A 253,111-nucleotide genomic window follows, 5' to 3' on the forward strand; every position below is an offset into this window, starting at 1 on the left:
AGGAGCCATGTAATAAGTAGGGTGAGGGACACACCAAATGGGGGTGAGCTTGTCTGTGCGCCCTGAAAGCTGCTACCCGCCCAACCTGAGAAGCTGCAGGAGTAAAGAAGGGAGGGCTGGAGCTGGACTGAGCCTAGAGGAGATGGTACCTGGGAGGGCCTCGTAAGGAAGAAGAGGACCAGATCAATGAGGTGACTTGTGCCAGAGCTGAGGACTATATAGCAGCAATGTCATCAATCCCCTCCTCATAATGCTTAGAGTCAGTTACACACCTGAGCAAAAGCACAGTCTGAAAAGCTGAAGGTTCAGTGAAAAAAATTTGAGTTTTAATAAGGAATCATTTATTCACACTCCAGTAATGATTTGCTCAATTTCTGCTACTTGTAAATACAGTCATGTTGTCTTGTGGTGGCACAGAGTTGCTGTGGGGGGCAAGCACGGTACGGAGCAAACAAGCTTGTACCACGTTCTCACGGCAGAGGCTGTGCTAACATTGGTATGTTCAGGGCATGCCTGGCGTTTTTGGAAGCCTGAGTAGATTCAAAATAGCTGAGCACTGATGTGTCTGGGATCAGGAGTCCAGGTCAGAGAGGATTAGGAGACAGGATTTGTGGTAGCGTAGCTGCTTTCAACTCTCCTGTATCAGGCAGCATCCAGGACCCTTTGTCACCAGCTATATCCTTTCCTTCTCACAGCCAGGCCAGCTCTTTCTCATGTTCAGCACTGTGAGACACGGGTTTTCATAGATTTAACAAAAGCTGTAAATGTTTCACACTGCCTTTGGGGTCACTGTGCAATTGTTACATATATAACTGTGTTATAATAGCTAAAGCTGATGGACCTAGAAGAAGGATGTAGGCACTGGTCGCACTGGAAAGACATTACCTTAGAGACTGTACTGTGTATATTTTTTCTTCCAATCTTCGCCACAGCTGAAAATGGAAAAAAACCAAACCCCCACCACTTTCTGTTTAAGTTGTTGTAAAAACCCAGTCCATGCGTGCTTTGATAGAAGATAGCCTAAGCCTCTTCTTGCTTGAGTGGTCTCTCCAATTTCTGCTGTAGAGCTGACAAGGCCCTTTGGGTTTATGGTGAGGGATTTTTTTTAGACTTTTTTTTTTGCTTTGCTTTACTGATTTTACCTCAGGGGAAATCACTGAGATTTTTTTTCCCACAGGCAATAGCTTCTTATTTATTTAGCTAAGCTATCTAATTCCATTAAAGATAGCTGTTTCAGGGGCCTTTTTAAACGTTCCTTCTTTTGCTCTGGATTCTTGAGATCTTACAGTGTCTTTTTATTGCACTAGTTGGCTTGGATAGTTTGGGTTACATTAGGCTTGTCTAACAAGTGGGAAAATATACTTAAACCCCTCAGAGGACAGTTGCAGGGTCTGTTCCACTCCAGTGGGACTCACGTCCAGCGTGCTGGGGCCAGAGCTGAAGGGAGGGCAGAAGAGACCCCGTTACATTGTTTCTGCACTCCCCAAAATTAGTACCTACAAACAAGTACGTTACAAATGCAGAAGATAAATAATTGGAGGAGTTTAATAACTTTTCATGTGATGGATGTACTGAAATTTTCCTCTAAATCTTCCTATAGCCCTGCTCGGTGTCACTTCCCGGCGTGGTGGACATCACAGCACAGGAACAGCTGGATAAAGAGTTATAGGCTGAATCATGCCAAAGGGCAGGAACGTGTTGTTCCTCCAAATAACATTTAAGCTGTTCAGTTTTGTTTTCTCTTGACAAACATGGGATAAACTAATTACGTTATTTTGTAGATAGCTCTGGATGGAAGTGAAATAAAACCCCTTATCTCTGGGAAAGCCCTGGGATATGGCTGTGGTTGTACAAATACTTGCCCTGCAAATACAATTAGGCAGATGTGACGAGAGCCACCGGCAGAAGGGTGGAGCGGGACACTTAGCAGAACTCACCCATGTCCATTCTGTGTGTCTAGATTTCAGGGAGAGGAAGAAATATGTTGTCTTGGTATTGGTAGTAAGGGGGAGTACTCTGTAGGGTTGAATTTCATTTTTATAAGCTACAAGACTGTTTAATCTGTATTGTTCCACATTGTTTCTCTGTGTGCTTGCCTTGCGAAAGAGCATGATTGAGTTCCTGGTCTGAAGAATTAATGAGCTAAACGGATTGAATGAAGTGCAAGAGAAAAGGATTAAATTACCTTATTTTATACACAGGGAACAGAGAGGTGGGCTGATTGGTAACCATTTTAAGATTGACTCAAGAAGGCAGGAGCAGACTCAAGAACTGCATGCACATCCTCTAAGTCCCAGGCTACTCTCTTAACCATGAAAGCCACCTTCTCAAATACAGAGTTATATTTGCAGTGTGGTCATGCATCATACATCAAATTGGTTTCTGCCTCCAGGCCACCCTCACTCCAGCAAATTTCCAACTTTGAACTTATATCTGTAAGGGCTGATTCCTCCAGCAAAAATTGTGCTTCCAGATTAATATGCTTTGCAGCCCCAAAGGCTCAGGAATCGCAGAAAACCAGAAGAAATTGTAACAGATTTAACAGATATATTAGGCTAATGTGCTAGGAAATGCAGCTGTTTCAAAAATTAGGATGAGATAGCTTACAAAGTAGGAAGCGCTTGGCTGATGCCAAAAAGCTGTTTGAGTAACAGCTTCAATTTTATGAGAGTCAGGAACACAACAACCTCTTCCTAGGGGAAAAGCGGAGCACGCTTTATTTATGAAGTCAGGAACCTGACGGAGTACATTAAGCTCTGTGGAGGAAAGCTCCTTCTAGGCTCATAAAGCGTAGCAGGATTTGGGGGTTTACTATGTGAGTATTGGAGTTAACTCATCACAGTAAAGTGCTCCACGTTCGGAGCAATACAAATCAGTTGGCAAAGGCTTCTTTGAGGTAATGTGGGTTGATGGGATTTCTTCACCACTGCACTTGGAAGGATGCATCATGATTTCATTCCCCAAATATCAGTATATATTAGTGCAAATAGCCGAGCAGCTCCCAGGGCTAAATTAAGGAATGGTTAGTTCCATTCAGAAAAGAATTGTGCACTCCACAAGGTTTAATTTAAATAGGAAGACCTTTTCAGGATCCTTTATAGAGGACACATCCTGAGAATATCAAACTACAACCAGATTCTGAGGTAGCAACATGGTACTTCTGCTGCTTGGCTAGTCCGTTTCCCAATCAAAATAAAATATCCTTTAAGAGTGAGATTCAGTGTAATGATACACATAGCAGTAGCTTATTTATGTTATATATGTGAAGCCTTAAATAAGTCCAGAGTTTTACCTCAGGCTATCTGTGTTGGTATCATTAACGTGTAACAGCTCTTCAAGTTTATATGTCGTTATCCCAGAAAAGGTAGTTGTCACTAGAAACACAGTGCTAAAACACCCAGTGCTGAATCCTGCACCAATAGCCAGATAAACACACACAAATACGTCCTCTCCAAAGTGAGACAGCAGGAAAAGCTGCACCTGCAATAAGTACGTCCACATGTGACAAAAATCCTAGACAGAAGAAAAGGGCCTGATATAAAAACTATGGTTTTATTTTAAATTAATCTTCAAAGTACAAGAATACGGCTGTGTCCTGGAGCTCTAATTTCAGATAAGGAAATAAAACTGTGGGGTCCCTTTGACAGCTCTCTATCTCCATCCAACTCTTGCAAGTCGAAGAAATAAACTACACCAAAGTCCCTTTAACAACAGTGTAATTATATTTATCAAAGTCAGTATAATTATAGTTACCCTCGCAGCTGTATTTATTCTGTTTTACCCACTGAAACCCATTCATTGTAGCTAACTCAGCACAAACCTATATTTAGTTCTGGCCAGAGATGGTCCTACCTGTGTAAAGGCACTGCAGCCAGGCAGGCAGTTGCTTGGAAGAAGCTGCTGTTTGAGGAACTGGATAAACTGAAGTCCCTTCTGTAGGAGATGATGCCTAAAAGAGACAATTATTCCAGTTGTGGCTGGGTGTTCCTCTATGAGATACACTCTGGGTTTGCCATGAGATCATAACTTCAGTGCAAACATCATTAAGGGAAATACTATGACCCCATGTAATGTAGCAGGTCAGATTTTCATAATAAACCCCTCTTGACCATAAAACAAAGATGTCCTACTGAGGACACCCAAATTAGGGTCAGATCTCCCCAGTGTTTGGGATTGCCTGTACATAAACTCAGAGGCTCTGCACAAAGATATTCCAAAAACTGCTGATTCCACTGTTCTAAGACTGATAAAGGCAATTCCAGTTTGCTTCATCCTCCTATCTACTAGTACAATATCCATCCTCCTGGCCTAAGAAAAGCAGTTGAAAAATGCCAGAAGGGTGCTTAAGGTATGTATACATGTGTATATGTATGCATGCATATGTATTTCTACAGCAAAAGAAACAACATTCAGGTGTTCACTTCAGCTTGATCAGAAATCAGCCCCAAAGCAGAGCAAGGAGGCTAGCAGGAAGGGGTAGAAAAACATCTCCAAAATTAAACTTCACCTGACAGAAAATTGACTTTTTAAAATTAATGATCAACCTCTTCCCGTCTGATATACCTGCTTCCTAAGGGAACATTCATCTTTGTCAAACAAAAATGCCTTGGTTAACTATTTTTCTGAGCAGTTCAGTTCTATACAGAGAAATAATTTGGGCCCTGTGTCTTTGGCCCTTCATCCAGCAGTAATAGGTGTATATTCAGCATTCATCCTTTCCTGTGCAAACATGCAGACACACCTTTTTGGACGCAAGGCTTCTTTTGCCAGTAATTTTGTAAAAAGCATGGCCCCTTAGGCTGTGTGTGGTAGGACAGAATTGTTTGCTGAGGTTAAATATGATCCCTAGGAGGTGAAAATTTCTACCCCAGGACTGGAATCACTTGGGTGGTTCTCCGGCATCTGGGGGTTTGGGGCATCACAGCTCTCCCAAGGCATCCATCCTTGGCGGAGTGGGGTGATCCTCAGCTCTGCTGCCCTGGGGGCTGTGTCCGCTCTTTGGCACAGGAGACACAATTACTGGGAAAGGCTCAGGGTTTAGCTTCAACTGCGATTGCTTGCAGCAATGCTGATATATGCACTCAGTCAGACAACCTCCTCTCTGTGTAAATACACCAGAACTGCAGTTTAAATCACTGTTCAGACTGGAATAAGCCAAAGAGTTAAGGGGACTTGGAGACTATGTCTATTTTTAATTAAAAAAAAAAAAATTTCAAAGCGATGAGGAGCTCCCTTAGTCCTTTGCCCTAAGAAAGACACAAAAAGTGTCCCCAAATAGGTAAGCTCTTTATTTACTAGTTCTTCAAGAAGCAGAAGACGTTTTCAGCATGGCCATTAGCAGAAGAGGACCCACACCTGCGCTGCCTGCGAGCAGAGTTTGCCCACAATAGATAAGGCTCACTAGTAGGCAGCAGGGAGGTTGCTGCAAAAGAGCAACAATGAACAGGAAAACCAGGAACAGCCTCATAGGCCTCCCCAGACATCTCCGGGTAATGTCTTGCACATCTGGCAGGTGAGTGGTTCTGCTTCCCTGCAGCTAAATTGGTCCTTTTTTTGTTATCAGTGTTGTGGGATTTTAGTAACAAATCCTCGGTGTTGACCATCATGTCTCCAGTAAGTAAAGGGAAGGAAGTAAGTGATGGTCAGCTTTCCCCTTCCTCCTCCTCCCTCCATCATCTCCAGCATCCACATCATGTCCTTCCCCGCCAGCATGCTTAACTTCACACTTCCGCAACTGCTTTCCACATAGGCATCGAACCCTTAAAAAGACAACATATGTTTTCTTTGTCACTGTCTTCAAAAAAATTCTTAATAAAAGCTGAGATTAAAAAATACATATTATAAATTGCTCCACAGAACTAGACAAACAGCGTTCACACTCCAAAGGTAAAAGCCTTATTTCAAGAAAGCAAGCACTCTGACGGCAAGACACAGACCACTATCGATTGCTGCTCCCATAAATCACATTTATTTTCCAAATAATAGGAAGATTCATTGTTTTCTGCCAAGCAGTGTCACCTGGAATAGGAGCCAGTCAAAGCAACAGTAATTTTCACACCATAAAAACAGTATCAAGCCTGTTCACTGAGTAGGATGAATGCTATTGATCGGGGAAAAGAAAAAGTATAAAAACAGAAGACAAAAGCAAAGAAATTAAGTATGATGTATCGGGTGTGTAACGAAAGGTCTGTTAACATTTCCATTATTCAGCTTGCCTCCCCAGATGCCTCCTCTGGAGCATTTACAACCCCACTAGGAAACCTTCTCAAACCAGGGCTGCAAGGGGTTAATGGGGCAAGACTGACATTCTGGAGAAGGGGAGTTCAAACCATAGTATAAAAGTGAAGGGACAGGTCCTACCCTGGCCTCTGTTCATTGACAGAACAAAAGCCCCAGAGCATTTCACCAAATTTACTTTTTCTGCTGCTGCAAGATGGAGGGCTAAAGGGATGGGGATTGCCAAGGAGTCGCCATCAGGAGAAGCCACAGAGCTGTGGGAGCTTCTACTCCAAATCTGTCCCTTGTGTGAGGGGCTAGAAACTACAGCCCTCCCCGCTGAGCCCACTCATAGTCAAAATAAAGAGCACGACAAGAAAAGTTGAGCATAGAAGTCCTTATTCTCAAAATTTTCCTAAGCTTTTACAAAGAAACCTCTTCATCCACCATCACCACAGCAGATCACGTACACCAGGTACTTCGAGACCGCCCAGCTGAGCGCCTGTTTGCTTGTGCACCCTTGGCAAGTCCATAGGCATTTCAGCAGGAGGCAAAGCAGCTGGCTGAAGGTCTCACCAGTCCAGTGGTGGAGAGGGACTGAGATCCATTAGTCTACACCAATTCTATCACCCACATCCCATAGACATAATTTCATTTCAGGGCTGTTGCAACATCCTGAAGGGTCCTGTGTGCTTAATGACTGCCAGCAAGGCAGACAGCAGTCATGGAAATTAAGAGCCTACCTTGAAAACCCTTCAAGCTGTCCTGCCTGTGTCTGGGTGTCTGTCATTCTCTGGATTAAATTGAGAAGTATAGGGCCAGTCTCTAACATCCTGACTTTCCGAGTCATGCCTTCATATTCTCGGTTCTACTGCAGCAACAGGTGATGGCATCATCACCCTCTTCTACTCAACGCCGGCAGAAAGTAGCCCTAAAATACAGAAAATCTCACAAACTCTCCCATCTGCCAAGAGAGACAGTCTCATACTCATGACTGGAGTTTTTGAGCAAGGTTAGCCCTTCCCAAGGGACCAATGACTTTTGTGGGTGGAAAATAGATTCTGAGGCAGCTCATTGTTCACCACTTAAACAAAAATTGCTAAACCACAGACCTAACCTATCTGCTAACTAGCCTAGGAAAAACTTCGTAATCTCTGCATGAACCAGCAGTTGTTTCATAATTGGGCTGGTAGAAACACCTATAGCTCTCTGGCTTTCTCAGCTGACACATCACAATATAAAATGATATGAGGTGACTCATTACCATCGTGTTCTATCACATCCCATCTCCTAATGCAACCTCAGACTTGCATTACACACAAGCTGAATAATATTTTCCTAAGTCTTCATGATAGAAAAATCTGTGGTTCCAAGGGAAGGCATTTTGTTGATTAAAAAACCGCCACCACCAAACCTGAGTCCTGCTGAGAAAGAAGAGGCCATGGGCTCAGGTGCACCCAAAAGAAAAAAAACCTTCCAGCAAACCACAGCAGGGCTATCTGCTGGAGCAGAGTCACAGCAAGGAGAGGTTACCTGTCACTTGAGCCTATGCCTGCACTCAGATGGGAAACCTATTGGGCAAAATCGTATTTGAAGTGGAGCTGGATCTGAACCAGAAGGGCAAAGCCAGACACGCTCTGAGCTTTGACACATCCTGACGCAACCTTTTGGGAGGTCAGATCAATGAGCCAGTTTTGGCTTTGTACTTTAAGAATCAGTGTTTGATGTCCTGCATCCTCCCATCTCTCTGGATCCTTCCTACCATCACTGATGTTTCCTCATAACTAACTTCCCAAATTACATCAGTGACCCTAAAACTCAGTAAGTGAACACTTGTGCAGAGCTGTCCCTGGACAAAAGATGCTGAGGGGAATAGGAAAAGTCACAGCCCAGATTGCTACAGATGAGAAATATCAGCTGCATATTGGACAAAAAGGGGTTGGAAATGGAGAAGCTGTTGTGCTGCCGTGGGCAGTGCTGCAGAAGACAGGGATGCATGGAGTCGCACTGCCCATCCTTCCAGGCGCTGCCTGCAGGGGTGTGTCACACCAGGAGCAAGGTGTCTTCCCAAGGTTACCTGACCCGTCTCCCTGGTTGGCAGGGATCATACAGCCAACGCCAGTTTTCCGTGGGAGCAGGCAAACTGGCATTGGCAACACCCAGCGCTTCTTACAATAAAGCACTTACTCCGCAGTCCGTGTGCCGCCAGCCAAGCACGGTTACACACAGCAGCCCCAGGAACAATGAGCGGCGGCAGGAGCTGTGCCTGAGTCAGGAGGAGCACCGCGTCAGCCGCCAAGGAATGCCCCGTGATGCGATTTCGGCTAAGGGGGTGGGAAGGAGGGTGAAGGTGTGTGGGACCATCATCTGGAGATACCATCACTCCCATGAGCTCATGTGTTCTCATTCCAGAGCCCGTGAGAGCCTGGTGAGACTGAAGGCATCAGAGACCTGCTCTTCCTGCAGCCCAGGCCTTGCATGGCCTTTTTCTGGCAGACTGATAACGGGATATTAGCAAGTTGCTAAAATGCTAGTCATGCTTGTCTGGAAGGTCATCACAATTTATGGAGCTGAGCAATAGCCACTATTTAATGAGCTTTCCTAACCTAACTGAGAGGGTGATCAGAGGTAGGGAAAGGCTTCTCTGTAAGGAATATTTCAATATGCTGATCCTCTTGAGCTGTAAAAGTGTTAACCAAAGCCTGGCATGAGTGAAATGTGTAAAATCATGAGTGGCATGGAAAAGGTGAGTGAGGATGTGGTGTTCAGTGTCTCTTCCAATGCCATGAGGGAGGAGGGGAGGAAACCAAAGGAAGCTGTAGGAGAGAGGCCTAAAACACAGGGGCTATCTCATTACCCAACACAGTCAGATGAAGAATCCCTTGTCATAGGACACCAGGTATTGAGCAGTTTTCTAGGTTAAGAGGCAATTGAACAAGTCAATGGAAAAATACACTGGGAAACAGAAAGACCATTTCTGGATCCAGGAGCCTCTGACCCACAGAGTGCTGCAGCTGGGAAAACATTCTAGTGCGGTATAATTACATGCTTAGGCTGTTCCTGTGCTCTCCCCTAGGCATCCACCATTAGTCACTATCAAAGACAGGACAGTGGGCCAGGTAGCTGACAAACCATTTTTATGGGTACAAAGCGTGACTCATGGCACTGGGAAGGCTCTAGAGCTGGTTACCTCCTCTCCTGGAATCCCAAAGTGGCAAAACCCATGTTGTCACAAGACTACCAGTATGACAGGTCGTGGCTTGCATCTGCTGCCAGGATCACGTCATGCACCTTTGGTGAGTGTCCCTTCTAGGTGCCGTGGGAAGTGTCTGCTTAGTGCTCCTTAACGTCTCCTTGGAGCTCCTTCCCTTCCTCAGCTTCAAACTATCTCTCGGTCTCATGTAGCAATATACAACCAGCACTGCTCAGCTTAACATATTAAGCCATCCAAAGATATCACACACTGGGACTCCAAAAATCAGGCAGAAACATATATTTCATAAGTTTTATCCTAATACATTTATTTGCATATTGGCTTTGGCATGATCTACCATTTTGCACTGTTAGCTTTCATCTTAAAAACCTGGAAGTAAATTTTGCTTTTTAAGTTAAGGAAATCTTCCCAACTGCAACTCTCTAATATGGAGAGAATGTAAAAATAACACCTCCCATATCATGAGACTTCATTAAATTACAACCACCGGCAGCCTAAAGAACAAGGAAGCCACTCTGCATTGACCAAAGGATGAGCACTTCCCAAACAAGGGATGGAAAAAGTTATGTATGCTATTTAAGTAGAAAGGTGCATGTGCATGCCAATGGAAACAGAAGAGATGCAATTAACCATCCAGTCAGTGCAGTGAGGTTTTGTTTCCTCCTTGGAGACATCCTAGAAACTCTGTGATCACTTCCAGGCAGACATGGAGGCATTTCTCTGAAATCAAAGCATTCAGACTTGTTACGTGAGTGTGTGTTTTGGCTTTCCTCTCACTCTCACTTCTTGCTTTTTGGGCTGGCTTTGCAGTGATAACATGAGGCCTTCTGGAAGAGGCAGAAGGAAAGTCTGGGATACTGACATGAGCAGTTTCTGCTTGTTGTGATGGGAGCAGCAAGGTAACATACCCCACACTTGGAAATGTCATCTCGGGTCAGCTCAGCCACTTTGGAAATGCTTCTGCTGTCAGTTAACAGCTGGGGGCTAAGAGGGCACCAACAAGGTACTTAAACCTGATACTTCCCAACACCCCACCTAATCCTTTTTGGCTAGAAAAACTTGTGAGAAGTCAAAATGTACTGACACAGGGCAGCTGAATTGACCATAGTTCCAAACATGAACACTTACGAAAACTGAGATCTTTATGTTGCTTTAAGTGCCCTGTTTTAATTCTTATCACTGGAAAGGAAAATTGCCTTGCCTAGAGTTTTCTGTGCTACAGGTAGCCATGAGCAAAGTTTTGCAAATAGTGATAAAAAGTCTCTTAAGACCAGATTCCAACTTGTTCACTGGGAAGAAAAGAATTAAACATACCGAATGAGCAATTGCACCATCCCCATCCTGCCCCCTGCCCCCCATCAGTATGTGAGTTGGGGGGGTGTAAGGTGCTCCCAGGGCAAGGTAACGCGAGAGCGCGCTAAAATGTGAGCTAAGTCTGGACATAAAGGAGCAGGACTGCACATGATGGAAGATACTGAAATGCAGGAAGGACTAACCTGTGCATCCCAGGATTAAACTGTCCTGTGCAACTGGCACGCAAAATGAAGGGGAAAAAAAAAAAGGAAATTAATACATTTCTATATAGGTAGAATAAAACAGTGGAATTCAATAGAGTAACAAGCTAATCCAACCGCTTGTTGGCCACCAGTTTGGTGGCACATGTCTAGAAACATTCCTAAAGAGTAAGTGGGTACGAGTCACACATTTCATATGTGATTGGGAAAACAGGCAGTTTAGTGCTTGCCTAATGATTATTATACATGTTCTGGGTATCTGGCTCTCTTCTTTTCAAAAGAAGCATATTTTCACTGTGTTATTTCAACAAATAAAAAGTATCATGAGATGGTTCTGAAATTTGGGGGGAAAAAAAAGCAAGTCTCTGTAAAGGCAGCTGGGATGACAGAAAAACTGAGTTTTGTGTTACCTCTAGAGGCAGAATTTACAGGCCTGACAGTTGCCCACAGAGGTGGGCAGCAGCACTGAGCAGAGACTGGGCAAAAACCTGAAAAATATGGGGTTTATTTTTTTAACACCTACACACGCTGAGATCATTTATTTAGGATCAAAGTCTTGCCAAACCTTAGTTCAAAGAGCAGACTCTGCACATCTCTAAAAGGTGTGAAAAACAACTGAATTTAAACCATTTTCATAGTGGCAGCTTCCAAGTGAGGAACAGGAACTCTTATCTGTCTGTATTTTGCTTGTTTGTGATCGTGTCCCACTATCTTAAGATAAAATTGTTTTGTTGTCAGTATATCATTTTAATTATGCTGTTACTCAGCTCACTGTGTGTTCTCTACCCTAATAATTTAATTTTCTTATGGGATACTAAAGGGGACTTAAAACACTTTAGGTCTTTGAGCCAAGCTATCTGCTCTGTAAACAATCATTTTGCAATACATTTTATAATTCACATAGGGTCTGTATTTAAACTAGCTCCGTTTCCATCCGCAGCTCTGCCACAGAAGTGTTGCGGGATGGTCAGGAATCTTTTTCTGACTTTCACAATACATTTATTCACAGCCACTCTTGGGCCAGCATCATCTCTTATCAGTTGTGGTATCTCACACCCACCTGCAATTTTCCTGCCCCAACACATCCTTTAAGTAACCATGTCATCATGCAGCCTTCACCTTTGGCAGGTGGATGCACGGGAATACAAGACCTCACATACACGCCTGCTCATACGTTCGTGGCAGACACCATGTCCAGGCTGTCCTGCGAGCAGCACAGCCACGTGAGCATGGTGCTACACCTGGCTGGACAACCCTGCAACTGGACAAAGGTGCTCAGTTATGCCATTACCCTTCCATTAAAATCCAGAAATAATCAGGATGAGAAGGAAGGCACTAGGCTCAAAGGCCATGGGCCCTCATTTCTTAATTTCTGGGCAAGCTTGGGCAGATTTTAGGTAGTTATAGGGAAGATTATGCCCGTGGTTCCCTCCTCTGGGGCCTCTGTTTCCCAGGAGCTTCTCCCCAGGGAGGTGCAGGGTGTAGGAGCACAGCTGCAAGCACACCAGCACCTTTTCAGTGGGATAAGGATGCTCTTGGTGAGACAGGCTTCCTAATTAATTTAGAGCCTACCTTCAGGTCTCTTAACTAATTAATGCTCTATCCTCCTCCTCCAAGCCTAACATAGGGATCAGAGTCAAGAAGATATTTAGGTACCAAATACCCATCTGCTCTAACCCTTCAAGGCACGTTCTTGATCTGGAGCCACCCTCTCCTGTGACATGAGGCTGCTCACAGCACAGGGACAGCCCGGGGACACCAGCCTCACACTGGTGCCACCTCTCCCTTCCTCTACCTCTCTTGCTTTTGCAAAGCATGCACCATTCTCCCAACAAATAAGGAGCACTAATAGCTTAAAACTGGCATATGTATTGCGGCAACTTCTCCCAGAGTATGGAAAGTGTACTAAATGGGATGTAATTCAAAGTGTTCTGTATTATCCAGTGTCAATGTTCCTTGCGTGGCTAATGCGCAAGCTCTGTTTGATGTGTACACTCACTCCTATGGTGATGTTTCCAGCCAGAACGAACCCTTGTTTACCACTATCAGCCATTCTACACAGGGACTGTATCAACTTGCTCATGGATTTAGCAAAATGAATAACTTGGTATGCTTGTGGGCATTTTGTGAACGCAGACTCTCCCCCCTGTGCTTACAACCTAAACTTTAATTGAAGGTAACCATGAACAACTGATACCAGTTCTAGTCTACTGTACAGTGCAAGAAGACAAAGTATAAAGGAGAATTTTCTTTATTTTTAAATATTAGTAACACAGCACAAAACAAAAGTGGTACTTCAGTGACAGAAAACCAGTACTCAGTCTTATTTCATATTACCCATAAATTAAATACCCTAACAGAGTTCATGTATGGTTATATGTTTGTGTAGGGTTACACTGGGTAATGTAAGCATTTGAAGCTAAACCGTTCAGATATCGGAGGCACCAGAATTTGTTATATCAAACCATGCTAGAATGCAGACTTGATTTTTCTGTTTAGCTTCTTCCTTACGCCATTATGTGCATTACTACATCTTTTAAACGTTAGGATGAGTGAGTTTCTCCAGGAACTGTGGACTTTCAATATTGCCAGGTTTAAGTCTGTTACATCAACAACATATTGGCAAGAGGAAGAACAAAAGAAACAAAACCATAAGCTCCTAACTCCTACCTCAAGGTTAAAAAGAGGAGGCAACATACTGACAAGAAACATGCAGGTATATGCTTAAGGCAACAGAAGGGCTCTGTACGAACTAAATGGTTAAGAGAAGCAATGTGTCATGCACATGAGACAAGTATGGGAAGCAAGCAAGTAATCTTGCCAGAAAACACATATTTCTTTTAAATTGAAGACATCTTTTCAAGCTAGAAAAATTAGTCCTGCAGTAAAACTGATGCAAAATGCTTTCATACATAAAGGTGCAAGTTCTGTGCAGAAACAACTTGATAAAATCTTATACGGATGCTGAAAAATGTTTGTTATCTAAAACCTACTCAGCAGAAACAAAGAGCAGTTTTAAAGTAGCACTTAGATCATTTGTCTCTAGGTTCTTAAAATAAAATTTTTAAATAAGGAATGATTTCACTAAATGATTCATCAGGAGTCAACTATGCTTAAGGAAATCAGTAGGAGTGCTTACAGGAGACCATCATTACACTAAGTTTCTTAAAAGCAGAGGATATAACTTCATGATACAATTTAAAATGAAAGAACATTTTAATAGCAAACCTTTGCTGCCCAGCTTGGGGAGAAAACAAACAACCATAAAAGTCACTTATTCAGCTTGCATAAATTACCCTATAAGAGCTCATGTCTCAATCCCGTTCCCAATGACATGAGTGAATAGGACTCTTCTTTCAACAGGCCTGATGTTGATGCCAGACTGACCCAACAAACAGGCATTTGCACAACCCTTTATATCCTAAAAAACAAATAAACAAAACACTAGACTAGAGTTGTTTTAGTCCCAGGGAAGGAAGAGGTAAGAAATTCTGTAACGCTTTCCAATCTTCAAACATAACACACTTCTAACCAAGATCAGCCTCGTTCAAATTCCCTAACCTGACTGGCAAGAAAGCCACTCCAAGAAACTAAAAAGAATAACATAGTGCAATTTTAGTACAGTTTTTAACATGAGTCACTACCTTGCTAGCAGTGTGAACAATCAAAAAATATACACAAAAGAGGTGTGCTCAAATGTAACATTAAGTTGTAATTATTATAAAGGTATTGGCATAGCAGAGAAGTCCAGTTTAGTAACTCCCTTTGGTTGACTTCTTCTTCTTCTGTTCCTCTCTCTGCTTCTGCTTCCTCCTCTTGCTGCCTTCTTTGTGTCCTGAGGAAACATGGCTTGTAAAACACTATTCACAGCATTCATGGACTTTTCCCTCTAGCAAAAGCACACGTTCTCTGAATGGTTTAAGGAATCTTAAAGAAAAGGTCTGGCTTTCTAATGTGTTTCTTTAACTTATCAGTTCTACTATATCCCCAGTTCCACTATATCCCTTACATAGGATAGAAAAAAAACAGTCAATCTTTGAAGTTTGAAAAGATCTGGAGAACTTTCAATAGACTTCAAAGCCATTCAGGAAAAGCCTCAAAATTAGAGCACATGCAAAAACAGAATAATTTTCAAAACAGAAGCAATAAATAAGACTTAGACAGCAGGACCTATTTAAGTACTGGTGTTTCCTGCTCACAGTAGCCAGAGTTACCACGATATTTGCATTTCCATTTTAAGACTAGGGAATGCCGAGAATCCTGAGTAAATAAGAAGGTGCTCAGCGTTTCCCAATATGCATTTCATATACAGGTCATCAGCCTGCTCATGCTTAACTATGCACCATAGGTTATATTCTACCGCAGCTCCGATAGTACATGGAAGTATTAAGTTCAAGCAACAATTATTTGCTACAGATTCAGTCGGCACAAGCTTCCAGCCATGTGATCATCATCCCAATGATTTTCTCCCCCCCCAAAGATGCATGAAAAACAGTTCTTGCTCTGCATCTCGTTCTTTCCTCCAAACCTGCAGTAAAACACAACTTGCTAGCAGACTTGCATGGACAGTGAACTGTGCAGAACCAATACCACATCTACCCAAGTGCACTTATAAATCTAAACTCAAAGCTAGCAAACATTTTCATCAGATAATCATTCTGTGATGTTCTGAGGTAGCTGGAGGGATATTTTAGCTCAGGGGTGCTCTGCCGCTGGGAATCAGCACACTCCAGTGAAAGGGGGCCAGCATGGAGCGGCGGAGCCCCTGCGAGCCAGGGCTGGGAGTCAGAGGAACAGCCCAGGAAGGGCACAATTCTGCCTGTCTGGAAATTGGTTGTTTCCCCCGTTCTGTCTGCAAGCAGGCAGATGTGTGACCCTGAGGAAGCCACATCACCATTGCACCTGGTTCTCCATCAATTTAGCACCAACAGCAAAATTAAGATGGGAAAAGGAAGCAGTGGGAGGTCAGAGGAGCACAAAGCCATGAAGTTTGCTCCTAATCAGAGCTCCTCCCAAGTGCCATTAGGGTTGTGCCCACAGCAGAACTGCAGTTCTTCAGTTTAAGTTTAAGACTTTGGGGAGAACCACAAGATAGTCTTTGGGCTAAAAAAATCACTTGAGACTATCAAAAGCTTGTGCGTTAGAGGAAATACACTCCCTTGTAGCAAAGGGAAACTGTTCCTAGGTTATCATTCTAGCTCCTACGCTGTATCAACAGCATGACTTCATCTTTTGCAATCATCTGAGTCAAGAAGCAGGATATTTATTTAGAAATTCTGCCATGAGCGATTAGCCTGCGCAAAGTTAGAGTGGAAACCAGTTTTATTGTTTAAGGAAGAGAAAAACTGGCAGTGCTTTACAGAATTGCAGGTGACGCTGCGTTTTCCCTGCACCCTGCCACCCTCCTGAGCTACAATCCAGTCCCTGGGGACACTGCGTGATACCTAATTAAGAACTCCACCCATGAAGTTTACTTCAGTGTCAGCCCCTCGGTCACCTATATGTTGTCAAAAATAGGATCCCTTGGCATTTAATTTACTGCCGTAAGGGACACATCCCAGAAGGGCTCAAGCAACTCTTTGCTTTCCCACAGAGGCCAATGGAGGCGGAAGAGACGTGCTGACTCTTGAGAATCAGTCACCTGAAGGGTGTTATTCAAAGGATTCTTCCCTTTACTGGAGGGAAAAACAGCATCATATCAGCTGATCAGAACTAGTTAATGTAATAACTATGAAACATTGAACACATATTTGGGAAAGGGTCATTAAAGCCTAAGAGGTTATTAGCTTCCTAATTTTCTCATTTTTCATTCTCAAAACACTGTCAGTATTTTTAAAAGGCTTCCATGTACAGGCATGATTGCATTTGCTACTGCTATTTTATATCATAATACTTTTTTTTTTTTTTTGCAACAGTCTATTTTCTTCAAATCTTTGAGATTTTGAAAGCAATTCTAGCAACTCTTCCTTAAAAATACTGTCAATTTAAATTGTGACTTGAAATGAATGCTACATAATTCATTGTCTTCTAAATGAAACAACTCAAATGTTAAAATAATGTGGTATGAAGATATTTAGGCATTTGACAACATGGTCTCCTACCAGCCTCCAGAATGATAAGGGTGAAAAGTGGAAATCTTTCAAGTGTTATCACTGACACACAGAAACAGATTGGCCAAAGTAGGAGATAACACACAAATACAAAGTATTCCTCAAGAGAAAACTGCCAGGTCTTTTCTGTTTCAAGCCTACTGTGATAAATAATTTCACTCCCAACCATTTCCTTTTCTACCCCCACCTAAGAAGAAAGGATAGGTCAAACTTTGCCAGTCTGGTAGCGCCGGTGATGCTATGCTGGGTGATAACGGCCAAAAACCTGATCCAAACAAGTGAAGCAGCTTCTAGTAAAAATAATAATTGCACATTAAAGATGTAACCCTTTAGTGCTTATTTCACTTGAATACTTCAACCAGCACTAATTAAAAGCATATTTAGCTGCCTTGGTTACAAGACTAGCCCCAAAGTCATGAGAGAATAAAATCTCACAAGAGAATAAAAAAATTAGAAAGGGCCCCATTACTGTTTGATTAATTTGCAGTGAACCTGTGTCCTGGTGAGTTGCCAGCATCACGAAGCAGTCATGGAGACTTCCCATAGCTAGTGCCTGGCTGAACTGGTTTCAGCCAAACAGTTCTGGCCTTGGAGATGGGCTTTTCAAATTTCCACCCTTAGAAGCAAGTGTTAGCTATCTAAACTCTAGAAATGCCGTACATTAAGATAGTCTTAGGGAAGGGTGGGGGGAGAAGAGGTTGCTGAGAACTTCCCCAAGCTTTGACATTTGGAAAACAGATTCACTCAAATGCAGATAGATGCCAGCCTAACTTGGTACATATTCTTACTTTTGTCAGCTGCCAGGAGCAAGAATCCACATAATTTGGAATTACACCTGTTTTACAACCTGTATAATTCTTGTTTAAAACAAACAGCATCTGCTGATCCACTCTTCCCATTACATCCCCCTCTCTTCTACTTCCAGAAGAACCATAAAGAGCACAAAAGTTATTCCATCTTTCAAAAAGCTGCTGAAGTCCAAAACCAACTTCCAACAACACTTAGTAGCAACTCCCTCAACCACTCTGCAAGGACCAAAACAACCTGGGAAGCCTCTCTGCTGGGTCTCAGATTGACTTTCCTTCTGTCTTTCTACTCTGCCATCTGCACCTCCCAAAGTCACAGGTTTGTTCAGACTATGAAACTCGTCACATTCTTGGGGGGCAACTGCAAGGGAGGTGTGCACATCAAGCCATCAATCCAACGGGACAAGTGTCCTGAGGAAAATGCTCCTACCCAACCCATTTGTGGTATCCTGCTTCCTCCTGCCCTGCCTGACAGCTGTCTGCTCTACAGGATGCAGAGAGCAGCCACAGGTCTGCTCCACCTTCCTTCTGTCAGCACAGGAGAGCATAGGAGTCACCAGAAGGAAACAAGGTGTTCAGTCATGACCAACACACAGCATTTCTGCTTCTTGACTCACATCAGTCAGTAATAAAGGCCATGGCCTGATTTTTATAGATCTCTTGCAAACATGAAGACTATGGAGGAGCCTCCTTCCTTCCACTTTCAGGCTCTGAAGCACTGAGGTTGGGGTGGGAAGGATTAATGCTTTCTGCTCAAGTCCCAGAGAAAATGGTTTTCAAGATCTACTATTTGCTAAGATTGCAGCCATTCGTTTGCCCTCCTTCAAACCAGCAAAGCAGTCATGGCTCCAACATGCGCACAGAGCTTTAACAGGGCAGCGGCACGCATGCACGTTAGGTTCTGTAGTGCGCTTTCTAATTTTCTGCTCTTAGAAATATCTCTCTAGTCAAAACAATAAATAGCTATTTCAAAGGTAGCCAGCTTACTTCTGAGTTGCAGCCACCAGCTGTTATTTTAGGCTGACCACACTTGCATATGCCATTATAAAAATGCACCCCAGTTCACAGCTTCCGTATAATTTCATGCGTGTGACTCAATTTACGATTACAGCTTTACAGGACACTTTCACGTTCCCTACTTTCAGCCCGAGCCACCACCCAACACGTTACAGTTTGACCTACTAATTCTCTCACTGCATCCACAGCTCCTGCCCATGCCACAGAGCATCACGGAGAGAGAACCTGCCTTTACGTAAAGACCTGAGGTGACAAAACATCCCACCCCGTGTAGGTATGCTGCTCCACTATTTAATTATCACACTGCTAAATCCAAGGGGCAAGTTCTCCAGTTTCACTGGCCAACCCACTGATGTAATTCCAACTTTGATGTTTTAGGGGACTGAAAAGCTTTAGTAACTCACTGCGGCCCTCCTTCATGCTTGCTCACCATACTATTTTCATTACCAATTCTGCCTAGAATTGCTACAAGAACATACCAAGCCAGATACAACCTGCTTGCCTGCTATTAATTAAGGTAATACTATTACTGAATAGACTCCAAGGTTTTGCTCCTGTATGGCAAGCAAAAGCTTGCAAGGCTACACAGCCTTGGAAGGCCTTCCATGTGCAACCCAGCCACCTTCTATGGGAAGCAAATGGATAACGGGATGCTCTCCTACTAGCAGCCAAAAAAACGTGTGAAGGAAGCTCTGGCTAAGCCAGGGAACAACGAGTCAGCCTCCAAATCCACCAGCCAATCTTCCCGCCCTGGGCGCACGGAAGACTATAGCTGTTACCCCATGCCGCTCGGGCACAGGTACAGCCAGGGGATGTGGAGCAAAGGGAGAGTGAACTCCCTCCCATCTCCGTACCTCCAGCATTCCTCACGGATTTCACAGAAAACAGTGGCTTTGCTTTCCTTTCTCTTTCCATTACATGCCCAAATAAAAGTATGTGAGAGAACGGTAAGGCAATTAGTTGGATAACAAGCACATCTATTTTACTAGTTAGTAATGTGTAAATCAGGAAACTGTATGTCGGTAAAAACAACGGAGACTGCATTAAAGATGTAATAAAGTACAAAAAGCTCAACTTTCCAGCAGAGGAATCCATGCCAGGAAAGGATCAAGATTAGTTAAGCTAGTTCTTTTAAAGAGGTTTCCTTTTCAGGGATGCCAGCAGGTGAAAATGGAGTAAAAATGAATTATTAATGTTGTAAGTTTTAGGTTAATGCAAGCTATTTCATTCAAAAGGAAGAGCAAACCTTGCAATATTATCTTGCAAATAATGATCTTTCATATCATGTATTTTTCAGTATTTTAACAATTAAACATTTCAAACATTCTTGCTAGATAAAGATCAAAACTCTCAAATCCAAAGCAGCAGGTTTTTTAGGGATAGTTACCATTACCCCTACCATTAGTGGCTGTAACCCCCAGGCCTCTGCTGGCATTAATACCACTTTCATACATCTCGGGTATCACCAGGCAGCCATACATCATACAATCAGGCAGTGCGTTACTTGTAGTATCTGAATCCTAATTAAAGAATTACTTGGGTGGAGCTAGAGCACTGTTTGAGATACACAGCAACTCCAGAGTACAAGTTTTATTCTAAAGGCTGTCATGAAACCAGGAACAGCAGGAAACCCAGGGCAATTTCTACTAAAATGCAAAGTGTCAATGTTAGATGGAGAATCAAATTTAACACTTTTTTTTTCTTTATTAAAAACCCACTGTAATGGCTGGAAATCCTGACTAAGGACAGGATTCATCTCACCTCTGGATATCGGTTGCCAGTCTAAACGAGTTGATCAGCCTTTCTCCCTGGGCACTAGAGATAGGCAGCCACTTCCAGAGGGATTCCCACCACGTAGTCAAGATGAAACCTGTCCCCTTTTCCTTCATTTAAATTTGCAGTGGACTTACAAGTTAAAACTCAAGCATTCACATTATTAGAGCTGGGAAAAGAAAGCCATTTCACTGCAGGTGAATCATTAATGACTGAGGATTTGCTTGAGGTGCATAACTGAGACATTGCCTAAAACTGTCGTGCAGTCTCGCTACCAAGGGCCACACGCCAGCGGTGGCAAAACGGTCTGATTCAAGGTAGAAAAGCACCTGGGTTGAGGCCATTGAACTTTATTTTCCACTGAAGTGAGTGTGTTTTGGACCAAGGCAGAAGGAGATGCTATTTTTTTCCCAATGCTGGCCCGTGTAAGCACGGCAGCTGTTGCAGTGATCAATGAGAAGCCAAGCGGGAGCAAGGAAGTGGTCTATATAATTACAGAGATGTGCTGGTAAAGCCTGCTTGCTGGGCAAGGCAGTTGACAGAGGTGAACACCCATGAAAGAGAACAGCATTATTGGCCAGGGCTCGTGCACAAACTTCCCAGGGAGGGATTAAGGCACTCACATAGGTTTCTTTATGACTGACTCACCAGTCCTTCAGCAGCCCTGTTCATCAGAGGAACAGCAGGCAAAATATTTAATGCAACCGTAAAACCTTAGTCTTACTGCAGTCACGTTTTCACCCTGAATCTTACAATCTACTAGTAAAAAAGAAGATGTTGTGATTGCACAAATACTTCTGAAAATTCATTTAAATTGCAAACTTGTGTGTCTTGGAGCATAAATAGATTCACAGCAAAAAGTCCTAAGCAATCTTAAAAATTGCTCCAAAAATTGCAAGGTGCGTGTCAAACTCAGATGCTCTTTGGAAGCCATTACAAAGTATTGTTACGATTGCAGAGAGCCTCAAGTCTCCAAACGCAGAGCCAAGGTTTTGTTTTGCCAGCTACAGAAACAGGAGACAAAACCTGTAACCCTGGTGTGGGAGATTTCAGGACATCAGCCCAGAGGTTACATTCAGGCTTCTATAGAGAAACTTTAAACTTTTTTTTGTTGGTTGTTTTTTTTTGTTGTTGTTTTTTTTTTTTTTAAAGAAAAGATTCAGCTTAGCCATCCCTAAAGAGACAAAACTTCCAGCAACTGAACAGGAAGATATTTATCTGCTGCTATTTTTCCAAGCTGTCATCCCACATGGTATCTTTAGGTCTTCCGTACAGAAGACAGCATTAGAATTAAAGGCTCATAAACGCAGCAGAAATTGGTACATGTACTGGGAGTACATGAGCGCGTGTTTTCGGGTACAGTGCATGTTTTTCATGTGCTGTGTTTACCCTGAGGAGCCTCATACGCTCACGCTTCCCAGCACTTCACCTAATTCAGCACTACTGAGAAGGGCCCTTGGTTTGGGCATCCAAGTAGAAAAGAATCTTCATGTTTCAGAAAAACCTGTCCTGACAGTCCTGGATGATCTTTGACCACAGGTTCAAATTAAATCAAGTGGTTATGAGGACTTTGTTGTCCAAGACAGCCTCTGGACTATATTGCCAAAACATTACAGGCAGGAAATATATCAAAGGACTAATTACTTCCAAAAAATAACTGGGACAATCACTGCACTTCTGCATTTGCCTGAATGGTCTCAGCCTTCTCTATTAGGATTTAGAGGTGCCTAAAATTGCAGTTTCCAGAAATAACATCAAGTTGCTGAACTTCTTCGGCAAGGAAGCCAAGCACAATTTAAGTAAATGAATGTGCAAAGTATTGTGATTAATTAATCTCTAAAAGGCCTTCACTTTTAAGAACAAAGAGCATAGGCACTTCAGCAGCACAATAATATTTGCCTTGGATCCCTGAATACCCCAGGGCATTTGTGAATCTAGACTAAATTGAAGAGCAGAGCTAATGCAGGATGAAGGCACACAAGCTACTGTTTATTATCTACCAGGGAACTAACATTAAGTCAACACACAGCAACAACCTCTTGCTTGGCTTTTTGGTTTTGGCTTTTGACTAGCTGATGGATCCTTTTCTGTGCATTTCTCATCAACATGCTTGTGCACACCTGATAAATAAAAAGGGGTCTCCAAGCTGCTTGTAACCCGGCTTCTATCTTGTTCTTCCACCTCATCGCTATTATAATGATAGGCATATTTGGGGGAACTGGCAGGCTTGTGAGACTTCAGCAGGCGAGGGTTGGTCGGCTGGAAAGGCAGAGCATGTTGTCCTCTCCGTCTGCACTCCTCAGCAAAGGCTTCTTCATCTGCCTCACCTGAAAAAGCAAAGTGCAAGAAAAGTCAGCTGCATCCAAAAATGCTTAAATTTAGCCTGAAAAAAAACACTCAAAACTGGGCTGGAAATTGAGTGTCACTAACCTACTGCCTCGGCTGTGGTTAGCTCACAGATACTCCTGTCTACCTGCACATCAGGGAGTGTCCGGAGCAGAAAGCTCAATCAATGGCCTCTCACCACACTGGAGCCACCCAAAAAAGTCGGCTAGATATGACATCTCTGGGGCCACTGTGTCTTTTTTCCCAAAAGCTAGGGTGAGCAAGCTGAGCACATCACCCTGGACGATATTTCCCTCCTGTGCAGAATATGTCACCTTGTCCCACCTCACCTAGACTGTCTGCCTAGGAAGGGTTGACCATGCTCAAGGAAAAGCTGTAGGGGAAGGAGGGAGAAATACCCAAGCTGACTACGGGGGTGGTAGGAGAAAAACAAAGCCAATGTGGGTTCAGAGGGGCTAGATACTCGACATCCATAAGCAGAAGGAATTGTGAAAGATCACATGAAGATGGGAAATGGGGTTGAATATGTAAGAGATAAGCACGGTCCAGGGGCAAGGCAGGCACGCACAGCAAAGATGAATGAATGCAATGGAAATAAAAACCCAACGTTTTCAAAAATTAATATGAAAGACGAGGTATTCCAGTCATACTCATGCTATTTTGCAGATGATGCTTTCCTTTGCTGCAGAAACTGTAACAGTACCAATGCTGAAAAGCAGAGAAATCAGCTACCGTAACACAAAAAAACCCCAGCAAAACCACACACTGAAAAGCAAACAGTAAGATAACAAATAAAAAAAGCCAACCCAAGACATTCAACAGGGAAAATAAGAAAAGGGGAAAGAAAAAAAAAGTGAGAAGGTGTGTACCACATTTGTCTCTTAAAGGCTTTTTAAAAGTTTTATTAATTCAATTACTTAAGTACTTTTAATAGAGCTGATGAAATACAGCGTCATTTTATTTGCATCAAAAGTGGTGTGTCACATTCTGGAAGTTCTTCCCGGGATGTGCCCAGCATCAGCTGCTTAGGGAGGGGTGTGTGCTCTCACCTAATGTGTGTGCTCTTAGTTCATGGCTGGAAAATGCTTTGAAGATGGAAAAAGCACCACGTATGCAGTAAGGAACAAGAGCAGTAATACCCACTTCACTGTGTGCACCAAACCACCAACACTTTGAAACAAAACAGGTCACATTGTCTTTACCTTGTAATCGTACATGGGGAGATGCTTCTGAGGGCATGAGGAAAAGGAGGCAAGGTATGTTTAAAAAGTCATTTCACAGTGCAATGCAGCACCTGAGGCATTGCAGAAGAGGGCTCCAAGGGATGCCTCACATGGCCCCACCATGCATTTGAGCACCTGATGTGTACGGATATTATGCAGAGGATCCTTTTTCACAGGTGATTTAATGCCCATTCCCCACCCCCACACTCACACTTCTTCACCTGGACTCTCCTGCACTTCCAAAGGCACAGGCAAACAAGCAAAAACACAAGTGATAACACCAAGGATTTCTGCATTTACACACCGCCGCCTGCATCATACGGATGTAGAACTATGGGTGTGCAGTTCTTGCAGTAGGAGAGGGCTGGCAGGACGGCTTTTTTCCCCTCGCATGGGGTACAGCACTTCAGCTATGAGAGGCAGTGGGCAAGGAAAAGCTCAGAAAACACCAGATGCAGAATTGCCGACATTTCCCATAAAAGGCTACAGGATTTTACGGCTATACAAACAGCATCTATCAGTCTGATGATACCAGGTCTATGAAGATGAACCTATAAAATGCCAGGAGAAGGAGAAAAAAAAAAAAAAAGAAAAAGTAAGCATAGGAAACCCATGTACACCAATTGCACATACAAAAACCAGTCAAGAGAATTAACTTCCTAACAAATTATAGTGCATAGTGAACCAGAAATAGGCGATCCCTCCCCTCCCATGGAAACACAAACTGCATGGCTTTCTTTCTGATGTGCAAAGTCTTGCTTGATGCATGTTTAAAATTTATATTGGCAAGCAGATGCAGGAATAAGAAACGTGCTGAGGCTGTTCTCGGAAGCTCTGTGCATGTGTGCACTGCAGAGACACCTTGATCAGATACACTAACACTTCATGCACTTGAGTATTAAACCAGATGCTCTAACACACCCCAATAAATTACTCCCAACTACGCTAGAGATCAATCTCGGCACCTTTAGTCTAATTCAGCTGGTGTGAAGGCACAGTTTAACACTAGAAGAATTAAAAATAATCTTGCTCCTCCCTGGTGACGTACGCACAGAATCACTGCATGCTGGCCCTCTTGCACCCTGACGCGTCCTTGATCTGCTGCTTGCAGTGAAGGCTCCAGCAGAGCTCCCTTGCTCTGGGAGCTGAGCTGTGTCACCAGCCCCACAACACTGAGCACCTAATGAAGCCGCAGAAAGATCTTCCAGCAAGCACTCACTGCTTGAGTGTAACTTAAAATAAAATATAAAAAATGCAAAAGATACTCTGTACTCCAAACTTTCCAATTAAATCAGCTGCAACCTAGAGAAGAGGCAGGAGAGCTTGTCCTGATTTACCGAATCCCATGAGAGCTGCTCTCCAGAGCAGGTTTCAGCCTTCAGCTCCTGACAGTACAGGCTTGGCTCTGACTCTGAAAAACGATGGCACCTGCCTGTTACACACCTCCTGTGAGTTTTGGGACAAGTCCTCACAACTATGCCACATTTTGTCTATGAAAAGTCACAATACGCCTTCTCCAAGGCTTTGCCTAAGGGTGTCCTCCACCTGCAGCTCTTCGGCAAATGGCCCAGAGCAAGGACTGTCCCTCCTCCAGCAGGCTTCATAGTTCGATTGCTCCTTAAAGATGATACACCAAGAATAAAAAAACCCGCAGACAATTCCTTCAGTGCATATTTCTCTTTCCTTCAAAAATGATCCAGACCTAACCCCCAGTGCTGAACCTTGCACGGCACTGTGGTATCGGCCGAAGGTGCTGCACAAGCCCAACGAACCCAGGAGAGCCCCGGCTGTACTCGGCGCTGCCAGCACGCTGCCCGCACGCTGCCTGCACCAGTCCGAGGCACGGGACCCGGCTGCTCCTCCTTGGGGGTTTATCTGTGCAACACAGCTGTGGCTGAAGTGCAAGGAAAGGGGACGCAGCTGTGGGTGGGAATCAGTATGAAACACTTAGATACCATCCGCTAAGAACAAGTGGTGAAGGGGCTGTTTGCAAACTTGTTCAAACCCACCGTTTGCCCCAGAAGAGGTGGCAGTCTGTGCTAAAACCTAGAGCACAGCTCGTCAGCATTGGACTCGGGGAACCAGCATCGCTTTGGAAGTTTGTGTTAAACCTTTCCTCTCAAGCTCCCTAACTTTCTTTCACCAAGGATTTGTAATTTGCGTTTTTGCTAAGCTGAGCTCACCTGTGTTATACTGCAAGAAACTTCCATCTTAAGATGCCCGCAGCATTACTCTGCTGTTTGGGGTAGACTGTGAAAGCATTGGCACACCAGAAGGGCTGCACCTGCACGCCACAACTCAGAATACAGTGGCAATGAAGTCAAACAACTTATTAACTTTGATTAGACTACAAAGTTACCCAGTTTCCATCCTGAAGAATAATTTGTGCTTCCTATTTCTGGGCTGCGTGCACCTGCCTGCACCCGTCCTTCACCCCACAGCAGAGCCCTGGGGGGATGCAGAGCTGCTTCCCACCACTACACAGACAGGACGTAGTGCAGCTAAATCATAGAGTGGTTTGGGCTGGAAGGGACCTTTAGAGCTCATCTAGTCCAACCCCCCTGCAGTGAGCAGGGACACCTTCAACTAGATGAGGTAGCTCAGAGCCCCGTCCCACCTGGCCTTGAATGTTTCCAGGGATGGGGCATCTACCACGTGTCTTGGCAACCTGTGCCAGTGCTTCACCACCCTCATTGTAAAAAATCTCTTCCTTACATCTAGTGTAAATCTACCTCTTCTAGTTTAAAACCATTACCCCTTGTCCTATTGCTACAGGCCCTATTAAAAAGTTTGTCCCCATCTTTCTTGTAAGCCCCCTTTAAGTATTGAAAGGATTAAATCCATCTCAATCACCCAAGCGAGTCAGTTTTCCATCTTCCCCTAAAATAAAGACAAGTTTTAATTCAATAAATAGACCCCAAAAATTGTCCAAGTTGCAGGAGAGCAGGACGGCACCACAAATTAGTTAAATGCCATAACAATGTCAGCTGTGATTCAAATATTGAATTATTTAGGGTGCTGTGCACAGTATGAGCCTCAAAATCTTTGATCATCTACCACTAATACATCTTTCAAAGCAAAACTAAAGTGTCATTTGCAACAACTGTTTTCTCTTGTTCTACATATTTAAACATATTTGAAACATTCAGGCCAGACTCTGAATAAAGCTAGCTGTACCAATTGCAAACATGAGACCTGAAAAGAATTTACTCTGGGAAAGGTCAGCCACACGGGGCATCACCACCAAGAAGTGTTTAAATGTTTGCTGGGGCTTTATCAGCAGTGATGTTTGTCCTGGAAGTGGCTTTTAGGAAGACAGCTGGTATGGAGGGGGAGTCCGCAGCTGAGTTTAGAGCTGGAATATCCACTTGAGAAGCAACTTTCAGGGGCGCTCTGGCTTCAAACAGCCCTCGGTTCCCCCCACGGCTCCTTCTTGCCGTCTCCCGCGCATCTAAGCCAGCACACCCACATGAGAGCCTGGGCAGCTGCGCTGTGAACCCAAGCGGAGGACTGACCCAGGTTAAAAATAACACTCTTTTTGCAAGCTTATTTTTAACCCAGCTCAGTGCCTGGATCCAGCTCACCATGCAGCCGCCCCAGCTGGGGCAGGGAAGGGGCAATTACTGGGGGGTGCTGGAGTCAGCATCCAGACTGCAGCATTAAGCAAAAGGTCTTATTCTACTAATACAAATAATAATTAAGAACCTCGCAGTTATTTCACTTGCAAAACCAGTCTGGAGAAGTTACATTTCTAAGGGTTAATTCTGAAAATGATGGATTCAGCATTACTACTAACATTGAAAAACACTAATTAAAGTTTGGTGTTCGAGTGCACCAGGTCCTCCCAAATGAAAAGCAGCTTGTGGGGAAAAAGAAATCAAACACGAGCTGTAGCATCCTCAAAAGGTGCATTAGGACCAAAGACTGCCTTCTGCTCCAAGCAAGAAGGGCTGAAAAATAACTTCTCATAGCAAAGTGCTGCTACGTGAAAGCGGAAAATATGGATCCTTTAACCTGTAATTAACCAGTAGAGGGCAATATTGCCTATCGTGAGGGGCAACGCTATCAGAAAAGTCACTACCAACCCGCATTTTTTCAGCAACGCAACGTTTTTGTATGTCTAAGGCAAACTGCGAGTACAATTCTTGGACTAGGCGGGTGCTTTGGGGGAGCCACCAGCTACACCAGGGCGTCCGCATGCGCTCCTGGGAAACTGAGATAATGCACGGGAAATCTCCCACGGCAGAGGATATTCCAGGTGAGGTGGGACCGGTAAGTCACGGAGCACTTCAGAAAAGAGCAGCCCTGCACGGGCTAGCATTATTATTTTGTGTTACATTTAAGTAACATTCACGTACGTCCTGGAACTGCACTGAAATTCTACCAGGAATCAGCAGTAATTAGCAGCAAGACAGTAATTAACAGAAACATGCGGGGTAAACATCCTGAGGATATCGAACTGCTTATTTAAATTTACTATGTCACTTCCCACACAAGGGGAAGCAGAGCCTTCGGGGTTCCCGCACAGCAGCCCAACTGCATGCATGCTATTTTCTTACACACCTAACCAAGAAAAAAAAAAATATATATATAATCGGGGTTTTCCCTCGTATTAAGAAACAAAACGTAGGCACACCGGTTTGCTCAGTCCAGAGGAAGACTTCCCCGAGGCCGTGAACAGCGCACAGCCCTTCCTGCAACCAGCATCAGGAAAAGATGCAACTGGTGAGGGACACCTGGCTTTATCTAATGACACAAGACAGCTCTGAGCTAAAGCTCCAGTGAGCTGGTTGCGCAAGGACAGCTTGCGGGAAACTTACTCCATTCAAATCTTTCTTGAATGATGACCAGCAGAGTTTCTTTCTAATATGTTAAGACTTTCAAGTTAAGAGGTGGTCTATTTTCTGTAGCTTAGAGCAGGACACTATATTGCTGCTTCTAGAGAGGACTCAACTGGATGTCTGACGTTAGTCTGAGCTGCTACCCATACTGACTGACAACAAGAGTTCAAAAGAAAAAGCTTTGCTTGCATTTTTATTCCCCGTATTACAAGGATGTGGAATTTACCCTGCACCTACGGAGGGCACTGGAGTTTCTGATGACTCAACTACATCCGCTGCTGCCAGGGAGAGCTGAGCTGTGACTGAAAGAGCAACGAAAAGGGAAAGAGAAAAAAAATCCCCATTTAAATACATTTATCCGAAGTCAATAGCACTACTACAACTTTGTAATCTGTTGATAAGATCTTTGTACTGATAAACTTTTCTGCTGTTAAAGCAGCTCTGGTATAAACATTTACCTCAGCAGAAGATACCACGGTTCTTCTGAGACTCGAGTCCAACATTTGCTGGGAAATCTCAAGCTTTAGGTGAGCCCATCGGAGCTGAGAACTTATTTAGTGGAAAGGACCTGTCTACAGGCCTGCATTACCCTGGGCTGAAGAATTCTTGGAGATTAACTGCTTCTTTTGTTTCTTCTCTTAGAAGCTTCATGTCTAATATATTATAGCACAAAGAAAACATCAGGAGATCAAGTAACTCTACTAAAACATAGAGGAAATGGTCTAATTTGGGGGACCAAACTTGAAAGCTGTTTTCAGAAAGTTGCAAAATCAGAGTGTCTTTTAATTTGTGATGGGAGTGAGGGATGCCCATAAGACACCAAGCCCAGGCTATTTTACGAAACTGCATGTACACACCCACCCACCCCTCCTGAAATTGTAGGCAAGACGCTCAGCAAGAAAATACTCCCTCACCATTACTGGAGGCTATGTTGAGCAAGTTCTGATTAATTGTTCTTAAACTTGTTTCTAAATGCCAGGAAACACTAATACTGCGACAATTAACTGCGGGAGTTATAAAATCCACTTGCAGCCCATGCGCTGTCAGGTTTGTCAGACTCAACAGAATTGAGATTTGCATCAAGTCCTCCTTGGAAGATCTAACTGTCTGAGTTTGACAGTGACACCTTTAAAAATCTCTCTTGCTATTTGATGTGACACTTATGAGAAAAAGCAGCCATTTTAAAATCTACTGATAAAAAAAATGCAAGTAGTCTCGAAAGCCAAAAGCGCCTGAAATCACTCAGAAACTATTCAGAGAATGCTGGAGCAGCTGCCCCATCTGCACCACTGCTGCTAGCGGCAGAGCTTTTGTAAACTGAAACGGGAGTTTATCAGCTAAAGCACAGGATGAAGGACAACATTTTGAGTCATTTCACACAAATCAGTGGCTTTCACCAATTACTGGCAATCATTTTTCTTCTGGAGCAATTGCAGATTTCTCAGTATCACTGCTATATGCAAAGAGAGAGCATGAGGAGATTCAGGGTTTGCTGTGGTGGCAGACATCTTTCCTGCATGATGCTAGGAAACATTTAGCTGAAGTGGTGCCCGGAGTGCTCAGCTGGCTGAAAACTGAAGACCCTTGATGCGTGCCCTCCGCAGAAACCTGCTGCCATGTCACACCTCATCCTCTCCCCGTCTCACCCCCTGCGCTGGCTCCAAGCCACACAGCTCTGCTGTCACCAGCGTCACCACGCTCAAATATGCTTTATGTCTCCCTGCTCCAACTCAAAACCTCGTATTAAGGTTATAACTTGGGGGATTTGGGCCGGGCTTTCCCAGGCCAGGACCAGCACTACTATTTCCTCTGCTGCAGGATCTGGGCATTTCCTGTGAGGGGGGAAAACCAGTCCATAAGTGGCCAGAGACAGCACAGGAAGTGCTGGTGAAGTTCCTGGGAAGTGATGGGGAAAAAAAAAATGGGATAGGATTTGGGAGAAAGGACAGAGACTGATGGAACGACGCTTGCAGTGCTATTTGTGTCCTGGGAGAGCCATGGCTGCAGCACGTCCAGTATCTGGGAAAGGGCAGGGCTCAGTACTTTTTGCTCAACGCACATAGCAATCCTCTGCTCTTCTGGCTTTAAAAGCTGGCAATGGACTTGCTCTTTTCTCTTTAGCCCTCGTATCCAGCTGCTCCGGTGGCTGCTCACGCTGTTCCTGCCCAGCCCGTACCCCTGCAGCGCAGGGCAGCGCAAGCCCCACGCCAGCTCTGCTCACCCTCCTCACCCCACAGCAGCTCCCTTAGAAAGCTCAACCTTTTGGTTTTCTTCTTTTTAGCCACCCCGATTTTACCCACCACCCCCGTACACACCCAAGAACCCCATTAAGTCCTGTATTCAGCCCAGTGCGTACCAATACGAATCCCGCATTCTCAGCACATCAAGCTACTCAAGATGATGTTTTGCCATAAAGATACCCCAATAAGCAACAAACTGGGGAAAATTAAATGCGCATACACCCTAGGTTATCCACAGCAGTGTTGCAAACGGCTGCTTTGAAAGGAGATGTCATCGTGCTGTTCCCCTGAGCCTGAGCGGCTAAATGGGGATTGCTGGCTAAAGCCACTCCTGTGTGACCGTATCAGGTGGCACCAAGCTCTGCAGCCTGACGTATAGATAGGGGAGTCACTGAGAGCCTGTATTTACCTCCTCCCTGCCAAAACTTACTCATCAGAACATCGTTTACAGCCCAGTGAAAGGTCCTATGTTAAATTTGATGCCAGAGAGAAGTGCAGGCTGAGCACATCCAGGCTTTTGCAGTTACTTTGCTTCTGTCGAAGCGCACCAGGGCATCCATATAGATTATGCCAATTGCTCTCATCTTAAAGATATTGGATGTGGGAAATACAAATGGCAGGAGGTAACATGAATCCCCACGTTTTCAGCAAGCAGAGAGATGACCCCATTTGCATGGTGCTGCTCAAAGTGAATTTTATTAATTTTAAAAGATTTTATCACACTGGGGTCTTTTATTCACTTCTGCATGAATTTTGAAAGGAAGAAAAAAAAATGAGGAATGAGATTCACAGCTTGACATATATAAATACAAATTAGCAAGATTTCAAGCTCAGACTTTGAACAAATGAACCTGATTTTTAAACAGCAATTGAGAAGACTTTTACTTGCGATGCTTTCTACACTTTTCAGGGTCACAGCAGATCTCTGGCATAGCTTCCTGCAAGTCTCGTCGTATGCCACTACATTGCTGTGCTGCCCCAGACACGCTTAAAATGTTGCACCAGGGGCTCCTACGCTTGGGGCTTCTCTCCCCAACACACTCCCTGCACAACATGTAGGTGAGATGGGGCTCAGATCACTGCAATTGTCTCTCTCTCTTACACAGCCCCTCTTCCTCCAGAATTGGGATCACTAACATCAAATTACTTGATTGGGTTCAGTGTTCAGAGGTTTCTTTCACCTCACCTATATTTCAGCCTCAGACAAAAATCCCTGCAGGTTTCATCTCTACCACGAGGAAGCCTTGCAGCTTGCGCTTCACTTTGAAACTGGATTTGAAGTGCAAACCAAAATCCTACTGAGGAAAAAAAGAAAGAACCAGCCCTTAAAATGCAACTTAATACTTGCTTTTAGAGGAAGAGAAACAAACAAAAAAACAGTGCAACTACACACAGCCTGGCCAGGTCCTCCACTGCGTACCCAGACACAAGGTGCCTTCCACCAGCGTCACCTCTCTCCTCGGCCCGAGCAGAGCCCCGTGGACCTTCGCACCTCTCTTGATCGTGCTCCAGAACCTCCTAGTGTGAGACCCGATGGCCCCTTCGCTACCCCAAAAGACTAAAGTTTGCTTCTTGCCTTCAGTCCTCCTACGAATTACCACCATCAGGTCAAGCAAAACTGGTTTTAATTAGAAAACTCTTCAGACAGCAAGCAGAGGAAAAGAGCTCTTCTACTTCTGCAACGAACAGATCCTTGTAACTCTTAAACACCAGCGAGTTAAAATATCAAGACATCATCTTCCATTAGTGGCCCTCACTAAAAGGAGCATCTCCAGAGCAGTTCTGAGCACTCCCTAATTTGCAAATTATACAGTTGTTACACATTTTTCCATTGATTATCAGCTTTAAACCAGTCTTCAAAACCTTTATGTACAGCAAACCCAGATTACAGTAAGAGAAAAAAATCATATATAAAGCAAAAAGCCATGCAGTTAAATTTAAAAAGAAAAGAATCTCATGAGTGCCTTCAGAAATATGTGATGAATTACTTCCCCAGCTGTTTTGTCAACACTTCCATAGTAATTTGGCAAAAGCACAAAATCACCAAGTTTATATTCTCATCAAATGGCTATTAACGCTGTTGAAACCTCACAGACACAAGACAGTAAGAGCAAGCTCCACATTTTATTTTGCGTTGCCAATGCTCAGTTTGAAAGCTCTCATCTTGTTAGATTAATCATTTGAAAAATATTCTCCCTTCTACCCTGAGCCTTAAACATGACACTAAGGGTTTCACATACTAATTACAAAAAAAGAAGACATATCCACCCTCTCCAATTATACCCCCCAAAGTGTAGTTCATTCCTCATCCGTCCCTGCATTACTAGGACTAGGGCAAGCAAATCCCAGCTCCCAGGACCTGCACACATCACTGATTACAGAGCTCCAAAGACCATCATCTTTTAATTAACTCTGAAAATGACACGTGCTCATAGTAACAGGACATCTCTTCTGACGGCTCAATAGGTTTCAAAGTGTTTTATGAACCTTCACCACAAAACCCAATCCTATTTTTGACATCCTCCTGACAAAAAGAGCACTAAGCCATTAGTTGGTGTTCAGTTCAATAATACTGACATACTAATGAGAAGCCTGACTTTGAAAAAAACCCGGTGTTCCAAATTGATGTTCAATACTAATTTTGACCAAATACTGTATTTAATTAGGAACCCTAGTTAGGGTGCTTCAGGGGCCGTAACTCCCCAGCTGTACCACTTTTTGTTGTTTGGCATCTCCAATGCATCAGGGAACTCTCAAATTTTCCCATCTTTCTTCCCCACCTGTAGTCAACCTCTTCAGCCAGTGCCTTAAAACCCGCCATAGTTTAGGAATACAACAAGTAATTTTTCAAATCCAAGGCCTATCGATAACAAAGTGTTCGTACACACAAACGTGTACACACGTACATATATTTATACACATAAATTGCTCTGTGTACACTGCTCAAACTAAAGTTCTGACCAAGATAACCAAAAAAAGGGAGAGCACAGAAATTAAAATTTTCTTAATTAAAAAAAAACAAACACCAAATCAGAAACACAACTACAATCCAACAATAACAATACTTACAATTATCTTTTGTGCCTGGAAACGGTATTGTCAGTTTATACGCTCCATCTGCAGAGACCCAGTGGGAACAGGCAACGTTTTAGCAAGAGAGCTTTGTGAGTTTTGGAGAGTTCGAACAGCGACATTGGACGCTGCTTGGTGTACTCAACACAGCCACGCGTCTCCTGGGAAGGCCATGCCAGAGCTGCCCGTGCCTGGAGCGATGGCTGTTCCCATCCTACAGTGCTGCAGCAGCACCATCCCACCTTCTAACACACCTCTCAGATCCAGGGGATGAAGCGCCAAGGACAATAACAGCCGTTTCCAACCATGGTGTCTGGGGCCAAAGCAAAACAGGGGGGAACCAGTATTTAAGAGCTACCACAAAGGCAGAGAAATTGGAGAACGCCACTCTCCGGAAGGGAGCAAAGAGCACCCGAATGCCCACGGGCTCTCAGTGGAGACGCGGATGCGGCAGTGGAAGGGATGCACCCACCGAAACTCTGCGACGGGACAACTGCTCCACACCCGAAGCTGCCCTAACAACCTCCTGCTCAAAATCACCCGGCCTACAGGCATACCCGCATCTCCTCTAACACTGTAATGGCAGTGAAAGCTCCAAATGTTTAAGTGACTATTTGTCAGCAGATTCATTACACCATGGCATAAATATTTGAAAAACTTTAAAAACAAATCATCGAAACTGCAGAGGCTTTAACTGTTTAACTACCAAGACAATTTTCTGCTACTAGCAGCCCGAGGTGCAGGATCCAGCAAAGCTAATCCACGTCCCCCTTGAACACCAGCAAACTCAGAATCTTCTCAGAAACATTTGCCAAGAGTTTTACTACGTTTGAAGATGTCGAACTTCATTTACACTACAGCGTTTCTCCTCGGCCTTGTAAGATCATTATTGCTCCCTTTGCAGGGTTGAAAATGTCCTGCAGTCAGCACTGCGATATGGAAAGGAAACCTAGAACAGATGCACAACAGGTAAGACTGAGGTCCACCTACATCTGTTATCATGCAAGTCAGCGACTGACATAAAAAGCTGCAGACTTTGCACTTTTGAGAACATTTCATCACTTTCCAATTAAAATTCTGACCTTGCCTGAACTTCTGGTATTGGATACGGCCTGGCATCCCTGCAGAAACAATCTCCTTTTACAGTAATTTTTAGAAATACTAAATAAAAAAATTAACAGCTGTTTGTCTAAAGAAAAAGTTGCTTAGTCAAAACTAAATGGTGGACTGGAAAAAAAAATTACAGCAGGCAAAGCAGTAGTTTCACCTTCCAGGAGGTGGAATCTGTTTGCAAAATCCTTCAAAGCACTGAATTTCTATTAAGAAGATAAACCAATAACAAACCCCACACTGTTGTAACACTAATATACTGGATGTTGATGAGAGCTCAGCTAGCACCTCAGAGTGTCCGTCTCTATCACAGTTTCAAGTGCAAATTTGAAGGGCCAATATTTTAAGGGAAGAATAGCCAGAACTGTTACAAAAATAGAAAACCGGAGAGGCGACGTTAGCAATGTATCATCTCGCCTACAGTAAAGCTGCACTTCAGGTTGCTAGCTTGGCTCTGCGCCACTTACAGGTCCATACTCAACACCGGAGACACCGATAATTTGGGGAATTTTGGCGCCACACCCAGAAAAAACAACAGTGAGCTGAATCTGGAGCCTGGCACGAACAAAGGGTTGGCTTTTTGTTTCAGGAGAAGCTGGGAGGCGTTAAGACAAAATTCCCCCCTCAGACAGCTCGTGTGAAAAAAGGCTTTCCACTATTGGAAACTATTCTGTCCAGAGCAACGAGCACCTCCCCTGCAACAGAGCACACCGCACGGGCATGCACTTGGCTTCGTGATTAAGTCTACAAAAAGGGTTACCAGGGCTGCAGTCATCTCCTCCCGTAAACGTTTCAGGAGCACAGCGCACATGTGATCCCAGAGCAAGTGCTAGAGGAGAGGCAAGAGTGGAAACCATGTAAGAGTAATCAATCTTTTGTTCATCAAGCAGAGCAGGGAGGCTTAGACACCTGTGCCTTTGCACAAAAAGGTTTTATTTCCCTACATTGAGCTTCTTGTTTTAAGGACTTACTACAAGAAGCATCTTGTGCATTAGAAAGCACCTAAAATTCACCTCCTGTTCTATGATATTTTTTAAGACAGAGTTGTATTTTTTAATAAAAAAAATATTAATGGCTATAAAACTGCTATGGTAGGATTCAGGACAAATTACTCAACTTTCTTTTAACCCTTCAAACAGGACTATCTTCCAATTCATTCGGGCTAATACTTTAATGATGAATCAAAAGTAAGTTGATTTGAAATTATTTAGCCCCCCCGCAGTAGATACTGCAAGTTATATACTGTATAGTAGTAGCTGGCATTGATAGAACATCTCAAAAATATGAATATGCATAGTAAAGTACACATAAGTTTCTTTTTACTTAGCAACAGTAAAAACTATCATCTACTTTGTCATTTTCTACCGGATAGTCTAGAGAAATTACTGTGTTTTGCCTAAGAACACATGGTGACGTCTCTTCCAGCCACGGAACCGGAGACTTGAGCTGTACAAGCAACCAGAACTGCATTTCCTAACTCTGAAATAGGTTCCATGTGGGATGCCGCTCAAAAACGTTGAAGCTCCCTGGAAAATATGGATTTAAAAACGGATACAATTCTTTTTCTTTGCCAAGTTACAGCTCTGAGACATTTAAAAATAAGTAGTTTGTAAGTGGTTTTCTGCTAACAGTCAACACATACAAGGTGTACACAGACTGTTTATTTTGCCGACTACAGAAGGATTTCTGTCCAAGGCTTCTTTTAAGCCAGAAAAGGGCAGAGCAGTACAGCATGTACACTTGTTTGCCTTCCCGTTAACAAGCTCCCTTGTCACTACAGCTGTGTCTATACCAGTGGAGCTGCACTCCTCTGACTCTGCTGTAAGGCAAAAGCCTTATAGTTTTATCATTTGTACAGAAAGGGGACTGCACAACAGCTATTTTAAGAGCTGAGTATTTAGATCTCAAAATATGGTTAATTTGACTGTAGAAGAACTAAGACTTGGTTCTGGAATTCCAGCACACTCTGAGCAGGACACCTTCCCCAGAAAATTAGGAATGGCCTAGAGATACCAGGACTTTGCCAGAAGAGTTTGTTTTGGTTTTGTTCCAAGCTGTTTTATGGTTATGTGACCCAAATGCTGCTGAGTTATAATTCCAGGAATTTGCCTGCCCACAAGTTTCTCTTAGAAATAAACTTGATTAACAGATGCAGCTCTGGGTGTATACAAACCCAAACAGGCACCCATAGACAGTATTTTTACGCACACAAGCCCTCTCAGAGATGCTTCTCTGGCTGTTCACTGTAGAAATATTTTTTGACATAATGCAGTCTTAGGCACTTAGCACACTACCAAAGATGAACCAATGAACAAAAAGCCAGCTTTTTTCATTGTAGTCACTCAAAACTCAAAACACGCGTACTGCTATCCACGTGAGGTTTAACACACTAAAAATAAAAACTTTACATTGTTAAAACGTTGCCCACTGCCAAATAAATCTTTGGCATAAGATTCATTAGCAAGAGAATTCCTAATCTTCATCTCAGGTGCTCAAATTAGGTGCTCTCAACCTCTGCAGTCTGTTGTTGGTGAAAAGAGAGAAGAGACATGCAAGGGCTCACTGTAATGCAAATTCCAAATCAAATTCCCTGGGACAGTCACCGCACCTTTGCCCTGGTTCATCCTCGTCACTAAACACCCAATTTGCCCACTACAGTAAAGCAACAACTTACCTTAATAGATCCAGAACATGTTCTCCCACACGAAGTCCACTCTTGGCACCTACATATCCCAAACTGGATGCTTTAGGGCAATAGTCATCAGGCAGTGCTATCTGTGCCCTACTTGCATGCGTTGTCTCCTCGCTTCCCAGCTACCCTCTTTCCCCAGTCTCTCCCAACAGGCGAGGCGGCCCCTGCACGCAGCCCAGCCATCGTCAAATTCCTTCACCACAGAAGCATCCCCCAGTCTCAAAACCACAGTAAGGGAATCTGTCACGTGCACTGATGTTAACGCATCAGGGGAGGGAGAGAAGAAGCTAAGACACAGACTATGGAGAAAGGCCTGAGGAACTCTGTGCCCTACCTCGCGTCTTTATCTGTGTCGCAGGCTCCTGGGTTTCCGCTACTTCTCTGTAGAGTCTAAACACTCACTTCTCACTAAAACATTTTTCAGGAAGTGCTAAGTCTTTTAAAATGCTGAAAGTTGGAGAAACTCTTGGAGAACTCTTGGCAGGTTCTTCCAACAGTTAATCACCCATGTGTTAAAAAATGTATGTTTATCTTCCCCTCTGAATTTGTCTAGCCTTATAAAAATGTTTATACCCTTCTTCCAAACAAGGCGACCTTTAATATGCACAGTTTTATCTTACTGGTGTACACATTTTTATTTTTTTTCTAGAATCAAACTGGAATTTGGCACACCATCCTCAGGCTGTGGAAGCACCTCCTTGCCTGCACCACCAGCGAAACAGCCTCCAAAGCAGCACAGGGCTTGGGCCGGCAGAGAACAGGCAAAGGCCCACTGCATCTGCATTCACTGCAGTAACTCGTGGTCAGGTTTTCGGGATAAGGCAGGCAAAGGCCAAATGAGGAAAAAGGCTTTGAAATTTACGTCAACAACACAAAAACAGGCTGTGCTGCCTTCCTGTTTCTCCCTTACCGGTTTCATGCCCTGCAAGTTACACTGAGAAGCAGCATTGTGCCTATCCAGGATATTAAGATTTGCCTTTCTTCTTGGGGCTAAAACATACAAGCCTAGAGAAGACGGAAGTAGCACTATAGGTGTTTAATGAAAGAAACACTCTGGTGGTTGTCCTAACTCAGAAGGTGAATCTCCCCAAGAGAAAAATCTTCTACCTCTTCGCACTCATTCAGCTCAGTCAAAGGCTGAGGGCAGGAGGTTCATGAATGTTACTCATGCTTGCAGACAATACCAGATGCATCTAGAAGAGCTTTTGTAGGGGAATAGACAGGGATCGGCGACCGGAAGATCACGGGATGTGACGGAAAGACAGACTCCTCCCCATAGGAGTGGCAGGAACGTGAAGCGCAAGAGCTATATAAGCGTGTGACGCAGTTAAATAAATGGACATTTTGTATCCATCATATTGATGTCTGTGCATCACTGTCCCCAGGGTGGGTAGAGCCCTGTGTCCTGGAGATATGCGGCCCAAGATAAGTTCTCCCGTAGAAGCGTACAGCTACAAGCTTTAAGTGAATTTCTAGCTCTCTACCACTCTCCTGAGCTCACAGTTTGTATAGAAGAGCCGAATAACACCCTTTTGTTACTGAAGTACGCTTGGAGATAAGGGCCTGACCATATTTCCCGTAAGCACCCAGTAGTAAGAAATGTATACGTCCAGATTAGCAGACTAATTCTGGAAGGTGTCTGAGTCACTACTTAACAGCGCATGTCCAAATAAATTAAAGCACCAAAGTGCCTTCTGATAAGAGGCAGTATTAGTATGGAAAGCCTGGCCAAAGTCCTCTGAATCAATAAGGCTTAGTCTTCCAACTCTGGCTAAGAGAGGCTGGAGGAAAGGGTCAGCCTTGGCCGTGTCAGTCTTCTCCATTTCCCTCCAGAAATACATCCACAGAGAAGTCCAAAGCAATTTAAAAATATCAATAGCCTAGCTCCCTTTAGAAGAATGACGGAGACTGGCACTACAGAATATGCCCTTTCACAAAAGCAAGACAGTACCCTGCTGCTGAGCAACACAAATATCGCAACAGGATAACAAATTCAGTTTTAGTTTCTGTACTGGGTTTTGTGCTGCGCAGAGCAAAAGGCAGCCTCCAACTACATGCCTAGGAAAAAAGGTTGCCAGAGGTGGCTATTGTGACAGTTACGCGAATGTGCGACATGTAAGCAAGTTAATCTTACGCCATATATCAGTTACAAAGACTAACACAGACATGGCATGTATTTCTGGAGAGAAATCGAAAGATCTGCCCAGCTTTTCCACCAGATCTGTCAAAGCCTCTGCAAACTTACAATTCCCCCCCACCAGGTAAACTCCCCTCCTGGACCACATTTCAATCAAGCTGAGACAGAAGAATCCTATTCCAGAGCTGCTGCTTTGCATCTTTAGCTGTTTTGGTAGCAGCTTCAAGCAACTCCCTTACAGACACAGCCTAAATAATTCTCTCTTCTGGCCATCAGGAATGTGTGTTCCGCAATCTGAATTCTATGACCAGTCACCCAGGCCGGATTCCTCTCCCATACTAATAACTCATTCAAATAAATTTACTAATAAGAAACAATGCAGGAGATTTCATATTTTATTTTTAACAGTCAGTAAAAGGAGAAACCGAAGCCTTCTCAATGTACTGTGTTGTCTGTTATACCACGTCAGAGACTAGCATCTTTACAAACTAGATGTTAATATTTAATCTCTCTCAGGATTAATATTCAATTGTATGAAAGGATTCAGCTTTATTTTGACCACTGGTAAACTAGCAGCTATAGGGGTTTTTTTTCTATTTTTAGCGAGTTCATTCCAAGTTGGCTGCATTGAAAAGAATAGCTGAAAGAGCTTCCATTTACGATTCAGCATAAAGGGTAAGTTATAGAGCAAAACAATGTTTTACGAGTTATTACCATAAGCCTCTAAAAAAATCTATTTTCTTGATTGTCAATTTTAAGTCAAGCTCAAAAGCGATCTATTTTTAGTGATTTTAAAATGAACCCACTGTGCTGCGAAAGCTAGCATTATTGGAAACCAGAGCACTAAAGAGACAATTCCACTTAACAGCATCCTTTTAATAAAACTTTTTACTTCTCTTCTGAATTAAATATACTTTAATTCCCACCATCACATTTCGAACCTGACATCTTCCCAAGCAGAAGTCTTTAGCTTCCTTTATTTGGAAGATAATTAACACTTAGGCCACCAGTGCAATCTACCTCACACCAAGACCTCATGGCTTTCAGATTTGGGTACTATCACATCCAAACTGCCGCATGTATTTCAGACATAGTAAGCATGACAGGGGATGTAGCACTCGCGTGGGTTTTCAATTAACTTTCTACCAGCTGCTCTAAGTCAGATAACACCTAACCCAGTGCTAAGTCTGCCAGAACATAGTTTTCAGAGAAGTTTCAATGCGTCTGAAACAGCAGTCGGCTTGTGTAAGCTGAGGGCTACTGCTCAGATGGTCACAGTGTTTTTTTAATTATTTTTTTTTTAAAAAAATCTGGCAGCAGCACCTCAAAAGCAGGGCTTACTGTTTTGTGAATGTATGACCTGTGTAGCAGAGTACAAACCAACCACCTTCTACTCTAACTTTTCAGGAGTGCACTTCACTCAACAACCAACTCTAGTCGAGGTATTTTTTCCCACACCAAAGCAGATCAAGCAGTAAACCCGCTCTAATGATGAATTCAAAAGCTACAGTTTGTAGCCCTGAAAGTAAATTTGTTTCATTCCAACCCTACTGCAACACAAGGATCATTTCAGCATTTCAGGTGGAAGATAAAAAGCTTTTCACTTAAGACAACAACTTCAACACAAGCAATAACAACAAGGAAACCCAAACTGAGTACTACATAAAGCAAGACCACAGTCACAGTTCAGTCCCAAAGTAAACAAGACCAGAGGGAGCAGACAGTGCAAACAAGCTTCCATTTCTTACCTTAAAAAAAGGTAAAGTTTCAAAGTCTGGGTTGCTGCTGACTGGCAGATTACTGATGTCAGTATTGCAACTACCTTGTGAGAACAACATGACTTAAAAACAAGCCTGAATACTAAGACATTCAAAAAGCAGGACCAAAGAGGCAGGTTTTCCAAAAGTGCTATGCAATGCTTCCACAGAAAGGTTCCTAACACTAAATTAATGCATTGCACTGCGTGCTTTTGAAAAATTCTCTGACCACAAGCATCGTACAGCTGACACATCCATTTTGCAATGCAATGATCTTTAGAGGTAAACACTATCCGGTTACAATCGCAGGTTAAACTAAGGTAAAGTTGGAAACAAGCTCAGTTTTCAAACAGAACAGAAGCAAATTCAGGAACGGATCTCAGGTTTCCAAAAATAAAAAATGAAATCGAACTGTCTTTATCACCGGACCATCCCAGGGATGGTCTGAAACACGTAAGCACAGCTAAATAGAGAAGATGAACTTCCACTTACACCTAAAGCTAATACACTGAAAGAGGCAGGCACACAGGACAGCCAAACACAGACAGAGAGATATAAAACCCTTGGGCTTGTTTACAGATTTTTTTGGTGTTCAGTCTTTTACGAGCCTTGTTTTCAGCATTCAAAGGCTCAGCCCATCAATTAATCAGAAGCTGATACAGTACATATCTCACAAACACCACGTGCGCTTACTCGGCCGACCACCTTTGTCACTTATACGACAAAACAATGCCTGTGATTCCCAGAGAAGGTATTGTAAGAACTGAGAACCGCAAGAGCTGCAGCGGTTTCAAAATGTGAAGCATTCTAAAGGCAAAATCCCAAACTACTTGAGTAAAGCCAAGTGAAAGGGGTAGGTGCCATGCAATCTAAAGAGAAACTTGTGTTACAGTGGATTGCGTTGAAGTTACTGCCATGCGCGAGAGACCAAAAAGACGTTGCACCAAGAAAAAGCATTACAAAGTTATTGTATTCTACCAATGAACTTTGAAGCAGAGCATGAAAGAGCAAGTGACTTAGCAGGTTCAAAAACTCCATCTTAGCTTTTCCAAACCACTGCAGGAAGCTTAATTTAAACGGGATGGTATCCCTAACCATTCAAAAATTAATCCCTCCTGTATGAAGAAATGGTACTTTTAATCAAACAGCACCTGGTTTTGAAAGCTACCTCATGCCACTGCACACTGGATGTCTAGCATGTGCCAGAATTGAGAACCTTTTCTGTTATTAAGCATTTCATGCTATTGTGGCCAAAACTGGAGTTTAAGGAAATTTGCTGCCCTTTATCCATTACTTCTAGAAAGTTTTGTACATACATGCAAATTACATATTAGTAAGGAGCCATGTAAAATTTTTCAGAGGAACCTAATAAGTGGATTTTCAAGAAAAAGAAATTCATTTCAGCAGCACAAATAAAAAATTCTGAATATTCAGTACATAATAGGAAGAATTTAAATTGGATCCACAGTAAACATAGAATGAGAATTTGTTTTGTATATTAAAAATGAAGTTGGATGCAACAAGTGGCATCAAAAAAATAAGTTGGATGTGGTGTTATTTTAAAAAAAAAAACAACACTAAACCAAAAAAACCAAACAACTGTGGTCTATACATTTAGGAGACTATTAGGCTTAGGTCAAGTGTAGGAAGGTGACAATTTTTAACATCTGGAACTGACAGTCCAATTCTATACTTGGACCAAGACCATGCATCCATCCCGTTCAACCACCAGCCCGTTCAAATGCTGGTGCACGGCTATCTGCTTAGTACTGTAGAAACCTTTACTGATTAATTCTGCCTTCTGCTGCCTTATTTCTTTGCATCTGTTTTTGTGTTTTGCCAGCTTCTCTTTCTACCAAGAGCGAGCAGCACTGCCATTTAATGCTGCATTTTGTCCAGCTCTGACAATAACCAGCTTCAGGGATTTAAAGGCAGGAGAGAGACTATCCCCAACACTGGATCTTCAGCAAGTTTAGTGTTAAAAGATTTCATTATAGAACTCTGGAGTCAAACGGTTGTATATAATGCTGTGAGAAGGACTACGCTTTTCTGGGCACAGATTTGCCACTAGCAGGTATGTTATCATAATAGTGTTCTAACTTGAGCTAGGTATTTTAGATGTTAAAAGAAGATTACCACGGATTAAAATAGCAGGTGAAGTTTGGCAGCTCAATGCAAAACCTATGGGTATCCACAGGAAGGAACTCAAACCCAACTTCAGATTGTCCTAATTTTATTTGACTTTGTTAACCAATTTTGAAGCACTTTTTACAGTTTACATAACTTAAAAGGAGCACACTATGTCCTCTAAATATAAATTAACATTTTAATAACTCAAGACATCACAACAAAGCCAGATTTTGAAATAAATTTTCTGTTTAGTTATCTGGATCAAGAAAGAACATACATGGGGAAGGAAAAAACAGCATTAACAAGAAAACACCGTTTAGTTCTAAACTGAGTTTGTGCTTCTACAACAAAAACACAACACTGAAGTAACAAGAACTCTGCAAAGAACTTGAAAAGGTACATAACTTTTGTAGTCCCAAAACCAAAGTACATAGTTATTTCTTATTCTACCTGTTATTTTGTTTGGTTCTATGAAATTAGCATTAATGGTAGTGGGACAAATGTAAGACATACTAACTTTGCTGCAAACACGAATTCTGTTGTAGCAGTCTGTTAGATTGTTGGTTTGGGCTAAGCTGAATTGGTTTTCCTGCATGATGAACATGAACAAATCTTTTCGATGTATTTAATAATCAACACATTTGTTAGTACAAAGCAGATGGTGTTCAGCAAGAAGGCATTAAGTGATCATTTGAAAACACCATGCTTTTTTTTTTTTAACCCCTAGCCACCCTAAAGAATTTCATAAAGGCCAGATGTTCAAAGCTGGTGCACAGATAAAAACTGTACATCCATGATTTATGCATGAAATTACCCAGCACCTGACAGGTGTTAACATATGCCAATAGTTATTTGCATGCTTTCGCTATGACATACAGAAATCAAGTCATCTTTCACTAAACTTTGAAAATCTGGTCTTAGCCACAAATTAACGCTTTGCTTCACTCCATTAATTTAACAAAACACATTAATCCATCTTCCGATTTTTGGGTGATGACTAAAAATAAGGGTGAGATATTTCAATGCTAATGATTTGTACAAATCTCCTTCAAAGCAATTATGTTTGTTCTCAAAATAAGCAAAGAAATCTTATTGTTGAGAAAGTCTTCTCTTTTTTTAATTGTTAAATGCTTTCCTGTATTTTTATGTTCGCTACAGGTTATTTTTTGAAGCAACCTCAGAACTTAAAACTTTAGAAAACTTTACATTTACTTTTAAACCGAAAGAGTTACTTTAGGCCTAGACCAAAACAAAATTATGTACTAGGGCAAAAGATGGAGTTAGAGAGTCAGCCTCTGAAGCTTCTTAAAAATAGGTGCTTCAAATACAGGTTTGGAAAAGAAATTAAATATCATGTTTCCAGTCACACTGAAGAAAACGTCTCTAAAGAAAAAAGGCCCTCATCCTTAAGACTGAAGAAAAAGGTGGTAGGAAAAAAGAAAGGAAAAAAAAAAAAGCACTGTTTTCCCAAGTTGCCCAAATCACACACAGACACAGGAAGGTTACAAATGCCATTCATGAAAGAATGCACCACAAACATCAGCATTTATTCATTTTGAAATTTTTTTTTTTTTTTTTAGCAAATGACAAAAGACTCAGCTCACTGGCTTCACTTTTGTTTATCTTTTGCTTACATTACACATTTAAACATTTGTCAAAACTTACTAAGTTGTCTGCATTCATGCATAACTAGAAAACATCCTTAATTTATTTAAACCAGAAATGCATTAGCAGAAATGTATTAACATTGTTCACTACTAAACATTTAAAAAAAAAAATGTTGAAAGTATTTAAAAAGGTTATCCTGGAAATGTTAACTTCACAGCAGACTTAAACTACTAATTGGCTCACATTTCAAATTGGAAAAAGCAAGATTCATGCTAGTGTTAGTGTACATCTCGCCCTAGCACTACTGAAGGATCATGGTTCACCTTGATCATATATAATAAAAAGAAAGTGCATACAGAAATTTACAACAATTTTAAGGACAAAAAATGGTCCAATTGATGTGGTCCCAACAATTAACTCAAAAGTCTATAACAAATGAGAGCTTCGGTGAGCTATTTATACTACTTAAGATTAAGTACGGATATACAGAAAGTTGAGTTCGTTTGAAATCTTCAAAAAATGTTCCTGTCAATCCTCAAATGGTGGCTGTTATAGCTTAAAATTTCTGTTAAATGCGTGCGTTGAATTACTTGTTATCCAAGCGTAGCAGCTGCTCCTTACCATTTATTGTTAGCGACCTTAACTGGCCATCTTCTTCAACTTCTACTCTCTCTTGTCCATTCTCAACAATTCTGCAGGACAAAAACAGGAGTTAGCCATTTTAAAAGCACTGTAAGCAGTTTGAAAATACTCACCAGACCTAGGTTTTTAGATAATGAACTATAACGGAGCACTGCCTGCTTAATGCAACTGTAGCTGGCAAGCTTCTGTATTTAACAGTGCAGAAGCTGTAACTAGCAACCATCTGCATTTCCCCACTAATATTCCTTATTTATAGCAGGAAAATTGCTTTCTGGAAGTATTCAAACCTCCAGTTTGTAGAGTTCACAGTTACAGCTGTCACCTCACACATTGTCACAGTTGTACTGACACTACACGCTATTATCTAGAAGTAAATGTCTTTTCACAGATCAACTGTACAATCTTGACATTGCATTCAGTACCTACCCGTCTGCTAAATGCATAATGTTCTAGATTCAGTAACAGTTTTGCATGATATATGGCAAGCAAGACAGTCTTTGATCCACTTTTTATTTGATCAGAGCAATTAATTTGGAGACCTACTGTATGCCAAGTTTATGACCAGCATGTACATTGCAAAATTTAAGTATCCCTGACTGGAAGGAGACATTAACAAGCTCTGTGGGTTTGGGCTTTTTTTGTTTGTCTTAGAAACAGGAAGATAAGGAATATTTTTAGAACATTTAATTTATGCCTAAATTTTAACTGTCTGGGAATTGTCCCCTCATGATTCAAATGAGGAAACCACATGGAAAAACACAAATTTTTCTGGAGAACAGACTTACTGAAGAGAATGCACCCGTATTAAAATCAGAGGGAACACCTTCTTGCCTGAAGCAAAACATTACTCAGAGAAGATTTTTCTTTGGGTATGCTGGGATATGAATCTTCTTCAGGCTTAGCTACCTTGTAAGCAGATATTCTACGAAGTAACAGGACTTCTCAGAGATAGTAAATGTGTCTTCCTAGATGTGGCTAACCACATTCCTTGCTTCTCCTCCTACTTTCTAAATATAACAAAAGATATGACAGCAGCACACCTGATCTAGCTTAATTTTTAATATTAAACATGGGGCCTTATCTCCTTTTGCATAAAACTCTTTGGTCTCTCTCGCCTGGTACAACTCCCTCAGAAGTGGGCACTTTTCAGATTTTTCTGGAATACACTCACATAAAGATATCGTGACCACACCAACGTGTGATGACAAAGGCTGCATTTAAGTGGTCAAGATGACAGGATCTCTCCAGTACAATACAACAGAGAAGAACCTTGCACTTTGAAGTACAGGACACAAATTATCAAAAAGAAAAAAGAAGTGGGTTTTCCCTTGCTTTTCTGTAAATTTTTATTAAGTACTGAAATTACAGTTAACTACTTGCTCAGTACTCCTATAGCTTATTGATCATAATGTTCCATGTAGGTTACTCTATAGCTAACTTATATTTGGGTTTCCCAAATGCAGTCGTTTCCCCAACACAAGCACGGAACAGCAAGAAGCTATGCTGTGTATAGTACTTTAAAATTCACTTTCCCACGAACAGAAAAAGTTTTCTCCAAAGCAGGTTTCAGTTGCTTATTTCATTTAACAGATAAAATTAGATTTTACACAAAAACTTCATTCAAACACTGCCTAGGAAAGCAAACTAGAACAGATGTTAGGGCAAACTGTTTCATATTTCATGTCTGCAAAATTAAAAGTCCTCTCAATCCCTAGTTAAAAGCTTCCCAATCAACAGAGGCCAAGTGCACTCTCCCCTTCCAGGAACTCAAGCTGACTTGGCACGCAGTAGTAAAGGACCGTAATAAAAGATGCCTCACTACACAGGAGGTTCTGAAGGCCTGGAAGAGCTCCATTGCCAGGTCCCTTTCAAACAGCAAATGAGTTGCAACCTTCATTCTTCATCAGGGCAGTTCTGAAAGCATGTCTTACACATCTGAACCCTCATCCTCAACACACCAACGCCATCTTCCCCATTTTCACATGCTACAGCTTTAAGTAACCCAACAATGACAAGAGTCAGAGAACCCAATTAAACTTTTCAAATTTAAGCATTCAGAGAAAACCAAGTAATGTGATTACCACAGCAAAAGTACACATACATGCATGTCTTACTATATTTGTGTGTGTGTATATATATAGTATATGTATTGCATGTATTTATAGCTATGTATGCCTCTACATGTAGTTTCATACAAATACATCACTTACCTCTTTGTAGTAATTTTTCTGCCATTAACTATTTTAGTTGAGGTTGATACTGATTTGAAGTTACCCATCCCACTGCCACCAAATGACGTAGAGGAGAATGAAGTGAGGCCTCCATGTCCCAATGAACCAAACGAAGTAAAACCTATTGGGAAAGAAGGTTTTTGACTAAAAATGTATTTTTGCATGACTGTGGGATCCATTAGTCCCTCACACTACATCCTAGCTCCAGGATGCCCTTAGTTGGTTGCATCAATACAACATCAGTGACTAGATGGCATTAAACACCAGTGTGAGAATAAAACCATGGCTCCGGCCCCATCAATTTCTCCCATGTGGACCCATAGTTCAAATTCCAAACGCATAGCATTTGTCCAAAAAATTCATCACGTCCTGCCCCGAAAAGGTGTTCAATCCTGTCTTCTGAACCATTATATCATTCTTTCCACTCGAGGTAAAGCTAGTAACTTTAACAAATCTGGTTTTTTGCTTTAATGCAGATGTTGGGATATCCTGAGTTAGCAAACAGAACAAGTTTGATTTATCCCAACTAAAACCCAGAATCTTAACACCTGAAAGGATGCTGACTACCAGCCACTCTCAGCACCTCTGAGCAGGTTTTCAGCATTCAAAATGACTACCCCAGAACTGATACTAAGTAGTATAATGGGTTTTAGGCACACATTTTTCCAGTCTATTTTCAGGACCTTAAATAACAGCCATCACACCACCAACACCTAAAAGCAAACAGAACAAAAACAATTCTAAAGCTATAGAGAAACTGTAGCACCAAAATTAATAACACAAGAAGGTCTACCTCTTAGAGGTCTGTTTACTTTTCATGAACTTTTAGGTAGACCAAATATTGCAATTATAGCTTTATTTACATTCAGATTTTACAGAGGGCAGCTTAATTTAAAAAAAAGCAGCCTCAGAATTCCTGAATGAAGGAGGCAATTTTTTAAAAAAGTATTTACCAGCTTACTGTACTGAGATCCTCTGTGAATCAAAACTGCATTCTTTGTTAAATGTTGTGATATTTACCTGTGTCAAATGAAGAAAAACCACTTCCAAAAGCAGGGAATCCACTAAACGCAGAGAAAAATGATCCACCACCCCTGTTTCTGCTTCCTCTTGGAACTCGCCTGCCCCCGAAGAAGTCCTCAAAAGGGTCTTCTACAAAACAGAACACAACATTTAAGAGGTCAGTATTACTGCATAATTCTTAATCATTAGGGATTCTTTGTTAAAAGATAAAATTTCCTGTTACAGGTAAGATTCTTCCTTTGAAATATTTGATATTACCAAACTGACCGGTCCACCAAAAAAGCAATTCCTATGCTCCTTCTGGACTAAATCCTGTCTTACTTTTGGACCTAAGTAGTTGATTTCCTTATTTTAGCTGTTTAGTATTAAAAACCAGTAAGCTTGATGTCAATGCTCTTACATTTTTCAGTATAATAGAATTGGCAAGAGCTACAGAAATAGTACTATTCCCACCACATGCTCATATACTATATTATATGGGTGGTACAATAAAAGTGAAATCAGTATTTATCTGAAGCTAACTATGTCCAGTCAGTTAGCATTTGACAGATTTAACACCCTTCAGATGCATAATCATGACCTCTACACACCAAGTCACCATACAGCAAATCCTTCAGCTGTTCTACAGAACTCCCTGTTGCCTGACTAAGGTTTTCCAAGGCGCAGAATAAAGAGTAGCACTACACACAAATTAAAAGAATTTGAATTTTAACAAATCTTAAAATATTGCGCACAGGTACCTGAACTTTCTAGCTTATTTCTAGTCAAGATTTATTGTGGATCACCATGATGAGGTCTCTGAAAACTGACTTCCAGATAGGTTATATCAATTACTGAAATATAAAAACAACAGCCAGGGATTGATGACTCATAATCTTAAAGTGTTCAAAGTGTTTATTTTAGCACTTGCCACATTAGGTACTTCAAACACGTATTCTGATGAACCTTTAGGCAGGAAAGTGTGGAGGTTTACATACAGTGTCCCGAAGAGGCATTTGGTGCCTACCAAGCAGGAGGAAGAGGGGAGAAAACGAGTCATGGATAAAATGCTATTTCAAATTCAAGTACAACTGTTTTGTCATTGAAACAGCTGCTGTACCACCCCCATTAGGAAGACAATAGTCTCTTTCAAATAAAAAAAGGGGGCCGGGGGGGGGGAACCAGACACCTATACAAGCAATCCTTACTTAATCACATTTTCCTAAAAAATATAGTTACTACTAGAATTATCTGAAAACTGCTTTTTAGCAGTGCTCTTAAAACAAAGAGGAACATATAAAATTGCAATCATGTAACAGATACTCAATAAATATACTACTTCCATTAAAATCAGAAAAGTTTAAGAACTTCAACTACTCTCCATCAATCACAACGCTCCCAAGAATGAGTGTTGTACAGTACCAACAATTTTACCAAGTTTTACAAGTGGGGACTCAATATTGAAAGGTAACAGTCTGAAACACTGTACAGAATAAGCTCTAACTGAAAAATGCAAAAAAACAGTGATAGCAGCAATAGAAGCATGAAAACAAGGAAGACTCTTGTAACTGCGTGACTGTTCAGAACTACAAACTGACAAAGCAAAGGTCAGAAATGCAATATTTATTCCACCTCTGGTACCACCCACAAAAATCCAAGCTGATTTACAATAAATCACCAAGTTAATGCAATAGTGACTATACTAAAGCAATCAATGTGATAATGAAAAGATATTATTTGCCATCTGGTTTATGTCCAATTACTTAACGAAAGTGAAACATCACAATGCACTTATGCTGAACAAAGGCAGCCACTGAAGTTCAGACATACACTCCCATCAGCAAAGCACAAAATGCCAAGAACAACAACAAAAAAATAACCCTATCCTTCCCCTAGCTTTCACCGCTATTGAATAAAACAAGGCAGGACCAAACTTTTATCTTACATATACTAGACAAGCAAGTGTTAAGATTTGTTTCTACCTCGGGTGGGTTTTTTTGTTTTGCTTCCCCCCCCATGTAGAACAAGTTTTCTTCAATATACAGATGACCTGTTATTACCTTAAAACAACAGTTATTAAGCCCAACGCTTGGGCATGGAAATGTAGGAACCTACCACCAAAATTACTATGTTCGAAACAAGCACTACATCCATTTTTAAAAAAAGTGTGGCTCTTCTTTGTCACACTAGCATATCAGCTAGCAAGTAAAACCACTGCAGTTAATTGTTTTGTAGTCCAATTTATTCTCGCTAGAGTGACTCATAAGTTAGTTATGAAGGTCATTCACTCACGTGTAGAAACGATCTATATTATATTACTCCCACTGTGAAGCTTTCTATTTATAGTCCAATTTTTCTTGTTACCTGGAGTTCGAACAAAAACAAAACAAACTACATGTAAGCTTTGAGTTTTTAATCCCCCACAGTATATCAGACTATTCTGCAAGTGAATCTCTCCTCCTCGGCACAGCAGCAGCAGAAACACAAAGGTTTAAGGAAGGATCACAGAATCTCCCAGAGATCCCTGCTATGAACCCAGCTTCTAAAATGATTATTGCCTACTCCCTAGGCACACTAAAATCCAACCGAGACTTGGACATGCCTTATTATTAGCCTTTGGCAACCCTACGCGCCAAAGAAAGAGGTCAGCACAACGTATTGGCACGTGTTCTAGCCTCAGGTGATTTCTGTTAGCAGTCCCGCTAATAATCCTCCAGTGCTCTTCCGGTAATTCTCTCCAGTAAATAAGATACTCAAACCACTCTTCCGCAGAGGACTGCAGAATGGTCAGCAAGATGGATCATGCAGAGACAGGAAAACGGGTAGGACTTTCCTGAGGGAATATTTGTTACTGTCCTGACAGCCATCCAGGTACACAATGCAGGAAAAAAAAAAAAGCCAAAAACATTAAGGAGCAAAGGCACAAGAGGCTTCTGCATTATCATTTGTTGTATCCACCACCAAATACACATTAATACAGCAACCTCACAACTACTCAGAACCTGTTTATGCTTTTAGTCCCTAAATCAGGATGATTAATAGTACCACTCAGCAAAATAATAACAATTCAGCCTGGCAGGTCTATTTTTGTGATTTAGCAGAACCTTTCCAGGCATGGTAACTTTTGTACATAGATGGTTTTTTCCAAATGGTTCAAATGCAGCAAGTGTCACAATATCAGGTGTTAGGGTTTTTTAATGACTCCTCTTATGAAAGTCATTTTGGTGCTTACAATCCATGCATTTTGCTTATTGAATGTTAGAAGCATATCAGATCAACAAAACTAAGCTGTTAAAATAAAAAACCCTCATAAGTGAAGGACTTTCTAAAAAGGTAAAATACTATATATAAAATAATATACAACCTCAAAGCTTCAAAAAACTGAAATGCTAGACTTGTGCCACCTCAGAGTACTACTAACTACTGATTGCAGATAAATTCACAGTTTACTCTAATCCACGTATTACCAGAAGTTTATGGGAAGACAAAGTATTGGATTCACTTTCAAGAAAAATGTTGGGAGTACACTTCTGACACAGAACTTGGGGTGCTGCCAAGACAGCAAAGATCAAGAGAAAACAGAAGATGAGGAACTTCAAGGAAGCCAGTGAGACAGACTTCTAATCTATCAACAACAGCAGATGAGGTGAAGCTTTCGGGGAAAAAAAAGCAAATGTTTAAGCAAAGAACTCATGGTAGCCTGTTACCAAGAAAAGAGACAAAATTAAGGACTTGGGACTCTTGCTGTTACTAGGTAGGAAGACTGGAGTTACAGAGGCCAGAAAGTTAATGTGAAGGTTGGAACAACAAAACTCCCAGCAATGCAAAAGTTTGTACACTAACAAACCCACCTGAAAATAATGACATTACAGGTAATGTTTCAAAAAGAATTTACTTTATTTCTCATAGAATGGGCTGGGTTGAAATGGACCTTAAAGATCATCTAGTCCAACCCCCCTGCCATGGGAAGGGGCACCTCCCATTAATTTAGAAAAATCTTCATTAATTCAAACGCAGCAACTCTCTTGTTCCTCTGGGGAAAAAGTTAAACTGTTCACTATGAACCATGGACCTACCTTGCTTTTCTGTAGTTACAGGAAAAGAATTTCACCTCTAAACAAGTCAAAGAACAACAACTATAATAAATATCTCACTGCAGTTTAAAATAAGGTAGGTCATGATCTCCCCTACTCTCAGGAGTCCTCAGCTGTAACACAGAAACAGGATTTTCTCCCTTTCAGCAGTATAAGCCAAGTGCAGAATACTACTTAAAAGATATCATTGCTCTCCTTTCCGGCCTTGTGATCATGGAACCAAATGGCAAGCTGCCTTAATTCATTGATCCAAAAGAAAACAGAGCGTCTGTACTGTTAGCTTTCTGTTGCATCCATGAGCTGATCTGACTCAGTATTGGTGAGACTGGCATCTCTAAAAGAAAATGGGCAGGAAAGCACCATATGATAAAGGGAGGGAGGAAAACAGGCAAAACCCAGAATATCTACATTTGAGGCAGTCATAATTCAGTCAAACTTCATGAAATTCATTAAAATGGTCTAACGCATTAGTTGAAATCACAATACGCTATAAACTGAGTGCCACATTTCCTATGGCAGTCACTTCTATCATGACACTTGTAACCTGGCAGCTGCTTGGGGAACCAGATCAGGAACTGACCCACTGAAAAGAGCATCTCCAGATGAAAGGAAGTTCAGCCACATCAATTATTTGCTAGAATTTATAGTGTGACGGTAAAAGCAACTGTGCTGGATACAAGGAAGACAGCAGGAAGAAGTGCCCAAGGGTCAAAAGCAGTTCAGGAAGATGCTTTCAGCCATAGAACAATGCTATCCCTGGTGAAAACACTGAGCGCATTCCAGTGCAATGCCATCATTTACCTCCAGAAAAATCAAAAATATTGAGATAAATTGTGCACTGTCAGCAAAAGTTCTCACATGCACAGACTGCTGCAGCCAGAGGTGTCAATAATCTTATAGGAACAGTACGCAAAGGAACATTACCCTGTAAAATAGGATCACTGCCTAGTCACCACTCACTGGACCAGTTCCCCAGCCAGTGACCTTTCTTTCCTTTATTCTTTGCGAACACAGCCACACTATTGCCTCAGCCAAAACACGACACACGAGCTGAAGGCCCTTACTGCACATGCAGGAGGATGACACTGTAGCTGCAACGCACTGAGCGGAATAATGTGGAAAGGCTGCTCAGCCCCTACATAAGGAGGCAAACTCAACAGCATTGAGTGTTACAGTCTGCAGCATTTCAGTAAGCAAAGGCAGTACAGGCTGCCTGCCATAATTTCTTTATATCAAAAGCATGCTGTAAGTGCCTTTACAGATCATGCCAGAAGGAAGTCCAGAATGTGGGTCCGAATAATGTGTTTATGCAAAAGGCTATAGATACAATACATACAATAAACCAGAATTCTTGTAGGTGTTCCTATCTTGTCTCTTATTTGAAAAAAAGGTTCAAAGGTGCAGATTTGCAGTAAGCACACAAAACCTCATGCTACAGCTCTGTGGTGTAGCCAGGCACAAAACCCCATATCATCAGAACAGGACAGGCCACAGAAACCTGTAAGCACTTTTGCATGAAAATACTTTCTTCCTTAACTACAAAATAAGCATACTGTTGATGCTACTTACTCAGAAAAGCCACTAAAATCCTGTTGCAAGCACTGTTGATTCACCCGCCTACAGTGTTTCAGCATGCTCTTTTGTAATTGCTCACTTGCACAAATTAGATGTCAAACAGATATTTGCCCTGTTTATTTAAGAAAGTTTACCAGCCAAAGCATTTGAAAGTCTTTCTAATGATATGCAGCAGAGATCCTGGGATTAGTAATTTTTTAGAAGGAGACTTAAAACATTACCTTTGAATGCCATCTATACCATAATTACAAAGATGCTGGAGTACAGCAAGTCCAACTCTAATCTGCATTTCATATTTATCAAATTAATGCCCAAACATTCAGGCACACCTTAAAAATTGAGGAATCTTCCACTACCACTGTATGACCTGCTCTCCTTGTGCTATGTTCAGCACTTGTCCTCTCACCAATATAACCAGTTAGCCATGCAAGAAAACAAAACAAAATACCAAACCATTTTCTTGGGGACTAACAACCTGAACTGGCTTGGGATGCCCAAGACAAACTTCGTCTTTGTCCAGTGTCCTGTCAAACAGCTTCTCAATGTATCTAATGGGAGATTAGTCAAAGATTAAAGTTTTAAGACAGGCATGAGACTTTGGAGCAAGGCCTCCCCCCTTTCAGCAGCAGAAGCTATGGATGAGTTGAGCTACCAGTGGAGTCACAGCATTACCTATTCCAGTTTGATAACGCTGTCTGGGTGAGACAATTGCTCTGTTCCAAAAACCTTCTTTGAACCTATCAAGTTATTTCTGAAAAATTCACAGTAGTGAGATTTGGGCCTGTCAGTGTATAATTATGATCTAAGACTGGTGATTACAAAATACAACTATGCACATTCATACCAAAGCAATCAATGCACATGCAAATCTCTGAGCAGTTCATAAATGGCACCAAAAGCTGCAAGTTTATGTCAACAAAAAGATTAATTACAGAGGATAATGTTGTGCAACATAGCTTTAATTGAAAGCCACCTCCATTTCCAGTTCTAAGAACCCATTTGACTATCAAATACATTTTGCATTAGAGCACCTAAACATCATAATTATCAGAAATGGGATTACACGTTAATTAAAACCACGATCTCTTATGCAAACCTTTTGCCCCAGCAAGACAACTTTCTGTCCTTGAGACAAGAAGGTTGATGAAGCTATCCCATTTCTAAATGACATCCTAAAACACAGATCACATAAAATGGAGTCCGCAATGATTACTGCACATAGCTTTTCCTCTTTCTTGTCAGGTGCAGACTCTTTAGCCTGGATGCTTGAAGCGACTCACTGTACTTTTCCAGAATGCTCATGCTTCATTTTATGTTATTGATACTACAGTAATCGATCTGCAGTAATTCCATTGTTTGTTGGTACCAAAATACATGCCATATAACTAGCTAGCCGACGTTCTCTGTGACAAATTTTTTTATCTAGCTAGCCACATAAAGGTGTTAAGTTTTATTTTACCTTTGGTTTCCAAGAGTAGAGATTTTTAAATACCACATAAACCAGGTAACCAGAATTCTCAAGGGAAAACTCCACAGAATGTAGATGGGTTTGTATGTATCACCTGGTATTAAATTTAATTTAAATACATCATGAATTCTACTTCACAAACTAAGAAAAACACTTAAGACATTTATAAAATACCATCTCAGAAGGTACACTTAGAATACAAAAGTCTTTAGGAACTATAGCAAAACTGTCAAGATTATAATCTATGTTGAAAGAGACTCCACAAACAGACTTCTCTCAGACATCAAGGTCTAGAGAGGGTATCCGTCTGGAGCAAGTTATCATGTCCCATTATTAACACATTCTACCACAGAAAAAAGCATGGTTCCTTATGGGATTCATTTTACTAGACATACAGGCATCTAAAGCTATTTGAAATGCCCTGAAACATCCTGTTGAGCTTCTAGATACTGCTGCGGAGGATGCTGGTCTGCTGCAGGTCCTGAGTTGTATTTTCTAGCCCATACAGAAATTACTCAGGCATCACAGTTACCCTAAACCACCCCAAATGTCACCAGCTGTGTATGTGAAGCTCAGTGTATAAAAAAGATGACTTAACTACTTAAGGAGTTCTTTGAAATACTAAATTGCCTGTTGGGTAATGTTATGCTCTTGTGATACCAACTCCATCTTTCAATATAATTCCTCGCCGATAATCCCTTCCAACATGTAACCCATTCTTCAACTAAGAATCTGAAAAACCTCTAAACCAAAACCAAGTCTATTCTTTAACAGCCCAGAATCACAGTCAAACATTTTTGCCTACACCAAAACATATAGATTTCTGTTCCTCAGAATGCCTGAAGCACCAGTCTTTGAATTAATCAATACACCTCCGTTACCAGTGGTAACATTGGGATCCTTCCGTCACTGTTAAAATATAGCAGAAGAATGTCATTGAAAAGTTTATAGTAAAATACAAACAAAACACTAAATGGAACACAAATAAACCAGATCAAGGCAAGCACCACACATAAACTGAGTAGGATATAGTTTAAGTATAAAAAACTTACTGAAATGAGAAATCAATCCCTATATTAAGCATAAACAGTCAGATCTAATTGCAAAGGACAGACAAGAAATAAAAGTAGCATATGGTACAGAGTGCTGAATACCAGTTAATGAGGTGTTGATATTCCAAGACAATATATTGCAATAAATAGTACTGCATAGGAAGCATCACCCTTTTTTCCTTTTACTCCTCGTGTAAGGATTACCACCCATCTGTATGTCAGAGTGAAAACTATCACCAGAAGAGCTCACTAGGAAAAAGCAGGTTCTGCTGTAACCAGGTGTCACAGAAAGCAAGCCCATGCCTCAAAAGTTAAGAGAGTTAACCGTCTGTCACATTATCAGATCAAGTTTTAAAAAGTACTAGCCTTCATGCATGCTTATTTCTACAAAGAATTTGCCTGAAAAACTCAGTGAAGAGGCACTGTGATTGGCTAATTCCAGTGCAATACACAGCACTTAACATTAACTTTGCATCCATTTGGAAGTGTTCAGAGCTATCTTTAACAGTGTTGTAAATCTTCATTTGAAAAGTCTGAAGAGACTCATCTGTTAAAAATCACCACAGAAGTGTTCATACATTCTCCTCTTTTCTACAGATGAATAAAGATGCCTCTGTTTATAAAGAAAACTTTCTGTAACTGCAATAGCAGTGCAACGTAGTTCAGTGGAGTTTAACAGATTCAATTCATAGCACAATTTTAAAAATACTTCACATCATAAATTTACAGGGATTATATATCTGAATGCTGCTCTTTACATATTCAATGGCAATCAGGATATAGAGAGTCCCACCTGCATTCTGTGGGCTTCACTGCATGCCACTTCAAACTGTATAAAGGGTGCAAACATTTCAAAGTATTTATTCAATTTCATCTTTGATTCCACCAGTGTACATTTTTAGAAAGCATGACCTCAGCCCTTATTCAGTTCCTTATAAAACCGATTATAACTTGAGTAGCTCCTCAGAAAGTCACTGGTACCACAGAAAATTCATCAACAAGTTGAAAACTCCTCATTTTTAGAAGATAAAATTCCCTTATTCTTCAGGACAGAAGCTGTCCCACCAGTGGTTCAACACAGCAGAATCTACAAGGGCTCTAGTTCAATACAAACATTCATGTTATTCACAGAATTCCACTGCTTGCTTTTGGCATTAAATGCACTACATTCAGCTGAAAGCACCCGTATTTTCATGTTGTACTACCTTAAATATTCGCGTAAATGCAGATATTGTTGCAAACACTATTTATGGAAAGCTGTGGAAAAAAATTGTTTTGAGTTACTCTTTCCCATATTAGAGAATGTCTTAAGCATCTTAAAGCCAAAAATGGATGAGGTTGTCAGGGTCCTCTGGAGGTCATCCAGTCCTATCCCCAGCTCAAGCAGGGCCACCTAGAGCAGGCTGCCCAGGACCACGTCCAGATGGCTTCCGAGTACCTTCAAACATGGCAATTCCACTGCCTCTCCCGGAAACCTCCTCCAAGGCTCAGTCGCCCTCACAGTAGAAACCTTAAGTTCAGGCAGAGCCTCCTGTGCTTCCATTTGGGCCCACTGCTTCTTGTCCTGCCACCGGGCACCACTGACAACAGCCTGGCTCCACCTTCTTTACACCCTCCCTTCACATATACATTGATGAGATCTTCACCCTCAGCTTCCTCTATACTGAACAATTCCAGCAATTCTCTCAGCCTCTCCCTCATGTGAGAGAAGCTCCAGTCCCTTAATTGTCCTAGTGGCCCTTCACTGGACTCTATCCAGTAGCTCTGTTTCTTGTGCTGAGGAGCCCAGAACTGAACACAGTACTCCAGATGTGGCCTAACCAGTGCTGAGATCCCTCATCTCATCTAAACTGAAATCCTCATCTAGTATTCCTTAAGATTCTTCTACTGCTGGCAGGGAAGAAGTTACATCTTCCCGGTTCAGCCCATTTCGTTCATCAGTATTTTGCTAGATGCTTTCTCCAATCTGCCCTTGACTACTCCTGCTGATTTCCTACTGGATCTAATTGCTCAAGTTCTGCTGCTTATCCTCTACCAGATTCCTCCTCTAGTCATACACCTAATTCATCAAGTAACATTCTACTGAATTCAATCTCCAGCCCTTCAAACCCTTTTCTAATCCTTCATTAGTCATCCAACAACTGATGATCCCTGAATAGAAAACTAGAGAATATATAATTAAGATCTCAGCTGAATTAGCCCCTTGATGCTGCCAAAGATGAAAAATTACCTTTAAAACTATTAAAACATCTACATACCGTATTACAGAGATTAATCAAGGCACTGAATAGGAAGACAGTTTTGTTTTTCAAGTACACTTCTTGCAGTTTTCAGTACAGGGCTTTTTACTTTCTCTAAGTAAATACTGAACACAGTTCACAGGATCTATTCCACTTTATTGGTCGGCTTTTTATGTAGTGGAACATATACAGAGATCGAGTAAGAACTCCAGCACCTCCGACGAGACCTTCAAAACACCTAAGCGAGCAACTTCACAAGCCAAAAGACCATCAGCACAATGTTAAAAAGGTTACTTTGACAACTTTAGCGCATATTGCTTCCTTTAAGTAAATGAAGCATGCAGGCTTCAAGAACTATTTCAGTTATCTGAGCCTTTAGGGGCTCTATCTCCCAAGCAAGCATGTGACATCAGTTTGCGAGACTGTTTAGATTATGTATGCAGCTGTTCCTATTTTGATAAAAGAAAATAATTCCTGCTATGACACAAGTTCACACTGAGAGCTATGTTGTAACAGTTACAGTTAACCTGTCCAGTTCAGAAGCTCTCAAAGATACATTAAATATTTACAGATCAAAAGAGATCAAATTCAACAGACTAAGTTTGCCTGGTCAAATTCTCAAGAGTGAATTCCAGTGTATACTTTTGCTGTTGAATGTTAGCTCCTTCCAACCTAGAGAGACATAGCTGCCATTATTTTATGTTTTTAAATCAGGCCTTCCAACAACACATGAATTGGTAAGCCATATCTGCTCTGTACTATCCAGTACCAAGAAGAAACAGGTAGAAAACAAACATTTTAAATATAATACAAAATATCAATTGTCTACCTCCAGTTTTCAGAGCTATTTCTAATAAAGCTGCAATAATACATATATTTATTATAGCTAATAAATACAGCTAACTGCAATAGCTATGGTTTTTAAGAGTAAAGCTTTAGCCGCACTTCAGATGCATATAACTAAAACCAGCAGATTACTTACCGAAGAAGTCAAACGAAAAGGGGTCCCTTCCACCAAAAAACTCCCTGAAGACATCTTCTGGGTTACGGAATGTAAATCCAAATTCAAACTGACTATCGTGATGATTTCCACCTGCAAAAAGAATTTAAATTTCAATTACCCTCACACATTCTTACTAACAAGGAAGTTCAGGCCTATATGGTATTTGAACATCCCCTTCAGGTATCACTTAAGTTCAGTACACACATAATACTTATTATAATTAACTGGAAACAGAGAAATGAGAATTATCTGTAATACCTTTTAAAACAACCAGAAAAATTGTAAGAACAATTGCATTAAGTTTTTGGAAGATTACATTTTAGGCTTTAGTACAGGCATTTCCAGATTCCTGTCTTAAAGCTGCAGAAAACAGCTTCCTGACAGAATAGACAAAGAAAAGTTGTCAACATACCTCCGCCTCCATTTATTAAGCCTTCTTTTCCGTATCTGTCATAGATTTCACGTTTTCTAGCTACAAGGAAAAGATGTACATCATGTAAGTAAACAGGCATATTGAATTTAGAAAAACACAAAAGACGTAACTGGTATTCTGAGCTAAACATCATCTCAAACCTAGTTTATTTAATAAAGTTCTGGCACGTAGCTGGTGAACATTTTTGCTGAGAATTGCCAAAATAACATAGGTTCAGAAAGAACAGGTACTAAACTTTAGGCTTATTACCATTTAGTTGTAGAAGCTCAGGTCCTGTTGTACCAGAAAAAAATATTTGGTATAAGGACAAACTTCACAAGGAAGTTTGCCTTTAAAAAGAATACTGCAGTCTTCATCTTTATATAGGTACCATGAAAAAGTTTTAAGTTTTAAAGGATCTCTCGAATTCAACCTTCTCCTCCAAGCAAGTCTAATCTCAAAGTTGGTCAAAACTTTCCTGCATAAAGCCCTGATCTCATCAACCTCCAAGAAAAGAAGATTCCAGAGTCTCTCTGGAAAATAATCCCAGAGCTCCAGCATTCTCATTGTAAACATTCTCCTCCTTCTATCCAAGTGGAATTTCCCGTGTTGCAAACCTTGACCATATCCTTTTGGAAGCGAATTTTGACCTCTTTTCCTTTTGTTGCACAAGATCAAGCCCATTGTGACAGAGTTATGAGAACAGAAGGACAGTGTTTCTATGACTGACTGCAAAACCTCTCAATTATAACCACTTCTAGTTTAATAAAGGGGAATTAAGTGATGTTAAAAAGTACCATAGGAGGATTTGACTCAAATTGCTTGCTATTATTTTAGAAGGCATGGAAAGGCTCTTAATTTTGCTGCAGACCAGCCTTCCAGTATCCATGAGAAAGGGGAGAAAAACTAACTCTACATTACTACTTAAGATCAGACTGCAGTGTTGGTACTGGGAGGGAACCTCAAGAGCAGAGAGGCAGACAGTCAGCTTATTTTGCTTGCATTGGTGTGGACGCATCAGCCAAAAACCAGTCAGGACATCTGATTTTAGACTATTAATGCTATTCCCACTGGAATCTCTTCAGTGAAAGATGTTTTTGAAATTTAATTAGCATCACTGAAAGAACACGCAGCTACCTCAAACAGCTGCTGAAAAGTAAAATACTTCTGACAAGCATTAAAATTTTATGTACTGATCATCATCTCCAAATAATGGAAGCTTGCAGTAGGCTCACACACACACATCCCCAGCAAACCGAACTACATTACCCATATTGCCTTTCTAGAAAGCATTTTTTAAAGGAAGTTAGGTTAACCTACCCACCAATTTAAAAAGACCAAAGCAGTAAGGTAGACAAACTGTCAGAAGGAGCAGGAAACAGCAAGGAAAACCTGAGGGCTCAGAAAGCCCGAAGTTCATCTTGACAAATACAATGTTCTTGGAACCTCAAGGGAAGTATGTTCTATGATCACCCAATTTCAGTATTCTTTGCTTATGTAATGCCTTACAAAACTATTCTTCTGCCAAAAATCTGTCTTCATTCAAGCCTGTGATGGTGTCAGAAAATTTCATTACACCTGCAGAACAGCTGATTGCCTCTCAAGCCTAGGGCTCAGGATTCAGATACCCCTGCTGCACAGATGATTGTTAAGACACCAGTAACTTAGGATTTGCTCTAGATCCAAAAAGAGGCAGCATTTTTTAGATGATGTCCTAAAATTCTAGCAGTGTACTGTTTCCGAAGAACTTAAAGATCTGTATAACAACCAGACCAGTATCCTATTTTTATCTTGCTCAAAAAATGTGCTTAAGATTTAATTACTCTAGAAGACAAGTATACAATGAACTACCATAAATTAAGTTCTGTTTCTTCCATGACAATTAAGTAAGAAAACCAACCAAAGAAACTGGGTGTACAAGACTGCAGCTTGATAAACCAGGCCAAATTCTGAAAGGTAATCTAGATGCTGCTAGTGCTTTAAATATAGCTTTCCCATGCTCACTGGTCTCAGGTGAAATCAAGGACAGTTCAGAAATAGCACAGAGACAGCTGCAGTCAATTACAGGGGAAAATAACAAAGTGATTTAAGCTACTTTGATAATGAATCAGACTGCTTTTGCCAGGACACTAGCAAAAGTTAGATACTTTCCAAGCAAAAAGATACAGGTGAACTACAAGCTGAAGTCCTGCACCACATGGGTCAGGGCTAAGCAACTGTTCCAGAACAATTCAAAATAAACACCCTCCTCAGTACCACAGTTGACTGAATTCACCCAAACGTAATCCAAATTTTCTGCAAGGTTTACAGTATGCTTGGGCTTTGTCAAGACCAGTTTACTGTTACAAGAACTAGAAGCAGTAGGCCCACCAGTAGATACTTCAGAGTTTGTCTAGCCCTATTTTTATTGGATAAACACAATAATTCCCCTATACTGACAGTAAAAATGGCTTTATCTCCTAAGATAAAATGGATATTGGTATTCACAGACTACCTCTTCAGAAATTTCTGAAGAGGCCCTGGCAAACATAGGATTTCAATTTCTAGAAGGAAACTGGTTTGGTTACTCAACTAAAGAGATCCTGAACATTTTTGTTTCAAAATTTCTGCTCATTCCATCTTATCTGCAAGCTTCTTTTCTCTTTTCTTTTGAAAAGGAAGTAGTTGAGTTGGATGGTAAACCAAAGTTACAATATCCCTTTCCAGCACCATACCTCAGCATTTTCAGTCTGATACCCAGACTCGAGACCTGCAGTTCAAGAGCTCTTTCAAAATACCTACCATCTGACAAAACTTCATAGGCCTCAGCCACTTGTTTAAATTGCCGTTCTGCCTCTTCTTTATTGTCTGGATTTTTATCGGGGTGCCATTTTAATGCCAATTTACGGTACCTAAATGGGAGGAAAACAGGGGATATTTTACTCTGAAATGAAGGAATATGCTATACAGATAATAAAATGTTTCTAACAAGTTGTCAGGGATTGAAGCGTTTAGAAATTCCCCAGTGCTTTCTATCTTGCGTCTTGACCAGTACCAACAGATATTGCAAGTACATAAAGAACCATCTACTCAGATTTGGTTGATAAAAGAAGAAAGTGGGTTTGGGGTTCTTCAGTTATTTTGAGATTATTCCTGGGCGTTTCTGATGATCAACATCTGGCAGGTCTAAGCAAAACATTCCATAATACTTCTGCTACGGGCTTCTCCTTAGAGCTCCGTAATTATTCAATACTACAGTCAACCATGGGAAGTATCAAGAGTACTATTCTGGTACAAAGACAATAAAGCTCCAAGAGCACCCTGATACCAAACTGTGGCAGCACCCTAACATCAGTGGTTTCTTTGCTACACCTGCACACAATTCCTACGCTCAAATGAAATATTTTAGTGATTTGGAGTGTTTTACAGAGAGTCGTACAAGATCACAGTTCAAACATTTGAGTTGACAAAGTAGCATGTGCAGGAATTTACAAAAAAACAAGGGAGGCAAAAACATAAGTCAAACTTCCACACACTACTGCAATTTCATTAATTAAGCTCAGGCACCTACAAGAAGGCAAAAGAGAAACACAGTATTTCTACGTCACTTCAAACTGCAATTTACCATCAAACAGTTTTGGTATACTAGAAACGTGTACTACAGAAATGTTTCCTTCCAACTGCTGAAAAGTAAATGGTATCTTTTGAAAAGTGTTACAAATACCCATCTTAAAACAATGCATAAACAGTAAATCTAAACACAGAACTGTATTTAATTCCTAATTTAAACAGGGGGGTGGGGGTTGGGGGTGGGGGTGTGTGTGGTAATAGTAACAGATGTTCAGCCCATCAAAATCTAAGCATAGAAACCAGACCCCATGTTAAGAAAGAGCTAGTATCCAAAAAAGCAGCATGCCAAATACTTGTTAATAACTTTGAAAAAGCACCTCTGCAAATGGAGGGGAAGACTTGTTACTGCAATTCAGCCGCAGAAGAAGGGGCTGTCACTGCCTGTACTGTATCAAGTTTGGAGGCACACTCAGAGATGTATTTAACAGTGATCAAAAACCAGTGACTGATGGCATTTTCACTTCAGCAATACTCAGCATTCTTTTCCCAATTTCATAAAAATGAGCAAATGCTTTTTCTTCAGAACTCTGAACATTTCTCTGTTAGCAAAGCATAAGTATCACTACTACTCATCCTAGTACTGACAACAAAGTGAGAATCCAGAAACATGTGATCATATTTGCTCCTTAAAATACATATCTTATACCAGTGATACTTACGCTTTTTTAATATCTTCTGCTGAGGCATGCTTTTGCACTCCCAGAACTTCATAGTAATCCACCATGTTTCAGTAGTTGTCTTGTTAACAACTGAGTCTTTCAAGTCCTGTAACAAGAAGAGCTGTTGTTAGAACTGAATTGTGTCTTCATAAGAGTCAGGTAGGAGCCTAGCATCTTCCAGTTCTAAACCGTATGTGTGAGACCTGCTTGTTTTTAGAAATTCCAATGTTCCAAACAAAAACAACAACAAAAAAGCTTTATTTTAGGTTGACAGAGCAAACAATACTTGGATTGATTTTTATGTTCTTTAATCCCACTGAAACACAGTGCAGATACAGGTGAACAGCAGGGTCCCAAAACAAAATAGACTCAAAAGCTAGATTTAATCAGTATATTAAGAAGAGTATGTACAATCTGTCACCATTTTCATATATACATTAATAACTCTGAATGCAAAGAAACCACATATGTTCCCTTTATGTCATCTCTGACACCTGTATCACGTCCTAAACATACAGGACCATACACAAAGAGCCACATCTTTCACATCTACTCTTCTGAACATTGCTTCCACTGAGATGCTCCCTTCAGAAAAGGAATATACATGCAGGTCTTAGAAATCTAAAATTCCACCTACAGTTTCCAATAAGCCCTTCTTAAACTCAGACCTTGACAGAAAATTCACATATTGCCAAAGCTACTGAGTACCATTCACTTCCTTTATGTTTACCAACATGAAGTACTTAGCCAGGGAAGACTGCTCAAACTGCAGCCAACTCAAGTACAGGGCACCTTGTGTTTCTTAGTATAAAAGAATAAAATTTTCACAGCAGTCCTCAGAAACCTACAAGTTAAAAGACAAAGCATTTGCCTGACTCAATTTAAATACTGACAGTTTCTTGTCAATTCTAGAGAATAGTTACAAGAACAGTTATCCTAAGCATTACTTCAACTAAATGACCACTAAGATTAAAGAATCTTTCTAAAACTTGCAAGAACATTTCATATCCTCATGCAAAGGCTTATTCTCCCCACCACTATAATAAGTCTCCATTCTGGCAAAGCTTCCAAGTACCTTTCCATGCTGCTGGCTCGCTTCAAGTTTCATGAACAAGGCAACACTGACCTTTTCAATGGGTTATCAACTTGTTGCAGGCAAAGTCACCCAAATACACTTGGAACCTAATAATACTGCAATATATTAGTCACATTTTCTTATCCCATGAATCAAGAACAAAAATTCAGTGACATCACTTCCCGCCCTCCCTTCCCCCTCCCTCAAGTCATTCAGCATTTTTCATTTCAGCCCAGGCAAAGTCTCATTTTCATGTTTTCACATAGATGCTGAAAGCATCAAGCATGATATAGCCCAGTGAACTACTCTGAAATAATTTCATTGTACTAGTACTACATGTATCTTTCAGCACACTGGGATATAAACATTAAAAAGAGACTTCCTTTCCAAATAAAGTGGTACATCTTCAAAATACGTTGCTGTTGTAGGTTAAAACTTCATTAAATTTCATTAGGGATGTGGTTACACACACATTTCCTCAAAGAGCAAAACCAGTTTAAGAGATACCCTGCCACACTACCTCCCCCCTCCAAACTACTTACAGAAGCAAATGTACTGGAGGAGCTAGGTGTTTTTAAATCTTAAGCAGTTTTAGAAACCTAGTTAACCATTCTGTCCCAGAAACACAAAATTAAAGTGTAGCATGTGAACAGACTCCTAATTCCGTTTACTCCTAATTCAAAGGACTTTGCCCTTTAAAGAAACCTCCACACTAAAAAATAAGGGTAGAGTTGATTTTGTGACCAAAACCAAGGGAAGCTGGGAGATGTACACTAAAATGAACATTGGGAATGCCAATACTAATATAGTAATTGCAGGGTTTAACGTGTAAACATACAGATTACCAAAAATATCCCAAAATATTTGCTATCAACTAGCCTAACTAGTTCTGCTGTTTCCCAAACAACAATTAGAAGAACGCCTCTGTGAATACACAGGTGAGGAGCAAGGTTAGCATGGGTTAAGTACGTTATCAAATCCTGTAGCCAACCTTTATGACTAATAGCATATATGGAACATATAGTTTACAGAAAGAAATCAGAGGGGAGGAAAAAGTCTAGCATGAGTCAAGCTTAAGGCTAGAGGTCAGAGCCCCTCCTAACAAGAGATAGTAGCTTAAAACCAGTGAGCTAACAGCAGGAAGACACAACACATAAGAGCACATGCCATACTGCTAAGTGTTTTTTCCATATTCTCCTTTTTTTCTTAAATACAAGACCTGCACTAATACTCCTCTCGATTTAGGCAGGCATCTTAAAGGGAAAATTCAAAACTCAGGTTTCTAGCTGGAATAAGCTGGTAGGAAAAGCAACTTAGATGTGAAGATAAATCACATCTTTTCCTACAGAACTGGTAGTCATACTGATTTCAATATATATTTCTTTAAACACTTTAACTATTCATTTAAAAATGGTGCTGCAGTGTTGCAAGTTCAGACGCAATACATACACCAACATACCCTAAATAACAGAAGCCTGAAGTTGGGACCAAAAATGAGCGCTGAGGCAACATGACCCGTTCTTAAGATTACTCTGACCCTTAAAAACAACTCCTCCAGGAACAGAGGAATTATTTGTTTCAAAGAAATGTCTGAGGCTTGCATATTCTATGTTTTGTAGGTGGATTATTGTTCAGTTTTTAATTCCAGACTTTATTGTAGTGGCAAGACAGACAAGCCAGCAGCTCCATAAAGAAAACAATTTGTTTATATTCTCCTTCTCTTAATCAAACATTCGCATCACACTAAAAGGTCATCTCGATTAATCATTACTTCTATCTGCTTGTTACCATACAGCATGAGCTGCACTGCTACAATTTTAGGTATCATAGGAACTTTTTTCTTGTGTTCAAAAAGGTTTTAGCACTATTTACATGACCAAAATTCATCTGTCACTTTTTGTCCAGCTTAAGCACAGCATGCAAAAACATGAGACAGCATCAGCTAATATTTAGCCCCTTAAAAATACCTGGATTTTCACTCAACACCCCATAAGAACAAAAAAACCCAAACAAAAACACCCCACCAAACCAAACACTCACAAACTGGAAAAGACCTTTGCCTCCCATCTTTCCAGGGAAAAAAAAAATTTAAAATGTTCACTCAGGAAAACAACTATAATCAACTTATAACAGAAAACAGATGACAAAAAAAAAAGTAGTTTTAGAGCTAGTAGTAATCTGCATGGTGAAAATGCCTAGATGTTTCAATGAAGCAAACCATATACCTTCAACTGTCCTAAGCAAAATGACAAGAATCTTCTTCCAACCCCAAATCTGTCAAAAATCCCTCCAAATACACAAGCAAGGCTCATTAACTAGGCATTCAAGTGGGTTTTTTTTCCCAAAGCCACAAGGAAGCCAGCCCACATTAGCTAATTTCCCGTCTCCAACCACAGAAAATCTTCAAAGTCTCAGAAGAAAAGACAAGCAAAACAAAAAAACCTCCAGATGAAAGAAGTTGTTTCATGGCCTCCATGTTTGCTTGCAAAAATCTACAGTTACTTGTGTTCATAACTGCACTACATTTATAGGATGCTATCAGCTACTCCAACAAATCAAACATCCAAATATTTATGGGAACCAAAAGTTTCCATAGCTTATAGATTACTCAGTCATCACAGAAGTTAGCTTTGTTCTGGCTTACCGAGTAGAAGGCCTGAATGCTTGCACCGACTCAAGGCAACTGACAGGAGTACATGACCAGGCTTAAGACCTCCCCCTTAACAGCACAACCCAAAGCTAGACCAGTTTAGAGTTATCTTGAAACCTGGCTCGCAAACTCTTTTTTACAGCAAAGTCCTCAGCTACATAAAAGGCATGAGAAGAATTACAGAAGCTAGATATGTAAAGAGCTATAAACTTTTATAAGACCAGATGAGAAAGAAAAAAAGGTAATCAGATGCACAACCTGCAGGGATGACAAAGCATCACCCCTAAATAAATAGGGGAGGAAGGTATCCAAACTAGAAATTCTTTAATCAGTCAGGAGGGAATTCAGACAGCAAGGAGCATGCGACCTTTGCAGTCAGCCTAGTCAGAAAAAGTTATCTATTTCTGGCCATGAAGCAACAGGGCAGCACGGAGAGTCCTGAAAGATGCCAGAATAGCTCAAGCTTGGCGACAACTGCAGTCACCTAGGTAGAGGGAGATCGAGACCCAAATTCCTGATTCATGCAATTCACAGAAGCAGCCAGTCATCAACATGCTGTGCAAGTTGCACAGCCACCCAGTTTCTAGTACCTGCCTGCTTTCTATGAATGTATCTAAAGGACTGCACCCTCCTGGCAACACAGGAAGAATAAAGACCCTGTTCTGAATCCCAGTTCAGCTTGAGCTTGCACCTGACCTACTCAACAGTAACTGAGCAATTTAGAGATGTCTCTGGTATGTTAATAGATGACACATACTTCACGGATCTTTGGGAATTGCAACCTATGATTAAAAAAAAATATTGTTTTTCACATTCCAAGAGTTTTATTAGAAAGCAGTAAGTCAGCTGGACCTGATGAAATTTTACACTCCTTCAAAGTATGAACAAGACTACAGCAGCATTAATACTGTTGTGGGTCCAGAGCTATACAAAGAATATCAAGCAACACACACAGTATCAAGGTTTTCTAATACCTCTTCATGTGATTTTTATATAGCTAAGACACCTTTGCTAAGCAGCTTATTATTTACAGTAAATTCCGAGGCATACACAAATATTGTCAGTCTTAAAGTAACAAACTTCAGATGGAGTTCAGTGACCATTTGCTCACAAGCTACAGACTTCAAATACAATCCATGAGTTGCAATTACCTGCCTGTATCTCCTCAAGTTACCCGTCTAAAAGACGGCTTTGCCAAGGCTTCCAAGACATTTCTACCCATGGCTTAAGGAGTTCTCACTGCCTTGAAGAGGTCACTGCCTTTAACACACAGATGGTGGTTACAGAAACTGCCTTCTGGTGCTGTCCTACGCCCTAACCAAAAAAAGACAAATCTCACGCCACAACTCTTCAGAGCAGAACACCACTCAGGCAACAATCAAGTGCATTTTACCTAGTACAACTCGGCAACACAGGAAGCTACATAGATCCCAAAATCCCAAATAAAATGAAAATATCTTCATCAGTGCTAACAATATCTGGGATGTGCCATATGTAACTGAGCAGAGACTACGAGCAGTCTCTTGGCTGTACTAGCAGAGGTCCACTGCGCCAGCGCTGTACAACTGCTAACATAAAAAAGCCCACACTGTATACCAGAAAATCTCTGTAAGAGGAAGTTTAGGAATGCTAAGGAACCAAAAGAAAGTTACTTTAATTCTGGTAAGTGCAATAACACAGAGCAAGAAAACCTGTATAAAGTTTGCAATTAATTAATCTGACAAATATATTTAAACAATAAACCAACATTAAATTTTTCTTTCCACTGATACATGTACAGTGTGGTACCGGCAAGAAAGAGAGATAGACAAAGTGTGGTATAGGTATATTAAAAACCTCAGCACTTTTAACTTCTACTTACCCAAGCTTAGAAAAGCTGTCACAGTTCAACTTCAAAGATTCCTGAAATTTATTGTTTCATGGAAAAATGTAAATTTACCATGTAATTAAAGTTAATAAAATGTAGTTAAATAGTAATGTTTATACTCATTACATTAATACTACCACAGCATCCCTATGAGATTAATCTAATAAAATGAACATTCCAAAAAGCTTAGTTTAACCTCATGTTTACACCAAACATCCTGTTTCTATGTTAGAAAACAGAGTGGATTTGCATACAGTCATTATTATATGACAGGATGCAGTTCATACAGCGGAAAAAGGTAGCTAGGCTGACTGCTTTGCCTTGCAGTTCAAGTTCTATTAAAAAAAAACAACAACAACAATAAAAACCCACCACAATCAGAAAAGAGTCACCTGTACAAGGATCCCTCACCCCTCAAGGCAAGAATTTACAAAAAAACCTGTCCACTCCTCTCCCCCTGAAGAGGAACAAGACACAACTGTGGCAAGAACTACAGGGCTTTCTCATCTGTATTACTGCCTGACACATGGAAAGCCTGTAGAGGGCAACAAGTTGGCAGCTGGACTTTATGATCCCACAGGTCTTTTCCAACCTTAACGATTCTATAATTCTAAGAAACCATTAAAAAACAAGTAACCTACCAAAAGTGGAAACAGAAGAAATTGAAAATCTTCATCTGTGAAACAAATGCAAACAAGCTAACAAAAACTGGAAAAGGAAGTAGGTCAGTGAATAGGTTACCCTCACACCATTGGCTGATACTCTGCTGCTTACCTATCTGATCTATGAGCATGCCTTAAATCAAGTAGGTCCTTATTCACAATCTCTCCTTAAACCAAAGGGGCATTTTTCCAAAACACAACAACTCAGGTGTCCAAATTTGGAATTGTGTCGTACAAATAACTGGAACACTGGCACCCTCCTAAAACTAACCATAAAAGGCTATTTTATACAAAGTAAAAATATTCCTAACTCATTTAAAAAAATGTATGATCTGTGTTTGATTAAGTGATTAAAAACAGTGAAAGCCTCCACTGGCAAAGATCAGGTCCAGAAAGTTTCAGCCAAATAATCGCATGCAACCAGATGAGCCTTCAGGGGAAAGAAAATAGTTTAAAGTTTCTACACACTTCCCCTGCAGTCGTTTTTGGAGTCATGATAATTTTACTTAAGCTAACCAGCAAAAACAAACGTTATATTAAAGCAAACGCCAATTTCTTTTACAGAACAATGATGACAGGCTGTCAGAGATTCAGGCTACATTTTAAGACAGAAAAGAATTTCCTCTAATGAAAATAATTAACAAAGTTTTAACAAAAAACTGGCTGCAATGTAGCTACGAACGGCTTCAGACTTATTTTGAGCTGTAAGATACTTCTTGAGTGCTGAGTCCTCACTATTATCAGCAGGACTTCAGTATTTATTCAGAACAAATAGAAAACATAAATGAAACGTACAACTAACAACTGTAGGAGTGAAACTCATATGCATAAAGTATTTCTTCCCTAGCAGTTAAATAAACAGAATAATGCTTTCAATAAGTCTAAACTTAAGAAAAATCTAACATACGTTCAAATGTAGTATTTAATTCAAAACCTACTAATATCATCGACTACCATTTTAATATAAATCTATCTAGAAATAAACAATCATCATACGTAAGATCCAACAAATTTTGACAAAGCTAAGTAACTTCTCACTAATCCTTCCACCCCTCAAATAAACCAAGACAAGGAAAAGCTGTTGACAGAAAATGTTTTCAGGACACTGCTGACGAGGTTCTTTACAAATGCTCTTAGAGAAATGGGGCACTTCCTACTTAAGGAGCAAAATACTAGAATGTTAAACCTCACACAGCTAAGTTGAAAAATAAGGCAATACATTCCCTTCAAAACATCATTATTCATAGGGTAAGAAAGAGATGGTCCGCTCAAGTCTGGACGTGCAGCGTGTTGACATGATCGAGATGCACCATCCTCTACAGAGCAGAACCCAGCTCACACGGGTGGCTGCACTCAGTCTGTTCAACCTGGTGTGACATTTCAGTCAATTCCAGGCTCAAACTTCAATGCCTCTGGACTCACAGTAAAACAGTCATCACCCTCATCCGCACGACCTCAGCTCAAAGACCTAACCATGCCAACGCGTTAATCACAAATGTACAGGAGTCCTGAAAGTTTTACTGTTTAAAAAAACCAAAACACAGGTATTTCTTTCCCCAGTACAGTCCAAATGCTACCAGGAACGCATATAACCTTGTTATTGAGATGATGATTTAATGTAAGTTGTTTCTTTTCTCCATGTACATTCCAAAACTTCTAATGGATGAAAAAAAGAGTACAGCAGATTATGTATAGATCTATTAAAAAAATAACTAGGAAAACACATTATCCCTCCATCTAAAAATTCTGTGTTACACGGAAGTGAAGCCTTGCATGCTTTCTCCCGAAGTCCAGCCAAGATAAACTAGCAAACTGCATCAATCTAGAAAGACAGAAGAAAATACCAGAGGAAAAGCTGTTTTGGTAAGAATGTGCTGTAGTCAGAAAGCTCAAGTGCTAAAAAGACAAATCTGATGGAGAACAAGTGGAACTCTGCAGTTTACAGACAGAGAAATTATTAACACTGCCGTTTAAACAGTACTGCCAGTAGAAGTAGCAATTTAAATTTCCCCTCGAACGTCTGCGATTATTTAAGAAAATTTAATCCTAAATTAACTTCCATTTCAAACATTCTCATGCTTTCCACTGAAAAGGCAGTATGAGAGCCAAGAGGCAGAAACAAAGCTAGACCACTATCATGCACTACTTAGCATTTTGGTTGTTTAAAATTAAAAAAAAATTTAAAAACCAACACAAAAAAACCCAATCACAGAGACAAGACCTGCAAATACATTTATTCACTGGTCCAAACAAATCTTCTTTGACAACATAATCCAGCAAACTAAATGGTACTTTAACCACCAGGCTCTTGATCATCAGCTGAACACAAAATCCCTCCTAGGGTACAACGATCTCCAATGAGTACACAAAAATTAAGGTCAGCAGGCAGCAGTAACTGCAGCCTCAGAGGACCAGAGGGGGAGAGCCTAGTTTCATTCCAGCTGTTCCTTCTGTGTCAACACCTTGTTCTTATAACTTTTTAACACTTTATATCGTAAAAACTCAGGGCTCGATCACTAATTGACCAGTGTCACAAGCCTATTTGCACGTTAGCATCATTACAAATTTATCTCCCATGATGTTACTGCATCCAAAACGAGAACCAAACGAGCATCTTATTATTATCAGAATTCAAAACAAATTTGCTCGCTATTTTGAATAACCTTTTCTAATGCCTTCATTAGGATGGCTCAAGCCTGCAGCACAGCACAGGTGTTCAGCAGCCAGCGAGAGCTCTGACAGCAGAGCTGGAACACAGCACAAAGTGTCGCTACAAACAGGAACGCTGGTCATAAATAAGCTCGCGTCCCGACTCGCTGCCCTCTCAGAAGTCCAGCAAATACTGACGACAAACTATGTGCCTCACCTGCCAGGGACGATTTTCAACTCGGTTTGGAACCTCTCCACAGCGAGGTCACAGCCACTGCCCGCGCCGCCTTCACCCACCGCGCAACTGACGGCCCCTCCTCTGAGCGAGCACACGCAGGGCGGGACTCTATCGGGGAAGGAGAAAAGACGTTTAGTTTACAAGCACGCCAAAGTAGTACGCTGCGGAGAAAAGCACTTTAAGTAAAAAACTTTATCATCTGTTCACCGCGCTCAAGACCGAGGGAAGATCTGAGGCTCTCCCTCACCTTTTCGCAACTGAAACCACCGCGAGCAGAAATGGAAACGCGGGTTTTTTGTCCCTCAGCCTCCTCCGCGGGCGGCGAGCAGGAGGCAAGTCGGCCCCCGCACGGCACTGCCCGGCCCGGGGATGCCGAAACCCGTCTCCCGCGCCCCGAGTTACGGGATAAGCCCGAAGCAGCCGCTGGCCCCGGGCGCGGCCGCTCACCCCCCCTGCGGCTGTGGAGCGGCTTCCCAGGCCGGCGGCACCCCGGGGGGCCCGCTCGGCCGCCGCCACCGCTCCCCCAGCGCGCAGCATGGCGACGGCGCCGGCCCAGGCCTCTGCTCCGCTCCGTTCCGCCGCGCCGGCGGGCCCCGGCACCAGCAGCACCGGCGCCAAGGGCCCAGACACCGGCGACCCCCCGCCCCCTCAGGCGACCGGTCGCGTCTCGCCCCCCGCAGTCACCCACTCACTCACCCCCTCGCTCGCTCGCCCGCCGGTGCCTCGGCAGCACGGCCGCCTCCCCCCGCCAGCAGCCCGGGACAACGGCGGCGCCTCCGCTCGGCTCGGCCGCAAACAGGAAACACCGTCAGCACGCGCCGTCACTTCCGCGCGGCTGTTTCCGGAAGTTTCTCGAACGGCGCGCTTGCCCCCGCGGCTTGCCGCATGCCGCGCGCGAGCGGAGCCCGCCCCCTGCCGGCGGTTCTGCAGCGGGGGCGGGGCGCGGCACCCCCTTGGCGGGAAAGGGGAACAACCCCGCGGGGCTTCTCTGAGAGGGAACGAATAAAAGTGACGTCCGGATCTGAAAAGGAGAAGGAAAAAGATTAATAGTTTAAAAAAAAACCACCCTTTGAATCGGTGCGTTTGGCTGCTGAGGCGAGTAGCCAACATTTCCTCCCCTGTTGCAGCTTTATTTTAGCCTCAAATGTTGTGACCCTCACACACCACCCTTTTGAGGCCAGGTTCATCGTTTTCCAGCTGGCACTCCTGCGGATTCCTTCTGCTGTTTGCCTACATTTAAGCACGCTTTGGGTTATATTTGAGTATGTGGTTTTCCAAGTGTCATGGCTGAGAGCAAAGCGTCAGCAGCCAAGTTATTATTCTATTTTTAAAAAAATTGGACCTTATCCATGATTTAAATGGCTGTAAAATTACACTTCTTGCCCTTTATTTAAAAAGCTGGAGGAGGCATTGATTTATAGATCACCAAGGTGGAATTCAAGAGTTTCCACAACTAAAATGTGTGTTCCCCAAACAAAGTCAATTAAAAGGCTACCCATTATTTTGGAGGTGTTTATGTGGGAGTGGGATCCGTTAAAAAATTAAAAAGCAAGCTTGGAATAAGACAGAGGAGAAAATAGCACAAATCAGTAGGGCAGCAGGACAACCCTAAGAAAAGTATAGGCTCGGTGGTTTGGGGGAAATACAAACTTCAAAAGAAATCTTTTTCTATGAGATCTGACGCTAAACTGTGGTCATGGAAACAAGTCTTTACAATTAGATCAAAGAGACACCAAGCACCGGTACTAGTTTCTCATCAGCACATAGCTGTGAAGTCCAACAAGTTGTTGATCTGTCTGAGAAACAAACAAAACAAACAAACAAAAAAAAGACTAGTAGGTTAGTCGGGCTCTTTCTAAAACGTAGGGCTGCAGTCCGCAGAAGGTTCCCAGCCTAGCAAGTGCAAAGGCAAGCAGCGGGTCAGTATGGTGTAGTTTGGGAGCAGATTCTTGCAAATTTTGCTTTAATGCTTTGAACATTTCTTGGTGTGGAAGGAAAGATGTTTCTCCTCAACCTTTCATAACTGATGAGAGCTGAGAACGAAGTATGAAAAGTCCTCAGTCTTAAAAATCTCACCTGCAGTAAACAAGCTAGAAGTAGCGTTACTTTGCTTTAATTGTTTACAGAGTAGATTTTATATTAAAGTTACGGTACAACGGATGCCAACCATAAAATTTTCTATTTATCTGCACGAGCAGCACAGTGGCAAAGAAGCGTAATTCCATATGGAACCACAGGGTTGAAATCGCAGCACTGTCTACGTGGACAGTGACAACCAGGACCACTGCTGCTTTAACACAACTGACATACGGGTCATAGCATTACATTTATTTACCCATAGATTTTCTAACACTGTTCTGACTCTAGACTGCGTAGCTCTCCTTTAGCACTCTTCAGATATAGCAGTAATGTTTGGGAAAGCTTAGAGACCAGTTTTGCAGTTGGAGAAGGTCAGGTATGAGGAGTCAAAGTGCCTTGCTCACAGCTGAGGGCAGAGTTAGCAGTACGAGATCCAGTTTGGCATTTTCTTCAGCAAGACACAGGGAATGTAAATAAATGTTTCCAAACAAAGTTGTAGAAAGAAACAAAATATTATGTAATTATTTAAAAAATCCAAAATATATTTTAATTGGTTTATGCTTGTCTTTGTCTTAGAAGTGGGATATTAACACATTTCCTGAGACTTTGCGGAATGGCTGGATTGCACAGCCACCAATTAAAAATATCATTTACTGGGGCACCTTTTTTGTTTGCTTGTTTTTTACTTATTATCTTTGATAGCTCAGATTATCTAACACTGAATGATAACAAGAAGTATTTAATTTTTTTAAAGTTTGTTTATATTGTGCACTTGATATTTAATTTTCTGTTGTCCGGGTTACAGGGAAAGGCAGGGGACTGCAATAACTGCAGCACAAGGCAAAGCCAGCCAGAAGGGGTGCAGTGAAGAGCACGCTGCAGGGATCCAGGCGGGTGTGCAAAGTCAGTATCCCCAGAACTCCTGTAGTAAAACAGTGTAACCCCAGCTTGTCCCCATCAGACCTGAGCCGGCTTCTGCTGAGCCACTTGCATGACCGTCCCCAGTGCCCCAGTTCTGAGGGATGTCACTGCCTTATGCTTGTGAGCACAAGGTTTGGTCAGCTCTGGAACTGCACCCAGGCATGAGCCAACCTTACCGCAGGAGGCAGCTCAGTCTGGTGGGCTGGCACAGAATGCTGCTGGACCTCCATAGACTTGGTGAGATTCAGAAACAACGGGACAGAGGTAGCAGCTGAGAGATTTCTATTTATATCTCAAGGTCTTAGGAGTGGGGAGAAGTAACTCCAGAGACTCCAGGCTGAAGTTGCCTCTAGCATGGCATTCACCAGACGAAGAAATCTCTACCTCACACGCCTGGTCCAAGCTCCGCCTTTGGTAAATGACCAAGCATTCCACCCCAAGTCACCTTGACAAGGTTTAACCCTATATGTTTTTTTTCATGCACAGAAGTTAACAGTTACCAGTTAACAGCTACCAGTTAACAGTAGTTTGGGGAGTACAAGACTAACAGGATTAATATACAAAAATGTTAACGGTTACAGATTTTTATCCCTTTTGATCAGCTTCCTGTAGAATTCTACAGAGAAACATAAAGAGTAGTTTCAAAAACATAGAATCATAGCATGATTTACGTTGGAAGGGACCTTTAGAGGCTATCTAGGCCAACCCCCCTGCAGTGAGCAGGGACACCTTCAACTAGATCAGGTTGCTCAGAGTCCCGTCCCACCTGGTCTTGAAGGTTTCCAGAGATGGGGCATCTACCACGTGTCTTGGCAACCTGTGCCAGTGCTTCACCACTCACATCATAAAAATTTTTTTCCTTATATCCAGTCTAAATCTACCTTCTTTTAGTTTAAAACTATTACCGCTTGTCCTGTCAACATAGACATTTGTGGTCTTGTTTTCCTGGCTTCTGCTTGTTTTCTAATCAGAAGACCATTGCTTGCTGGTAAGCAGCGAAGGAAATGCTGCTTTTATGCTGCTCTGCCCAGTGCACTTGTTGCCTCAGCCCAGTATGGCAGCACACCCCTCTTACCCCTTCAGATCTTCAGCAGGTCTGCTCAGCCTCTAAGATTTTTCACGCTAATGTGATCTAATCTCTGTGTCCAGACAAGGTCCCTGCTTCTCCCAGATCACCTAAAGCTCAAAATAGATACTGTGGCTCTGGATAAACGATGTTTGTAACTTTTGTTGTTGTACGTTTGTAGTCACGTACTGCTGAACCACCTTTTTACCCCGCTTTCTCTCATTCAAGTTACATAGTTCAAGTACCACAAGACAGGACTATGTCCCCAAGAATTAACTAAAATTCTTCTGACCCATAGTTCGATATTTGATCTGTATATTCAGTGACACTCATTTCAGTTAAGATTTCTCAGAATTATTTTTAAATTTTAGTGTTAATCACATTTAGATGTCTTAAAATAGTTTGAAAGTCCTTAAATGAGAACTGCCAATGTCAGTGTTTTCCATGCAACAGAAGGACCTTGCAGTCTATGTGTAAAAAATTAACACAGATAAACAAGAGGGGGAACTGCATAAGGTAAAGAGCCAAAACCACCTTCCTCCTCATCGGAGGTAATGTCATGGGAAAAATTTTAAAGGCAGGACTTGTAGAAAGAGGTAACATGTTTAATTAGATCTACTTATAGGACTAATAAAACAGAAAAGCTTTTAAATTCAGAAAACCTTCCTCAAAGGTATTTGCAAAAGTATAAAGTAAAAGCGTGCTGTGTTTTTACGGCTAGCTGCTTGCAGCAAAAGCCTGGAATATTGTGTTAAAGAGCATGAAATCTGATGTGGCTGGCAGAGGATCAACATTCCAATAACACAAGCTGATAAAGTCTGGTGGGTCTGTCGAAGCTGGTATCCAAGATCCAGGCAGCCCTGGGCTGGTCTCCAAGTGCCGAGTTGTAACTCAGAATAAACTAACCCTGTTGTCAAAGGATCTTCATTGTTCAAGAATTTGCAGCTCTCACCTGGGAACATGAGGAAAGGTCTGGTTTCACTTCAACTAACTTCAGCTGTCTAGAAGTTAAGCACCCATGGTAAGGCCTCTGACCTCAAAGAGAGAGAAAGAGGGGGCACCTCCAGGGCACAATTTTTCTACCCACTTTGGAGATGTATTTTAGTAAAGAAAGAACCGCCCTCTGGAGCTTTGACTTGGGGTTGCCTCTCTCTCATCGGAAGTGCCTCGACAGCCACCTTACAGATGGCTGAAGTTAAGTGAGATGAATTCAGGCCTAACTGGTAGCTATAACCTAATGATGGAAATAGTGTGGCAGCATTCCAGGAGGTATTAGCAATTCACATAGTTCCCAGATTCTTTTTTTAGTCATTTTTTATGAGTTATGGAGGTCAATTATGAAAAGCCCATCAGAACACAAGAAATGCTTGAAAATGCTGCATTAGATAGATATTAATATTAGTCCCTTTCATGTGGTAATGGCTGTAGCCTTCCCGGCCTGCTGCTCTGGCCTGCTGCTTAATGCATCCAGTTTTTCTATTTACAGATTTACAGATTCTATTTTTGGTATTAGCAAAGAATATGAGCATATCTATCAAAGACTGTTCTCACATCATTTAATTATAGTACTACTGGTAAAGTAATTCTGGAAAGTGCCACTTAATTAAATATAAGCATTAACTTTTTGCTGATAGCTTATCAGAAACAATTAGACTTGAAATATGGGCAATACACCTAATGTTTAAAACTCTAAGTAGAAGCATTAAGAGCACAAAATAACCCATTTTCATTAGCATTCTCTGGAGTTTTTCTGCCGAGCACAACCTCAATTTTCACTGGTACAGTGCTTCGCAGGTAATCTAGAGGCTGGAAGTTTATCTGGACGACTCTTTGTAATCAAAAGCTTGAGCTGAGTGTTTTTTTTTTTAAATGGTTAAAACATTTCAGGATAGCTGGTGGTTTTGCCAATTCCTCCTGAAGCATCAGGGTAGTCTACTGAGTATTTAGGGTGTGCAAGGCAACAAGAACTGTGGGCAGCCAGAAGATCTCACAGTTTACAGCGAGCGCTTATTCCTTGCGAAGACAGCTTGATCGGCATTTATGTTCATTACCTTGATCAGGGATATGCTTTCTTATCCACATGCCAATGCCAAATATTAATTAATTCTATGTGATTTTTCATCAATAGCCAGATAGATCTAACAGATAATTAGACGTAAAATATCTCTGCAGAACTTTGAGCTCTGCTGCTGTTTGCCTGAAAGCGCAGAGGGGAAAATCAATAAGCAGAGCTGCAATGAAAAGAATTATTCTTAATTAAAGATACAGGGGCTAGAAGGAACTAATTTCTTCAGAAGGTGTGTTTGACAACATACAGCAAAACTACATAGCAACTGATGAGGGATGCTTTTCCTAGATCTAACATATGGGTACGCAGAAGTAGCAAGATGATCTGAAATAACACCATCTGGTGAATGCCCGTTTCCTTCTTCAGCAATCAAGAGGTATGTGTAACTATAAACAGAGAATAAAATAGAAATAACGCAAAACTACTTTTCAGTCGAATGTTGCACAGAATGAACTAACAGCTACTCCAGGAATGCAGAAAAGAATGATCTTAAATATAGCAGGCCATTTGAGCAATCTGTTCCTATGCATACTTTCACAAACACTGCAAACAGAATATATGTTTTCTGCAGAGCTGTGGACGGGAAAACTTCGTCCCAGGCCGGAGAGCAACTATTCTGACAATAAGATGCAGCAATGATTTAACTATCACACATTAGAAGTTCATCCCTTGACAGTGTGAAATCAAGCCTGCAGGATGCCTGTGCACCTCTTTATGTACAAGCAGTCCCACTGGTGCCGGTCAGAATTCCCATGTTTCTCCTGTTTGTCTGCCTGACATGCTTTGCCAGATTGCACCTAGCACTGGGCTACCCAACTGTTGCAGAAGACAGCCAAATTACAGGAGTTTGTCCAAGAAGTTGCACTTCTAGATGTTTAATACTGCTAGTGGTGGAGGAAGTGACTACATATTGAAGTAATTTAGCATTTAGCATCAGTCCTATGGTTTTTGCATCAATATTTAGCATCCTAACTATAAAAAGTTGCGAAAATAATTGAGACCTCAATTTTTACCGATTCTGTTATTTTGCAGTTGATAAAAGGTTTGCAAAATCCTCGCAAAGACAAAGCAGCACTGGAAGTTGAAAAAGCCAAACCACAAAATCTTAAATCCAGCCATACCTGGTAAGTGCCATTTATTAACAACTACAGGCATCTACAGGCATCTGACAGGGAAGAGAATTAGTGCAGCCTACTGAGTCCCCAGCCACACCGAAGTTCACAAAAGGTATTTTGAAGATGCCACTGTGTTCACTAACAAGCAAGTTGGAGAGAAAGGTGACTGAGGTTTTGTAACACATGTCATATGAGGAGAGGCTGAGAGAACTGGTGTTGTTCAGCCTGGAGAAGGCTCGGATTCCTCTCAGTACTTGCCCAGTGACAGGACAAGAGGCAACGAGCAGAAACTGGAATACAAGAAATTGTGTTTAAGCCTGATTAAAAACGTTTTATTGTAAAGGTAATTGAACACAGGAAGAGGTTGCCCAGGGGAGCTGTGGAGTCTCCATTCACAGAGACATTCAGAACTCCACAGGGCAAGGCCTGAGCAACCAGCTCCAGGTGACCCTGCCTTGCGCAGAGGGGCTGGACTAGGTGATCTCAGACATCCCTGCTGACCTCGACCATTCTGGGCTCTTTGAGATGGATTCAACTGGTAAAACTCCATAACCACTTTTTGCCTTGTGTTGTCTCTCTGCATGCGGCAGCAATTTTGAGCTCTCCAGACTACCAGATACGTGGTGAAAAACAGGCACGGTATCTGGGCGTTTGTGTTCTATACATGCTATGAGTTATGAAGTGCCCTACCAGAGGGATCTTCTGTAATCTTGTGTTTACCACATTTCTAGTGGCAGATAAGCTGAAGAATATGTTTCTATTTAAGTGGTCCAAAGTAAGCATGCACAATACTAACTTTATAAGTGCTATCATGGAACTAAAAGTGTATTTACCAATGATGGAAAAGCAAAGGGATGCAGATAACTGTAATTATCAAAAGAGATAAAAATTTAATTACCCTTTCAGAGGGGCCCATGTGCTAAAATTCCAGAAGAAGCCGAAAGAGATGCTTTTGTATGTGTCTGCTGACAGAGCAGCATTCTTCACTATGAATTATAGCTTCTCACATTTTTACCCAAGGAGGGAATTTTGTTTTCTCAAAGCACATTGGTGATCTTCACTGCCTTGTTTGAAAGACACACTGAAACAAAGCTAAACCTTATAGCCACAGTTTGACTGAGTGGGAACTTCAGAGCCCAGAAAGTTACAAATCATCCCCAAACAGCGGTAACTTCACAACCAATGAACAGTTAATATTAGGTTCCCTTGTAAGAACCTATTAAGCACTACCAATCCTTACCAAGAGAATGCCCAATTTACCGCAAAAAAAAAAATGTTTCTGCAAAGTTTCAAGAAAACTCAAATTATTTTATTCACAAAAGCAGAAGTCAATAAAAATATAGATATCCTGATCAGTTTTACAGACCATGTCCATTTCTTCTCTCCTTCACTGACAGGCAAAGCATCATGAAAAAAATAGTAACAAGCATTTACATCACAAACCATTATTAACACAGATTCATGTAGAAGATCAAGTGTTTTAAAGTTTTTGCATATAATTATAAATACAAAAAAAAGAATTACAGCTCCAACAAAACATTCCAAGAAAAACAGCTCTCGTTTTTCCCTTTTTGTTTCTGTGCTGTACTATTTTTCAGCGGTGAAGAGTATGTGCTGTCTCACTGGCATTTAACAAATAGTTTTTGGTTTAAACTGAAACTTAGCATGAGCTCACTGCACTCCTTAAAAGTTTTTTCTTTGAATTCCAAACCCCTTTATAGATCAAATTAGGATGTTTGTGCTAGATTACTCAAGTGATGCCAAACTGTCCACATTGCTGCTAATAGCATCAGGATGCTCTTTTTTTTTTTTTTTAATTATGAAGCATCCCACACAACAATAACCGAAGATATCCTTGTTGTTCAAATCAAACTTCTGTCAGCTCAGTGTTTACGCATGAAACTACAGGCAAATCTTTCCTCTTTCGTAGACGTATATTCTCCCTAGAAATCACGAGTGAGTTTTGTGAAATTTATACCAGTCTGGCTTTCAGGATCATGATGGAAGACAACTGAGATGAAGGAACAAGGCCAACTGCATCTCTTTTGGTTTGTTTTATTGGTTTTTCTTTTAACCCAACTAGTAGGACTAAACCCACATCTGGAAAAATTCTCAGTGAGATAAAGAGACCAAGTCCTAATTTTATCTTTTTTATTCCATTGTTATATGCCATTTAACTTTGGAGAGATGAAGAATTTGCGACCTCTTCCATCATAAAGCTAAATCTTGACAAAAATGTTTTCGAAACAGGTTACAAAATTATAAAACAAAAAATATCTGAAAACAAAAACCGAGCAGAAATTGCTGTCATTTTTCAAAAAGCAAGTACTGAAGTAGGAGGACAAAACAGTGAAGTACAGAAATTGACTTTAAGGAAGGGCTGTCTTCCACAGAAAACAACTCCAGACCCATAATTATTACTGCTCTTATTCTGATAATCAAAATCTACAATAATACTTCAGGTTACTTGCATGCAAAGTGCTTCCTGCCTCTGCCTACCTAAACTCTGGCAGCATCGCAACTGGGAGAGAGTTTACTCTTCTTTAAAAAAAAAACAAAAACAAACCCTCACAGAAAATCCATTTTCCTATATAAACGATTCTTGCTATGTAAGAGCTATGAGGGACCATTTCGACCACCCCACTTCTCAGGACATGACTAACTATACCTATATTATTTCTCACACCTTTATCTCCTGTTCCTTAAAACACCCAGCAGTAGATCACTGAACATCAGGGACTTGTGCTTCATCCCGACTAGACGAAAACAGCTGACAGTCAGAACTGAAAGCACTCGTAGCCAAAGGAAAGCCCTACCCTCTTCTTATTGCAGTCTGGATAACCGAAGGTGGGGCAAGCTGCTGCAGCACAGATTTTCAACTGACTACCTGCAGAATGAAATCTAGGCTACAATCCCAGAATCTTGAGTATGTCAGAATTTCATACTTAATGTACAGAATACACAAAACAAGATCACCGAGTACTACCTAGTGAAGAAATAAAAAGACAGACTATTTTCGGCAAACTCAAATTCTCCACTGAAGTCTTCTGCAACTGTGTGATTCTTGCAATTACACAACTACACCTATCTGCAACTCACACCAGGCTACCCTCTCTGTTGAGCTTGCATTCATGGTACCAGGCAGGAATAGTGTGCACTGTCTCCTTTTACAAAAGCAGAGAGCATACATTACCAGTCACGATTACTTGGCATGACTCCAACACAACCTTCAAACTACAAATACTTAATAGAAAATTTAAATTTAATTTTACAAAATACAGATACAACACTATCCAATGTAGCAAAATAATGGAATTGAAAAATAATTTCAAAATATTTAAAGCATTAGGTCCTAAAATAAATAATGCTATCTAAAAGAAGTGTTCAGGTTTTGCAATTAGGGGGAGGCAGTTCCAATATTACTGATCTCTTTTTCAACTTCCATAAGTTCCATAATTTATGTAGAAAAATATACAAGAAAAGAATTTGGGGATAAAGAAGAGGTTGGTTATGTAACATTTAGCATAAATAAAAAGCCTAGAGCAAAACTAAAAAGAAAACCAAACGTTTTATTTCTGTACATCAAGACTACAAATAGTATTTTAACACTTCATTTATTACCCAAATTAAGAAATTACACATTTTTATACGGTTACTAGTAAACATCTTAAAATCACTCCGTTTCCCCACATTTAAAAGGATATTGCTGGTTACTGCTTATTAAATATGAAATCCAACAGAGCTTCCAGTAACAGCAAAATTTTTTTTGCATAAGAGATGAATACAAATTTGATTGCAAATTCTGATGATTTAAAATAGAAAACTAAAGTTCAGAGGGATGCACTTATGAATCTTACAGTCTGATCTACAATTCCTTTTTTAAACTGACTGCAGTTTGCATATGAATACCCAACGATGTGCCTACTACTAGAGGATCGGTTCCTTCCTTATGAAAGCAAATTTTTCCCAGATATCAAATTATATTAAGCAGCATATTCCCACCTTCTTTCCTTAGCAGAAATACTGCAGACAGATGGATATAAAAGCTGTTTAATCACAAAAAAATAATTAATTTTACTATCCTCTACAGCACAGATATGGTACTTAAGATGGAAAGAAACAACAGGGAAAAGGAATGTGAACACCACAGGCTTCAAATATAAAAGATAAAGCCTGGTAACTTTGGTTCAAATAATTTTAATAGTTGTTACATGTATGTTTTTCCAAAGTGATGACTTTTATATGTACTGTGTATGCAATAGGAGTCTAATACATTTAAAAAAAAAATCTGTACAGGCACAGACGACAGAAACAGATAAAACATGGACAGTCACATCCATTCACGACAGTGTTCAAGTGATAACGATGCAGCCAAAGGTTGAACTTAAGATAACGCGAATCCGATTTCTCCAAGGTATTTCAGAAAGCACAAATGGAATATTATAAACCTTTTCTCTCAGTGCCTACCATCTTGAGGGAGGGTAGTATAAAACAAAATCTGCAACTATTATGCAACAACTATGATTTGTAAACAATTCTACAACATAAGTAAAGGTGTTAGGCTATCGGTAATGAGCATTTTCATCCTCTCAGTTCTGGGATATTTGCAAACATCTGCTTCACTTCCATCTAAAAGATTAATTACAGGATGTTAGCCCTGTCTCATCCCAATGCGCTGCATGGTACACAACTTTTATTGCCAGTTTGTGAAATTATTTATGTTTGAACAGCACAAAGCCAAAGCTTCATCTTTGGTTAATTTCACTGAGATGTCACTGTTCTTTAAATGTGCTTTCTTCGCATAAACACAGAAAACAGCCACACCGCACACGGCATTCATTGTTTTGAATCATAAAGCAGTGTCAATGTAATATTAATTAATGAAAACTAACTAAGAAATTATGTTTAAAAATGAAACCTATTTGAGGGCATTTGATAAGACACAAGAGCTGCAGAAATCTAGAGAGAATTCCCTTAAAACTGCTTGGGTATGGGTGCTGCTTATAGAGTAGGCACTGGTTAGTTCCTCTGCAGATCATCCAAATAAGCATCAGTTTGTCTCAGCTTAATTCAAATCCAGCAGCACATTCAATGGCATAAAGCAGCTTGCTTCGCATAAGATTTTCATCGTAAAACTCAGGAAGCTTCAGCAAGTTCATGCAGGTACTGGCAGTAGGCAGCCTGTCTAAGTCAGATCCTCCATTGTGAATGCAAAATGCAGGATATAATTCCTGAAAAATGCAACAGAAAAAACATATCAAAAAATACATACAAGCCAAAACCCACCCCGTAGCAGCTGGCACAGATTTCTAGGAAATAAGTCACAGAAACACAGCATGGTAGGGGTTGGAAGGGACCTCTGGAGATCATCGCGTCCAACCCCCCTGCTTGAGCAGGGGGCACAGGAATGTGTCCAGGAGGGGTTTGAATGTCTCCAGCGAAGGGACTCCACAACCTCTCTGGGCAGCCTGTGCCACTGCTCTGGCACCCGCACAGGAAAGTCGTTAGATTAAAACCTGTCCCAATGACATACTCAAATAGCATTTTCTTTCATTCCTGGTGGCCCAAAAAACACTCCTGGATTGCGTAGTGCCTAGTGCCTCCCTCTCCCTTGTCCCCACCAAGATCCATTAATTTGCAAAACACAAAGCGATTTATTTAGTTCTAAGGAAAAAAAAAATTATTTGTTACTGTTCATACACTCTCTTTGCAAATTTATGATGCTACAGAAACAGTGAAACACTAAAAGAAAAAGGTTATACAGCAGCATACAATAAATTTTTTGTTGTATTTGCGTGAAACAGCTGGGATTCATAACCTCAGACTCTCCTTACAAAGCCTCCCAAATCCCCACGGATGCTCTTTATTCTGTAGGAACAGGAAAATGGTGGGTTCCTGCTGCACTGAAGTTTTCTGACAGTGAAACACAGGCTGAACTCAGGGAACAATAGACCACTAGCAGTAACAGATAAATGGAGAAGGACGTTCTGTCGTGTTTGAATGGCATATAATATTTGGCATTGTATAATGGCACGGCTTCTTCTGAGAATTATACTTTCTGGTTTTTTGTTTCCAGGCAGGAAAGACATTGTTTCTGTATACACAAAAGTCCCAACAAAGGCAATTTTGCTCTAGCTAATGATGTGCTACACCAGTTACAACATTCTTCTGTTAGGGTTTAAAAGTGTTCAATTCTATGCACAATTTCTACACAAGCATTTACTTGTCACGTTAAAGTGATGCTCTGAGGAGAAAGAGGATAAATGAGCAACCAGATCTAAGAACAAATTTGATATAGTACTACATCAATTTCTTTCTGTAACATTAAAAGAAAATCCCAAACAATGATCAAACATACCCTTTTCAGTGTTTTCCTTCTAGAGCTTCAGTTTGCTAGGATACCCCAAATATATAAAATAAATTTTTCAAGTCGACAAGTATCAAGCCATCATCTTCCTTCTGCTCACCAAGTATACAATGTCATTTTCTGTGTTAAAAATCAGTTGTCTGATACAATGCTAAAGGCATTTCTTACCCTAAAGGGATTTCTGTCTAAACCGATCTTTCAGCAAGGCTACAATTTATGAATTTCAAGATGAACAGTACTGATGACTTCAGTGGGTCTGTCTGTGTGTAAGATTAAGCAAGTACTTACACTTCCATGGTCTAGAACTCTGAATCAAGAGGTACTTTATATTCTCCAAATAAAGATCTAGCTTTATTTAAAGCAACTATAATCACAGAGTGATTATAAAGTCACTCTGCTGTTATTGGGATGATATTGATGTGCACGGTGAGTCTGTAATGATATAAACTTGTCAAACCCTGATTAGTGTTCTGATGTGGTAACTACTGATCCAAGGAACTGACTTTCAAGACATTTTGTATGTAATACTCCATTGTTTTAATATCAGACTTTTTTTCTTCTGAGAAAGTGTATAGTGAAAATATATTTGTTACCTCTAAAGCACTGCTTTTGCTGGCAAGAAAGTATTAATTTCACCAAATGCTTGCTTGAGGTAAAACAGTTCTGATTTTAGTAACTGGAAAAAAATCCCAGCTCTAAAGGCAAAAGGTCAATGAGATGCTAAGCTAAATTATTGTTCAAATGGAGGCCTTAAAAGTATTTCATGGCTAAAATGCTGCATTTTTAGTGTTCCTTTCAAAATGCTAATTGAATTCCCCTACTTTAGCTTTAAAAATGGAAAAATGAAGTTCTAAATTGAAATGTCATGCCAAGGGCACCATTTGTTGCATAATTAAATACTGTACAGCGGGAAACTGCAATAGCTTCGAAGTTAAAAGTATCATCAATTTATTATGTGACCTGATTGGAACTTAACAATTTTCAACCACACTTTAATGATTTTTTTTTTTTTGTCCGTAACAATCACATTTATTAAACTTATTAAACTTTAATTAGCTTTAGTAAATGTTATTCTGAGTCTGGCAGTGAGAGTTTAAAATTTTTAAACAACGCAAAGCTAGCCTGTGCTATCTATAAGCTATGAATGTCAAGACATTTCCTTTTCTTAAATGAACATGCATTAACTTAAAGAAAATGTGAAGGTTGCACAATATAGAGCATACATAAGATTTCAGAGTGAGAACCAGAAACTGTGTTCCTCTCAGAAAAATGTAGTACCCATATTAAAACTGTACACAAATTTTGAAGATAGTTTGTGTTAATGTCTGCCATCAGCATAAATATATTCAGACAGTTTTTTGGCTGGTAATACTCGGCACTCCTGCAGCTTCACACTCTTCACCTTCAAAGCTCTAAACAACACACTTATCATAGGCTACCGAGACATTATTGCTGATGACAATACCAATTACCCAGTTCTTTTTCTGGCAAACATTTCCTGGCAAACCCCTGGTTTGTTGGTAAATCCATATTAACAAACTACTACTGCAAGCACCACGCAAGTATTGATCTAACTCCCGCTCAGTGCTGCCCAGCAAAGCAGCAGTAATGCCTTTCCACTCTGCTTTCTGTTGCCAAGACTGTTGCATGTGGCTGAGCTTGCAAGTCCGTTGTACAGTGAATTAATCTTTTAACTTATTGCTGTCATGCTGAAAATCTGATGACTATTTTACTTCCATTTTTTCCTAGCCAAGTATGTTAAAGACAGGTTGTGGCCAATCTCCCAAGTACGCACACAAACTTCAGCTTTCCACATTTGGCTTTGCTACGTCCTGTTTCTAACGTGTCACTGTCAGCCTTAATATTTTTAGACTTTGGATTCACTTCCTCCATCTCTTCAGATGTCACGCTGGCTACCTCAAAGCCGGGTAGCTGCATCTGCATTTCCTCTTCTCCCCTTGTAATTAAAAAGGATGACAACAAACGGAGACTTCTCTTGACTTGGTTTCCACACAACTGTTTCCCAGTTCTCCCTTTATAACATGACTGATGTGCACTGTTCTATCTTGGTCTCATCCCACTGTCTTCTAACTGTTCTTCCCACTGTCCTACAAAATCTTGTTTGTTGCTAGAGTACTGTACAGTGATATTCATACAGACTTGGAGAATTCAAGAGAAATGCCTGCAGGCTTTTAAGTAATCAATCACACAAATCAATCAATGAATACCCTAGATAGGAGTCAGGTGATTAAATGGCCATCTCCACTGTCTCCATATCCAAATCTAGTCACTCCCGGCTCTCTTCACTGTTAAAGGGGATCTAGCTAGTATGTTCTGTGGAATCTAAGACATGATTCATTTAATCCTGAAGTAGACACGTAGAACAGTCAGACAAATTACAACAGAAAGTGCTCACACCTCCCCTAGGTGCCTATAAAAGGACTGTAGCTGAGCTATAGGTTATAGATACTTCAGTTGGAGGATACGTTGCCTATCTACATGCGAACAGCACCACACAGCCCTTGCTACAGCAGCTGAAGGGATTACGCAGAGAGTGAGACTGCACGGAGGTTTACGGAACGACTGTACCAAAGGGAGATTTAAATGATCACATGCTGCAATTGCAGTGCAGCATACCTGCAGCAGCTGATAAAGAAACAGTAAAATAAACAAAAGGATTGAAGAGGGAAGAGAATGTGAAGTTGCAGCATAAGGGGATGAATGGATGGAAGTCAAGGGCAAAGGGCCACACTTCCCTGCAGAATGTGGCGCTAGAAACAACTCTTCCACTTCAAAATCACTCTGCAGCCTGAAAAAAAAAAAAGCTGTTTAGGCTACTGGGAGTATTCTTTCACCACCTCTAGCAACTGATCCACATACTACTGTATGACAACCTACATATGCTTTTCTATATTCTAAATCATTCATGTGTCAGAGGTGTGTGACTGAGACCACTGTGATTTCTATACTGGATGTATCGTTTGTTTTCCAGAGGAAAACTGTATTTAAGAAAAAAAGTAAATAATCAAAAGTTTCAAAATTCTAGAATTAATTTTGTTTAATTCAATGAGAGAAAAACAGTGGTAAGTACTACAGACATCTAAGTTGTGCGCGTGGAAGAGGAAGGTGGGGGGTTTTGTTTCATTTTTTACCTCTGATATCTTTACCATGTGTCACCCCTAGTACACGTCACAGGAAAGGGCCCAATTCCTAGAGCTGAAAAGAAATTCATCTAGTATTTGCCTTTCAAGTGGTTTTTTTTTAAATGCTGATAAAGTAACGTAAAAAAAACAACAGCAACAAAAAACAACCCAAAAAACCCCACCAGAATGAACTTTCACAGTACGATTCAAAAAAATGTGCAAAATTCCAAGTAAGTTTCCACCTCCAGGCTATCATGTATATCTGAATTCCTGTTCCTATATAAAATGCCAGTATCTATCCCTGAAGTGTTTCTGTAATAAGCAAATCTTCATTCAACACCACTTATTTTACAAAACAGCCAATAAACCTTCAGGATTTATACAATACCTTTCTTATGGGTTCATCTGCCTATTTTACCTAATAAATGTAAGAAATTAGTTACTATCCTCTGCTAATTAAATATGGTATCAGAGTACCTTATAATGGTAAAATTTACTAACTACATGTACTCAAATTTTGTTTATCAAGAAATCTTATTCTTACTTGTTAGAGACTGGATGATGCAATGCCTACATTCGTTCTGCATAAGCCCGCCTTCGTATTAATTTTATTAAACAGCACAACAGTAAACATGCTGTTGACCACTGTACTAAAGGTGATGATGTTTGCTATGAAACAATTTATTCTTCTAGTTTCTTACAGAAAAGCATTGACTGTTCCCACATTTTAGAAGAAATGAAGTCCATGGCCGGTTCTGAGCCAGAATTTTGCAGCCCAGCTGAAACTCATGGGTAGAATATCCCCAGAAATTAGTTTCAAAATGTCTTCAACTCATCTCAGCCTCTCTTTAGTTCTAAGCTGTATACAAGAAGTTTCTTCATACTTAAGCTTCACTGTAAATAGCAGCAAAATATAGCAGCAAAATATTTAGATACAAAGGGTTATGAGCTGTGACCCTATAAGCAGATAAATGGTAATTAGAAGGAAACACTAACCATTTGAAGTGGGAGGTATACAATTTAAGAGGTTCAAATTTAATAGCTGCTTTTATACCCTAAATCCTCTTTTGCCCTATTTAGAAGACATTATTCTTTACTCAGTCTGTTCCTTGAAACCAGTAGCAATACTGCTTCTGTACAACAATATGAAATGGCTGCAAGGGTCTTCCATGACAAAGAGTAAGCGCTCTAACCAACGCAGTTTTAGGCTTATCAAATTTTGCAGTTAAAACAGAAAACAACAGAATATTTCATTAAATATTTTAAAACTATACTCATTAGACACCCAAGTGCAAACATTGAAGCTCTTTCTGTAGTCACAGAGGAACGTTCTTGAATTCTAAATGCCTACTGACAAGAAAAGCTTATATCAATCTGTAGTGTTTATAGACACTTGCCAGGAAGTTGGGAAGACATATACCTTAAACCCCAGAAGTGGCGGTCGAGAGCAGCTTGTTACAAACTTGAGTAGTTTGCGTTTCTCTTCATCAGTGAAGCTTTCTACAACTCTCCAGAATATTTTAATTACAGGATGATCTGCTGTGTAGCCACCTATAATGAGATTTAAATGATATATAGGTAGAACAGTATTGCATAAGAAATAAATTCTTCAGAAAACCTAGCATCAATCTTGAAAAGCTTGTGGAAAATATGAAAACCATCAGGCTTACACTGCTGACTTCCAGTATCTCTAGATCTCTTTGATGACTGCATTTTGAGTTTCTCAATCATTGCTTACCTATGGCTACTATCTGCCCCAGCTTCTTAACTGCAGGTTTTCTTCATAGAATCCTACTTATTGAATTCAAATTCTTTTTATTTAGTTTAGCATTTACCTAGTAATTACTGCCTTCTACTCCAAGAGTTTGCAAAATCTGCGAGACTCAGGATGTTATTTAATGAATCAATGTACCCTGAGGTCAGCTCAGATGTAAACTGGTGATATAGTAGCTACTTTTTGATTACATGCAGGATAAATGCTGGGGAAAATTAAGTCTCACAAGGCAAAAATATGAGCTCTCTCTTCAGGCTGTCTGAGAAATGGTAAGTATCTGAATGCAGTGGTAGAAACAACCATCCCAAAGTCATCTGCAGACTTATTTTCAGGGCAACCAGACACAACATCGACAAACATCCATTTAGAAAAAGGAATTTCGTGTCCTCTAATTATCTGGCTATAAACTTGTATTTAAGTGTATGAATAAAATAACCTGCATACCTGTTACCTCCCAGCATTTATAAAATTAGGTTGCAATTTTACCTCATCTTCTTGAAATTCAGGCTTGTCTAGAGAGTTTGGCCAAAGTTAACAAGAATGACCCTACAACTTTTTTTTTAAAAGCTAGGATAAAAAGCAGTTTATTTATTCCTGAGTCAGTCATAATAAATTTTTTAATGTAAGTAAAATATACTTACCTGAATAGTTTGTGAAAGATTTAAGGTCATCCAAACTAATAGGAACCTGGGCACCAGAAATCAGGACCTAATAGTGAAGGAAATTAGACAATTACATTAGAGGCAAAAATGAATATTTATTTCTGTTTTCTGCAGTTTTAAGCAGAAGTACCTGTATTTCCTGTTGATCAAACATTCGAAGCCATTCAAGATTCACAACGTTGGCCAGTCCCTGCCGGAAAGCAAGGCAGTGCTGTCGAATTTGTTTGTTTAACCTGTAGTCTGCCACCAGATGGATGTATGCAATTCGGTTCGCGCTGGTAACAGGGATATCTTTTCCACCTGGCTTCAGCTCAACCACCTATAAACATAATTTTCATAATCTTGGTAAACTTTAATTCTGTGTGCTATAAAATTGAACTGCAAAACTTTCTAGTAAGTGATGTATATATTTGAAGTTGACTAGAATCTACTCAAGAATATTCACCTCAAAATAAAATAAAAGATTATGACACGTTATAAAGGTAGGGTTTTTCTGTTTACTCATAAGAGCACATTTTATAGCATCCAGTTTTTAGACCTAGGCCTACAGCTGCTAACGCAGCCAACCACATGGCCCCATGGTTTACTACCAGAAAGCAGATTCAGCAGAGTCGGAGCTCTTTTACAGAGGACAGTGTGTAATACTAAATTGACCTCTACAACACAGACAGAAACTGAGGTGAAAATCTTCCCCTTGGCAAGCTCGCCCCTAGCTTCGCTGATGCTAATAAGCGCCCTGGAAGAGCGAGTAGCCTGTATAAGCACAGATCTCACACACAGCACTTTCCTTCGGTTAGATTAGGAAAGCTGTGCTTGACTGGGTAGGCTCTTCTCGAACTGTTTGGTGATGATGAATTCTGCAGGATCACATTATGGTAGAAGCAACATCCACCAAGTCAAAATTAAGATTCTGATACAAGCCTAATTTACAGAATGATAAGCATTCACAATTCCTGTTGTTGATAATCCCAGTTACACGTGTTCAGTACTTTCAACAAAAAACAAAAATAACAACAACAATTTAAAAAATGAAGCCCAAACCTTGTTTTTCTACTGAGAAGCTTTGGTCCTTCAAGCACACCAAAATACCTCAGCATGGAATAATTCTGAATGGAAATAAAAACCAAACCAAAACCAACCCCAGAACAAAGGTACTGTAATAGCATTAGGATATCAACCAGCATCCACAGTAGTTGTCACTAAAACACTATTGACCTTTACATATTCTACTCTTTACTACAAGATGATAACTTTGCTGAGTAGTAGCCAAATCTGAAGAAATTATTTGAGTACTAAGAAGATTATTTTAAAAACCTGAAAAGCTGAGATACGGTCACCTTCTGAAGCCTTCAAAAAAAGTTTGGTTTTTCTACACTCTGAAGTCAGCAATTTTTAAATTATTGGTGTATTATTTTAAAAAAACCTCTGTATTTCAGTCTGTGGTAACGATCGCATCTTCAGAGCACAGAGAATTAAACATGTGAGTAGTTTCTTTTGTAACATGCTACCTAATAACATGAGCCGTTCCAGAACTACACAAAAACGCAAAGTGGTAAGATTAAAAATTCACAGGGCTTTTGAGTATTTGGATTTTTACTTGATTCACGGTTTTTAAGGCCAAGAGAGAACATTAAGATCTGTGAATCTGACCTCCCAGATAACACGGGCCAAAGGATTCCGTCTAGAGATTCCTGTATTTAACTCAATAAATTCATAGATTAGTTAGAGCACATTTTTTAGAGAAACAGGCAATCCTGGTGTATGTGATAGAGTATTTACCACTTCCCTTGATAAGCTAGAACAACCTGAATTACAATAGGTGTTAAAAATGTGTCTTCCTTCCCACTTTAATCCTTCAGCTGCAAGCTTCTTGATTTTGTTACGCTTACAGTAAAAAACCTCATCAATATCCCACCATCTCTGGGTGTAGGTAGCACTATGTTTAAGTCCTACTCCCCGAAGAATTAAGTAAAATGATGGTGTCAGTTTAGCTGACTCTGTTTCACACGCCGCCCACATTAGTTTGCTCTCTTCTAAGCAAGTCCCCTTCAACGAGAACCACAGGCACAAGAGGCAGGATAGCCTTCTCCAGGATTTCCCCTGTGAGGAGCCTGGCATGCCATGCAGTCAGCCAGACTAGGGGGTACAGGCCAGTACCTGCTGCCACTGACTGGCCTGAGGGTGAAGATAGTTTTACTGCTAAAGTCCACATGGAGTATTAATGGAAGTATGGGGCATGTTCCACACTGCAGCAGTAACATCTGATGAGAAGGGGCCCCTGTGCTGCTAAGCTTTCTCCTCTGCTACTGCAAGCAATAACATGGTCTAGAAATGTACTGTGTTTCATCCCACTACAGTAGGTTTACTATTCTAACTGGAAAGTCAGTCAATAAATGGATTCATCTAATGATTAGAAACATTCTAATTTCTCTTTTATTCCAACGGGTGAAGTTTGTTCATACCAACTGTTCTTATTTCAATATTGCTGTATAGCTTAACCAGCTCTTTACCTTCCTCCTCAATCATATCCATGGTGTATTACTTATGGGCAGCAACTTCATTAATCTTCCCAGAGACTTTTTCACTGAACTAAAATAAGTTCCTTTAATCTCCTCGTATAAAATACCCTTTTAACAAAGCCTAACAAGATCAGAAAGCTTTCTCTTACTTATTAAGTTCCTGCCCTCTTTAGTGTTACAGGATCAGAGCCACCCGTGTGTTCCACATGAACAGATCATTGCTGAGATCTCAACCCTACATACATATCACTTTCTGTCCACTTACAAATCTTCTCTGTTCTTCTGCAGAACTGCATAATTACCTGTTCTTTTGTCAGTACATCACTAAATACAATTCCTGTCTTTGAAGAATGGACAAATTGAATTTGGCCATATTAAAGCATATTTGTATCACCCAAGCTTCTCTTAAGAATATACCACCAATACAATACAATACACCAATAACAAACTAATGAATAATTATTATGCCATTTGCATGCAGGAATTTCTGTTGTTAGGTCACTGTTTACACAAAAAATGCCTGAACTGACTTCCTTCCTAAAATAGCAAAAGGGAACTACTGGCAGGGTGTTGTAGAAAACTGCTCTAAGATTCATCCCAGCACTAGGTGAAGTAAAACGTCTAACTTTCCCTGCAGGTCACCAAAGAGAGGTCAGGACACAGATTAATTTATGCTTATGTTTGCATTATAATAGTATTGTCTCCACAGCAGTCTAAAGGATGCTGGGAAAGCTGTATCCATTGCATAATAAAAGCTACTCTCAATCCTTACGAGGTTCCTGCAAATCAGAGGGGAAAAAAACCACTTGTATTCTTTCTGACCACTATTTTCAGAAAATAAGAAAAAAATTTCTTTAAAATCCTATTTTTGCTTTTATTTTTAAAGTAGCAAACCACGATTTCTGATCCAGCAACACTTCCGCAGCTCCCCTTCCTCCTCCCAGCTCTGCATCACCACACAACTACAAGCAGTTAACTGAATTTCCTGGGATTTTCCAGTGATCTAACTATCCACTTTCAGAGTTTGTCAATGTGAGATTAATTCTACCACCATTTTGTCAAAGCATCACGGCAGCCTGAAACAAAGGGGCTAATGGAGCAGGAATAATAAATATGCCATACAGGCTAAGAAGGATGTAAAACAGAAGACAGAAAATGATAACACTTGGGCTGGCAGTAAAACTATAACAAAAGTAGACGCAGTTCACTTTTTACTCCTTCGTTGTTTTCATGGCATTTTAAAGGAACTATTGTAGAATTCCTACTTAATTCTAAATGTCAGGAATGATTGTTGAAGGGTTCCTTTTCAAAAAGGCCACAACACAATTTGTAAAACCTAAGATTTATTAGCCTGCATTTTTATTTTTCTCCATCCAACTTTCACCACTAGATGGTGCAAGATAGTTACACAGGATGGGCGAGAACAGAAAACTTCCCAACACGTGCAGACTTTAGTCATCACCTTATTTTCTAGTTTGTAGATCTAAGTTTAAAAAAAAAACTTGGTTCATTATCAAAATCACATTTTTAAAAAGCACTCGAATCATACATATTACTTAGATAAGTATTCATATCATTCAGACAATGCCATAGATAACTAAATTTGATTCCATACTCAAAGTGTGCTTTCAAAATGAATGGGAAATATCAAAAAGGGGTATAAAAGACCCATTTTTCTTTTTAATCTGAAAGAAAAGGTGCTTTGCATTTTTCAGTGATGACAGAGGCTATTGCATTAGGCCTCTGTCTGAAGGTTACGTATACTTGGAACAAAAGTTGCATACAGTTACAGTTTCTGTGGCTATAAATTCAACTATATGTTTCTGCAAGTACATACTAAAAAAAATGCACTCAACTTATATTTATAGTCTTATTTAAGAAAACCACCACCATTTGTAAAAAAGGTAAATATCTCTTATATACGGTTGCAGTTCAAGCGAAGGGTTCAGATGATCATTTTCAGTTATTGTATCTACTATTTTGAATATTAGCATAATAATGAAATACACACCAAAAATCAGGAAAACCGTGTATAACGTAATATTTGTCAAGCAGAATTCAGGGGATTTATCTTCTGGCTTACTGATAATAATCAGTCACACCAAGTCACTTTGTAATGTGATCATGGGCAGACAACAGCAAGCCTCTGGTGGTAGACAAACTTAATGCTAGCTGCTGCTCACACAGATCTGGCAGTGGCAGCTGCTTCCCAGGATAATGGAGAAAAAGGGAATATGTAGAGGGTAAAGTGGAAAATATTTTAGGAAATAATAAGGGACCTGTCATCTAGGTATTCTTTTTTTGTGTATGAAGACGTAAGGCTTATCTCCAGAGCAATTTCAAAAACCATTCTTACGGATAGTCAAGAACTCTTATAAATTTGTTTTTAGGACAGATGAAAATATCCTCTCTCTTCTCTTGGACTCTGATCACTTTTGTTCACATCACCCCTAAAAAGTTTTTGCCCTGTCTGGAAACAAACAGATAAAGGCTTTCTTTCGTTTCCTGTCATCTGCCTTCCAGATGTTCAGGCAGGAGTTCCAGATAGGAGACTGCATCTGAATACCTAAGAATGTATTTGCCATAAGTGTTATAAATCTGCCTGAGAAGGATCAGCCTCAACTTCAATATTTTGCTTGGGAAAAACCTCCAAAATCATTCATCTAAGCCACTGCATCCTAGTAAAGAAGTTCCCATGACAGAAACTTTCAGAATTATTTTGAAGGCCTCAAAATTTTATCTCAGGGAAATTCAAAGGAAAAATTGTCCTTTAGTGAGTCAGCATATTTTCACTAACAGCAACAGCATTCACGTCTGTTTTAAAAAGCCAAAGAAGGTGTCCTGACACCAACTTCTATACTATATGTATTTCAGAGAAACTGCTGCCACATATATTATAGTGCTCTTCTGTGGATTTGTGCTCCTACACTTTATTTATGGAGTCTTCCAGTTATGGAATCTTCTCTCATTCCACCATTCTGATCCATGGAATCTGAAGAATCAATGTTTGAGAAGACTCGCTGGAGCAGAATCCTCTTCATAATGAGAGGTTATGGAATCTAACATTTTTAAGACAAGAGGATACATATTTGAATCTTACTCTCTTCCCCTGGGCAGCCATAAAACTCACCTTCCTCACTGAGAGCGAGCAGGGAAGGAAGTCTGAAAAAGGAGGCATTTTCTTGGTTTTGTTAACCTTACACTCATTATAAGCAATTTATAACCATTTTATCACCATCTAATCTACAAGATAGAAGGAAAAATAAAATCAATATACACAGCTACGTGAAGGCACCTATAACTATTATAAGGCTGACATTCTTTTGAGATTTTTTTACTGGCCACCATTTTATGCAGCAGATCCAACAGCTGAAGTCTAGGCTGGTATCACTGCATTAGATAGTTCTTTATCAAAAGCTAAAGCTATTTGGGGTTGGAAGATAAGGTTGATGGCATAGCTCCCCTAATTAGCAGGTCTAATGTGCAAATTATTAAGTACCTTTTTCAACTTCTGGTGAATGCACTTTGACAATAGTTTAATGGGATCTAAAAGCACATTACAGGATTGGAATCAATATGCTGATAATAGAATTTCTACCTTCTACTACTGACAGAGGCAATAGAGCCCCTTTTGAATGTGTCTTTCATTGCAGATAATGCTTTTGTGCCACAGTTGCTGGATGGACACTGTCATGAGGATAGCTATTTACAATGATAGATTTATGATGCATTTATTGGACACTAATTTATTAGACACTAAAGTGGTTGTTTAGCTGAAAACTAGAGATAATGTACATTCAACAGAAAGAGTGCAAATTAAGCTCTTTTCCCAAAGTGAATTAGCCTTACCTTGACACAATTAATTAGTATGCAATGGTTACACGAGTCAAATACCAGACAAAATGTATTTATCCATATGAGGTTTATTAAGGTAATGAAATAAAGTATAAAAAAATAACCTGTTGCATTAAAACATGGAAGACAGTGACAAGAACCAATTAGTTCTCTTGAACTACACTAAGCACACAGTCTCATTAAAAGACGGTTCATACTTCACAGGTATAGCATTCTCCCTCCAAGTCTAAACCTAGCAATACAGCATCAGAATATTTAGTTTAATTTACAGTTCATTTAGTTACTGAGAAACTCACTATTATATTTAATCTTCCTTTTAAATTTATGCCAAAAAATAAAAAATGAAAAGTCTTGATAATAATAGCCATAACCCTTAGAAAATATAAACAAACAAATTAGGCTTCTTGGCAAGAATGCACTTTCTACAAGTTTTTGTTGCAGTAGGTGGAGCTGGCAATATCTCTAACTTGGATCTCCTTGTATATTATTTCTGAGCTCCTCTTTTCTGTGTCCTTCCACCTTACTTGCTGAGGAAGATTATAACTTGTGTGGCTAATTTTTGAGAACATACAGAGTAGCTGTATAAAGCATGGAAACCAGGAGATCCCCAGAAAATATTAACTGCTTTTTGTTTTTAATGAGAGACTAAACTGCATTTGTACTAACTGTGATCAACAAAACTATTAAGTGCATTTAAATAAATGGCTTTAGAATACAAACAACAGGCTTCCCCCTGCCAGCCCCAGAAAATCCTACCTTAGACTGGAAACTGCCATCTTGTGTGGTTTGCATCTAGTAACCAAATACATGGATGCTACAGAACTCAATTCAGTATTGGTCACTTCACAGCACGTGCTACAACAGAGCAGGGGCTCTACTGTACAATATTGTACAATAGAGTAGCTGCTCAAAAAACATCCTTTCTGATACAGCTCTAACACATGTCTTTATTGCGAGTTTTTGAATGTTTTTCTGAAGACTGTGGGGGTCAGAAGTTTTCATATAGGGAGTGTAACCCAGGGGAAAAAATGACATATGGCATATGTTTAATATGAAATATTACTTATATCAGGCAATCGCCTCTCCCCTTCAGCATGAATCAGGAACCCAAAATCTGTGGATACTGTTTTATAACTGTAATGCAATCCAGATTTTAGGATCTTCAGAATGACAGGAAACGGATGACAAAAGAGTAAAGATGAAGTCCAAACCTGATGCTGTTAAATCAGAAGTCCTGAGCACCAAACTTGCTACGATTTAAGCAGCAGCAGAGTACTCATCCTAACAATTTCAAGAACTAGCTGCTGCATCTGAGAGATGTGCATAGTCCCAGGCGTCCCTGACCAACAGGCAAACCCAAGGGAACTGCTTACCCACTTTTATAGCCTCTCTTTCTTCTACAAGGAACAAGGCTGAATTCGGGTGCTGCTGCATGTCACAGTGTGGTCAGGTCTACTTTTTTGATCCAATTATTAAATACCATAATCAAGTGTTAGTAGGCCGTAAGTGGTACACAATTTTAATCCTCAAAAATGAAAGAGGAAGCATGACAAAAGACTTTAAGGAGGTTAACTGTATTAGCACATAAAGGATCACTTTACAAGCTCTAGTGACATCGATTTTCTACTACTAACATAAGCGATCTTTAGTACTCACAACAGAGCAAATAAAAGCCATAATCAAATTTTACAGTACAATTTTATTAAAACCTCATACTTAAGGACCTAGTTAACTGGCCCTAACTAAGTGCTTTTTAGAAGCACTGAACACCCATTTCTCCCCTCTGACTCACCTGATGTCTCAAACCATAAAAAAAAAAATTAGGCCCTCTACTTTGAAAACTACAGCTACAGCAGACAACGCTTATCTCACAACAAAGGGTCATTATAATTTAAAACCATTCTGATTCCTAATGCTGATTCCAAAACCAGGCAGTACTTCTACAGTTTACACATACACATCATGTAACTTTTGCAATTATTTGAAGTGCCAAGAATCAACGTCAAATATTTTGTTCAACAAGTTATCTTGGGCAATAGAACATTTCATGTATGACTATTCGCCAATAATCACTATAGTTTACTACTTAAAAGACCAGACCTTTAAGTCATCATCAGAAATTTGGGGTTTGGCTGTTTTGGGTTTTTTTTGAAGTACAAGATTATTGTCTACTCCAAATATTGACTCAGAATCCCGATGATGCCTCACAACACAGAGCACCTTCAACAGTTGCTTCCTATCACTTTTAAATTAAAAAATTAATTAGTAGGGGTAGTAACGAGTCATCAGTCATACATAAAAACAAAAGGCGAAAACAGTTCTTACCTGTGCTTCCCCAAGGTCATTATTTACCACAGTGAAGTTTAGTCCAAGTTCTTCCACATCGCCTTCATAGCTCTTGAGAAAAAGCAAATTTTTGTACATTTCTGGATCTAATGAAGCTAAATGATGAATGTCAACATCAGCACTTGTCCCCAATAATTTTGAAAGGAAAAAACTAGCAAATGGCAGCTCCACCAGCATATTTTCATAAAGCGCCTGAAAAACAAAGCAATTAAAAACACATTAGATTTTATTGTTGTACATGCAGAAATTATGAAGGCTATTGTCTGTTTCTCAACTTTCTGGTAATTCCTTCTTAATTTGGCGTCTAAGTAAGATCTTCTGGCATGGCAATGACCCAGATATTGCATGAATTTAGAAATATTCATCCAAAGTTTAAAATGTTAATATTCTGATGAAATACCAAACTCCCACATTTTACAAATTAATTATGTGGCAATTTAAAAGGTAAGGTCACTGCTTATCTGTCATTAGTATTCTTGTCTGAAGTGTTATAGCAAACAGCAAGTGTATCAATTGCATAGATTGGCAAGAAAAGCGAAGTTTGCTAAAGCACAATGCAATTGGATTAAGAATGCCTTCTAAAAAAAGTTAGCATCTCTACCTCCATTAGCATTGTCACAAGCAATATTTTTGCATTCATATCAATTGCTGCATGTAAAATAGCCTGCCCCTTAAAATAGCTACGTAAGACCAGTACATTTTAAACTAATCCAAACAAACGATTTCTCTTGCACATTATTCAGCTTCACTGCTGCATATTTTTGATGAATTCTACTGCTTAATGCAAACCATCCTAATTTCCAAGCCAAGACTTTACCAGTTATGACTGTATCATATGTCCAATCCTTCCTATGCCTGACACTGTTACACCTGTCAAAAGATTACTGAGCCAAAAATGAGCCTGACCCAAATATGTAGCACTCATGAAAATGTATTTTTTCTGTAAACTAAGTTTCCTCAAGAATTTTCAAAAATGCACAGAACTCCAGCAATACCACTCTCAGCTGATCTACTGCATGACCACATTTCGATGTAATGCAAAGCAACTTTGCATATTTCTTCATACAGTAAGTAACAACTTCTGGTTGATTGGAAGAAAAAAGTACTTATGGTAGCTCTTAAAAGGAGGAAAGATGGAAAGTCCAGAGCAAGAAAGCTTGATATCATTTAGAGAAAGCCTACATGAATAAAGGAAAAATAAGAGACCATTGCCTTTAAAAAAACATCCCTGAAACACACTGTCTGTGCATAGCCTTCCCCATTGCCCAGTTTGTTTGCCACATCAGCATCTCTAACAATGACAACCAGATCTTTACAGTATCATTAATATCTCTGCCAGGCTGATCAGAAAAGACACCAGCACATAACACCAATGTTTGTTCTCTTTTACTCTTCAAGAGCAGTGTTTTGGCATTACTGAATTCCTCCATAATCTGTTGCAAACTTAGAAAAGGAGCACAATGAGCAAAAGATGGAAAAAAGAAGAATAACTGTAGCTGTAATCACTCAATGCTATTCCAACAAAGACGTTAAGAAAAATATACACAATTCCTTAAACTTTTGAAAGAACATTTGTATGAGGTGAGTTAGACCTTGCAGAAAGAATTGAGACTAACGAGTTCAAAGCCAAAGGGTGCATTATATTTAGAGCCATATGATTTATTCAAGGTGTAGAAGTCGAAATCCTCATTTGTATAGTTGACTTTAAAAGCAAACTAGAGGGATAAATCATTAATTTGCAATGTATAAGGTCAGTGTTTGCTGTTCCTGCATTAGTAACAATAAAGCCATTGTAATTCCTTAAATATATCAAAGCTACCCGAATTTAAAATGGAATTCCATCTATGACTCATAAAATGTAAATGTAGAGGTGTAATTTTTTACACAAGGCAGGTTTAAGCCTTTAGAGCATTTAATATACAAGGACTAATAAATGATAGCACTAAAAACTATGATCACATCAGCTAAATGGATTATAAATTAAATTTCCATAATGTATGCAACTGAAATACAAATGTAGACATAAATCAAGGTATTTTCTAAACACAGGTTAATTACACAAATTCAAAACCTGTCTATTTTTTATGCAAAATAATCCACTTAGCATTTTTCAAACTGGTCTTAAGTCTTAGCCACTTGCAACACTTGATCCTAGAAGCCTATCAATAATTCCTTGTCAGGAAAAAACAGCAATAGGTATATTGAAGAAACTTGTATGTTATTTTTCAAGTGTCTGTCTTTTATGAGTGTTTATTGCTAGAAATTGTGCCAAAATGATTTGAAATAAAAAGGATTAATTATAGTAGAAGCTTTTTAATATAAGTGAGTGCAGCTGCAATGCAATTAATGCAAATTGTGACGCTATCAGGAAAATAAATGTGAACAACATCACTGGCTATTTCTGTTTGCTGCCAAGTACCTTCAGTAATTTACTACATTAAGAATCAATAAAAAAATAATGCATTTCAAATGCATCACTATTAATCTTCAGGTGGTTCCAAAGTGAACATTTATAACTTCATCTAAAAACTATATAAAGCATTTTTAAATAAACTAAATTGTGCAACTTGAGAACAACTTTAATTACTACTACTTCTCTTAGCTACATGATTGCAATATTAAAAACAAAGTCTTTTTGGAAACAAGGCAAACAGTAGTGTTTTAATTAGTTTGAAAGTCAAGCTATCCTCATAAAGTTTAATAAAAAATGTACTAAACCCTGGTAAATAAAATAATGAAAAACTCTGGGTTTTTTTTCAAAGAGGTAAATTATACCATTACAGCTCCAGCACTATGCAGAGATGCTGAGAAATGCTCAGTACAACTGAATATGACTTAATAAACTGAAGCTTTATCTTTCCGTTTCAATCTAAATTCCCCGTTTCTCAGTCACCATAAACTGCTCAAACTACCTGTTGCTGCCAAAAGATGTGATTCCACCCAGTCCTACCAGGGGGATGAATCAAATGAGCTTGCTGATTCAACTAGGTTTCTTTGCAGATTATTTGTCTGGGGTGTTTTCTGGGTGGAAGGATTGTTTGAAGTTGAGCTTTCTATCAAATTAGAATCGGATCCAGCTCACAGCTATGGCTGCAACTGGGTAGGAACAGCAGGACCAGTTGTTTCAATGGGAGCACAACCTTACAGCAGCCAGTTGCCCATGGAAGCCCACACTGATGGGTATTTTTCATACTTCAGCTAATCTAATGGCCGAAAGGGGAGACTCACTCCTTCCCTCTTTTCCTTTAGTGAATTATCTTGGGGAGCTATAAGTTACCCTATTTTAAGCTTAGTTTTCTGCCTGTTCAACCCTCTGAACTGGCCCTTCTGTAACAATGACAACACAAAGGAGGCAGGAGCCCAGCGCCGGTGACAGGCAGGGGAACAACGACCACCTCCTACAGAGGTAATCAGCTGTCAGATCAGCTCAGGTGCAATATGAAGCTGCACCATTAGCATATGCTTACATATGTACTTTAATACAATATAAAGTCATGCTCTCCCCACAGAAGCAGTCCTCTTTTTTCCTCCAACAGCCAATAAGCAACAAAGCCAATGGGGTAAAGTGGCTTGCTCTTGGAGGGAGGCGACTTCTGTTTGACTGTAAGTCAGAAGTTCCTGGTCATACCCTGCTTCAAGAGATCCAAGCCAGCAAGCTCAATATATATTTTAAAACTAATCTCTCCTCAAACTTCAAGTACTCTCACCCATTGGCAAGTTTCCTTTAACTCTTACAGTTGTCACCTATGGGCCCGGTGCCCTTCTAGGATGAATTCTGAGAGTTCACGTTCCCAACTTTCCTATCTAACAAGCCCTTTACTTGATTCATTTTCTCTACCCTGCAGTCCCATAAACTGTAACTGACTAAATCCAGGAAAAAATCCAGATAGGGAGTCATGAAAGGAGCAACTGGTGGTCGAATATGACATTAGACTTCTAGTTTCTAATGTTGGGGGGGGGGGGGGGGCAGGGCAGGTGGGGGAATGACACTTAGACACGATTTAACAGAACCTATATACCCCTGCCTCCCCAAAAGGCTGAGAGTATTAGCATTCCATTTTCACAGAAGCACAGTTTGCAGATACAAGCTTGAGGCACGAGGCTAGTCTGAAGCAAAGAGAGGAATGTCTGTATCAACACAAGCAGTGTAGTGCTCCTAGTGCTCCAGTAGCTAAAAGGTTACATCTCCTGAAAGGGCCAACCTGGATTTCCCAGTATTATTTCAAACTCCTGTAGGTTCAGGATGCTCTTTAGGCAAAGTTATGGCACCCCTAGATAACCATTAAAATAACTTAAAAGCTTCTGAAACAACTATACCAAAAAAGCCCCACCTGCTTTTCAGTAACAAATTAGGTTTTGTACTCTTCCCCCCCTATTTTCCCATTAGCTCAAGATGGCTTCCTATCTTTGGGGTTCCCCCCCACCCCCTTTTTTTTTTTTTTTTAAAATGAATGGTTAGAAGTTCTTTCTGGTTAAAAGGCTGAAAGCAAGATTTCACTATGGAAGTAGTAGTATTCAGTGAAAGGAACTTCATACACCTCTCCTCCCCTCCGTGAAGGCCTGCAGAACACACCAGAAGAATAAAAGTAAACAAAATAACAGAAGTCTACTGTGGCTAACAGGTTTTGACTTCACACACAAAAGCACACAGTCTGAAATCTATTGTTTCTCTTTTAAGTAATATTAGCTAGTTACAATAAGGCATCTAAATACTGCCTAGTTCAGCTATAATGGACTGCAACATGGACTAGCTACAAAACCCTTTACTCAGTTCAGGAACACAGATCACAACTCGGTCATCTAAAGAAAAAAATATTATGTTCAGATACTGGACAGATGCAAATACAATGTATGCATTCATTAAACACCTGTGATGGGGTAAGGCATGGCTACGGCCAACAACTTCCAGAATATAGGCATGCAATCAGTAGCTTTACAATATTTCAGACGAAAGATCTCAGCTAGAGGGACAGCTGAGACAGTACAGACGGAAGAAAGATGAAATGTGTCGTTCTCCAAACAAGGTGGACTTTTTCTTGTTTTCAGTGTAACGAGAATAACATCTGACTGGGACCACAAAATGTAACTACCATACCATTATTTAAGCACTACATGTTCACGTGAGGTACTGTTCAGGTATTGACCCCAAGATTTAGAAAACAGCTCTTCAGAAAGAAAAGACTTTGTGCCATGTTTTAAAACTGGACAAACTTTAAGCTAGTCTAGGCATTTCAAACAAATTAGCTATATGTAGAAGAGGTTACACGCTGAACATACACCACATTGAATGAATTTGAAATTGCATAAACTCACAGATGAACAAACTCAACCTCCCTGACTACGAGGCAGCTTTAGTGCCTTTACTTACATTTTCAGGTCTACAATTAATTCTCTCATTATTTTAACTAAAATATTTCCTTAAGAAAAATACTTAGTCACTGTTCTCATTAATCCTTCACAACCCAGAACTCTATTTTAAAACCTAAACAATGCTAAAGACATACCCTGAGAAAGACACACGGCTTATGGGCTGAAGCAGTAAATGGCTGGGCTTAAATTCAGTTATTTCCCTAATCAGCCCCCAAGACCGTAACCCTTTCTATTTCAGTCATTTTAAACAGTTACTATTAAATAATACTTAGCACTTACAGAGTGCAATAGATCTTCAAAGCTGTACAGAACCATTAATAAAAATGATAGAAAAATAGCAAAACCATTAGAACTTCCTTCTACCTTATTATTTATATCCTAGATATATCTCATCATGTTCAAAAAAGCCTTTGGGGCCAGTGAGGCTTATTCTACACTAATGAAAAAGATAAAACTAAAAATACAAGTTACAGTAACACATACCCACATTTTTTAAACATTTTTAAAGTTAGTGTTTAGTAGTTTTACAATAAAATAATTTCCTGCAGATACTTAATAATGTGCTTTAAAGTGAGCGAAACCAAAACTGATATTGTTCCTAATGTCAATATGGTAAAATAAACCCAGTTATATCAGGTGTGTGTCGCAACACAGTATGTCTACTACATGCTAGCTTGAAGTCACTGTTTCTCAGTTCTCTGAGCTCTACAATAGTGGAGACATCTGGATGCATTCATATCACCTTAGTAATGGAGTATCTGGCACATCATCTTCCTAAATGACTGAAAATTCATAGTGCACTTTTTGGTCAAATACTGCATGCCTCTTTTGTTTTTTAAAAAAAACAGTACGAGTCCAAAATTGCATCGCTGGATGCTTATAATTAGGCTTCTGAGAGAGATTAATTAACATCCTTGGGTTTACTTTTCCCCCCCCAGAAAAAAATAGTGTCTTTTGTAAATTGGTGTTACTTGTGATTTCCCACTCCCTGGGAATTTGAAGGTCAGTAAGTACAAGTTCATAGAAGTTCCACAGATTCAGGGTAGCAAAGACTCAGACGCAAGGGGCCTGCCTGTCAAATTTGCTGCAGTCAGTGTAAATATCTGAAATGGATTGCAGGTGTGTGATCAGCACAAAACGAACTCATGACTGACTCACAAACACATTACCATAAAAATGGAGGGATCCATTTCCAAAGACTCCACTGGAGCACAGCAAGTATAATGACCTTGAGTTAATTTTTAATTTAAAAGTGGAAAGCCATGTTAGTATTTTTATTCTAGTAATCTAGGATATATTTAATTTTATCACAAGAACTTTTATTACCAAAATAGGGTGCTTCAGAAATGCTGGTACTTGCAGAAAACAACCATTTCATCAGCCTGGTACTTTCTTTCTGTTTTAATAGGAAGAGTTATCTCTGTAACTTATGCCATGTACACGATACAAATTGCTATCACTGTCATTTGGCGGGGGGTGGAGGGATGGGAGAAGGAAGGACTAGAGGTACTTGTGGATGCACTGGATAACTGATAGTTATCATTCACCACTAATGTTCTGGTAAAGGCTTAATAGATTTTTCTTGTCTCAAATTTAAACATAATCTATAAGAACTGAAGACACCTCCTTATTTAAGTTCTAATCTTCTGAAATGCTAGAACATTTACTACTACATAACTAACCTCTGGATATGCTTCTAAAATGAATCTATATTTTAATACCAGTGAAACTAATCATTTTTGAAGACAGTTCAAATACAATAAAGAATTTCGGTAAATATTCCAAACCTAATTGAAATGGATGTAGGTGTTTCCAACTGTGAAAAAAGATTGGGATACCATTACCACACACTCTAACTGTTTATTTATTCCCTGTCTAGGAACCTGATTTAGAGGCAATAAAATGCAATCAGTACACAAACCAGAAGCAGGAATCATCTGCTAATGGAACTTTTAATTGAGGAGTGACCACTGACATGAGGTAATTCTTTCCATGCAGAACTCCTTGCAGAGACCTCCATGCACTTTATCACGGTAAACAATCACTAACATATGCATTAAAGAAAATTTAAATACATTATGACCCAATAAATATCACAATCCATCAATATACACTTTTCCTTCCTAAAGATTTAGAGTTAAAATACCACATTTCAGTAGTCTTTTAGTGCTAGACATATATTTACAAGGTTACTACTAACATAGCTATTTGTAATCAAAAGATAATTGGTTATGTTAAATGAACCAGTACACAAAGGAGTTGTCAAGCTGAATAACCATGTCAGAAAATAGATTCACATTAGTTTACCTCTACATTCATAAATCATGAAATAACTTCCATGAGGTATCCATTTCGCTCTCTTATGATTGTGTTTCTGCACTGTAAATGCGTAATTAAAAGAGCATGCCACTTTATGTGGTAAATTCCTGGTTTGGTTCCATTTCAGATGAATCAGGATTTTCTGAGACAAATGACCATCAGCTAACTTGCTTTTAAGCAAAATGCTGAGTCTACAGAATCATGTGCAGGGTAACTGAAATTAATAGAACAAAAAGTTTATACAAATTACCTCCTCTTTGTATCAGTATCACTAATTCCTTACCTACCTTTCTAGGTACTACTAGAATGAATTGTGGCTGCAGCACAAATCAATTAAGAGTATACCGATTTAACCCAAGCCAAAGTGGATCTTAATTAAATGGACAGTAAGCAAAGGGAAAGGGTAGCCTAAAAAATCAGAAGAAAAAAAACCCCAAGAACAACAAATCCGCCAACCTTCAACGGTCGGAGGAACAGAAGAGTAGCAGCACAATGCCTGACACACCATCCCATCAAATATTCAAGTATATAAAACCCAGTTCTTCTCATTGTAGCGTTTTCTTCCTTCGTTTTCTCTTTACAAGCTTTTGGAGCAAAAACGGCACACATACGTTACTAGAAACACTTGATTGATGGTTTTTTAACTCCATATGTGCAGCCTATTAGTGATTTAAGACTTTAGGATCTGATCCAGATCTTGCTGTGAAAAGACTACCACTGATTCGATCCATTTTAGATAAGGCCTCAGGATCATTAAGAACTACTTTAGATTTTCTGCAAAATGGATACTGTAGACACTGCTAATCTTAGAATTGTGAAAAATATTATTCCTGGCTGGAGGGTACAACAAATGATCTATCACAGCTCTATTCAAAGTTACAAACAGCAACCACAAGGCACAGTCCCTAACATATAGAAAAATAACATAATCAATAATTAATGGTCCCACATTTACTACTAGGGTAATTAAATTTGTATTTGATCTACTACTACCCTTCTGATGTTTAATTTTACCAAAAGACATATTTTATAACTTTTTTCAATTATAGATGTTTAACAACTTCTAGATATGCGCAAAGAACAGTCAATTATATCTTAAATCAGTATAGTAACCTATTAAAAAAATTATATGAAAATAAACAACTTAAGCCTTCACCAATATAATATCCACTAGGCCACACAAATTACTGACCTCCTATATAACATTAAATATTAATGATCAAAGACTAAACCTAGATTTTCTCATCTATCATCAAAATAATGCTAAAATTTAAAACACACACATTAATTTTGCTCAGTCCTTACTGCTTCTTCTATCAAAGTTCTTTGTTTGGATCCACAAAGGAAGGACTCAGTTCAAAACAATAACTCAAAACATATTTTGTCCGTTATATGGCCATCCCAACCATTTAAGACAAAGGATAAGTCTTCACAAAACTAACCTAAATCTTTTCAGAAAACTCCAGTGTTTTTCAAGGACTGCAGATTCTATTGCTTAGAAAGAGACTTAATATTATATTTCAAAGATAGTGCATATGCTCTTCAGCAACATGAGTGCGTGACTCACTAGTGCTCTCAATATGCTGGAATAAGAGAAAAGAAATGGAGGTGGTACAACTTGTTATAACCAAAGATGCCGATGTATTAGACAAAAATCTCTGTCAGAAAGAGTCACTTTGTTACAGGTGCAAAGATAATCACTGCAAACCATAATACATGCAAGAACTACCAGGCTTATGTCAAAAAGGAAGAAGAGGAAACCAGAAAGATTATGATTCTAATCTTTCTACGGGCTTCCTGCCACATCCTTAAACGAATGCTGATACTTCATGAAATTTAAGTAAATCATCCTAAGACTTAGCTACTTTTTGGTCAAGTAATTCCAAATGCAAAGAATGTCCTTTTCCACAACATCTGTCACATTAACATCACTGAATAAATGCAAAAGTAATCTGGAAATGGAGAAAGATTGAGTTTAGGTCTGAACATGGTGAAATTCATATTTTTAGTTCTGTATCTGTCACCATTCTACTGATGATCATTTCTGTTGAAATGGTTAACCAGCATTTCCCTCTTTCCAAGTTTGCAGCAGACCATTCAAAAATCAGCACAGAGAAAATCCTTATTTAAGATTCTCAGGTGTAGCTTCCAAACTTCTCTTCCCTGGCTATATTGCTTGGAGTTTTGGCAGCTGGCCAAACAGCAACTTTTGTGTTCTCCTGAGCCAAGTGCACTACACTGCCAAAGCTGCAGCAGAAAGTCTGCACATGGAAAGATTTTTAGTGCTGCCAGAAAAACTACTGCATGGGAAAGGAAGTTAAACCAAACCAGGTGCCTCCCCACAGCCCGATCCTACCGAGAGAGCAAAAGGATTACAACGTCCCATCCATCCTTCTGGGACACCGTATGGGACAAGACGACTTTACTTTCCAGAGAGGACAGCAAAGAGAATTTGGGACTAGTACACCTCTGTCTGAACGTCCCTGACAGGCCAGGACACCCTCAGCTCTCAAGCAAAGCCTGGGACTCAAAGCCACTGCCATGCCTCCAGCGGGCAAAACTGAAAGGTTCAAGTTTTGAACCTCGCTGGTGGTGGGAAACTGCTACTAGAGGTGTGCATGGTAAGCTGAGCTTTTACTTTTAAGGAAGAGAAAGGAAAATGCTTAAAAGGCACCAATGTTAAAATAATATTTACATTACAGAGTAAAGTCACGGAAAGTTGAGAAATGTAAACTTTGGGAGTGTTTGAGTAGCTGTTGTTTAAGCAAACTCATTTCTGCTTTTGTTGAAGAATTATTTCAGACAACATATGCAATTACATGATCACATGGTATTATTTCTACAAGACCTTTTGCTCATTCAGTGATCAGTAAAAGTTGCATGGACAGCCACGCAGTTTGTATGGTATATAGATTTCAATTTCTTCAATAACTACAAAACCACACCCCAAACAGTCAACAACTTATCTAAGGTTAAAATAATCTAAGTTTTCAGATACACCGTTTTTAAAGGTAAGTTTTAAATTTTCAGATGTTTCTACTTCTGAACAAAAAAGATTTCAAGCTGTTAGAAACTTCCTGATGAGAAGAAAAACTGAAGTAGCCGTAAATCTATGGTACTAAAAGTTAAATGCATTTGGATATCAGTATGAAATGGTTCCCAAGAGATAGAGAATTTCTATAAATTATTATATTTTAATGTATTTGTTTTCTGATAACATTGAAACTTCTTACGTGCGGGTTTTTGGTGGCAGCGCTCTTTACATACTGGTTTCCACAAATAAGAAATTGCTGTGGATACCTGATTGCTTCCTTTGCATTATATCTATTTTGTTTACAGAGGGGCTTTTAATAATCCACTATTGCTCTCAAATAACCCTGTGCAAAGCATAAAATGGACACATTTTTGAAAACGGATGGGTGAGTATTCAATAACTTAACCAAGATCACAATACTGGCAGGTTTTGAATAGTATGGTCGTGCCTTATCTTTCTGTTTAATTCATCAAGACTCTAAATACACTACTAAAAAGGTGTCTGTGCACCTGGGTAGGGGTAATTATTAAGTAACACTGACAGTTCTTACCTTATGTAAACATACTGCAAATACAAAAACAATTTATGCTTTCAAAATGTTAAATAATAGATCCTCTGATTTTAAAAAGACAAACCCAAGACTATACTTGTCGTACTCTATGGGAGATAAAACACATTTTGCAACCCCTGTCTTTATGCTAATATTTGATATCCAATTACAGAACGCCACGTGTTCTTTTGACAGAGGAAATTAAAGAATCAAACTTACATTTTTTTTTAAAATAATGTTTCAAACTTCCCCATGACAATTGAGCCCTGCCCCATTCCTAGATAAACACTAAACATTTTTGGAGTGAAGTAACTTCCTCACAATATCACAGCAGTATTCACTTCCCCACTCCAAAAATCTATAGGTGCAGAAAGAAAATGAAGCCTTGGATGTGTAACAATAGTTTGTAATTATGACCTGTGTATTATTACTGAATCCATCTCCCATAAGAGCAGGAACATCCTTCAAAGACTATTTTATTGAAATGGCTAATTTTAAATATTAATTTTTTAACAAGTCTGGATACCGCAATAGCTAGGAAGAATTAGCAGAGAATTTGCCTGTAAAGTGGCAGTTTAAATCAGTTGACTGGCAACTCTAAAGAACAACACTCTGTTTCAACAACTCAGGTCTGCCAACAACATCCTCTTAAACCTCTTCCAGCTACACTAAAAGAACATCCAACTATATGTTAAATCTCATTGCAAGTCTAGCAGATTTTAGCCTCCAAAATAAATTCAGGCAGTTAAATGGGACTTCTACATCTTAAATACCTTCAGGTTTAGATAGCTGAGTAGCAATCAATACTTTTTTTTTTCCTGAAATAGAGTTTGTATTCCAAACTTTGTTTCACAATTATTAGCTTCACAAGAATTATTTCAAGGACTTAGAAGGAAAAAGCCTCAATACTAAACCTGACCGTAAAAGCTCCTCAACTCTAGAAAAATAATTTTTTCCCCATCTACCCCTATCTAAAATGAAACAAACAAAAAAAACCCCAACTGAATAATTTCAGTACTGCTACAGCTTTATATTACACAACACTGGTTTTACCTTTCCAAGCATTCTTCCAAGGAAGTAGTAATGTCGCGCATAGGAGTCTCCAACAAGCATCTGTGCAGCAGGGTTAGGGTAAAGCAGTCCCTCATTGGTGGTCTTAAAAAATCCCTGGTTAGGGTTAAATCCCGATTTAAGTAGTTCATTCAGAAATTCTCTGAAAATTCCACCACCATCAATACCAGCTTCATCAAGACCATGTGCATTAAGTAAGTGAACACGAATGCGCTTTTTTAGGTCAGGTTCTGCAGAGAAAGGAGAGAGAGAAACTCAAATACAACTGTCTGCTTGAATTTTGTTTGGATAAAAATGCATGTAACTACACATACAAGCATACCTACACTAACTTTATATAAAAAACTGGACTAGTAAATAGCAGCAAAAATTTATTACTGGCTTAAACTTTGGAATATTCAGTATGTGAAACTCACTTTGTACGAAAGGTCTTGCTTTAAGAGTCATGAAAAGCTACAGTGGAAGGACACTAGGTAGGGAAAGAAAAAAAAAATACTACAAAACATTTTAGAAGCCCAAGAATAATCAGAAAATTCTATTTATATAAATGTGAATGCAAGGTTCAACTTTCTCCTGCCTGGAGGAACTGTCAATAAGCACTGCATTCCCTAAGAGAGGCTGACTATTAAGCTACACCATGAAATAATATTATTTGAAATGGAACTTAATATTTTTGAAACTTTGGGCTCATTGTTATGTTATGTAATTCCAGTGAGCAAGGTGTGGTAAAGATGGACATGTTCTGAAGGCAGGTGTTCTGCGTGTTTCATAGAATGCTGCTACTTGAGAAAGCAAGCAATATTTAGTCCTTAATCTATGTACATGTAATAGGGAAGGAGGACCTTTTTGCTCAATTCACTGAAGGCTTCCAAGATCTTAACTAAATACACAACTCTTACGTAAACCCCTGCATCACCTACACTTGCATCCAGCAAAGCAACCAGTAATAAACCAGTAAAAATAAAACTTTCTACTGCTTCCACATGCTACAAAATCGACAAGTTATGGATGGACAGCTGATGTTCATGAAAGACTCTTCAGCACCTTGTAGCAACAGAATTTCTTCTGAACCACCGAGTCTTACTCACACTCTCCCATTAGCAAATACCTCTACATCTACTAATAACTTCCCATTTCACACTCAGCTGATTTTAGAAATTACCTATTAGTTCTTCATTCAAGTGAAATGCTCTCCTGCGCAAAAATTCCTGATGGCTGGAAATAGAGGATGGCTAATTTTAGCCACATGCACTGCAACACTCGTCACCATCCAAACAAGATAACAGAACACTGGCAAAAGCATACAGATGTGCTTTGTCTGGAGGCTCCTCAGATACTGAGCATTAATGTTAAAACTTTTATATATGGAAAATGTTGATTTAGTGCTTTTGGGGCCTTATGAACAAAATCAGTTATTTGTCTCTTCCTCTGTGTACTGACAACCAGATTTATAGCAAGGAGGGAAAAACGGTCCTGAAACAAATTCACACATCAGAATAGGTGACCAGGTAGAGGTGGACCCTAAGTTCATGTAACCTTTGAGAAGAAGATATTTTTGTTGACACGGATTACCAAAGCAGATAATGTCTAATGAACTGAATAGATGACTACACAAACTACAGTTATTTGGACAAGTAAATGAGAAGAAAAGCCCCATAAAAGTAGGTTTGAACTACAGAAGGGTATGTTAAAGAGAATGAGACTGCAATAATCAGAAATAATGTGATCAGATGAGAATTACTTTACGTAAAAACAAGGAAATTTAACTTTATAAGGATTTCCACACCTCAGAGCTAATATGCTTCTAGTGTCTTACTCCATTAAGCAAACACATAACTACATGGGAAGAACGGTTAAATGTTATAAACAAGCTGATGATAACTTAATTGTAAACCTACCATTTTCAGGAGAAAGTTTATCATAAGCATCTTCATAAATGTAATTTCTTCTGATAGTGACATTAATTCCATCCAAAAATGGCCCATCTCCTTGAACTTCTTGTTTATCGGCATAGATCAGCCTTTGAAAAATCTGTTAAAATGAGTGAAAAGAGAAATCATGTAACTGTACAGATATAAATATTCAATGAGAGATGGTGGTTATTCACTACTCTTACTGTCCTTTAAGTTGGTTCTTGGCACTCACTTTCAAGTGATTTGTCTTCTCTCTCACTGAGCTGCAGAAACATAATAGAGAGCCACGTCCCAGGGGCGGGAAGGAGAGGGGACATACACGGAAAAACTTTTTTCATGCTAATATAACATCCTCAGTTTTTTCTACATAAAGAGGCACACCTACAGACATTGTGTCAATCATTCCAGTTTCCTCTCCCTAACTTTCAGAGTTCTGAAATGCAAAGTATTCAAAAACAAAGGGAAAAGCCACGTGAGTATTTTGCACACACAGAGGCAATCCTCAGTAGTAGTAAACAATTTTTTATCATTTTTGTAATGCTTAGGAACATTCCCAGTAAGAAGAAATTAGATATCATTTCTGCTCTTAGAAGCAGTAGGCAAATAATTCAAAGCAATCTAGTGGATAGTACTGCTATATTAAACAAAGAACCAGAGCATCATAACAATTCAAAAAAATGCCAGCTGAAATACAAATGGAACTTCACATTGTCCCTTTGCAAGTCTTCACAATAGGAACCTGCTACAGTTCACCTGAAGAATAACTGTAGCTGTGTTTCTATGCAAAGATGTAGTATGGGAGGCGGTTGCTTAATGTATAATAATCTTCAATACACCCTCAATCCAGGGAGTGTGTTTACTATGTTCTCTCTTGCATCTTTCCCGTATTCAATACATAGTCTAGTATATTTTCCAAGGGATGTAATCTCCCAGTAGTATCACAGACTGCTTTCTTAACTAAGAAGTTTAACTAAGAGTCTCCAAGGATGTTTAAAATCAACAAATTTACCATGAAAGAGGAAAATCTGACAACAGCAGACAAAGCTAGAGTAAGGTCTCAAAACTACTGTCTCTATGGACAGCTGTGGCTCGTGGAGAACATACTCTCCAACCAGGAGGAGTATAGTGTAGACAAAGCCAGATTCTTCTCTAAGGTTCCCAGCAGGAAAACAAGAGTAAACAGTTGTAAGCTGCAGAAACAGAAATGCTGAATGGACATAAAGAAAAAAATAACAAGGAGAGTGATTAAGTATCAGAAGAGGTTACACAAAGAATCTGTGACATCTCCATCTCTGGAGATAGTCAGAACTCAACTGGACAAGTCCTTGGACATCCTGATCCAACTCTGAAGTTATTCCTGTATGAGGAAGGATGAGGACTAGAGTACCTCCAGAGGTCCTTTCTTCACTATATTTTTCTATGGTTCTATGACATTAAGAGACAGCCACAGACATCTTGTTAGGTACAGGGTATGAGAATATGCTCACCACCATTCTCTTCCCTGAAGCGTGGCTAGATATTGTTTATTAACTATTGCTACACAACACTAGATGGAAAGAATTGCTTGGAGGTATATATCATAGCAAGATTCTTCCTGATACAGAGTCTGGACTCCTACATAATCCAATGTTCATGCATATGTTCGTCCTGAAAATAAGAATCCTAACGCATAACTGAAGCATTTACAATCACTTCAGACTAACATATGGAAACGTAAGCAGTACTGACTAAGGTACATACCATAGGAAGTAAGACCACCATAGGAAAGCTGATGTAAGTATGGCTTAAGGAAGTGAAAACCAAGGCACTTGATACAAATTGGATTTATTACCTCTCACAGGTAAATATCAGATTGAAAGGTACACATCAACGTGCCTTAAGGCTAAAGAGATAACATCCCCCAGGGTCAGAAGGCTGAAGAGCCTACCATGAAACTGGACTCAGTAATCACTTGTAAGAGTATCTATATCTGGTAATTCAAGGAAATTTCATTCAGAGAATGAAAGGACACATGGAACAACCCACACATTGAACAGCACTGAGCTGTATTACCACACTGAATTACAGCCTAATAGATGGCAACTGGAAGAAAGAAAAGTAAAAAGAAAAGAAAAAAACAAACCGACAAGATAAGGTATCTTTTTTCCATATGCAAGCTGTTTTGCAGGAGCAGTGGGAGATACCATGGGGATGATGATTCCCACTATTACACACAAAGGGCCATACTTGGTCCAAAAAGCAGTATAAGAGGATCTCCCCTTTGAGCTAAAAATAATCTACAGCTTTATCGTTCTCTCCAAGCTCTCATCCAATTGTTATTATTTCAGTTTTTATGATAAAACCAAACAGGTTTATGAATTCCAGAAACTTAAAATATGTGCATCTCAATGTGGCTTTAAGAAGTCCAGAGGTTGTAGAGAGTGACTAAATCATGACATACACACCCCTGCTTGATGCAATTTCCAATTGTTTCCCCGTAGTCCTAGGGCAATATTGCCGTACAGTATTACGATGTTTTGTTAGAAAAACTGTTTCATAGAAGCCTGGAAAAACCACTCCTTTTCTACCAAAGCTGTCACTGTATTTTTTTTTATTTTTTTTTATTTTTTTTTTACATACTGATTTACTTTCCCTATGGAAATACTCTTCATTCCCTTGATGGTGTCTTGCAACTTAATGTTTCCAAGACATTTCAGGGAGCAGTTTTTAAGTAATTGATATTGTTGACAACAAAAGCAGTTCAGAAAAAAAATTATGGGTAACAGAATAATAGCTTTTAAAAAATATATGATGCAAACTGAAAGAGGTAATAGAACCAACAACTACATATTTAAAATCTAGAGAACACTCAAAAGCATATTAAATCATACAAGAATCTTGCAAGTTTTAAACTACATACTCTATTAAAGTTCAGCTACTCAGCTATGAATGAGAAATTTAATCTCTAGGCGTTATTTTTGTAAAATGGACATCCATCATCTCATTCTGACTAAATCCACCCACTGCACAAAAGTCTCCAGTCTTGACCTTGCAGTCTGTTTATTACAGATACACAACTAGTTAGTGCTCTCCTTACCACAAGAGGGTGCAATCATGTAGATCAACTATTGACTCAGGACTGCAGTTCATTATAAGCATACAACTGCTGTCGTATATCTTGGAATACATGTTTTTCATTTTAATGCAATTATTATAAAGGCTAACATAACTGGTAAAAAATGAGAAAAGTAATTAACTTCAAATGTTCAGTGGCCACAGGAGTACTGAAGAAAAACAGTATGGCCTGTCATATCCTTCTGCAAGGAAACAATCTGGTTTCTACTTAGCTAAGTGTTCTTTTTACACGTATTGAAAACAAAACAAAAAAAAATACTGCATATTAAATTAGAAAGCAGGTACCTTTACTCTTTCTTCAAAAGGAACTACAAAAGGTAGCTCTGTCAGAATTGCAAGTTGTCGTTCTTCAGACACAGACAGAGGTGCTGGTTCCAAACCCACTTAAAATAGAAATAATAATTTTAAAAATTTTGGAAAGAACATTTTTTTTAAACAGTTTATTTTGTATTAAGTGACTCCATGTACTCTGTATAAAAATACACACATTAAAATATTTTATTTACTAAATAGTCACACCAAGCCCTACCTTTCTTTAAACATTAATTTCTGCAGGCAAACTGAAATATAAGTAGTAAAAACACACTGAAAACAAAATGTGTACAAATATAAGTACTCCTGCATTTTCTATTTTATTCAGAATAAAAAGAAGTTATTTTCTTACTATTGACATTTCAATTTTTCAATTAAGAAAAAATACACGACAAGACAATTAAGAAATTGTAAATAATTAGAATTTTCATCCAGGAATACACAATATTCCCAGCCCAATGATCAAAAGAGTTTAAAGGTATTGTGCTTTCAACTACACCATGTTCTTTCAATGAAATCTTTTTAGGCATAAAAACTAAGAATTAAATCAAATCTAATGAAACCAACAGAAAGATAACATTTATTTCAACGGGTTTTCTCTCCCAACAGCAAGGTCACAGTGATCACATTAAATCCTAGTCACTGCAGATACAGCAAAAAGAACATCCAGAAACTTTATAATGTGCTCAAGAAAAAAAGATGAGAAAAGAATTCAAGAAGCCATAGCAACAGATTCAATCACATGTGGTTCCCAAGCTATCATGCAGCTCCTTTGAACCTTCTTATACCCACAGAGGATGTTTTCAGGAAACAACTCAACTTTGGGTAATGCACAGTAGAAGTGACAACCCTGCTCTAACTTCCTGGGAAGGAACTCAGCTGCTGAGCACATAGCTGACTGTAAAATTCATAAACTGCAGCAAAAAAAAAAAAAAAGTGGTATTGCTCGCTGACTAGACACTGTGGTTAAAGGTTCACCTAGCTTCAGTGTGCAGTGGAAACAAACCCCACAACTCCTTAGTTGTTTCATTGTCATGTTTAATAATCACCTTGAAAAAGGACTTCAGAGTCTAGATTATAGACCATATTACAAAATTGAAGTAAATCTTTCATGTTACTACGCAGTCTGGAAGTTTATGATGACAGTTCCTTCCTTTGGCACCTACCTGTGGTGACTAGGATTTGGCTGCCCTTCTGCAACTGGACAACACTTCAATGTTTTGGGTTGTTTTGTTTGGTTTTGTTTGGGGTTGTGGTTTGGTGTTTGTTTTTTTTTTTTTTTTGGGGGGGGGGGAGGGGGGGTGTTTGTTTTGTTTAAATTTGGGTTTACTCCTCAAAAAGCACTTTAAGTAGGGATATTTTAAGCACCAATTTAACATGACATGACCCCAAACATCACTATACTTGACGTATATTCATTTGGGGCAGGTTTCAACATTGCAAGCCTTTGGAATTTCTGATAAAACGCTTATCTGTGATTACCCTTAGTTTACTTAGTAAACATTTTTAATTAAAGTCAGTGTATGCAGCCTATTAAGCTAAGGGTTAAAAGCATTTTGAATAATAAGTGCATGTACAGCAAAGGTAAACTACTACATGGCTTGGACAGTTCAATTATTCCAGTCAATTAGCCAATTTTATCTGCATTTCTCCATCACAGCTTCTTTCTTTAAAGAGAAGTATGGGATGGAGTCATCAATACAGAGGGCATTTAGAACTCACGAGTCTGCCACTTAAGTAAATGAAAAAGCACAAATAAACATGACCATATGTGATTCAGCAGTACTTTGATGCTAATTGGCTTTAACCCATATGGAGTCAAGAGGGATTAAACAAGTCATGCTCACATTGTTACCTGCTTGTTCTCACACATTTATGTTGACTGCACTTTTTTTAGCCTGATTTCATATGAAAATTAGGTTTTCATGAACACACTGTGCCATCTTTCCTTACCACCTTGTTTCCAACACACCTTTTGAGCTAACCAGATTAATTTTGACAGAGAATAAGAGATTCAAAAAATACTAAGTTTGGGGGAAAGTTTCAACTGGATAGAAAAGAGAAAATCCTTTAGTGACCTGATTACAGAAACAGCAAGGAGAGCTCAGTTATCTGCTCTGTTCAATGTGTCAGCTTTTCTGACAGACAGCCAGCAAAATGAGGGCATGTAGCTGCTCTGCACCAGCCACAGCGCACCCACTCCTTATCCATCAACTGCCCCGACCAAGGCAAGTAATGAAATGGAGGGAACTGGTGCTGTTATGGGAAAGAAGACAAGGGGGAGAGCTCAAGATACTGTATGTATGAAAGGAAGGAGACTAGTAGAGTAGTAGCATGGGGGAGAAATGGAAGAATGGAAGAAATAAATGTGGACCAGGTCTGAAGGTGGAGAACATCAAGACAGTACAGCTGTCAAGAGCCGTGCAGGTCAATGGAAGAAATGGATTACTGATGTTGTCTGTAAGGTATACAGGATACAGGCCTGTTGAAGCCTGGCAATTTTGGCTAGAACACCTGCTTTAAAGATTTCGTATTATCAGTCACTTAAAATAGGCAATTTCCAAAGAGAGAAACTAAACTGAAAAAATATTAGATTCAAAATTCTGAGGAGTACTTACACTGGACCAACTAGCTGTTGTTATCTGGCAACTAGTCTAATAATGTAATCAAAGTAAACTTCTACTATCATAGCTATTCAAATTTTAAAAAAGGGATTATAAGAAGTCTTTAGGTTTCAACCTTGGACAAAGCCCTTAATTCTGTATAACTCTGTGGCAGCATTAAAAAGGCTACGGTCTTCTCTAAATGATCTACTGTATCTGGCTAAGATACTCAAGCAGATTACATCATCTTGAAAGAGAGTATGGACTCTCATAGATGAATTATTTTGCTGCTTAAAGGCCCCATTTTTAATTCATTATTAAATCTTCACAAGTATTAGTGATTTAATGACTATTTTACCTAAGCATATCAAGGTAAAATTCTAGAATAGTGAAAATACAGAGGTATGAAAAGCTGAAAGAATCAGACTGTCTCATGAGAAAGTATATTGGCACATCTAAACTAGTGTAAATTTACCCTGATTGCTAAGTTGGTCCAACTCTGGCATCTTTCTTTGGAAGTTCCATAAAGTCCAGATATTTTGAATAATTCAAGGGATTAATTTTCTGCCTTATCTAATTAGAGACAATATTTATAAACAGTAATTAATACTTATGGCACCTGAATCTTGTTTGTTACAGTGTAATATATAATAAAGACGTTTCTTTATAGTATACAGCAAAGGCAAAACCTCGATGCTTTATCACATCTTCTGCAACTTTATTAAATTTTTATCTTATACAACTGCCTTTTATACATATTAATAATAATACTTTTAACACATATAATTTCTCCACCTCATCATTTCCCCTCATCAATCCCAGCAGAAGCTTGGGGAAAGCTGTTATACATTAAATAGTCTAAGGACATGCGCACAGGTGGATAGAAATACACATTTTTTAAAACATCTGAAACAAAATTATGAAAGATTGCCTTGCTTTTGGCTAACATTACAACATAACATACAAAATACTCAACTGAGCTCTACAAAAGGTAGATTTTTCTTTGCATAAGGCAAATTGTTATTTTGACTTAGCAAAGCAAAAATTGCACAGACAGTATCTTACCATCCAAAGTAGATTGCAATGGTCCTATTCTTCCCATTCTTCTGACTCTCCAGACATGTCTAGCTGATGGCACATACAGCTGTGTAACCTAATAAATTAACAGCATTTCACAGTTACACATTATCTAATTACATATTACAATTTACTACTACATAGTAAATACATAAAGTTGTTACATCCAAGAGCATCTCTGAATGCTTAAGTATCTTCGTTTCTAATCCCGCCTCCTTATACTTGTGCCTGAAAGCCGAGCTGCAAAATTAACAACAATGTAATATAAATTCCATTTATCATTTTAAAACACCATGCAATGTTCCATTAAATTCTGGTATGTAAGATACTAGAGAAGCTGACTTTGAATTTGAGATGTCAAATAAATTCTGTTTACTTTGTATTGAGAATCAGGTTAGCATCACAATTTAAGACCACTACTACTTTCTCTAAGGTGCGTAGCCACTATTTCCTAAGAAATATAAAAGAACTCTCACACAGAAATTGAAATCTTGAACACAAGGCAAGCAGATGTGCAATCATCAAAAATAAACAGAAGAGTTAGTTCACTGTTAACTATTCTGTGTAAAAGTTCTAACTGCTAAGATATCTAATAATGCAAAGTAGTCAATCTGAGGTGAAACTAGCTTCCTAAGATCCAAGTTTTCAATGATTCAAAGGATGTACTTGCACATTCATAGTGGCGTTTTCTTTTGCACGCACATACACACTTTTTAAGCTCAAACAATGCCATTTTTTTCAAAAGCTCTCAGGGACCAAAAAAGTCTACTTGAAGTAAGTACAGAAAATGCTCCTGAATTTTCTTTTATTTTAGAAGAGAATTTTGATGGTTTTTTCCCCCACTACAGAGCAATTCTTTTTATGAGAAGTACTTAAAGTAACTAGAAAATAAAATGCAACACAAAACCACCAGGTTTTCAATTCTGATCCAAATGCAGATGCCTTACACTGTCACACTGAAGAGTTGGTTCTATTTTATGGAGTGACAATTTGATTTAACACAGAAGTTTAACATATGCAAAACTTATACATTAGAGAAAAGCAGCATTACTCCAGGTTTTAAACCACACTAGATCTGTGCAACGTCAAGATCACTGATACTGTCCACAATCAAACACTTCACCATTAAAACTTTTGCCCCTGTAAGAATATGTAGAAAAGGGGTATTACTCTTACCTTATCTGCTTTAATGTTTTCTTGTTCTGAGAGCCAGTGATTTGGTGGGCAGAAATTTCTCCTTGTATCTCTAGATTTCAACATTTTCACTAAGTTTGTGATGACCTAGGTGTCAGGAACATTCAGTATACATTTAGTACTGTGAATGAAATTGTATAATCGACAAGCAAAAACTTAAGAAAACCTTTCAGTCACGTATGAAATTGTTACTTATTTTTAACTTACAAGAACTTGCTCTTAAATACCACAGAGCATGAGTAAGTAATTGTGGTTCACTTGCAAGTCATCAAAAAAATTGACTTATTAAAGTCTAATTACAAAACCTAAGAACTAGGACTACCTAGGACTAGGTAATCCTAGGACCCTGCATGCCTAAAAAGTTGTACGCCAGTTCAGGAAAAGCTGAGAAGTTATAACACGAAGTTGCAGGGAAGCTCTGAGTTTGTGAAGAAAACAAATTACTACCACCATTAAATTTCTTTAAATAAGTAAGGAATGCCTAACCAGGTCATTTATACAATAGTCTTTTCCACAATTATTCTTTTTTCCAGTTTTGCTTAGATAGGTTTTCAGAAATCAAATGTGTGACTAGATGTACGTTTCAGAAGACAGAACTATACTGCTATTCCTTAATACCTCTCATTCCAATACTGAGATTGTGAACAATTTGGCTGATTTGTACATCATCTTTGTTCACAAGAAGGAAGATTCTTAAATTTGTGTGTGTTGTTTTTCAAGGAAAATGCTCCACAGAAGAATGGAACTTTCACTTGCCATCTCAAGACACAGGTCACTGTCTCAAGTCATTGTATCACTCTACACCTAGGCAATTCTGAGGGATCAACTAATAAGCAGTGGGTATTTCTGCCTGTAGTCAATAAACTTAACTAAGTAGCCAACACAAGATGTGTTTCTCCATGGCCAAACTGTACAAAAATCAACGCCGACTTCAGAAGGTAGCAAAGTAGAGGGCAGAAGCCTTACACTGGCAGCAAAATGTAACAGCAAAAGTTTCATCTCCAAAGTACCTGAAAGATTGAGTACTTCTGGTTGCTGCATTAACAAACTAAAGCATTTCCAACTAAAGGTGCCTCGGAGAAATCATAAGAATCTGCTGATGATATGACCTGACCAAATACTGAGGTGATTATCCATGTGAAAAAACTAATGCTGATATTTTAAGGGTAAAGGCCTACATCTTGAAAAGATACTACAGGCTCCTTTTCTTGTCAACAAATATCTTGTTAGTATTTTCAAAGCTGACAAGAGAAAAGATGACCACCTCATCCAGAAGTAGATACCAATTTATCAAATTAACTGTATCCTCGAAATTCTTTTATCTATTAAAACAGATCCTAGTGTGACTAGCTTGGTTGTTTACACTGCATGGTAAACACTACCATAAGACTATCACAGGATCCAACATACCAGATTCAGAATGTAAAACCAACCACTCCTGAGAAGGGCCTAGCCCAAATGTGCCTGAAAGCAGATTACAAGACGACCATTTCCAGAAAAAGGATGGTTACCAAATATTCTTCTGGTGATCACCATAAGGAGCACAAAAAGTCCCCACAGACCTAAAACTATATGTGTGGGGTGGCTGGTTGTAATTTTCATTTAATATGCACATATATACTGTATTATTGTTATGTTATTTACAAACCAAAATGTGTTAGGTAAAAGCCCTTTAGGATGTTAAGTCAGTAAGCCCTTTTCCAACAGAAGGTATAAGCATTTACCTGGAAAACACCTGGTAACAGTGGTCTGAATTTTTATTCATCAACTGAACCGTAGCAGGTGATGATGCCTAAACCTATACTTCAACCAACTACAAGCACATTATCTTAAACCACTATGTTTAATTCATTTTTATTGACAAGGAATTAAAACGATGAAGGGTAATTCTGTCTTTATGATAACTGCACAGTCAGAAAATGAAAAACTGAGTAGATAACTAGTTTAGGCACATCTTAACAAAATTGGGAGGCTGAGAAAAATGGTTATCATGGTCACTAGGGTGTCTTTGCAATTTTAATATTTTTCTTGGCAGCTTCTTCCAATTCGGGGTGGTGGGAGGGGGAGGGAAGTAGAGATACCAAGCTAACACCTACTCCACCTCAAGCATTATTGTCATACTTGGTTGCACGCCTCCTCTCCAAAGCAGAACCAACTTAGCCCAACACTACATAAAATGTAATTAAGTGGAATCAACAGAATATTAAATTACTAGCCTAAAGATGTTTTCACTACTACAATGAACAGCCATCTGTTCTGCAACTTGGAACTATAGCACTTGAAAACTGAGTAAGAAAAAAAACATATACAAAACATTTCTGTAGTAATCTTGCTAAGACAGTCTTAATGAGCCGGTGTCAAGAGTAACAAAGAGTTTAATGGGCCTTCTAAAGGATTTTGTCTGTAGATACTATACAAAAGACCTTTTAAGATCTAGTTTATAAAGTAATGTCTTGAATAGAGACAGAACTGTCTGATTACACAGGAATTTTCATCACCTTGCCCTTATAAAATTCAGGTTAAATTAGTCACTGAAGCTCTGTGGTTCCATTACCACTATACTAAACAAAAAAAAAAAAACCAGGAAAAAAAATCAGAAAAAATTATCCATATGAAGACCACACTAATAAAATATTTTACAAGCAGTTAAAGAATCCTTGAAGGAAGCCTAACCAAATTAGGTGAGATTGGAGTTCCTTCTATGTAACGAACAGGTACTGAGAACACTAGCAATCTAAGCCCAGGAATCCTTTGAAAAATTTTTGGTAAGGATGTATTTTATTGAAAGGAAAGACCCGCTACAATAAATGATATTGGAAAGAAATCCCCATTTGAATAAAACACCAAGTGCAAGTAATAATCAAAACTAGAATTCAGCAAAATTAGCAACTTATTTTCATTGGATTAACTCAAGACAGTGAAATAGTTCTTTTATTTGACAAAACCCATTTTCGCGTACTCATAACTTAAGTCCCTCTGTGGAATCTCTAACAGTTGACTACACTATTCAATATTATTATACCAAGCAAAAGAGGGATTCTGCTGAATAAAGACATTTTCACATGTGAATGTTACCATTTCAAAGACCTCCAATCTGCTAGCAAAGAAACACCTCACTGTCAGCAGTCTCACTGTTTTCAGATTTACCATTACCTTGCAGAAGTAAAGCCTATATTTGTGTGTGTATATATATACAGGAATGTATTTCATTAGATACCAGTGGTACGGAAAAATGCAAAACAAGTGTGAGATATTAAAAGAAAAAAAGAAATTAAAAGCATAGGTGATAGGGAAGGGACATGACTTTTTCTCTGAAGACAGCTTGCAAAAGATTTACAAAATATAAATATCTCACATTTGACAAAGTAAAAAAGAAAAGTATTTTCTACTTCAACACCTTATATTTACGATGAACTACTTCAGCTTTGTTTTAGTGATTTGGAAGAAGATACTGCTGCATGTTCACTGTCAAGAAGCTATTTTGAAGCTGCCCTCAGGAAAGACTCAATGCTGCATAACGGTGGTCTTGATGAGATGAACTTTAGCTGTGTTGAATTTTTATCTGCAATGTTATGTTTCTGAAGGAGGAAACAAGGCGAGTTTTGTTATTAGCTACTTTTTTGGGTAGAACCAGAGCCTTGGAGATACCATCAAGATTTACATTTGTAATTCAGCTAATGGAAGACAACCCTGGCTCCTGAAACTAGAAAGAGTACACCGAGTTGAGACAGTTCCCCTACAGGTTTAATTCCTGACTGCCAAAGGGGGGCAGAGTAACTTGGGATTTTACAACTTTCTGAATGACAGCAAAATATGATCAGATTCACCTGAAATGTAAGAAGCTTATAAAGAGTGTGATTTAATATGACAAACTAAAGAGAATAAATAGAAGATGGCATGATATAAACTGCACACATAAAAATAGCCAAATAGCCCTAGCATGCTGTCCTTTGAAAAATAGACATATTGGGGTTTTCACTTGTGACCTTTAAATCGAAAGTTTATTTGGAAATTTAAAGACAAGTAATTAAATTAAATTGTGCAAACATATATTAGATCAATCCGTGCAAATTACAAATTCAGTGGTGCATTAGGACTGCATTCAATGCAATCAAAACATTATCAGTTACTCTCACTGCTATTAATGCTTATGCTCATAAGTGAAATGTGTTGTAAAATCAGGCAGAATAGGCTGGATAGAGGCTATCTTAGACTTGTAGAATGAATAAGCATTCCTTAATTAGCCCATCAGGTTAAGTGCAAGCCTTAATGGGCCTTTCCTAAAGTCTAGCATGACATCTTTCTCCAAACATGGCCAAGAAGAAAGTTCCATTAGCAATATTAATACAAGCTTAGTTGATCATTTTCATTCAATTAACTTCTTTCAATTAAATAGATAGCTTGACAAAAGCAGTGATAAAAGACCTGAAGGGACAGCTGATGACTCGAACTGAACATTAGTGTGCGAGAGGTCGCCAGTATTAAACAGACTGTAAATCTAGCATTCAATTTGGAAAATGCATTTCTTCTGCTCCCACTTCTTTAATGAGCAATTTTAGCTGACTAGATGTGTTTGCTGCAGAATTTTCATGACAAGTCAAGCACTCCTTTTTTTCGGCAACAGTTATATTAGGTTTTTTCCTGCCAACGTTTTCAGCTTCTCTTAACTCATGTCTTAGGTAGGATGCCATGGATAAAACTAGCAGAAATACATTGGTAGATATCCAGAAAGAACATACATTATGTTTACATTTGCTAAGCTGGATTCACCATCCCGTTAGTATTCCAGCAGACCCAAAAGGAGTAGCACCAACATATTGTAGCAGAACACCAACAAAACCACTGTAGCATAGTACCAATTTAGTGAAGCCTTTAGTACAGAAGTACTTGAGTAATCGTATGATTCAGTTAGAATTTCACACCTACATAAAGCTATAATGACATACCTAAGTAACTTTGACTCCCATTCCGCAAGGTAAAACCTGTATTCTATACAGTAACTTTTTTATAAGCAGGGTAAGCAGGAAAATTAAGAGTTGCCAGAAGTAAAAAAAAAAAACCAAAACAAACCAACCTGTTACAGTTCTCAGAATTTAGTTACTCAAGTTTTAGCATATATGCCAAAAAGCAACCTTCCCAAATCCATATTCCTTCTAATAACTGTGTTAAAAGTATAATCAGAGAACCTTCAGCAAAAGCCTGAAAATTTTATTTAAATATGTTCTGAAAATTGACACAATTTACCTTGAATAACTGAATCCACCTTTTTTGTTCCGTCTGTATACATTGCTGCATTTCTGTATTTTTTGTTACTCCAACACTTCTAAATGCTGCAATATATTCCTCACGAACCTCTGGTTTTGTTTCTGGGTAAGCCAACTTTATGATTCCTAAACATGCATCTCGAAGGCAGCGTGATAATATTACAAGCTCTTCTAGTGTAAAAGGCATCATTGATGATTGTCTTTGACCTACAACTACATAAAACACAAGTTTAAGTTTCTTTAAATGTCTTTTTCTTATTCACTTCACTCTCTTCACTAACTCATTAAAAATTATCATGATTAAGAACTTCCATATCAGACCCTGTAAAGCTAGGGTTCCCAAGATGCAGACCATTATTTTTTTCCTCTTTTTTCTAAATGCAATCACCATGAAAGAGCCAGCTGACAGCTGAGTACTTAAGGGACTACCAGCAAGTCAGCCCAGAAGAGCCTTCCCCACAGATGTCAGCAAATCATCACCCAGGGAACTCTGTAGCCTCACACAAAAACACACTGCAAAACACTGCTATTTAGTATGCCTGAAACTCACCTTCTATTGGATCACCAAAGAATTCATTATCATGAATAGAAATAAGTGAATGACTAAACAAAGAACTAAAAAGGTAGAAGAGAGGGATAATTCGACTAGAGTCTTCTAAAGACATTGGAGAGCCTCTTGAAATCACTTGAAGGAGTGGCACCATAGACCTTAAAATATAAAATGCAAAATTAAAGAGATAATTAAATACTCTAAAAAAGTACTAACTTCAGCATTTTAGCAAAAATATTTACTAGTTCCTACAGCAAAATTAGGACAGCACTCTCAGTTAAATAACTACTATTTCCCACTCTTGTAAAATAAGGTTACTCTTTGTATGTTCATATTGCTATAGTATCTCAGTGTCTTGATAATAAACCTTGGCGTTAACTATTAGAGACTGCAGATAATTTCTGGTTTAGAACAGAGACACAAAGCAGAGAGAGTAACTAATGTGCATGCCAGCAGAGAACAAACCTGTAGGTCCAACGCTTCAGTACCTGGGAACATGCTTCTGCCATGACCAATTTCTGAACTAGTCAAAGTACGCGAGATAAAACTCAGATAGTCGGGACAAAGTACTTAGTGCTTCAGTGTTTGTTATGTTGAAGCTAGTAAGCACGCCAAAATCCACAAAAGATCTACCTTTTTTTAAATACAGATTTTATCTGTTTACCTGTAATTATTTACAACTGTCCAATTCCCAAGGTTTTGCTCGGTTTTATGAAATCATAGGAGCTAATTAACCATTACAGTTTTGTTTTCACCCATCTCTACAAGCATTGTCATACCACAAGTTGTCTCATTCTCTTTTCACTAGATATGCTCTATATTAACAAAGACTCAGTTTCAGAAATGGTGTAATACATACCCTGTGATCATTCGTGTAGTCATTGAAGATATCAAATACCAAAGATGCCTCAGGAATCTGGCATTAAAGGCTAAACTATAAAGAAGCCTGCAAGAGGAAGTTCAAGTAAGTTGTATCTTCCAAAATACTCTATTCACTAAACACAATGCTCCTCTGAAAACTTTTCCATCAAGCATTTCTCAAACATTAACAATTAAAATTTTTTTTTTCAAGATGGAGGCTCTTATTCTAATCAAATCTGGTGCGAGCCCCAAAGCTGGAAAACAAGCATATAAATCCTTTTACCTAAAACAGAGTTTTCATTAACTCAGCAACAAACCACATGATACAGACCCAAGTTTTCAGTATTCCATAAAATTAAACACACATTAAATTAAAAAAAAAAAACAACATTCTCCAAGTTATTTGCCTGGGAATTTTTTATATTCTAATACAGAAAACCACACCAACTATTTAACAGGTCACTTCCGTGGTTTTTCTGACACTAACAAATGTAGTAATATTTGTGAAACATAGATTAAAATACTTTACATTAAAAGCAACTTCCAACTTAAAATTATGTAGCAATTTTACTGGTATATTCTGCATGGCAAATATAACAACATCAACAGAACAATGTCAGGACAGTCACCCATGCACATACACTAATCCATCTATAGACAGAAAATGGTTTATACAACTGTAAATAAATGTGTATGTTCACAGGTCAGTTATATACAGGGACTGACTTTAACTATATTATTTCAGACATGATTACAGCATGATACTTTTTATAGAAACAAGAAATAAAAAGCTTCCTGAAATTAAAATGTCTCCCCCTAGCCTGTTTTTTTTCCCCTGCAGGAAGCAACATGTGATAAACGTTATTTGAAACAATATCTTCTAAGAAACCAAACAGGATTTGACTGGCTAAACTGTCATTTTTTTGATATTGAAGAACTGTATTCAGTTAGCTATCCTAAATGCTACTTTCCTAGGTCTCCTAATTACTATTTGAATAAATAAGGTAAAACAGATACTCAGATCCACATCTCCTCTCAGAGGTCAACAGCCTCATAATATCAAAATTCCCTGTGACCATGCATACAGGAGGTAGGAGGCTGGGAAATGGGAGCAGGGAGGGTAGACTACAAATGCTGCTGCCCGAAAAAACTCGATTTATTACAGACCACAGCGATAAATTAAAATTTGCCAGATGGCAAAAGGAAAGGAAGCACATATCTCATTAAGGAAAAAAGTAAAATATCAGTAAACACTTAAAAACATTTGAAAATTGTCCAAGCAGCAATTCATTTAAAGACATTAAAACAAAAAAAACCACCAGAAAACCTACACGCCCACTCACAAACAAATACTGCATCGTGCCATATGCCTCTGGGTCCTCGCTTACTAGCTGCTGAAGCCCTGCAAGCTGCTCTTGCTGTGGATATTCTCATGCATCCACACAGCTAGTCCCTTCTTCAGGCTCTCATTTCACACGCATTCACCACGCCAGTTGCACAGACAAGGAACTGTGCGAGGATAAAGCAGCATTAGGAAAGGCAGAACTCTTCACCAAACAAAGGATCGAGTTTTGCAGGTACAGGGAGTTTTGGAACTAGAATGGGGGCGTGCAGAAGAAGGGAAAAGGAAATACAAGCAACCTCTGGTTTGCAGCACGTCTTTGCTGAAGTATCAGCCCTCTTGTTTCAAAAACTTTGGATTTTAAATACACAGATCAGTACCTTTAAAAAGAGTTGGGAGCTTCACATATTCCATAGAAGTTGCATGTTGGTGATCGTTACTAAGTTTGAGTCAAATTTGAAGCAACTGCAGCTAATGCCAGTTTAAGCTAAGTTTTATTGTAAAATTAAATTCTACTTCAAGTAAGTGGAATTTTTGAAAAAAATTCAACCTGATTTTGATACATGGGAATTTTACTTCCTTCTGAAGTCACATTATTTTGACATTTGGGTGGAAATTATGCATTATCATGTAAGGAAGGGCTTATTATTCCTAGCTAATTTAGAATAAGGATTTGTATTTTGATGTTTAAGTATCTGAATTATAGCTCAGACATCTTGGTTTTTGAAATGAGAAATTTCCTCAGTGACCTTCAGTTTTCAGCCTCATATTTGAAATGAAAAGTAATTTGGCACAGTGCCGTTAGGTCTCATAGGGCTTCCAAGTAAAAACTTGTTAATTTTACAATCATCCCTGGAAATTATGTAATAGTTTTAGCAGAAATGAACAAACATTATGGACACTGAACCTATCATAATGTAATTCATTTTTTCATTCTAGCAGTATTCAGCAATAATGAAGGGAAAAAAAGGACAAACCTTAAGAGCTTATAATAATAACCTTTGTCTAAGTTTAAGCCATTTTTATTCCATATGCGTAATTCAGGCAGTCAATTGTAGCAACTGCTATATTTCATGGCCCAATTCCAGAAATGCTGAATGTATTCAACTTTCGTATTTCCCTTCCCTGAAAATCTGGTTAAATACAAAAATGCAAATTTGGTAGAAGATGTTACCATACAGCTTATTTTGTCAATATGAAATACCTATGTAATACAAAGCAGATGAATTAGTAAGTTCTAAAGTTTCCGTACTGTTACCAGAAAATAAACATGAAGCTGCAAACTGAACACAGAAGGGTGAATTAGGCTTTGAGTTACAAAAATTTTACATCACTGATTCACCTGAAATATAATCCATTGCAAAAGGAACGACAACAGAAACAGCCTATTACCCTCCCACTCCAAGTACAGAAATTGGCTTCCAAAGTAGAAGATAACAAAGGTAACAAAAAAAATAAAAAATCACAATGCAAGGATGGATGTGGAAAGTCAGATCTCTGCAAAAGTTCAAGAAGTTGACTGTACTAAAAAGTAGCAAAATTTTTGCCTTCACATTGAAAAAATATAAAAAGCCTAAAAAATTAGCAAGTAAAAAATAAAAACTTGGAGAATTCAAATAGGTCAAAATCTACCTCATGTGGTCTTTTTCTTTGGCAGAGAGAAAACATGCATCTGCTAAAAAACAGCATTTCCAGGTAGGACTACATTAAAATGACACAATAGATAACAATTCTTGATAAACTGCAGAACATTGCAGGGATAGTTTTTCTACCCTGAAGACAAAGCATTATCAATCCACAAAGTTCAGAGATTAGTTAATGTAAAGCTTGAGCATCCATGTAATCTTGATCACTTCTTCCTTTAAAGGAAAAAAAAAGCCACACACAAACACCAGAAATCAAAAACATTAGACATTATTTCTTTTTAGGTATATTTTTATAATTTAACTCAGGGGTTTCATGTCCAATATTTGTACTACTCTAAAAACAAACCAAGCATCTAAAGTTTAAATCCTGGGTTTTACCCCTCTCATCTGGTGGTTTTGCATTTTCTTGAAAAATATCACTACATATCACCAACTTCTTTATTATGAAATCATTATACATGGTTTTATAGAAGAGATTCATTAATAGATTTTCTGTAAATTTCAATATTCAGATTTAGCACTGTAGTTCGGAAGAACCACCATTTTTCAACTACCAGAAAGGATAAGCTCTTTTCAAGTGGGAAAATGCACACTGCCTCAGCCACAGGCTATGATAGAGTTAAATTCACTCCACTGATTTCTGTTAAGTATCTATTTTAATCATACCAAATTAAATTATCTGCTCCCAAAAGTAAGTACATAACGATCATTTATTTAGAACCTTGTTTCTCTCCCTAGGTGTCTTATCGTCCACAAAGGCTACATGATTTATGTGTACTTGCCAGAATGGCATTTTGGGCACCTCTGGTTTAAAAAAAGCGTCAAATTCCTCCTGCGCAATGGGACAGATTAAATGACCCATTAAGCTTAATTTAGCTGAGGCACCACTACAAGTTAATTAGTTAAAGGCATGATTTTCAGTCTAGGTCATAAATTGGGCCCAGTTTCCCACTGAGACCATTTAAGTTAATGAAGAGAATACACTAGAATGAGAGGAGCTCATACAGCCTGCGAAAGGTCACTGCTGCCAGGGCAGCATGTTTGGACACTTCAGAATTGCAAGGTGTCACAGGTATGAGGCAGCATGCGCAGCCATTGCTAAATGAACGATACCACTCTTGAGGCTGCTTTAGGCTTATGCGCCTCTTCATACTGGACCAAGAATGCAAAGCAAAGTTTTTAAAAAAAAAAAAAAAAAAAGAGTAAAAACATCAATGTTTCTGGTTTTTAAAAAAGCAAAACAATATAAGAACATTCCCTAAAGAATTACTAAAATAGCCTCATGTAATGCGTAAGTATCTTCAGTACAAGTATGAAGCCAGGCTGCTCGTATTACACCAGAATGTCAGTCTTCCAAACAACTTTCAACCACAGGTTAAGCTTAGCAGTGTTATGTTTATTAAGTAGTAGTAATGTACATTCACTATGAAACTGTTAAACCAAGATTAGCAATCACTCTGGGACACTGATCAGATGGCCAGTAGTGACTGAAGTCCCAGCACAAGCACAGTTTTCATCACTATTTAATATTAAAGCCATAGTGATAACCTGAAGTCTATGAAATTATGCCCCTAAATATTTTACAGAAACAGAATTTACTAGTTATTTAAAGTAAAATTTTGATGAACAAATCTTGCAAAACTCATTATAAGAACTACGTTCCAAGACTCATGTTTTCTTTTTTTTTTTTTTTAATAACTGTATTCAATAATATATATCAACTTTACAGTGAAAAGATGAAAGCGCTGCCCCTCTGAAAACAAGAACAATTCCCAAGCACTTCACAATAATCAGGTTTTATTCTACACCTCCAGTCTGGCTTACTGTCACTAGCTACAGCTAGGTTTCCAGTCTTGTGGCCTTTTTCTTTAACTGGGTTTTAATTGCCATCTTTCCAGACCTTATTCAGAATTTATCAAAATTCCTAACAACTAACCCAGAGCAATGTGCTTTTCCAGTAATCCACCTTTGGATCCCACCACTCGCCATAGAGAATCAGAAAGGAACTTCAGAGGCTGGCTCCTTCTGTTCAAAACTACATGGTATTTCTGGGTATATCTTGTTCCATTCTCTCTTAATCTCTGCTACAAAACAAAGAAACTACCAAGCTACAGCAGCAACACCGATGTTCTTAATGCCATACAATATCATCATCAGTCAAATCAAAGATGTACTGAGAAGCCACAAGAAGAAAAAGCATTCAGCTTTAATGGAGTGACATACGTCTATACCACGAGTTTCTTCAAGAAGGAGAAAAGCCTCAGAACTATTAAACCAATAGAGAGATATTTGTTGTTTCCTCCCTCCAAAGTCTGTGTTAACTTTAGCCTTTCTTTACAGTCATTGAAAAGTTATTTTCAGTTACTATTATCTTTATTTAGCATCCCACTTTGCAGACTTGCAGCCTTTGTTTTTAATTATAATTATTTTCTCTTACAGCTGTAAATGCTGTTAAATAAGCAAAGTCTTTGTAACAACCTTGTCTATCTTTTAAACCATTTGACCCAGTATGTTTCCTAACAGAAAAGTGCATTTTTGAGCTCTTAGAACATATAATTTTAAATAAATTATTTCTGCTTAACTATTTCCATGTGGTTTAATTAAATAGCTATACTTTACCCTGAATATTAAGTCATTTTAAAGTTAGTTTCAAAACAAGTGAAGCATCTTTCAAAAGACTATCATTAAATTTGACAAAATCATTTGGGCAATTGAAAATCGGGCAATTTAAAAAAGTGGAAATTAATGATGAAAAATCTTTTCATTCTCTTTTGAAATGGCACAGTGTTTACTACCTTAAAAACAAGCATCAAATGTCCTTTGAAAAACACTCAAAAATAACGTTCAGAATAGCTGTTTTGTAACTCTAGGCCAGGTCTAAAATGCACTGAGAATAGGATAAAAGATTGACACCTCCTGACACGATGATGCCTGGCAAACCCAACACCTCCAAGTCAATCATAAGTCAGAATTAGCAATTAAATGTCTACTTTAATTTAACAAATACCTGTATGAATTAACTTCATTTTCACCATGAAAGTAACTCCACTGGTATTACTGACACAAATCTTAAGTGCCTCTACTACTTATTTCTAAAATTGGTACATTCAGCTGTTTTGGAGCTATTCAAAAGCTTAAATTTGTAAACTGCTTTCCATTATAAAATGTTGAGTAGAGCTTCCATAACTCCTGTATTTATCCGATGTGTAGCTAGCTTGTTATCACAAATAATTGCAAAGCCCCAATACGGCTTCTTAGAGGAAATAGATGCCATACTCATACAATTAAAGTTCTGTGTGACTTCTTTATTCATTAAACACCCTTTTCCACACAGTTCACCAGCAAACCTCAAGTCAAAGCAGTGATGCATTTAAACTCAGTAATTACTATCCAAGGCAATGTACTACTTGCAACAATAAAGCGGGCATACTAATTCCACTGCTGCTATGATCTTCAGGTCTCACATCCTGCTCTAATGCAATTAGTCTACAAAGAACTAATTACCCTAATCGAGCAATCACAGTTTCACTGACATCTTACTTCCTCTAACAGCTATAAACACCATTGAGCTAAGATAGCACCTAATTAGTTTTCTGTATCACTGTTTACAATGCAGTTTGAATTGATTATGTTTACAACATTCCCTAAATACTTACTTTACTACCAGCAGCTACATACTTAGTCAAAACTATTTGCACCAGAACAGCGTTAATACTTATATGGATCTTACTATGATAATAAAAACATCAAAAATCTGCTATTTTAACTGACATTTGTGGTTTGCAGCCTTTGTAAAAGAATGCTGTACAAATGAACTAGTCTCTTATCTCCACCTCAGGTACCAAAGTCGTTCCCAAACAACAACAGTGATTTTCAATAGTTAGGAATCATTTTGATTTGTAGCAAGAGAGATTTTGGCTATATATTTAAGAGGGTAGAGAACAAGCTGGTTTCAGTGTTCAGCTAGCTGGAGAGACTGTGGAATCCGTATCTCCGAAAGTTTTTAAAAAAAGCTAGACAAACTTCGGCTAGAACGATGCTTAACACTGCCTCTGAGCAAGGGGACAGATAAACTCCTTTCACAGATCTTTTCAATCCCTATTTGTGTGTGATTTTCTGATCACAAACACCACCTGTTCCATAGTCCTCAGTGTGGTGATAGAATACTAACTTATTTGCAACTCACTAAACAAACCAAGAGCTTACACTTCTGGATTCAGTGATTACTCCAGAGACAGCACAGTGAAGAAGAAGAAAAATAAGAAATAGAAAAAATCCACTCTTTGGTTTGCCTGGAATTATTATTTAAATTCCGAAATTCTTAATTATTTCAGCTGATCATAAAAGAAAACACAGAAAGGCACGCAGAGGGTATTTAAAATAAGCCTACCTAATAAAACCAATTTTAGATGTACCACAGTTCAACATGACTATTACTTATACTTGCCTGACTTTCGGCACCATCATTCGGTGTTGTACCATTAGTGTGTGGCAGATTGATGCCATTAAGGTAAAGACCTCTTCACTAGCTGAATCCCTCCAAACCATATTCAGTAGAGTGTTTGTCTGCTGCTTTGTATCCAATTTCTTTAGACACTCCTCAGTTATGTACTGAACTGATATTCTTCCATCACCCTACAAGCATATCAAAGAAAATGTTGCTTTAAGTCTTTTTAATGATCAGGTATCCCCTTTTAAAAATTTTCAAAAAAAAAAAGAAACCCAGAATTTTACCAGAACGTAAAATTTTCTCACACAATAATTAAAACGTAAGCACATATGTATATCCCAGTAGCATTCTTAGAAGCAGCCACAAGATCCAACTTAAATCCCTAGGTAGGCAACTGTTGGGTTGTGGTATCAATCTTCTCACTTAGGCCACTGGGAAAGAGTCCCTTTAACGTAAGCATGTTCTGCAACACTTGGATACAATAAGGCAAGATCATTTACAGGCATAAAATATGCAAATAGTCATCTCTTCCCCTGACATCAATCAGTTTTGGGCATGAAATCCAGTAATGACATCTACTCTAAGTTCCTTTACAAATAGTATTTTCACATTCATAATCCATGAGTTAACAAGCAACAAGAAACTTCAGGGTGGCTAATACATGTGTTTGTGTAGTACCAGAAGCATATGAAGAGGAATGCTTTCTCTTGACACAGAACTGAGTGGAGCTCAACATTTTATTTTCCTTATTTCCTCTCTTTATCTTGTCCCCAACACAGCAAAGCAGTCTGGCTCATTCAAGGATACAAGTTATCCAATTACAAATTTTTAAGATAGAGGCATTCCCCACCCACCCTTTTTTTTTTTTGGTATGACAGGCATGCATGAAAACATGGATATATAAAAAAAAAATCACAGGAGAAACACAAAAAAAACATATTGCAATAAATAGTATTATGTATTAAAGCCTCCTCAGAGCAGATCTTCTCTAATTTACAAATTACTGTAAGTTACCTGTGAACAGAAATTTATGCTTTGTTTTTACCTGATCAGCTCTTAAATATCACAAATATCTCCAAGCCACAAGTAGAATCTGCCAATGTTCACATCACATACAGTGTGTGCGTGTCTGGCAAATGAAGTATTTTATTCACACTCTCTTGGTAAAGATTTTGGGGTAACAGTAACACACTGCATTTAAAAATGCACAAGGAAAAGGGTGCATGTATTCCCCAGCAGTACGGGTCTTCATAGGAGGTTACTCACAATATTGAGGCCTTAAGAATGCTGCATCTTTCAGAAATGTACATCAACTTACATTAAATAATGCCTACTTACATAGGAAGAGTATCTCTTAGAAGAGCTGGTCACTTTTGCTTTCAATACCTAAACAGCAAGATGCCAGGAAGCCCCAGAATGCCTGAGACGGAAATCCACAATCCCAAGCTCAGTGTGTTGAGGCAAAATAATCTGAGACTTTTTTTTTTTTTAAATGAACCCTAAATGTGGTGAAATATCACACATTCCACAAGGAAAGACTGCACACTGTGTAGGTTCTTTGAATGGTAGTGTCTTTTGAGAGATTATATAAGGGCCAATAAGGAACTGTTGAATCTACATCTCTCCAGCTTTGGTTGTTCAAGGCCTTGACCCGAGCATCAGGAGGTTAAAGTTAGCACAAATTCATTTTACTGGTGGACATTTAAACTACAGTGACAAATTCTATTTATAATACAGTCTCTATACATTATTATAGAAAGCAGTCCTTTGAGGACTTTCAAGGTAGTGAATATATTTAAATACAGAGCTAATTCTACAGAGCAAATACTGTAGTTGAACTTGTAATATTCCCATGAGAAACAAAAACTGAAAACACTAAGGTGGAAGATCAGAATTCTATGTTTTGTGACATCTTAGCATCACCACAGACTTAAAGAATACAGAGATTAATAGTCTCTGTCAAATACAAATAAGAGCTGAAACTTTTTTTGATAGAAGCTCTGTCCTTCAGCAGACACCACCTGTATTTTAAGATTTCTTATTATAGTAAGGGTTTTGTTTTTAATGTAAGCAACCAGTTCCATTTGCTTACAGTGAACACCCATTTATTTTTAAGAAGTAAATATGCTCCCTTCGACATGTAGCTAAAAAAATGCCAGACTTATGGTGTTCATGTTTTTACCTATATTTGCTGCTGCTATAATACAAATTCATTCAAAGAAATTTTGTACTGCTTACTGGTGTAGTTGTCATTTTACTGATATCTTCATCCTCATCTTCAGAATCACTGTTTGCATCTTGACAACTTGTACCAGCAGTAGACACAGGCAGCTGAGAGAGAAATGTCTGGAGTACCCTCAAATACACAAGAAGTCCTTCCTCTGACAGGGATCCTACAGCACATGCATTGAAATAAAAGATCGTTAGCCAGATCACACTGTACTGTAACATGTATTTTACCAGAAATACCTGACCAAAACACATTATGCCAAATCTTCCAAAAATAAGCGTGTTATTTACTCAAAAGGGTAAGAACAGCTAATAAAACAGATCGCTCCAATACTTTTATCCACAAACTGTCCTTTTTGCTTGGCAATGAACCACGCTGTGGAAATATATCACATATTAACTGAAATATGAAAAAACAATTAATTAGCCATTCAGCTTTCTCACCCAAATATGTTTCTCCAACTGTTAACACAAAGTAAAAAAGCCATGGGGCTTGATCACTTCTTGAACATCCACTTTCTGCTAATAATAGTGCATTCAGAAAGAGTTCATAAGGGAAAATGGTCTGCACATCAGCAAGCGCCGGAATGATGAAATGGAATATCTGGTCTGTAAAAGGTGCTGCCAGAAACTCCTCTGTGAAGGCTGCAAAAATCTGCTGCCTGAAATGAAGAAAAATTGTCTTTACAGAAGATACAGGCAAAATGTCCCACAATTATATCCATGGAATAATAGATCAATTTGCAAGTTTGAACACATCCATGAAGGAGACCGCAAAGACGCGCTCCATTAATCCTGTGCTAATAAACCAAATTTCTCAGATTTCTCAAAAATGAACTTCTTACACTACATGCTTTTCCTGATGATCTTAACAAGTAATTTTATACTTTAAACTTTTCATGAACTCACAGAAATCTATTCTGAAGTTAAATTTGTTGTTTATATTCTTGAAATAAAAAATAAATTTAAAAACCACGATTAGTCTTTTTCCCACAAAATACCACTTTAACACAAAACACTACCACATGATAGAAGCAGCGTGTGATTTTTGTTCCATCTTTCTACCTACCTGACTCTTTCTTCTTGTCAGCTAAAGATTTATTTCTCTTCATAAACCTCAGCTCCTGTCAAAGTTCTGTTTAACTCAAAAATCCTTTTAATCTGCCCTTCGCTGCATCTCTGCTCTCATCTAATTTTTTCCACACATATGTTCCTACACATTGTGATATCTGCTACTCTGTGCTGTTTACTGTAGTCTTCAGCATTTCATTGCTTTTTTCTTACACACACCTGAAACTACATTGCTTCATCAATGAAAAGAATTACCAAAAAATCATTACTATCACAAAGAAATCAAACTGCACTGAAAGAATAACTAAACACTCAACAACAAACTGTGCACCTCTGACAAATATAGAATATTATCTTTATTTACCTTGCACCTTCTGGACAGGAGCTATATATAAAGTGCAATGGCTTCAGAACATTCTCCAGAAGTATTTTTGCAATAGGGACTCGAGAAACATCAGAATACTCAATACTCGAGGGAAGCTTATTGTTAATTAACAAATAAAGCGACTTGTAGTAGCCTGCAAATAAGAAATATCACTTTTTAAATAGAGTATTATTTTTCTTCTTTTATATAAGTATAAAAGAACTTATATACTTAATATAATATTTTTAACTTGGAAAATACTTTACAACTTATTGCATGAACCTTTCCTTAGAAAGGCATTTTCCAATAGTCCAAATCACATTCACATAACTAACAGGATATACCAACCACCTCTTTGAAAACATCACTTTATAAAACCATAGATAGATAATTGCATTCAGAGTTAGTTTGATTTTTCAAAGACCGACCACTCCTGGTGATGAAGTGAATAATTTGATTTTTTTAAACAGTGACCTATGAAAGACATTATCTTCTCCTCTGAGTGACTCTAGTCGTGCTTGACAGCTGTCCTTCTACCCTTTCAGAAATGATGAATTTTCCCCTCTACTCCTAAACAGGGAAGAGTCCTGTTGGCAGAACGTCTCAATTCTATAAATAACTTACCTTAGCAGGCTGAAGAATACAATTACTGTTCCCAGAACAGGGATCTCTCAGACAGCAATAAAACACATTACCACCCAAGCCATAAAGACTTGTGTAGAGGGTAATCTATTTTCGTCTTACTAAAAGTACCAACGGAATCATGTGATTTCATTCTTCTTAAACCAACTTCCTCTTGCTCAATGAACTCCTAAATCAAGACTCAAGTTCCATTACTACACGAACCACTGTAAATGCATAAATAGTGTCACATTATTGAGAGGTCCAGTCTAAGACTCTTTGTCGGGAACTACCTAACCTGACATACAACACAACACAAGTGGAAGTCACCATAAAGGAATAACTTAGCAACGCTGACACAATGCACATGGAAGACAAATTACATACAAAACCATATACTAATAGAAGCTGACTACAGGTTCTTTACAAATTAACCATCACAGATGACTAGGAGATGGAACATCTGCAGTTGCACACAACTGCTGCTTTTTGTTTTGACTCTTAGTCATCAGAAAGCCAATTCTTTTTTTTACTAAAATTTATGATCTAACATCTTGATAAAATTTCGTATATCAGTTATGAGGACTGAATATTATACTAAAAGAACAAAGTATAATGTATTAAAGTATTACGGAAGATATACTATTATATAGTAAGCAATGAGACCAACACAAATACTTCTACAGTTTTAGTCATGCCTGGCAAGTAAAATAAATGTGCTACAGTAAGTCTTTCTTTTTTTTCCCCCTCATAGCGACTTCATCATGCAGTACTTAAGACCAAATCCTTAATAACAGGATAGGATACCCTAGTCCACTGAATGTACTTTAAAACTTAAAAACATAGAATTATTCCAACAATTAACTAACAAACTGAAAGGTGCTCTTTTTACATTTTATACCAATGAAGCCAGATCCGAGATGTTTATTTCATGCTTTTGTCTTTTCTTGCCATCCACAAGTCTTGCAAACTCAAGCTACTATATCAGAACGCCAAACTGATTTTTTTTGCACATTCCCAGAGTAATTAAGTTTCTTTGAGACAAAACATAATTTTGGTGATAACTACACAATTCATTAACTCTCAGTATGTTTGCACAGGTGTAACTGCTGTTTAGCAAACAGTTTTGCTGATGATGGTACAAGGAAAATAAAAGCTAGGTCACCATCTCTTTGCTAAGGTGTCTCTAGGGTTAGCAGGACAAAAAGGTGATGCCAATTTACAATAACGAACATTAGCAGTAATAGAGAACAGTACTGCAAAACAATGCCCAACTTTTACACAACTAAAGCTTAGACCTGGCACTGGGTCTGTGTGCGTGTGCGTGCGTAAACAGCTACTGGAGTAAAACTTCTATTAGGTAACATCCACCTACTCTCAAAATCTGTGGTAAAAGTCTGTATAAGTAACTTGGTAGAATATTCAATTTATAAACAGAATTTCCAAAGAAATAAAAGAGTAATTTCTCAAGCAGTGGTCTCATTACAAGCAAAATATCCACCTAACGTACAGGTTAGTGTATGCAGTATCTAATTCATCGTGCCTGTGGTAAAGACAAATTGTGATTGAACAACATGGTGTTCAGGTATTACATATACCATTTCATTTTTGAGTACTTCCCAGAACTTCTAGTTCCTAGCTACTCACCTTTTTGAATCATGTAGTGCAAAATTTGTTCAATTAATGATGTCACATAGCTGACATCTTGTAAAACAGGCAAATAAGTATTCTCAGATGAAAATACCTCAAGCATTCTCATAGGAAGTGCAACATTCAGACTGTCATCATTGCAATTTTGCAATAGCCTGTAAATGAAATGAAATAAAAATTATTTAACAAGATATTTCTCTTATTTCACCACAGGCATATGCACACTGATTTAAAAATAAAACTAAAAAAAAATCCTTTTCACATTCACCTTAAAATAACTTATTTCTACTTGGTTTCCAAATGTTGTCAGTAGTTTAGCTACATCGTTTTCTTGGCACCTTTATAATAATAATTCCTGACTTTAGGGTTTCTATGAATATGGATGGCACTCTCTCTTTAAATCCTACTAAATTCTTGATTTCAATGACTCAACAGTTTGGAGGTCTACTTCACGAACAGGAAGAGAAGGAAAGAATAACACATGTTTTTCCAATATGTATTACTACGCATATTAAAAACGAAATCATGAAAGCCCCAGAGCAAGATGGGCTGGGAAACGTCATAGGTCTAACTGAAACAATACGTCCTTGATTACAGACTGAAATATTAAAAATACAGCCAACCATCTCCTTTTAGCAAATTCCTTATGAAACAACTACCAGTAACCACCAAGATGGTGAAGATTAAGACCCTATTTAGAATTAAAAGGATTTGTTAGTACGAGATGTAAACAGGCATAGTTCCCGTACCAACGTGCTTTCTTTCCCAGCCATTCAGAAAGATGGGACCTATCAGCAAAAATTTTGACACCATAGCCAAGACATATAATTATAAAAAAAAAAAAACACCAAACACCCACCTCTGACAACACGACCTTTTTTGCAGATGTACCTTTTTTTCCATAGCATCACAAGCTACAGCTGCTCAAGAATCTGAACTTATCCCAGGCAAACACTTTTTTGGCTACCTGTCCCACTGCTCACTTTCTCGGCTTTTGCTGAAAATTAAAGTAGCTCAGAAAGCAAGTAAAGACACCCATCATCATGCTGGCAAGGTGAAGTTAAGAAGAGCTTCCTTCTCCATTCTCCCTATATGTATAGGCAGGGACAGCTCTTTCACTCCTTTTGCTTTCCCACATCACCCAGTCAGGAAGGGCGAGTGGGAATACCAACAGAGCTGCATTTACAAAGCCCCAATTTCAACTGTAGTGAAAGCATACAATTCAATCCAGTGACACCACAGTTGTGTTCCACTGCATGGGGACTTTGAAGCCCACTACTCAAGCCTTCTTTAGCATCTTGTGCCACTGTTTGTCAATCATATATATAGTATACACAATTGTAAGAACACAAGGTTCAGCCACTTGAATGAAGCAATTGTCTAAAAAAGCCTCAACATTTAAAACCCTGTTTTAAAGCTCTGGAGAGTATAACTAGTTTCTATTATTGATAAGAACAAATATATTGCTCTCTAAAACTAGGCTTTAGCTGCCAGCTATTCAAGTCGCCTTCATGGATTTACCTTCCTGTGATCCTCCCCAGATCCTCCCACTACAAATAATACACATACTGCTGAAGCCAGTAATGGAACTGCTTAACATGCCTTAAATTCAAAATAGAGTGTAAGGAAAGGCATCTTAAATAATACTAGTTTTAAAACAAAATATATCCAAATTATGTCCTTGGAACATCAGTCTAACTCAGATAATACCTTCTAATCACTACCAGTTCCCAAGAAAACCTTCTGGTTTCCACAAATATTTCTAATGATATTGCTATCTGCAAACAATTAAGAACATACTTAAGCCTATCCCTAGGCAGGGCAGCCCTTAAGCACTTGTTGAACTTGAAAGTCAATTCCATTGCTCTTACATGGGAACAAGTAACCTATACTACAGCCTACATATGTATTTAACATAAACAGTCCTCTCTGTAAGATTAATTCATATTTAATACTTCACCTTCTGCAAAAAGAAACAGAAAAGTGCCCAACATAATTTCAAATCACTTTTTAGGCAGTAACATGTAGAAAAAAAATTTACCTGCAACACAGCCCCAACAGTCTTTTTATTTGGAATAAGCAAGTAAGTCTGTCTGGACCATCCAATTGCTTAACAAACTGAGAACTCTGTTTAATTAAGTTTTGACACATCCATACCTGGGAAAAGATACACACATGTTTACTGTTTATAACAAGTGATATTATTTATTGCAAACAGACAGTAATATTTCAATCCTGGTTTGGATATCTTTGGAGGACTTACAAAACACATAGCAAGACAAACATGTTCAGCTAAGAAAAAAAAAATTGTTACACAACATAAACTATGTGACTCCTAACTTTGGAAGTTTAGTGTTAAGACTGAATTACACTTACAAATAACTTTACTCTTGCAACAAATTTATCTGTTAATTTTTGGTTTTTAAATAGCCATGTATGTTCAACATCCATTATTAACACCCACTATGAATTATACTTAACTCGTACATTTGTGAAGTTTGCAGTGAGTTTGCAATTGATATGCAGGCATTATTGACTAGTGAGGAAAAAAACCAAAACCAAACACCCTAGGAATGACCAGAGGGCTAAGTGGAAAATATTGTTTAAAAAATAAATTCTAATAGAAGTATATTATTTATAATAAACTACTGTGAATAAAACAGAATTTTTCAAGGCTTCATTTCATTTATTGTGCGCGTGCACGCATGCGAATATAAAACCTAATTTTAAGTTATTCTGTCTAAACAAAAAACAGCAGAGTGCAGGCCAGCAAAAGCCAGGATTCTTAAGTGAATTTACTGAACTGTTCAAAGCCTTTTTTGCATCCCTTCAAAATCTTTTAAGTGAAAGAGTACTTTAGAAGTGCATGAAATAAAAGTACTATGGATCAAGTATGTAAGAGTACTCACCAAACGCTTAGAATCCTCATTCTGTCTATAGAAAAAGAGTAACTGACGAACTAGAAGAGTCAAGTTAGCTCCATTAGCAGTGGAAAAGGCTCCTCCAGATTGGGCCAAATTAGCACAGCGATCAAATTCACTTCTTTGGATAGAGTACTTAAAAATAAGACATGCATCAATATATCAACAATGGTTATGATTTAAAATAAGAGATGCAAAATTTTAAAAACCTCATTTCAGTTTCCCACCCGAAGTGGTAGCAAAGTAGTAGAACGGATTCAACATGTATTTGTTAAGAGATCAAAACGTACACGCAATATCACAGTTAAGGCCATAAGCTTTCTGTCATTCACAAAGTACACGTTGCAACAAATTTGGTGCTTTTCAAGTAAACAATATCACATCATTTTCATCTAGTGTACTCAATAAATACTAGTACATTTAAACACATACAACTTTTTCTTAGAATAATCTACCCAACAGCAGCTTAGAAAGAATATCTTTTTGACTCAAACTGCCATCTTAGTCACATTGGGGAAAAAAAGCTCCACTGATGCATGAAAGCTGCTAATATCCAACTGTTTTCATATGTTTTGTCAGCTAAAAAAAACATTGTGTAATCCCACTGAAGTCCACTGTCACATACATGCTTTGCTGGATGAACGTCCACCTACTCAGATATTGAGGTTCAAATGAAAACATCAAAAGGAAATGAATTTGCACGTTGTGGGCACACAAAATACTCAAAAGGTGAAGATTTTTCAATGGAATTACTTATTACTAGAAGTCTCATCTTCAGCAAAACCGTTTTACATCTTTCCAAACAAATACAGTACGTACTTGATGTTTTCTGTCTCTGTACCCTCTTACAAATGACTGGATTATTATTGCATTTTTCAGCCTCCGTCTTTCTTCCTGTAAAGCAAAGCAAGAAAATCTAAATCAGTATTGTGGACTGACTCAAATTTCTACAATTTTATCAAATATATTTCTATTCAAAAGGATTTTTTAAATTAAAATTAAGCACTAATAATTAATAAGCCGTTTGAAGGTTTATATCCAATATACATAAAAACATAAAAAGCTTTCTCCTTGATTTAAGTATAAATTTGCCATTAAGATATTGAGTATTAAAAATTTGTGGTAATAAGTACATAATACTACAGAAATAAAAATAAACTTATTTTATTAGACAAAGACTTAGTATTAAAATGTTGAAGAATTCATCAAATTCAATGACACCATTCTTTCTGCGTGGATCAGCTAACACCGAAGACCTGGTTATTTTTTTCCATTCAAGTAACATATCAGTATTATGAGGCTGGTGTAGTTTAGAAGGGGGAGGGAGGGAACCACACACACACACAAAAAAATCAGTTATTTGGAGACAATACTGCTGTCAAAAGGAAAAGGAGGCTCAATGCTTTAAGCCCAGGAGCACGATATAGAAATTAATAAAAATTCCTGTTCTCTCCTTCAAACCAGACATACAAAGTGAGTCATTGCATGATGTCTTCCTCAATAGCTAGAAAGAGTAGTTCAAATTGTCCCTTTACAATGGATCATTTTCTGAGGAACTGAAAGCCAGCTTGCTTCAGGTACGATGGAAAGAGCACTCAGTGAGTCCCCTGACAACACCCCCAACATATCCTACCACAATAAATATCTAAGGGAAGTGGCTACTGTAATTTGGTTTCTAACAATGTCCATACAGTTTCTTAGGGGATGAAAGAGGGAAGTAAATAAAATAGTTGCTCATAAACCTAGAGCTTCAAAGCAGTGGTTGAGGAAGGGAAAGTAGGAAGATAAAGAGTAAAAATCAGAGAAGCCTGTTTTGAGATGAGAAATTTGAACCTCATCAATCCTTGAGTCCATAATTCTGAGGGCCACCAAGCAAAACAAAACACCAAAATGTTTTTATAAATTTCATTAAAATACATTTGGGAAAGTTCACATAAGCTTTCCACTCGCAAAAACTTGATTTCTAATTTATTATGCCATAAAGACACATCCAACTTAAGAACTTAACCTAGACTGACCACAGAAACACCAGATGAATTTCCTATTCAATGCCTATTTTATTGTTCTTGGAAACCCCAGTTCCTAAAGCAATTTCTCAGAATAAGCATATACTTGAAAGACTCTAATTACCTCTAGAGCATGGACCAAAATCAAAATTTTGATAGGCCAAAGGGTATTTTTCTCTCCGAAGTATCTAACAGTAAAAGTGCAAAGCATGGGGCCAAGCAGGAGAGAGTTTCAATTACAGAGAGGCACTGTTTCTTCATAACCATAATGTAATGCTCAACTGAAAAGTAGATATGTTCTCCTTTTCTCTAGATACAGGTTTTATCCTAGAATACTAATTGTCAATTAGCGACCCATAATTGCAAAGGTTTTAAGTCTGAGGTCACTGCTAAGATTCTGCTACAGGCATTTTTTAAAAGCCATAACTGATTTTATTCTCGGAGGAGTCATCCATTTTGTGAGAATCCAATATATGCCACACACATACACACAATGATTTTCTGTATGTACACAGATATGAGTACATGACTCTGTGTCAGCTCTGCAGACAGAATTGAGCAACTGAATGGGGTATTTCAATATAAGGCAAAAAGTTTATGAAGCACAAAAAAGTCTTTTTGAATGTGTTGATAAGGACTCACTGATTATAAATTTGATTGATAATGCACCATTCTGAACTAACTGGTGAAATCCTAGTAACTTCATACTTAAACTTGGTCCATAATTATACATCCAGGTTGGAAAGCAAAAATAGCACTAACTGTCCCCAGAAACAGAGGGGCCACTGCAGAACCTGTTTAATCTAGCAAGGGTCAAACACATCTATAAGGGGCAAACAGCAATGTTTTCTTGATTAGCATGAAAACTACATAGTTACACTTTTTGAATAATTTTTAAGACCAAAATTGTTTCTGCTTATATTAGACGGGAAAAAAAATGACAACATTAACGTATTCACTTGAACTCCATATTACTAAATTTTATTTTCACATTGCCACATATGTTAATGTTTTAAAATCTGTATTTTTCCTTTCAATGCCTATTCCTCCTTTACGTTATTCCAGATTGAATTATCCATGGTGGTAAGCTTGGATGTCAAACCAGCAAGATTTCCTAAAGCCTCACGTATCAGCCTCACAACTGCTTCTCATTGGTCTTCAATTACCAGGCGATTTTAAAGTACTTTAGGATGCATTCATGTATCATATTTGCGATGTTACCCCCGCCAGAACTGAGGCACACACTGGGGAATTAACTGCTGAAGGTCATCCAAGAAACCAGGAGCAGAATACAGTTATCCAGGACCAACCCACAGTAACAGATAAAGGACAAGGCAAAAATGCAATTTACTATCAAAATACCCGTCTCTTCTCAAAGACTAGATCAAATGAACACCTAAATGAAAGGGAAAACTCTCTTTGCAACCAGTGCACCCTTAACTACCTTCTTTTGAGGTGACAATCACTTCTGGGAAGCATCTTAAAAGCAGTCAAACAGTTTGTCAATTCTAGTATACTGGAAGACTATATAGAACTTGAAACTGAAACAAAACATTCCTGAGCGAAGTACACCTGCAGCAGGACAAAGTACTTGGGCTGTAAAAGTTTACTACATCACAGAAAAATCCGGTGTGCATGCAAATGCTTACAGCCTACTTTACCTCTCGTTTTCTCCTTTCTTCCTGAGTACGATGCAGGAGAGAAGCCTTTTCTTCCTATAAAGCACAAATAAAGACACAATTGCATTTTAATTCAAACACACCATTCAAATGTGTTCATGATGTTTAATCTAGACCTCACTTTGGGGATTGTTCATAATATATAATACAGCGAACACTGGAGAAAAGTAAGTGTTAATAATTTTCCACTCATATAAATACATGTAACGCAGCCCCCTCAAAAGCATAGTCACAGAGGGAAGCTATGTAAAAAGAAAAGGGACAGGCAAACAGCAGCAAACTGTACAGACCCCTGTCCAGGTTTGTGTTCTCAGCATCTCAATAATCTAGGCAATCATCATCCACTTAAAAATGGTGAAGCTGAAACACAATACAGTCCCAGTCCTACCCGGTAGTCCCAAATGTTTATCGAGTGTTTTCCTTGCTTGGAGTGTACTTAAGTTATTGGCCCAGGTGTGTACAGCAAGTTGTGGCACATTCAAAGTAATCGCACATCGTTCCAAAGCCCCATGCTTTTGTCTAACTTGCAAAAAAGCATTAACCTCTTACATTTACTTATCCTTTTCCTCAAAACTTGTCCGGAAAAGATGTCAAAACAGACTTATATAACATAAATGATAGGAATTTTTTCTTTTAAAATTTTGAACTCTTCACCCAAATTAAGGCTACAAACTGAAACTTTCAGAACAGCAATCTCTCCAACAGACAAAAAGAATACTAAAGTATTCATGAGGCCTCTAAAGAACACCACTATTACAATAGAAAGACTGCATTAGCTTTTAAACCCCAATCTTAAATCAGGACACAAAGATTACAAAATATAAACACAGCTTTATGTGCAAGAATCTCTTACTGGATGTTTCTGTGTAATTTCCAAGAAAATACTCAAAATAATTGCTTCTGGATGCCGAGTATTCAGCTCCCACTGCACACAGTAAGAGTTGAAAGTGTCCTGGCACCTTCCCAAATCCAGACTAAAACAGACAATAGATTTAAGGAAACTATTTTCTTTTTTCACTTCTATGACACATAACTACTTCCTTTTTCTCTGTATGCCCTTATTACTCTAGAGAAGTTAAGAAATAAAACGCACTGAAACTGAAAATGCATTGTATCTGAATACATAAAAATAAATTTGAAGTTGGCATACAAATGTTTATAAAATATTTAACAACATCTAAAACAGCTGTGCTGGAATATTTTCAATACTATATGCAGATACAAAACTGAGGGAAAAACTCTTCTGCATTTCTTTTTTGACAAAACAGAGGAAGCAAGATTCCCCTAGTTTATTTAGGATAGAAAATACTTTAATGCAGACCACCAAGATAGAACGAAAAAAGAAAAACATAGATGCAAAAAAGGGATTTAAAATTGGGTATTTTGGATCATTTCCTGGAGCAAGCATAAAGGAAAAAAATCCCACAAGAAGGTTAACCATCTTTTCCTCTAAAGACAGTATTTATGGCCAAAGACACCACTAACTACAGCTATTGCCCTCTAAAGACAGGGGTTTTTTCAATGTGTTAAACACAGTATAAACAAATCATAACAAAATCCATACATAAGATGATGCATCTCCTCTCAAGCAACAGGAAAGGCTCCAGTTCTGCTTGGTAACGTGAGGCAAGAGATTCTGATCTCACACACACACAAAAGACAAAATGTACTAAATTAAGCCATCTGTTGGTTATTTCTTGAAGTTTCAGTACTTTAATAGATTACTTCTTTTTCAACAGCTGATACCCACTACATTAAAGACGACAGTAAAATGTTCCCATTTAGAAGTGATCAGAGCGACTTCTCTTCAGTATGCTTGGAGAGTTTCATTCTCCTGGCAGTGCCATGCAGAGAGCATTTCTGCTTATAAGCAATGCTGCTGGATTTGTTCTTACACTGCTGTGCAGATTGAAGGACAAAGCAAAGGAACATACAGAAAAGGGAAGACAAATTATTACATGTGAGTGGAGAAGAGTATGGTACAAAAAAAATACAAACACAGTAAATACAAGGGATTGGTAGATAAAGGAAAATAAGCGGCCAGAGAGCTTATCAGAAACAAATAATTTTAAGTATTTGGAGAGGGGGGAGAGATATAACAGGGCAGCATATCCTCACTTAGTGTATCACCAGCTTCGCCTTGAACAGGAATTGGGCCTCTTCAAAGCAAGCACTCTTCAAACCAATCCATTTTTTTAAAATGGCAAAACTAAGTATTTGGTCCATGACACATACTTGCCTTGAGTATTTATAAAGAAAAACACCAACTTGTTAAGGTATAAATTAAATACAATAGAGGAACTGTCTTGAGACAAAGAACAAAATACGCAGGTAAGTACATCTCACCTTTGAAAAATTATTATGGGTCAATTAATACTCTTGTTCTTGTCCACAAGACACAGGTAGATCAGAAACAAAGGAATGGAATTGTAACAATGACTAAAGAATGTATTTAAATTAAGTGCAAGAAAAATATACCTCCTTCAGAGTTATTCAACCCAACTGGAATACAATGTCTCTTCAGAAATTAAAAAGTAATAGTAAACACACAATAAACCTGCTGTGGGGAAAGATATGAAAAGAGCTATTAAATAATGCTGTTTGCCTACAAGGGGCATTCTAAGAAAATTATTTCTTAAAGACAGCTAACTGCAGAGTCACCTCTCAAATCCTCCCTGCCTTGCCTCTTAATAAACAGCACAGTGAAAAAAGACCTGAACTCAGTAGCTGTTGTTCTGTGGCTGGCTGTGAATGACAATGGTGTTAGGATAACTGATATACATTTGACAGCTCCCATCTGTACGGTCACGTGAGCACTCACAGCTACAGTCACTGCTCCACCACCTCTTCCTGCCCACCTATAGCCAGAGCTCACAGTACAAGATTGCCTGACGGTAACTTCCAAAGATCCCACCTTGCTTGTTCCTACTCCCCATCTTCCTTGCCTCATTTCTGTGATGGTCATGCTATCTTCTTTCTTCACCTGCCTGACAGGCAGATGTCAGGTATCGAGTCTACCTATCAAGGTAAGCAGTCAGACATTTTAGGGAGAATGAAGGATCAGCTTATCTTGACTCCTTCAGCCCAAACTCAAAAGGAGCTAATAGCCATTTACTGAATCAAATTCCTAACACCTTCTATGATGTAGTCTTTCCTCCAAAGCACAGACCAGGGAATACACTGTGCGTTTCATGCCATGGTTAGTGATTACTAGCAGCCCCGTTCCTGTCTGCTCCTTCCTCCAACAGAAGATGCTGGTAAAGACAGCCAACCTCAGGCTCTAACACGCAATCTGCAGGACTGCAGGACCATAGAAAGCCCAATTTGAGAAGTTTTCTTCACCAAGTATGTGAAATATATGACACAAAGAAACAAGAAAGCAAACAAACGGTATGTGTCAGCAAAATGCAATGTGACATTACGGATGATGACTCAAAGAGTAAGAAAGGGGGTGGAAAGAGGTGAAAACAAGGAACCAAATAGAGGACAGTATACAGAAAGGAAAGCTGGTGACTACCATCAAAGAAATGTTAAGTAGTATTTGAAATGTTAAATTATACATCAGGATAAAACTATGTACCATACTATTTATCATTGCAGAGTTCAATCGCACCACTACTGTAACAGACCAGTTCATGTTAAATAGCCACATCCGACAGTGTAACAACGTCAATATCAGTGCTTCAAAAACTCCAGTTAAATACACAATGAAAAAAAAATATTTTAATTAGAACTGCTTTCTTGTCCTCATTTTTCTGAAATACACTATTTTGTTGCAAAAGTATGTTTACACAAGTCCTACCCTTTACAGAGACAAAGACTATGTATCTAGACAAAGACTGAATAACATCAACAATATACAAAAAGAATTGTCATTTGTGCTTCATTTTAAACACTTTGCACTGAAAGTGTTGATAAACTTTCAGCACTCTTGGTTCAAAATTCAGATTCAGGAAAAAAGTATACATAACTGAATTTTTCCAAACACTTGTAGTATTTGTTGACTCTTAAAATCTGACATTGAACACCTCCGGACAGTCACATTAATCAAGCTATCTTAGCTCTACGCAAGTAAATTTAAAACCTAACTATGATAGATGCAAAGGCAAAACTAATTAATTATTTTCAGGTACTGTCTAAACACCAAGCGCATTTTTAAAAACTACATGATAAAAAAATTAAATATTATTATTAAATCTTTGATATTTATTTGTAAACCACAGGGGTTTATTTTCTTTCTTTAGTTGCAAATGCTATTCCATTTAACATTACAACAGATAATGCAAAGTACAAGGCATAACTTTTAGGAAATTTTTATGGAAAAGCAAATACACATTTGATCTTTTAACTTTTAGGGACAGTTATAAAATCTTGTATGGTTTTCATCTACAAAACCCAGGAACTTTTGTCTTTTTTCTTTCCTTAAAATGAGGAACATGACTTTTCAGCTCAATTTAGCTTGAACCACATATACATCAGTAACAACTCCCGAAGAAAATTAAGTGACCTAAGCAATTTATAGAATAAAATTCCTTCCAACGCAAGTATTTAGTAAGTCCAACAAATAAAAAAGATTTTGTAGCATTTATTTGTACAGAACAAACACAGACACTAGGAGGCACCCCCCTCTAAACTGGGGAATGTCTTAACATGTTTCTAGTTGACAATGGTTCTAGTTCCCAGCATTACTTTAGACAAGATAAATTCCAATTGGTTTTTCTGAATATTAAAATAAGTTAGCATTTTAGAAGACTCACAATGTCTTGAACTGAACCTCAACACCTCAAATTCCATTGGACACACACTTGAGCCAGACTGAGGAAAACATGTTCAGCAGCTTGAGAAATTCTGCTTTAAAACAGTTTGTGACTCTTCATATCTCTGATTATTAAGTTTACATGTAGAGAAGACCATCTTCCAGAAGCAGGTATTCTAAAGTACTTACAATATGCTGAGAAAGTGGCATTTGGCTAGGGAAAGCCTGGCCTACTGAAATCAATGTCACAGTGCTTGCTAGAAAACACCTCAGCATTTTAGCTCAAATCTTACTGCAGGAGGTAGGCAGTATCTGGAAGCACCTTTATCACGGTAGCTACAAAGCCACACACAGTGGAACCACGACTTGACTGGAGGCTCTAGAGGCCAAATGCAATGCAAACTGCTCTTAAATTTACTCTCAGTTTGTCTGTATTGTGATCTTCACGATGTATATTGTACACACCATTGTAGGTGAGTGACTTTTCATTTTCTCAGAAAAAAAAGCAGGAAAAAATATATCTATAGAAGTAGGAACTTCAGGGCTGAATTTCAGAAAATAGCACCTAACTGAAAATAACAGTGTAATCACTGCTGTCAGCTAACTACAACTCCAGCATTCGTAGCTTCCTTTCAAATGTGGAGAATTTTAAATGTCACCAAGAGGGAAAAAATCCACAAGAATCTAGCATACATTAATTATAAAGCCTCCTACTGACAGTCATTATTTTACAACATGATGGTCTCATCCTGTTTCCATGCTACAGATCTGAAATTCAAAGGGTATTTCAAGACTCAGGCTTTGACATTTCAATGTTCTGAACAACATACAGTTCTGACTCAGAATGAGGTATGTACTTGCAGAAGGATTTACCCCACGTGCCTTATGGGACAAAGGTCTTATGGAGCAAGGCAGTGCAATTCTTTTCCACCATTCAAAAATAAATTGTAAATTTGTAATTGTAGTCTAGAAATCCTGTACTACAAATCCCTAGCATCATTTCATTCCCATTGTGACCTGGTTTAGGCTCAAATAAGATATAAGATGACAGTAATTCTTCCTTCCTGGATTACTAACAACTTTCCTTAATCAGTAAGAGAGAAACAAAACTATTTTTTAAATCTGTCCCATCATTGCCTAAATCCTACAGACATGTATCACCACAAGCAATCCCAACCAGTGCAGATCTCTCCATACACCAGCAATTTTACAGCCTACTATTTTTAAAGCATTAATTTTTATTCCATGAGAAGTTATTTCATGCATAGAATACAGAAAATAAAGAGCAAAGTGCTTCTGGGGTTCCATCTCTGTACTTCAGCTGAGAGTGGGAGGGAAAAAATACAGGAATCTAATGCTTAATGTTATGCTATTAATTTAAGGAAGAGTATCAGTAACTACTAAAATAAAATATAAACAAACTTTGTAAATTGAAGACTGTTGATTATTAAAAATGTCCATATTAAAAGAAATTAAGGAGACTTTTTAAAATACAGATGAGTCATCACTATTGTTCATTAGCAATCTGCCATGTCTTCCACAAAAACAAAACCAAAAGCCAAAAAGAAACTCAGTGAGGTTGGTTTCACTTTCACTTTCATGACAGTGCTAACCTCTCTATATTACAAACTCCTGAAAAGGAAGTTTTTTTAAAAAGACATCTCATATTGTATTATAATTTTAAAATACTCTATTTTAAACAGCCTTGGGATTTATAAAAGCATGCTTTAGATATAGAAGCGATACTGTAAATTTGACTTAATAATATTCTTTTAACAGTCTTCCTGTTAAAGGCTTACAGGATGTCAATAATACATTTCACAACCTGAAACAAATAACAACCTGAACAAATAACGTGGAGCCACAGAGCCCCTTGTACATCTCTGCACAGGCACGGGGATCCCCCTGTATGGATGTACTAAAGGACCGGTACCTAGTATTTTTCTGAACGCTAATAAAATTAATAAAGGAATACTAGGCCTGACTATACCAAATCAAGCTCACGTTGTTAAACAGATTCTGCACTATGCCACCAAGAGTCCAACTTCACGATTAAAATTAGTGAAAGCTGCCAGCTGCCACCAGAAGGCATGGTGACACTCCACCTTGAAGAAATATGTTCACTCTACAGGGCACAAAGGATATAGTGGCAATCACCTAGGTGAAGGACCATCTGTTTCAGTCCACTGCAAAGCTGGGTTAGTTCAGCTGGAACTGCACCCAAACCAACTCTTCAGATGCACCTCTTTTTTCCTGCCTAACACACCACAGAAATTCTGCAGCCAGAGCCTTTTAGGCAGCAGTTACTGTCCTGTGCAAAAAGTCCATGAGTAATTCAAGACCTTCCTGTACTGAACTCCAATAACAGTATTCATTTTTGGAGGCTATTTTACTTCAGAAGTAAAAAAAATACGTTTTGCCAGCTGCAGTTAAAACTAAATCTGAAAATATCTTTTGAAGAGCCTCATAAAGCAGGGAACCATGTTTTAAAGGTGACAATAAACACCCCCAAAAATTTAAAAAGAAAAAACCAACACAAAAACCCACAAAAACTTATCTCATTTTAAGTTGAACATGGTATCTATACCCTCAAACACTTATACAACTAATACAAATAGTCCAAATGGAACAGCAGATTTTTGAAATTAGATATGGAGGGAAAAGACCAAACACTGACAATATGATCTGTATTTTCACAGTTATGTACCATGCAAGATTAAAATGTTACAATAATATTCTGAAAGGATCAGTCACAGGGATAATAATTTCACGAACATTGTTTTAACATTTAACAAAAAAAAGTTATAATTGAAGACTACTTTTTTGGCAAAAGGTTTGGTTGAAGAGCCTCTCTACAGTGTCTGCAATTCAGACCATCATAATGCATGTGAATGTAAGACAGAGAGTGTAAAAACAGACCTGAAGCTCTCTGTTTTTGTAATTCAAAAATGCCATAAAAGTTAGTGATGAGAAAGCACACTAGATTCAGTACCTTTCTAACTGCCATAATGCCACAAGTCCCCAGCTATATTGCTATCGTTGTGCCTATACTGATAGGACTTACTGAAGTCAACCCCTCGTGAGGCCTAACGAGACACTACAGACATTGGTGGTGATGTCAGACAGGGCATCAACACATGTGACCCACGACCAACATGGTTACTGTTTGCAGCTGCAATTACAGGAGTAAACCAACTCTCTTAATAGTCAGGTGTGGTGACGGTTTATTTTGGTCTAGTTGTATCCACTTCAGGAAGACGCTGCTAGCATCTTCAGCACTGACTATCTCCACAAACTGGAGTCCCTGCATTCATACTGGAGTGTTTTGCTAATGCATTTATAAAGGTGCAACATTTGGGAAACTCACCCAAATTGGGTAGAGAGTTATTCTTACCATTAAGCAACCTGCATACAGATTCCACCAGCATTTCCGAGTTGTGTTTTACTCCACCAAAGGAATCAAAATAGGCAGTACTACGCATCCAGCTAACTAACAGAGCTTCGCAGAGGTGGAGGGTTGGAACTATACACTGTACCTTTCTAAAATTACACAGATTTGTAAGGGCAAGGGGGTTTGTCAAAGAGCAAATTTTTTTTTTCCCATGTGCACAAAAAGCTGAATTTTACAATTCAGCCTTCTGTAAAACTGAAGCCTATAGATATGAGAAATGTGATCACAAGGAGCCTGTGACATTGCTTGTGCAACCCCCGTAAACATTTGTCACACCAATCTCTGCTGTAGGGTGTTTACATAGAAGTTCAGGTAAACTGCATTTTTAGAATTAATTCTTAATACTGTTAAATAAATTATTTCATTAGTACTGTACATAGTTTCTGAAAATAAGCAGCTATTTCAAGGGCATTCTACAATGTCCAAAGCCCCCACTGATTTGCACTGATGCAGCACAAGCACTTCAGTGTACCAGTGTAAAACAGTGAAATCCGCAGACCAGTCAGCACCAATCTGACCATGAAATACAATCTCTGCATTGGGCATCAATTTCAGTTTCTACTTCCTTCACCTTTTAATATTTGCCCTTGGAAATTTAGCCCTGTATAACATTAATCAATTTGTCCCATATAATTAAAATAGATAGAATTCTGCTGAATTTTCACAAAGAAATCAGTAGGTGTAAAAGAAAATATTATGCCGGTTGTTTACTTCTACAGAAGTTAAACATGTTCTGCAAGTAACACTATTAGCAAGTCAGTGCCAAAAGTTGCAAAGTACCTAAAGTGTTCAAGGACCAGGGCATATTCTGCCAATTCCTGCTTCAACTGGGGAGTATTTATTGTATTTTTGACTCATGTAATGCCACTGTATGTAAGCTAATGAACAGAAACGCCTTCAGATAAGCAGAAGACAGGTCACATGAAAAGCTGCACGATTTAAATGCAGTTCTGTTACACATTCTCTTTCGTAAATTATGTAAGGGAATACACTAAAACGCAAACTTCACTGTGATTTTAATATCACATAGTGCAGTATTTTAGCTCAGTTTCGTAAGTATACTGCCAACCCTTAAAAGTTTCAGAGAACCAAACTTGCTTACAGTGCACAATAACAAAACTTAAGACTTATTTTGCCCGTTAAGATTTAAAAATACTAATGAAAACATTCGGCAGCTTCCCACACAATCACGTCCAATGATAACACGAGGTATAAGTATTTTATCAGTGAGTCAAAGTGGCCCTTACAAACCAGGCCACTTCTAAGAACACTTCGTCCTTTCTCTTGTGACATATGACCACCCTGGCCAATCAGCGAGACCTAAATAAACCGTTTCACTTCTTTCCCATCAATAAATGCAAGGAGATTCAGCAGTCTGGTACAGCAGACAATTAACTGCTGCTCACCCTGCACGCGACAAATTGACTGAACGTAAAATTGACAGAGAAAAGCTAAACGTGTGACCCGACAACCCTCACTCAGGAGGATGAAGGCTCCCCCAGATATTTGCACTGATCTCGAGCTGTGTGAGGCTGCTCCCCCACGCAAGACCCTCCTTTTGGAGAGAGATGACGAGCGGTCGCCGAGTCCTTCCCTCCTGCACCCCGGGAGCCCCGGAGACGAACGGCTCGGGAGGTGTCACCGGCCCCAGCAAACCGCACTGCTTGCGGGGCAGACGAGCTAAGGAGACACTTCCTCGCTTCCCACAATTCTCACTACACTACGAGACTGCGAGGGGGTGCGTGGCCTGATTAAAAAAAAAAAAACCAAAAAAAACCAAACAACCAAAACCAACCACAAACACAGAGCCAGGGAGATCAGAGATAAACACATCATCAGGAGGTGACGACTTCTCTCTCTCTGCTAAACCTTAGTCATAGCTACCCCCATTTTTGAAGGCCCAACGGTAAAAACAACGATAATGCACGGAGGCAAGGCAGGCTGGGGGCGAGGGAAGCAGACACAACCGCGGAGACAGACCGGCGCCGTTCCTTACCTTCCTACTCGCTCCTCCGAGAGACACCTTGGGCCTTGTTTTGAAATCCCCTTCAAAGCTAAACATGTTTACAGCTTATCCCATCTAGAGCGGGGTCCGGCCCCCCGAGCTGACCCCGCAAAGGGGGCGGTCGGCAGGGGTGAGCGGAAGGGCCGCCGCCGGCCCCGGGGAGGGAGGCACGAGCCCCCCGGGGAGGCACGAACCTGCCGGGCTGGCACCCCGCAGCCCCCCCGCCCGCCGCCGAGCGCCGCCCGCGGGGCTGCTCCCCTCACGCCGGCCCGGCTTAACACCCCCCCCCCAACGCCGCCGCCGCCGCCTTCCCCGCCCCGCGGCCTTCGTTTCCCCGGTCGCCCCCTTTCTGACCGGCGGCAGCGGCTGAGTGTAGTGGGAGGGAGGAGGAGGAGGAGGAGGGAGGGAGCGGAGGAGGGGGCTGGCGGGGCTGCTTCACTTGCACTGGGGGATCAGCCGGCTGTGGAGAGAAGATGGCCGCCGCCCGCAGCCTCCCCGGCGCGCTCCCGACAGCAGGGCGCGCGCGCCGCCCGCAGCCGCTGGGGCCGCACCGCCCCTCGGTCCCCGCGGGGCTGCGCCTTGGTGCGTGGCGGCCCCAGCACCGGGGCGGGGGTCGCAGCCGCCGCCTCTCTCCGGCCGCTCTCGCCACCGGGCCCCGCAGCCGGCCAGCCCCGCTGAGCCTGGGTCCTCAGCCCCTCCTGGGCGTGCTTCCGTCCCGGGCCTAGCGACCGGCTTGTCCCCCCGCCCCTCGGAGCCGGCTGTCTCGTAGCCCTGCCCGCAGCCCCGTTTGTCCCAACTACGGTTGTTTCAGCTAAAAACTTCATTCCCATTTTAAATATGAGCTTCGCGTGGGCGTACGGGAGAGTTTGGAGCTGGACTTGCAACTGCGGTGCGGCCTCGACCTCAGACGGGCAGCACTGGAGACAGGGCCTGAGCTGAGGGTCCCACCTGCGTTGGCGTAGGGTGGGCTGTGCAACATGCATTTTCTGTGTGTATACATATATATGTATATCTGTCTCCTTTTTGTAGGGTAAGACATTACCTACTGCAGAGACTTCATGACCAGTGTGAAGACCAGACGCTGAACACCCAAGGACAGGCTCTTGAGCTTACACAGATGTGAAAATCCACTTGAGAAAGTTCCTGGTGCGAGGTGGGCCTGCACAGGACCAGCGCCTCAGTGAAGAATGGAAAGAGAAAAGGGCTGTAACATAAAAGCAACAGACCTGAGTGGTGAAAATATACCCGAGGCTCCTTTAGTTTATATTTTTTAGTCTGTTCCCCATTTTTCAGTGCTGTTTGCATCCTTCCAGACAGAGGTGATATGGACAACAGCAATAACAAAAAGCAGTTACTCAGTCTGCAGCTATGAGGTGCTAAATAAATATATGTGGCCAAATCCAGCTTTCATTTCCTTCAGTGGAAATTTGATGGACCCCTTACTCACGAATTCTCACATCAGTGTATCACAACAAACAAATGGCAAGGATCCACCTCAGGAGACGATGTATGCACTTCGCAGCTGTTCACACTGAGACCACAATGCTCTTTAACTATCGCCAAGCTGACTGACAAATGAAATATTTCTTGAGATTTCTTTGGATTTAGATGATTCAGAAGAGTCTAAATTTTAAAATCTCAGACTTTTCAGAGTTTTCATAAGGGAACAAGTGCTTGGCAAGAGTGAACATTAGCCCCACATTTCCTGAGATAACATCGTTTCAGTATAAGCAGCCCCAGCTTCCTATAAATACTGTTTACAAGTGCAGTTGAGGTTTAGGGCATTGTGAAATACCATGTCAAGTGTTCATTTATAGTTTCAACACGTTGCATTGCTGATGTAATACCACAACACTCTATATGGGAGTGGTAGCAAGTTTTTTTCCAAGCATGACAGCATTCTTTTCAAGTGGACTTAAGCCTTGATAAACTTTGTCTTATACAGAAAAGGACTAGTCTAGGTGTCCCTAGCAGTTAATTCATTGATTTTCATTAGCACAGAAACGACCAGTTAGGTCATGAGTTTGTGCCAAATTTTTATCACTAGCAAAGCCACGCAGGGATTTAATCCCTCCTCATGTAAGAAGCCAAAGAAATGTGAAACTGCAGAGAGCAGGGTTTCTATGAAGTGGGTTTTAGACCAATACACGTTTGACAGGTTCCAGCTCCAATGTCAGAAGGACACAAGATCCTCTGCTGACCCTGGCTGTTACCTTCTGAAGAAGTAGCTGGTAAATGACATGGGCCCAACTAATGAATGCTTGTCTGAGAAGTCTTAGTGATTTGCAAGTGCCCCTAGAGGCCACTCTAGGTGTAATTTTATTAAATGAAAACTTATATAACAGAAAAAGCTTCTTGTATTTTGAATACAGTGAATTTATGAAAGCATAAAATAAACTGTAAATTTGTTTTATTTTTGTGTTTGTTTTTCAGGACAAAATATACATTTATATCACAGTGGAGAAAATATACAAAAGTCCGAAATCTCACTTAGTCAAAAAGTCAGAGCAAAGACTGGTTTAATATTCTCAGGAAGCAGCAAGAGCAGGGCTGCTCCATGAAGGAAGACGAGTGTGTGCTGTGCATGACCCCAGCACAGGCCATGCCAGTCAGGATGTGAACCCACAGGATCCAAACACCGTGGGCAGAGCCCAGCAATGGTTACAGGGTCCACCAACAGCCCCAGGCAGGGCGAGGGGATGAGTCCAGAGGGTGCAGCCACCAGCAGAAGTCAGTGCTACGACGTAGCTTCAGGGTCCATCCAGGAGGCAGGACTGAAGACAGGTACTCCTGAGCTGAGGTGGACTGATAAGCAGCAGGGTGAGTGAGTGGGGGTCCTGGCTGAAGCTGCTCAGGGCAATTAAGACCTGTCAGTGCATTCAGAGCCCTGACAAACATATACTCAAGGATTTAGGAGTATTGCTCTTGTATGTATGCTGCGTTAGCACCCACCTGCCTCACCTGCTGCAGTGAAGTTTGCTCCATACTCAGTTTCACATCTTTCTCATCTCCTTCTTATTGCACATTCCATGAGATTTTTTGCTTTCTCCTAATCACGGTTCTCCGCCTTTTGATTGTTCCTTTTTCCCTCTGCAGGCATGTGTACATGTTGCTTCCAGGTACAGCTGGACTGCAGAAGTCCAATTGTTCATCAGACTGCAGTCTGTTCAAAAGATGTCATCACTCAACATCCTCTTCACTCTCTGCAATCAATATCAATCTTTTCTACTTTTTATTTTAAATCAGGTACATAGAGCCATTTTGCCTGTATATGTGAGAATTACCAATGACAAGTATTCCACTTCAAAAAAAAATTAATTTATTTTCAAGTATTTTTGTTAACAAAGAAAGAAAGAAGGCTGTGAAACCTGGAAGTACAGGTGTGGGACTGATCTCTAGCCTATCCCCATGCTCTAAGGAAAGAATCAATATGTACACATAAATTATCTCTAAATACATATAGCTCTAAGTATATGTTGCTCTTAAGCACCTTTCACACATCGGTACTGTGTATAGTTTCTCTGAAGCACTGCAAACTGGGAAGTTCAACAATGTTCCTAGCTGTTCACAACAGGAAGTCGTGTATTCCCTCCTAGCATCCAATTTATGTTTCCATCCTCTTGTTGTGCAAGTAAAATCTGAATCATAACATATATGTATAGTGACCCAGTCTCAACATCTTTTACATCTCATCTGAGATGTCCTGCAGGTTTGATAGTCTATATTGCTTTTTGCTTAAAAGTGTGGGACAGAGAGGGAGATGTCAGGGATTATGCCTGTGATGCCATGAAAAGCCAAAATCAGGCAGATAGTTACGTTCTGGCGTTGGCATGGAGTGAGGGTAAGTTTTCAGAGGCTGTGCAGATACCTTCTTTTTCTTGTAAATGCAAGCCATAGAAATGAAAACAGCAACACAGACAAGTTAGTCACATTTGTTGAAAATGTGGGTAATATGTGATTCAGTCTGCATTAGAGAGAAACTTACCTATAGATTCTCTCCTGGACCTGCCTCTGGGTACTGAAGGACAGGAAGGATGTTGTGATTCATATCTGACTATTGTAAGATTGTGCTCCCTGGTCAGCTTTTTCTTTTTTCACTATGAGTGAGTCAGAGCAAAGCCATCTTCTAAATGTAACTTGTTGACACCTTGGTACTGGGCAGAAAAAAACCAGGAATGAAGATTTTTTGGGGGAGCAACAATGAAAAGAGAAAATAATTCCTTCCCAACACTGATGAAGATCTTGGGTTTATGTTGTGCTGGGTGCTAAGGATAACATTACTGAGGTGACTTACAAACTTTTAAAATTATGGAGCTACTGGTACTTTACTGTAAGTAGGCTAAGACACTCTGCCTCTGTCAGGGACAGATTTTATAGCTTTTGTAAATGCTCTTTCTATATATTAAAAAAAAATGGTGGCATTTTAAAATAAAATAAATAATATACATGCTGGTTTTACCTTTTGAATGAGCACCATTTTACATCTACAATCTATTGTCAAACTAATCCCCAAACAATTTAATTCTGATGCATTGTCCTTCTGGCCCCACTCTGTTCTTATATTCCTTATTTAGACAGGGTAAGCAATCAAGAGTGTATTTGGCAATTGCTCAGTACAGGAGGGTATGATGGCCAAATTGTCACCATCTTGCCATTACTTTCCATTCCCTGTGCAATTAGAATAAAGTGTCCTAAACTTTTATGCTGACTTGCTGAACTCAGATGAAAATCTAAGATGCGCTGACAGCATCTCATTATGTGCTACATTACTTCCAAAGATGCAGAAACGTTTGTTACAAAAACACATAATTAATGAATAGTAAATAAGTTAGAAGTACTTTAATTTACAGGAGATGAGGCTTGAGATTATTCCAAATGCTGCGATAGGCCAATATCTGATTTCTAGTAATGCTTTAGTAAGGTTTGCTATCATATGGACTGATGGTGGGAGGTAATTTATTTTTTAAAATTTATTTACTCAGGGTAAAACACTGAAAATTAAATCTATTCTACCAGAGAAGATACTGGCAGGACTGTAATGTAAAAAGCACTTCACTTAAGCACTTCCTTTATTTAAACCTGAGTGCCAACAGACACTGCCAAGGAATGAAGACATTTTATTTAAAATTACACTGGCAAGAGACCATCAAATTATCCTTAACATTTTCATTAAATTGAGATACAGATATAGTTAGGGTAGTAAATCTTTTCAATACAAGGAGTTTATTCCTGAGCCAAGGCCAGATTCAGCAGTAATTGTAGGAACTATTAAGACCTAAAGCCTCATCTACATTACCAAAACAACTGTTCGAGGCTTTAGCCCAGTTTTGAAAAACGGACAGGCTTCACCCATTATTAGGGACCTAATCAGGTCAGTGAACTACTGTGATGCATATGGATTCCAGTCTGGGGTGATCATTCCATGTTTTGTTGGCTTGGTTCCATGAGATTTGGGGGGTTTCTATTAGAAATCTGTGAATGTCTATAGGTTGCCTGCAGTCCATGCTCCCAAGGCTCTAAAACAGTCAAAGAAATGCTGCCCTTCTTAATATTGACACCTAATTCCTCCATAGCAATGTTGAGCTGAAGAGGCTAAGGAACCTTATATCCATAGTTTATAAGATAAAAATGTTATTACCCTATGGTCTCAGGTCCTTTATAAGATCTACACAGCAAGATCTGCCCCCCCCCCCCCCCGACCCAAGATTCCTACATTTCATTCACAGCTTCTGATTGAAGAAGATAATTTATTTAGGCATCCAGTCTTCTGAGGAGTGGGGGGGTAAGGGCTTATTGTAGTTTTATAGCTATAATTTTGAGACATTATTACATTACTTGGCAAGTGTTAGTTAACCATAAGCCCCAGTTTGTTTTCTGGGGTTAACAATTATAAACATATTGAATTCCAGTACTAGTGCTGCAAAGATGTTCAGCTAAATAATAAAGTAAAGATTAGGATGCTCTTTTCCAAGTCTGCCTAAAAACTTAAATATCAATCTATTTTAATAGGAATGGAGCATTCAGGATCCATAGATATCTTTGAAAGCCCAATTGCAAAAAATAATTGCCCTCAAGTGAGCACAAATATAACTTCATATTTACCTTGTTATCTTTGGCTCACCTTTACCTGGAAGCTTTCCCTATATATAAGCATTATAAAAACTGCCATTCCAAGCAAATTCCAACATGCTGATTTTATGCTGACAGAAACATATGTGCAATGGGCCAGTACACATCTAGCTGTTGTTAAAACATGTTCCACTTCATTTCCTATTTAAATTGGTTGGAGTATTTTCACCTTCCCTTGGTGCCCGTGTAAACAAGAGCCTTATTGATGTCATATCTTTCATGTGGTTGGAGGAAAACCAGACCAGATTATTTCTTTGGTTTAGATGACCTGAACTTCCTTGTGATCCAGAAAAACACACACACACACAGAATTGTGTGTGTATGTGTAGGTATTGATATATGAATGTGTGGAAGTGTTTTCTTGCAGAAGTTCTCAGAATAATTTAGAGGTCCTTCATAACAAATTACCCAAAAATGCTAAAGGTCTTGAATGTCTGAAGAAGAAGGTCCCAGTACATCCCAACCTATGTTCATTAAGTAGGAACACTAAGATGGGATGTTTGGTGTACAGAGCTTTGGCTTCTGTAACAGTGAAAAGAATTAGTTAAAACACAAGCCAATATCATGCCCACTGAGAAGGTAAGTTTTCACCAACCAGCTCTTATGAGATGGAAGCGACCTTCAAAACCTACTGGAAACAGTGGAAATTAAAGACAGCTGATAAGTTCATATTGTGAAGACTCATCCAAAAGTTATTTAAGAAGCATAAGTTATGATCTTGTGGCTCATAATTAAGAGAAAGCATGAAAAAAACCCCACAAACCAAATAACTAAGAGGAAACAATAGTATTCTGATATTTTAAATTATTCTGAAAAATTTACTATGGCTATGCCATGGAATCCTGAAAGATTGTTTTGACTTACATCTGTGCAACATTAAATTATTCAGATTAATTTTCTTCATGGGTGTATTAGCTTAGTCCTAAACGAGCTGTATATGTTCTTCTATAAACTTAGATTTTGCACGTTCAGATACATTGATTTGGCTTTGCAGTTGATAAAAATCAGCGTGGTTACACAGAATTCAGTAGGGGTGAAGGCAGTTTATGCTGCCTTAGAATAAAGTTCCTGATTTTCACTCCTACCTAATCTTATGTTTCTTTAGAAATTAGATCAGTGTAATCTAATTTTAGCTATCTAAATACTAGGCATCTAGTCTAACCTCTTCATCTACACCTCTCAACACAGAAACGCACTTCCTTCCTCGTCTGAACTCCTCTCTTATAACAGATTCAGCTCACTGGATGTGTTTATTGATTGAAAGTTCGTGATGAGATTAGGCACTTGCCATGTGCATGGCTGAAGTTATCTGGGGTGAGTTCACCCTCCATGTGACTTGAGACAAGCCACATAATAAAGAAGAAATTTAACCTTCATCCATAAAGAAGGAGCAGTTATACTTAGACACTTCTAAACAAGACTTTAAGACCTGAATGACAGTGATTAATGAAATTGTTCAGGATTACTATTAGCATCCCAGAAGGGTGTTGAGAAAAGTGCCAGAGACTGTTGAATAATTCCCATTTTACTTTGGTACTGATTCTAAAGGCTGTAGTTAATATCCGCTGTGGGAAAAAACATAGAATGACATTTGTCTTTTGATCTCTGCCAGTAAATTTTGATTTTCAAAATACCATCAGGAAGAGATTAAGATGCCACAGCCAGTATTCGGGAGATGTCATTTAAATGCCCAGCACTTCCACTAACCTTCTGTGTAATCATCATCCAGTAAGCTAGCTGGAAAGCATCTCTGCAGAGAAAGACCTGGGATCCTCCTAGGCACAAAGTTGAACTTGAGTCAGCAGTGTACCCCTGCAGCAAAGAAAGCCAACCATGTAGCAGGCTATATTAACTAGAGTGTAACCAGCAGGTTGATGGAAGTGACTCTTCCCTTTGGCACTTACGAGACTGCATCTAGAGAGCTGCCTGCAGTTTTGGGCTCCTCAGGGCAAGAAACAATTTGAAATAGTGGAACAAATCCACCAGAGGTCCAACAACTTCATGAGAGGCTGGGCTGTATGATACAAAGAGAAGCTGAAAGAATTGGATTTGTTCAGCCTTGAGACAAGAAGCTGAAGGAAAGACGTTACTGCAGTTTATAACTGCCTAATTGGAGTGTATAGAGAAGGTGGGACTGTAACCAGGCACTAATGATGGCTCCTGCATTGGGTTTACCTGACCTGACCAAGCCTTTTGAGTTGTTTGTACATGAAAAGCAACATCTGGCCCCTGGAGTGCTGGCACAACGGTTGGGATCCTGGAGGCGGCCGGTGGGATACTTTTCCAAACAGCTTGATAGTGTGAGTAAAGGATGGCCGGGATGTTTGCCTGCTGTGGCAGCAACAGTATTGCTGATCCAAGAAGCTTGAAAATTGGCCGTAGGTCGAAAGATAGTAGTATATGTACCACACACGGTAATGACTGTCTTAGAACAAAAAGGGGGTCATTGGTTATCGCCCAGCAGAATGCTGAAATATCAGGTTGTCTTATTGGAACAAGATGATGTAGAATTAAAAACCACCGCAATTGTTAATCCAGCAATGGTCTTGTCAGCGGAAATTCCGACGTGAAATTTAGAACAGGATTGCCTGCTAACTATTGAACAAGTCTTTTCCAGCAGACTGGACCTGAGAGATGAACCTCTGGAAAATCCTGATCTGGAACTGTTTACAGATGGAAGAAGCTTTGTGCAAGAAAAGAAGCAAATGGCCGGATATGCTGTCGTTACCACCACCAAGGTAATGGAGTCAGGGGCGCTGCCTGCAAACACCTCAGCACAGAAAGCAGAATTGGTGGCATTGAAGCAGGCTCTGCGAATGGCAGAAGGACAAAGGGTAAATATTTGGACCGATTCCAAATATGCATTTGGTGTAATCCATGATCATGGAGCTATTTGGAAAGAAAAAAGACCACTATCAGCCCAAGGATCATCAATAAAGCGTAAAGAAGAAATTCTCCAACTTCTGGAAGATGTGCAGAAACCAAAAGAAGTGCCGGTAATGCATTGCAACGCTCATCAATTCGGTCAGGCGGCTGTAAACGTAGGTAATTGATTGGCAGATAAAGCTGCAAAGGGGACTGCAGAACAAGGTATCCTTGCACTAGTACCAGTACAACAGATAAAAATTCCAAACTTAAAACCAAGATATAATAAACTAGATGAGCAATTAGCAGAACACTTGGAAGCATCACAAAATACAGAAGTATGATAGGTAACACCAGAAAAACAGGTAATAACAACCCCACAAGTTATAACAGAACTTGCAAAAGAAAAGCATGAGCAAACACATTAAGGTGTAGATGCTATGGTGTCGAGTTTAAAAACATCTGTAGTGTGTGTAGGGATGGCAGGAATAGTTAAATCCATAGTAGCTAAGTGTCCAGTCTGTCTTAAAAATAACCCCCTGAACCAAAAGAAACCACCTTTAGGAGTAACAAAACAAGGAAATTCTCCCAGCAAATTGAATTTTCTAAGTTACCCAGACAAAATGGGTATAGGTATTTGTTAGTGTTGATTGATACATTTTCTGGGTGGCCTGAAGCTTTCCCTTGCTGCATCATCAAAGCTAGAAAAGTAGTTAAAATATTGCTGAAGGAAATACCAAGATTCGGAGTGCCAATGGGAATGTCCTCTCATAGAGGACCACATTTTGTGGCAGATGTAGTTCAACAGATTAGTAAAATTTTGGGTATAAAATGGGACCTACATACCCCCTGGAGACCACAATCAACTGAGAAAATTGAGAGGATGAACCAAACACTAAACTGATATAATGGAATATTATGGATCTAAGATGGAAGTATTGAAAAGAGGATTATTTCAAAACTTCCAAAGCAGGGAAATGTAACCAGGGTGGTTGAACTAACCATCCATTGATGTTGCTATACTCCTGTACAGCCCTATCCAGCTGGACATTAAGTCTGGGGCCATGGAGCGTACGAATCAGTGTATCTGTTGATCTGTATTTTAGTCCCTAGGTAATCATTGATGTGAACAAAACAATGGACAATGTGCTTCTGTCAGAAGAGGGTGACAAAATGTGGTTTCATGTAGTGGACGGAGAAAACTGTCCAGGACTGCCAAGATTAAGAGCCGAGTAGGTAAAAGGTAATTCCGGCAGGGGGAGATCGTGACCGCCGACTCAGGGACCACCGACCCAAATAACACCACCTACTCAGAAGAGAACAATGGGAAAGGACAACTGAGCCTGCGCAGTGATTTACATGTGAAGCGAGCAAGTTTGTTCCAATCACCAAAGAGAATAATATCGAATATGTATGGATAAAATGAATATGTATATTTTTAGCCTATATAAATCACATGGGAAGGTGTGTAAAGTATGCACGTTAGGTGGAGCATCTGGCGCTGTGAATAAAGAATGCCTGCCTTTTAACACTACATTGGTGTTACGAGGTTTATTCCCAATTTCGGTGACAGGACCAGACTCCTCTTGAGGCAACGGACACAGGTTGCAACAAGAGGCAAAGGATGCAAGTTTCAACAAGGGAAATTAGAGCATTTTCAACTAGATATCAGGTAGAAAATCTTCATGATAGAGGTAGTCAAACACTGGCTCAGGACCCAGATAGATACCTTGTGAAACCTCCAGCCTTGGGGATATTCAAACCTACACTGAACAGGATGCTGAGCAGTCTTTTGCCCTCCTTTGCACAGAGGATTTGGACTAAGTGCGCAGATCCCTGCCAACCTCAACTGCTCTCTGATTCTGTGATTCAGTTCACTGAGCTAATAGCTATAGTGTGGTCATTTACATCTGAGCTGATTCCTCTGGGTTCCCTTTGACATCAGTGTTGTGACTCATCCAACACTGACTTTAAGAGAGACATACCAGCCTATGCTCGGTATTGTTCCTCGGTGCTGAGACAGAGGGGAGTCCCTTATAAGCCACAAAGACTTAGTCATATCAGTCCTGCACTCTTTACATTTCTTTTACATTTATAAAGCAGAGACACTCCTACCTCAGTATTTTCTTGGAGGAACACATTTGTTAATATTTGAGCCTCGCTCAGAGGCTGTGGTGTTGGCTGCTATATATGGAAAGAGAAAAAAGAAATGAAGTCTTCTAGATGATGACAGCACTGTGGCTCCCTCCTCTCCTAAGCAATGCCAACAATAATTTTTAAAAAGCCTTTTATCTTCAAACATATTTCAGAGCGACTTCAGAGTGAGAAGAGCTTCTTAACATATGAACCTTCAGATGGCTGGGTTGAAGAAAATATGGAGCTTTCCTTTAAACAATTAGAGCCCATTTTGCTAATCAATTTTGTCAGGCACCTAGAAATATTTTTCATTGTCAGATTCCAAATTGTCTTGAACAGTATGAACTAATGACCTTTTATCAGTCCAGTTTGGGGCACTCTGATACGTCCCTGTTCAAATTAAATAAATCACAATCCTTAATTAACAAAGACTGGCATGACCGCAGAAGCAATGAATTAGTTTGTACGCTGAGAGATCACAAACGTACAGTAGTTTCAATTAATGGATTTAATTTTAAATGCTGGGCCTCCTGCATGAAAGTGCCTGAGAAGTCCATCCTGGCATTCTTATTACTCTTTAATTATAATTGATGTACCTGGGAAAGATGTCAGCAGTGTACATTTTAATATAGGTGCCAGTGTCCCTTAAGAGCTCATAGTCCTTGCTTGAAACAGTCAATGATATGCAACAAGGTTTTGATGAAATCCAAATTTATTAGGGTTATTAAAAGTCATTAATTATTTGGCACTGTAGAGATGTAATCTGGTACTATTTTTTTAATAGACAGCTTTATATATTTAAGTTTGAGAACTGAGGTTTATTTTTACTTTAAAATACTTCTGTCCCTTCTGGCCCCCTTCTGCCATTCCTGTTTCTTGCAGATTTCTCTCTTTTTCTCCCTCCTTACGCTGAGCTCTTATCTTCCAAACAGGTATTTCCAGCTATTTGCTATGCTTTTTCCAGCATCACTGCTCCACTATCACTGTTCTTGTGTAAAGCAGCTCCCAGGAGGTTCCATCAGCAATGAACAGTTAGTCAAGTCTAAAAAATGAAGTCAGCTAACATCAGCAGAGGATAAATCCATCTTCTGTAAAATTACATCAAGTCCACTGGCATTGTTTGAGGTGTCAAGCTTGATCTGAACAGAAGTGGCCTGATAATTAAATATTTTCCAGGGATAGTCCTCTGCTTCCCTCCATCCCACAAGCAGGATTGACACCAGGCACAGATGAAGTCCATAGCTGCCTAGGGCAGCCAGTTCTCAAGGGCAGGACAACAGCTCTGCTCTCACTGCGCACTTGCCTGTGCCATCTGGAGAATAAAGCCAGCAACCCCTGCCTCTGCAGGAAGAAATGGGCTATAAAAAGTGGCTGTGACCAGGAATGGGGTAGACAGTCCCAAAAGTAGACAGCATTGCCCCAACCCATCTGTCACCTGAGGAGCAGTGGCAAGGTCAGCTCAGCCAGGGTCTGCATCCCACTCTCCCTCCCAGCTTGGTCCTTCCACCTTCTCAGAGGTGGCTGGACCACACTCTCAGCCCTTCATCACGGGGGTGCTCCTGCCCAGTTTATCAAATCTCCTGTAAGACACTCTGCCCTCTTCCTGCAGGATGAGTTTAAAAGAAATATTTGCACTGCAGCTGACTCTCATAATTATAGCACAAACCTTGTGATAACTTGACCTTCTCTTATTGCCTCAACTTCTGGAGTTATTAGACTAGAGGAAAAGTCCAGCAGTCTGTTAAAGAGGAAAATTAATTTTCTGGTTACAGAGACTGGAAATGGCAAGTAGGTGAGCCCTGAAGGCTCATAAAAAACAAAAGACAATTGGAATTAATCCCATATGAATTTCATCATTGACTTTACAAAAGGTTTGTCATTGACTTTAATGCAGCCAGAATTTTCTTGATTCCTTTAAAAAAACTGTGTTTTTTAAGGATGTATCATGGTTATTCGGTTCTGATGCATCATTTTTAGTATTTAGAGTTGGCAGTAAAATATTTTATGGAACTGCATAACACTAGTATGACCATTTGCTAAATTTTTATATTTATTTGTATTATGCATCTCCAGAGCACAAACCTATAATTTAAAATTAAATTATGTAAATCAAATAACAGAAATAACGTCTCAACTGTTTTTTGTATTAATTATGTACTAACTTTCATCAATTCCGTGTTCTCTGCTTACCAATTAGTCCCTACAGCGATTATAGTCAATAACAGTGTTTAATGGTGGAGAATCAAAACAAAACACTTTTCACTGGGAAATGGAAGCTTGCCTACAAGATTTGCTTGCTCTGCACTATCTGGTACCCTAGTCTTAAGCAAATAAATATTTTGGCCAGATAAGAACACTGGTTTGGTCTCTTGAGGAATATAGGGCATGGAATTTGATCCATTTGCCACTTTGGACGTAGGACTTGAAAAAACATCCTGCATCATGCGCTCCAGTCCCTAGCTACCACAGGCTCCATACATACAATCCTTTGCACAAATTTATGGAGCTCCATCCTAGGAATACTTGGGCTGATTGAAGTAGAAACTGATGGGTTTGCCCTTCAGGGATTTGGCCAATCCCTGTTTGAGCCCATTTATCCTTTTGACTTCTGTAACATCTTCCAAGAGCAGAATCTTTTGCTGCATGCCTATAAATGCTCTGTGTGAAAAAGTAACATCTGTGTGTTTTAAGTTTTCTACGTGAATGTTTATTGTTGTCCCTCACTGTTTATGCCTTTCCCATTTTCCTGATGAACCCCATTAGAAGCTGTTGCAGAATCTGACTGATATGGAGCCTAAACCCCTTGTAATTTCTAGCCCGACTCTGTTCATGGTCAGTTTATATCCATTTGTTCTTGCAACAGTATTGGCCTCTGCCTTATCTGGTTGAGTGTTGATAGACATCTTCTTTCTGCCCCATCGAGTTTTGCTAGGCTGAGCAAGCCTTGCTCTGCTGTGTTAGGTGAGGTTGCCAGAAACAGGCTGAGTTGGTCTATCAGCCTCTTGCCATTGAAAGGGGTGATCCCTGATTTTCTTCTCCTCCTGCCTCTCCTGGCCATGTGTATGTTTCCCGTGCAACCGGTTCTGGCTCTTGTCTGACCTTTCAATTTATCTGATTAAACCTGAAGAAAAGTAAACCAGCAGAAAAGAAGAAAAATTTTCTGCTAGTTTAGTGGACAGGATCAGTTCAGGTGGTCAAAGTTAGGCTGGTTCAGGCCACCTCCAAGAACCACACTGTAACCAAAGTGATGAAATTAATCAACCAGGGATGTTGTTATATTATGGGAACATGGAGTGTACGAATCAGTGTATCTGTTGATCTGTATTTTAGTCCCTAGGTAATCATTGATGTGAACGAAACAATGGACAATGTGCTTCTGTCAGAAGAGGGTGACAAAATGTGGTTTCATGTAGTGGACGGAGAAAACTGTCCAGGACTGCCAAGATTAAGAGCCAAGTAGGTAAAAGGTAATTCCGGCAGGGGGAGATCGTGACCGCCGACTCAGGGACCACCGACCCAAATAACACCACCTACTCAGAAGAGAACAATGGGAAAGGACAACTGAGCCTGCGCAGTGATTTACATGTGAAGCGAGCAAGTTTGTTCCAATCACCAAAGAGAATAATATCGAATATGTATGGATAAAATGAATATGTATATTTTTAGCCTATATAAATCACATGGGAAGGTGTGTAAAGTATGCACGTTAAGAGGAGCAATCCCCCATGCGTCCAGCGCTGTGAATAAAGAATGCCTGCTCTTTAATACTAAATTGGTGTTAAAGAGTTGTTTCTGATTTTACTGTGTTTTTGGGTAACAGTTTTGGTGACCCAGATGGGACTCTGCTTTTGAACCTTGACGGATCCGCGGGATCGTGGGACCTCCAGCTGGCACCGAGGGATTCTTGGGGAGATCTTCCAATCCCCGGACCAGAGAATTCTGAGCAAGTTCCCCTGGATTGAGGTAAACAAGGCATTTTTTCAAGAAGAAACTTAGGCAGAATAATACGTGGGATTAGCTTCCCACATAGGATAGGATAGTGGGTTCGAGTCCCACAGGCCTGCACATAAGGTGCGGCGAAAGCTACGCGGGGTTGGGGCCAAGAGGTACCTTGGTTGGTAAGTCTCTGCTAGGTGAAAGCCTGTGGAGTGGGGCCCAAGGGTAGGGGAGTCTTCAACAGGGGGTTGAAGCCTCCAGGGATATCTAGCAGGGGGCTAGAAACCCCAGTGGGGGATTTCCAGTGAGAGTGGAATCCCAGAGGGAGCTCTAATGGGGTTTGGGGTCCCTCTGACTAGTGTTTGTGATAGTGCACAATCACAACCACTAGTCGACTGGGAGATGGGAACATTTCCGAGTAAGAAACCTTTCCCACAAAGAACACCTTTGGGATGTATTTTGAAACATTGGAAAGACATCAGGGGTGGTGACCCACTAACTCGGAAACAATTAATTTAACATTGCAATCATTGGTGGCCAATGTATCAATTGGAAGGTGAGGAGAAATGGCCAGAAAATGGGACATTGCAATATAATACCATCTTGCAATTAATGTTGTTTTGTGAAAAGGGAAGGCAAATGGGAAGAAGTGGTATATGTTGATTTGTTCTTTACGCTGTGGAATCATCCAGAGTGGCGGAAACAGTGTGGGATATGTCCACAAGATTCCATGGTAATGGTTTTGAAAGGAGGAAAATATGGTGAGAACTTGAAAAAGTGTTATTCTACTTGTGATATTGGATACTTTGCTTGATAAAACTGACAAGAAAATGGTATTGAATACAGCCAGAAGGCAGGTGGAGGGAGCACATGCTAGTGAGAATTTACAGGGGACAGTGGATCGGAATTTTCCATCTACAAATCCCGAGTGGGACCCTAATCAACCGGGACCCAGGGGAATGTTGACTAGATATCAGAGATAGATTTTATTTGGAGTAAGACATGCAATGCCAAAAACAAGAAATTGGTCAAAAATTTATGAAGTGAGACAAGAATTAAACAAGTCCCCTTCAGCCTTTATGGAAAGACTGAAGGTGACTGCCAGAAAATATACTAATTTGGACACAGAAAAACCAGAAGAAGCAATTCAATTGGTCTATATGAGACAATCAGCCCCAGATATTAGAAAGAAACTCCAGAAGCCAGAAGGACCTGAATCTAGAGATTTAAGTAAAATGTTTGAAGTAGCTTGACATGAAAGAGACTGGGGAAATCAACCCTAGCTGAACACCTAGTTACACTGAAGCTAGGGAATGAAGAAATGGAATTTTTGGTAAATACGAGGGCCACTTTTTTGTTATTGAATACATGTAAAGGGAAATTTAGTCATAAATCAGTAGATGTTGTTGGTGCGACAGGGCAAAGAGAAATTGGCCTTTCTTAGAGCCATTAATGTTTAAATTGAGAAAAGAATGGGTAACTCACCAGTTTCTGTATATGCCTGAATGCCCACTACCTCTGTTATGACGAGATCTATTAAGTAAATTAGATGCACAAATAACTTTTAAAGATAGAGAGATTAAATTACTAATACCAAAATCAAAAGCTATAGAGGCGAGTGTTTATGTTACAGGATTCCTCCAGAGAAGAACAGATTCCCAAAGAAGTGGAAAATGCAGTAATTGCTTTAGTTTAAACGAGGGGAGTTCCGGGGCAATCTAAATTGGCAGAGCCGGTAAAAATAATTTAAAACCTGGAACTAAACTGGTAAGACAAAAACAATATCAGATTAAATGGGAGACTCAAAAAAGATTAGAGGGGTTAATTACAAAATGTTTAGGATATGGGCTTTTGGTACAAAGTGAATCAGAATATAATACTCCTATACTGCCAGTAAAAAAATCTAGAGGCAAGGAGTATCGACTAGTTCAGGATTTAAGAGCTATAAATCAGATAGTCCAAGATATGCATCCAGTAGTGGCTAATCCATACACTTTACTGACCTCTTTAAAAGAGGAGCATAAATGGTTTACTGTAATAGATTTAAAGGATGCCTTCTTTTGCATACCTCTGGACATAAAAGGTCAAAGCATATTTGCTTTTGAATGGAAAAGCCCCACCACAGAACAAAAGACACAGCTAACATGGACTGTACTTCCACAAAGATTTAAAAATAGTCCTACAATATTTAGGAATCAGCTGGCAAAAGAATTAGAGATATGGAAGAAAAACAGAACCAAGGGAAAGGCATATTGTTACAGTATGTGAATGACATTCTAATAGTGACAGAAAGTAAAAAAAATGTTTTTAAATTACTATCAACTTATTAAATTTTCTGGGCCAAGGAAGATACAGAATTTCCAGAAACAAAGCCCAAATAAGAAAAGAAACAGTGATTTATTTGGGATTTGAAATACCTCAAAGACAAAGACAATTAAGAAATGAAAGGAAAAAAGCTATTTGTCAAATTCCCGAACCTAGCAGCCCCAAAAAACTGAGAGCTTTTCTGGGGATGATTGGATGGTGTGAGCTCTAGATTCTGAACTGTGGACTGTATATGAAGCCACTATATGAAGCTTTAAGAAAATCTAAAGATCAGCATTTGATTTGGACACCTGAGTGTGAAAAATCGTTCAAAGAACTTAAAAGAGCACTAATGAAAGTGTCTGCATTGTGTTTACCTGACCTGACCAAGCCTTTTGAGTTGTTTGTACATGAAAAGCAACATCTGGCCCCTGGAGTGCTGGCACAACGGTTGGGATCCTGGAGGCGGCCGGTGGGATACTTTTCCAAACAGCTTGATAGTGTGAGTAAAGGATGGCCGGGATGTTTGCCTGCTGTGGCAGCAACAGTATTGCTGATCCAAGAAGCTTGAAAATTGGCCGTAGGTCGAAAGATAGTAGTATATGTACCACACACGGTAATGACTGTCTTAGAACAAAAAGGGGGTCATTGGTTATCGCCCAGCAGAATGCTGAAATATCAGGTTGTCTTATTGGAACAAGATGATGTAGAATTAAAAACCACCGCAATTGTTAATCCAGCAATGGTCTTGTCAGCGGAAATTCCGACGTGAAATTTAGAACAGGATTGCCTGCTAACTATTGAACAAGTCTTTTCCAGCAGACTGGACCTGAGAGATGAACCTCTGGAAAATCCTGATCTGGAACTGTTTACAGATGGAAGAAGCTTTGTGCAAGAAAAGAAGCAAATGGCCGGATATGCTGTCGTTACCACCACCAAGGTAATGGAGTCAGGGGCGCTGCCTGCAAACACCTCAGCACAGAAAGCAGAATTGGTGGCATTGAAGCAGGCTCTGCGAATGGCAGAAGGACAAAGGGTAAATATTTGGACCGATTCCAAATATGCATTTGGTGTAATCCATGATCATGGAGCTATTTGGAAAGAAAAAAGACCACTATCAGCCCAAGGATCATCAATAAAGCGTAAAGAAGAAATTCTCCAACTTCTGGAAGATGTGCAGAAACCAAAAGAAGTGCCGGTAATGCATTGCAACGCTCATCAATTCGGTCAGGCGGCTGTAAACGTAGGTAATTGATTGGCAGATAAAGCTGCAAAGGGGACTGCAGAACAAGGTATCCTTGCACTAGTACCAGTACAACAGATAAAAATTCCAAACTTAAAACCAAGATATAATAAACTAGATGAGCAATTAGCAGAACACTTGGAAGCATCACAAAATACAGAAGTATGATAGGTAACACCAGAAAAACAGGTAATAACAACCCCACAAGTTATAACAGAACTTACAAAAAAAAAAGCATGAACAAACACATTGGATGTAGATGCTATACTTTCAAGTTTAAAAACATCTGTAGTGTGTGTAGGGATGACAAGAATTGTTAAATCCATAATAACTGTCTAATCTCTCCTAGAAATATTCCCCTGAACCAAAGGAAACCACCTTTAAGAAAAACAAACCAAAGAAATTCTCCCGAAGATTATTGGCAAATTAATTTTCTGAGTTATCCAGACAAAATAGATATAAGTATTTATTGGTATTAGTTGATACATTTTCTGGGTGGACTGAAGCTTTTCCATGACGCACCAACAAAACAAGAGAAGTACTGAAAATATTGTTAAAAGAGATAATACCGAGATTTGGGGTACCATTGGGCATATCCTCAGATAGGAGACTGCATTTTATAGCAGAAGTAGTTAAACAAATTAGTAATATTTTAGGTATAAAATAGAACCTGCATACACCCTGGAGACCACAGTCAAGTGAGAATTTGAGATGATGAACCAAACACTAAATTGATATAATGGAATATTATTGATCTAAGGTGGAAGTATTGAAAAGAGGATTATTTCAAAACTTCCAAAGGGGGGGAATGTAACCAAAGTGATAAAATTAATCAACCAGGGATGTTGTTATATTATGGGAACATGGAGCGTACGAATCAGTGTATCTGTTGATCTGTATTTTAGTCCCTAGGTAATCATTGATGTGAACGAAACAATGGACAATGTGCTTCTGTCAGAAGAGGGTGACAAAATGTGGTTTCATGTAGTGGACGGAGAAAACTGTCCAGGACTGCCAAGATTAAGAGCCAAGTAGGTAAAAGGTAATTCCGGCAGGGGGAGATCGTGACCGCCGACTCAGGGACCACCGACCCAAATAACACCACCTACTCAGAAGAGAACAATGGGAAAGGACAACTGAGCCTGCGCAGTGATTTACATGTGAAGCGAGCAAGTTTGTTCCAATCACCAAAGAGTATAATATCGAATATGGGATATACATACATATATGTATGGATAAAATGAATAAAATTATAAAAAAAAAAATGTATATTTTTAGTCTATACAAATCACATGGGAAGGTGTGTAAAGTATGCACGTTAGGAGGAGCGATCCCCCATGCGTCCAGCGCTGTGAATAAAGAATGCCTGCTCTTTAATACTAAATTGGTGTTAAAGAGTTGTTTCTGATTTTACCGTGTTTTTGGGTAACAACACCAACTGTGCCTTCTTGTAAGATCGGCTCGTTATCCCAGAAAACAGGTTCGTTCGCCTGGTGTGCATAACACCAAACTACACATAGAGCGGAGGTATTTTATTCAAGTCATTTTTGTGCAATGATCGGTGCTAGGAGGTGACCCCACAAAGCCAGCACACCACACCGAGAAACTACAGGGCATTTATACAGTTAAATGTGTCAGTCACAGCTAATATTCACACACCTCAGCTAATAATTGGCTAATTTCTTTCTCACTTGGATGTAACAGTACAGCTTACTTTGAATTTACCATGCATGCTTATAGATTAAGGGATGTACTTGGGGGGGGGGGGGGGGGGGAGAATGGTTTCTGGCCTATGGGCCTGATTTTTAGTATTATAGTGAGGCTAGGTCCCCTACTGGGCACTTTGTTTTAGTTCTTATCTACATCCCAATTAGTTGTTTTCCTTGACTATACACTTTATCACCCTGTTCTCAGCGGCTTCTTAGGCTTTGCTTTAATCAGTCTCTCAGCTCTCATCAAGGATATAGTCGTAAAACAAGTGCTTCTCTGTCTCTCAGTTTCCGTCTCTGGCCCTCAACTTCTCTATTGCCAGGCTCACATAGTCCTTTTTTTTATCTTTACCGGACAGTTCCAAAAATTCCATTTTGTTAGGGGATCAGGCTCCCAATTCCCTTCATCATCCTGTGAGCCCTTCTTCACACCAGACCAGAGCTGGGTGCTGTGTTGCAGAGCGGGTCTCCCCTGTCATAATGAAACTTTCCTTTCACTCTTTGAAGTACTTCTGTGAATGCATCGTTTCCATTTGCTTTTCCCATCCCTGCATAACGTGTTTGTCTCCTGATAGTCCTGGTATTCAGATGCATCCTGATCCTCCTCAGACATTTTCAGCTGATGAGTTCAATTCAAAGGAGAAGTTCCTCTGATGGTTCCCCTAAGGCAAGACACTTTTGAACAATGGAATTTGGTCTCAGTTTTGGATTCCAGTACTTTTTGGTTATTCAGTACTCTGTTTCTGGTGGATACTCAGATCACTTCAGTATTGACAGAGCCTCTCAGTGTTTTACTATTGGCAAATTCCTCATGCGTGTGTCACAGTCGCTGGTAGAAACATTGTACAAGACAGGCACATGGCTGGACAGGCGCTAGAAAACACCTCTGGTGACTTTTCAGCCTAGACAATTTCTGCTTGACTGAAGTTTTTGTTCTCTAAACTGGGATTAGAGTCATTTTAAGGAAATGTAATGTTGCAAAGCAGTCAGATTATGCCAGACAACTTGACCTTGATTTTTTTCCTCACCATCCAAAGTACTGTAAAGCCTAAACAAGAGGAAAAGTAGAGAGAAAAGAGTAGAAGTTACACAGGTTAAATACCATCAATTACTGTTGACCTCTTGTTATTTTAATTTGTTCATATGAAGCTTTTTAATAGGATTTGTTTTGGGGGTAGACTGTCTTTGGAAGGCTTCCTGGAAATAGTATGGCTTAAAGCTACCTTTAAGTGAGTAAAAGGTCATTAATTTGTTTCAAAAGGAGACTGGCTTATGTATCTGATCTCCTTATTGCTTACAACTGGTGTTAATAATTTTCAGGTGACTATGCTGAAGGATTTTAGGAAGTTTATTGTTACTTATTTTGCAGCTAACTAAATCCCCTGCCTCTACTTTAATTATTTTTAAATTACAAGGATGTGGTGTGTTTAACATGATTGGGAGTCATCAGGTAGTGTACCCCAGAAAATCTTCAGATATTTACTTACCTGACTATAGAGATAGAACAATGGTATCTTGAATATTAGCCTTTTGTTAGCTGTAATGAAGTTATTTTTAGAAACTGTCATGGTAAAGTTTGATCTTTCTTCCTGACTCAGCACCAAACTGACATATTTCCTAGGTAAAGCTCCTGTCCTCAGGAGCCACACAAGCAAACAAAACTCCATGTGATGCAAAAAAATATATAGCCTTTGATAAGTGTTTGTTGGCCCCACAGTGTCCACTATCTATCTAGTACACAGGACTGAAGAGGGAACCAAATTTTACAGATATGTTTAACTTTTGAACTGAAGAAAACAGTTTACTTAGTTTCAGACTGTTGCTGCTAGAATTACAGTTTTGCGGGGCAGTCTCATGCTGCTCTTAACACGCTCGCAATATGTGACTGCTGACCATTAATTTGCTAAATAAAGTATCTCTGGTAACAATTTCCCAAGGCATGACATCTTTTGTAGACTGTATTTTGGTTTTAAGAAGATTAATCTCAAGAAGTCAAATAACAAGGCCGGATGGAAGGTAACATTTTCCATAGCATAACCCTGGTATCTAGATAAAAAAATTATAGCTGAGTGAATACAGAGAAAGTATATTTATATTCAAAGAGCAGTTATTGCTGTACTTGCATTAACCTTGCAAGTCTCATGCCTAAAATGTCTATATAATGTATTTAACCTTGCATTTGATAATGAAATATGATGAACAGATCGCAGGAGCAAAGTGTGGAAAATGATCACCAACCAGCACTGCTAGAGCATCTGTGATCAAATGCTGCAGTATGAAAACAAGAAATATGGGTGTAAAAACATACAACATGGCAGATAAAGAAAAACTAAGCAAGAGACAGAAGTGTCAAGAATTGAAGTTATTTCGATCATGGTAGATCATCTAAAGACTTCCTGAAATTGGAGTTCCGTTATTTTTTAAAAAATAGCAAAAAGTAGCCATTACTTTTGTGAGTTTGGGTCTCATAGACATGAGAGTGAAGGAAGGCCAAAAGTATTAATTACCCTAGAGAGACGAGGCAGTACTGCATGGATTGCCCAAGACTGGGTAAGAAAACACTAGCAGAAATCAGCAGAATTCATTGTGGATCTCTTCTTGTCCTTTCCTGTAAATAGGCAGAGCTGCAAAGGTTTACTTTAGCATGGAAGTTTAACTTATAAAGAAGAAAATGCTACCAGTAGTATTGCAGTGAGGTTATATATTGTTCATGTTCAAACGTGCCAAAGATAATGAATCCCACATTGATTCTATTTATTTGTCAACATTTTAGTTTTCATTGTTAATCCATGATCCTTCAAAAATGCTCAGATTATTTGTGTTCAGGCAAACAAGTGGCAAACACTTTTGGAATTAATAGAAAATAGACATATGGCTGGTATTTACAGGAAAGTTATCTGTCATCACGGAAATGTAATTTCTAGTCGTAGTTAAGTCCACACACGGAAGCTTTTAAGCTGAGTGAGAATGTGTTGAGCTCAAGTTGGTGAAGCCACCAGGGGTAGAGATGCTGAAGTAGCCTGGTCCGTGCTCAGTACTTACACAGCCACTAGGTAGTGTGAACCCAGACCAGCTCTGTTTATCCAGGGCCTTCTCACAAATCCTTCGTCAGCCCAAAAAGAAATGTTCTTCCATGTTCACTGGGAATTAAGTTGCTGAGTAGGTCAATTTTTACCAGCACTGTAAATTATAAAACTTGACTTTGTAGGACAAATAAATGCAGAACCATATGGGGCCGATCTGAAAGTTAGTTTGCAATGTAATTCAATTCAAGTGAAGCTAGCTCAGAAATCTAAGGGAAAATAAATTGTGTTACCTCTGTAGCAATGACACCACTACAGCTAGATTAATTCATAGCAATTGTGGACATTGACCCCTCCTAGTATCACACCATAGTTGGCAAATGGTGCAATATTCCATCATCCAAAAAACTAGAACATTCACACATAATATTTGAGCGTGAAAACTGCAGAGGTCATTTAGCTCTACAAATTTTGCATCATTTCCTTAAAGTTAGTAGTCATCTTGCACAGAAAAAAAATCCAAGACTTGTCATTTATTTATCTTGTGCATTTAATTTCTATGACTAGATGACAGACGCAGTTTTGGAGGCACCGTTTAATTTGAAACCACCAAGATGTCTCTCCACTTAAGGTTTCTTTGAGATATGCCCTTAAAGCAGGAATTTAGATATTTTTGTACTACACAAATCTGCAGTTGACTATGGTAGGTTTTCTGAAAATTTACAAATGCATTTGATGAACAGCTTATACAATATAGGAAAATGAAGATAGTTCTTTTGGGGATTTCATTGTTTTTCTATATTTTACTAGTAGTAATATGAGGTTTGGGTCCTGTTTACCCTGTATTGAGGCCTTCATATGAAAAGCAGTGTTAAAGGTAAAAAATACAACATTTCAGAGATTTACTGATGTGAAGCCTGGCTACTAGGCTGTAGCAAAACAAAGACACAAGGTACATTCCAGTTGTATGAATCTGCTGATATAGCATCTCTTATACCTTGGATTTGCTGTTCCTTTTTCTTTTTAATTATGTTCATGGCAATAACAGTGTACTATTTTTAAATTTTGGCAGTTTAAAAATCTTATAAATTTAGGGAAAGACTGAAAGTTGGTTCAGTAATATCTTTTTGTGCCTTGCCTCTGCAATCTGAAGATCATCATGTGAGTGTTGTTACTTAATGTTCCACTGATGATTATTTTGCAAGAAACATTGTCTAATGTAACAAGTGGATCTGATCACAAATGGACTCAAAATTTGGAGAATTAATGGATTTGATGACAAATACTTAAAAGGCAGTCCAACACTTAGGGTTGCATGGACGTTTGCATTTAAAATAGGAATTAAATTATATTCTAATATATGAATAATAAGATGTTTCTACCCCAAATTCTTACTCATAGGAAACCAAACCCATTAGCTGAAAATGTTAGATAAAGCCATTACATTATGTTCTAACCATTTTTAAAGCTGTTCCTTTGGAAAATTTTATTGGCAAATAAAATTCTTCTTTGGATCTGTCTAACAATAGAGTTTCTGAAGTCCGTAGGTTGAAAAACGGCCCATTTGTAGATTATTCTACATGTCCATTCTAGGACATGCCTATTTCAAGGTTTACTAATGTGTAAATGTTGGCTTTAATAAAGTCACCACAGTTTTACATTCCAGAGCTTGCCATATAACACTATTCCTAAAATGTATATGTTGTAAATTACTTCCCAAATTAGTTTGTCATGAAGTTTTTTCGTGGCAAATATTGCATCATACAATTGATTTTGTATTAATTACTTCTGGTGAAGAATAAGCTATTCACTGTATATCTCCAGGACAAGTCACACAGAGTGATTCAGCATTTTGCTAAGTTATAAACCCATCTCCTGCAGGGTGAGAGCCTCTTGGCTGAAGAAGCCCTTTGCTAAGGACCCATTGCCACAGTCTGAGCCCCAAACTTTCCCTTTTTCTGTCTCCCTGCCATTCTGCCAGCTCCTAGAGCAAGTGTCTCTGTGGGACTCCCAGTTTTCACGGCTCTAGAAAAAAGCTTGAAATGCAAATCAACCAAGGATGTTCATAAGCTAGCAATCAGAAGCACTCAACTATTTATGGATTTTGTTATAATTTTTAAGCCATGCAAGGTCTTGTGAGAGATCTTTCAGAGTGATGCCGTTTGATGTCTTCCTCCATTCCTGTAGGGGAGGGAATCTCCACAGCGATTCGACCCCATCATTGCGCTTCAAAGCATTGACCTGATATAGCGGCTCTAGGGCTGTGGTGAAGATGCTCAGCTGCAGGTTTGAAGGCCAGAGCACCATGAGAAATAGAACTGACCCCATGTAACTAAAACCAATGAAATCCACCAGCGATTCCATAGCAATCCCACACCTTCCCATGAGGGATCATTTACTTCACAGTACTGGGAAGCTGGTACCGAAAGTTCACAGTCATGCGGTGGCTTCTTCCAGCTAAGCCATTTCAGATGTATGTCATCTCTGACTATCGTACGAATCATTCTGTGGATGCAAGCATTACAACAGCATGTATTACCATTCACACATAGACAGGAAAAGAGGAAATGGGATGAAACAGCCTGAATATCAGTCAGGAATTACCCTTTTACAGGACAAGCGTGACCTGAAACTTTTGTTTTAAACTGGGCTTCTATCCTTTTTTTGTTTCTTCATGACATTCAAGGAAGACGTAAAATCTGTTGCATTTATGCAGTTTGGGCTTCATGAGGAATTTTTTTTAGGGTATGCTTTTATTTCTTTTTTTACACTTCTTCAGCCATCTCCTGGCTGGACCAGAAATCCGTGGTGCCTTGCATCTAATGAGTCAGGACGTTGCGGGAGACAAGAGACTGACAGCTGTGGAGATGATCAGTCAGATGGCTTCCACAGGACTTCTGGGTGGTTTTGGTTTTAATGGTTGTTTCATTTCAGTTGCTCACATTTAGGATTAAGACATCAGCTCTCTCTTTTGGAGACAGAATACTCCCACCCTGACACCTGTGGTCAGAGAAATCACAGCGTGCACCTTCCAAGTTACTCAGCCCCACCTAGGAAAACCAGAAATGACCAGGATACAAAACCTCTGCTAATTTTAAGGTAATAATGAAGTAGAAGAAACATTTTATTTAAGAAATGAAACAAACTCTTCAGATGTTCTTTATAAAGGCCTACAGTGAAAGACACAACCTGTTCTTAAGAGTCATTTTCATGTTGCTTTTAAAGATGGAGCAACTGGGTGTTCTGGAAGCAGAGAAAAACCTAAAGAAATCATAGACATCAATTTAACAATCAAATCAGTTATGATTAATACTCCATACTTTTATACTTTCTAATCCTCCTAGAGGAAACTTCAAATGACAGAAATGTCTGATGAAAGGTGGACATCAGCTGGAGTGTCCTTCTCCTCCCCTGCAAGATTTTACATGGAGGAGGGCAAATTGGCTGGTTTCACAGCCCTATTTCCTCTTAAGCTCATTGCTCCATTCACTCGCTTACTGCCCACCATTTGCTAACATTATAGCTAGGAAATTCCCTGCAAGAGAAAACACAAATGACATATGAGAAATCCCACAAAACTCTTTCCTCAAAAAAGAAATTATTGAAATACTTTTAAAAAGCGTTAAGTGTATTCCTCACTGCTTCAAAAACAAGGAAAACCAACAGTATGGTACCAGTATTCATCCATAGCCCTCTGCCACCCTAGTGCTGACCCACAGGAGCAGATTTACGCTGCACCAATGCACTTGCTTTCCAGTCAATGCCCACAGCCACAACATGTACAACATGAAATGGCAAAATGCTGGGCTTTTCACAGCATGGGGAGGAGATGTTCTGTCCTTCCAGCCCCTCAAGTTTCTATGGGATGAGAAACAGTCTGTCCTTCAAGGGACATGTCTGTCCTCATCACCTGTACTCTCACTCTGCAGGATGACAACACATGTTTTAAAACACGTACAGCTAATCTGCACCCACAGGTATTTACCCTGCATTTACGGAGAGAAACCTGTGCTAGGAGCTGTGGCCTTCCACTCCTTATTTCCTTCTGCCTTGCCAGTACCTGTCTCCAAAATCCTACAGAACTCAACTGTTCCCAGCGTTATCCTTGGGATCACGGGAAGATGCAGGCAGGCAAAAGGAATTACATTGCTTATGTTGTTTTCTGATCCTCCTGATGGTTCTCTAGATATTTTTGATTCCTTTAACCAATTTTGTGCTAAAACACAGGTTTTCAGCTTTGCAGACTCTTAATGTAAGGCAGTAGAGCCACTTGCAAAGTAATACTGTCAAATGCAATACTGCAGGATAAAGTTTACAATATCTAAAATCATGGTTACAGTGTCATGGTGGTCTGGATTTATTTTTTTCTCAGTTTCTTTCAGATCACATCTGGTACAGTTTCAACATTTTTTCATCTGCAAACTACATGTGGAATGAGAACGATAATAAAGTTGCAGCTACAGAACTTGGGCTGATAATGAATAAACCAGAAGAGAATCCAAGGATCCGGGATGGAAAGCATTGTAACTTTGTTAGCTGCATTTTTATACTGACTTAGTTCCCAAAAGTTTAGAAGTTGGGCCTCAGCTTAATCCAGCAGGATTTGGGTCTTTTATTATTTTTACTTCATGATTTTTGGGGTTTTTACAACATGAAGTTGCCACTCAAGTTTCTCAGCAGTTTGGATAACTCACACAGGAAGAGTGAGCTGTATTTTGTCTGCCAGAAAACATCCCCAATTCCCCCGTCTTCAAAGAAGGCAGAGCTGGATCTTGATGATCTGCTTTGCTGCTTTGTCAGAAAACTTTGTTTTTCACAAGGTTAAAGTACTGCTTTGCAAATCCTGTTCATACATGATGATAGTGCAAGAGGGTTGGGTTCTCCGGTCAGGGTGAGCTCTGTTCAGCCTAGAGGAGACACAAGGACAAAGGAAACCTGGACACAGCCATCCTAATCCTGGGACCACTAGGCTGTTCTTCATTAATCCCAGCTGCTCGTGGCCCCAGCGATTTATGGTTCACCATAATGGTGGGATTTTGGCTATATCCCTTTCCCTAGGAATGCATACAGGCATCAGGGTAAAGCTGACTTCCACGGTCTTTGTGATGTTGAATTGCTAGAAAATAATTACATAAAGTATAAAATAAAATCAAATGTCTGCTCTCCTTACAACGCCCATTTGCTTTGATGCCGGGTGAAAACTTGCCAATAGTTCTGGTACTCTGGAACTGGTGTCTGTTGTGGTGTTTCATCATTTTCTGGTGCTTTCCTGCCTATCCCTATCCTTCTTCACCTCTCGGGCTTAGAACTGTTTTGTCTTGGGTTTGTGTAACACCCAGCACATTGGGACTTAAAACAGACAGTAAATAGCATTGCAACAATAATTAAAATTAGAGGCCAGTGTCCAGTACTGCCAAGGAAAAAAATCAGGTTTTCCCATTTAAGGCAGTCCTGAGAGAAAGGTCCCTCTCCTTTCTTGGCACTTAGTCACCGATGTGACTGTCAATTAGACATTTTAGGAGCAACAAAGATTATGAAATGAATGCAGTTTAATCAGTCATTTTACAGCAGCAACAATGGCAATTAGAAGTGTTTTAGCACTTTTAGGTCAAGATTAAAAATTATAGAATTTATTGCTGCTGATTTAGGGATTAACATTGTGCCAATTAATCAATTACTCAGTATAAAGATTTGACAATCCATTGACATTCTTCTTCCAGGCTGGCAAACTACTATTTAATAGTTGAAGATTTAAATACGTATACATATGGAGCTAGAACAGCAGCTATTTCAGAAGAAAGGCAACTGGGAAAATATAGGCAAAATAAAAATAATATCGAGAACCTCTGTAGCCACAGGGTTATTTCAGAATGAAAAATCAGATACAGCATTAGATTTTTGTGCGATACACCAAAATACTCTGAGGCAATCATCCTGGGCTGCGGTACACAGGCAGCCTGGGAATCACCTCCTCTCAGCCCTAGTTCTGCTGCTGCCTTTCTTAATGAGTTGTCTGAAGGCATTTGTGGAGAGTGAAGAGAATGAATAACGTAACAGGCGCTTCCCCTTTAGCTTTCTCATTGGGCTTGACCATACCTACATTGCTTGCCTCAGAATAATCCAAACTGCGTGTTAAATCAAGGCTTTAAAAATAGCCATTCCTACCTGATGCCCTGTTTTGATTGCCAGAAGTCAGAATCACTTGGGAAGCTATTTCTGATGTGGGCAAAAGCAGAGCCAAGCTTTGAACAGTGCCTCCAGACTAGTGTTTATGCTGATGCTAGAAGAATTAGCACCAGAAGAGTTACATGGCCATGAAATTTGTGTGAGAGAGGAATCTGTCCTGAACTTCCAGTGTGATTCCCACCTGGCACAGGAGGGACAGAGATTATCGTTTCCAAGGTGCTGTGTGGGCTGGTGGACGCGCTCTGGTTTCTCTAGTCAGAAGATACTGTCTCAGTAGATAAATCTTCTGCATCAAAACGTTGTGGCTACTGTGGCTACATAGTACTGTGCTACTCAACATGAAGAGTATACATCAGTATCCATAAGGTATATTTGCATCTGTGCATATTTGCAGGAAGGAGAAAGAAAAAGAAGAAAGTCAAAGGTCCAGACTCAATCCAATATGAGTATTCATACATACACAAAAATTGCACAAATGCAACGTACTGCTTTTTAAAATTCTTATTATTTTTATTATTATATTATATTATTTATTTTATTTTATTTTATTTTATTTTATTTTATTTTATTTTATTTTATTTTATTTTATTTTATTTGCATGAAATCTACCAGGAGGAAATGGAAAAGTGAAAGAGGGCTTTTGCATTTAAATAACTTGTTAATGTCTGGAAACCAAAACAGTCACAGAACAGCAATAAAGAAGCTCTTTAAATGTTGCTGGAGGATGTCCATAAAGAGGATATAATGAAAAGGACTGCCCAAATGTGCAAGGATAATATAGTTAATGTATTACTTCTTTTATTATTTTATCATCTTTCATTAATTGCTGGCATCTTTCCTGCAGGAGCTGGTTCCATGAAAAGGGCTTTTAGTCAAATGTCCTAAATGAAACAACCACTTAGAACCCAAGAACGAGGTTGAAACAAGGTTCACCTGACTTCTCTAAATCACACTGGAAGGGTGAGGGCAAAATACAACATTGGCTTCATTTTGTGGCGTCCTAATGTTAGGATTGAACCAGACTCCACAGAACGATGTCCCCAGGAGCACAGCTTCATCTGTATTCTGGAGTAAAGACCAGGTCTGAGGACATTAAAAGATATTTCTATCCACCCTGCTGGCTGTCAGTTCACCTGGGCTTGGGTTTTAACTGTCTTTACTGAATTCAGAAAAACTCAGGCCTGGGATATATGCTGGCCATGTAGACTGTAATATTTTTTACTCTTCCTAACCAAACGGCCAGGCCAACGCTTAGGCACTGAGCAATCTTGGACTCTCCCCTCCAGGGAGTCCTGGGCTGGATTTTGAACAAACAAGAATGAGGCTTGCCCAGTGCAAATATTTATTCTCGGTATTGGCTAGTGAAGGTCAAACAGCTTTTCCAGAGACCCTATGAGCCCTTTACCAGGACAGGAGGAGCAGCACTGACGCAATGTCCTTGTGCATAGACAGCTATAACAACAGGTGAATGGATATTCAGGTGAAACAACAGGGAGCAAAGGCTGGTACCCACAGTAGGGTTTTTGTCAAGGTTACCCCTCTACATTTCCCACTCGCTCACCTAAGCCAGCAGAAGTTTACTGTGTAGCAATGCCCATAATGAGCACAGGATCTGGCTCCAGGGAGTAAGTGAGAGGGTCAGGTAACAGCTGGAAAAGCCTATTTCAGTTATGTGCCATGAGGTTTCCATGAGGGGCACTTCAGAAATGCAGTCCAAGGAAGGGGATATACTGCCTGCTCTGGGCTCTGGGCCAAGCCCAGTGAAGTCCACAGAAACATTCCTACTCCATCTCAGTGGGCTTCAAATCAAGTAATCCATGCAGGAGGGCTTGGTTAACTTCTCTTCAGAAGGAGCAGTGACCACAAATACACACCATCCTACTGCCCGATTGAGAATATCCCTGTCTCTTCTATAACTTTTAGGATCCACAAATACACTCTGAAATGCAATGGTTGCCCCCATCTTCTTTACTAGAGAAAGGTAATGAACTCAACTGCATCAGGGATATGAAAGTCACCAATCGCATGCAGATGTCACCACTTTTGACTGACTGATTTTTATTAAAACTCAGTGAGAGTCAGATGTGATATTTCCCAGCATTCAACACAGGTACTTCCTTAATCACGAGGTATCATTTTTATGTTCCCATTGCAATCATTTGCCATTCTTCTGTAGTGGAGACTCACACTTGTCCCTTTTCCAGCTACCAAACATTCAGCTCACATTAAAAATATAACACAGCAAGGATATTCTGAAATTTATGGAGAAAATGTCTAGAGAGAAACCCATTTGCTGATACTGGAGTAGGCACCACAGAGACAACTCAGCAAATCAGAAGCAGCCAGAAAGGAAGGCAGGTTTTCTTTGTCAGAACAAATTTTACAAAAATCCTGTGCTTTTGACCTCTAGACCATAACAACTGATTTTAGTGAAATTGCTCCCAGCTTGCTTGACAATAGTTGGGAGGAGAATGAATCCATATGTCTTCACTTTATATTAATTTCTAACACTGTAAGTAAGCCTAAAGGGCTGCTTTACTCTAGGCAGTGTGTGCAGAACAAAAGAACAACCCCTGCCTCTTGCACGGGGTATGTTGCTGCTTTCGCTTAGTGACTCTGTTTAAGCTATACTTACCTAACTGGATTTATCTATACCTAATTAAACCGATACACCATATAAGGGAAATATACAGAAGTCTTGATTATATTGATTAGGACTGCAGCAATTTGTAACCTTCTGGTTTGGGTCAGTTTGCATCCCACCTTGCCTCCTGAGAGCTTGGTGTCAGGATGCACTAGAACTGAACATAAACTTTTCAACAAAATACTTTCCAAGTAACAAAGCATTTCACAGAAACACATTGGTTTAGAAGAAAATATTTCCTCACTCCTGGTTGGAATTTCTGGCAAGAGAGAATCAAAAAGATTGATGTCAGGACTGACCTGCCACAAGGGGAAAGGGACCAAGTCTCTTACACCCCACACAAATGTCCGAATCATGCAGCACTGGTTTTGTGTGTGCACGTTGATGTATGGGACTGTGTGCACATGGGTTTGTGTATGGCATTGCGTTTGTTTGCATGGATCTCATCTTCATTCTGCACGAGAAGTGTCAGGTAAGGACGAACAGAACTGCTAGTTTTGGCAAGTGCTGTCAGCTACCAGTCTGATATGTTAAAAAGGTCTGTGCAGAAGACTCAGTGCTTTCCACTCAGAGCACAGCCGGCTCTCTTCTGTTCATGCTCAAATGAGGACATTCAGACAGGACATTAAACATCGCCCAGCCCTGGCACGTCCATTCTGCATCTTGTTTTGGGAAGGGTCTTGTGACAAGAACCTGCATCCCAGGGCCCAAGACCTGTGGATGTGGGAAACCATCGCTGCATGCAGCCTCAGACATCGCTCTTTCCCATTCATCCTGCCCCAGGCCATTCTTGGGCTCCCTGATGCCTTATATCAGAGGCAACTGCTGCTCATAACTGCTAAAGCAATTGTGATGTTGCCTGAAGTAGCATGAGGGCCACCAGGCTTGTTAAGTTCATGGGATCCCTTCCAAACCCATTGAAACGCAGGACTGTTTTGTTAGTCAAAGAAACTTCAAAGCATGAAGTTACTGTTGATCCACAGATAGGGAAAGTGAGACACAGAGCGGCCATGAGATTTGCCTGTTACAGAACAGGTCACAGGTAACATCCACCGTGCTTACAGAAAGTAAGATTTCTGCACAAAGGAAATAAGAACTTGAAGGCAGTTCCTTGCTGAAAAAATTTAACTCTTCTGGTTTATGCTTTTGCAAGATCGTTCACAAATTACCCGGGAGCTGTAAGCAGTCACTAAGTAGTTGGGTGAGCAGTTCCAGCACATGGAAAATAACTTCAAGTGATGAAGTTATTTTTCATGGAATATTTGGTCTCCCTCTGGCATGTGCCACATGGTGATCTTCCTGCTGATTGACTGGCAGGGTGAAAACTTTGAGCATGAGAAATGTGAACATTCACAGTAAAGGCCATTCTTGGTAAAGAAAATGAGGTTTCCCATTGGCAAAGATTGACCGTCATGTGGTGACTCAGAACAAGGGCAGAAAACACACTTGCTCCACAGATACAAACTATAAACCGTCCTGGACCTGAGGAGCAAATTAAAAGAGACAAGGACACACCAGAATCAAACAGCTTCTGGAAATCTGCATGACAGTTCCCATAGGCTGGCGTGTCCAGGCAGCTTCAGGGTTTCTGTGATGGTTTTTAGTTTTGCTTTTTAGCTGGGGACAGTTGTGAAAGGAGTCTCTCTATTTCACACATGACTCATAAGTCTGCGTGAGGTCCTGTGAGATGGCCTGTACAGACCCAAAGACCAGGCATTTCTACACCACCCATTGAAGACCACCCAAAGGCATCCTGACCAGATTCTCTCTGTATAAAGAGAAGATCTTCAAGCACTGGTTGCACTGGGGCTTATTTGGGGCATGAGGAATCCTTCATATCCAAGACTTGGTCATTAATCATTTCACAACAGGAGCTCTCAGGCAGGTCCAGGTAAGTTATCTACAGGTATCTCGCAGGTAGTCTGCATGGGAGCCACATGGGTGGAAGATGCAAAAAAGAACAGAGTGGGAGATTAAGAATGAATGTGCAAGACGCCATGTGTTGGGTGACTGTATCTATGAGATTAAAAACTCACCCTAAAACCAGAAATAGTCTGTAGGCAAATCAACAACATGGATTACAATCAGATGACTGCTTGAGCTGACACATGGCAGGAACCCTGGATGAGGATGAGGAGGGACCACTCCTTCAGCAGCAGCATAAGCTAAAACTTCCTGAAGTCCACCAGGAAACCACAGCTTTTTTCACTGCGCAGATTCAAGGGGGATTTGTAACCATGGTTCCATTATAGCCAGGGATAGGGATGTTGAGAGGCTCTGATCTGGGCCTGGGATGGGATCAAACAAACCTAAGCTATGCCTAGATGCTGAGTTTCTAACCCTGACTGGTTTTCAGACTTCCATAACGTTGGTTTAACCCACATCCATGCTCCAAAGCTACTTTCTGTTAAAAAAAAACAGCAGATTTTTGTTTGTTTGCATGTCACTTGCTTGGGGGGGGTGGGGTGGGGGATGAGTTAGGGAGGTGGTTATGGAAAGTTCTGTATTTGGGAAGGATTTTTCTAAACATGTAAAGAATAAAAATTCTCCTTCCAGAAAAAAAGCAGAATCCTTAGGCTGTTGAGGTTAGGGATCCAGAGAGATGGGTGCTGGTTCCCTTTCCTCATCCACAGCAGCAACTTACACTGTTAATCAGACTGAACTGGAGCTTTTCCACTTCATCCTTTAGATTTGATAAGTAGAGGTGTGCGAACATCCCTCCCCAGGGATTTTATTTCAAAGCCCTTGCAATTTTTTATTTTGTGCATACTTTCAGTCATTGTCAACTATTTCTGTCTTTTTCTTTCCACCCTTCCCATTTCAAGGTCTGGTGGGACATCAGACCTTATCCAGCTTCTGTCTTTTTAAGGCATTGGCAGACAGTCACCATCTTGATCCCTGTGGTCCCAGAGCAAGTTCAGACATCTGCCTTCTGCCATGGCTTTTCCTCGTTAGGAGAGGCTCCTTTTCACCACAACTTTTTGCTGACTGTGTTGCTTGCTTTCTCAAGAGTTTAATAGTGGTAGGTTTGATGATTTTTTGCCCTGCTTGCCAAAACCCAAAACATTTAAATGCTTGCCTTGCCTCTCACAATGGAAGGAACCTAGCGTGCTAAAATGTGGGTTTGGGAGTTCAAAACCCAGGCAAGAGGAGATTGCCAATGCTTTAAAGTCATTCAAAAACGGAGGGGAAAGCAATTCTGTCACGATCTGTATTTTATTATCCATCTTATGATTTGTACGCCAGGAGGACAGAAGGGACATTTTCTCTCTCTTGGATTGGCCAGAATAACTCATAGCACTTTTTAAAATCAATTATACTACATAGCAGCTTTTCAGCAGTTCAGCCTGGAACTGCTGTCAGATCTTAGAAAATAGTGTTGTTAGAGACCTTGAGAAGCCCTTGATCCAGCCCCAGGGTGTGATCAAAAATATCTACGCAATCTCTGATTGATCCTTCACTAGCATAATCTACTACAAATTATTTTGCTGCATTAGACTGCAAGCTCCTCCTGCTTCTGTACATATCCCTTCATGCTTTACAGGCTGCTTATGCCAGAGGACTGACCTCCCTGATATAACCCAATCCATGATCAGGTTTTTATTCTGTCCACCATCTTCTTAAATTCCAACTTTACTGCATACCTGGAGTAGGAAGTTTGTTCTTAAAGGAAGTTTGTTCTTAAAACTTTGGGTTCCATTAGTGAAAGTGAAATACCAAAAAATACATATATTTGATGCTACGTAGTTCCATTTCCCCTATGGTTCTGTTTTGGTACTGGAGGGTTCTGGAGGTATAAAGACTAGAGCTACTCAAACTTTTTTTAAACCATTTCTTTTTTTTTTTATCAGAACAGATGGTTTTGTAGAATCTGAAAGTCTGCACAGGCAACAAATTAAGAAAGTTCTCAAAGACGTGATTTCTGAACTCCTGAGTAAACCTCCAGGTCATTGCAAAACTGCAGATGGGAAATGGCACTTGCTTTGCTCCCGTTCTGAATGCCTTCAAGCAGATCCACTTCCTAGGGGCAGCTACAAAAGCTCTGACTATGGGTTTAAGAAGAGGGCTGGTCTTAGTAATTCCTACCTTTCTTGACCCCTTTTTTCTTACGGGTGGGACAGAAAGAAGTAACGTACCAGAGACTGGAGATGCATTGGCTTGTGGGCTGTCTGTCCCAACTAAGACAGAAAATTTGTTCAAAGTGAAAAATGTAGCCCTAGAAAGTTTGCCTAAAAATACCTATTTAGAAAGAAGGCAGTACTTCTATTGGAGTGGGACAGGTGATCTGTAACATCTACTAACTAACACCTCCCCTAAATAAAACTTCACCAGAAGCTTAGAAGCCATTCTTTTTTTCTGCTACTTGTGCAAGGTTTCAAAGTAAGTCCCGTGTTTAGTTAAGTAGGCTGATTTCATTCCAGTGGCGAATGGCAGCAAAGATGAAAACCTCAGCAGTGCCACTAAGTGAAACTGTCATGCTCTAGCAAAGTTGTTCCCTTCGGCAACCCCATCTCTCACTGTCCTACAGAGTCTGCTGCTCACAGCGCGATGGGGGATTTTGTAGTAGGTGACTCTTCAGCCTTATCCACCTGCACACCAGAGAATTCACGCAAGCGTAGACTTGGTTAGCAAGCCCAAAATACCTCCAGATAATCACTGGCGCCTATTTGTGTATAAAATTGTCATTGCATTACAGCCAGCAGTTCTGATAAAGGTTAATTACTTAGATAAATTGAAAAATCTATGTTCATTTACAAATGGACATAAAATGAAGTCTCAATTATTATAATTTATTTATACTGTCAACTTAGATGAAAGCATATCCAAAAATATTGCTGAAAGCTGGGACCCTGGGGCCTGATTCTTCAAAGCTTTAACGGCGCTAGTAGTCCTTACCCTCTGAGTGGCAGCGTCTGAGTCAAGTGAGTAAACAGAGAATAGGGTGCTTTTTTTGCAGAGAAATAACATTGATCTTATTTAAGAATAAAATGCTTAAAGAATTCCTTCCTTGCCCAAAAGTCATGCATATTTGATTTGGATAGTCTAGAGCATTTCTGTGCTACAGTAAATTCATAGCAAATATAAATAGACACTTCCATATATTTATTACTCCAGAGAGACTTGCAGATGGATTTCACCTCACTTACCATACCAGAAGCAAATTATGTTGAAATCCTTCCAAGATCTGAAATGATATGTTTATAAATTCTTCTTATTGAACTCTTGGCCTCAAGTAACTTTATTACAATAAAACATTTAGGTGTTTATTTTATTTTTTTTTTTTACATGCATTCTGTTTACTGTGAGAGAAGTGGCCACAGTTTGTAATTATTTCACATCCATTGGCTGAATTTTATGCTGCAAAACAATCATAAAGCATAAATGCATCAAATAATAAAGTAACACCACATCGTATCAGATATGTAATGAATTTCTCCATGTGCTGTTGTTTTCATTATGCTGATTTACAGCCACTTTAATGTACACAGTCTTCTTAAACAACTTAGAGTTGATTGTTCTGGAACTAGACTGTGATTCGAGATAACACACTGGCTCTCTGCCATCTTTTAGGAAAGTTATCTAAATCCCTTTGGGTACAAACAATCTTGAATTAAAGAGTTCAGGTTATTCAACACATGAATGATGTTCTAGCCACTAAAACAAATTGTTCAAATGTGGTGGAAGCAAGATTGACACTGCTGGAGGTGGAGAAAAGCAAGCAGTGAAGGACAACGGTGTCCGTAGGCATATCGGTATCTTGCAAATCACACATCAATCCAGAAATCCTAAGTCAAGAATTCCTGCTGCATTCAGGGTAACTTTGCGTGAGGATTTGCCTTTAACAACACAATGCAATTCTAGCAATACTGTGCATTATTTGTATTCATGTGTAATAGCCTGGCAGAGTCCTTTTTGACAGTGGCACACCAGTTGGTATGTGCAGGCAGAAAAGCACGCAGCGTGAAAGCCTTGCCAAAGGAGGACAGAGCTTTCCAGCAAGGTTAGGTTTTCGACCAGTGCCCCAGATCTTCAGAGGGTGGAGGAAGGACACCCTCTTTTGAACAGAGCCAGTATCAGTGTACCTACTGTGCTGCCAGGAGGTATTTGTGTCCTTCGAATAGCAGAGGAAAAAAGGCAAGTTTATATGTCCCAGAGGTAAATCAATGTCACTACAAATCCCAGAGCCCTGTTAAAGAAAAGCGTTACCCCCAGCTTTCCATTTCTGTTCACTGCCAGAGGTTTAGGCCAAGGATGGTTTTCCAAAGTTCCCCGTTCACCACACCACAACGCTCTGCGATGTTGTACACCCCCAGCATCACTGCTCTGGGTGGAGAGCGCACAGCCACGGCTCCCCGCTCCCCTGCTGGGTTCGCACGGGTGGGCCCTTGTCACCCCGCGGAGCTGCCCGTGCTCAGTGCCTCGGGATGATGGGGAGCAACACCAGTTGCCGAGTTACAGGGATGCTTCTTAAAATGTTTTTCAGGGATTCCTCGCCCTGATCAGCATGAGGCTAAGCCAATAACTATTTGTCATAACTGTGATTAAAGCAAATTTGCCAGTTTAGTGGTGAGGCCTGGGAAGCCAGGTATGAAACATAACTAGGAAACACCCCACAAAAACTTGTGAATCTCACAATGGCCACGGACCATGACGGGAAGGAGCTCTGCCTTTTCCTCCTTGAGCACCTCCCTTTATCCCTGCCGCAGGCACATGCTGTCACCAAATTCTGCTCCATCTCCCTGTTTTGTCAAGATGGCTCTGAGCAGCAGCCACTAATGTGGCACCGCACAAAGCAGAGCAACAAAATCTCTCTGATTCATTCCAAAATCTGACTTTTCCTGATTAACACCCTTTGTTCCTCTTTACGGCCCTGTGCTCAGCATCTTCGCAGGAACAACCCCTGAAGCTACAAAGCAATAAATGCCAGCAGAGACTGTAGCAGGAGTTAAAGCAAGTGCTGCGCTAGAGTTTGCTGCCAGAAATGTGGCTGGAATTACTGCAACTGTTATCTCTTTTAATCTTATCTCTTTTACAAGCTCTCTCACCAGCTTCCCAGTGAGCTGTAAGCACTGTAATAACATCAATTAGGTGTCCATTAGTATTGCAGATATTACTTTTCATGCAGCATTATGGAGATACAGATGTATAAAATGTCAATATTTTCTTTCCCTGCATTATGTTAATCATGCTGTAAGTTGCCACACTAACGGTCTTTGTGGAGGCTGTGATATTTATGCTGATTTAACATTTACAAGCCGCCAGTCTGCCTGGGCGCTGCGCTCCACACAAACACATGTGAAAGGCTAATGGGCTGAACTGAAAAATGTGTCTGACTTAAGTAATTTTATAAACACTTTAAACACATTAGGACACTTACAATGCTCTGCAGACACAAGGCTTAGCCCTACTCGCCATCAGACTGGTGGCAAAACTCCCACTGACTTCCCTGAGACCCAGCTCACTGTGCCTTAACTAAATAAATGTAAAATAAATGTGCAATAAAGGTAGACAATGCAGAACCGCTTCCTGCCCACAGTGGAGAACGCCCCGATTACAAGATACGCAGGCTACCTGTTGGGAGCCGGGACCATGCCTGGGCTGGGCTGAAAGCCTGCCGTTTTGAGGAGGTGTTTGCAGAACAGCAGCGTTTGGAGCAGGATTTATTCCTCCCCTGTTCCCAGGGTAGGTGCCCGTGGTACCTGTGCCATGTGAAATCTGCCTGGTAGATACTTAAAATTAGGAATTAGGTGAGATGGGTCCTGCCATCCAGTTACACATATTGTGATGCCCTCCATGGCTTAAGGATGGACTAAATGGACATCTGACAGCGCTACTCAGCTGCGCTGCCTGTGCAGTGTTGGACAAACAGGTGGATCAAGGCACAGGCAAGAACATTTCATGAACTTCACACTGCAAGGAGGCAAGAGGACGGGACATATCAACTCACCCCCCTCAAATGTATTAGTTACCTTCTTAAAGAAGGGGTCACTTAGAAAAGCTGTTGAGTAGCTTCACTATCAGCTTTTCCTTCCTACCAGTATCATCTTGCCAATGCCCACTCCAGTTCTCCTACTGCCTTCCCCTTCTGCTCCATGTCCCTATACAGCCCCCAGAGCATCACCCTCCTCATTCTCCACCTCTCTCCTTTGCCTACAGAAAACTCAGCAAAGCAGAGGCAGCAGCCACCACACCGATCATGTTGTTCTTTTGTCTCTTCAGACGCTGTCATGTCCCCTCTGCAGACATCTGCTGTTCCCCATCTTTGGCAGCTTTCTGGGCCAGGAGAGACTGCATAGGTGTGTGTTTGCTCAGCACCAAACACTGCAGGGCTTGATCCACCACGGGAGCTCCCAGGCCTGGTGGGGCACAGTAGCTTTTCCTGCTGCTGACAAGAGTTTGTAAGGAAAAGGCTGTTGGTTTCTTTTAATGGAAGAATAATTTCTGTTGACATTGTTTGGTCTAAATGTCAGTATCACAGTATCATCCTCATTTTGTAGCACTTATTTCACATGGTCTTGACATGATAACAATGTCCACTTAATCTTGCATGGAAATTTCCTTTCAGTGTCCATTGGTCTCCACTGATTTATGCGGACACTGCTTTCTTGTGTCACTGTGAACTGCTCTCCATAGATTTTCTGTGTCATTGATTTGCCATCATCTCCTCAATCCAATACAATTTTCCTCCACTTGCATTTAATATTCTCATGTTGACACCGAAGACCTGCATCACTAATATTGTATTAATATCATTCTGACATGGGAACAAATCCTCACACTAATAACATTTACTGATGATAACTCACCATAATGAAGTTACCAGTAATTTGCTTCCAGAGGATTCAGTGTTTGCACTTGACATCCAGACATCCTCTCCAAAGCGTTTCTGTTGATCGTACCCTGCAATGCAACTTTCTTTCTAAATGAGCAATAGTAACTGCAATACCGATAATTTCACAGATTGCATCTTCAAAGACCTTTGCAAGCAAATATTTAATTCTCACAACAACATAGGCAAGAAATAAACTTCCCACCCCATATAAAAATAAGCTGGAGAGGATTTTTAAGTTTGCTTTATGAAATAAACAGTAGAGGATCCTTGCAGTAAGCAATAGCCCAAGGGCTATGTCAGTTATGTGGGAGACCCCCAGTCCGTCCACTCCTCTACCTGACCCAGACAGGCTCCAGATGGCTGCCCTGACCTGTTGGCCATTCCCCACTCAAGGATCTCATTTTTTGTTACAGCCAGAAATTCTGGCTCAGACCCTAGCAATCTCTCTCAACAAAATTTAATCAGTACTGATATGTTCCCATGAAAAGTTTCAGTTTCAATAAATCAGCATTTTCCTAGAAAAAAACATCTGGTTGGAAAACTCCCAGCCCACTCACATCTCTGCTATCAGCTACAGAAAGTCAATATTATTCTCCATCATCAGTACCGCCTCTACACTCCAATTTTTTAAGAAAGAGAAACTAAGGTCCTGATAAAGGATATGAATTTTTTCAAAAGTGCCCAAATGATTGAAGACCCCAGCAATTTCATATGATGCCGGTTCCAAAGTCCCTTGTAAGCTTTTGAAAATCCCACCCCAAATCTATCATTTTGAAGTCTGTTTGATTTTTAAAGTCTGGCGTTAAAACACAGCGAAACCTAAACAAAAGCTTGTTCAAGACCACACAGTGAGATCATACTGTCCACACTGTGAAGAGAAGAGAAAGTTCTGAACACTCTTCTGGCCAAGGTGTGGGTAGGGCAGCAAATCCAGGCTCTTTGCAAGCCACGCTGGTGGAGGCAGCTCTTTTTCCCCTTAACAGATGCACATGTCACCCCACCACAGTTCAACTCATTGAGCAAAATGATTTGAAATGCCTGAAGCCACAGCAGGGCCCCTGCCAAAAGGAGATGTTGGGGCCGTTCCCCACAGGTGCATTTGAGCAAACTTCATTGAGACGGTTCCTCCAAGCTCAGCCAGCAGAAGCTATGGATGACGCTGCTGCTCTGGGTATCATCCATTAGCAGAAAACCCAAAGTAGCCCAGGACTAACTTCCAGTAGCAAACCTCATGTACTCATGGCCAACGGAGAAATTTTGGGGAAAACAAGGGTTTCCTGAGTTGCCCACATCCCCTGTTCTACTTACTGAATCAAACAATCTACTCAGCAGAGAGCTTTAGGAAAGCTCAGTATTACATTGTCATTTTGTCAATAAAATGTCATTTCATCAATAGTATGTCCAGGTGGCCAAATGTTTCTGCATAATTAATTCAACTGATGCATTAAGGAATGTTATACACAATATTAATCAAAAAGTACTGTCAATATAAGGATCATATATAAATCCAGCAAAGAAAACTACAAACCTGTTTGAAAGCTAAGCTCTTTTTTCCAAGATGATCCTTCAATCTAGGGAGATGTGGATCCTGCTATCGAAAATGCAATTAAGAAAATAGCATGATCTTCTGTGGAAATACAGTATTTAACTCCCTAAACCATTTCCTTAGCAGCAGAGCTTTACTGGGACCTGAAATTAAACTGTACCATTAAAATATACAGGGATCACTGAGACCAGAGCCTTAAAGGAAGCGGGATTTGTGGTTCTTGGGAAATTCTACAATTTTGATATTTGGGTTTGTTCTGAATAAAAATAAATTGCGAATGTTGTAAAACTTTCTGAGAAACTATGGCTTTGAAAATATGCTATCATTTTCTTGCAGTTTGGATGGAAATGCTTTGCCAGGTAAAATTTTTACAAAGTCAATTCTGCAATGAAAATGCAAATACTCAATCCCAGGACTGTCAGAAATTCCTCTCTGAGCAACTGCTGAGCGCAGCGGCAGCTGATCACGCAGGGTACGGACCACCGCTGACCTCTCCCTCTTGACGCTGACGTCGTCTTTGTGCGGCACTCTTCAGACGCTGCCTCTCACTTCCCTGCTCCCCTCCCCAACCTCACATCACAGACCTGGACCCCTTGCCCATCCTCATCCTCCCCATCCCGCCTCACCTCCTCCCACCACCCTCTCTCTCTCTATGCAGCTGTGGCTTTAGCACCTCTGGCTCTGGAGTGCCCCCACCTCCTTCCATCACGTCCAGCTCTGCATTTCTCTGCAAGCCCTCGTTGCAGGTGTGGTACCCACGATGCTCGGCGAGCACCACTCACCCAGCTCCGCGCTGCCACCAGCTCCTTCCTTGGCCCATGTCCCTAGCCGTGGTCAGGTCTGACATCTCGCTCCTCCAGTACTGGCTGCTGCAGCCCATGGGAGGCAGAAAAAGCAGCGACAGGGAGGGAAATCCCGCTCAGATCCTGTCCAGGTTTATCTCCAGAGCAAAAGCAGTCTTTGAGAAATGCAGCTAAGGAGGCTGCGGAGCTCACGGAGGAGCCACTTTCGGAAGTTTTATGATTTGGCCGAAGGCTGGGTTTGTGGGATCGATGACAGGAGGTGTGCCCGTGCCAGGGGGGCCTGATCCGCACCAGCTGTGGCCGTAAATCATGGCTCAATGGGTATGCAAACACCCTCACTGGAAAGACTTTAAGGCAGGCAAAACAATGACATTATATCTTAACCTGGGTCTTGAAAATGGCTGAGCCATTTTTGCTGACTTAAAAAAATAAAGAGCAGGCAGATATTTTAGCTCAGGAATTTCAGGCCTCATTGTTCAAATGTGGTGAAATTAGAACAGCATAAGAACAGGTCTTAGAAGGGGTATTTTAGGCATATTTATTTACAGACAAAATCAGCAGCTCTGCCAGTAGTAGCAATAATTCAGGCAGGGTAAATACAGCGTCGTGCTCACTCCTTAGAGAGATACCACCGTACAAGGCTCAAGGGAACAAGGCAGCAGCATCTACAGGAACTGAGTTGGATTTTATAGTGACAATATATCTGAATATTTTCAGAAAATTTTCAATCATTTTATTTGCATCAGTCATTCTACCACATCACCACTTCCACTGTAATCAGCAGAGCTGCTTCAGCACGGCAAATTAGTTCTGCTCTTAAAATTAAGCATTTTATTCTAAAGTTAATAATATGACCCTTAAACAATTTTCTAGCCTTCTATAAACAAGATCATGCCCTAGAAATTTTCATCAGAGGTGTTATTAATTCAATTACCTTCTTGTAATTATTTCCTATCCTTAATATGGGAAAATTGATGCTACAGAGTGTTATCTGTCCCCAGAAAATTATAGGTGCCACAACAAGTTGCCATGTTCTGCACAAATAAGCCAGTAAAGCAAAGAAACCACTTAGATTTATCTATTTTATTTGTGTTTGATATTTTCAGTGTGTCTGCATTTTAAATGTATTTTAATGTAAAGGTTAATGGAGTTTTAATAAAGGGCAGATGGCCACTCTAATTGCAGAACACCCAGCATACTCTTTTAAAAACCTCTTTAGCTGGCTAGACAGATATTAATAATTCTGAATGCCATTAGAAAAAGCAGAGGTTTGAATCAAATGATTCTTCAAAGTTAAATTTATTATTAAACCAAACCTGCAATCATTGCGTACATTTTGCAAAGAAAAATTGTATTATCAATATATTTCCCATCAAGTGATCCTGTGAACTCTCTATTATCTATTATCTATAGCTAAATTATATATATGAAAGCGCCAAATGCTGAACTTCCTATTATATATTAGTTTTTTTATCCAGATGTCAACTTTCAGCCTTTTTTTTTTAATTCTCTAAACATTTTGCTAGTCACGCAGTCTCCTCCCTGCTTCACTAATTTGATCCTTTTTTGCAAGAGCATGATTCCTGGGTCACATAACATTATGCATGCACATCGCAATCCCTGGTATGTGTCTTAAAAAAAGAAGAAAAAAAGGAAATAAAAAGCATGAGCTATTTTGTACTAGGCCCTGTGCCAAGCAGAGCCTCCTGCCTCCAGAAAATACAGTGAAAGCAAACTGTATCTATGAATATCTTCAGAGCAGCCAGTTCACTGGGAGCGGATGGTGGCTCAATGCTACAAGGGAATGAAGAAGCCACAGGTACAAATCCTGGGGGTTTTATTAACAAAATAATTTGATTCTTTGAGCATTTAGAGTCAGGCACTTCAAAGTCCTAATTAAGTTCTCGGGAGCTCTGGTACAAAACTGAAGTCACAGCAGAATAACCATGTAACACCTGAAATAGTTTAAACCGGACAGCAATTTTCTGCTTTGGAAATAATTTCTATAACCTCTTCCTGCCCCCACTGCAGACCCCTCCGCACAAGCCCATGTACGCCATAACCATCACCATCACCCTCTGAAATTAGCAGTTACATTAACAAGGTTTTGAAATATTGGCTGGAATGTGGTTTGGGGCTCTACAATGGAAGAGAAGTAAGTTTTATATCATTTTATGAATGGACATTAATCAATGCTAAATCACAATGAGAGTCTTATGGAATCACATATTACAATCTCCTAAATCGCACGAGAGCCTTGATGTGATTAATGTTACTACAACGACATTTGATACAATTAATAATGGGAGCGGTTCACATTTAGGTTTTACCACATTAGGTGCTTTTTCTGAGCCCACCGTGGATGGGAGGGACCTTTGGGGCCCAGGCCAAGAAACAATAGTATTTGTCACATTATTAATCTGCCCTTATGATTCATCTTTTATCCTTCCTGACATTTATGTTGTTCCTCTGAGACGCACACTGGAGGCCCAAACAGTCCCAGAGCTGAACAGCACGAAGTGGAGGGAGTCTTCCTGTTTCTCCCGGAGACGGGGCAGATATCCCCCTCTCCATCCACATGGATCTGCTGTTTCTCCAAATAACTCCTCTAAAATCAATTGCAGGAAGCCTTGCCTGATTGGAGTGGGGGTCCCATGGAGGCAGGGCTGGAGACTGAGGCTGGGACCACCTGAATCTCGAAAGCTCAAGGAGAGTCACCAAGAACTCCAGACCCAAGATCCTCCTGGCATCCTCCCATTTGGAGGAACCAGTGACACGAGGTGAGCTGGGGACAGCAAAGAGTAACTCTGCCTGCTACAGGGGTGACTCTGAGCCCGGCTTTTCTCTGCCGAAGCCTGCAGCTATCTAGGAGAGGTTCAGCATCACCCCAGATGTGGGTGGGAGGTGGCTTCTCTGTCCCAGGTGTTTAAGTACAAGTCAGTGAAGGGCCACCTTCATCAGGATGAAGGATGTCCCAGGAACCTTGTAGAGATATGGTATCTGAGATGTTCAGCCCTCATGTGCTGATGGGGTAGGATGAGGTGGGCTGAACCAGGCAGAAGGCACCAGCTGAGGGATGATGAACCAGGAGACCTGGGGAGTTTGTGTCCATCCACACAGAGTGTGAGCATGTCCCCTGCATCCCCACACTGTCACAGCCCAGCCACGCTTGCCTGTGCTTCTGCTTGGTGCTTCTGCTAGCTCCCTCCCTCAGCCCCCCAGCACATTCAGGTGTCCCCCATGGGCTTGTGGTGTACCCCCTGTGCCTCACAGCCTGGGGACAGAGCCAGCCTGGCTCACGGAGAAGGTGGGACTTCGTAGAGTCTTTGGCTGCTCTGGGAGGAGGGCTACACAGGGGGCAGGATGACCCATGCTGCCCGCCCTGCCTTTTAAGGCATCTCTCGGGGGGCTTTCCTACCGGGGAGAGGGGAGCAGAGAAGGTGAAAGAGCGCTGGGTCCCCCCCTCTTCTGATACAGGAGGGACATGCACGTCCCCTCCATCCCGCACATCCCTGGGGCAGTGCTCGGGGGACTGTGCAGACCACCTCAGCCACGACAGGGCTGGTTATTTGATACCCCATTATATGGGTTCATTATATATATATATTTAATTCCCCGTTGTTCCCTCCCTAGTCCCCAGGACAGGCAGCTGGGGGGTCCCTTCGCAGCCCCTCACCCTTTCCCCTGCGCTGCCGCCCTGCCTGGGGCGGGGGATGCGCGGGGGAGGGTTTGGGGGGGGGAGCCCCAAAGGCGTTTCGCAGCCCCCGGGCTGCGCTGGGGAGAAAAAAAAAAAAAGCAACCCGCAGCTTTTCCCCAAACCGCGCGGTTTGTCCTTAACCCGCCGTCCGTTGGCAGCGCCGGCGGCAGGAGCGGCGCAAGCGATTTTCAGTCCCGGCGGGCGGGTTTGCGCGGGCTTGCGCGGGCTTGCGCGGAGGGGCGGCGGCGCGGCCCGGCCCGAGCGCGTAAAATACCCGCGGTGTTTTCAAATGATGCATTTAGCCAGATGTTTAAGACGTATGAGAGCAGAGTAGTTAAAACCCACATTATATAGTTCTGCCTAGTCTAAAATTGCATGCGCTGACCCATATATTTTAAACTGTAAACGGACTCCAGTCATTTAAAATATTGCAACGTCGATAGGACTAATTAATTGGAAATAAGAAACGAAAGAATACAATTAAACGAGGAGAGAATCATTTTCTAATTTAATAGCGGGACATTTATAAAGATCACAAGCTAAAAGGCATCGAATGATCCTATCGACGGAGTGTTAAATCAGCGCAGCTGGAGGAGGGGCATGGCCCCGGCCTTCCTCTCCTCCTCCTCCTCCGCGGGACGCCGTTTCCCCCTCGACCCCGCGGAGAGCCGCGCTCCGCCCGCGCCCGCGGAAGCAGCGCCGGCGGCGGCCCCGCAGCTCCCCGCCTGCGCGGTGCCCTCAAATATCGTGGCGTTTTATTAGCCCCCATTTCCTAACAATAATTTATTGCGATAAAACAGACACCCGGGGTCCTCTTAAATTGTCTTTTCATAATGAATAAATTTAAACTGGCTAATTAATATATAAACTAACCCAATTTGTCAGGTTGATTTGTATTTTAGTTAATTGTGAAAGTAATTACCACATGGGCAAATTAACAGCTTTCTGGAAATGACCAAGGCAGGGGTTTTATTTCCTTCCTGGGTGAAGAAAATTCATTTTTCCCAGCTCTTGATGTGATGAATAAAAGTCATAAATCTGGGTGATTGGTGCAGGCAGAGTCTAAATGGCTTCATATTTCATTTTAGGTTTAATAGAAATATTCATGCTCTGTTTTAATGAAATTAAATTGAAGGGGGGTGGACTGAGAGGCTGCTGGTCGGGGCTTAAAGGGGCAGCGCACGCTTGGTGGGCTTTTTGTTGTTTTCTTGTGGATGAGCAAAAACCGGCCAGCTTTCGTTATTCCAGACAAACCGCGCCTGATGCGAGGGTCGCAGAAGGAGCGGAACTAAATTTTAAATTTTTCCTTGACGTTACCAGAAGAGAGAGGAAGTCTGCGGGAGGCAAAACTTTGGAAGATGTTTTGTAGGAAAAAAATATAATAATAATTAAAAAAATCCCGGCGTCCCAACTCAGGAACCGATTTTTCCCCCGAATGCGGGGGTTGGGGGTGAAGGAGGGTTTGGGGAGGCCCGTTTGCAGCCCGACCCTCCTCCCCAGGGCCGCACCGAATGCCCCGTTCGCGGGAGGGGCGTGCGGAGGCGGCCCCCCCTGAGCACCCAGCCAGGGCGGGGGGCTGCCTCCCTTCCCCGCGCCGAAGAGAACACTTTGACAAGGCGTAGGTGTTTTCCGACTACCTGAGGCCGGTTGTGCCAGCCCGAGCCCCCGGAGGGGCCCGTTTTCTCCCCCGAAGCGCCGGGACACCCCCCCCGGCCCCGGCCGGGGACCCGCCCGCAGCCGGAGCCGCTCGTAATGGCTCGGAGCTGGGACTTGTTGATTTCCCCTGAGCAAATCCGGCTTTGATGCAGTCCCGGCGAGAGTGGTTAGCTGATGAATTGACAAAAACTAATCAGCTTTATTGGGAAACAGGTTAAGGGCAGCAGAGTGTCAATAATTCTCCGCCTGACCCCCTCATCCATTAAGGGAGGCAGGCTGATTAGACCGAGAAGACCCTGCGCTTTTTGCACTGAAATTGCTTTCATAAACTCACCATTATTAGCAGTCAATGCAAGCGGCTAATTTAGAGGAGACATCCCGAGGATGTCACATTTATCAGGGAGGTTTATGTATCATTATCTCATTTACAGAATGTCGCAGTGTAATATGTGTTTTTGGCAATAACGCTGGCCCCGCGCCTGGGGTTTGTAACGGCTTTGGAGAGACCGGCCTGCGTGGGGAGACCGGGGGTGTGTTTAATCCACAGGACCGAGACACGCACCCCGCGACCCCATCGCAGGGCTCCGGGCGCCCCGCCGCTGCAGCCCGCGGCCGCCCGGGGTTTACCCCACGCCCCCCCCCCCCCGCATGCACCACCCCGGCTTTTCAAAAGGCGAGATAGGCATCTTCTGTTTGCCCACGGCCGGGGGGGAGCGGGGGGCTCCGCTGAAAGCGGACCACCCGGGGGGGCTGGGGGAGAGCGCTCCTTGCCCTATCTCCGCCGAGATAACCGCGCATTGTTGGCTCCCGGGCAATACAACTGGATCAACACAGGTGCGGGAGCCGCGGGGAGTTCAGCCGGCCCGGATGCCTTTCAGCACCTGGGGCTTGGGGGGACACAGGGGAGGGAGCGGGGAAATAAAAGGGGGGAAAAAAAAGATAAGAAAAAAAGGGAAAAGGAAAGGAAAAAAAGGAAATAAAAAAGGAAATAAAAGAAAAAAGGAAAGAAGAAAAAATAACAGAAAAAATTAAAACAGGAAAGAAGTAAAGAAAGAAAACAGGAAAGAAGAAAAGAAATAAGGAAAGAAGGAAGGAAAAAAGAAAGAAGGAAGGAAAAAAGAAAGAAGGAAGGAAAAAAGGAAAGAAAAAAGAAGGAAGGAAGGAAAAAAGGAAAGAAGGAAAGAAAAAAGGAAAGAAAGAAGGAAAGAAAAAAGAAAGGAAAAAGAAAATAGAAGGAGGGTAAAAAGGAAAAGAAAAAAAAGAATTCGTACTCGATCAAAAAAAAAAAGGCCTGGAAATCGAAATCTTTCCCTAAGCGCCCAGGATTGCGCCCCGGGAGGGAGGGCAGCCTGGGAGCGATCAAGGGGGCCAAGGCAGGCGGGCGTGCGGGGGCCGGGCGGGTCCCCTTGGGGTGCCCCGAAGGGCTGCGGGGGGCTCACGGAGTGGCCCGGCAGCGGCAGCGCTGCTCGGCTGAAGTTTGCGGGTCCTGCGGGGGGGGGTGGGACAGGACGGACCACACGCCCATCAGCCAAACGGTGCCCGCGTGCGGCACCGGGCCGGGAGGCGCGGGGTGCCCGGACGGGGCGACCCGCCTGAGCCCGCCCCGGGGGACGGGGATGGGCCGGGGGGCAACGGTGCGGCCTCGGCCCGCACCCCCCGCCAGACCCCCGCGCCCGCCGCCCCGTCACTGCCTGGATAAACGCCCACGGCCCCGCCACCCCCGCCTGCGGGCCGCGAATCCCTCCCGGCCGCGGACACGCGTCCCCACCCGTGTCCGGAGCGCAGCCCGGCTCTCACGCTTCTGCACCAGGTGAACCCCGCTGCAGCTCCGCTCCCTCCTCCCACGGATAGCACAGCGCCGGGGCCCGCAGCCGTGCCGCAATCCGCGTGTGCGGGACAGCTCCGGCACGGCCGGCCCGGGCATCGGGAAGTGGCACCGGCTCTGCCCGGGGAGGTGATCGCCGCGCCCCCGTTTCCCACGGGCCGGACACCCCCCCCTGCCCCCGGGGCACTGCCGGGGGGTGACCCTCCCGCTGCCGGGGTGCAGGGAAGGAGGGGACGGGTTCAATAGTCCCCCTCCCGCCTTCGGGGTCGGTCATGGGGGCAAGCCCCGGTTCAGGGCACTCCCGCCGTGGTACTGCCCTGTGCGTGGGGACCAAAGCGGCGTTCAAGGGGAGCCCCGGCGGAAAGCAGCCGTCCCTGGGGCGGCCTCCCGGGCCCTCGGAGCCCGCCGGTGACCCGGCAAAACCCAAGCGGTTCATAAAAAGCGACCCCGCACTTCGGTTTTCCTCTCTCGTCCCCGCGGAGCCCGGGGGAGCGTGTGCACGGGTGCCTTGTGCGTCGTGCGGGGCACGTCCCGCGATCCCCCGCAGCGTGAGCGGGCCGTGCCGAGGTGCGTGTCGGGGTTCTAAGTGCGGGAGCAGCCCCTGCTTGGGTCCGGGTGCGTCTGCTCCGCTCGTCCCTGTGTGCGGGTGTGGGGAACACCCGTGTGCGTGGGGCTCCGCTGCGCCACGCGTGCGCATGTGTGCAGTCGTGCCTGGGCTGTACAGGTGCGTCTGTGCGTCTGCTCGTGCCTGTGTGTCCACTGTGCTTGTTCGTGTCTGTGCCTGCCCTGCTTGAGCCTGTGCGTCTGCTGGCCTTCTGTCCGTCCCTGCTTGTGTCTATGTGTGAGCGAGCGCCTGCGGAGGCTCCAATCAGGGAGGTCAAGGGGAAAAAAAAAAGCGCAGGAGAGCAGGGGAGTGTCAGGCCACGGGCGCGTCTGTGCGTGGGCGTGAGCGCCTCTGTGTGCGGGGGGGCGCGCGCCCACCCCGCAGAGGTGCTCTGGGCCTTCTGCACCCGGTGCAGTGACGAGGAGGGGACCAGGAGCAAAACCGTCGGATATTCTGTCGGTTGTGTCGGACTCCGGCCTTCTCTGTTTCCCCCCCCTCTTCCTTTCCTTCCCCCCCTTTTCATCGCTTTTCGTTTTCCCACCCCCGGAGGCGCAGGCCGGGGGGGCCCCGCCCGCCCCCCTCGCGGTCTCCCCGGGGGCGCATCCCCGCCGCCCCCCGCGGGCGAAGGGTCCCTCCCGGGGCGTGGGGAGTGTGGGGAGTGCTGACGGTGACGGAGCCGCGACACGGGCATTTCCCGCAGCATTTCCTTCTCCCGGGGGCGGGCGGAGGCTTTCCGAAGGGAGGCCGCGTACGCCGCGGCAGCGCTTGGCGCCGCAGCCTGACCCTCCGCTCACACCGGCTCTGCCGAGCCCCCGCCGCCCCCCGGGAAAGGGGACCCCGCCGAGGGGCGACCCCTCGCCCCGCTCTTTCCCTTTTCTGTTCGGTCCTGTTTGCGTTAGATAAGCAGGTCTAATAACACTATTGACAAAGCCGGGTTTGGTGGCAGGCTTGACTCCCTGACCCGCAGGTGTTTATTCTTTCCGACTCGTTAAAAAGCGGTCGGCGGCGCGTTCGCGGCAAATATTTGCCGTGTGCGGGAATGGTGGAAAAACCGTCATTGAATGCGCGGCGGGGACAGCGTCCCGGGGCCGGGAGGGCTTTCCCCGCCGAGAGGGGCTGGCTCTCCTCTCATGCCGCCCCCCCCGTTAACCCCCCCGTCGCGCTGCCCCCGTCGCGCTGCCCCCGCCTCTCCTGGAGTCCCCCGGGGCGAGGGAAGGGGGCGGGCCGCTCCGCTGTGACAGGTGGGCGGCGGGGCCAATGGCGGGCGAGGCCGCGGCGCCGCCGGCCCAATGGGAGCCGCCTGCGGCCCTTGAAGGGGCGCGCCGCGGAGCGGGGCCGCACTGCCGCCGCCGCCGCCGGGAGACGCGGCCGGCCCGGGGCCGCGGTCCCGTCCGTCCCCCCGCCTCCCGCCCCAGCTCGCCGGCGCTCTCATGGAAAAATCCAAAAATTTCCGCATCGACGCGCTGCTGGCTGTCGACCCCCCCAAGGCGGCGGCGGCGGGGCAGAGCGCGCCGCTGGCCCTGGTTACCTCACTGGGCGGCGGCAGCAGCAGCGGGAGCGGCAGCCCCCCGTCTTCCTCCTCCTCCTCCTCCTCCTCCTCCTCTTCCTCATCCTCCTCGTCCTCCTCCGAGCATCCCGCCGGCGGCCCCGCCGACTGCCTGCGCACCGACAGCCCCTCTCCGCCGCGCCTCCTGGCCGCCCACTGCGCCTTGGTCCCTAAACCCGGTTTTTTGCCCGGCGCCGGTTCCCACCCGCATCACCACGCCTCGGCGGCCGGCATGGCCCTGGGACTGCACCCCGCGGCGCCCGGCGGGCCGGGCATGCCGGCCCAGGCGGCCCTCTACGGCCACCCGGTGTACGGCTACTCGGCGCTGGGCGGGCAGCACCCGGCCCTCTCCTACTCGTACTCGCAAGTGCAGGGAGCCCACCCCTCCCACCCCGCCGCCGACCCCATCAAGCTCAGCGCCGGCACCTTCCAGCTGGACCAGTGGCTGCGGGCCTCCACCGCCGGCATGATCCTGCCCAAAATGCCCGACTTCAACTGTGAGTACTCGCCTCCCGCAGCCGCGTCCCCGCCGTCCCCCCGCCCGGCTTAGCGGGAGCCGTCTCCTCCCGAGAGGGTAGAATCCCCCTCCCCGCCCCGGCGTGAATGAGCCGTAGGTTTAAACAGGCGGTGACTTTGAGTTTGTTTTTGTGGATTTTTTTAATTATTATTATTTTATATTTATTGGAAGGAGGGCGCAGCGATCCGCCCTGGGAAGCGGGGTGTGGGGGCCGCCTCACCTTCCCGCCCTGCGGAGCCCCTGACAGCTCGGGGTTTCATGGCAGGTTAAATAGGAAGGTGGCAAATCGCTTCCTGCCGTGGCGAACGCCCTTTCCCGCCGTCCCCGGGGTGCAGAAGCTGCCGGGAAGAGGGGACGGCAGGGACAGGAGCCCTCACGGTCTTCCCCCCAAAACCCAGTCTCGATGTATTCCCCCTAAAAAATAGTGGGCGGCGGGTCCCATCACCCAGCCACCGTTCTTAATTTTATTTCTCTTTTATCGGAAATGGGTTTATAATAATTACGGCAGGCTCCTCTGGGCAAACCCGGCGTAGGGAGGACCTGGGGTGAGCCAAAAACTTGGTGTTCCGCGTTCGCTGGGGATAGTGGATAGACCCGAACTAAATCTAGGCGGGAGGGTTTAGGTCAGGGAGGAGGGGAGGCTGCAAACGCCGCGTTAAAGCGGGCGACCCCGAGGTCCCGGCAGAGGCGCGCTGCCGAGCACTAGGCCTCACGGCGGCGGGGACCCCGCGCGCATCTGTTAGGCGCGGATCAGCTGCGGAGGTGCGAGCTCGCTGTGGGAACGGCCGGTTTAACAACGCCGGAGGTGTAGTTTTACGAAAATCATGCCGAGAAAGGAATTGGAATTTTTCCCCCCCCCCCTCATACTCTGCACAGGCATTCGCAGACAAAAAACTCCATTGTTTGCTCTAGAATTGGGGTTGTTTAGACTGGAACATTCGGAGGGGGGAAATAACTGGGAGAGCTGTCAGAGCTCTGCCTTTCAAACAAGGGACGGGGGGGTGTGTGTGTGGAATAAATAACCGGAGAGAAACGAGAATGGAGCCTCGGAAAATCGCACCGCGGTGAGAAAACCTCCCCGGCGCTGCCGGCCGGGAGCGGACACTGCCCGGGCTCCGAGGGCGGCCGGGGGGAGAGAGCCGCCCCCACCCCCCCTTCGTGTTCTGATTTTTCGAAGCCAAAATGCCAAAATACTCCGAGAACTGAGCGGTGCCGCGGCCGCCTCGCATCCCCGGGGGTTTCTGGGCCCCCGAAGGGGCTCGGGCGGGCCCGAGCCCTCCCCCTTAGCCATCGCCGGGCCTTTTTTTAGTTTTTAATTATTATTTCTCAACACGGAAAACACGCCGATATATTTATTTTTTTCTTTTTCGTTCGAAGACAGCGTTCCAGCCCTCGCTGCCGGCCCGCGCCGCGGCGGGGGGTGTGTGTGTGCCTACCTGCACCCCCGTTAATTAAAGGGGTACGGGCGGGCTGGGGGCGCGGCGGCTGTAACTGCAGCATTTACATGGAGCCAATTGCGGCTCCCCGGAGAGCCCGGCACCCCCTCGCCGCCATCCCCGGCTCCGTTTTATTGTCTCGCACTTGCTAGACCCTTGGGAAATCAAGATACGTCTTTTTTTCTTTATTTAAGAGATTTAATTTAATTATTTGTTTGGGTCTCTGGGGAGCGGGGGAGGGGGTATCCCCTGACACTGCGCAAACCCAGAAACCCCGGAGCCGGGGGTTCTGACGGCAGGGGGTGGATCCCTCCCTCGGTCCGTGATCTGGTGGGTGACTGTCCGTCCTGCCCCAATGCTCCCGCCGGCTTTCCTCCCCGCTCCCCTCCCGGGGGACCCCCGGCTGCGGCGGGGCGGCCCCCCCGCTCACCCCCCCGCTCCTTTCCCAGCCCAGGCTCAGTCCAACCTTCTGGGGAAGTGCCGTCGGCCCCGCACGGCCTTCACCAGCCAGCAGCTGCTGGAGCTGGAGCACCAGTTCAAGCTCAACAAGTATCTCTCCCGGCCCAAGCGCTTCGAGGTGGCCACGTCGCTGATGCTCACCGAGACGCAGGTGAGTCGCCGCGGGTGGCGGGCGGGGGGGGATGCTGCCTGGGGAGGGGGGGCAGTGGATGAGGAGGTGTCTGTGTCCCCATGTCGTGTCCCCCGCCCCCCGTCTCCCCCAGGTGAAGATCTGGTTCCAAAACCGGCGCATGAAGTGGAAGCGCAGCAAGAAGGCGAAGGAGCAGGCGGCGCAGGAGGCCGAGAAGCAGAAGGGGGGTGGCGGGGAGGACAAGGGGGATGAGGACCTGCTGCTGCCCGCACCGGAGAAGAGCGGCGGGAGGAGGATGCGGGAGCTGCCTGACAGCGAGCCCGAGGATGAGGAAGAGGAGGAGGAGGAGGAGGAGGAGGAGGCAGCAGCGGCCGGGCGATGCTGCCCTTACCACTCCTCCGACTGCTCTGAGGCAGAGGAGGCAGACACGCAGCCCCGGGGGCGGCAGGGAGCCCCGGCACAGCCCCAGTGAGCCCCCCTGGCTGCCTGCCCCGCTGCCTCCAGCCGCCGGCTCTGCCTGTCCCCCCGGAAGGGGGGTGGGGGGGGAGAGCCCCGTTCGGCACCGGCCCTGCTCCCCCCCTCGGTCCCACTTCTCCCTGCTTGGAGGGTGATGGAGAAGAGGATCCCCCCGCATGCCGGGCAAAGAAGAGGATTTACGGTGAATACAGTGTTATTTTTGACTGAAAATCAGACAAAACTTGACACCCCCCCCCGCCGCCATCCCTGCCCCTGGGAAGTGCATTCCTTTCGCTGAGTATTGGAAATTTTTTGTTCTTACTACATATTGGGAAAACTGTTTATGTCATGAACGTTAAAACTGCTGGAAATCTCAATACTGTCTTTATTTTTGTATATTGTATTTATAAAAAAAAATTTACCTCTACTTATGCATGCTAAATTATTCCCCAGGCCCCCCCATCTATGCGATGGGGTGGAAAATAAACGGTGTTTTGTACTTGAGATGTATGAGTGCTCTTTGCCTGGGTGGCGGTTCCCGGTGCTCCGGGAAGAGCTGAGCGCCTGGAAGGGAGCGGGGAACCGGTTTCTAACTCGAATTTAATTCGGTGCCGCAGCCGTCATGTAATAGCTGACATCGGTAGGGGTCTTTCCCAGAGGAACGCCTCGGTACTGGGGAGGAATTCTGTTCCTCCCCACCCTCGGGGTTTTGTTGCTTTCCAGGCATCACCCCCACCCCCTGGCAGCAGAGCTGCGTGTCCCACCTGGGGAGGGGTGGGGAACCACCCTTCCCTTCTTCCCCCCCAAAAAAGAGGGGCTGCAGAGCCAGGGCGTAAGAAAAGGGGCGAGCAACACCGGTTTCGTGGGGCGGCGTGTGGAGGGGGGCAAGGGGCCCCCCCGCCCCCCCCGGTACCAAGAACGGGACCCCTCCACCCTCCCCGCGGGCCGCCCCGGCACGAAGCACAGGTTTTTCGATAACGGCGGGATTTATCTCGCCAATAAATTCGCAGATCAATTCATCCTTGTCACCGCGGCTCTTCCCCAAATCAATTATAGCGAATTTAAATATAATCACTGGCTCATCCCCACCAGCTCGGGGCCGCGGCTGGCAATTCATCCCCGCTAATGAATCACGGCGCGGCTCCGGGTCTCGCGTGGGGCCGCGCAGGAGGGTGGGGGTCCCGCCGGAGCCTGAGGAACCCCCGGGGTGCCGCAGCCCTTCCCCCCCGTAGAGCCCCGGCGCATGAAGATCCCCGAAATACGGCGTATTCCTACTCCCGTGCGCCTTTTCTTTCTTTTTTGTTTTGTTCTGCTTTGTTAAAAAAGCGAATTTTTACAAACCCGCGTTAAACTTCCACGCGGGATCCTCCCCCCCGACAGCGGCCGGCGGGTCCGGGAGATCACGGCAGGACGATGGCACGAAGGGGAAGTGGTGTCCGTCGCGGGGAGCTTCAGGCGGAGGCGACGCCGTGCCCGTGGGCCGGACGGGAATCGCGCACGTTCACGGGGCAAATCCCAAATCTGGATGGATCCCATATGCCAAAAAATCTCGTTCGGGATAAATTTGGTTTGCGCTCGATCGATACCTCCCCCCTCGCACGGAAACAATTACGCCTGAGGCTCTGATTCAGGTTTGTCAACGATTTCCTCTCGGCCACAGGTTGCAGGGAATAGAAGGCGATAGGAAAATAAAAGCATTAGTTGCCCTGCGATTTTCTGCGCCGGTGGATGCGGCTGCACCTTGGTGGGTGCGGGGCCGCGCAACGCCCGCGCAACGGCCGCGCAAGGCCGCGGTGCCTCCTCCGCCCTGAACCCGGCGGCGCAGCCGAGTCGCTCCCTTCCAGCAGCACTTGCCTCTCTGCTTACACCTTAAAACAGCTAAAACACATCAGGCTGGAGGACACATCGTTATCTTAAAAAAACCCAACCCAACCCAATAAATAAAACAATAACAATAAAAAAATCAAGAGCTTCCTGAGATCACACCCCACCCGCCAAAAAAGAAAGATCCTCGTTCAGCCATTAATTTTCAATTAAATACCCGCTAATTAAACTGGCAGACGTGCGCTACCGGGCCAGGAATTTACCGTATGCCCGAGAGGTGTGTGTCCAAACGTGCCTCAGCCCCGTGAAAAATAGCTTTGCGAGGTACAGGCAACTATTCACGGACTCGGTATCAAAGTCCTACCGGTGTATTGTGTCTGTCTCAATAAAATTAATCTCTTTAAAGCCCAGCGTCTCACAAGAATACCTTCAGTGTTCCAGACTACAAGGGCAAATATGTTTTTCAGATTCTGTTTTTATGGACGGATTAAAGTTTATTTTCCATAATAGGGCACCTAATAAAACTCATAAAGCTCTGTCAGTCTTACAGCTGGTGGCCTCATTTAACACTTTCACTTCGTAAATCATTTTACAACTTACCAGGTGTTTCCAAAACTGAAAGGAGAGGAGGGGGGAAGAGAGCAAGGCGTGGGGGAGAGAAATTAAAGTCATTTAAAATCTAGATATTTGGCGGTGGGTGCGTTTGCGCTGTCGCTTGGAGGGGCTGCAAGAAGGCGTCGATCCCCACGGGGCAGAAAAGCCTTTAATCAAGCTTCCCCACCCCCTTTTGAAGTGAGGAGGTTTGTCCCCACGTGCGGCGCAATCAAAGGCTCCGGCTGATTGGGGGAGCCCGGTGACCTGCGCCACCCGCTCTGCGCCCCGCGCAGGCTGCGCGCAGGCTGCGCGCCCGCTCCCGGCCGGCGGGTGCCCCCGGGTTTGCCCCCAGCCCGCCCCGCAGCCCCAGGTCAGCCCGAGGCCGGGCTGGGGAGGGGGTCGGGGACACACACCGGCTCTCTCCGGCTGAGCATCGCCGCGGGGTCCCCCCGCACTAAGCCACGGGGTGCCCCGTTGGTGTGGGAGGGGCGGGGGGGGGGTCGCTTTGCCCTGAGACCCGGCACAGGCAGGACTAACCCTCTGTTTGTAATTTCATTATTGGACTGGGTCCCTCCCCCAGACACAGTAGGTAACAAGCCTCTTAAAACATTCATTGCTGTACTTGAGAGGTGGTAAGTATGAACATGGACCTTTGGTAGACATTTTACTTTAAAAAGCAACATGGTTTAGGCATGGATGTCATTAACTGGCAATTTCATAAGCATTAAGTGCTAAAACAAAAGAACCAAAATAGGATCCATATGTTGGAGGTAAACCTGCTAAAAGTCTTTCAAATGGGAAACCATAAATATATAATCCCCCTCAAACTCTCCGTGAAACTGCTGGGAAGGAAATACTTTGCTAGCAGAAAGACTATTGATTATTTCAGAAGTCTAAACTTTTACACTTGTCCAAAACTAAGGGATTAACATCACCTTTTTCTCTTGTTCTCAGTAAGACCCCCAATCCCACATTCCCTCCTCCTCGTACGCCCCTTACCCTGTATGCCTGCAGGGCCGTGAGTGGGAGGGTTGCGTGCCCGCCGCTCCCCATGTGATTGCAAGCGGCTGCTTTGGTCCCAAGAACCCTTCCCGGCTCTGATTTCTGTTCCCAGCTCTCATTTCCCTGCCAGGGCCTACACTAGGAGCTGGTTCCCCAGGTGCCACCTTGGACACCAGAGATCCCTCAGGGTGGTGAATCTCAGCCCAGATCCCCTTCTTTCTTTCCCAACCTTCCCCTCGCCTGCTGTGGGGGCTGGGATAACTGCATGGTGCTTCACCTGTGAAAGTAGAAACATTATTTTTTAATTCTTCATCCATACATAATTTCTGTGATGTGAAGGGTGCTCCTTGGTTGCCTGTTTGAATCCTGTGAACAGCAACATGGGACAAATAGTAGAAGGGATGAAGCTCCCAGAGCACCTCAGTCTCTCTTGGGCGTTGTGTGTATTGACCAAACTACAGTCCTTCTGCCCCCAAAACGCTGGTGCACATCCGGCCAGAGCTAAATGCCAAGTGCATGATACTCTGGGAGGAACACAGTGACTGTGATGTGGTGGTTTGATTTCTTATTTTGCACTAATGCTCATGCAATCAGGAACACATCTCCAGTGGGTTGGGGTTGTCCACAGTTAATAGATTAGGCGGTTTTGTCTTTTCTGGGAATTTTTGCTTTATTTTTCTTGCCTTGAGGAGTGAGGTGTTGTGTAATGTCTCCTCCAAAGAGTCCTCTGCAAGGGCAGAGACCCACGGATGTATTTAGTGTCTTGTTCTTCCTATGTTGAGGGCTGAAAATCTTTAGTTTAACTGAAATTCTGGGGCTCTCCCTGTATGGAAACAGAAGTGCCTGCACGGGAACGGGATCACCTGTGATGTGTAGGAGGTCAGAGTGGTCATCTACTGGTCTTTCCTTGATCACAATCTACTATCAAAATTTGGCATTCAGCTTCCTTTTGGAAAAGAAACAGATTTTGCTGGGTTAAATCTAACTGGGACTGGTCACTCAAATCAGTAGGTGAGAACACCAGCACCCTTTGCTTCTTGCAAAACCCAGCAGAGCCAGTGGCTTGCAATGAATTATGTAGCTGGAAGGCTTAGCTCCATTTTACTGCTTGCAGGACATTTTCAAGCAGATCACAATTTCCTCTAATTAATCCATTATTTGAAATTATTATTCACAGGACTTCTGTTAATGTTCTTGGCCGATGGCAGCTTTTGGCAGGCTGGACTTGGGTCTGACGAGGGAGCATGGATGGACAATGCAGAAGCCTCTAATTGGGCTGCCTCCCCTCTTCCCACACAGAGGAGACGGGGACGGAGAATTCCTGTCCCTGTCCAGCCCTGCTGGGCCGCGGGTACCATTTCCATAAATACAAGCGGAAGGCAGCCAGAGGGGATTTCAACCTGGGGATGGGGCAGGGGAGCAGTCCCAATTTAGAACAACATCTCAGGGGATGGGGCAGATTGTCCATCGCTTGCTATCCCCAGATGCCCTTTCTGGAAAGTACGTGAAAGTCAAGCAGAAGCCGTTGAGCCGCCTCCAGTGCTAATTTCTGCAGTGTAATAGTGGCTGGCGATGCACAGAGGTCTGCATAGACTATCTAATGATTCTTTCTGGACTTCAACATGATGAATCTATAAAGCATGTATTGCTGTAGCAGCTAGGTGCAATTTTAGAAATGTTAATGAGTAATTACATAAAGGTTGTCCACAGTCATTGATGTTAATCACTGTTCTTTTGCCAGGGATAATTAAGATGACACTTCGGCAGCGTCAGCCAGTGGTTCCTGCTGTCTCTGCTGCCTCCTTCTCCCTTCCCAGCTCCTGCTGCAGCTCTCATCCTCCTTCAGTGATCTTCTTGACTACCTTCACCCCCACAGTGCTCCTAGCCCCCCAACTTTTCTGAATGGCCTGACTGACTGTGGCCTGAAGATTTTAAAGATATATATGTGCACGTGAGGGTGAGCTGAGGGTGCCAGGAGAAGCAGATTTGGGTGATGCAAGGCAGTGATCTGCTGCCTCCATGCTCCTGCCCAGAGCATCATGGTGCTCAGCTCCATTCTGCAGGTAATCTGCTTAGACAACGTGTGCCTTTCTTTGGCCGCTACCTCATGAAACAGCTGGTCTACCCACCTTTTTGCCTTTTTGTGTGCCTTGGAAACCTCTGATGAAAAGATCCTGGCCAGTATTAATGGCTATGGAGGAGCTGGAATAACAGCTGTGTAAGTATATGGTTTGTTGTAATCAAACTTACAGATTTTTACCCACATTTTCACTCTTCAGGCCGTGATCAGATGCTATTCAGTGTAATGCAGGTTTCAGGTGATGGAAAGCCTGTGATGGAGGTTTTAGCGGAGGAGAGAGACCCTGTCTGTACCACTGAAACGCTTGGGTGGGTGGGTTGCAGGGTGAGTTCATCTCATGCTTCTCCCGCAGATTTCCCGGGTAAATGAGTGGAACTGCCTGTCTGCTGCTTCCCCAGCTGTGGGGCAGCGAGGAGACCAGCGTGTGACCTGTACACCCACAGGCACCATGGAGGCATGTTGAGATGGGAAGGCCAGCCTAGGAATCTAAAGCTGAATCACCCCCAGGCAGCAGGAGCTCTGGGCAGCATGTAGGTAGCTAGCACTTGCCATTCTGCTGACCCTGCAGCTGCCCAGAGAGAACCCCTCTGTCATTACTACAGATCCTCATGGATCATCTTTGCTTTGGGGATGGGAAGAAGAAAGCTCTTTCATAAGCTAAGGATGGCAAGCTACCTAAACCCCCCACTCCTTTATTCCTCCAGTCTTCATCTTTAGGACTGATAAATACATCTAGAGGTTACAATTGAAGGTGGATTTTAGCAGCAGAGGAATATGGGATAATGTTGAAAAAGCTTAATGTCCTCTTCTGCAAAACCTGTTAATCCTGTGCCTCCGAGAGCTCCACGTCAGCCTTTGGGTAGCCCTGGCTCCTCCCTGGAGGAGGCCATTGCAGGGAAAGTGTTACTCAGCATCCGTGAGGGTGTCAAAAACCTGGCCAGGAATAAATATGTGCTTCTCCAGCCCTGAGCAGTCTGAAGGCTCCTTTAAACTCACAAACCTGGTGCAAGGTTTCACAAGAATAGGTCAGCCCAAGAAATATCGATGGGCCTAGTGTCTCTCTGGATCTGAGCCATTGCTTTCAGACCACAGATAAGAAAAACGAACAGATTCAAAACCTGCAGCAGCTTTTGAGCCGAACTATTGCCTCCTGCTCATGCTCTGGAGCACTGGTGAAGAGCTCCCTAGAGCCTCCCCCAACAGCTTTTATCATCATAGGAAATGCTTATGATTCGCAATTGCTGTCCCTGCCTTTCTGCACTGCTCCCTGATCCCTGCTGCTCAGCACCTGCACAATCCCTGGTGTAATAAAAATCTTCAAGAGACCAACAGGCTTAGTTTTATCTTCATATGAACCATTTAGTTAGGGAATTTGGGAAGTAAACACCATCTAGTCAATGTTTTAAGGGTGAATCGAACTACAGAGTAAGGAAAAAAAAATCCATCCAGAACTACAGCTTTGGCTGAGGAGGAGAGATGATTTTGTGAATAAGATGCAAGCCTAGAAAGGGCAATCAAGATGACCTATTTTAACCCAAGGTGACACTGAGCATACCTTGACTTACTGCCTCTATACTGGAAAAGTGCGTTGCTCCATCCCCTGACTATCACTGAAGGCTGTTCCCGCAGTGGGCTTCCCTGCCTCCTAACAATATTCCCTGTTATTTCACACCAGCGCCATGTGTCGTGGCACACCCAAGAGAGCTCTGAGGGTACTCTTGCTGTCTGAATGGTAAAAGGTCCATAATGGAGTTTTTAATGAAAATCCTGTCATGCTCGGAAATCTTTCATGCTTGAAAATGAAACAACCATTTCACCGTTACTGACAAAAGGCTTTAAAGGACCAAACAAAAAAAAAATCTCTATTTGTAATCCTACTGTGTACCTCTCCTTCTAGTTACATTACTTAGTCATTTTCTAATGTATTCATTTTGAAGTTTTCCATTTGCACAAAGCGAGCTGATCTTGGTGTGCAAACAGTTTTGTCCTAGGACACAAGTTTTCAGGAATAGTTGGTGCCAGCTGGCTCTTCCTAAACTTATTCTTGATAGATGCTCATTTCATTTCCTTAAAGCGTTATTAGGGAAACCACATGATATCCGATTCTGAATTGTGCATGCATTTCAATTAGTGGAAGGCTACTGTAATCAGTGTTAAAGCAAGGCTTCAGGTCACACCAGAATTTGCGGATAGCACAGCTGTTTTATATGGGCAGCTGTGATCTCCATGCCTGCGGGCCTCATGGTAAACTAACCTTTACTGGAGGGTGAAGGAAAGCGCCTCCAGGAGATGAAATCACAAAGTGGCATATGGTAAAGGAGTCATACGGCTACCTACAATTTCCTGAAATCAGTCCAACCCAAAAAGTCTTGGGTAAAACTTAGGCCCTGCCTTTGGAAAAGTGACCCTATGGATCAAATCATCTCCTGAAACTGAAAGCGCTTCACCTACTGCAGGAAAAAAAATCTCGCACGCTCAGGATGTAGCCGGGCACTAGCCTGCTATTACACTCAGTGCAACAAAAATTAGAGTTGCCACTTGCGTATTTATTAAGCTGAAAACACCGTCGCGCGCATTTGGCACCTCGCTGCTCCCAGGCTGTAACTTTTCACGTGCAAAGTTCACCCGTAGAACAATGAGAATCAAACGATCCCAGATGTGCTTTAAGTACAGTATTGGGTTGCACACCTTCGCTAGCGCGAGGCAGGGCAGACCTGCTTGCGGCTGCGCTTTCGGAGCACGACTGATATCAACCCGTCATCCCTGGTGTGCAGGACAATGGAAAAACGTCAAGTTAAAAAAGCCCTGCAGATACTTGGCCCATTCAGGTGCGGTGTTAAAAACCCTGCCAAAAGGACTTGTGTATGATTTATCAGTGTAACACTCTGGCCAAAGCTGAAAACCAGACTTCACTGCCCTGTTAATTTTGATATAGAAAACAGAGAAAGTTTAAAACATCGCTGTCCAGCCTAAAAGAAAACAAAAATTGAAACTGGGGCAATAGCTGTGAGTGGATAGTGCTATTTAAAGGGGGAATTGAAATCTTCTGCTACATAGCTGAAAAATCAAACATCTGCCTTTTAGTTAAATGCATCTAAAGCAAATCACACCATATTTTCCACTGGCTTGTCAGGCGTAAGGATTAGTGTTGCAACCGTAGCTGCTTGGTTTTCCAGCATAGCGTATTTTTACCAACCCAAAGCTATTTTCTGCTCATGAAGTAGTAGCTCCCCCAAACCACGGACATTTTAAGTGGCATCTCTCTTACTGGAACAATCAGGGAACGTTTCTGATGGAGGTTTGATGTTGGCTAACAATCTAATACTCAATAGAAGGAAATCTCGACATGGTGTATTTCATGGCAGACAAAGCAAAACGTGTCCAAGCCCGGGGTAACTTCTCCAGCAGCCTCTGCTGGCAGCCAGTGCTTAGCGCGCAGTTTTGCAGGAAGCCGCTTGCCAGCGTTCCGACCTGCGGCTGTTACAGAGAGACCTTAGAGCACTGACAACCCTGCTCTAAGGAGGAGGCACTTCGGCAGGGCTGGCTTTGCTAGTGATGAGGTTTTTTTTCCAAGGTTAAAAATATGATATAAAATATACTATATATATTTATATGTACATTTACACATATATAATATCTATATATTATATTATGTATAAATATATAACAGGTATTTTAATATAAGTATATATAAAAATAAATATAAAATCATCTCAGCTTTCCTTTTCACATGTACCTTATATCCTTGGGCTGAGACTGGACCACAGAAGCGACAGCTTGCAGAGGCGCCTGTGCGTCAGTAGCACACTCTGACAGGCCTTCCACCTCTGTCAAGCTGTGGCAGCTTGGCCAGTAAGACCATGGAAAAAATTGTTAAATGTGGCAAGATCCAAGACTCAGGAATTCACATTTATCTTAAAGTTGTCAAATTTCTGTTTGACAGTTATTCCCTCACTGAACCACAGCGAGATGACTCTAAAACACCCGCAGCAACTGTCCTGGTACCACGACTGCAGCACTGTGGGCTGGCAGCGTATTTTGGCTGCTTTCCTTGAAAATTCAGTTTTTCAAAAAAATTTATGTTTACACAGAAATGTGACATGTGTAAAAGCTCCAGGCAGGTAAAATTTGTTTTCTTCAGAAACAAAGCAATGGCTCTAATAACTAAGCTTGAACCAAACATACTAGCTGTTTGGGATAAGCAACAACTAATGCAAGTCTCAGTTTTAAAAAAATTGCAATTGTAATTTTAGACTGTAAGGTTGAAACCATCTCCCCTAATTGCATAGCAACACCTGCATCGCACTGCCTCGGGCAGCTGCAGCAAGTGAATAGGCTCGGACCCATAAAACACTAGGCAATCTTTCCATGGGCAGGAAGGGGCGGTCAATTCTTATCACCAAGCAAAGCATTCAAATGAGGAACTGGCAGCCTGACACATTTAATTTAAGGAAGATGTTTCAAGATTTATCTTGAGGAGCAAAGTTGCCTCAACCTCCCAGCTGGAGCAATGTGTTTCCATTTACGTGTTATTAAACCACAAACACGTTGAAATGCTGGGTCTACCTAAACTCCTGCAAAAAAGGTAATTAATTAGGTGGCTGCTGCAGTCTAGGGGGAGCAATTTTTACCCACCGAGGTCCCATGCATTCCACAGCAGCCAGTTTCTAGGGCTTGCACAGATTTCCTCCTAAGTCCAGCCTCAAAAACTAAAATACCAGGGTCAGCACGGCTGTTTGCAAGGGAGCTGTTTACATGCACTCTTCAAAGTTGTGACTTTAGCATCCCTCAAAATAGAGCGCTGATTTTTCTGCTGCCCAGACTTCTGGTAATTGGTATGAATTTTAGAGATACTTCAACTGATTTTTTCCCCTCTCGTCAGTTGTCTGTAAGATGCAACTGAGGGGAAATAACCAGTTTCGTGTGCTTAAAGGCTGCCAATGGTATGAAACAGGCTGAAGAAATCGTCTTGCTTTGTTCTTTCGATAGTAATCTCTTCTGTGTTGTTACCGTGCCAGCATAACCTGGGATTTTGAAACAGCCTCTCTGCTCCCAGAACACCTTGTTCCCTACAACCTGCCCTCACCAACAGACAAAAGGTGAGAAAACAGCTCCCTGGCTGCTGGGGGAAACACTCCTCTGCCTGAAAATATCGCTCATACAACTAAGCAAGCAAAGCATTCTACATTCAACTCTTGGATTAAAAAATAAAAAATTTAAAAAATTCTGGTCCACCTCTCTACTGTAGAACTGAAAATTTTCTGGAGGATACCTACTGGGAGCAAATTTTCCCAATAGGGACAGATCCAAAGTAACAGAATAGATCAATTGGTATCAAATTCAATTAGGAGGCACCTTGAGTGAACTATTGAACACCAGAGGGCAAGCCTGGTTATAGAAATAGGGCTGGCAGCGCCAGCACAGGTAGGTCACACAGATGCAGCACATACTGCAGACAAGGAAGTGCTCCCCCCCCGCAATTTAAGGTCATTCCCTTCCTGGCAATCCAGCTAGAGTAAGGCAAACAGCAGAGCCTTTAGAAAAATTGCAGTTTAATGTGTAGTGGTAAGGTGACAAAAGAAAAAACACCATTAACTAGTGTTACAGAAGGAAATGTATATGATTTTTTTTTAAAAAACCCACCTGAATGGAAAATGCAAGCAAATTCTTAAGGAAGGTATTCTCTTATCAAAAGACTCGTACTGATGTTATGCTTTATGCCTAGAAAAATCTGATTAACACAAGTGATTAGGCAACTATAATTTTACAGCTGTAAAAACAGGCTAAAAGAACAATAAAACTACGCTGTAATCTGTAAACCCATAATAACTGGGCAAAGTCAGATCTTCAAGTCGTTTCAACTACAGCTTTGAATCCAGCTGAAGATCTTTTCCTGACCCACGGTCACATAAACAATTCACAGAATTAGCAGTTAACTTCAATACTTTAAGAAAAAAGTTGATTTATTCTAAAACTGACTCACCAGTACTTATGCCATCTAGCGGCCTGTTTCTTCAGGCAAGTACCACGATTGATTATTAAAAGCCTTTGGTGAAGGCTGCTTCTTTGGCAGACAGCGGTCAGTAGTATGCTATTATTTTAAATGAAAGGTTAGAATGTGCAAAGCAGAATGCTGCTGCTTGACGGGGAGTACCACAGAGGAGAACTTAATCCTCTTCTCCAGATACTAACCACCACCATGAAGGACTCACTGAAAAGGGACATGACAAAAAACACATTTTCCCTTTCTTCAGAAAGGCCTCGTATCACCTTCAGTTAAACCTGTAACTAGTGTGTAGAGCAACGTAACGGCCTACATCAAAAAATGGATCCTTTAGAGTAACATGGCTCTTATTCACAGTTATTTGGGTCTCAAAGACTAACATAGCTTTGCATCTTCACGCAGACTCAGTTTTACTTTATGTTTTATTAGAGGAAAACAGAACTATAGCTTCAATTTTGATTCTTTTGCTTGCAAAGCCTTGGTTGCTAGTTCAACTCTTTCTTTTAATAAGCTAGTTTCTTCAGCACTTTTTTGGGCTTGCACATTTTTCAGTACGAAGTGGGTAAGGAAGAGTTTCAAGCCTTCCCTTAGCAGTCCCAGTTTGGGGTTGTCAGACACCCTGTAAAGATACAGATCAAAAATAATATTTAGTATTCCACTGCTTCAGAAGTTTCTTGATGTTTTCCTTTAACTTCTTCAGAGATGTAGAAAAAAGTCCAACCTACAGAAGGAGCTTTTCTGAAGGGTTTTCAAATTACCAGCAAGTCTATGTTGGTTTGGCAAACAGTCCAAACACGCTCAACGTGCAATTGATCCTCAGCAATAAAATGGAATATTGGAGCCTTCGACTTGCTTAATGCAAACAATTACATTACAGCAACAAAGGAGGCACACACCATGTGTGAGCTCCCTTGTGTTGCAGCATAACAGTTGAAACATCATCACCTAATTTTTTCTAACTTTATGTGACGTTGCAAGTTTAATACAACAAAATCATCCTATCACAGAATAATTTCAGTCAGAAAAGATGTCAGCAGGTCATCTTGTCTGACCTCCTGTTTAAAGCCAGACTAACATCCAGGTGCGGTCAGGTTGCTCAGAGTCTTATCCACTCAAGTCCTAAACATCTCCAAGGATAGAGGTTTCCCAGCCTCTCCAGGCAACCCTGTCCCATATACAAAAATAAGATTTTTCCAGACAATGTTGATTAAAAAAAATCCCCAAACCTTTTCCCTCGTTACTATTTCTTTTTTTCCCTTTTACACTCAAGATACCTTCTAGCAAAGACTGCTGGGAGAGTGAATCCCACTGCAAACAGAAAGCAAGTAATTACAAAGCTCTGCTCATGAAAATCTTATGACCAAAATGATCCAATATCTTAAAGCCTTATTTTGTATAACAATCCTCACAGCTGTATCTATATCGAGCCTGCACTAACACTCAAATGATATGCTTCCCCCCACTCACCGGGAAGAGTTTACTTTTTAAGGGATGGATGGCTGATCTTTGGAAAAGGTACTGTATAATTCCAAACAAAATAAGCAAACGTCTTATCTCCTTAACTACTACTCACCAAGGGTCCCCTGGAGATCTCTCTGATTACTTACCTCACAAAAATGTCACTGATCTCTTCAGCATCTGCTTTGATTAACAGTGTGCTTAATACTTGTCGCAAGAAACGGACTTTGGGTTTATCCAGTTCACTGAATTCAATTACCTAGTAGAGAGAGGGACAATTAGATTAATTCAAATACCTCAAACAGCTGAGTTCTCTTCTAAATGAACAGTTTTTAGCACACCAACTGACCTCCCATATATACTGAGTCTTAAGTCTGGCACAGAAGAATTAGCTGAGCACGCTGCTTCCAAAAGCCAATCAATAAGGAAGCAGAGAAGTTTCTAAGGAATAACCTGTCTATTAATACCAGAATACCAGATATAATTTCTCAATTAGATAAATACTTCAGAAGTACCTCGGACAATCCATGTAACTGCCTGTTTAATACATTTCAATTATTCTTCTAATGAAGTTCTATGGACTCCCTGTTCTGAAATCCAAGTGCTCAGTTGATTTCTTTCTGGTCTCATAAAAATCAACACCAGCTAAAAAGCATAGCACAGAATCCACTGACAAAGCCTGTTAATGAAGGGGGTTCATTTCCCACTCTGGATACTCCAAAGAAAATAATCTTACAACTGCTCTAGATATAGAATTGTAGACTTTCTGTATGCCTGGGTCACCTCAGGTTTCCTTTTCCCCAAATGATAGCATTACCATAATCAATGGGATTAATCTGGTAATTTTAGAACAAGCTTTGTCTTTGCTTATGACCATGAACAGCTAGTTAACCAGCTAGGTAACAAAAATTACATTGTACACAGAACTAGCAAATGCAAGGAAAACATAGAAGTATTTTGAAAAGAAAACACACCAACCTTGAGAACTGAAAGTGGCAATGATTTTGTCCTTAATAAGTGAGCCAACAGTGACACCAAGTTGGAGATGGCAGTGGCTGACAGGTTTTCTAAATCTCTGATTTTGTCCCAAATACTAAACTGAAATGTCATCTAGGTGTCAAAGGAAAAAAAAATCCTACAAATCAAGTGACTGTTTAAATGAGTAACAACACAACAAAACCTTTTGACCTTCTATCCTTTATGAGCCCTCTGTTAATTAACAGAGATGCTCACACTGTTCAATTCTTTCACAATGTGTACAGCAGAGGAAAGCAAACCTGCAGGAGTTATGTTATTTCCTATTCAGACCTGACCATGAGTATGCCTTAGTGGATACATAAGTATACCACCAGAATTCTTCCTCAGGATCAAGATCTTCCCAGGCATGCATCCATTCTCAAGTATTTAGTAACAGTCTTCCTAACCGCAATAACGACAGTAAACCAAAGTGAAAGCAGATTTTTCTTCACCTGAAATCGTCTTTCATATTCACAAAACTTGTTAGCCAAAAATGCATAGAAGGGGTTATATGTCTTCTCCTGCAAGCAGCAGTAAAGGATAACATGAACAATTTCTCTCTCCTGCTGATCTTTCAGTCCAAGCCTGAAATTTAGCAAGAGAATGAGAATAGCTTAGCAAGGAAAAAAATTACTGCCATAAAGTAAGAGCTATGGTCAACATCTGAGAGTAATACCTAAAACCTCCTCCAAACACATTAAATTTTACGTGTTAGAAAGTCCTTGTTAATTCTTTAAAACACTGAATGGACTCAAACCCTTAAGATGGTGGGCTAAATCAGTATCCCGGTACGGCAATATGGAAATGCTGCAGTATTATTGGTGTTAAAGGAGCGGCTGCAAAGCAGGACCTCAGACAGACAGAAGTAGAATGATACAAGTATAATTACCCCCTGGGGAAGGAAAGGTAGCCCACTCCATGTTTGTAGCTCTCCATGAAGAAAAACAGAGAAGGCACTGTCATCATGGAGCCTTGTGCCTTTGAACATAGCGCTAGTACTGCAGCAAGTGCTGCTCCATGGTGTACCAATACAAAGATTAAATAGTGAAACAAGAACTGTAGGATCCTGTTGCAGTTATCTCACACTTGTACCTATGGTCATAGGAAGAAAAATAGCCTATGGATCAGTATAAGCCTATTTAGAGAAATGTGTTGGGGGCCCTTTCACTTCTGTGGTACTTACTAGGAATAAGAAAATATTTTAAGATGGTTTTCCTACTTGGTGATATGAATCTTTTAACCTCTAAGTCAACTCCATGGTACATAATACTTGAAATTCATTATTGTTTGACAGTAGCCTAAGAGGATGCAGTCAGTGATATCAAACTACCTTAAAAAAAAACCCAAAAAGCCTGAAGAAAACAGTCAGTATCCATGAGTACTTATGTTGGCTGCCTCAGCATAAAGGCCAAGGACTGAACAGCCTTCCCACTTGAACAGCTGACCAGTCTAGAAGAGGGCTGAGACACTTTGGCAGGGAATGGTAACTAACTTGCAATGCACCTGTTCTGTGAATAATATGATTTAGCTTCCAGGGCTGCCAAATGCTTGGCAGCATTAAAACCAATTAAAATGAAAAATACTGCGTATTATAATCTGAAAAATGCCAAGCAAAATTCTTTTCATTGCTTCAATCTCAAGCTTCATATGGTATTAGTATAACTCAAGTGTATTTTCTAAGTTTGACTCCACTGGAACTTGCCCTACAGTCTGTATAGTACAATTTGTCATTGCTTGAGTCTAATATCGCTCGTTTGTATACACCTCCAGACATCTGCCATTGCATTTGATCATAGACACATACCAGATTAACAGAGAAAATATTGTCTTTCAGCCAAAACCCCCTGGAATTTAAGGTTTTACAATATGAAAACCTGGGATGATTTCTAGGCTGATTGCTAATGAGCAGTGAAAACTTAGAAGTCTGCTTCTCCAAAAGAGACCAGCACTGTAAGTGCTGTGTCTGTGATATAATTCGCTTGCTCTCAGCCAAGTTCTATCTGATTTCATTATAGAGCAACAAAGTTGCAAAAAGTTTTTGAAACATACACAGGTTTTCAGCCACCATACGTGCATTTAATAGATGACTTGTGAAGTTACATTACTATCACTAATTTGGCACACTCTCCTTTTCCTTGTTCATCATCACTTCTATCATGACTTGCTTATTTAGGAAACATTCATGTTGCCAGACAGCTGTAACCATGTAAATCAGCACTCTGATGTTCAATTTTGTTCTTACCTTCACTCCTTCACAGACCTAGCAGTATTTTGTCTTTTCAGACCTAGCATTCATAAACTTCTAAATTTAAGAGTCAGGATTGTCTTTCACTGCTGAGCTTCACCATAAGCCTGTAGAGATTTCAGAAGCCTGATAAACTTATACAAAGAATATACAACCACCTCACCTATTACATCATTCATGAGTTACAATATTCCCATGGACTTGTATGTCTTGATCACTAAGAATTTCCCTCTGTATATGGGATAACTGCCTCTGAAGTAGAATATTTATCACCAGAGGAAGCCTGCCTCCAAGTAGGTTAGTTATCATCCGCTGAAGCCCAGCACTATCATTGCCTTCAGATCAAAAATAGTAATACTCAAACCCACCTTTTAAAAGTCAGTTCAAACGATTTTAGTAGATACAGTCACATACTTGCTGTCCTGAATTACACACCACACTACAACAGGATATTAAAGACTTCTACAAGTTTCAATTTTTTGTGAGACAAAGTTCTCAAATTCTTCATCTCTATGAGATTTCTTAAAAAATTGCCTCTTCATCAAACTTAAGAAGCATTCATTCACCCATCTGTGGTTTGTGAAGAAGGTGCAGCCTTCCAGCTGACGAAATAGATCAAGCCTCACTCTCTTCTCTTTGTCTCCAGTGATGTTCCCAGTCCTCCCTTTACATTGACACTCCTGCGATCACAAGCTGAGCTGCTTCAGGGAGCTGTTTTGCCCTCAAACTAATAATTTTCTTTTGATGTAAGGAGGAGAAAGACAAGCAGCCTGGATTTAAAATGGTTTAAATTACCATTTAACCACACCTCAACTCTGCCAGAGATCTAGCAGCAGATGAATCAACCAGTGCAGTTAAACTACGTATTTCTCAGGCTCTTCCTCAAGGGACATCAAACATATGAATATAAATTCCTATACACTCTGGAACGCATGGTCACATTAAAGTTAATTGCTTTACTGAAAATTCTGTGTACTTTCCATTATACTCTGCCAGATGTGGGCAGATTTGTGAATTTCTAAGTTTGCAGTATAAAAAAATTGGTATTACACACACCAGGCAATCTGCAGAGAGTCGTTCTGCCAAGCCTGCATGTATACAGATTTGTATACTAGTTTAAATAGCACAGATGAGAGTCAAGGATCAATTTGCAAATTGAACTACTGGGTCTTGGCAAGAACTGCAGCAGCAGCTAATTTCTTTTAATTGAACAGGCCATATTATGATATTGGAATGACTCCATTCTCAGTCTTAAATCCAAGGTATGTTTTGCAGAAGTGGCATTTAATCAAATATTAGTTGACTTTATTACAAAGTCTGTTTTGGTTTGGTTAGCAAATTAAATAATTGCATGCCATCCTTGTAAGACAATTCCCTTGAATTACAAGGCTGCAATAGAAGTTCAGACCTGATCTCTCCCCTCCTAGTTACTACAGATTTACAATTAATATTCTGACAAACACAAAGAATAGCTTAGTTGAGCTTTTCCCTGATCACATCATCTTCTTCTAAAGAGCTGTTTGACAAGTGGTAAGGAAACTGGTCTTAACATGAAATGTGACCTTGGCGCAAATTCAAAGCTAATAAATTCTGCAAGAGGGAAGTGGAAGTGCTAGAACACTACCAGGCTGTGCAAGTATGGACAGAGACCTAAAGATGGCTTAACAAGGTGGCAAGAAGGAAGCGGTAGTAGTCCGGAAATCCAGTGACAAAACCTAGAAGTGTTCTGAAGGGGCTTCTGGTCTGCCTCTGTAAGGAAGCAAGTTTGCAACAGACTTCCATCTACTAGACTGGGATGCACCTCTTCAATGCAAAAAGGTACAGGCTTCTGAAGTCAAAAGATGCTGTAAATCACAGTTATAGACACGCGTGACAATAACAAGGGCTACTCCTTTCCTCTGACTGCCACTCAGGTCTGCCTGCCCTCTACTAGTCCTTACACCAGGGTTTTGGTCTGTCTCCTACCCTTTTACCCTACGTGGATCCCTAGCTAGGCACTTTTTAAATTGTATTATTAATTAAATGCTCTTAAGCCCAGATCAGCAATGTTATTTTTCCAATCCAGCTAATGCTATTTTTAGTTCTAGGCTGTCTTCTGTGCTAGTCTGTACTTACTTGAGAAGCTTTTCAAAGGCATCCAGGAAGTCTTCACTTGTCATCAGGACACAAAAAATACTTCTCCTGATATCGGTGTTCATTCTCTGCTTACGAGCAAGCTCCATTATCTTTGAACTCACCTGAAAAAAAAAACCAACAACAATTAAATGCTATTTTATTTATGCTTGCTTTAAGAAAGCTGTTTCTGTGCAGTCTCTAATACGACCGTTAATGAAGATCTCCAGTAAACTATGAAGCATCAGTCCTAAGGTCCTGAGCTTTTGTTCAGAGGCACAGGCATCATCAGGAGCTCTTTCAACTAGGGAAATACATTTTAATGTATTTTAATTGTACCAATTATTTTTAAGACATGCTTCCCTAATACAAGTCACCACGATCACCTCACCACACTACTTTTAGGATCAGCTTAGATACTTGGACAACCCACAGACAGACACCACTACCTGTCAGAATTCATACTAGCAAATCCACTTTAGGTCAAGCCTCTTCTTCCACTTATATAACACGTTACTTTTGCAACTCCACAGGATAAGGAAAAACAAGCTATACCATAATATTTGTAGTAACAGCTCTTATGAAGCACTTGAGCACAAAATCTTGAAAAACGTTAAGAGGAGAATTTAAAGTCCAAAAGCTTAGTCTTACAGGAGTCCATTAAGGTTTTTTTTGGTGTGGTCTGAAAGGAACTTATTCACCTGTACGAATAATACTCAAAAGATCACAAACACTTAGACTTATAACTAGCACTGCTCGGATTTACCTTTCCTATATGCAGTTTTTGCTGAGCCTTGCTGTTTGTATCATTGATCATTGGTGCTCCACTCCAGGATGACCCTATGATCCACCAGCGACCAACCTGATCAGCACTGAGGAGAGATTCCAGGGACACACGGAGCTGAGTTTCTTTCCCAGAACCACTGCTGTGAACCTTGAATAACAAAATACAAAAAAACCCACAAAAGTTTTTGTTTGAAGCTTTTTAAAACAAACAACAACCAAAACCCAAACCCCAACTAACCAACACATACTTTATTTACTTAAAATGACTTTAAAACAAATAACTTAATCTCCATAAAGGTCTTCACGTTTTCCCCCCACAACCTTTAGTTTCAGTCAGCAACCTGAAAAGAATTTATATGTTTGTCATACTTCCTAATCTCAAATACAAGAAGGTGCTTAAATATACATTTAGAAGCTACTCTTTTTTAAATTAAAAAAAAGGCAATCAATTAAAAAGTAGCCGTCTTCCAATCATAAAACTTGATTAGAATTCAGATTTGATGCTGACATTGAAAATCAGTTGCAGCATTTTACAATCTGGTCATGATTTTCCTTTTGATCACTTGTAATCAAATAAAATGACATGACAAACTGCCTTTTGTACAATTAAAAAACCAAAAAGTTTAAACTCTTTGAACAAAATAAGACTTTTCAACAAAACTGGACTGAAAATTTAAGACAGGAAATTCTACAGAACTAGGTTACCTAGCTTATTTTTGCCTGATCACTGATGTGCACATCCTGCCCTTAAAATATATCTGAAAAATATGATGCTCTGGTATTGTAGACATGTAGTGTAATTTTCAGGTTGGAGATACAGGGACTGTAAACCAGAGGCAAGTCTTGTGAAAATGAATTAGTTCCCAATCCAAAGAGAGAATTATTTTCACGCATTTTATACTGGGTTGCTCTAGACAAACTGCCCTCTCTCTGCCAAAAAAAAACCAAACCCAAGAAAAGTAAAAACATCCAGGTTTTCAGAAGTGTTAGACTTCCAAAATAATTCTGGTGAAGTTAGGAACGGGTGCCTGCATCCAAAAATCGATGGAAAAAAGAACTTGTCATAATGACTCATTTCTTCTACAGAGTCATTAAACATCCCACCATCTCTTTTTCAAGTATAGGACTTTGAGGCAAAGTCTTTGGCTAAATATTACGCCTTTTCTCAAACTGTTCTGCAGAAGGGTGGTTGATTGCTGACTAAACTTGGACACAGCTTAATACTTAATGATCTAAAAAGTGATTTTTGTCCACAAGAGTTTCTGACTGTTAAACAAATTAAAAACCAGTATAGCCCATTAAGCCACCGTACAATACCAATAACTACTCCTGGTTTAAGAACAGCTATACCACACATGTCAATAAGGTTCTCACCAGTGTTCTTTGCAATTTGCGGAGTTTTTCAACTGGTTCAGGATCATAACCAGGAATCTTACGCATGTCATTATTCCTTAGAGCCAACATAGTCTCTAGCATGAAACGAACCTATTGGGAAAAGAAATATTTCTGTGGATTATGTGCTGGGGGTTTCCTTAATAAACTAGAAACTGTACTTTGAAATTACTATTCTGTGAGAATAAGCAGCTCAGCTGGCAGTTACATGAATACAAATACAGAGGAGGATGTCTACTTTAACTCCTTCTATATTTGTGTTCAAGCTTCAATTCAGAATTTAATCTGCTAAACACCATGCCTCGGTGACCATTTTTTGAAGTGTACAAAGTATCACGAAACAGAAACACTGTCCATCGTGTAAGACGCAAAAAAGTCCTAGTCTCAACCACTACAAGCACTTCGGTGTCTGTGTCCTAAGAACTAATGGAGAAAGACAAACAAGAATGCAAATAACCTGAATGCAACAACTGAACACCAATAGTAACTTAGAATCTGAACAGAGTGTAGCCAAAAACATTCTGGTACATTAACACATGTATCCAAATGCTTATTGAAGTCTATTCAGAACAGAAAATGTTTTAAAACACACAAACATACCCTAGTCTGATCCTGGAGTTTCTTCTCTGCTGTGTTTGCTTTCCTCTGGGCTTCAGTGATCAGCTCCTTCAAAGCTAATGCATCATCTTTTCTTAAGGAAAAGCCCACATTTTTCAGCAGAAACAGAATCAACTCAATTTCTTTTTCAGTGAAAGTGCTAACAAGCTTTTTCAGAATATCAAAGATCAGCAGTGAATGAACCACATGGAAGTTATACAGATGAGCAATCAAGGCAAGCAGATTTTCACATTCTTTCCCTTCAGCATCACTTCTACAGAGTTCATGAAATTTCTTCACCACGGCTTCCAAAAAGTGAGCACCAACCTGGCAATAGTTCCATTAAGGGGAAAAAAATCCAGCAGTTAACTGTAAGTAGATTTTACAGACATCTGTAAAACATTCTTTTCTGGGGCACTGCCACTATTAATTTTAAAGAAATACTGTTGCTCCTCTCAACCAATACAGATGTTCTACATTTACATATACAAATATCTAAGTGGTGTGACATTTTCTTAAAGTATATGTTATTTACACCTCACATATACCATCCAGTCACCTTTTAAAGTCTGTGCAAGAAAAGCAAATGATATGAACTTACAGTACACATACATCAGAATTTGTTTACATAATTTTTATGGACACATATTAGCATCTTCCCAGCTGTTAGTCTAGCATGCTGTTACTGCTAGTTGTTCATCCACTAGAAGCTGCATGTCAAAAACCAAACGCATCACAGAATTCAGCATTCCCAAATAAAATCCTTATCAGGAGAGTAAAAAAATAATACTGTAAAACAACCCCCAACATACCAAATTTTCACAATTGCTGAGCATGAGCTTAGACCGATTTTGAAGTTCGGATAAGTCAGCCATTTGTCAGTGGTACAGCTGGAAAAAGAAATTTTGGAATCTCTATGTTTCTGAAGAGAACTGATGCTGAAGACTGGAATTAGGAAGCATACCAAAATTGAGGTAGGTAATGAACATAACATCCTCGTAAGTAAGCTTAGGAAGAGTGGGTTAGATGAGAGGACAGGGAGGTACACTGAGAACTGGCTGAAGGGCAGAGCTCAGAGGGTCATGATCAATGGAGCAGAGTCTGGTTCGAGGCCTGTAACTAGTGGTGCTCCCCAGGGCTCTGTGCTGGGTCCAGTCCTGTTCAACACATTCATCAATGACCTGGACAAAGGGACAGAGCGTCCCCTCAGCAAGTTCGGTGACGATACCAAGCTGGGAGGAGTGGCTGATACACCAGAAGGCCGTGCTGCCATCCAGCGAGACCTGGACAGGCTGGAGAGCTGGGCCGAGGGGAACCTCATGAAATTCAACAAGAGCACGTGCAAGGTCCTGCCCCTGGGGAGGAACAACCCCATGCACCAGCACAGGCTGGGGGCTGAACTACTGGAAAGCGGCTCTGCTGAGAAGGACCTGGGAGTGCTGGTGGGCAGCGAGGTGACCATGAGCCAGCAACATGCCCTTGTGGCCAAGAAGGCCAATGGTGTCCTGGGCTGCATAAAAAGGAGTGTGGCCAGCAGGTCGAGGGAGGTTATCCTCCTCCTCTACTCCACCCTAGTTAGGCCACATCTGGAGTACTGCATCCGGTTCTGGGCCCCTCAGTTTAAGAAAGACAGGGAACTACTGGAGAGAGTCCAGCGGAGAGCTACAAAGATAATCAGGAGACTAGAGCATCTCCCTTATGAGGAAAGGCTGAGAGACCTGGCTTTGTTCAGCCTGGGAAAGAGAAGACTGAGGGGGATCTTATCAACACTTATAAATATCTGAAGGGTGGGTGTCAAGAGGATGGGGCCAGACTCCTTTCAGTGGTGCACAACGACAGGCCAAGGGGCAATGGGCACAAGTTAGAACACAGGAAGTTCCATCTGAATATGAGGAAAATCTCCTTTTCTGTGCGGGTGCCAGAGCAGTGGCACAGACTGCCCAGGGAGGTTGAGGAGTCTCCTTCTCCAGAGACATTCAAAACCCGCCTGGACAGGTTGTTCCTGTGCCCCCTGCTCTGGGTGTGCCTGCTCAAGCAGGGAGGGCTGGATGAGATAATTTCCAGTGGTCCCTTCCAATCCCTACCATTCTGTGAACACATTACTGCTAAACAAGAACCAACCCCGCCCCCATTATTATGGTGCTAATATTTGCTGACTGGTCTTACAAAAATCAGAAGTCTCAGCAGCAGTACTCACTTGCGTTACAAGCCTTGGCCAGCTTAGGTTTTAAGTATCCAATGATCATATTGCACAAACGTATAAACACAGCTATTGGAATCCCAATTTCTGTATTGCTCAAACTAATCTTAAATGCAGCTGGGTTATTACACTTTTGTGTAATGCACGTTCTAAATTTATTTTACAGAAAAAATAATGGGGCTTTATAGTATCCTTAAATACTACAGTCTTAGATTTTTATATTCTGGAGTCACTCATACACCTAGTGAATTCCACTGATCATTTGCACGATAGGGCTTTAAAAAAACGACTTTTTCCACTGATGTAAAAGGATTTCTGTAGCTGCAGAGCTTTCCTTATCTGGATACACATTGTTCAAGAACAATATACTCAAATACCCAAGAGAACAAAAATGGATTAGTGTAATTAAAGAGGAGAAAACCTGAAGCTTAAAAAAATTAAGTTTTAGTGACAGAAAGATTTTGATTAAAAAACTGATGTTTTTGTAAGTGACCAGTGGTAACTCATGGAGGAAATAAATTAATCAGATAAGACAACAGACTTGGTCCCTTTCACTTGTGGATACCTAGTATAAAAGCTACAAATGCTGATGAAATTCAACTAGGGGTACTTTTTAGTGACACACAATCAAAAATTAAAAGACAATTCAAACAAAGTATCAAGGAAAAAACTCTACAACATATATTATTAAACAAAATTAGTCCCAACCACAAGAATTACCTCGATTCCTACATTATGATGAAGAATGCTGACCAAAAGGACATGCTCCATCATCAGTCTTGCAGGCATGGCAACTGGAGTAACACAAGCATTCATGAGAATATCTGTCAGAGTTTCATTCATGTCCTTTCTGCTGTTGGCCATGTAAAGATCTTCCATCTGTCCACTAATGGAGGCCAAATTTGGTTCACTCAACCTATTGAGAAACAAAACCCAATGTCCACTTTTTCTTCTCTTTACAGTCTGGAGAAATTAAGTATGAAAATACCTCATACTTTTCTAACATATAAGGTATATAAAATTCTAACTGACTGAACAAACTGCATATTGTATTCTGCATTTTACAGATAACATAGGTAAAAGAAAATGCCAATAGATTTCTCTTTTTAAAAATTCTCTAAAATTAAACCGTGTTAAAGTGTTAATTACTTTTTCTGTTCTTCAGAACTTTAACCATGCTTTTTGTGGGGAGTTATAACTCACACTATGAGGTTTTTTTTGTAGGCATACTTCAACTGACACTTAGTGAATTACACCTAGCACTTGCAGACAACTGCTGTGTGGAATTCAGCCCAATCCTAAATTTATTTTCTAGGTTTTTCAACTTCTATAACGACCAACTTTGAAGAACTTATATCAACAAAAGATAATTATTATTAAGGATAGCAGACATGATTGCCAACTTAAAATCAGTTTGTGAAGAGAAAAGTCACATCCTTGCCACTTTTCTTTGAGTAATGAGCACTGTCACATCAAACCAGAAAGATTAATGACTTTCCATATTACATTACCTATTAATGAGACCATTCACCATTTTCTTCAGTCTTCCCAATTCTTCTCTTTTCTTGTCATCTACTGTCTCCTGAGCTTTCCTTACTTGAGGGGGAACATACTTTGTAGCACCGTGATTATCACTCTTACCAGGAAAACAATAAAATACCAAATGAGACTAATATCTTAAATATTTGAACACAAATATACATTTCTGTTTAATATTTCTATACAAAACTTTTAGTCAAGTATATATTTTACCATCTAATAACTAACACCAAAGGAACAACTGCGTTGTCTGAGGCGAACACCCTACCTCCTCCTCTTCCTCCTCCTCCTCGCCGGGGGGCTCGCTGGCCTCAGGCACCCCGCCGTCCTCGGGGGACGAGGGCGAGCTCTCGTTCTCCCACTGTCCTTCCACATCATCCTCCTCGGAGGGGACTGAGGCGTCCTCGGAATCTTCCTCGGCCTCCTCCGGCTCTTCCTCGGCCTCTTCCCGCGGCCCTGGCGGACCCTCCCGTGGGCGCGGCGCCTCCTCCTCGTCGCTGCTCTCGCACAGGCTGCTGAGGCCGGCCCGGGAGCCCAGGGCGCCCAGCACGTAGCCTAGCCCGTCCCGCAGGAAGCTCTGCGGCACTCTCTCCGCCGCTGACCCCTCCTGCTTCTTGCGGCGCTTGCCGAGCCCCAGCCGCCGCTCCAGGCGCCGGATCTCCTTCTCCTCCTCCTCGTTGGCCTCCAGCAGGGCCCGCTTCCGCGCCGAGGCGGTTGCGGCAGCGGGGGGAACCAAGCGTGGTGTCGGTGCCGGCCCCGGACGCTGCTTTCCGACGGCGGCGGCGGGCGAGGCCGGGGCTCGGCGACGGGCAGCAGGAGCCGGCTTGGCTGGGGCCGGCTTGGCTGGGGCCGGCTTGGCTGGGGCTGGCTTGGCTGGGGCAGCGGCCGCCTCCACCGACTCCCCGCGTTGGAGACGGCGGCGGCGGCTCCGCTTGAGCCTACGCTTCTCCTTTCTCGCGTCCCGGCGGTTCCTGCGATTCTGCTTCTCCGAATCTTTCAGCAGGGGCAGCGGCGGCTGGCCACCAGCTGCCTGCACGAAATCCTGCACCGCGTGCCGCAGCCTGTCTAGCTTCCCGCCGCGGCGAGCGCGGGCGGCCGCCGGCCGCTTCACCTTCCCCTCAGCCACGCCGTGCCTGGGCGCCGCCATCTTGGGGAAGAGCCGACCTTCCTCTTCCGCCGCGCCGCCGCCATTTCGGGCAGCCGCGCCCCCTGCTGGCCGTTGGCCGCCGGGGCGGTCTCAGCTCTGAGATGGTCCTTGGCGGGCTGGAGCTCGCTTGGAACCCGTAACCAAAGCCGCTAAATCCGTAGCGTTCTCTCTCTCTCTCTCTTTTTTTGAATATATTTAAGAAAATGTAAGGCTTGTTACTCTTGTTACACAAGGGACTGGAACAATTCGTCCATCATAGCCCTGGCTGCGGTTGCAAGGCCCTAATGTCCGCTGGGCACAAGGCTCTTGCTAACGCCTTGTGAGGCTGAGGGATGTCAGCACCCCTGGCCTCTCCTACACCTGCCCAGTCCCCCATTTTAAGCCCGTTCCAACCCTGCCAAGCTCGGGTGTCTCTTCCTGAGCATGTCAGAGACAACGTACACTTCTGCAGCCTCTGCCTGGCGCTAATTTCTCTTGGGGCATTTCCACCCACAGCAGCATGTAGGAGAGGTGATAGGGCTGCTGGGACCAGTGGCCCCTGCCACAGGGATGGGATCCTCACCGCTCTGCCTGCCTTGGTGCGCACAGCAGGTGACAACTCGTCTGTCACTTATGTGATCAGAGGGAATTAAATGTCCCACGGCAGCTTGCTGCTGTCAGCAGAAAAACCAATTGGCTGGTCTTATTTTTAGTCTCTTTGCGGTACTCTAGGCTTATGTAACCTGCTGGGTTTGCATGTCTGGCCCTGTGTCTGTGTCTGTCCTCTCCTCCCACCAGCTTCGAAATCTAGTGCCAGTGTCAGCTGTGTCTGGCAGATGCCTGGAGTTCCCCAAAACACTGAATTTCCCTGAGTTTTGTCAAAATAGGTGGCTGGGTAGAGGAAAGAATTTCTTGGCTGAACGAAGTGCCACAAGATGAGCTTAGACCTTAGCAGACACGAAAAAACAAATGAAAGCCAGCTCGCATGACCCAGTTTCAGAAAAAGGGTCAGTCTTGCATCTCCTGTGGGGACCAAATCCATAGGGTGTCAGGCTTCATCATTTTGTTCTTTGGTGTTGCCATCCTGACCTCTCTTGAACAATGAAGTACTGCACAGGAGTTACATTTTACCTGAAAATTTAATATGGCTTCATAATTCAGAAGACTATTTTTTTCTATGCATGCTTCCATATTCTCTCATTACATCATATGTCCTAGATGACCCATGCTTCAGAAATCCAGCTTTCTCAAGGCTGATGATAATGAATCTTTCACCCTCAGTGACAAAATATGTTGCATTGATTTGTCAAGGCACTCCTTTTGCTACACTTTAAACTATATATTATGCTATAATTTATTGCTGGGCCTCTCTTCTTTCAAGCACAGACAGCTCACATGCATTTTGCATCCTATTTAGAGATTTATTGATAACAGTAATCCAGCAGCATGCCAGAATGCTGGATAAATATAGCCGAATATAATTTGAGAAAATATTAGATGCTTTTAAAACTCCAAGATCTGCATCTTCCTTCTGTCTCATCGTGTAATTTGTCATTCAGGGCAACAGAGCTTTCCGATAATGGGAAATTTCATGTATCTTCAAAGAGATAAAATGTCAATATTTGCCTTCTTCAGTACTTCATGTCACAAATGAAAATGTGGAAAGCATGTATTTTGCTGAACTCGATAAACCCAAATTTTGGTGAAAATGGGCATGCTACTTTTGCAAAAAAAGAAAAAGAATTATTATCACCTGTTTGTGAAGTAAAAATACTTTCTAAGAATTAAAGCAATATTTCAGACAAAATATAAACATATTCATCAAGATGTAAGATTGAAAGAAGTATCAATCTGCTTAATAGACTAATTCAGCATTCACATCTAACAATACTGTATCTAAATACATTACAACAAATATTTCAGATACTCTCCTAGAATACTGTGGTTTATTATTTTACATTTACCAGTTTAGCTTCAAGTACCTGGTAAATGCAGTCTTCTTAAAACCTAAAATGTGAATAATTAAAAACTCCTGTGTGCTGATTTTTGGCTGGGATAGAGTTCATTTTCTTCACAGTAGCTAGTATGGGTCTGTAGTTTGGATTTGTACTGAAAACAGTGTTGAAAATACAGGGATGTTTTAATTCCTGCTCAGCAGTACTTAGAATCAAGGCCTTTTCTGCCCCTCACCCCACTCCACCATCGAGGGGCTGAGGGGGCACAAGGAGCTGGGAGGGGACACAGCCGGGACAGCTGACCCCAACTGACCCCAGGGATGTCCCACACCATATGACGTCATGCTCAGCATATACAGCTGGGGGAAGAAGAAGGAAGGGGGGGACATTCATAGTGATGGCGTTTGTCTTCCCAAGCAACCATTACACAAGATGGAGCCCTGCTTTCCTGGGGATGGCTGAACACCTGCCTGCTGATGGGAAGGAGGGAATGAATGCCTTGGTTTGCTTTGCTTGTGTGCGTGGCTTTTGCTTTACCTATTAAACTGTCTTTATCACTACCCACAGGTTTCCTCACTTTTACTCTTCTGATTCTCTCCCCCATCCCACCAGGGGGGAGTGAGCCAGTGGCTGTGAGGGGCTTAGTTGCTGGCAAGGGTTAAACCACGACATCCTGTCAACTACTCTTCTAACCTTCCTATGTTGTTGAAATACCAGAAAAGGGGACAACACTGTTCCCATTATATGATTTTCATATCTGGATCTCTGCGTCATATGGGCATCACTTACCAAATAAGAGTTCTGAACTGAGGGAACATTTTGTAATTGTTCTTTGTTTTGACAGTGATCCCACAGCAGAGAACAAGCTGCAAGGGCAGGTTTTGCATGTAGAATGAAACTGAACATAATGGTGTGATTCACTGGAAATGACAGTCCATATAGAATTGTTGCTTCAGTAAATTTTTGCTTCCTGCTGAGATAATCATTATTAACAGATTTCCTTTCCTACTAATTTCTATTCATGGGTTATTTTTTTTCCCCTCTGCAGAATGAGTGGAATACCATTCCTTCAGCATTCTGCCTGCTATTGTCTCCTGGTCACCTCCCACGTGCCATGAAAATGTGATTTAATAACTACATAATGCACATAGGTAGATTCTGCCTTTTTTGTAATTTGCAACTATTGAGAATATTGTGCTATTTGTCACCAGAGGAAATATCAAAGCAGTACCAGAAAGACTTTTAGACTGAGCTCAAAGGGTCAATCTTTGTTCTTATCAATGAAGAAAACAGCCTGATTCATGGAAGAATATTGCTTTAGAGCCAAAGCCTTTTTTGACTATGCAGACTGAAAGCTTCATGCCAACATTAACTTACTCTAAGCAGTGAGAGCCTCAGGACAGTGCAAGTTCCTTGAAGACTCTGCTGTGAGTCTCTAACATGGCTTCCATCTACTTGAGGTATTGTTTCCTCCCGTGTCATACTGGCACCACTGGGATCAGCAGAACTGAAGTTTGGACTGCTTAGAGAGATTGTCTGTGGAAGGATACTTTTCCTCTGGGAAATGTTTTCCAAAGTCTCAAAATTGTTGGCTCTCCAAATGTACTTCAGTTCTATATATTTCAGACAGTATTGGTCAGTGAGGAAAGTGATTTCCTTAGTATTTTAAAGATACATCCCTGTTGCTCAGAGTCCTGTTGGTTTTCTTCCAGAGAGTATGTGCTAAGCAATTTCTGAAAGCTCAGTTCTTATATAGCTTAAGTCAGGCATGATGAAAATGGAACTACACAAATACTCTAGAAAAATCTGTCTTGGCACTTACTCCCACAATTTCCACAATCTTTGTACCTGACCTTGGACTGGTCATTTATCTTCTCCATGCTGCTTTTGTACAAAGTGAGTTATCTTCCATCATTCTGAGACTAAGGCCATGGAAATATATCCTCCTGCATCTCCAGGTTTGCCTTCTGAAGAAGGTACCACCCACAGCACCTTCCTTTGAGGGGGCTTATGACTGCCTTTTTTCTGGGGCTGCCCCGACAGATTTTATGACTGAAAGCCATTTGCTGAGTTTTTCGTACAGTTGCTTTCTTTTAGTCACTGAGTTCAATGTCCTTTCAGTCAGTGCTGTCTGGTGATACTCATTAAAAGAGATGTACATTTAGTTTAAGCTAACTTAGGCTGTTTTGATTGAGACAAATTAGGAAGTAACCATATGAGTAGCTCTGCAAGGGGATATCTGTAGCTCCCCCCCACCCCCCCAAAAAAAGGAAGCAGACAAAAGTGGTAATCTCAGCTGGCAAAACTGGAGTAGGGAGAAGATGTGTATTCACTGACTTTAATCGTTAATATCTTTTAGTTCATTGGAAGGGAAGAGTGGGTACTAAAGGTTATTATTTAGATAAATGATCCAAAAGACAAGCATAAAAAAGACAGATATGCTGGGTGAAAGCAGAAACCCATTTCCCCAATCCATTAGCATTTTTAGTTTTAAACTATTAGGAGATTTTCTAATCGTGACACAAGGATGACTGAAAAAATGTAATCGGATACCTTTCTTGTTATTAGAAGGAAGAGGTAGGTTGCAACTAAAATGAGCTTTTAAATTAGTGCTTTGTGCACATCGATTAAAAAAAAAACAATTACAAATCAGGATAGCATCATTGATCAAAGTCCCACATTATAGCACTTTGAGTTTCCTATATGAAATTTATATAATCAAAGTTTCTGTGCCAAGAAATGTAAGTCTCCATGTGAGATTTAACTCTATGCTGAACGTTGACATTATCCAAAGAACACTTGTACGATATTGTCATTTATAAGGCAGTTTTCATCAGAAATACGTAAATATTTAACAAGGGACATCTCTTTTTCCCTCTGTTCTTTCTCCTTTGTTGTTAATTGCTTAGCTTTAATATACCAATTGTAATTCTATTCCCTGAAGATCAGTTTTTATTTTTATTAGCTATTTCTTTAATTCTGACTTGGAGTGACACTCCAGAATAAATACCTACGAATGTTTGAATTCAATAAACAAATCCCCTAAAATTAGCAGTTACTGTTACTTGGTTAAAATATTTTTTCACCTGTTTATTTATCCATAAAAAGTGAAAACACTGGCAAGAATAAGTATGATGCCACTCACATAGGAGCAGTTGCACCAGTAGCAGCGTTACTGTTCATCCCACTGCTAACGCTGTCTTTTTTTAAACACAGCGTAAGGTAATTGTTTGCAGGGACAATTAATTTCCAGCAGCTTTCTAGCTCAGTGGGTGCTCCTGACTATTAACAAAAGTCTTACTGCATTTTACCTGAGGCTTTGTTAAACATGCAAAATATGATAAGTATCTGAGCCAAATACAGTGGGGTATTTGGAGGTCTTTCTGGGATGGCAGCAAACTTTGGATCTGGCAACTTGTACTGTAACAATGATGTCAGTTGATATGTGTTGGTTGCCATTCTACTTCTCAATCTCAGTTCCTGTAATTCATTATGTTATTGTTTGTAATATAGTATTAACTTAATATACAGTTCCTGCTCAAGAACTCTACTTACCTGACCATAAGCAGAGCACAACAGTGGACTGTGCATACCAAACCTGTAGTTGGAGACTATTCTTTCAAAGTACTTTGAAATAGCAACCCTGATTTAACCTTGACGGACAAGATAGAGTTCTTCAGTTTAGACAGACATCTACAGCGGAGCCTGTCACCCTGCTCTCTGTTTATAGTCAAATGGAGAGAAATAGTCTCAACCAATCCATCTCAGTCTTCTACTTCAGGATGAGATGGACAGTGCCTTAGACTCCATTAACCCGATGGTTAGACCTCCACTGATTTGAAAGGGAGCCTTGCATGACTTGCTTAGATGCAGGCAACATTGTAGATATCTACTTAGGTGATTTGTATGGGAAGGACAAGGCAGCAAACCAAAACCATACGCACAGAAGCTTTAATAACCTCATGTTTACGCAGTTTTTGTCTGGCACATAGCTGGCACTGGAAACCACCCTAACGTACTCCTCCACTTGATAACATCCCTTTCAAGCAAACACCATCTTTCAAGGCTGCAGTTCTGCAGCTACTGTAGGACAACCTCAGCCTGCCATGCACTTGTCCAGGTAATGCATTTCCTCATCCTTCTTCATGTTAACGCCAGGACTTGTGGCATAATCCACCAGATTCAACATTTGATGTGAATGAAGTTAATGAGCTTTTCAGTTGGGGTGGGCTGGATTAATTTTCTGTTTCAGCTACAGAAAGGTAGTTAGCAGTGGGAAAGGGCAGAGAACTGCTCCTTCCAATGGCAGTGCAGACTAAGATCACCCTAAATCAGTTATGAAACTACACCATTAGCAGATTACAAAAACAACTGTATCAGGGTAGCCTGCTGGGAGGACAGTTTTTCCCATGCTGCTTTAAATGAGAATTCATTACTCTAACAGCTACAGCTGGTCCTTCTGTTGCCCAGTCTCTAAGCATTTGCTTGCACCTATGCCCAATATGAAATAGGTTTTGAAACACAGGTGAAAACAGGAACAATTACAAAAGCCCTTCTTGTGCAATAACATTGTTTATCATGAAAGGGTTTGTCTTTTTTTGCTCTCCTGAACACTTTTGCAAAAAACCAGCATGCCAACAAGTAAGCTAACATCGAGAGCAAAGCTCTACACAACTGGATGTGTATGTGCATGCCGAGGGAGCTGCCTGGTTCTGTACAGCTTGAATTTTCTCTCTCTCAGTGGAAATTCCCTCCTTGCTTTCTGGTGGCAAAGGTAAGATATCTATTTTTAGGACAACCCAAATCTGTCTGGATGCACTTTCAGAGTGGCAATGTAACACTTACTGTAGTCCATTCCTGTATATAATAATGGAAAAACACACACTTAAAATGAGGTATGTGTTAGTATCGTTTAGAATATTATGATTACAGAAATCAACTGGAGAGACAGTTTTATTCTTCATCTTATAATTGCAGTTGTAAATTCTTAACTGCAGGTGCCATATTTTCATTAAGTGTTTAAATAAATCCTCACAATATGGGGCCTTGATGGGAGACTCCTGCAGCACTATAATGAAAAAGAAACAAAAAGAAGAATAAATAACTGTGCCCTTGCTTATAAGCCATGCCAAGCTGCTTGTCTGAATTCCTAGCTCTTTAATGAATTCTAAGTCCTGCATGTGAGTGGGTCCAGTTCTAAGACGTATTACCTGTGTGGTGATGTTACTGCCTGGTTTTGAGGTCTGCAGATGAAAGAGTAAGCTTGAAAGGAAGAGAAGCATACTGGTAATTGGACATGTACATATTTGTGGTTTTTTTCAGCAGAGAGGATAATTAAATGTATAGTAATGCATGGCAATAATGATGGTGTTGCCTGTCTACAGATGAGCAGCCTATACGGAGGACTTACTTCCTTCTTTGGCATTCACTGAGGTAGAACAACAGAGGCTATGTGAGCCTAATGCTGCTTTGTAAATTGATCATGGCTTCTTTCCATTTCAATTTCAGTATTGAAAGAAACTTGATCTAACGTGTTTGAACACAGGACCAAAGAACAGATGCAACTGAGTTCCAATCCTGACATAGTAACTGCTTTATAGCCTTGGTCTTAAGGCTGCGATTCTCTGCAGGCAAAAAGCAGAAAAAAACCCCCATCTAAGCCAAGTCACTTAATCTCTGAATTTTGAAGCTTTGAATTTTGTTATGTAAAATAATTATAGAGGTGTTATGGTGTTAACTTGGGCCACATTAGTGGTGGAAGAACTGTTTAGATGTTTTTTGTAAAGGATGGTGAAGAGGAAGGGTGCTAGGCAAGAAGTGTTATCAGAGATGCATCTGGGCAGCAAAATTCAGATACTGAACCTAACCCAGGTGTCCCTGAAGATGGAAGAGCACTGGGATTTAGGGTTCAATATGACCTCGATTATTTTTTCATTGACAGAAGCAAGCTGTTGACCTGTTTTGTTAGATATTCAGAAATTCTCCCATAACTTTCACATGCCCAAGTTCAATTGCTTTTTCCCATCAGCAGAAAAGGTCATTCCCATTAGGAGGCAAATAATGCAAATTGGATGTATCTAATGTGCATATTCAAATATGCAAATGACCACGCTTCTCATTTTTCTTCCCAAGTACTGACATCTGAGTCAAATGGAATTTATTCTACTCTAAGCTGAAAGTGAACTTCTATATGATAAAGATGATTGGGTGTCACAGGGCATCTGACATATTTTATCTAATTGTGATTCCAGGTATTTGATGACAGACAGAAAGCCTGTGGCTGGATTTCACAAGAATGAAAAATTAGAAGGCAGTCTAGATTCCAGTTTTTGTGTAGAAACACAGGTGATTAAGCAAAATTATTAGACCTGTTCAAGGCCAACATCAGAAATTGTTTGAAAGACCAGTGTTTAAGATTGATGTTACCAGCAACCCCTTGATGCAGACTGGGAATGTAGCCATGGAACAGTCCCAACCTCCAGCAATAAGGAAACAAAGATTCAAGGTCACTTGTAAGCTGAGATGCTTTATATAGCACAGTTCAATGCTTGCTTACATTCTGGACTGACCATAGGTTCTTACAGTACCAAGGATGGTCCTTTTATTAGGTAATCACTAAGAGTGATTGTCAGATGAGGAAAACCTTGCCATCATTATCTGTGATGGACAATACACTATCATTCTGCAATAATACACTATTATTCTGCAATAGAATTTTAAAATATTGTCATATCTTATTCTTTAGTAACCAGGTTGAATAAGGATCCAATGTTACTCTCCAGTTCCTTCAAAAATAATTACACACTAAAAGTTGTAATACATCAAAATTTAATTACATTAAAAGTGCTTACTAATGTTTTGTTATTACTCTGTTTAATCTTGGCATCTGTATGGCATCCATTAATTTATTTCAGTAAAAACTATAGGTCACATTGTGAAGTTCTTATTATATTTCTGGGTAGTCAAAACTCCCATTTTCTTCCAGTGTGCAGCTTGAGTGAAGACATTGATTCGGCGTACATGGCTTTGTGCATGCAGTGATGCTTCTAACAGAGGAAGATAACTAAGATAATGCTTTAGTTTATGTGTATTTCAGATTTGTATGTAAGCATATTTTTTCAGTTTATATTACTTAAAGTTATTAGTTCTTATAATTAATTCAAGCAGCCATTTAAATATTTCCTCCATGTTAAAAGAAAGAAAAGAGTTTATTTGTGGTACAGGC

General features: G+C 40.8%; 4 protein-coding genes across 6 annotated transcripts; 1 reads left to right on the forward strand and 3 right to left on the reverse strand.

Annotated features, from left to right (window-relative positions):
- Window positions 1-13,179: 13,179 nt before the first annotated feature.
- Window positions 13,180-75,766, reverse strand: DNAJB6 (DnaJ heat shock protein family (Hsp40) member B6). Of its 2 annotated transcripts, XM_064445021.1 has the most exons (11): window positions 75,631-75,766; window positions 74,914-75,042; window positions 65,794-65,899; window positions 64,307-64,416; window positions 61,526-61,585; window positions 61,093-61,203; window positions 49,700-49,831; window positions 48,659-48,800; window positions 46,428-46,498; window positions 22,771-22,977; window positions 13,180-14,779 (listed from the first exon to the last, which is right to left on the reverse strand). In XM_064445021.1, the coding sequence occupies exons 3-11, from the start codon at window positions 65,856-65,858 to the stop codon at window positions 14,697-14,699; spliced, it is 981 nt and encodes a 326-aa protein (XP_064301091.1). In that variant the 5' UTR covers window positions 65,859-65,899; window positions 74,914-75,042; window positions 75,631-75,766; the 3' UTR covers window positions 13,180-14,696. The 2 variants fall into 2 exon arrangements, with proteins under 2 accessions (XP_064301091.1, XP_064301090.1); XM_064445020.1 differs by lacking the exon at window positions 13,180-14,779 and having other exon boundaries at window positions 22,614-22,977.
- Window positions 75,767-83,470: 7,704 nt separating this feature from the next.
- Window positions 83,471-162,777, reverse strand: UBE3C (ubiquitin protein ligase E3C). 2 transcript variants are annotated; one of them, XM_064445022.1, is made up of 23 exons: window positions 162,264-162,775; window positions 152,043-152,096; window positions 149,195-149,269; window positions 148,364-148,510; window positions 147,496-147,611; window positions 145,452-145,609; window positions 143,184-143,337; window positions 142,193-142,410; window positions 141,758-141,912; window positions 139,517-139,704; window positions 132,080-132,166; window positions 131,221-131,378; window positions 130,651-130,883; window positions 125,389-125,493; window positions 124,201-124,288; window positions 120,506-120,603; window positions 117,092-117,224; window positions 115,176-115,423; window positions 102,829-103,041; window positions 94,260-94,448; window positions 94,109-94,175; window positions 93,114-93,244; window positions 83,471-87,414 (listed from the first exon to the last, which is right to left on the reverse strand). In XM_064445022.1, the coding sequence occupies exons 1-23, from the start codon at window positions 162,327-162,329 to the stop codon at window positions 87,244-87,246; spliced, it is 3,252 nt and encodes a 1,083-aa protein (XP_064301092.1). In that variant the 5' UTR covers window positions 162,330-162,775; the 3' UTR covers window positions 83,471-87,243. The 2 variants fall into 2 exon arrangements, with proteins under 2 accessions (XP_064301092.1, XP_064301093.1); XM_064445023.1 differs by lacking the exon at window positions 83,471-87,414 and adding an exon at window positions 87,430-91,359 and having other exon boundaries at window positions 162,264-162,777.
- A 51,987-nt stretch (window positions 162,778-214,764) lies between these two features.
- On the forward strand, window positions 214,765-218,454 carry MNX1 (motor neuron and pancreas homeobox 1). Its single transcript, XM_064441764.1, has 3 exons — window positions 214,765-215,454; window positions 217,360-217,520; window positions 217,633-218,454. Exons 1-3 carry the CDS (start codon window positions 214,842-214,844, stop codon window positions 217,969-217,971), a joined length of 1,113 nt encoding a protein of 370 aa, XP_064297834.1. The 5' UTR covers window positions 214,765-214,841; the 3' UTR covers window positions 217,972-218,454.
- A 10,536-nt stretch (window positions 218,455-228,990) lies between these two features.
- Window positions 228,991-243,980, reverse strand: NOM1 (nucleolar protein with MIF4G domain 1). The gene is made up of 11 exons (XM_064445024.1): window positions 243,077-243,980; window positions 242,778-242,902; window positions 241,987-242,182; window positions 239,070-239,393; window positions 238,452-238,562; window positions 237,058-237,225; window positions 236,295-236,416; window positions 232,387-232,519; window positions 231,896-232,027; window positions 231,067-231,176; window positions 228,991-230,078 (listed from the first exon to the last, which is right to left on the reverse strand). The coding sequence occupies exons 1-11, from the start codon at window positions 243,950-243,952 to the stop codon at window positions 229,901-229,903; spliced, it is 2,475 nt and encodes an 824-aa protein (XP_064301094.1). The 5' UTR covers window positions 243,953-243,980; the 3' UTR covers window positions 228,991-229,900.
- Window positions 243,981-253,111: the final 9,131 nt, after the last annotated feature.

Source organism: Phalacrocorax carbo, chromosome 2, assembly GCF_963921805.1.
Source record: "Phalacrocorax carbo chromosome 2, bPhaCar2.1, whole genome shotgun sequence".
In the NCBI taxonomy this organism is placed as follows: domain Eukaryota; kingdom Metazoa; phylum Chordata; class Aves; order Suliformes; family Phalacrocoracidae; genus Phalacrocorax; species Phalacrocorax carbo.

What these genes read in the sequence shown, in the direction of transcription:
- UBE3C (XM_064445022.1), bottom strand. Translation starts at nt 162,329, where the DNA reads ATGTTTAGCTTTGAAGGGGATTTCAAAACAAGGCCCAAGGTGTCTCTC. An exon ending in ATGACCTTGGGGAAGCACAG is followed by an intron (nt 94,449 to 102,828) that starts GTAAGAACTGTT and finishes TTATGTTTATAG; the next exon opens with GTGGTTGAGCTGAAGCCAGG. An exon ending in ATCTTTCACAAACTATTCAG is followed by an intron (nt 93,245 to 94,108) that starts GTAAGTATATTT and finishes ATCTCATTATAG; the next exon opens with GTGGCTACACAGCAGATCAT.
- MNX1 (XM_064441764.1), top strand. Translation starts at nt 214,842, where the DNA reads ATGGAAAAATCCAAAAATTTCCGCATCGACGCGCTGCTGGCTGTCGAC. An exon ending in CAAAATGCCCGACTTCAACT is followed by an intron (nt 215,455 to 217,359) that starts GTGAGTACTCGC and finishes CTCCTTTCCCAG; the next exon opens with CCCAGGCTCAGTCCAACCTT. An exon ending in TGATGCTCACCGAGACGCAG is followed by an intron (nt 217,521 to 217,632) that starts GTGAGTCGCCGC and finishes CGTCTCCCCCAG; the next exon opens with GTGAAGATCTGGTTCCAAAA.
- DNAJB6 (XM_064445020.1), bottom strand. Translation starts at nt 65,858, where the DNA reads ATGGTGGATTACTATGAAGTTCTGGGAGTGCAAAAGCATGCCTCAGCA. An exon ending in CTTAATAAATGGAGGCGGAG is followed by an intron (nt 61,204 to 61,525) that starts GTATGTTGACAA and finishes TTCTTTTTGCAG; the next exon opens with GTGGAAATCATCACGATAGT. An exon ending in TTTTTCTTCATTTGACACAG is followed by an intron (nt 48,801 to 49,699) that starts GTAAATATCACA and finishes CTTTCCCAATAG; the next exon opens with GTTTTACTTCGTTTGGTTCA.
- NOM1 (XM_064445024.1), bottom strand. Translation starts at nt 243,952, where the DNA reads ATGGCGGCGCCCAGGCACGGCGTGGCTGAGGGGAAGGTGAAGCGGCCG. An exon ending in AGGAGGAGGAGGAAGAGGAG is followed by an intron (nt 242,903 to 243,076) that starts GAGGTAGGGTGT and finishes TTTCCTGGTAAG; the next exon opens with AGTGATAATCACGGTGCTAC. An exon ending in GCAAATTGCAAAGAACACTG is followed by an intron (nt 237,226 to 238,451) that starts GTGAGAACCTTA and finishes TTGTTATTCAAG; the next exon opens with GTTCACAGCAGTGGTTCTGG.